General features: G+C 43.2%; 1 protein-coding gene across 5 annotated transcripts; it reads left to right on the top strand.

The window, feature by feature from the left end:
• Positions 1-114,276: 114,276 nt before the first annotated feature.
• MBD6 (methyl-CpG binding domain protein 6) lies at positions 114,277-267,895 on the top strand. Of its 5 annotated transcripts, XM_073613790.1 has the most exons (14): positions 114,277-114,803; positions 162,980-163,168; positions 166,119-166,255; positions 169,618-169,720; positions 179,742-179,910; positions 188,794-189,087; positions 189,577-190,488; positions 190,606-191,306; positions 195,056-195,254; positions 204,537-204,715; positions 215,970-216,722; positions 243,169-243,221; positions 251,044-251,119; positions 257,720-267,895. In XM_073613790.1, the coding sequence occupies exons 3-14, from the start codon at positions 166,143-166,145 to the stop codon at positions 257,789-257,791; spliced, it is 3,624 nt and encodes a 1,207-aa protein (XP_073469891.1). In that variant the 5' UTR covers positions 114,277-114,803; positions 162,980-163,168; positions 166,119-166,142; the 3' UTR covers positions 257,792-267,895. The 5 variants fall into 5 exon arrangements, with proteins under 5 accessions (XP_073469891.1, XP_073469888.1, XP_073469890.1 ...); XM_073613787.1 differs by having other exon boundaries at positions 114,277-114,435; positions 188,794-190,488; XM_073613789.1 differs by having other exon boundaries at positions 188,794-190,488; positions 215,982-216,722.
• The last annotated feature ends 20,463 nt before the right edge of the window (positions 267,896-288,358 follow it).

The raw sequence follows: 288,358 nt of genomic DNA, 5'->3' as shown, positions 1-288,358 counted from the left end.
TCTGACAACATATAAAGTATTCTGTTTTACCTCTCATTTCTCTGTTTCTGATTCTAATAGTGGTAGTGCCTGACCCCAAATTCATCCCACAACTTAACATGAAAATGTCCCTTTTTGTCTAGTGTTAATGTCACCCTTGATCCATCCTGCTCACATAGATATCTGTTTCTCTAGCTGTTTACTCTGCATGATTCTTAGTCCCTATGGCCTTTGGTAACCCAGTTACCCATTGTGGATCCATGTCCACTCTAACCATTAATCTAGGGGCTCAGTATAGGCGGAACCGCGCCTTTGGTTCATATATAGCGCTCCTCTTGCGCTGGGCATTTTTGAGGGTCTCTTACCCTTCATTCCCTTACTTAATTCAATGCCCATAATGACTGGCCAGTCTTCTCTCTTCTCTATGTGTGCCTATACCCTCTTGCCTCTAAACTACTTTATCTAGCATATTTACTACATATACCTGTGAACAGCACTATTCTTCCCTTTCTTATCTATAGCACTCCGATGGACAATAGACAGGGACAACATAACATATAACCACCAATCAATACAGTTCGATTAAGGGGAGTAAAATAGGTACCCTTTGTCCCGAAAATGCCTGAAGTCTGATAACTCAAATGTAAGCAAAAGGTTTACCTCAGCCGGCTGATTATCAGAAATTCCCGGATCGTCTCAAGCTCCTCATTTCAGATACTCAGGGTCACCTGGAATCCCCTCCTAAGGCAAAGCTCGCCATGCTGACTCGGTTAAATTGATGATAGGCAACTCCTATCCTCATATTGATTAGTGGTTCCAAATTAATAATAACTACTGCAGTAGGGAACAGACACAAAAGATACGCTCAGCATCTTTCCAAATAACTGTTCTGCTTTATTATGACGCAATTGAAGGTTTTTATGCACATGATTACGTAGGTATCACATTAATATTACAATTGTACATTTATCGTAACAAGGGGCGTTACATAGGCAGGCTTATTCTAATCAGGACTCGAAAGAATGTAAACATGTACTGAAAACATTATTATTGCTGTGTGCACAGTGAGGGCAGTGTGCGATACATACAAAATACAATACAATTATATACAGAACTTACAGTGTTTTACGTCACCGCGTTCAGAAAGATCGGATTTTCCAACAACTTTGTGTGACCGTGTGTATGCAAGACAAGTTTGAGCCAACATCCGTCGGGAAAATACATGGATTTTGTTGTCGGAAATGTCCGATCAATGTCCGACCGTGTGTACGGGGCATTAATGTAAGTGCAAGTCCAGATACCACCTCAGGTTTAACACCTGAGGCGATCTAGTTTTTAATCTAAAAATCCACCATACTTCTCTCCCCAGTAGCCTTCTCTCCCCAGTAGCCTTCTTTCCCCAGTAGCCTTCTCTCCCTATCACCTGTTTTGGGCGAGTGAGACAACCGTTCTATTCCTCCGAAGCGAAATTAGGAAAGATCGCCCTGATGACATTCTCTAAAGGGCTGTCAAAGGACATGTGGTACAACCTACCTATTGGAGGCTGAATGAAATACAGGTGATCAGGTAAATTACATAGTTTGTGCCACAGTTGATGTATTGCTGTATAATGAACTCTTCATCTGTGGCTATGGCAACAAACGTTTTACCTAAAAGACACAAATTACAGTACCTACAGGTTTTTGTATTACAAGGGTAACTTCCAGGATAGGAGAGCCAGGTGGGTTGGCATTGTTTAGATGAGAAAAGACTAGGTGATAGTGCAGTCCCCACACATAGGTAGATGTCCTTTTGATAGATAAAATATGAGATAGGACTGTGCTCGTATCTCTAATGTAGCCAGACAATCTGTGTTACATGCTCTGGTAACACTACACTTTTTGCAGCGAGTTGTCATCCATTCCACACCTTCAATGCCATCCCTTATAGGGAGTTTATTTGAGCCAAACGAAACTGTTCAACAGACTCAGCCTTTGAGCTGGAATGCAAGGTCATTCATTAGCATTTATTGGACCGAGGTTATAACGAATCTGTTATATACTAAGGACTGCAAAGGGTTTTGAAAATGAACAGAGAGGAATTACTGTCAGATAAGCCTAAAACCAAGAGAGAGTATAAAAATAAGAATAAACCTTACAACTCTAGATATAGAAGAACGGGCAAACCTATTACGTTTGTAACTACATTTTCCCAAGAATATCAACAAAATGTTAGAATAATAAAAATAATCTGCCAATACTGTATACAGATAAAGATTTAAATGGGATATTGCAAGCAGGTTGCCACTTTTCTAGCCGACGTGCGCACACATTAGGGACTGCACTATCACCTAGTCTTTTCTCATATAAACAATGCCAACCCACCTGGCTCTCCTATCCTGGAAGTTACACTTGTAATACAAAAACCTGTAGGTACTGTAATTTGTGTCTTTTGGGTAAAACGTTTGTCAGCCACAGATGTAGAGTTCATTATACAGCAATACATCAACTGTGGCACAAGCTATGTAATTTACCTGATCACCTGTATTTCAGGCAGCCTCCAATATGTAGATTGTACCACACGTGCTTTGAGAGCCTGTATAGGGGAATATTACTGTGACACAAATAATCCAAATACTAGAAATATTTTGAATGTGACACGTCACTTTGGAGAATGTCATCAGGGCGATCTTTCCTCATTTAATTTCAGAGGAATAGAACGGTTGTCTCACTCGCCCCGAGGAGGTAATAGGGAGAGAAGGCTACTGGGGAGAGAAGCATGGTGTACCTTTAGATTAAAAACTAGATCGCCTCAGGGGTTAAACCTGAGGTGGGATCTGGACTTGCACTTACATTAAGAATGCCTCTCCCCAGAGCCTCTTCTCTTTTTTCTTTCCTCTTTTCCTTTCTCTCTTCTGGGGTCTTTTTTGACATACCTGGATTATTATTTTCATCTTTTTTTATTATTTAATGTTTTTTGAATTTTATGGTGTGTTTTCTTATGCATATGTGTATGAATGTATGCATGTGTGTGTACATACATGTGCATATTATCACCACAAGGTGTGTGAAGATTAGTGGCATACACATGGATCACCCTATATGTATTGCAGCTGATTCTCTTTTTTGGATAATTGCCTGCGGTCAATTAAGACAATTAATGGGTGGAGCCTGTGATCTTTAAAGCTACTATTTATTTCAAAGTTTTATGCCTGTAATGTGGTTATGACTAAGGCCTTATAGGCTGAAACGCATCAACTGACTTAATCTGCGTTTGTTCACTGTGGCTATTCAATAAAATGAAGAAATTTTAAGAGCAACAACCGGAGTACGGATCATTTTTTTTCCACAAGCCGGTAGTTTGCCTCCGCACCGGTCGTATGATTGCGCAATTCACCTTCAGCCAGGTGCCATACTCCCTCGTGGTCGGGTCTACCCTTTGTCTGTCTCGGAGGTCAAAGCCATGGAGGAGTATGTGGCTGATGCACTTTCTCGAGGATTCATCCGTAGATACTCGTCTCCTGCTGGTGCTAGTTTCTTCTTTGTAAAAAGAAGAGTGGTGAACTGAGACCTTGTATTGATTATAGGGGTCTCAATCACTTCACGATTAAGAACGCGTATCCGATTCCTTTGATTACGGAGTTATTTACTGCCTCAAGGGAGCAACAGTTTTTATGAAGCTTGAATTGCGAGGGACATACAATCTTGTGAGGATCAAGGAGGGCGACGAATGGAAAACTGCGTTTAATACCAAAACTGGCCATTATGAGTACCTAGTTATGCCGTTTGGTCTTTGCAACTCTCCGGCATTTTTCCAGGAATTTATCAATGATGCCCTCCAAGATTTATTGCAGCTATTTGTGGTGGTTTATCTTGATGATATCCTCATATTTTCCAAGTCCCTAGAGAACCATCTCACAGATGTCCGCCGTGTGGTGCAAAGGTTGAGAGATAATAACCTGTATTGCAAATTGGTGTGAACAGGTTAAATTCCTGGGTTATGTCATTTCCACTGCTGGACCCAGAGATACTTTCGGCAGTACTACAGTGGCCCCAACCCATGGGTTTATGACCATTGCAGCGTTTTCTTGGCTTTGCCAATTATTATCGGAAGTTTATTCGTAACTTCTCGTCTCTAGTCAAGCCCCTGAATGATATGACCAGAAAGGACGGTAACCCACAGAATTAATCTTTAGAGTCCATTAATGCCTTTGAGAGTCTCAAGGCTGCCTTTGCTTCTGCTCCAGTGTTGGTACATCCTGATCCTACGGTACCTTTCATCCCTGAGGTTGATGCATCTGAGACTGAAGTTGGTGCCCTGCTGTCTCAACGTCCTACCCCTGAGAGTGCTATGCATCCTTGTGGCTACTTTTCCAAGAAATTATCTCCTGTGAAGTGCAATTATGAGATTGAGGACAGAGAGTTGTTAGCGATCATTTTAGCCCTTAAAGAACAGAGCCATCTCCTTGAAGGTACCACTGTGCCGGTTCTTATTCTGACTGACCATAAGAATCTCACATTCCTGTCTGAGGCTAAATGCCTCTCTCCCAGAAGGGCGTGATGGTATCTTTTCTTGTCAAGTTTCAATTACATAGTCTCATTCTTACCCGGCACTAAAAGAATGTAAGGGCCGATGCTTTGTCACAACATTTTTCCTCCACTTCCAAGATGGAGTCGGTTCCTGTTCCTGTGATTCGTCCCAATCTTGTCCTGGCTACGGTTCGCACCAGTCTCACTTCTCCTTTGGGTGACAAAATTCTTGCCACTCAGATCCATTCTCCTCCTGAGAGACCTTGTGACCGCTGCTTTGTTCCGGAGAGTCTCCGTACTGCCGTGCTCCAGACTTACCATTCTCTCAAGGCTTCTGGCCACCTTGGGAAGAATCAGCTATTTTGGGCCATTTCCCAACAATTCTGGTGGCCTAGTCTATATGCTGATGTAGCCGCCTTTGTAGCTGCTTGTTCCGTGTATCTCAGAGTAAGACACAATGACACCTTCCAGTGGGCCTCCTAGAACCCATACCCAATGGAGAAAAACCTTGGACCCACCTATCAATGGATTTCATTGTGGAGTTACCCAACTCTCGGGGCAACATAGTTATCCTTATGGTGGTTGACTGGTTCTCGAAGATGTCTCATTGTATTCCACTTAAGAAGTTTCCCACATCTAAAGAACTGGCTTCCATTTTTGTTCGGCAGATCTTTCGCTTACATGGGCTACCCAAGGTGATTGTCTCGGACAGGGGTAGCCAGTTTGTGTCCGGGTTCTGGCGAGCCTTTTGCGCACAGTTGGGAATTCAGCTTTCTTTCTCCTCTGCTTATCACCCGCAGTCCAATGGGGCCGCAGAACGAGCCAACCAGTTCTTGGAACAATTTTTACGTTGCTACATTTCTGACCACCATAACAACTGGTCAGACCTCTTACCTTGGGCGCTGTTTGCTCACAATAGTGCCATCAATACTGCTTCCTGATTGTCTCCATTCAAGGCGAATTATGGTTTCCAACCATCCATGTTGCTTGACTCATTTGTTTCTCAGAGCATTCCTGCATTGGAGGAGCATCTCTGTGGTCTTTGTTCCACTTGGGTACAGGTCCAAGAGTCATTGCAACGTGCCAATGATAGGTAAAGACTCCATTCTGACCGCAGACACATACCTGCGCCTTCCTACCAAGTTGGGAACGGGGTCTGGCTGTCATCTCGCAACCTGTGACTCTGTGTTCCCTCATTAAAACTGGCACCATGGTTTATTATGTCTTTCCGTATTATCCGTAGGATCAACCCAGTTGCTTACGCTTTAGACCTTCCTTCTAATATGTGTATTTCAAATGTATTTCATGTCTCCTTATTAAAACCTTTGCTACCACGTCTTCACCCAGTTCAGGTTGAGAACCATGAGGAATATTAGATACAATCTATCATTGATTCCCGTAGCTTCCATGGGCGCATACAGTACCTGGTTCATTGGAAGGGGTACCGTCCAGAGGAACGCTCTTGGGTCTCATCCTTGGAGGTACATGCTCCTATCCTCCTCCGTGCCTTCCATAGACGTTTTCCCCTCAAACCTGGTAGTCGTCCCAGGAGGAGAGGTCGTTGAGAAGGGGGTACTGTCAGGGCTGGGCTCAGCCCTTCCTTCTTTTTAGAGCTCTGTGCTCAGCTGTGGATTAATTGCCAAAGTCTCTTCTTTCCACAGTGACTCACCTGGTCTTCATTTCCTGCTCGTCAGCAAGAGCTGCTGGTTATATAAACTCCTTGGACAGCAAATTTACACTGTTATACAAGCTGTACACTCACTACTTTACATTGCAGCAAAGTGTCATTTCTTCAGTGCTGTCACATGAAAAGATATAATAAAATATTTACAAAATTGTGAGGGGTGTACTCAGTTTTGTGACATACTGTATACCCGGGCCTAGGAAAAGGACCTAGGTTCCGAGCTTACCGCTGCTCAACTGACCCACCTGTACGCTCACTCACTCAAGCTCTATTGACTCTAAAATGCAGAAGACAAATTATAAGATCCTGTCACGCTGGTATGGGGTACCCACTGATCTGGCCTGGATGTATCCTTTTACCTCCGAGCTATGTTGGAGGGGCTGTGGAGGCCGCGGTGCGCTCTTGCATCTATGGTGGGAATGTCCTGTGATAGTACCTTTTTGGATAGACATTCGGGTCTCCCCGACTCATGAGTCTCCCCGACTCATTTTCTTCTGCATATCCCTCCCATGCTGATTAGTCAGTATAAAATGAGTGTGCTGCCCCACTTGTAAGGGTACCCGGGATCGTTATGCCAGCACTTGGTCCTTGTGGCTGGACCACATCCGTGATTCAGACCAAATATCCTCCAGTCTAGACGTGGCACTGTTGGAACTGGCGGAACCATCTCTTAGACAACAATCTTGGTAAAAGCTGTGGCATTGAATATCTACCCCCCTTACTCTGCAAGACATCTCTTATATTCGGTGGTCGCGGGCTTGGTGTGGACGATAACGGCTTTCATGAGACTTCAGGTATGATCCTGATTCTTCCCCTTTTCTCTTTCTTACTAATTCTTTTCTCCCTTTGAATTCTTTACTATATTGGAATTTGGTTTATATGTTTCTTATGTATGTTTTAACCCGACCTTTGGTACCAATGTCTTACCACCATAGGGAAGGCCGTCTATTATTTGGATGGCACTGTTTCTCTTCCTCTTGGTGTTCCAAGAGTGCTTTGGTGTGGTTCCAGCCTGGGTGGTGTGTTGGAGGAGGTTAGTTGGAGGTGACCATTGCCCCCCTCCCCTGATATAGGGCCCAGGAGGAGCCATCTCAAAATCAGTCTGGACCTTTAAACTGGCCTGGGCTAGTCTAGGACTGGTGGAACGTTCCCTTGCTGAGAAGTTTATCCACAATAGTTGGTAATTACTTAGCAGAAGTCACCCCAAACCTATTTTAAAGGGCTGCACACCAGAACCATGTATGATATATAACTGCTTAATATTCAGCATTTTTTTCATGTTCTTTCTGTTCCTGTTTTATACTGTTTCTTTACGCTTTACGAAATATAGAAAATGTACATGTCAACTATGCGCTGATGTTTTAGAAACTCAGAAAATGTTTGTTATGACATGTGACTCTGTTCTAAATAAAGATTATATTAAAAAAAGTATTTGTGTTTGCAGATGACAGCAAGCTATGCATTCAAATGATGTCCTTATAGGATGTCTCCAATTTATAAGCGGACCTTAAAGTGGGACTTCGCCCAAAAGGGGAAGTTCCTCTTAAAGGCCTTCTCCCCTGCTTCCCTTTAACATTTGGTACTTTTTTGTGGGGGGGTACTTGGATTTGACAGCTACCTGCTTCCACTTCTGCTCACAAGCTGTCACAGCCGGGTGCCCACAGTTGAGATGGTGGCACGGGGGACCGTAAACACGGCTCAGGTGAGCACAGCGCTGGATCCTGGGACAGGTAAGTGTCTGTTTATTAAAAGTCAGCAGCTACAGTTTTTGTAGCTGCTGACTTTTAATTTTCAGAAACATGATTGCAGCTTCTCTTTAAAGTGACATCAGTGATGTCAAGCGGTTAAACAATAAAGATAAGGTTCTTTGAGGTTTCTTTTAGGCTCAAAGCATTTAACAAGGACACTGCATTTCTGGCAAGATCTATAGGTGTTTGTTTTGTTCACCCAAAAAAAGTTGTCAGTTTTCCACATTCCAGTTGAAACAGTTACTAGGATTAAATACCACAAATAATCACCCACTATATGGCACACCTGTTTGAAACCTTCAAAGATCAGATCAACAACTTATAACATATTTACAACATTATTTTCAACAATATATAACATGTTTACAACATTTTTCTTTATTTTCGATCATATATAACATTAAAAAGGTTTTGTTTTTTTTCAATAAGCAAAACATACAGAATCCCCAAGGGATTGATTTACTATGGATCTAAACAAGATAGTTGGGCAGCCAAGTAGACCTAGTGTATAAAAAGTCAAACACGCATAGATTTTGATGAGCTACAAGTTTTATAGACTATATTAGGGACGAGGCTATGAGTATTCCTTTCATAATAATTGTTCAAAATTTGTCCTGTTAAATTTTTTTTTTTTTAAGTGGTTCTAAAGGTTATTTTTATTTTTTACCTTAATGCATTGCCTGCATTGAGATAAAATATGTCTCAGTAGTTGTATCACACCCCACCTCCCCAACCCCAAACACTCACATGAGCCCTCTCTGGGTTCAGTGCTGTGTCCGTCTGCAACAGTGCTGCTCCCTCTTCCTAGTCTCACAGAACGCAGAGGCAGCAGGAGCCAATGGCAATCAAATCCTGTGAGGAGGGAATGAAGGGCATGGCTGAGCCACGCTCTGTGTGTCTGTGTACACGCACAGCCTGGCTCAGGAGGTTGCTCGCATGTGTGCCCCCCTAGCACACAGCTAGCACCTGTAAAAGAGTAGGAGCAGACAGCGCCGGTGTGGGTCCCAAGAAGACGAGGTAAGAGACCGCTCTGTGCAATACCATTGCACAAAGCAGGTAAGTATAACATGTTTTTTATTTTAGGAATGAAAAATTATCCTTTAGAACCACTTTAACATTAGAACCACTTTAACATTTATTTTCCTCTGTATAGATTCTCTTTCCACCCAGATGGTATGAAGACATATACTCTTACTCATAAATTACCTAGCGCTACAGAAGCCTAAGCAAAAAGTCTACAAAATACTGACCTGCGTGTATATAAATGGTCACAAGTGTGTTGCCATGGTTATTTGTAGTGATTTTATAGCACTAATATGAAGTAGATTTAAGACCATGTGCTGTTTTAGAAGATAGGCCTCCTCCATTGATATGCAAATGAACCAGTTGGACTAGTTTAGGTCAGGTTACAGGATATGATGTACAGTAAGTATGGGGGAGGGGATTAGGACTTTTGAACAAGCATGTGGGAAGGCAAAGGACAGAGTTGTTTTTTAAAAAACAAAGAAGCAATAGTTGTTCTGAAGACTTCGGAGGCAATAGAAGTTTTGAGTTGGTCTCTGAGCAAGGAACCATGAAGAAGATTCCATCTTGATTCCATCTCCAAGTTGAGTAGCTGTTTAGAATACTTATTGCATACATATTGTACATGCTTGTTTGCTAGGAAGATAGTCAGCTTGTTCATAGTGTGGGCATAGTTTGTTATACTTTGCATGCTACGAAGTGTGTTTTCTGCAGTTGTACGTGCAGTTTTTCCGTTTAGTCTAAAAGTCAATACACTACAGAGGTCTAAACTTCCTTGGTTTTATTGCAACGTGACCTTACTAGACACAAGCAAAACAATTGGGGGCTCGTCCGGGATTTGCGCTAAAGCTCAACTAAAGCAGACCTGTTTTCTGTGGTGTGTTATGTTGCTTGTGCTGAGGAAAAATGCTGCATACACTGTGTAGGAAGAGTAAGGCGGCAGAGGTTTCTGGTGTCCAGGAGGAGAAGTGCACCCTAGCTACCTGGGCCAGAGACAGTCAGTGGATGTCTGTTGCAAAGAAGCTTGCTAGATATGCTTCTCCTTTGAATGGAGCTTGGGGTGATGGAGTCTCTGATCTGTCCTCAGATTTAGTCTTAAGAGTTTTGGGTGCACTAAGGGAGAGATGCGGGCAGTTGCTGAGTTGCTGTGTTTTGTTTGCACTTCCTGCATGCTCTACATATTAAATCTGAAAAGAGGAAAGAGGCAGCGTTAGACAGAGACTTGCTGAACGAGCAGCTTGCAGTAGTGACCAAGTGTTTGAAAGACACTGCAAGCAAGGCAAGATATTTAGAAAGTAGGGCACTCAAAGTCAAACCTGCAGCGGTTTCAAAGTATGCTCAAGCCTCTATAGGCAGTGCTGAAGATTTGAATGAACGGTGTACAGCCCTCATAAACAAGTTTAATGATGCCCTAGGCCCTAAGCTTGTAAGAAAAAGTAGGACATGTGCCACTGATACTTCCCATAAGCGGGAAGCTAGGAATCTGATCAGCTAAAATAAAGATGGTTGAGTTCAATCAGATAAAAAGGATTTATTGCATACATATTGTACATGCTTATTTGCTAGGAAGATAGTCAGTTTGTGCATGTTGTAGGCATATTTTGTTATACTTTGCATGCTATAAAGTGTGTTTTCTGCAGTTGTATGTGCAGTTTTTCTGTTTAGTATAAGTATCAACACAACACAAGCAAAACAACAAGTCTTACATAAAATCTTCCTAGTGACTCCTAATTGCTGGCTATATGAAGTCCCTTCAGGCAATATGTTACATATGTGCTGGAACTGCCCACATATCAGACCCTTATGAATGATAGGTTATGGGAGCATCAATATCCAGCAACCGTTAATGAGAACTGTTGGCAATAGCCTCTGAACCCTTTTCCACTAAGTCAAAACTTGACTCCATTTTTTCATTGCTGGCATATGCACCATTATTCCAAGACACTGGAGGTTTTCTACCATTGCTCAGATTTATGCCCTGTACACACGGTCAGACTTTCCGATGAAATATGTGCGATCGGAGCTTGTTGTCGGAAATTCCGACCCTGTGTGGGCTCCATCGGACTTCTTCCATCGGAATTTCCGACACACAAAGTTTGAGAGCAGGCTATAAACTTTTCCCATAACAAAATCCGTTTGCGTAAATTCCGACTGTGTGTGGACAATTCTGACGCACAAAGTGCCACGCATGCTAAGAATAAATTAAGAGACGAAAGCTATTGGCTACTGCCCCATTTATAGTCCCGACGTACGTGTCTTATGTCACCTCGTTCAGAACGATCGGATTTTCCGACAACTTTGTGCGACCATGTGTATGCAAAACAAGTTTGAGCCAACATCCGTTGGAAAAAATCCATGGATTTTGTTGTCGGAATGTCCAATCAATGTCCGATCGTGTGTAATCTAATAATAATAATGCTGTGGAGCCCTTGGGTTCTCTTCACCTACACCTGTAATCAAAACTCTCACCTTTTTTTGATCCAGTCAAGCCCAAGGCCATAAACTCATGTTGTCTCTGGTGATCTCTCCATTACATTGAGCTGGCTGAAGTCTTTTAAGGGGCATTACAGCAGGGACAGTGCTCTTGCTGTCACATTCATCTACCCACTCTTTTGACTTTTTTTGTTGCTTCCTTTGACTCCTTTCCTTATGTTGCTGAGCTGGCTGCCAAACTGCGATATAATGTCACTGTGTTTACTAGCAACAAATAGAGTTGGGCTGAACACCCCCCAGTTCGGTTTGCCCCAGAACTCTGGAACATCACAAAAGTTTGGACTCAAACCGCGAACCCTATTAAAGTCTATAAACCCGAATATGAAAAATAATTTTGGACGCTTATATGCAAGTTATTGCCCATAAAAAGGGTATGGGGGCCCGGGTACTGCCCTGGGGGACATGTATCAATGCAATTTTTTTTTTAAATATTGTTTTTAGAGGAGCAGTGATTTTTTTAGATGCCTAAAGCGAAACAATAAAAATGAAAAATTCCTTTGCATATAGTGCCTGGCGAGTCAACAACAATTTAGTGCACTCAATTTAGTGCACTTGGAACAAGATTAGAGATTTTTTGGATAAATTATGGTGTTTCTTTGGCAGACTGAATGAAAATAACACATTTTTGTACCACAGTTAGCAAGTCTTACGGGAAGCAGCCAAATTATAGTACACTCAGGCCAAGATTAACAATCTTGTTTTAGATAAAGTCTGGTTTCTCTGTCGCAAACTTTGGGTAGAAGTAACAGGTGTGTAAAAATTGGGCTTTGGGTGTTGGTGGTGCCTTCACACTGTAACTCTATAGAGGTATATATACAAACAGTGCAGCGCTGGAAGACTACCACAACAGTAGACAAATAAAGTTTGTAATCACAAAAACATTAGTGCTATTAACCGTGCTCATAAATATTCCACTAATTATCAAATAGGGATCAGTGGGTATTAAATGCAAATTCCAATGTCATAAGGACGTGCTTAATTATAATATAGTGTCCATGAAAAACATATGTGATTATTCCGCTGGGTAAATCCGTGACATCCACCATTGACAGAAACCGTCACCACAGAGAAAGATGGAGGCTTACCAGACAGCCCTTGTAAGACAGCATATGATATCCTCCCCTTATGGCTGTTGTCCTCCCTGTAGATGGTTCCTGTTTGTGAGCGCTGTGTTGGTGGTTTCCAAATCGAGCCTCAGCAAAGCGAGGAGGGGAGAGGGGGAATCCCCTCTCAGCGATGGTTAAAATCCAAAAAAGAAGGGGAAGAAGAAACTCCAATAGTGTAAAAAGTTTAACTTCTTTTTATTAGTTAAATCGCCAACAAGCATCCATATATAAAAGTTCCTTGCAAGGAGTTTAAAAACAGCTCCAATGAATCAGAAAGTCCGCGCATGCGCAGTCCGTGCAGGGTAGACACGCACGCACGGACTGCGCATGCGCGGACTTTCTGATTCATTGGAGCTGTTTTTAAACTCCTTGCAAGGAACTTTTATATATGGATGCTTGTTGGCGATTTAACTAATAAAAAGAAGTTAAACTTTTTACACTATTGGAGTTTCTTCTTCCCCTTCTTTTTTGGATTTTAACCATCGCTGAGAGGGGATTCCCCCTCTCCCCTCCTCGCTTTGCTGAGGCTCGATTTGGAAACCACCAACACAGCGCTCACAAACAGGAACCATCTACAGGGAGGACAACAGCCATAAGGGGAGGATATCATATGCTGTCTTACAAGGGCTGTCTGGTAAGCCTCCATCTTTCTCTGTGGTGACGGTTTCTGTCAATGGTGGATGTCACGGATTTACCCAGCGGAATAATCACATATGTTTTTCATGGACACTATATTATAATTAAGCACGTCCTTATGACATTGGAATTTGCATTTAATACCCACTGATCCCTATTTGATAATTAGTGGAATATTTATGAGCACGGTTAATAGCACTAATGTTTTTGTGATTACAAACTTTATTTGTCTACTGTTGTGGTAGTCTTCCAGCGCTGCACTGTTTGTATATATATATTGTTTTGTGCCCCCTATCAGGGTTATAGTGTTTAGCTGCAGGATATTCAATTTAATTTAAAATTTAATCTTCATTCACAGTTTTTGGTCACATTTTTTGGCACACCTAGCGCAGATTTTTTTCTTTTTAGATAAAACTCTATAGAGGTACTCTTATGCCATGTACATACGAGCGGAATTTTTGACAGCAAAGGTCCTACGGAACGGATCCACCGGACAATTCGATCATGTGTGGGCTTCATCGGACCTTTGCTGTCGAAAAATCCATTAGTCTGTAAGCTAGAAATAGAACATGCTTCAAATATTTCCGACGGACTCGAGTCCGGTTGAAAAATCAGTTCGTCTGCATGCTAGTCCGACCGACAAACAACAACGCAAGGGCAGCTATTGGCTATTGGCTATGAACTTCTTTATTCTAGTCCGGTCGTACATCATCACGTTCGAATCAGTTGGACTTTGGTGTGATCGTGTGTAGGCAAGTCTGTCGCATCGGAACTGGTTTCATTTACTTATTTGTTATTAATCACAAATTTGTGTCATGTATTATTAGGGACAGCACAGTAATTTAAATTTTTATTGTCATTTTGACAAATGTCAGCCGGTCAATGGAATCTGTGGACAGACACGCTCTTTTGTCTATCACAAAACCTCCAGCAGCACTGAATGCCCATTTAGGAGGCAGCCCAGCAGCTCAATTGCAAACTGGGCAAGTTCTGGTCAGTGGTCTATTCTCATGACCCAGTAACCCAGTGGATTGTCTACTGGAAAACAGAAGCCTCAAAACTACCTTTTCCATGAGACTGTAACCCACCAGAGTCTGGAAAGATGTTACAAAAAACTCCTCTTCAGGCTGGGTTCACACATGCTGCAGCCATAGCTTACAGCAGGGGGTCCGGTACTTCCTTGTTCACCGATTTCAGGTGCGAATCAGATCTGAAACAAAATTGTAGACCTGCACCAGGCTGGGAAGACTGAATCTGCAATAGGCAAGCAGCTTGGTGTGAAGAAATCAACTGTGGGAGCAATAATTAGAAAATGGAAGACATACAAGACCACTGATAATCTCCCTCGATCTGGGGCTCCACGCAAGATCTCACCCCGTGGGGTCAAAATGATCACAAGAACTGTGAGCAAAAATCCCAGAACCACACGGGGGGACCTAGTGAATGACCTGCAGAGAGCTGGGACCAACGTAACAAAGGCTACCATCAGCAACACACTACGCCGCCAGGGACTCAGATCGTGCAGTGCCAGACGTGTCCCCCTGCTTAAGCCAGTACATGTCTGGGCCCATCTGAGCTTTGCTAGAGAGTATTTGGATGATCCAGAAGAGGATTTGGAGAATGTCATATGGTCAGATGAAACCAAAGTAGAACTGTTTGGTAGAAACACAACTCGTCGTGTTTGGACGAGAGAGAATGCTGAGTTGCAACCAAAGAACACCAAACCTACTGTGGAGCATGGGGGTGGCAACATCATACTTTGGGGCTATTTCTCTGCAAAGGGAACAGGACGACTGATCCGTGTACATGAAAGAATGAATGGGGCCATGTATCGTGAGATTTTGAGTGCAAACCTCCTCCCATCAGCAAGGGCATTGAAGGTGAAACGTGGCTGGGTCTTTCAGCATGACAATGATCCCAACTATATCGCCCCGGCAACGAAGGAGTGGCTTCGTAAGAAGCATTTCAAGGTCCTGGAGTGGCCTAGCCAGTCTCCAGATCTCAAACCCATAGAAAACCTTTGGAGGGAGTTGAAAGTCCGTGTTGCCCAGCGACAGCCCCAAAACATACTGCTCTAGAGGAGATCAGCATGGAGGAATGGGCCAACATACCAGCAACAGTGTGTGACAACCTTGTGAAGACTTACAGAAAACGTTTGACCTCTGTCATTGCCAACAAAGGATATATAACAAAGTATTGAGATGAACTTTTGATATTGACCAAATACTTATTTTCCACCATAATTTGCAAATAAATTCTTTCAAAAATCAGACAATGTGATTGTCTGGATTTGTTTCCACATTTTGTCTCTCATAGTTGAGGTATACTTATGATGACAATTACAGGCCTCTCTCATCTTTTTAAGTGGGAGAACTTGCACAATAGGTGGCTGACTAAATACTTTTTTTGCCCCACTGTATAGATAGATAGATAGATAGATAGATAGATAGATAGATAGATAGATAGATAGATAGATAGATAGATAGATGTGTGTGTGTGCAATGTATACTTCACAGGTCATTTCTATGTACAATGTATCTACACAGCACATATACTGCATATGTACATTGTATACAATGAACACACAAGTCAATTACTGTATGTACACAAAAGTCATATATATACACATAAGTCACATACACCAACCAGCCATAACATTGTGACCACTGACCAACCATCGCTAAATAATACTGTTTATCTGATTACAAGGGCATCTGAAAGTCGGTGGGATATATTAGGCAGCAAGTGAACATGCTGTCCCTGAAGTTGATGTGCTGATATTTTTTTTACGTGTCAGGGACTTCTTTCCTGGGTTTCTTTGGGTAGGACAACCCTACACCCAGCACACAGATACACAGCAAGAGTCCTTGCAGTGCAGCGGAGCTTCGAAGGTAAGCCTGTGGGCAGGAGTGTGGGTCACTCGCAGCCGTGTGCAGCTGTGTACAGCCGTGTACATCGGTGACCGGGCCCTCAGAATCATTAACGGAAGTGTCTCTGTCAGAGGCTGTACACAGCGCCGCCCATCTTGGTACACCCTACACTCGGCCTCAGTTGCCTCAAGGCAGCAGTGGACATCTTGTTACACCCAGCCCATATAGTTCACTAATTATATGGGCTGGGTGTAACAAGATGGCTGCTGCTGCATTCTGACTAGGCTTACTGAGGCCGAGTGCAGGGTGTATCAAGATTGGCTCTTGTATAGTTATTCTCTTTATAGCAGTGATTACATTTTTTAATGACAGGCTGCCAGCAATTATCAGTGCCCCCCTCTTTATTGATGTTCACAATCTTTTATTTATTGGTCCTAATATGGCTTAGACTATTGTGACAATGTGTAAAAAAGCTGATATGACATATTTATTCTTCTAGTGATGATTGGGAAAGTGTGTGGTCAATGATTCCCTGTGCTAATCACAGGCACAAGCCTACTGTACCTAATGGTAAATCCAGCCCAGAACACCATCATAGTACAGCACTACTAAGTGATCAGCAGGCTGTCATTATAAAATCTAAAGGTAGCTTTATTTATCCATTCTCCTTCCATCTTACACATTATCTGCTAAACTCATTGTCATTTCCTGGATATGTTGCAGTAGTGGATAGCACTTTCACCTAGCAGTAAAAAGGGTTGCTGGTTCAAATCCCAACCATAAAACTACCTGCCTGGAGTTTGCATGTTCTCCCTGTGCCTGCGTGGGTTTCCTCAGGGTACTCAAGTTTCCTCCCACACTCCAAAAACATGCTGGTAGGTTAATTGGATCCTGTCTAAATTGCCCCTAATATGTATGAATGTGAGTTAGGGACCTTAGATTGTAAGCTCCTTGAGGGTAGGGACTGATGTGAATGTACAATGTATATGTAAAGTGCTGTGTAAATTGACAGTGCTATATAAGTAACTGAAATAATAATAATAATAATAATTTGTGTTCTCTTCTCTTTCCTTATAAATTGAACCGTCAAGCACTCTCTGTAAAGGTAAATGACTGAGCCTTCCCTTGTTCAGAGTTCTTATATTCAAGTGCTTGTATCCTATGCAAACACGGAGACAATTGCTCTCTGTAATGAATGCTGGCACCTGTAATAATTTCTCTCCACTGGATGCTACTTTAATGCTATTTGCAGTATTTTTTATGTACCCAGTCACCAGCAGGCGGTCAATATAATAAAAATACCTATACTGCCCCCGGAAAAACTACCTTCTTCATAGTTTTGAGATAAACAGAAAATACATATCAGCAATAAAGCCTAGAGGAAAAGGGGAACAGTTAATGTAAAGCTTCTCAGACTCACACCCTTAACAGACAGTGCAGAGTGCACTGCAGATACGTGCACCGTGCGCCCCCTATGGACGGAACCCCACTGGCAGAAGCAGTTCTGAGACTTTGCCCTTGTAACGGTGATCAAGGAGGTTTGCCAACCAATAATGATCCTTCTCCTTGATGCCACAAATTCTCTGGTCCTTTTGCAGGCTTTGAAGAATAAGGGATCCTGTGCACCGCAAGTTGGATAGGCATGAGAAGCAGAGTCCTTGGGGTCACTGAGGATTGCACTCCTCCCAGCCACGTACTACTCACAAAGTTTTTGGGGACTGAAAGCCATCTCTTAAGGCTTGACATATGTCTTCCTCTGCTTCAATTGCTCTGCCTCGAGTGCCCTGTCTATAATGCCATGCAGAGTCTGCTCCAGCAGGAACACAACAGGGATAGTGTCACTGATGCATGCATTGTCACAGCTCACCATCCTCGTCGCCTCCTCAAATAGTGACGGTACAGTGCATGCATCCTTCATCAGGGGGAAAAAAGCAGAGCTCCCATACTCCCATACAGAGATGCCATACTCACATAGGTACTCGTTGATCGCCCTCTGCTGCATGTGCAGCCGCTGCAGCATTGTCAACGTTGAGCTGCACCTGGTGGGCATGTAACAAATCATGCAGTTTACAGGCAGGTGGAATTCCCACTGAATTTCAGCTAACCAAACGCTGACTGTGTATGACCGCCTGAAATGGCTACAGACTCTTTTGGCCTGCCTTAGAGGATCTTGCAAACCTGGTTACCTGGTTAAGAAACGTTGCACCACCAAATTGAGGACATGAGCCAGGCATGGCCCATGTGTCAACCCACCCTGACGAAGGGCAGACAGAAGGTTAGTGCCATTATCACACACCACTATTCCTGGCATAATCACTTGACCACTGGGCACTTAACCACTTCACCCCTAGACCATTTGGCTGCCTAAAGACCAGAGGACTTTTTACAATTTGCCACTGCGCTGCTTTAACTGGTAATTGCGCCGTCATGCAATGTACCCAAACAAAATTTGCGTCCTTTTTTTTCCCACAAATAGAACTTTCTATTTATGGTATTTCATTGCCTCTGCTATTTTTTTTTTTTTTTTTGCGATGTAAACGAAAAAAGACTGAAAATTTTGAAAAAAATTATATTTTCTACTTTTTGTTATAAGAAAAATCCAATAAACTCAATTTTAGTCATAACAAAGAACACACAGAAACTCAGAAAAAAGGAGAAAAGAAATAAAGGTATGCAGCCTCCACTAATAGACCCACGGGGGGCTAATGTGTATAAGTAGATAAAGAATGAGGTGAATGGCGCTCCCTTTTGTGGGGTATGTAAAATGTATGTGCAACAGTAGTGCTAGCAGAACCACTGTGATGATATGCTCATAATAAAATAAAATAAATTAAGGCAACCCCCTATAAACATATACCTGTGTGAACACTAATTAATCAGTGCAAAATTCTATTAAAACAAACAGTAAATAAAAATATAAGTGATACGTGAAACCATCAATTATAAATAGAACATAACACCCGCATGTATACTGAGGTAATCGATGGTGCTGAGCATATGTGCAATACGTGCCACAAAAAAATTGATGCAAAAAAAAGTGAAAGAGCCCTCAATGCTCCAAAAAATTAATTTAAAAAAGGAAATTTTTTTTATATATTTGTGTGTCAGAAAAGTTCCAAACAGTCTGGTGACTCTTGTGCTCAGAGAAAGATCGGTGACTTCTGTGCTCCCCCTATGGCTCCCCACTCACCGGCACAGGCAATATGGGATATCATAGGCAGTCTTCACAGATGGTTTCCTGTAGTCGCTGTAGCAATGGCTCTTGTTTCCCTTGTTTCTGCTACCCCAGGACATCCGGATCAGTTATCTGTGCACCACAGCCTCCGCCACCACATCCAAGAAGGGGATCACCAGAGATCAGTCCTCATAAGAAGAGATACCACTCCATAGTGTAGTATATTAATTAAAATTACTTTTTTAAAACAAGTACTTCCCATAGGGAATAAAGCTAAAAACAGCACTACACCATGTGTGTATATGATATCCAGGAAGAGCCGTCTCGCAGCGTGCGGTCCAGCTGCATTCCAAGCTCCCTGGCTCCGTAACCGGAAGTGACGTAAGTGCATAGCCCTTACGCGTTTCGTCATCAACGTTTTCAAAGGCGGCCTCCTTTTTTCTGACACACAAATATATAAAAAACATTTCCTTTTTTAAATTAATTTTTTTGGAGCATTGAGGGCTCTTTCCCTTTTTTTATTGCATTAACATTTTTTGAGGCACGTATTGTACATATGCTCAGCACCGTCGATTACCTCAGTATACATGCGGGTGTTATGTTCTATTTATAATTGTTGGTTTGACGTATCACTTATATTTTTATTTACTGTTTGTTTTAATAGAATTTTGCACTGATTGATTAGTGTTCACACAGGTATATGTTTATAGGGGGTTGCCTTAATTCATTTTATTTTATTATGAGCATATCATCACAGTGGTTCTGCTAGCACCGCTGTTACACATCAATTTTAGTCATACATTTAGTTCAAAATGTATTCAGCCACATGTCTTTGGTAAAAAAATTATATTTATTGGTTTGCGCAAAAGTTATAGCGTCTACAAACTAGGGTACATTTTCTGGAATTTATGCAGCTTTTAGTTTATGACTGCCTATCTAATTTCTTGAGATGCTAAAATGGCAGGGCAGTACAAACCGCCCCCAAATGACTCCATTTTGGAAAGTAGACACCCCAAGGAAATTGCTGAGAGGCATGTTGAGCCCATTGAATATTTTTTTTTGTCCCAAGTGATTGAAAATTACAAAAAAAAAAAAATTTACAAAGAGTTGTCACTAAATGATATATTGCTCACACATGCCATGGTTATAAAGTTGTCACTAAATTATTTATTGCTCACACATGCCATGGTTATATGTGAAATTACACCCCAAAATACATTCTGCTGCTTCTGTGTACGGGGATACCACATGTGTGAGATTTTTTGGGAGCCTAGCCGCGTACGGGACCCTGAAAACCAAGCACCGCCTTCAGGATTTCTAAGGGAGTAAATTTTTTATTTTATTCCTCACTACCTATCACTACCTATCACAATTTTGAAGGCCATAAAATTCCCAGATAGCACAAAACCCCCCCAAATTACCCCATTTGGGAAAGTAGACACTCCAAGCTATTTGCTGAGAGGCATGTTGAGTCCATATAATATTTTATATTTTGCCACAAGTTGCGGGAAGATTACAAACTTTTTTTTTTTTGCACATTTGTCACTAAATGATATATTGCTCAAACATGCCATGGGCATATGTGGAATTACACCCCAAAATACATTCTTCTGCTTCTCCTGAGTATGGGGATACCACATGTGTGAGACTTTTTGGGAGCCTAGTCGCGTACGGGACCCCGAAAACCAAGCACCGCCTTCAGGATTTCGTACACACGATCGGATATTGATCGGACATTCCGACAACAAAATTATGGATTTTTTCCGACGGATGTTGGCTCAAACTTGTTTTGCTAATCTCGTGTTAGTAAAAGTTTGGTGAGAGACAATTCGTGCTTTTTCAGACTCGTGGTTTTCAGATCGTTTTCTGCTGTTCAGTTTGTGCTTGTGGGTTTGTATCTGCTCTTCAGTGCGTGGAAGCAAGCTACGCGTGACTTTGTCATTGTGTTCTTGTTCGTTCGTTACTGTTTTTCAGGTCGCTCTTCACAGGCCTTGCTGTTCTTCAGTGCGTTCTGTTACTTCGTTCTGAGCAGCCGACCGTTTTCTAGCCATGTTGCTTATACGTACTCTTGCTGTGCGTGGGCTTGGTGTGGGGGTCCTGACCCTGACACAAGTCCAGTCCATGAACAGGGTGGGGAGGAGTTCATGGACTGGACTTCAGTTCAGTTGCTTCAACTGTCCTTTTTTAAGGAAAACACACATAGGCAAGTATTATTGAAACAAAAAATCCTTTATTAAGGGCTCAGAACCAAACAAAGAGGGAGGCAACACTGGAGAAACAGCAGAAATTGGCGAAGCCTTGGACCCCCAGGGCAGACATCAATTATTTAACATCAAAATTGGTGGCCTGAGGAGTCCTTATCTAAGGGAGTGCAGTCTGGTCCAGAAGTCCCAGAGATCCGGAAAGCAGCAGATGACATCTGTGTCCCCAGGCTGTGGTACTACAAGAGGCTGCATCTTTTGCCAGATCAGACTGGACCCAGGGTCATTACTTTCTGGTCTTCTTTCCATGCTACCTTCCTGGCTGTGGCTCTGGTGTTGGAGATGTGGCAGGAGAAGGAGTAGGACCTGGAGGAGGAGGAAGGGGAGGAGTAGTAGGACCTGGAGGAGGAGGAGTAGTAGGACCTGGAGGAGGAGAAGGACTATGTGAGAGGTCACAAATGTGGGTAGCAGATGTTATTTGGCCCCTCAACCCCTTATTGAGAGCTTCCAAAATTAAGGACTCACACAGGAGTCGTAGGCCCTCCTCCATCTGCAGCATTTTGCAGGCAGTTATGCAAGCAAAGTCCTCCTCCACAGTGTGGGGGGTTCTCAGGGCCTCTGTAGCCTTACAAAAGAGGCCTATGGCAGCCTCCTCCAGGTTACTCATCTTCCTGCCACTTTGTCTTTGAAGGTGTAGGGGAGGGATCTGGATATCAGGCAGCCTGCTTGGCCTGGCCACCTCCTGGCTGAGACTTCCCTGTGTATGAAAAAGGTTACATGGTTTTAGTTTTTGCATCATCAATCACAATCATAAATTAGTACTCCAAACTAACATACCTGAAAAGCAAACATGATAAAACATAATAACAATAAAACATTGAAGAATAGAATACAGTAAAAAAAGAGCAGAACAATAGAGAGAATAGAGAGAGAACAATAAAATGACAACTATTTTTGTTTTTTTTGTTTGTATTTTTTTTTGCGTTTTTTTTTTTTACATTCCGACAACAAAATCCATGGATTTTTTTCCGACAGATGTTGGCTCAAACTTGTCTTGCATACACACGGTCACACAAAGTTGTTGGAAAATCTGATCGTTCTGAACGCAGTGACGTAAAACATGTATGTCGGGACTATAAACGGGGCAGTAGCCAATAGCTTTCGTCTCTTAATTTATTCTGAGCATGCGTGGCACTTTGTGCGTCGGATTTGTGTACACACGATCGGAATTTCCGACAACGGATTTTGTTGTTGACAATAATAGCGGGTGTCACGCCTATATCCACGCTCGCTATAGACACGACATCTTCTTTGGGGGATCGTTGGGTAGGGGTACTTGGGAGGACATACGGAAAATGCCTCTCATGCAGCCGGCTTACTGCATTTGGATTGGGAAGGTGAGGTGAAGCACCGTCTAGAAACAGAAGGGCTCTGATGATCTCTTGCTGGAATTTAAGGAAGGATCCAGTCCGTCCTGAAGCTCTGTATAGCACATCAGCGTTCAGCAAAGCCAATTGAAATAAATAAACGGACACTTTTTTTATACCAGCGTCTGTCCTTACAGGCAACTAGGTATGGCGCCAACAACTGGTCGCTGAGGTCCACCCCTCCAATATTTTGGTTATATTTATGGACACAGAGTGGTTTCTCCACAACACCAGTCGTCGTAGGAATTTGGACCGTCGTGTCTGCGTGAAGGGAGGACAGAACGAAAACATGCTTATTATCCCTCCACTTCACAGCGAGCAATTATTACACTTCAAGCAGGCTCTCTCCCCCAGCCTAACAGACAGAAATATACAAGCCTGTGGGGTAAGCCCCGGCAATTAGATACCACCTGCGCCAATCTGATGATCAAACAGGTGACTAAAAAGTGGAACGCTCCTGTAATAATTGTCCACATACAAATGGTACCCCTTTCCGAATAAAGGTGACACCAAGTCCCACATAATCTTGCCAGCGCTCCCTATGTAATCTGGGCAGTTCGGTGGCTCTACGTGACTATCTTTTCTCTCGTAAACCTTAAAACTATATGTATAGCCTGTGGCCCTGTCACAGAGCTTATACATCTTGACCCCATATCTGGCACGCTTGCTGGGAAGATACTGTTTGAAAGACAAGTGGCCAGAAAATTTAATCAGGGACTCATCAACGCAGACAACTTGATCGGGAGTAAACAAGGCTGCAAAACGTTCGTTGAAGTGGTTTACGAGGGGACGAATTTTTTAGAGCAGATCATATCCAGGGTCTCCACGAGAATGACAGAGTTCATTGTCGTTGAAGTGCATGAACCACAAGATCCGCTCGTATCATTCCCTGGCCATGGAAGCAGAGAATACGGGCGTATGGTGAATTGGGTCAGTGGACTAATGTGACCGCAACTCACTCTTTTTAGTTACGCCCATGAGGAAGGATAGGCCCAGGAAGGTCTTAAATTTCGAAAACCGTAATTGGTTTCCAATCTCTGGCAAGGGAGGACAACTGGGGATTAGCGGCCATGAATTGACCAGCATACAAATTGCTTTGGTCCACAATAGATCTATAGAGATCTTCCGTGAAAAACAGCGAATAAAAATCAAGTGACGTAAAATCAACTGTTTTCACCTGAATTCCGGGTTGTCCAGTGAATGGGGGAAGTACAGGTACTGCAGAAGTGGTGGGCTCCCAATTAGGATTGGCAAATTCTGCAGGAAGGACACTATGGGCACGATGGGCCTGTCTTTGTCTTCTTGGTGGCAGCGGGACACTACTTTAGCTTGCCACCTCGCCAGCTTGAACTGCACTTATGTGACTCGCTACGTCACCACGTGATACTGCAGTGCTGGATGTATGACCAGGGTGTACTAGGCCGCTGGTGCTTGCCAGTTTACCAGAAGGATGAGCGGCACTAGTACTTCTCTGCTCCATATGAGAGCCCTGCGGATCTTGCACCTCAACAACAGCAGAAGAAGATCGGGGTCTGGTACGCCTGACCTTGGCAGGGACCTCAACTCCGTCGTCAGAGCTATCTGTTATGGAGCCGCTGTCCTATACAAGATCGTATTCATAGCCTGAATCTGACAGATGAGTGACTTCCTCTTCACTATCTGTCATGCTCAAAAACGTGTAGGCCTGCCTCTTCACTAGTGTACCTTCGATTTGCCATTTTGGGCTCTAAATTTACTGTTACAGTAGTAAGATTCACAGGAAAAAAAGCTCCTAGACTGTCAGCAACTCTATCAAATGCTACCAAAAAAACTGTTAGCGATCGCAGGGATCAGGCCTGACTCTGCAAACGCTGCAGTTATGTGTTTAGTGTTTTGTAAGTGACAGTGATCCATCGGGCTGGGCGGAAAGGCAAAACGCAGGTGCTAGCAGGTATCTGGGCTGATCCCGCTAAGACTGCGTTTTTGGGAGCCCTAAACTGCTGGGGATGCTAATATAGATCTGATTAGATCAGATATTGATTCGTTAAGACACTATATGTATGCTGTGAGTGAGGGGTCTAGATTTACTGGCACTAATCTGATGCTGCCTGATGTCTGATATCACCCACCAGGCGATCAGGGGGTTAAACCTTTATTGGGTAATAAACGGCGGGTGCCCTGACGCTATAAAAAACAAACTAACTAACCAGCGTCACCCGTAACACTTATACGGTGATCACTGGTGACAGGGGGTGAAAGGGTTAACTAGGGGGCAATCAGGGGGTTAAAATATATTAATATATGGGGGTACCTGACAGTATAAAACCTGATGGTGAACCTAAATAGCTAACTGGCTAACAAGCGTCACCTGTGACACTATCAGGAACCATAAATCAGATCCAGACAGAAGTATAGTTAAATCACACTTGTTTAATAAAAATAATAATAAGGTAAGCAGAGTAAACGTAGTCAAAACAAGCCAGAGTTCAGTAACCGGATCGGGTAGTTAGCCAAGCAAATGTCAGAGATCCAGAGATAACAGATAATAGTAGAACAGCAAGCAAGATCAGGAGCCAGAAGAAACGTCAGCCGAGCAAGTCTTCAACAGGAACGCAGGAGAAAGTCTCTGTGATGTTGACAACGGTGAAGGCAGAGATCAAGTGAGCTGGACGGCTTTAAGTAAGCAGGACTGACGAGCAGAATCAACAACAGTTGAGTTAATGTGGAGAGAGATGGGAGCTGGCAATTAGCCGACAGCTGAGCGGCCAGCTCAGAGAAGGAAGGACTGAGCCCAGCACTGACATTACCCCCTCCTCAATGACCCTCCCCCTCGGAGGACCACCGGGCTTGAGGGGAAAACGTCTATGCAAATCACGTAGGAGGACAGGGGCATGTATGTCCGAGGATGAGACCCAAGAGCGTTCCTCCGGACCGTACCCCTATCAATGCACCAGGTACTGTATGCGCCCACTTTAATGCAGGAATACTCTGCGGAACAAGCGAGTCAGGCAACATGGAAGGTTGGAAGCCATAAATCGCCATAAGCGGGGACAATCGGGAAGCCGAATTCATGGCACTGTTGTGAGCAAACTCCGCCCATGGTAATAGGTCTGACCAGTTGTTATGATGGTCAGAAATATAGCAACGTAAGAATTGCTCCAAGGACTGATTGGCTCGTTCTGCAGCCCCATTAGACTGCGGGTGATACGCAGAGGAGAAAGCAAGCTGAATTCCCAACTGTGCGCAAAAGGCTCGCCAGAGACAAACTCACTACCCCTGTCCGAGACGATCACCTTGGGTAGCCCATGTAAGCGAAAGATCTCCCAGGCAAAAATGGAAGCCAGTTTCTTAGAAGTGGGCAGCTTCTTAAGTGGAATACAATGACACATCTTTGAGAACCAGTCAACCACCATAAGGATAACAGTGTTGCCTTGGGAGTTGGGTAACTCCACAATGAAATCCATAGACAGGTGGGTCCAGGGGCTCTCTCCATTGGGTATGGGTTGTAGGAGGCCCACTGTAAGGTGTTGTGGAGTCTTACTCTGAGCACACACGGAACAGGTAGCTACAAAGGCAGTTACATCAGCCCGTAGACTAGGCCACCAGAATTGTTGGGAAATGGCCCAAACAAGTTGATTTTTCCCAGGGTGGCCAGCTGCCTTGGGAGAATGGTAGGTCTGGAGCACGGCAGTACGGAGTCTTTCTGGGACAAAGCAATGGTCACAAGGTTTCTCAGGAGGAGCATGGACCTGAGCAGCAAGAATTTTGTCACCCAAAGGAGAAGTAAGACTGGTGCGAACCGTAGCCAGAATGCGATCAGGAGGAATCACAGCAACCGGAACCGACTCCAACTTGGAAGTGGAGGAAAATTGTCGTGACAAGGCGCCAGCCCTTACATTCTTAGTACCGGGTAAGAATGAGACAATGTAATTAAAACTCAACAAGAAAAGAGCCCATCGCAGCCCTTCTAGGAGAGAGGAGCTTAGCCTCAGTCAAGAATGTGAGATTCTTATGGTCAGTAAGAATGAGAACCGGCACAGTGGTACCTTCAAGGAGATGTCTCCATTCTTTCAGGGCTAAAATGATCGCCAACAGCTCTCTGTCACCAATCTCGTAATTGCACTCTGCAGGTGACAATTTCTTGGAAAAGTAGCCACACGGATGCATAGTGCTCTCAGAGTTGGGACGTTGAGACAGAAGGGCGCCAACTCCAGTCTCAGAAGCATCAACTTTATTTTATTATTTATTTCAGGTACTTGTATAGCGCTGTCAATTTACGCAGCGCTTTACATATACATTGTACATTCACATCAATCCCTACCCTCAAGGAGCTTACAATCTAAGGTCCCAAACTCACATTCATACATACTAGGGACAATTTAGACAGGATCTAATTAACCTACCAGCATGTCTTTGGAATGTGGGAGGAAACCGGAGTACCCGGAGGAAACCCACGCAGGCACAGGGAGAACATGCAAACTCCAAGCAGGTAGTGTCATGGTTGGGATTCGAACCAGCGACCCTTCTTACTGCTAGGTGAGAGTGCTACCACTACACCACTGTGCCGCCCACAACGTAGGCAACGTAGGATCAGGATGTGCCAACACAGGAGCAGAAACAAAGGCAGCCTTGAGACTCTCAAAGGCCTTAATGGACTCTGGAGACCAACTCTGTGGGTCACCGTCCTTTCTGGTCATAACAGTCAGGGGCTTGATCAGAAACGAGCAGTTACGAATAAATTAGTTGACAAAGCCCGGGAAACGCTGTAGAGGATGTAAACCCACGGGTCGGGGCCACTGTAGGACTGCCAAAAGTTTTCTGGGTCCATCGAAAAACTAGCAGTGGAAATGACATAGCCCAGGAATTTAACCTGTTCACGATGGAACTCGCACTTCTCCAGTTTACAATAGAGATTGTTTTCTCTTAGTTTCTGAAGCACATGATAAACATCTGTGTGGTGGCTCTCCAGGGACTTGGAAAATATGAGGAATTCATCAAGATAAACCACCACACATAACTGCAACAAATCTCGGAGGACATCGTTAATAAATTCCTGGAAAACTGCCGGGGCATTACAAAGGCCAAAAGGCATTACGAGGTACTCATAATGGCCTGTTCTGGTATTAAATGCAGTTTTCCACTCGTCGCCCTTCGTAATCCGCACGAGAATGTATGCCCCTCTTAAATCAAGCTTCGTGAAAACCGTTGCTCCCTTGAGGTGGTCAAATAACTCTGTAATTAACGGAATAAGGTAGGCATTCTTAATCGTGAAACGATTGAGACCCCTATAATCAATAGGAAGTCTCAGTTCACCGCTTTTCTTCTTCACAAAGAAGAAACCAGCACCAGCAGGAGACGAGGATTTGCGGATGAAACCTCGAGAAAGTGCGTCTGCAACATACTCCTCCATGGCCTTATCCTCCAAGGCCGACAAAGGGTAAACCCGGCCACGAGGGGGTATGGCACCAGGTTGAAGGTCAATTGCACAATCATAAGGCGGGTGTGGAGGCAAACTACCGGCTTGACCTTTGTCAAAGACATAGCTAAAATCTCGGTACTCCTCCGGCATGGAGGAGAGTGAAGAGGTGCACAGGACCTTGGCTACCTTCTGGAAGCATGTCTCACTGCATTGTGGTGACCAGGAGAGAACCTCAGCACGGACCCAATCAAAAGAGGGGTTGTGCCTCTGTAACCAAGGATAACCAATAACCAGCAGAAACCTAGGTGAGGAAATAACTTGGAATTGGATTATCTCATGGTGAAGAGCCCCTACGGCCATGGACAATGGAACCATCTCATGAGTCACATGGGCAGGCTGTAGAGGTCTCCTGTCAAGAGCCTCAATGGCAGGTGGAGTGTCACGGAGCTGCAGTGGAATTGAGTGCTGCGATACAAAGGCAGCATCAATAAACAGGCCTGCAGCCCCAGAGTCGATTAGAGCCTGTATCTCAATGGACGACTCAGCCCAAGAAAGGGTGACCAAAACCAGGGGCTTATCCTTCTGGATAACTGGGGACAAAACAACGCCACCTAAGGTCTGTCCATGACAGGACCTCAAGGTTCGGGCATTCCCTGGACTGGTAGGACAAAACTTCAAAAAGTGACTTGCCTGGCCACAATAAAGGCAAAATCTCTCCCTCCTCCTAAAGGCTCTCTCATCCGCAGAGAAGCCCAAGTGCATGGGTTCATCTTCACTGACCGACTCGGTACCAGGAGGCATGGGAGGTGAGGGAGGCACGGGTGGGACTGCAAAGCTCAGAGGCAAATGTACAGGAGGCTTCCGCAAGCGCTCCTTAAAAGAGAGTCTTTCTCTGAGTCTGGAGTCAATGAGGATGGCAAACGTGATCAACCTCTCCAGCTCAGTGGGTATATCTCAGGCTGCTATCTCATCCTTGATGGAATCCGAAAGACCATGAGAAAAAGCAGCCATGAGGGCCTCATTGTTCCAAGAAACCTCTGCTGCCAGAGTACGGAATTCAATGGCGTAGTCAGCAACAGTTCTCCTACTCTGTTTGATGGACATGAGGCACTTGGCAGCAGAAGCTGGAACGTGCGGGAACGTCAAATACCCTTTTAAAGGAGGCCACAAAGTCAGGGTAACTGAAGACAACAGGTTTTTGCGTCTCCCATAGAGGGTTTGCCCAGGCCAAGGCTCTCTCAGAAAGCAAATATATCACTAAACCTACTTTGCTTCTGTCCATGGGAAACGCCTGGGGCAGCATCTCAAAGTAAATCTCAACCTGGTTGAGAAACCCTCTGCATTGAACTGGATCGCCCCCAAATTGCTGGGGAACCGGAGCGGAACCAGACATACCTCTTATAGAGGTAATACTTGAGGCAGGTTCTTGCACAGAGACTGGCGCAGCAGCAGGGTTGGCCTGCAACATAGGTTGTACCGGGGCAACCACAGTGGGGGATTCCAGGTGAGCTGTGCGACTCAGGAGTGTTTGTAACGCTATGGCAAGATGATCCATGCGGTGATCTTGCTCATCCAATCTGGAAAAAATATTACCAACAAGTGGATTGACTGTATCTTCTGAATTCATGGCCTTCGCCTACTATCAGGAAACATGAATCAGACCGAGACAGAAGTATAGTTAAATCACACTTGTTTAATAAAAATAATAATAAGGTAAACAGAGTAAACATAGTCAAAACAAGCCAGAGTTCAGTAACCGGATCGGGTAGTCAGCCAAGCAAATGTCAGAGAGCCAGAGATAAACGTAGTAGAACAGCAAGCAGGATCAGGAGCCAGAAGAAACGTCAGCCGAGCATGTCTTTGGTCTTTGTGAAAGTTATAGAGTCCACAAGTGTTTTCCCACAATTTTTAACAAAAAGATTTTTTTTTTCACAAAATTGTTATATTAGCAGGTTATTTCTCACACACAGCATATGCATAGCACAAATTGCACCCCAAAACACATTTTACTACTCCTCCTGAGTATGGCGATACCACATGTGTGAGACTTTTACACAGCGTGTCCACATACAGAGGCCCAACATGCAGGGAGCGTCATCAGGCATTCTTGGAGCATAAATTACACATCTAATTTCTTGACTACCTCTTACAATTTTGAAGGCCCTGGAGCACCAGGACAATGGAAACACCCCAAAAATGACCCCATTTTTGAAAGAAAACAACCCAACGTATAATCTATGAGGCATAATGAGTCTTTTGAACATGTAATTTTTTTCTACAAGTCTTTGGAAAATGTGTAAAGAAAATGAAAACGCATTTTTTTTTACACAAAGTTGTCTATTTATACAATATTTCTAACACATAGCATGTACATACCAAAAATGACATCCCAAAATAGATTCTCCTACTCCTCCTGAGTACAGTGATACCACATGTGGGAGACTTTTACACAGCCTGGCCACATAGAGAGGCCCAACATGCAGGGAGCACCGTCGGGTGTTCTAGGGGCATAATTTTCAAATCTAATTTGACTACTTATTACACTTTTGTGAGGCACTGTAGTGGCATGGATGTGGCATGGATAAGAACTGATGTGGCGTGGATGAGCATGAATGGGAATGGATAACCCGTGGATGGGGATGGCTGAGTATGGATGGGATGACTGAGAATGAATGAGTATGGCTGGGTACAGCTGAGTATATATGGGATGGCTGGGTACGGCTGAGTACGACTGAGTATGGCTGGGTACAGTTGGGTATGGCTGAATATTCCTAGGTACAGCTGGGTACGGCTGAGTACGGCTGGGTACGGCTGGGTATTGCTGGGTATGGCTGGGTATGGCTGAGTATTGCAGGGTACGGCTATGTACGGCTCGGTGCGGCTGAGTATTGCTGGGTATTGCTGGGTATGGCTGGGTATGGCTGAGTATGGTTGAGTGTGGATGGGATGGCTTAGCATGGATGGATGGATGAGTATTGCTGAGGATGGATGAATGGCTGAGCATGGATGGATGAGTATTGCTGAGTATGGATGGATGGCTGAGCATGGATGGATGGATGAGTATGGATGGCTGAGCATGGATGGATGGATGAGTATGCTGAGTATGGATGGCTGAGCATGGATGAATGAGTATGCTGAGTATGGATGGCCGAGCATGGATGGATGGATGAGTATGCTGAATATGGATGGCTGAGCATGGATGGATGGATGGATGAGTATGCTGAGTATGGATGGGGCTGAGCATGGATGGCTGGATGAGGCTGCAATTGGCACATATCGTCAGCGGCCATTTACCGTAATCCGCGATATTCCCGGGTGCGCGCCCCAGTTATCGAGCCGCGCTGTAGCCATCATTTGGCTATGGTGTGGTCATTAACTGGTTAAGATTCTGTGGTGTGAACCACCTCTGGCCTGCCCCTGCAGAGCTGACAGAATCTCTGCTCCGGTGTGGCTCCTGTCCCCTAGACAGACCAGCTAAAGCACTGCATGGCATCTTTCAGCCTGACTCATTGAATAGGCTTTTGAATGCTTAGAGGGTGTTGCAAGGACCTGTGACACCCTTTGCTATACCATCATCCCTGTCAGTGGAGTCTGCTGAGAGGTCATGAGATATAGCGGGGGTAGACATGAAAGGTGAGGAGTGAGGAGGAGAAGAATTGTGTCCCTTTTGTGTGGCTTCCAGATGCTCTGGGTGGTGTGGGGTGGGAGGTTAAATGCCTTTGCAAGCATGTGGTACCCAAATGACTGATGTTTTTGCCACTCTTGATCTGCAAATTGCAGCAGTGCGATCAACTGCACATGTGCTAAAAAAGGCCCGCACAGCTGAGCGTTGGGAAGTGAGCAGGGAGATAACAGCTCCAGAATCTCATGGAATAGAGTGGCTGCGCTCTACTCTTTCATGATAGCTGCCTCTGGAGGACATCCTGCCTCGTCGGGGTTGTGCCTCCCCCTTACTTTTCTCCTCTGCTCTATCTGGCACCCAAGTTCCATCAGTGACTTCACTGAGGAGGATGAGGATGGTTTAGTAAGCCAGTGACAGTCAACCACCTCCTCTGCATGCCGTGGCTGGATAGCACGGCAACATCACTAAACAGAGAAAAACATGCCCTGCCTGAGGACGGACCACGTCTACCTTTGTCTGTGGACACATACTGGCATGGGAACGTCTGCCTCTCCTTGCTGGTCTCCCAGACATGATTAGGGGTCTTATTACCCAAAATTAATAGATACTGGTGTAGCAGCCTGGAGTTTAGACAGGTTGCTCCTCATAAATTTACTTGCCAGGAGTAGTTATCCTGGTTGATTGCTAGAGATCTATTGATTTCTCCCTAAGTTTGGCCTTGTTGCACTTTTCTCTTCTACCACTAGGTGGTACTTGGAGGTACTAGATCCGAGAAGGGCAATGCAAGGTCAGGTTATGGGTATATGGGGTATCTCAGCCAATGGGCAGGGGTTTTCTTGAATCCCTTGGCCTGCTCGGAGAGCCTATATATTCGAGTGAGGTCAGATAATCTGTGTTCTGTGCCACCTGGATGGCTGTCTGGGCGGATGTGTGTCATATTGCCCGGGCTGCTAGGCCAGAGATGGGGCCTATCCCGGGCACATGCGGCTGCTAGGCTGTCTGAGGTCCTATCCAGAAGCAAGAGAGCAGCGCAGGGTTGGGACTGTGGCTTGCAGTCCAACCAGAAGTGACGGTTCTGTCGGCCAGAGAAACTGTCATGGTCGGAGGTAGAAGGGAAGCTGTCGCCAGTAACGGACTATCCGCCCTATTACCAGGGACCACAGCAAGTAACTGAAGCAAGTACCGGAGCAGTATTCTCACCAACTGGGGATGGTGGAGAATTGGGAAAATTCAGTGGGAATCAAGCCAGGGCCCCAGCCAGCGGAGGTGACATTTGCAGAGCAGACTTGTGTGTCAAGCCAGGGACGAGCAGGCCAGTTAGGGTGAAGTTTGAGAGGTATCTAGAGTGTCAAGCTAGGGACTCAGCATAGAAGCAGGGGTGACCCTTGAGGAAGATACCACCGTGAAGATTGAAGGAGCTCAAGGGATTCAGTGACAGTGAATCAGCGGGTCTAGTGAGAGACTGGGAGCTCAGTGCATTGAAGGAGTGATTGTAGTGAATGTGAAGGAACTGTTAAGCCTTGTGTTTGGAACTGTTAAGGGCTGTTGCCGTAGGAGACAGCATTCCTACACATGCAGATGTGGCGTCTTGCTGGATGCCTTTCCCTGCATGGCTGTCCTCCTATTGAAGTCTCTGAGTCTGCCAATTAATCTTGCAACTACTTAAGGGTGCCCTGGCCCTAACCCTCTTTCCCCCAAAAAAAGGTTTGTTAACCACTTGACGACCGCCTCACGCCGATTTACGTCGGCAAGGTGGCACGGACAGGCAAAATCACGTATATATACGTGATTTGCCTTCCGCGGGTGGGGGGTCCGATCGGACCCCCCCCCCGGTGCCCGAGGCGGTCGTCTTTGGTCCCACGGCGATCGGAGATGAGGGGGAGGCCATCCGTTCGTGGCCCCCCCCTCGCGATCGCCGCCGGACAATCAGATAACTTCCTTTGCTGCTGTATGCTAAACAGCAGCAAAGGAAATGATGTCATCTCTCCTCGGCTCGGTATTCCGTTGCAGCGCCGAGGAGAGAAGACATCACTGTGAGTGCACTAACACTACACACACAGTAGAACATGCCAGGCACACAAAACACCCCAATCACCCCCCCCCCCCCCCCTCCCTGTCACAAACTGACACCAGCAGTTTTTTTTTTTTTTTTCTGATTACTGCATTGGTGTCAGTTTGTGACAGTTACAGTGTTGGGACAGTGAATATTACCCCCCTTTAGGTCTAGGATACCCCCCTAACCCCCCCTAATAAAGTTTTAACCCCTTGATCACCCCCTGTCACCAGTGTCACTAAGCGATCATTTTTCTGATCGCTGTATTAGTGTCGCTGGTGACACTAGTTAGGGACGTAAATATTTAGGTTCGCCGTCAGCGTTTTATAGCGACAGGGACCCCCATATACTATCTAATAAATGTTTTAACCCCTTGATGGCCCCCTAGTTAACCCTTTCACCACTGATCACCGTATAAGTGTTACGGGTGACGCTGGTTAGTTTGTTTATTTTTTTTAGTGTGAGGGCACCCGCCGTTTATTACCGAATAAAGGTTTAGCCCCCTGATCGCCCGTCAGTGATATGCGTCGCCCCAGGCAGCGTCAGATTAGCGCCAGTACCGCTAACACCCACGCACGCAGCATACGCCTCCCTTAGTGGTATAGTATCTGATCGGATCAATATCTGATCCGATCAGATCTATACTAGCATCCCCAGCAGTTTAGGGTTCCCAAAAACACAGTGTTAGCGGGATCAGCCCAGATACCTGCTAGCACCTGCGTTTTGCCCCTCCGCCCGGCCCAGCTCAGCCCACCCAAGTGCAGTATCGATCGATCACTGTCACTTACAAAACACTAAACGCATAACTGCAGCGTTCGCAGAGTCAGGCCTGATCCCTGCGATCGCTAACAGTTTTTTTGGTAGTATTTTGGTGAACTGGCAAGCACCAGCCCCAAGCAGCGTCAGATTAGCGCCAGTACCGCTAACACCCACGCATGCAGCATACGCCTCCCTTAGTGGTATAGTATCTGAACGGATCAATATCTGATCCGATCAGATCTATACTAGCGTCCCCAGCAGTTTAGGGTTCCCAAAAACGCAGTGTTAGCGGGATCAGCCCAGATACCTGCTAGCACCTGCGTTTTGCCCCTCCGCCCGGCCCAGCCCAGCCCACCCAAGTGCAGTATCGATCGATCACTGACACTTACAAAACACTAAATGCATAACTGCAGCGTTCGCAGAGTCAGGCCTGATCCCTGCGATCGCTAACAGTTTTTTTGGTAGTATTTTGGTGAACTGGCAAGCACCAGCCCCAAGCAGCGTCAGATTAGCGCCAGTACCGCTAACACCCACGCATGCAGCATACGCCTCCCTTAGTGGTATAGTATCTGAACGGATCAATATCTGATCCGATCAGATCTATACTAGCGTCCCCAGCAGTTTAGGGTTCCCAAAAACGCAGGGATCAGCCCAGATACCTGCTAGCACCTGCATTTTGCCCCTCCGCCCGGCCCAGCCCACCCAAGTGCAGTATCGATCGATCACTGTCACTTACAAAACACTAAACTAAACTGCAGCGTTCGCAGAGTCAGGCCTGATCCCTGCGATCGCTAACAGTTTTTTTGGTAGCTTTTTATTGAACTGGCAAGCGCCAGCGGCCTAGTACACCCCGGTCGTAGTCAAACCAGCACTGCAGTAACACTTGGTGACGTGGCGAGTCCCATAAGTGCAGTTCAAGCTGGTGAGGTGGCAAGCACAAGTAGTGTCCCGCTGCCACCAAGAAGACAAACACAGGCCCGTCGTGCCCATAGTGCCCTTCCTGCTGCATTCGCCAATCCTAATTGGGAACCCACCACTTCTGCAGCACCCGTACTTCCCCCATTCACATCCCCAACCAAATGCAGTCGGCTGCATGAGAGGCATTTTCTTTATGTGCTCCCGAGTACCCCTACCCAACGCCCCCCAAAAAAGATGTTGTGTCTGCAGCAAGCGCGGATATAGGCGTGACACCCGCTATTATTGTCCCTCCTGTCCTGACAATCCTGGTCTTTGCATTGGTGAATGTTTTGAACGCTACCATTCACTAGTTGAGTATTAGCGTAGGGTACAGCATTGCACAGACTAGGCACACTTTCACAGGGTCTCCCAAGATGCCATCGCATTTTGAGAGACCCGAACCTGGAACCGGTTACCGTTATAAAAGTTAGTTACAAAAAAAGTGTAAAAAAAAAAAAAAATATATATATAAAATAAAAAAAAATAGTTGTCGTTTTATTGTTCTCTCTCTCTCTATTCTCTCTCTCTTGTTCTGCTCTTTTTTACTGTATTCTATTCTGCAATGTTTTATTGTTATTATGTTTTATCATGTTTGTTTTTCAGGTATGTAATTATTTATACTTTACCGTTTACTGTGCTTTATTGTTAACCATTTTTTTGTCTTCAGGTACGCCATTCACGACTTTGAATGGTTATACCAGAATGATGCCTGCAGGTTTAGGTATCATCTTGGTATCATTCTTTTCAGCCAGCGGTCGGCTTTCATGTAAAAGCAATCCTAGCGGCTAATTAGCCTCTAGACTGCTTTTACAAGCCGTGGGAGGGAATACCCCCCCCCCACCGTCTTCCGTGTTTTTCTCTGGCTCTCCTGTCTCAACAGGGAACCTGAGAATGCAGCCGGTGATTCAGCCAGCTGACCATAGAGCTGATCAGAGACCAGAGTGGCTCCAAACATCTCTATGGCCTAAGAAACCGGAAGCTACGAGCATTTTATGACTTAGATTTCGCCAGATGTAAATAGCGCCATTGGGAAATTGGGGAAGCATTTTATCACACCGATCTTGGTGTCATCAGATGCTTTGAGGGCAGAGGAGAGATCTAGGGTCTAATAGACCCCAATTTTTTCAAAAAAGAGTACCTGTCACTACCTATTGCTATCATAGGGGATATTTACATTCCCCGAGATAACAATAAAAATGATTTAAAAAAAAAAAAATGAAAGGAACAGTTTAAAAATAAGATAAAAAAGCAAAAAAATAATAAAGAAAAAAAAAAAAAAAAAAAAAGCACCCCTGTCGCCCCCTGCTCTCGCGCTAAGGCGAACGCAAGCGGCGGTCTGTCGTCAAACGTAAACAGCAATTGCACCATGCATGTGAGGTATCGCCGCGAAGGTCAGATCGAGGGCAGTAATTTTTGCAGTAGACCTCCTCTGTAAATCTAAAGTGGTAACCTGTAAAGGTTTTTAAAGGCTTTTAAAAATGTATTTATTTTGTTGCCACTGCACGTTTGTGCGCAATTTTAAAGCATGTCATGTTTGGTATCCATGTACTCGGCCTAAGATCATCTTTTTTATTTCATCAAACATTTGGGCAATATAGTGTGTTTTAGTGCATTAAAATTTAAAAAAGTGTGTTTTTTCCCCAAAAAATGCGTTTGAAAAATCGCTGCGCAAATACTGTGTGAAAAAAAAAAATGAAACACCCACCATTTAAATCTGTAGGGCATTTGCTTTAAAAAAATATATAATATTTGGGGGTTCAAAGTAATTTTTTTGGAAAAAAAAATATCTTTTTCATGTAAACAAAAAGTGTCAGAAAGGGCTTTGTCTTCAAGTGGTTAGAAGAGTGAGTGATGTGTGACATAAGCTTCTAAATGTTGTGCATAAAATGCCAGGACAGTTCAAAACCCCCCCAAATGACCCCATTTTGGAAAGTAGACACCCCAAGCTATTTGCTGAGAGGCATGTCGAGTCCATGGAATATTTTATATTGCGACACAAGTTGCGGGAAAGAGACAAATTTTTTTTTTTTTTTGCACAAAGTTGTCACTAAATGATATATTGCTCAAACATGCCATGGGAATATGTGAAATTACACCCCAAAATACATTCTGCTGCTTCTCCTGAGTACGGGGATACCACATGTGTGAGACTTTTTGGGAGCCTAGCCGCGTACGGGACCCTGAAAACCAAGCACCGCCTTCAGGCTTTCTAAGGGCGTGAATTTTTGATTTCACTCTTCACTGCCTATCACAGTTTCGGAGGCCATGGAAAGCCCAGGTGGCACAAAACCCCCCCAAATGACCCCATTTTGGAAAGTAGACACCCCAAGCTATTTGCTGAGAGGTATAGTGAGTATTTTGCAGACCTCACTTTTTGTCACAAAGTTTTGAAAAATGAAAAAAGAAAAAAAATTTTCAAAAACAAATGAGAGCTGCAAAATACTCACCATGCCTCTCAGCAAATAGCTTGGGGTGTCTACTTTCCAAAATGGGGTCATTTGGGGGGGTTTTGTGCCACCTGGGCATTCCATGGCCTCCGAAACTGTGATAGGCAGTGAAGAGTGAAATCAAAAATTTTCACCCTTAGAAATCCTGAAGGCGGTGCTTGGTTTTCGGGGCCCCGTACGCGGCTAGGCTCCCAAAAAGTCCCACACATGTGGTATCCCCATACTCAGGAGAAGCAGCTAAATGTATTTTGGGGTGCAATTCCACATATGCCCATGGCCTGTGTGAGCAATATATCATTTAGTGACAACTTTGTGCAAAAAAAAAAAAAGTGTCACTTTCCCGCAACTTGTGTCAAAATATAAAATATTCCATGGACTCAATATGCCTCTCAGCAAATAGCTTGGGGTGTCTACTTTCCAAAATGGGGTCATTTGGGGGGGTTTTGTGCCACCTGGGCATTCCATGGCCTCCGAAACTGTGATAGGCAGTGAAGAGTGAAATCAAAAATTTACACCCTTAGAAATCCTGAAGGCGGTGCTTGGTTTTCGGGGCCCCGTACGCGGCTAAGCTCCCAAAAAGTCCCACACATGTGGTATCCCCATACTCAGGAGAAGCAGCTAAATGTATTTTGGGGTGCAATTCCACATAGGCCCATGGCCTGTGTGAGCAATATATCATTTAGTGACAACTTTGTGTAAATATTTTTTTTTTTTTTGTCATTATTCAATCACTTGGGACAAAAAAAATAAATATTCAATGGGTTCAACATGCCTCTCAGCAATTTCCTTGGGGTGTCTACTTTCCAAAATGGGGTCATTTGGGGGGGTTTTGTACTGCCCTGCCATTTTAGCACCTCAAGAAATGACATAGGCAGTCATAAACTAAAAGCTGTGTAAATTACAGAAAATGTACCCTAGTTTGTAGACGCTATAACTTTTGCGCAAACCAATAAATATATGCTTATTGACATTTTTTTTACCAAAGACATGTGGCCGAATACATTTTGGCCTAAATGTATGACTAAAATTTAGTTTATTGGATTTTTTTTATAACAAAAAGTAGAAAATATCATTTTTTTTCAAAATTTTCGGTCTTTTTCCGTTTATAGCGCAAAAAATAAAAACTGCAGAGGTGATCAAATACCATCAAAAGAAAGCTCTATTTGTGGGAAGAAAAGGACGCAAATTTCGTTTGGGTACAGCATTGCATGACCGCGCAATTAGCAGTTAAAGCGACGCAGTGCCAAATTGGAAAAAGACCTCTGGTCCTTAGGCAGCATAATGGTCCGGGGCTCAAGTGGTTAAGAGAAGTAAACTTTCTTTTGCATCCACAAAGTGTCTGGCACCCAATAACTTCAACAACTATACACCCACCATGCCTCACAACCCACTACATACAGAAGGATGTCAGCTATCTCTGGTCCTGGAGGTCCTCATTAGATCAAAGGAGGCCTGGGACCTTGCTACACTGGGAAATGTGTAATCGGATGCACTTTATTCAACGAAAAGTGGTGTTTAGGGCACTTTAAATTGAGGACTGCCGCTGACAGAAATTAACAACTATAAAAAAAATTAAAAAGGGGAAACAACAGTGTCATAGTTAGAAAAACTGCTGCTGACAGTTTGAAAAAAGGTGGCAAAAAAACAAACAAAAATAAAATGCAGTGACTCGGTTGAATTGATGATAGGCAACTCCTATCCTCATATTGATTAGTGGTTCCAAATTAATAATAACTACTGCAGTAGGGAACAGACGCAAAAGATACGCTCAGCATCTTTCCAAATTACTGTTCTGCTTTATTATGACGCAATTGAAGGTTTTTATGCACATGATTACGTAGGTATCACATTAATATTACAATTGTACGTTTATGGTAACAAGGGGCGTTACATAGGCAGGCTTATTCTAATCAGGACTCAAAAGAATGTAAACATTTACTGAAAACATTATTAGTGCCGTGTGCACAGTGAGGGCAATGTGCAATACATACAAAATAGAATACAATTATATACAGAACTTACAAATTTCCATTACAGTCTCCCCTCTTTTGATCAATATTTTGATCACTAACCATACCTGCTATCACCTTTAACCTGGAACCTCCACACGCTTAGGTGGAGGTAGTCCTGGCCAAAGAGGCAAAAAACTCCATTGTGGAGAAAATAATAGCTGAGCAACTTTTTCATTACCAAATGACTTTTCATTGTGAAAAACAAATGATTGATAAGACATATTTACAGAGTACTGGCTGTACACTCCTGTGGCCAGAATGGCCTTCTAGCTTAATTGTTGGCATGCTGACTTATCAGCATATGTAAACACAGACAATTCTACATAAAATGGAAGACGTACAAAAGACAAATATGACTTCAACATGGCTAAACTATTTTTCAAATATATATATCCCTTACAATTAAAGTAACTGAATCAAAAAGTACCCTAGACTGTGATCACAAGAGGGAAACAAATCAAACAGAGATTTCTTTAATTTAGTCATTTTTGCAGTGTCTGGTGTGGATCCAGGTGACTTTTCCTTCAAGTTTTGCAAAAACTGTACATGAAATAGATGCTGTATTGAGTCTCCAAACATTTCCTTATATATAAATGTCTCTTAAAAATCCACAAGTCACCTGGCTTTAGTTTTAGATCCTTCCAAACTTTTAGGATCTGGAATTGGGGAGAAAACACATAAATGAGTTTGTCAAAAACCTTAAAAGATCAGCAACATTCTCTATGAGATCCGAATGAAGGACTTCAGCTGCTGAGACAAAATATAAGCAAGTGAGTAACACACTCCCAAACAAAATCCCATAGGGAGAGAGTCCAACATCCCCCTTAGGGGCTTCATAAAATATAAGAAAACATTCAGGTAAAAGTTTTCTAGTTTCTTACTCTACTTTGTCTGATACATTGTAGACAGTAGGGGGTGTAAAAATAAAACCTCAAAACTTCTAGTAAGGACTCTCCTATAAAAAATGATTTCCTCTGTTACTCTCTGTACTCCCTGGCACTCTGTACTTACAAACTACTTCTGATAACACTTTTTACTGTGGCCTTTGCAGTAGCATCTGCCACTGGACATCCAAAAAACATGTCCATACAGACAAAATGCATACTCGTAAGATCCTAACTTGGGCATCTGGATATATCTTTTTTGTAATCTCTGGGAGGGATGTTCAGCTTTTGGTAACACCTTTGGTAACAGGTAAAACAAGAAGTGGTATGTTATAAAAACAACTGTGGAGAACCCTGGCTCTATCCCATGCTCATTTACTAAGGCAGCCATAACTGCTTGTGACTGATGACACGGTCCATGTGTCAAGCTGAAGGGAAAAGAGTGGCTGGCAGACATAAATAATCACCTTTTCCAAAGTCCTGTTTCATAAGAAGTTGCCCCCTGTGGACCACTTGTTCTTCTCATTCTGGGGTCCTTAAAGTTGAATTATTAATCCCAGCTATACTGGGCCAGAACTAGGGTGGAATCTGTGAGTTGCACAGACCCATCAAGTGTCCGGGGCTGTAAATGCAGCATCCTTAGTCACCTGGTCTGCTTCCATGTGTGAAAGTTAATATGGCTACCTCAGCAAGAACCTGGAAGGCTGAAAACAGCCGATCAAATTAACTTAGCATGCTTTATTGGTTTACCTGCCGAAGTAAACACAAACTTCTGGCCCTTTAAATGGAACCAAAAGCTCTCTATATCTTGACTATCTATATAAATATACACTCTTTTTATAGCTCACAGGCTTTGCTAAAACATGGAGCTCTGTTTCTTGAGCTGGGGAAAAAGGATCCAATGACTTTGAATACAGAGTATCCTTCTGGGTGATAAACTGCATACTCAAATCTACAAAAAATTAAATATCTGGGTCTTCAGGGAGTGTGTCCCGCACTGGGCTCACAGCAGCTGATTCCTACACCATCAATTTAACACATGTGTCTTTTCCTTTCTTTTGAATAAATGTACGCATTTGTCATGGTTAGATTTGTACATAAACAAACTCATATTTTAAACCTTTCATTAGACAAACATTTAGTTAGCTGTATATTTGCTGCACAGAATGTCGGACCATTAAAAATTAAATGTTTGACCAAAACAATATCTAACTTTGTCTAATAGCACCTTTGCATAAAAGCTACAGCTCTGATATATCAGGGTGAACTCTTCATTACTGGGTCCAGCTTGCATAAATATATTACAATGTCTTGTTTTCTATCACGCTATTTGTGTAAGAACTCCAGTCTCATGTTTCAAAAGACAACTTTTTCCTGGCAATATTATAATAAATGATAACAATACCCTGCGGTCATGGAGAGATGCCCATAAATCCAAAATATTCTTCTGCTTATACCACAGTACTTACAAGAAAAAGGGGCACATCATTTCACAATCCACACATTCTGCTTTGGATTTCAAAAATAAAAATAAATAAAAACAAAAAGACCAACAATCTGTATGATGGACCAGAAAGCATCAAAAACTATAAAACAACTGGCTGCAGGTGGCATCTATCCTAACAGGGTGTGTGGACTTGATGTGATGGGTCTGTTATATTTAAATTTTATTTATAACAACTCTCACATCATGGACTGACATCAAGTTATTATCAAGAACCTTGAAATTTCATTTTTGGAGAAAAACTTCTTATGTATCCCATCCATCTTGGCTTTGTTAAATATTATGGCAGCTTTATTCCAAATAACAACCTCATCTTAATCTTTTTTTCTCTCAATAAGGGCTTATTGAATAAATGTAAAATTACAAAATTGTTATCTTAATCTAAACTAATCTCATTCATTACAAATTTCCCTATTAACCTTGACTTCATTTCCAACCAAAGGTTGTCTAAACCAGTTTCAATATATCTATATTATTAATAAAATTGTTAAACTCATATTAGAAATTAATACTCATTATTACTTAATTTTACTTAATTTCCCTTTTTTAAATGCACTGTTTCCACTATCAAAGGATATTCAATTTGTGTAATACACGGTTAAATGTAACCTTCATTTTACCATGTTTGGAAAACAGATTCAAAATAATTGTGATCACATTGTTTACCATTAGATTCGTTAACCCGGCACATTTTGTTATAAATGTTTTGTCTAAAAAGCTGGAATTGGCATGATGTCCTTCCAGCTTATCACTAACCACATTCTTTCAGGAGAGCACAAAGGAGGGGGTCACATCTGCGTACATGACACACACAAGCAATAGAACTAAAGGTCCCAGCATTCGCACACACACCAATATCTCTCTAAAATCGCTTACATTTTTCCCATTTGTACACAACACATGCATATCATTCTCTCACTTTCTTTTAACTCTTTAATATTTCCCTGCCTAAATTCTGCTTTCCTTATTTTGTTTAAATAACTTTTATATCTAGCTTCTATGATTCTATGATCAGATGGGGAGCCACAGTGCTCATCCCATCTTCCCTCTCTGACAACATATAAAGTATTCTGTTTTACCTCTCATTTCTCTGTTTCTGACTCTAATAGTTGTAGTGCCTGACCCCAAATTCATCCCACAACTTAACATGAAAATGTCCCTTTCTGTCTAGTGTTAATGTCACCCTTCATCCATCCTGCTCACATAGATAGCTGTTTCTCTAGCTGTTTACTCTGCATGATTCTTAGTCCCTGTGGACCTTGGTAACCCAGTTACCCATTGTGGATCCCTGTCCACTTTAGCCATTAATCTAGGGGCTCAGTATAGGCGGAACCGCACCTTTGGTTCATATATAGCGCTCCTCTTGCGCTGGGCATTTTTGAGGGTCTCTTACCCTTCATTCCCTTACTTAATTCAATGCCCATAATGACTGGCCAGTCTTCTCTCTTCTCTACTTGTGCCTATACCTTCTTGCCTCTAAACTACTTTATCTAGCAGATGTACTACATATACCTGTGAACAGCACTATTCTTCCCTTTCTTATCTATAACACTCCGATGGACAATAGACAGGGACAACATAACATATAACCACCAATCAATACAGTTCGATTAAGGGGAGTAAAATAGGTACCCTTTGTCCCGAAAATGCCTTACCAATCAAGGAAGTCTGATAACTCAAATGTAAGCAAAAGGCTTACCTCAGCCGGCTGATTATCAGAAATTCCCGGATCGTTTCAAGCTCCTCGTTTCGGATACTCAGGGTCACCTGGAATCCCCTCCTGGCTGGCTCGCCATGCTGACTCGGTTGAATTGATGATAGGCAACTCCTATCCTCATATTGATTAGTGGTTCCAAATTAATAATAACTACTGCAGTAGGGAACAGACGCAAAAGATACGCTCAGCATCTTTCCAAATTACTGTTCTGCTTTATTATGACGCAATTGAAGGTTTTTATGCACATGATTACGTAGGTATCACATTAATATTACAATTGTACGTTTATGGTAACAAGGGGCGTTACATAGGCAGGCTTATTCTAATCAGGACTCAAAAGAATGTAAACATTTACTGAAAACATTATTAGTGCCGTGTGCACAGTGAGGGCAATGTGCAATACATACAAAATAGAATACAATTATATACAGAACTTACAAATTTCCATTACAGTAGCAACGAAAAAAAAGAGGTATACAGCACTAAATTGTATGTAATGCTGTGTCAACCACTTCAGCCCCAGAAGGTTTTACCCCCTTCCTGACCAGAGACCCTTTTACAATTTGGCACTGCGCTGCTTTGAATTGATTGGAAAGGTGTAGATGTGGCGCTATTCCTCTTTTTTAAATAAAAATAAAAAATGGAAACCAAATAGTTAATAATAATAGATAATAATAGATAATAATAATAATAATAAGAAGAAGAAATTATTGGAAACCTGCACTGACTGCAGAATCCCACATGGATATCCATAATGGAGTAAAAGAAAAAAATGGTCATTTGGAGTCAAGTGCTGATGTGCTGCACCCTCTGCCTCATGCAGAGTTAGGGTAACTCATGCAGAGTTAGGATAAAGGAAAGGTGCGCTGAAGTATTTTTTAATTCTACCTGATATGTTTAAATCTGGATATAAACAAAGTGAAATTAGCACCATGCTAGTGTATTACACCCTCTGTGATATACAGGGTGTCATAAAATGGGTGCTGTAGTGTTGCACCCTCTGCCTCCTGCAGAGTTAAATAAAAAGAAGGGAGTGTGCTACAAATGTTGAATATTCTGCCTGATGGATTAGGCCTTAATTGGAAAAGACAAAATAAATTAGTAATGTGCTAGTGTGTTACACCCTCTGTGGTATGCCGGGTGTTAGAAAACCTGGAAGAAATATTAGGTAGTATAGTACTGGTGATGTATGGGGGTGTGAATCCTCTGTTACCATACAGAACTATGTTATTCCTTATGTGTGCAAAGTGACGTGTGTGTTTGATCCTCTATTGCAGTGTTCCAGTGCATAAACATAAACATATGATTATAAGCAGAGATATGACAAATCAAAATACAAAAATAAAAAATATAATAAAAAAATGAAAAATATATTAAAAAAATAAGAAAATGAATAACAATATATATATATATATATATATATATATATATATATATATATATATATATATCCGTTTTTTACAGCCCCTTAAGCCACATTCTTGGACTACTGCCTCGTTTTCTGGTTGCAGTGTCGGTGGAGGTGCTTTGAGACCCCTTGGGGTGAGAGAGTGAGCAGCTTTTAAAGGGATCTCCATGTGGGAAGTTTCCTTTTCCTGCTGGACATACATTGTTGGGTAATTATATTATATGTATGCACTGCATATCATTTTCATTGTATGTAAGTACTCTGTCACATGTGTACTTATACCACATATCTCTCAACAGACTGACCCTCTGAAGAAGACCCCTAGTATATGGGTTGAAACGCGTCAGTTTATTTTCCTGTTGTTGACAATTTTGTCCAATGTTATTATGGAAATTTGTCTGTATAATGTATGTCTGATTTTATAAGTTTAAAGTCCTTCCTACTGGAGCTCATTTTTTAACCTTCATGATATGCAATTTTTGTAAAATTAAACTTTTTCAATTTTATACACTTTTGACTCAATACTTGTACTTTGCTGCCAAAAAACCCCACCTTGGGGGAACTTTTCTCTTTTTCCAATATATATATCTCTATCCCACCATATGAAACAAGGGTGGGTATACAAGCAAATTCAAACAGTATGTATTTAGTCCATTAATCCAATAAAGTGACTTGTGTCCAGTGCCTGTTCAAAATAATGCTGTTTATCCTTTAAAGTGACAATGGTGCCGGTGATATTATCCGTGCTGATAGTATAATTGCACTCACGAGATGGCCTTACCCCCCCAGGGGTACTGAACATTCACAGTATAAGCCACTGCTGGGCAATCTGTGAATCACTTGCTGGCTTTCCCCCGGATTATCACATACAAAAGAGAGGAGTGCCCATAGCGTAATATTGCTTTTAAATGCTTTATTTTAAATAAGGTGTGAAAATATACTCACATTTAGTTAAAATTTACATGCATAAATGAAAAATTGCAGCCAGCGCTGTGTAAACAGATAATCGTGGCTCTGACCGGAAGTGACGCAAAGACGTGCTGTAACTCCTCCCTACATGTTCCGTAATTCAAGACGTCATCTGGCGTGTCCATCTTGATACATCTCCTGTCTTTTTATAGGGTGTATTGTCCCTAAAGCGCTTGCGCGAAAACGACGGAGGCCATTTTTGGTTGGGTTTTACAGACCAAAGCCCATACTTCGGCGGCCATTTATAGTGTCATTTAGAAAATTGAAGTCCATCCTATAGCAATTTAACTAGTAGCACCCTTGGATCCTATGTAACATAGGAGAACGTATAGCAAAGAACCCTATGCTATAAGGTGGAAAATTGCATTCATTATTGAGGTGCGCAAAAATGAATTTTGGACACACCGTGATGCTAAACAGGGTCACTAAATACTATAACACCAAATTCTTTGTGCCTTATTAAAACATATAGAAAACACATGAAAACTAATATGTACACATCAGAATTGTATAAAACATCTTATAAGAGAATGTAAAAAGACCCCCCCCCAAAAAAAAAGAAAGAAACACTGCTTTCGGCCGGGAAAAAAAAATTTAAGTCAGCAGCTAAAAACACTGTAGCTGCTGACTTTAAATAAGCACACTTACCCGTCCCTCGGCTCTTGGGTCCTGGCACCGCCATCCTAACTAAGGGAAACAGGCAGTGGAGCCTTACGGCTTCACTGCCCGTTTCCTACTGCGCATGCATGAGTCGCGCAGAGCTTTGTGAATGGGACGCAATGTGTTGTGGGACACACACAGTTCCCATAACACACCGCGCCCCATTCCCCAGAAGACAACGCGGGGAGGAGAAGACTGAAGATCACCGCGGCGTAGGAAGAGGAAGATTAGGAAGACTGCCTAGCAGCAGCCATTTCACGTAAGTTAAAAAAAAAATTTTTTTCCTCAATTTTTTTAGTTTTTATTTATGCAATTTTTTTTTTCAGGGTGGACCTCCACTTTAACTAGTAATTGCGCGGTCATGCAATGCTGTACCCAAACAAAATTTGCGTCCTTTTTTTCCCACAAATAGAGCTTTCTTTTGGAGGTATTTTTTGCAATATAAACGAAAAAAGACTGAAAATTTTGAAGAAAAATTATATTTTCTACTTTTTGCTATAAAAAAATACAATACATTCAATTTTCATACATTTAGGTCAAAAAGCATTCAGCCACATGTCTCGGGTAAAAAAAAATTCAAAAAGCGTATATTTATTGGTTTGCGCAAAAGTTATAGCGTCTACAAACTAGGGTATATTTTCTGGATTTTCCGCAGCTTTTAGTTTATGACTGCCTATCTCATTTCTTGAGGTGCTAAAATAGCAAGTCAGTACAAAGCCCCCCCCCCCCCCCCTCAAATTACCCCTTTTTGGAAAGTAGACACCCCAAGGAATTTGCTGATTTGCTGAGAGGCTTGTTGAGCACATTGAATATTTTATTTTTTTGTCACAAGTGATTGAAAAATGACAAAAAAAAACAATAAAAATGTTTTACACAAAGTTGTCACTGAAATTATATATTGCTCAAACATGCCATGGGCATATGTGAAATTACACCCCAAAATACATTCTGCTGCTTCTTCTGAGTACGGGGATACCACATGTGTGGGACTTTTTGGCAGTCTAGCCGCATACAAGCTAAAATTGCGAAAATCAAGCTATTGGCTAAGAGGCATGTTGAGTATTTTGCAGATCTCGCTTTTTGTCACAAAGTTTTGAAAATGAAATAAAGAAAAACATTTTTTTTTCTTTTCTTTCTTAATTTTCCAAAACAAATGAGAGCTGCAAAATACTCACCATGCCTCTTAGCAAATACCTTGGGGTGTCTACTTTCCAAAATAGGGGGACATATGTGGGGTGGAGTGGGGGGTTTGTGCTATCTGGACATTTCAGGGCCTCCGAAACTGTGATAGGTAGTGAGGAGTGAAATCACCATTTTACGCCCTTAGAAAGCCTGAAGGTGGTGATTGGTTTTTGGGGTTCTGTACACAGCTAGGCTCCCAAAAAGTCCTACACATGTGGTATCCCCGTACTCAGGAGAAGCAGCAGAATGTATTTTGGGGTGTAATTTCACATATGCTCATGGCATGTTTGAGCAATATATCATTTACTGACAAAATTGTGAAAAAAAAATATTGTCATTTTCCTGAAATAAAAATATTACATGGGCTCAACATGCCTCTCAGCAAATAGCTTGGGGTGTCTACTTTCCAAAATGGGGTCATTTGGGGGTGGGGGTTGTGCTATCGTGACATTTCAGGGCCTCCGAAACTGTGATAAGTAGTGAGGAGTGAAATCGCCATTTTACGCCCTTATGCATACACACGATCGGAATTTTCGTTGGAAAAACCTTGGATGGTTTTTCTGACGTAATTCCGCTCAAGCTTGGTTTGCATACACACGGTCACACAAAAGTTCTCTGAACTTTCGACCGTCAAGAACGCGGTGACATACAACACGTACAAAGGCACTAGAAAAGGGAAGTTCCATACAAAGCGCGCCACCCTTTGGGCTGCTTCTGTTAATCTCGTGTTTATCTTGTGTTAGTAGAAGTTTGGTGAGAGACGATTCGCGCTTTTCAGCCTCGTGCTTTTCAGATCGTTACTGCTCTTCAGCAGTGGTGTATTTAGGTTTTGTGCTGCCCTAGGCCTGACTAAGCTCGCGCACCCCCAATTTAACTATGACCCACCCCTTCCTGTCAAGGCCACACCCCTTCCTTTTTAAGATCCGCCCTGTCATCTTCATGGGAGGACAGAGGGACGCCGCGGGAGGAGGACAGTGAGGGATGCGGCATCTTTTCATTTGGGGGGTAAGGGGATATGTGCTGGGTGCTTTGGGAGGCTCTTGCACTGAAGTCGTGTCCCTCCTCTGTGGCTCCTCCTCCTCCTGGCTGTGTACACTAGAACATTGGAGCCGAGAAGGAGAAGGAAGGAGGAGCTGAGGAGTGTGTGTGGCTGACAGTGGGGAGAGAGGTGTCGGCTGCCATGGAAAGCCCATCGCCGCTTGTGGGACTCCGGAAGGCAAATGTCCTGGGTGCCCACGCTGGCGCATCCCTGTCTGGCCAGTTACCAAAACTCAGTGCCAGAACTTGTGGGCTCCGGGACAGTGGCGTCACTAGGGTTGGCCTAGAGGATATCAGGTTAGGCACTTCCTAATGGCTCAGTCCCTGGGAACAGTAATGGACAATGGCCAACAGGCTCTCTTACCAGACCCGATGAAACCGCAACAGTGATCCTTTCGGCTGGACGTTCGCTCACTCTGGGTTGCCCAGGCCGACTCTAGTCAGTAGTGTAGCATGTCTCTACCCTGGCAGTAGCTTCATCTTTCTCCTCCTCTGGTGGTGCAGGTACAGCGTGGCTCTCTTTGGTGGTGCAGGTACAGCGTGGCTCTCTGGTGGTGCGTGTATAGCATGGCTCTGGTGGTGCGGGTACAGCGTGGCTCTGGTGGTGCAGGTACAGCATGGCTCTGGTGGTGCGGGTACAGCGTGGCTCTCTGGTGGTGCGGGTACAGCGTGGCTCTCTGGTGGTGCGGGTACAGCGTGGCTCTCTGGTGGTGCGGGTACAGCGTGGCTCTCTGGTGGTGCGGGTACAGCGTGGCTCTCTGGTGGTGCGGGTACAGCGTGGCTCTGGTGGTGCGGGTACAGCGTGGCTCTCTGGTGGTGCGGGTACAGCGTGGCTCTCTGGTGGTGCGGGTACAGTGTGGCTCTCTGGTGGTGCGGGTACAGCGTGGCTCTCTGGTGGTGCGGGTACAGCGTGGCTCTGGTGGTGCGGGTACAGCGCGGCTCTGGTGGTGCGGGTACAGTGTGGCTCCTTATCTGGCTTCCCCCAGCACAGTATTCTTTTTCTCCTCCTGTAACACCCCTCAGCAGAGTGCATGCATGCTGGGGGCTGTAGCATGATGTCTGTGGACACACAGGGGCCGTCACTCTTCAGGGACTACTTTTCCCATGATGCCCCCAGAGTCTTCTGATTGGCCCTCTGCTGTGGCCAATCATGGGGAGGAAAACAGCGGTCAGGAAGCTGGGCGGTGGCACGGCAAAACCAATTAGAGCCGCTCTCTCTCTTCTCCCTTCGGCTGACAGAAAGGGGAGGGGGGCGAGCGGGGGAGATACACAGACAACCCGCATCTCTCCTCTCCCTGTCACAGTGCTGCTGCTCCATTTACCGGAGAACTCCCCCGCTCGCCCCCCCTCCCCTTTCTGTCAGCCGAAGCCCGAAGGGAGAAGAAAGAGAGAGAGCGGCTCTAATTGGTTTTGCCGTGCCGCCGCCCAGCTTCCTGACCGCTGTTTCTCTCCCCATGATTGGCCACAGCAGAGGACCAATAGGAGAGAGAGAATCATGGCTTGACGGCTCCTGCTTACACTGCTTTCTGGCCCCATCTGCAGCCGCGACGCCACTGCACTGCTAAGCTTTACTCTGCTGATGTGCCCTGCTGTGCGGGAGGAGGGCGCAGATGCCGTTTTGGTGGGGGGGGGCAGCTTTTTTGCCGCCCCCCCACAGAGTGCCGCCCTAGGCCTGGGCCTTGTTGGCCTAGGCCAAAACACAGCACTGCTCTTCAGTTTGTGCTTGTGGGTTCGTATCTGTACTTCAGTGCGTGTAGTCAGGTCGCATCTGGGTTTCAGTACGTAATATTATAGTACGTATTTGTTTTTCAGTGCGTTCTTGTCCGCTCATTTCTGATTTTTAGCTCGCTCTTCTCAGGCCTTTCTGTTTTTCAGTGCTTTCTGTTAGTTCGTTCTGACCAGCCGACCGTTTTGAAGACCGTTTTGTGGTTACTTACTCGTCGTAGAGTTCACGCTGTGCGGGGGCTTAGTGTTTGTTGTTCTTACTTTGACCCAAGCCCAGTCCATGAACAGGGCGGGGAGGAGTTCATGGACCAAGAATTGGTTGCTCCAGCGTGACCAATTCTGTCATATGCCTTTGTTGCAGGAGATCTAGGAGAATAATCCTGATGATTTCAGGAATTTTCTCCGGATGACGGACCCCGTTTTTCACCGTCTGTTGGCTTTGCTGTCCCCTTATATTAGCAGGCAGGACACCTGCGTGCGGCAAGCCATCATTCCTGAAAAGAAGCTAGTCGCCACGTTGCGGTACTTGGTGACAAGGAGAAGTCTGCAGGACCTCAAAATCTCAACAGGCATAATTATTCCAGAGACCTGTTCTGCCATTATACAGGTCCTGCAGAAGGACTATATTAAGGTAAGTTTTCTCCTTTAACATCACATTCTATGTATTTAATGTTTGCTAATGTATTGTATTTCTTTCATCATTCCCTAATTACCATGATTGTAATATGCTGTGAATGTCCTCTTTGTCCTCATGCATGCTGGAAGCTTTAATGCTCCTTTTTTGTCCTTCATGCATATTTGCCTTCACTAACCTCCTCAACATGCTATCCTGGGCCCATACATACCTAGCCTAGTCACTTAACAATGTCTTTTGTAAGCTTCATAGTAGTGCTTTATCCTAAACACCCCCTAAAATGTATACAAATGTTATTGCTGTCCCTAAACTCAGGCAGAGCGCCAAAGTCTTTATTTTGGGGTCCTAAACTCATTTAGAACCCCCACCCTAAAATTTTTACAATGGGCCATCAGAGGGGGTGAGGAATCTGATAAGTGTACCTTTTCTTTTGGTCTTTAACCACTTCAGCCCCGGAAGAATTTACCCCCTTCCTGACCAGAGCACTTTTTGCGATTCGGCACTGCGTCGCTTTAACTGACAATTGCACGGTCGTGCGACGTGGCTCTCAAACAAAATTTCTGTCCTTTTTTTCCCACAAATAGAGCTTTCTTTTGGTGGTATTTGATCGCCTCTGTGGTTTTTATTTTTTGCGCTATAAACAAAAATAGAGTGACAATTTTGAAAAAAATGCATTATTTTTTACTTTTTGCTATAATAAATATCCCCCAAATATATAAAAAAAAACAATTTTTTTCCTCATTTTAGGCCGATACGTATTCTTCTACATACTTTTGGTTAAAAAAATCACAATAAGCGATTATTGATAGGTTTGCACAAAAGTTATAGCGTTTACAAAATAGGGGATAGTTTTATGGCATTTTTATTAATAATTTTTTTTTTTTAAATGGCGGCGATCAGCGATTTTTATCATGACTGCGACATTATGGCGGACACATCGGACATTTTTGACACATTTTTGGGACCATTGTCATTTATACAGCAATCAGTACTATAAAAATGAACTGATTCCTGTGTAAATGACACTGGCAGTGAAGGGGTTAACCACTAGGTGGCAGTGTAGGGGTTAAGTGTGTCCTAGGGACATGTTTCTAACTGTCAGGGGGATGGGCTGTGTGTGTGACATCCCTGATCTCTGGTCCGATGACAGGGAGCAGAGATCGAGTAACACTGTCACTAGGCAGAACGGGGAGATGCTGTTTACATCAGCATCTCCCCGTTCTTCCTCTCCGTGAGGCGATCGCGGGTATCCCCGCGGCGGTCGAGTCTGCGGGACCCGCGACCCGACTCACGGAGCTTGCCGCGGGCGCGCGCCCGCTGGCCGCCTCTTAAAGGGCAACGTACAGGTACGTGGTTTTGCCTGTACGAGCCCTTCTGCTGCAGTATATCTGCGTGAGGCGGTCGGCAAGCGGTTAAATACTCCTGAAAATAAATGTTATACTCATGTTGGCCAAGAATGTTTGTGTCCAATCTGCTTGCAATGTTATGTGCAAAAGTACTAATTTTATTTTTTCTGGTTTGACTCCACAGTTTCCTTCAATGCCACAGGAATGGCAGACTGTGGCCTCCCAGTTTGCAGAGCAGTGGGACTTTCCCAACTGCGGAGGGGCAATCGATGGGAAACATGTCCACATCGTCCCACCACCCCACTCGGGGTCATACTATTTTAACTATAAGGGGTTTCATAGTATTGTGTTGATGGCGGTGGTGTCGGCGACATATGAGTTTTTATAAGTGGACGTGGGGAAGAATGGCCGGATGTTGGAGTCTTTGCCCAGACCGAGTTCTACCGACGTCTCCAGAGTGGTGGCTTGGGATTGCCACCTGCTGAAGAGAACATGGAAGGACTCCCATTTGTGTTTGTCGCAGATGAAGCATTTGGTCTGGGTGAACATCTGATGAGGCCATTCCCCCAGAGGACCCTCACCCCGGAGAAGAGGGTTTTTAACTACTGGCTGGCCAGAGCCAGAAGAGTGCTGGAGAATGCGTTTGGTATAATGGCTAGCCGGTTCCGCCTATTCCTTACGGCAATCAACATGGCGGAGTATAAACTGAATCACATAGTGCTAGCATGCTGTATTCTACATAATTATTTAAGGAGAAATGCTTCAAATTATATGGCCTCAGTTGGGCCTGAGGCAGCAATTCAGGACATAAATTCAATGACGGCCCTGGAAGCTGGCCGTCCTGGCTTGCCCCTCCAAAGCGCCTGTGATGTGCGGCAAAAGTATCTGAAATATTTTACGGGTGGGGGGGCATTGCTATGCCAGCACATTTTTGATTCTGTTCTAAAATTAAAAATTATTTTGATCTGAAATCATCTTGAATTTGATTTACTGCTTGTGTTTCTTTTAGCTGTCTCCTAGGTTCTCCTAGTGCATTTGTAGTGCCAAGTGGATTTTGCTTTATTAAATAACCCCTATTGTCACTGTAAACACCATCTTAATACAAAAACTGGTATTGAGCATTGAAAGAAGAAGCCACACATTGCTGAGTATAAAAACGTTTACTCCGTGCACATTCACATGTGCGCTGTAAAACATTTTTCCACCAAAAATACATCTTTGTTTAATTAAGTTTGACATTTGTAGTTTTATATTTTGCTTTAATAGGCATGTTTCAAACTATAACATACACAACTCTGGAACTTACAAAGTTCAACGTACAAAAAGTAAAGGCAATATCAGACATGAGTATGTCCAAACTGTGTTGATCTTGCCTTCATCAGATGGGGTGATGTCACCCCTGTAAAAGCCAAATTTTGAAGATGCACAAAAATTGGGATTTAAAATGGGGTTTTCCCTCCTGATCCCATGCTTAATGTCAACATGTGCTAGCTCCCATCATGGGGGATCAAAGGACGTGTTTTGGGGGTGCAACCCCTTCCTCTCACCTACTAGAGTTGCGAGGAAGGGGTTGCACCCACAAAACGCGTACATAGATATCCCATGATGGTAGATAGCACATGTTGACAGACTGTGTGCATCTTCAAAATTTGGCTTTTAAAATGTATTAAAACTTTAGGAAATTTCTCCAAAAAAATCTAAAATGGTGTAAGTTTGTTGTTATTTAGATTCTCCCTAATACATCAATCATGTTATTCATTTTTTGTTCAACATCATTGGTCTTTTGCTTTATGATGTCTAAATCCCAACTACACACCATTATGTTCTGGATTAGCATTTGTGCACTTGCACTGGTGAAATGAGGAGATTGTTCTTCCACAACATGCACATCACCTAAAATCAAAAAACACACCATGTTTTATAAATATGCAGGCATTCATCTACTACCTAAAGGTGTGGTCACAGACACTCACCTGTTGTGGTCACTATTTCAGCCACGTCATCCACCTGTCCTTCCTCCACATCCTCAGGTTGTTGTGTTCTGAGTTCCCCTTCTTTAGGGGGTGGGGTTTCCTGGTGTCCTCAGACGTCCCGAGTCTTTTCTCCCCTATGAGAATTAAACAAAAGGTATACCTAGCACACAGATATTTGAGGCCAGAAATAGGAATATGAAACATTGCTTGGAAGTGTCGTACAATTGTCTGTTTTGGCACAGTTCCAAGCTGAATACATGATTTTTTTTTTTTCCCTTACCAAAGCTTGAATACTTACATTTTTTGGACAATATTCCCACATGGAGACACCCCAAGTATCCACTGGAGCACCTGTGTGAGACACCCTAAAAAATTTGTTCTGGTGTCCCACACTAGTGCTCCTGAGTCCAGATGTGTAAACAGCTGCTGAGTCATTCTAGTTACAAACACATCTAGACAACAATGTAGTAAACATATTTTAATACAAATAGGCATGACCAAATGTAGTTAACCCTGTATCTGAAAAAAACATTGTATTATTAGTGGGCGAACGAACGATGTTTACTACGACCATTTACTGTGCCCACGAGCCTGAAATTTGCCATTTAAAACTGTACAACAGTAAAGAAAAGCACATGGAGCAGCATGCAAGTAATAATAATAATAGGAACACAGGACAAATACTTACTTTTTAGAAATAGTTTCTCTTTCTTTCTGTACTGATCCTGCTCCCTCAATTTCAGGTCTGACCAGCGTTTCCTCAATTGCTCCTTGGATCGTCGTACCCCAAAATTCCTGTGCAGACTTTTCACAACTTTAGACATGATCTTGGCCTTTCTCACATTTGGGTTTAAGGTAAGGTCCATACTTCCCGTCATAATTGGCCCTCTGCAAGATGTCCACCATCTCCACCATCTCTACAAAGGACATATTTGAGGCCTTATATCTCCTCCGGGATCGTGACGTTTCTGGCTCTGGGCTTTCCTCGTCGTTACTGGAATTATGCACCTGCTGTGTCTCCGCCATGTCCTCTCCCACTGCGCCAAAAGAGAAAGGGCAGAGAATATTCTAGAGAGAACGTCAGGGGCGGGCGTCGCGGACGGAGTTTCACGCATGCGCAGTGTATATAAAGCGTAATGCGTGGACGTACGATATGTGAGTGGAGGAAGTGCCGATCGTGAGAACGAAGGTAACATTTTAACTTGGGGCATTAGTGGCCTCTACTGCTTCTAGATTGAGGCCTATATTGTGATAAGATTATGAGAGTTTAGCCCGACATTAGGGGTTTTCTCTTGTTTTTTGTCTTGCAGAAATAATGAATCCGTTCAAAAAGCCTGAGTTATGAGCCAGTTTATCGATAGGTACAGGGAGCTGCCCAGTTTGTGGCAAGTCAAACATAATTTATATCATAACAGACCAGCTAGGAAGGCAGCTCTGGAGAAACTGGAATTTGTGAAGATGAAGGTTCCCAACGCAGACAGCGATTTTTTGGACAGGAAAATTGGTAGCTTGAGGAGCACATACAAGAAGGAGCGTAATAAGGTCCTGGCATCCCAGAGGTCAGGAGCAGCAGCAGAGGACGTGTATGTACCAAGTCTGTGGTACTACAACAAAATGCTTTTTCTGGAAGACCAGACTCAAGTGAGGTCAACATATTCCTTCTCGGCAGCTGAGGCTTCTGAGGACCAACCTGGGCATTCCATCCAGGAAAAAGTGGAGGAGCCAAGCTTGAGGCAGGTATAGTATTTTTCTACACATTTCTTGTCCTAAAATTAATGATGTTAACTAGATGTTATTATTGATAAGAAATTAATGATTGAACAAAAAGTGTTTTACATATCAATAGACAGTAGTGGCCAAAAATGATTGGGACAAGAATGAAAAATGCTGGGGTCAGAATGATAGTCTTTTCTATTTATTAACATTCAATTTGCAACGGTCATGAGCTGAAAATTGTGTGTGATTGAGGAAGCAAAAACTAAAACTATGTCCCTTTTTATACACAGGAAAGCCTCAACCAGGATGAGGGTCTGGAATGTGGCAGCCAGGAGGTGGCAGGGGGAAGTGGCAGCCAGGAGGTGGCCGGGCCCAGTGGACTGACCCAATCCCAGGTCCCTCCCCTCTGCCTTCCACCCAAAAGGCCCAGGTAGGGGAGGAACGTGGAGGAGGCAGCACTTGCCCTCATTCGGGATGCTCATGCGACTCTGAGAGACCCCCCCAGCGTTCAAGAGGGCTATGGCTACATAGTAGCAGCAAAAATGCAGGAAATGGAGGAGTACCAACACCTCATCTGTGAGAACATCATTTTACAGACCCTAAATAAGCGGTTGAGTGGCCAACTGACAGAAAATACACACCTTTCTGAGTTGGTCCATCCTCCTCCTCCTCCACCTCCTCCCCCTACACCTCCTCCACCTCCTCCTCCTTCTCCACCTCCTGCCACAACTCAACGAACAAAGCCACAGCGTGCAGGGTAGCGTGCAAGTAAGACAAGAGAGTAATGGCCTGGGTTCAGTCTGGTCTGACAGAAGACGCAGGCTATTGTAGTACCACAGCCTGGGGACATATATGTGATCTGCTGCTGTTCCTGATCTCTTGGAGTCCAGCACCAGATTGTGCTCCCTATCGTATGGACTCCTCAGGCTACCAATTTTCTTTTTCAAATAGTTGATGTGTGCCCTGGAGTCCAAAGGCTTCGCAAATTTCTGCAGTTTCTCCAGCGTTTCCTTCCCTTCTTTTGTTATGACCAAGAATAAATGGTAATTTTGTACTTGAGGTTAAAAAATACAAGATAATAATGTTGTTGTGGTAACGACACAAAAAAAAAATTATGGAGATCACTAGAATATAAATTTAAATTAATCAAAAAAAGGAGATCTTGATTTAAATATAAAAAGGAAAAAAATCGCTATAAAAAATAATTCTAAACATTATTATGGGGATCTGGCTTTAAAAACTAAATATATTATTAAGAAGATCACAAGAAATAATAAAGAAATAAGTTTGTCAGAACTCATAACTGCATTAAAAGATCCAAAAATTTACAGCGTGACGAATGTGCTATCTCAAATACGAAAAAGGGGGGTTATGATCTGGAGAAACCACTCTGACACCTCCATCCCTAAATGCAACAAGAAAAGGAAAGGTAGCCCTGGGACTTTGAATGAGGTGGGAGAGATTTGGGACACTTCCACAATAAGTGCAATAAAATTGTTTTATTGATCACAGAATACTATATAAACAACTGGGAACAGCAATGAATGTGCGTTACCCGGCATAGTGGCCTAGATTAAAGCATGAGTAAAAAACAACTACAATTCATTACACTTAATTTGTACATCCGTAAAAGGCAATATACATGGTAGATTGCTGAAAAACAAAAAATACACATACATCATCTGAATTGGTAAAATACACAGTACACAATACACATGCATGAATTGCAGCAGTATATGACCATAAAATTACCAGCTTCGGATACCCAACAATATGGGCATACATGTGGCATCGATGGTGCCCTACACTTTTCGCGAGTCTCTTCTCGCTCATCAGGGGCCGATGCATAATTCATGTGTCTATAACAAAAGGTATTAAAAATGGTAAGGGTATATAAATAACTAAATAAATCGGGGTGATGGTTGGCAAGAGAGGTCATCGAAACAACAACCTCATACTTACCACTCGACTGGACCGGGTCACCAAACCACTGGGTGTCAAAATGGCAGCAGTAAGCAATGCCGGTTCGGGGGCTGAGGGGGTGTGGCAACCAGAACCACAGCAGGAAAAGTCAGGACGCACAGCACGGACTGCAGGGGGCATATGGTTGGTGGTCTGAGTGTGTCCATAAACATATCTAAAAAAAATATATATAAGGATGCATGAGTCTCAACAGATATACCGAAAACAGACTGAGCATCAAAAAGTAATCTCTACCCTGGAAAATGACCAAAAGGGGTTGTATTAAAAATAAAGAATGGAATATGTATATTTATAAAATTTAAATTTGTTTCTAATATGAAATATGGTAGATGATAATTAAACCGTCATGGTGACAGATGATTAAGGGCAAAGGCCGAGAAGAGGTGCAAACATTAATTGATATATGATGTAAGATGAACCCAAAGAATATATGGGTGAGTGTATGAACCAACAAAACTAAATGAATAATCTTGTGTGTGGTGAGATGGTATCACATGCACGACAGGTATTGGGTGGGAGAAACAAATTGAATGAAAGATATTACCTGAGTAGATGTAGTGAGTCCCAGGCATGTATAGTGCACTCACAGACCTATGACCATAGCAGCAGACCAACAGAACACAAATGCAAGCTGCAGCCACGCTGAGCATCAAGATATACCCACAGCGGCCACGGAAGCCCCGCCCCCAGCGTCATGTACGGATGGCGATAGGCAGATGTCAGACCGCCAGCCCAGGAGACCGGATAGGCATGAAAACCACCACTCATCCATCCGGGATGTTCCACACAACCCCAAAAATGTGAGGTCAGAGGACATCACATGGTGGGCGTGGAAAACATGACACCGACGTGCAGGTGCCCCCCCCGCCCGTGGGGAGAGGTGAGGACAGCAGGAGGTCGGGTAAACCTCCCTTGTGCACGTCGCAGCCCCCAATACCGGAAGTGCGGTGTCACCATCAGACAAACCACAGTAAGAGGGAGCCAGACCAGCCCAGAAGTAAGCCCCGATACTGACTGGATGTAGTGGTGAAAATGGACCAGTGGTTGGAGCAGACCAAATTTTTGGGCTAATGGGTGTCTTCCACCCAGGTAAGTAGAGAAAAAGGGGGGTTATGGTCTGGAGAAACCACTCTGACACCTCCATCCCTAAATGTAACAAGAAAAGGAAAGGTAGCCCTGGGACTTTGAATGAGGTGGGAGAGATTTGGGACACTTCCACAATAAGTGCAATAAAATTGTTTTATTGATCACAGAATGCTATATAAACAACTGGGAACAGCAATGAATGTGCGTTACCCGGCATAGTGGCCTAGTTTAAAGCATGAGTAAAAAACAACTACAATTCATTACACTTAATTTGTACATCCATAAAAGGCAATATACATGATAGATTGCTGAAAAACAAAAAATACACATACATCATCTGAATTGGTAAAATACACAGTACACAATACACATGCATGAATTGCAGCAGTATATGACCATGATATGACCAACTTCGGATACCCAACAATATGGGCATACATGTGGCATTGATGGTGCCCTACGCGTTTCGCAAGTCTCTTCTCGCTCATCAGGGGCCGATGCATAATTCATGTGTCTATAACCAAAGGTATTAAAAATGGTAATAATTCTAAACAAAAAATTCTAAATAATTCTAAACATTATTATGGGGATCTGGCTTTAAAAACTAAAAATATTATTAAGGAGATCACAAGAAATAATAAAGAAATAAGTTTGTCAGAACTCATAACTGCATTAAAAGATCAAAAAATTTACAGCGTGCCGAATGTGCTATCTCAAATACGAACGCTAGTTTTACCAGACCGAGCGCTTCTGTCTCGTACTTGATTCTGAGCACGCGTGGTTTTTTTACACGTTGGAATTGCATACAGACGAACAGTATTTCCGATAGGAACTTTTTAGGAACCTGCTCTCAATCTTTTGCTGGCGGGAATTCCGCCAGCAAAAGTCTGATGGAGCATTCACATGGTCGGAATTTCCGACCAAAAGCTCACATCGGACTTTTGCTGGCGGAATTTCCGTGTGCACGCGCATTAAAGAGCCTGAAGGTGGTTTTCGGGGTCCTGTATGCAGAAAGGCTCCTACACGTGTGGTATCCCCGTACTCAGGAGATACAGCAGAATGTATTTTGGGGAGTAATTTCACATATGCCCATAGCATGTTTGAGCAATATATCATTTAGTGACAACTTTTGTAAAAAAAAAAATTGTCATTTTCCTGAAACTTGTGGCAAAATATAAAATATTCCATGGACTCAACATGCCTCTCGGCAAATAGCTTGGGGTGTCCACTTTCCGAAATGGGGTCATTTGGGGGGGGGTTGTGCTATCTGGGCATTTCATGGCCTCCGAAACTGTGATAGGTAGTGAGGAGTGAAATAAAAAATTTGCACTTTACACTACTTAAAGAAAGATCAGTTTAAAACCCAATTTAATTCAACATATACATCATACTCTAGAGGAGTATCCATTTTTATAGCCAACACAATTGATTTTCAATGTAGACAGGTTAGGAAAGATGGTAGGGGCCGATATAGTTTTTTGGACTGTCTATTGGCTGGACAAAGATGTGTATTGGCAAATATCTATATTCCACCACCATACTCTCCTGAAGTCCTGAGGGAATTTATCGTGTTTGTATCTGATAAACCAGATACTCTATGCATCTTAACTGGTGATTTTAATAACTATATGGACCCATCAATGGATACATTTTCCTTATTGGATAAGCAATACTCACAGGGGACCACGGCCAAATACATAGCAGAAATGGGGTTACTTGAGATTGCGAAATCCAACTAGTAGACAATTTTCATGTTATTCAAGTACATATAATACCTTGTCTAGAATAGATTTGGCACTGGGGTCTCACTCTCTATTGCCATATCTTAGTGAAATCAAATATGAGGCTAGAGGTATATCCGACCATTCGCCTTTGATATTATCCTTTTTATTTAGGACTAACATGGGGGATAGATTATGGAAGGTGAATCCCTAATGGATCTCACTCATCCCTCCAGATGAAATTAAATTATAACTAACTACATTCTAGCAGATGAATAAATCTACTGTATCGCCCTTAATATATTGGGACGCACAGAAAGCTTACCTTAGAGGCCTTTTTTATTTCACAAATTTAAAAAAAAAAGAAACAATTTAGAGCTTGGGAAAAAACTCTTGCTGACAGTATGCTGCAAGCTGAAGCACTATATATAACTAATCCTAGTAAAATCACATACACACAATGGATAAATAGTCAAGAAAAATATGCACAAGTAGCCATAAAGAAAGCAGAGATAAGGGGGCATGACCGGAAGCTGCCCTGCATGGAAGCCTGAGCGCTTAGCTCTCCACCAGCCCACAACTACAAGGCCTTTTAGGGGGATTTCTAACACCTGTATATGGGTGGAAGTAGGAGAACGCGATCTTCCAAACCTAGGGGAATCTCCCAGCCACCCTCCGGGTCCTCAGCGACCCACCGTGGGTACTTTAAGCCACCCTCAATGTCCGACGACGGACAGCACAAGATGGCGCCGGCGACATCTTCCTAGACGAGGCCGCCGCTACACCCGGGCTCTACATTGCCATCCCCTCATCAGAGCGCATCGGCTCCGGATCAAGAGGCGGGCGGGCCGCGATGTCAGGTATCCCGAGCGGTGAGTCCGTCTCTACCCCACGCATTACAGGGGACGCCTCCGAACGATCCCCGGGACACAACACCAGGCCTCACTGCAGCCTCCTATACGCAGTGCTTCGCGGCCTTCCTGCGGTTACTACGCACGGCTTCGGATCCGGTCCTGTCCTTGGGTGGAACTGTGTCCCCGACCCCCTCACTGCAATCCACTGACTTTCCCCACTACCAGACCCGGAGGGTGTCTGGGAACCAGGAATCAGGTCAGAGGCGCAGCATGGAGGAGGTATCCCTCAGCAAATGTGCTTTCTCCCCCCTGACTCTACTCAGCCGCAGAGACCAGTGTCCCCAGATCCACAGAGCGGAGTACAGGCCAGGCACTGTCATATGCTCAGGTAGCCAACTCCCCGAATTTGGCCCCTATGGAGGTTCAAGCTCGTGGCCCTCCCTCTCCCACACAGATGCCTCTATGGGGGAGCTCACGGGACCCCGAAATCCAGCCCTGGGAACCACGGAGACCTGCACCTCGCCCTGTCTTTCAAAGAGCACCCACTCCACCAAAACAACCACAGTATCGCATGGGGGATGACCCACGTTCTCAGCAAACCCCCCCATGGCAGGAATATCTCCAAGCCATCTCTACCAAAGAGGACTTTAAACTCCTGATCGAGGAAGTTAAATCCGCTTGTCGAGCGGAAATCCAAATAATTCATGCCAACCTTAAAAATCTTTCTGAGCTGGGGGAGATGGCAGAGGAAGAAATTCAAGAGACAAACCTAGCCGTCCATCACACCCAGCTACAGGGGGCTGACCACCACCTAATGCTCCGGAATATGCAGTGCCATATCGAGGACTTGGACAATAGGGGGCTCAGAAATAACATCCGAGTCAGGGGCCTACCGGAGTCAGAGGGTCCTGAAGACTTACACGAAACCCTACAAACCTTATTCAATTACCTCTTGGGGGACCCCCCAAACAAACCCATAGAAATGGACCGTGCACACCGAGCCTTACGCCCTAAGGGGCCTGCCTCCAGACCCCGCAATGTTATATGCAGGGTCCATTCCTTCCCTTTAAAGGAAGACATCATGCGAAAAGCCCGCATCTCCAAGAAGGTGGTCTTTGAAAACGCACAAATTCAGCTGTTCCCAGATCTATCTTGGATCACCCTGCAGAAACGAAGACTCCTCCAACCTCTACTCAGTTTACTGCAAGAGAACAATATAATATACCGCTTGGGATTTCCTTTTAGCTTGACAGCTCGTCGACAGGGAAAATCAGCAGTACTACGCTTCCCAGAAGACTTGAACAACTTCTGTGACATCCTGGAGATCCCCGTTCCACGTCTGCCTGATTGGGACTTAGTGGACTTGCCAACGCCACCTCCAACGGTCTGGCAGAAGATCCCCTCAACTAAACGACTCAGAGATTGGGACTCTCCTCGAGGATCCGCCAAATCTAAGAAAAGCTGACTGTTATAATTGTTTCTCCTGCCCCACTCAGCAACCTTATTTGCACTCCCCCTAGGCCCCCCCAGCCTGTTTACTTGCTTTGAACATTGGGCACTCCCTGATGGAGACTGGATAGTGGTAGTTTTTTCTGGTCACTAGTCCCCTCATAGGTTTAACCTACTAAAGTTCCCCTTTGTCACTTTGTTTAGATATTTCGAACACCGTTGATTTTGTTTAAAGCAGTTCTCTATGTTCCCCCGCCCTGGGCCCTTGTTGGGGGCTCTGATCGGGGGAACTTACTGGAACTTAACAGATCCCGGGCGGTATAGACTGCTTGGGATTATATCGCAATGTTTACTATTAACTGATGTATTACTAACCAATCTTTTTTTTCTCCCTTCTTTACTTCTTCTCATACCCTTCCTCCCCACCCCCTTGTTTTCCCTGGCTGGCCACTGGTTTGGGACGGTCATCTGGACGTACTTCATCTTTGGGCCTCCTCGTTTCTGGGTAGTGGTAGCGGTTTCGCAGCTGGATAAGCTAAGTAATCTTGAGCGCACATACACCAGTGACCATGGTTAAGTTTATGTCACTTAATGTTCACGGGTTGAACTCAAACAGGAAAAGGCATCTTGCATTGAGAGAGCTCAGGCATTCTGGGGCGGACGTAGTCCTGTTGCAGGAAACGCATTTTAATAAGGGAGATGCCTTCACCTTTGCATCTAGACAATACCCTCAGGTCTACCAGGCATTTAGCCCCCGCAAAAGAGCAGGAGTGGCTATTCTATTTAAGCATGGTTCCCCATTTAAATGCTCCGAGTCTTTTGTGGATCCGAGGGGACACTACATAATTTTGCGAGGACAGTGGCAAATGCAGGCGGTTACTATCTGTACCCTCTATGCCCCTAATACCCATCAGATACATTTTCTATCTAAGGTATTTGCACGTCTGTTTAGATCTCCCAATGACTATTTGATAATCAGTGGGGACTTTAATCTATCACACTCAGTAGGTTTAGATCGACACGTGATTAACCCCACAGACCCGAGCTGTGCGAGACTCCAAATTATTTCGTCAAATAACTAGGCGTCATGCCTTATTTGATGCATGGCAGGCCCTACACCCGGGGGATAGACAATATACATTTTTTTCAGCCCCTCACCGTATGCATTCCCAGATAGACTATTTCTTTGTCAACAATGCCACCCTGCGCGCCACAAAGACAGCTCAGATCTTACCTATTTCCTGGTCTGATCATGCTCCTGTTACTATGTCCCTAGATATGGGTAACCCTATCCGTAAACCATGCAACTGGCAATTAAATAATTTCCTCCTCCAACATACCACATCTAAACTGGAATTAGAATCAACATTGCAGAATTACTTTCTAGAAAACGACACCTCTGATATAACCCTCTCTACCCTCTGGGAGGCCCACAAGGCAGCCCTCAGGGGGCGTTGTATTGCGCTCTCCTCGGCCATGAAGAAAAATGCAATAGCGTCCAAAATTCAAGCTGAGATCTTAGAGCCCTAGAACTCCAATTACAAACCTCGCCATCCATACATCTCCTTAAAAAAGTTGTCTGTTTGCGTACCACCCTTCGAGACCTAGCAATGGGCCATATAGAGAAAGCGCTCCTTCGGTTAAAACAAACTTATTATGATAAAGGCAACAAGGCCCATTCCCTCCTGGCACGCAAGCTGTCGGAACGTTCTCACATGTCCACCCCCCAACAAATTAAGGATAGACAGGGAGCGCTCTTAACACATCCTCAAGATATAGCTCGGGCTTTTAGTGAATTCTACACAACCCTGTATAATGACCCTGAGATCCCTCAGGATCCTCTTCCTCCTGATCTGACCACTCACATGCGACAATATTTAGAGGAAAGCGGACTTCCCAAACTGCAGGTGTTAGACCTACTTTTCCTCAATGCCCCTATCACAGAAGAAGAACTGACAGCCACCATTAAAATCTTGCCTTCACATAAGTCTCCCAGCCCAGATGGCCTCCCATACGAATATTACAAGACATTTCTCCCGATTCTCCTACCCCATATGTGTAAGCTGTTTAATGCCTTCTTCCAGAAAACTATTATTCCCTCGGACATGCAGAGGTCATTCCTCAAGTTGATCCCCAAACCTGACAAAGATCCTTCACTATGTGCCAGTTACAGGCCAATCGCGCTCCTAAACTCTGATTTAAACATTTTTACTAAGCTCCTTTCGATGCCATTGAACCTGATACTCCCTTCTTTAATACACAAGGATCAGGTGGGCTTTGTCCCCCTGCGTCAGGTGGGGATAACATGAGACGGATTATTGACCTTATAGACGTGGGAAACAGGGACAAGATGGAAGCGTTAGTTCTTGGACTAGATGCAGAAAAGGCTTTTGACTGCCTTGGTTGGCCTTTCCTGTTCGTCACGTTGAAATGCATGGGATTCCGGGGCCCTTTTCTGCAGGCCATTAGACACCTATACACTAACCCCACATCCCAGGTCAAGACCCCTTTCACCCTGTCACCTGCATTTCCAATTGTGAATGGGACCCGCCAGGGGTGTCCGCTCTCCCCGCTTTTGTTTGCGCTATGTGTTGAGCCTCTGGCGGCGTCCATTCGAAGAAACCCAAATATACATGGGATCCCGGTGAGGGGTAGGGAATTTAAGCTAGCACTGTTTGCAGATGATATTATACTCACCCTGACCCAGCCTAGGATCTCTCTCCCTAACCTGCATGCTGAACTCGATCTTTATCGCTCTCTTTCGGGCTATAAAATAAATGCAGCTAAATCTGAAGCGTTACCTATTAACATCCCAGCATTAGAGACCCAACATCTACAGCAATGCTTCCCATACCACTGGAAGACAACATCCCTGAAATATCTAGGAGTACAGATTACTCCCTCTTACTCTACCCCATATCGAGCCAACTATCCCCCCTCTTCAGATCTATAAGGGATCTCCTGCAGAAATGGAAGGTCCACCATATCTCCCTTTTAGGGAGGGTGGCCTCTGTTAAAATGACCATCCTACCTAAACTCCTTTATCTCTTCCAAACACTTTCCATCCCAATACCACATGCGGAACTGCAGAAACTCCAGGCAGATTTAATCCGTTTTGTTTGGAATTATAAAAGGCATAGAATATCACACTCGGTTCTTACAGCTGCGCGTTCGGAGGGTGGGTTGTCATTTCCTAACCTACATAAATACTACCAAGCCACTCAATTGTGGGCCCTGGCCTCCTGGTTTCCCCAACGCTCTTACAACAGATGGACAGAAATTGAAAGAATATGGATGGCACCTGTCCACCCAAATAGTATGCTCTGGAATGCAATGGTGGAGGTGGACTCAGCCCAGCTTTTAGGTCCCATGCTTCACCTCAGATCACTCTGGCGTAGACTGTTTCGAGTTCATAAGCTATCTTCAGAGAGGTCACTTCTCACGTCTTTTCTATATAACCCCAGAATGCCTGCAGGCCTTACACATCAGATGTCTTTCCCGTGGACGACGAAGAACTTATTCCACTATGGTCACCTGGTGCATCCCTGCACGCATAGATTGCTATCATTTACAGATCTTCTCCATTCGAGTGCTTGATGTTGGAAGGTACAGCAAGACGAGGGTTAATCTCAGACATCTACCGGGTACTCAATTCTCATTGCTTCCCAACCCAGGGTAAACATCCATATATGCTCCGATGGGAGAGAGCATTGGGGGAGGAAATTCCGGAAACTACCTTGCGGTCAATCAGGTCTCAGGCAGCTAAGTTCCCTTTGTACACTCTATAAAGAGAACGCTTATAAAATTCTGTTTTTTTGGTACTTGACGCCAGATGTCCTCCGCGCTATTTACCCCACTAGCTCGGATAGATGCTGGAGGTGTATGAGAGACAGAGGGACCTTATACCATTTCTATTGGACATGTCCTAAAATAGTCCCCTACTGGACCGAGACCCAACTACTATTGAGCCGTCTGCTGGGCGTGCAGGTGTCCATGGATCTGAGGTTGTTTCTTCTTGGAGTGTCTGGGTTACAATTACCTCGGCACTCCAGGAAGCTGCTTCGACATGTCCTTACAGCCGCGAGATGTATAATTGCCCTGCACTGGAAAAGACGAGACCCTCCCACTCAAACGGACCTATACACCAGAATAAAAGATATAGAGCTGATGGAAAAAATGACGGCTAGACTACAAGATAGATTGGAGGCACATGATAAGGTCTGGGAAGAGTGGCATAGACGTGAGGACCCGCCCTGAGCTGATGGCAGAGCATCCCCTTCCCCTCCTCCTCTCCACTACCCTACCCCTCTTTTCTTCTTTCCTCTTCTGTTCTTTTTTCTTCCTCTTCTCCTTGGGCTATGCTCAGGTCAAAACTGAGACCTGCTTGTTGACCACTAAGTGTTACCTGGAATTTACTATGAAGCTATTGTACTGGGCTGCTACTCTTTTGATGCTTAATACTTATCAGCAAGGCCACTGGCCAGTTGTAACTAGTGTATTACAGCCTCTTGGTTTTTTGTACTTATCTATGTATATGTTTAATAAAAACTGTTATTTGAAAAAAAAAAAGAAAGCAGAGAATAACATTTTTTTTCTGCAGCAGCCTTATTTTGAGGAAGGAGAAGGAATAGGACGTATATTGGCCTCTGTAGTAAAGGCACAGCGGCCAATATCTCTTATTACGGAAATTCATACTTCTGAATACGGGAAGACTAACAATACCCCAGAGATCCTAGAAGTGTTTCAGGCTTTTTACCAGAAGTTATACAAAAGTAGAACAAGAGATTATGAGGAGGACATGAAAAAGTTCTTCGAGACCATTAAATTGCCAAAGTTACCAGATGATGATAGGGAAATACTGGAGGAACCTTTAACACTAGATGAATTGAGGGATGCAGCGACTAATTTAGCCAATAATAAATCTCCTAGGTCAGATGGTCTACCAGGAGAAACATATAAAATATATGGAGATGTATCATTACCTGATCTCCTAATGGTTCTTAATCATGCTTACGAGATGGGGTCTTTGCCCCCCTCAATGAAAGAGGCCATTATCATCTCTATTCTGAAACCAGGTAAAGATCAAACAAAGCCTGATGCATACCGCCCTATCTCCCTGTTGACATCGGACTAAACTTTTGGCAAAGATAATGGCAACTAGACTCTCAAAGTATATTGATAAATTAATACACCGTGATCAATCAGTTTTTATCCCAAACAGATCAGTAGCCAATAACATTAGACACCTATTCCTGAACTTACAGGTACCCATGGATAGTGCTGGAAATAGAGCTATCATGTCGTTGGATGCTTCCAAGGCATTTGATAGTATTGAGTGGAATTATCTATGGGCTTCCCTAAAATATTTTGGAATAGGACCAAAATTCACTAAGTGGATACAACTAATATATAATTCTCCGAGTGCAAGAGTACAGATTAATGGATCAATCTCATTACCTTTTTTTTTAAAGAGAGGTACAAGACAGGGTTGTCCTCTATCTCCTCTCCTTTTTGCACTGGCCGTGGAACCCCTGGCAGAGGCTATTCGGGAAAACCAAGACATTGTGGGATTCCAGAGAAGTGCGGGCGAAGAAAAAATAGCACTCTTCGCTGATGATGCTCTAGTTTTCTTAGGGGATGCCCATACATCTTTGTCAAAAGTTATCTCACTTATTGATCATTTTGGTACTTTCTCAGGATTCAATATTAACTGGGATAAATCAGTAATAATGCCGATTGATCCAATAGACCCGATACAATTGGGGTCTCCACAACAGAATCACCAGATCAACTATTTAGGACACTAGATGCTATATTTAGAGACCTTATTTGGAAACATGGTAAACCAAGAATTAAACTTGAAACCCTCCAACAGGCGCAAGACAGAGGTGGAATAGCGGTTCCTAACTCTAGACTGTACTTTTTTGCAGCACAACTTCAACATTGGTGTGGTTGGGAGGAGATAGATGACCAAGACCCTATACAGAATATAATAATGACTCAGTTTAAACCTCTACCATTAGTTCAGCGAATAGTCTCCCACAGATTCTATGAGAAGAGAAAACTTCCAATTTTCTATCTAATCCATAAACTGTGGGAGACAATACGCATTATTACGCAGCATAAGGGATTCACAAGACATATGCCAATATGGGAGAATTCTTGTTTACCTGAGTTGAATAAAATACCAGAATTTCTAGAATGGAAAAGGGCTGGGATAAACTTTCTTTATCAGATATTTGAAGGGGATACTTTATTGCCTTTCAGTATATTGAAAGATCGCTTCCAACTTTCTAACTTCTACCAGTACCATCAGATTCGCCATGCTTTAAAAAAGCCAAGCTTTAACATTTCAACTTCAATATAATCCATCAGAAATCCTACTGAAAGCAACTTCAGTTAGGCTTACTAAAAGAGGACTAATAGGGGACCTTTACCACATTTTATTAAATACATTGAAGGCAGATGGACAGGCTAATGCCCCGTACACACGGTCGGACTTTGTTCGGACATTCCGACAACAAAATCCTCGGATTTTTTCCGACGGATGTTGGCTCAAACTTGTTTTGCCTACACACGGTCGCACAAAGTTGTCGGAATTTCCGATCGCCAAGAACGCGGTAACGTCAAGCACGTACGACGAGACTAGAAAAGGCCAGTTCAGAACCAAGCGAGGCACCCTTTGGGCTCCTTTTGCTAATCTCGTGTTAGTAAAAGTTTGGTGAGAGACGATTCGCGCTTTTTCAGACTCGTGGCTTTCAGATCGTTTTCTGCCGTTCAGTTTGTGCTTGTGGGTTTGTATCTGCTCTTCAGTGCGTGCAGTCAGTTCGTATTGGAGTTTTCTGTGCGATCTTGTCCGCTCGTTGCTGTTTTTCAGGTCGCTCTTCACAGGCCTTGCTGTTCTTCAGTGCGTTCTGTTACTTCGTTCTGAGCAGCCGACCGTTTTCTAGCCATGTTGCGTATGCGTACTCCTCGTAGAGTTCGTGCTGTGCGGGGGCTTGGTGTTGGGGTCCTGACCTTGACACAAGTCCAGTCCATGAACAGGGTGGGGAGGAGTTCATGGACCAAGAATTGGTTGCTTCAGCGTGACCAGTTCTGTCATATGCCTTTGCTCCGTGAGATCCGTGAGAATAATCCTGATGATTTCAGGAACTTTCTCAGGATGACGGACCCCGTATTTCACCGTTTGTTGGCTTCGCTGACCCCCTATATCAGCAGGCAGGATACCTGCATGAGGCAAGCCATCACTCCGGAGCAGAGGTTGGTCGCTACCTTGCGGTATTTGGCCACAGGGAGAAGCCTGCAGGACCTCAAGTTCTCGACAGGCATCTCCCCCCAGGCTCTGGGGATCATTATCCCAGAGACCTGTTCTGCCATCATCCAGGTCCTGCAGAAGGAGTATATGAAGGTAAGATTTTTATCCTTTTATATCACATTTTATTGTATTGAATGTTTGATAATATATTGTATTTCTTTCCTCATTCCCTAATTACCATGATTGTATTATGCTGTGAATGTCCCCTTTGTCCTCATGCATGCTGGATTTTTATGTAATTATTATTTTAGGTCCTTCATACATATTTGCCCTTCAATAACCTCCCCAGCATGGTGTCTCCTGCCCTATATTCACCTCATGTAGTTACTTAACAATGTATTTTATCAGCTCCATAGTAGTGCTTTACCCCAAACACCCCCTAAAATGTTTTGAAATTTTATTTTTGATTTAAATTCAGGCAGAGGGCCAGAGGCTTTTTTTTGTGGTGTCCCCAAATTTTTTGTAACCCTCCCTCCCCCAACTGCTAAGTCAGCTGATCCCAATTCTCTATCCTCAATCATCTATCTGCTGACTTTGCCAAACCCATACACACTATACCCATCTCTTTAGTGCTCAGATTTATGGATGAATTCCCCAAAGCATGTAGTGCAAGGGCCTGCCTGTATACTTTCCAATGGTACTGTTTAAAGTTCTTGTATCCTATTATGATCTTGATAGGTAATAGCAGAATGTCCAAATGTGCTCAAATGTGTACAGTGTGTATTTATATCTTTGTATTATGACACTTCTTACCTGTCCAGTGGGCTGCCAATAGTGTAACTAAGGAGGGGCTGTTCCAAGTAATACCCTGTATTTAGGCATTCATCTCTCAATGAAGTGAAGAGGGTTACCTGTCCAAGAGTTCCCCCCCCTATAATGTTAGAAATGGCCCATGAGAGGGGGGGGGGGGGAATATGATAGGTGTACCTTATACTTTGTTGTTGTTAAATTCCCCTTAATAAATGCTATCTGGAGGTTGACCCATAATGTTTGTGTCTAATCTGCTTGCCAGGTTTCTGTGAAAAAATAGTAATGTTTATTGTTTTTTCCTCAACAGTTTCCTTCCACGCCACAGGAATGGCAGACTGTGGCCTCCCACTTTGCCCAGCGGTGGGACTTTCCTAACTGCGGAGGGGCAATTGATGGGAAACACGTCCACATCGTCCCACCACCCAACTCGGGGTCGTACTATTATAATTACAAGGGGTTTAATAGTATAGTGATGTTGGCGGTGGTGTCGGCTAATTACGACTTCTTGTATGTAGACGTGGGGAAGAATGGCCGGATGTCCGATGGTGGAGTGATCGCCCAGACGGAGTTCTACAGGCGTCTCCAGAATGGCAGCTTGGACTTGCCACCTCCAGAGGACAATGTTGAAGGTCTCCCATTTGTGTTCGTTGCTGATGAAGCATTTGCGCTGGGGGACCACCTGATGCGGCCATTCCCGATGAGGACCCTCACCCCGGAACAGAGGGTTTTTAATTACCGGCTGGCCAGAGCCCGAAGAGTGGTGGAGAACACATTTGGAATCCTGGCCAGCCGGTTCCGATTATTTATGACACCCATCCATATGGCGGAGTATAAACTGAACCATATAATACTTGCCTGCTGTGTTCTCCATAATTTTCTACGAAAACATTCAGCCAACTATGCTGGCTCAGTTGGGCCTGAGGCCGGAATCCCAAATACATCAACAATGACGGCACTTGAAAGCGGCCGTCCTGGCTTGCCCTCCCTGAATGCCCGTGATGTCCGGTTACGATACCTGGAGTTCTTTGCGGGTAGGGGGGCTATCAATATGCCAGACAATATGTGACACCTTTTTCAAATAAAAAACAACCAAAAGAAATTCTTGGTGGACATTTACTGCTTGTGTTTGTTTTAGCTGACCCTGACAGAAATGTGTTGAGTGCAGAAAATGTCGTGATTGGGTAACCTTATAAAAAACAGTGTTGGCTGGTACTTCCTAAATGCAAAAACACATTTCACTACAAGTGCACTTGCAACTGCACTGAACCTGCACTTGTAGTGCAAAGAGGATTTGCCCTTAGGAAATAACCCCCATTTGTGCATAAAACAACAATTACATCACCCCAAAAGTGTTGTAGTGTTGAGACAATAATCCACACATTCTTGAGTAAGGCACTTTTTTATACCTGCACAATCACATGCGCATTTACCAAAGGTTTTTAAAACAAACCAACATGTTTGTTGTATAACAATTTTTGCAGTAGCATTATCAAAAATCGAAATGTCCATTTCAGATAAAACAGGCCTGTGTAAAACCAACAAGAAAGCCAAAAAACTTGAACTTACAAAGTTCACATTAGGTAAAACCTGAAGGCTATATCAGACATCAGTATTTAGGAACTGGGTTTGATATAGCGTTCAGATGGGGGGAAATCACCCCTGGAAAAGCCAAATTTGGAAGATGCACACCAATTTACAAATGTCCACATGTGCTATCTGCCATCATGGGGGATCAAGGGACGTGTTTGGGGGGAGCAAGCCCTTCCTCAACGCTACTTTATAATTGAGGAAGGGGTTGCCCCCCCCAAAACGCGTCCATTGATCTCCCGTGATGGCAGATAGCACATGTTGGCACACTGTGTGCATCCTCCAAATTTGGCTTTTCTAAACATTGAAAAAAGTTTGGTACGATAAAACAGGTGATTTTGTGGGGTTTAAATTCGCCCCAAAACATCAATGATGTTATTATTTCTTTTAATAACATCACTGATTTGTTGATGTATGTTTTGCAATTGGAGATTACACCCCATGATCTCCCCGATGAGTATCTGGGCACTTTCAGATGTAAAGCGTTCTGGATCCCTCACATCACGATCACCTAAAAAGAGATAAAGAACAAAAAAAAAGGTCTCAAAAATCTGCCACCAGCCATCTCTTTTACCTGAGCCTGTGGTCGCAGACACTCACCTGTTGTGGTGCCAATCTCCACCACGTCTTCTTCTTCCTCCTGCTCAGCTTCTTGGGTTGGTATTTCCCCTTCTTCCAGAGAGGGGGGGTCTCTGGTCTCCTGGGATGAGGGGTGTCCGAGTCTTTTCTCCCCTATGTAAAACAAAAATGGTATACTTAGCACACAGATATTTGATGGCAGAACTATAGAAATAGGAAACATTGCTTGGAAGTGGGGTACAATTGTCTATTTTAGCCGAGTTCCAAGATGTATATTTTTTATTGCCCTTTGTCAAGCTGCAATACTTTACCTGTTTGGTACAAGCTTCACAGATGGAGACCCCCCTATAGTATACACTGGAGCACCTGTGTGGCCCCCTAATAAAAAGGGTGTTCTTGTGTCCCACACTAGTGCTCCAGTGTCCAGATGTGAAAACAGCTGCTCAGTGTCCTCTCCTTACACACAATCTAGTTTGCATTTCATTCTAGTAACAAACCCATCTACACAAACAAATATTTGGCATCCAAGTAGGCCCCCAAAAATGTGTGAAAATGCATATGGCCTAAACAATGGTGTTCTAGAGGCCGAAAGAAAAATGTTTGATACGAACGAATAATGTGCCCATGAACATTAAAGTTGAAACGTTACAACTAATCAAAGCATATGGAGCAGAACGAACGTAATAAAGACAGAAAGAATAGGAACACAGCACAACTACTTACTTTTTTGCAGCACTCTCCGGATCTTTCGGTACTGCTCTGGCTCTCTCAACTTCAGGTCTGACCACCGCTTCCTGAGCTGATCTTTAGACCTTCGTACCCCGAAATTCCGCTCTAGACTCCTGACCACTTTCGCCATGATTTTGGCCTTTCGGATATTGGGGTTGGGGTAAGGCCCATATTTTCCGTCATAGTCGGACTTCCTCATGATGTCGACCATCTCCAACATCTCCCCAAACGACATATTTGTGGCCTTAAAACGTCTCCTTCTGGATCGGGACGTGCCTGGATCCGCCCTTTCCTCCTCCTCCTCGTTGCTACAATTAGCCCGCACCTGCTGTATGTCCGCCATCATGCTCTTCCCCCACTGCGCCGAACGAAAAGGGGCGGAGAATACACTAGAAAGAACGTCAGGGGTGGGCGGAGTTACACGCATGCGCAGTGTATATAAAGCGTAACACGCGTGCGTATTACGTTTGATCTGTGAGCGGAGGAAGGAGCATTGAACGCGGCGATCGTAAGAACGAAGGTAAGAGACAAACTTGGGCCTATACTGCTTCTATAGATTGAGGCCTATATTGTAACAAGATTAAGAGAGTTTGGTGTGACATTAGGCTTTGTCTTGTGTTGTGTCTTGCAGTGAACATGGATATGGTACTGAAAGATCAGGACTTCATTTCAGTCTTCATAGAGATGCTAAAGGAGCTGCCCTGTCTGTGGGAGATTAAACACCCCCATTACAAGAACCAAGCAAAGAGGAATGCAGCACTGGAGCAATTGTGTGAAATTGTGAAGCAGGTGATCCCCACGGCAGACATCACTTTTTTAAAGATTTTCATTGGTGGCCTGAGGAGCACATATCTGAGGGAGCGCAAGAAAGTCCTGGATTCACAGAGATCCGGAGCAGCAGATGACATCTATGTCCCCAGGATGTTGTACTACGACAGGCTGCACTTTCTGGCAGGCCAGACTGAACCCAGGCCATCCCTCTCCAGTCTTCCTTCCACGCTTCCTTCCCCCCCCCCGAGGCTTCTGACGCCCAACCTGGGCCTTCCAGGCCACATGTGGAGGAGCCCAGATTGAGCCAGGTATAGCATTCCTCTAAATATTTCTGCTTGTCCAATCAATGATGTTAACTAGATGTTAGTTGGGAGTACTAATTTATGATTGTGATTGATGATGCAAAAACTAAAACCATGTCCCTTTTTCATACACAGGGAAGTCTCAGCCAGGAGGTGGCCGGGCCGAGCCGGCTGGCTGATCTGCAGGTCCCTCCACCCCCCCTGGAAACAGAAAGTGGCAGTAGGAGGAGTACCCTAGAGGAGGCTGCTATCAGATTTTTTTGTAGGGCTACAGAGGTCCTGGGAGCACCCCACACCAGGCAGGAGAACATTGCTGCATTCATAGCCTATAAAATGCAGAGGATGGAGGAGGGCCAAAAAGCCATGTGTGAGGCCCTCATATCAGAGGCTCTGGCGAAAGGTATGAGGGGCCAAATTACACCTCAAACACACCTTCGCGATGGTCCTCCTCCTCCTCCTGCAGGTCCTACTCCTCCTCCAGGTCCTACTCCTCCTCCTGCCACATCTCCAACTGCACAGCCACAGCCCGGAAGGAAGTGTGAAAGGAGGACCAGACAGTGAGGACCCTGGATCCAGTCTGGTCGGCCAAAAGATGCAGCCTCTTGTGGTACCACAGCCTGGGGACACTGATGTCATCTGCTGCTATCCGGATCTCTGTGAATCCCGGACCAGACTGCCCTCCCTTACATATGGACTCCTCAGGCCACCAATTTTGAGGTTTAAGAATTGATGTCTGCCGTGGGGGTCCCAGGCTTCACTAATTTCTCCTGTTGATCCAGTGTTGCCTTCCTCTTTGTTTGGTTCTGAGCCCTTAATAAAGGATTTTTGTTTTGAATTATACTCTCCTATGTGTTTTACTTCAAAAATGATGGTTTGTTTGTGAGGATTCAGGTACATTTCTAATATACAATGTGAAATGAACAAGGGACACCAACAACAAAAAATCTCATGGAGATTAAATAATAAAAGATATCAATGGTGTTGGGGTAACTTGCCACACAAAACACACACAAAAATATTCTGGAGTAAAAATAAAAATAACATTGAACAAAGATCAGCCTTGGAAAAAATCCAAACATTAAAGAAAAAAAAAGGCTTAAAAACAAAAAAAAAAAAACATAAAAAATATAAAACTGTCAGATGTGACAACTAATAACAATATATTGAGGGAATCCCACTAAAAAAACACAAATAAAACTTTGTGAGAAGTGTGTGTGAATATGAGCAGCAAAACTACTTAATTCTTGTCACATTATAAAGAAGAAGAGAGTGCGCTGTATTAAACCATTTTTTACATTGCAGCGTGACGAAAGTGCTGTATCCATTGCGAACGCTAAGTTTACCAAAACGAGCTGTCCCGTGTCGGAATTTCTTCTGAGCATGTGTGGCACTTTGTGCGTCGGAACAGGCCACACGCGGTCGGAATTGACGCGATCGGATTTTGTTGTCGGAAAATTTTATCTCCTGCTGTCCAACTTTGTGTGTCGGAAAATCCGATGGAAAATGTCCGATGGCGCCCACACACGGTCGGAATTTCCGACAACACGCTCCGATCGGACAATGTCCATCGGAAAATCCGACCGTGTGTACGGGGCATAGGGATGAGCTTCAAGTTCGAGTCGAACTCATGTTCGATTCGAACATTGGCTGTTCGCAAGTTCGCCGAACAGCGAACAATTTGGGGTGTTCGCGGCAAATTCGAATGCCGTGGAACACCCTTTAAAAGTCTATGGGAGAAATCAAAAGTGCTAATTTTAAAGGCTAATATGCAAGTTATTGTCATAAAAAGTGTTTGGGGACCTGGGTCCTGCCCCAGGGGACATGGATCAATGCAAAAAAAAGTTTTAAAAACGGCCGTTTTTTCAGGAGCAGTGATTTTAAAAATGCTTAAAGTCAATCAATAAAAGTGTAATATCCCTTTAAATTTCGTACCTGGGGGGTGTCTATAGTATGCCTGTAAAGGGGCGCATGTTTCCCGTGTTTAGAACAATCTGACAGCAAAATGACATTTCGAAGGAAAAAACTAATTTAAAACTACCCGCGGCTATTGAATTGCCGACAATACACATAGAAGTTCATTGATAAAAACGGCATGGGAATTCCCCAAAGGGGAACCCCGAACCAAAATTAAATAAAAAAAATGACGTGGGAGTCCCCCTAAATTCCATAACAGGCCCTTCAGGTCTGATATGGATATTAAGGGGAACCCCGGCCAAAATAAAAAAAAAAAAATGACGTGGGGTTCCCCCTAAATTCCATACCAGACCCTTCAGGTCTGGTATGGATTTTAAGGGGAACCCCGCGCCAAAAAAAAAAAAAAAAACGGCGTGGGGTCCCCCCAAAAATCCATACCAGACCCTTATCCGAGCACGCAACCTGGCAGGCCGCAGGAAAAGAGGGGGGGACGAGAGTGCGGCCCCCCCTCCCTCCTGAACCATACCAGGCCACATGCCCTCAACATTGGGAGGGTGCTTTGGGGTAGCCCCCCAAAACACCTTGTCCCCATGTTGATGAGGACAAGGGCCTCATTCCCACAACCCTGGCCGGTGGTTGTGGGGGTCTGCGGGCGGGGGGCTTATCGGAATCTGGAAGCCCCCTTTAACAAGGTGACCCCCAGATCCCGGCCCCCCCCCCCGTGTGAAATGGTAAGGGAGTACTTATACCCCTACCATTTCACGAAAAAAGTGTAAAAAATGTTAAAAATGACAAGAGACAGTTTTTGACAATTCCTTTATTTAAATGCTTCTTCTTTCTTCTATCTTCCTTCATCTTCTGGTTCTTCTGGTTCTTCTGGCTCTTCTGGTTCTTCCTCCGGCGTTCTCGTCCAGCATCTCCTCCGCGGCGTCTTCTATCTTCTTCTCCTCGGGCCGCTCCGCACCCATGGCATGGGGGGGAGGCTCCCGCTCTTCTCTTCTTCTTTTCTTCTCTTCTTCTCTTCTCTTCTTCATTTTCTTCTCCGGGCCGCTCCGCAATCCATGCTGGCATGGAGGGAGGCTCCCGCTGTGTGACGGCGCTCCTCGTCTGACGGTTCTTAAATAACGGGGGGCGGGGCCACCCGGTGACCCCGCCCCCCTCTGACGCACGGGACATGACGGGACTTCCCTGTGGCATTCCCCGTGACGTCACAGGGAAGTCCCGTCAAGTCACCGTGCGTCAGAGTGGGGCGGGGTCACCGGGTGGCCCCGCCCCCCCGTTATTACTTGACAAAGTAAAACCAACCGGAAATTAAAGTTTTATATGAGTTCTTGATGTTGTTTGTATTTGTTTTATGTCTCTCTTTGTCTCTGATGGTAAATTCTTTCTAAGTTGTTTACTTGGTCAAAGATTATTGTTATTTTATCTGTATTGAACATGCATTATAAAAATAAAAAAAGATTTGATACAAAAAAAAAAATTTACACCCTTAGAAATCCTGAAGGCGGTGCTTGGTTTTCGGGATCCTGTATGCAGCTAGGCTCCCAAAAAGTCTCACACATGATGTATCTCCATACTCAGGAGAAGAAGCAGAATGTACTTTAGGGTGTAATTTCACAAATGCCCATGGCATGTCTGAGCAATATATCATTTGATGACAACTTTGTGAAAAAAAAATTATTGTCATTTTCCCGAAACTTGTGGCAAAATATAAAATATTCCATGGACTCAACATGCCTGTCAGCAAATAGCTTAGGGTGTCTACTTTCCAAAAAGGGGTCATTGGGGGGGGGGGGGGGTTGAACTGTCCTGGCATTTTATGCACAACATTGGAAGCTTATGCCACACATCACCCACTCTTCTAACCACTTGAAGACAAAGTCTAAAGTATGCTCCAGATAAGGACCTGGACAAATTTGAAGCTTACATAGACTTGCAGAAATTCGTAAGGAAAATGAATATAATTTTTTTTTCTTGCATCAAAGGAGAAGAATCAAAATGTAAAGCCAATTTCCCACTTCAAGCACTCTAATTTGAGAAATAATTCCACATTCAATCCAAAAATGCAACATAATGAACGTTTATTAGTTTTCAAAAAACTGGTGGAAAATGACATAAGAAAATTAAAAGTAAACAAATCAAAAAGAACTAAAATTTGGAACACCATTAAGGAAATAGAAAAAAAGAAAGAAATAATCATTTGCCCGGCCAAAAAAAGCGGGGGCTTAGTTATATTAAACAAAAGTGACTACAAAACAGAAATGGATACATTGTTGAAGACACCGAACACATACAAAATACTTAAAGGGAACCCAAAAAGTGAATATGAGAAGAAACTCAAATTATTTGTAAAACGTGGAGAAGAAAGAAGGAAGCTAGATACCTAGTCCCAGAAGCAGCAAAAACTCTGGTGATTTATTACATCCCCAAAATCCATAAAAAACAATCAAACCCTCCAGGGAGGCCAATAATAAGTGGCATAGACTCACTATCCTCAATGCTAGGAGCATACATAGATGGGTACTTACAACCAATGGTGGTAGAAGGAAAATGCTATTTGAAGGATAGCAGACAATTAATTGCAGAACTTAGGAATTTCAATATACAGGAGAATGACATCTTGGTAACAATAGATGTAAATTCTTTATACACGAACATCATACAAGAGGACGGACTGAGCAGTGTTGAATGGGCCTTGTATAAACAAACTGACCTAAAAGAGGAACAAATCAAATACATCACAGAAGGTCTAAAGCTAGCCATGAGCCACAATTATTTCTAGCACAAAGGGGATTATACCCAAACAAAAGGAGTTGCTATGGGGGCAAAATACGCCCCCAGTGTAGCAAATTTGTTCTTAAATCGGTGGGAAGAAGAGCAAATATACAGTGTGCAAAGGGAGAATTTTAAAATGTATCGTCGATGCATAGATGACATCGTCATAATATGGGGGGGCACAGAAGAAGAGCTACAAGTCTTTTTTGACAAAATAAATCAAAACATCTATGGCATTACTTTTTCAGGAAACTGGAGTAAACAAAGCATTGATTATCCCGACTTAGAGGTATACAAAAATAATGGATATTTAAACACTAGGACGTTTTTTTCAAAACTACAGAGAGAAACTGATACATTCCAACCAGCAGTTGCCACCATCCACAGTGGATTGGTAACATACCAAAAGGGCAACTAATGAGCCTACATAGAAATTGCAGTAATCTAACCGATTATGATGAACAAACAAACACAATAATCAACAGATTTGTGGAAAAAGGGTATAATAGAAAAGAACTAGTAGTATTAAAAGAAAAAATGAAAAAAAATGGACAGAAACATGTAGATAGAAGGAAAGCCAGAAAATAACAAAAGAAAAAAGAACAAGAACACTGACATGGCTTTTCTGACGGGTTTCAGTAGTCAGCACAAGGCCTTGGAGACAATTATAAAGAAACATTGGCCAATCCTGCAATCTGACAAAATCCTAAGTTCCATACTGCCTGACAAACCAAACTTCATCTACAGAAAGGTACCATCCTTAAGAAACAAATTGGTACACAATGCCCTAAACCAGGGGTCTTCAAACTGCGGCCCTCCAGGTGTTCAGGAACTACAATTCCCATCATGCCTAGTCATGTCTGTGAATGTCAGAGTTTTACAATGCCTCATGGGATGTGTAGTTCTGCAACAGCTGGAGGGCCGTAGTTTGAGGATCTCTGCCCTAAACCCACCAAAACAGATTAAACTATTCAAAAATCTAAAGGGATTTTTCAAATGTGGAAAGTGTCCACCGTGTAGGGTCAGCAAGGAAACAAATAAAAAGATAACAAAATTCAGTTCAGCAGCCAATGGAAGTGAATATAACATCAACGAATTAATAACCTGCAACAGTACCCATGTCACCTATGTAATAGAATGCCCATGCCATAAACAATATGTAGGGAGAACAACCAGGCAATTATGTGTCAGAATCCGAGAGCATATTACCAACATAAAAAAGGTGTTTAATAAACATAGTGTATCGAAACACTTCAGGGACCATCATGGAAAAGATCCAACCTGTATGGTCTTCTATGCCATAGACAAGATCAAAGGGCACTGGAGAGGGGAGAACAAAAGAATTAAGATTTCACAGAACGAGACTAAATGGATTTTCCAACTAGACACTCTCCAACAAGCAGGGATGAATATAGACGTTGACCTAAACTGCTTTCTTACAAATCTTTGAGTTGTATCATTACGGGCCTAATTTCTACACTCCATTTGAGATTTGAAAACTACTATACACCATCACAAAGAATGGCATTTATTTATTTTTGGTGCCTTTATTCATTTATGATCATACCATTCTATATTAATGCATTATAGTGGGGTTTTTTAGAATACATTACATTCGACCCCTGTGCATACAGGATCTAGGACATGTTTTTTTCGGTTCTTTTACTCTATTCGTAGGTTAGACTACAGGGAAAAATTTCTGTAATCAACCTAACACTTTCTATCCTTTTGGGTTTGCCATGCCCTAAGTGATATGACAGTTGTATATGAGATGTGATAACATCTGATCCAATTTCCCCCACAAAAACACTTTTGACCCTTATATATAGGTCTGATATGTAGCATATTCCACCTATGTAATCCTTTTGTTGGTCGACACATACATTGATCTTACTCACATTTTTACTTTATGAATATTACTTACAGAACTCTAATATTTATACAGTTGCAATAAAAAGTATGTGAACCCTTTTGGAATGATATGGGTTTCTGCACAAATTGTTCATAAAATGTGATCTGATCTTCATCTAAGTCACAACAATAGACAATCACAGTCTGCTTAAACTAATAACACACAAAGAATTAAATGTTACCATGTTTTTATTGAACACACCATATAAACATTCACCGTGCATGTGGAAAAAGTATGTGAACTAAGGAGATCTCCAAGAGCTAATTGGAGTGAGGTGTCAGCGAACTGGAGTCCAATCAATGAGATGAGATTGGAGTTGGTTACAACTGCCTTGCCCTATAAAAAACACACACCAGTTCTGGGTTTGCTTTTCACAAGAAGCATTGCCTGATGTGAATGATGCCTCGCACAAAAAAGCTCTCAGAAGACCTACGATTAAGAATTATTGACTTGCATAAAGCTGGAAAGGGTTATAAAAGTATCTCCAAAAGCCTTGTGCCCCGTACACACGGTCGGATTTTCCGACGGAAAATGTGCGATAGGACCTTGTTGTCGGAAATTCCGACCGTGTGTGGGCTCCATCACACATTTTCCATCGGATTTTCCGACACACAAAGTTTGAGAGCAGGATATAAAATTTTCCGACAACAAAATCCGTTGTCGGAAATTCCGATCGTATGTACACAAATCCAACGGACAAAGTGCCATGCATGCTCAGAATAAATAAAGAGATGAAAGCTATTGGCCACTGCCCCGTTTATAGTCCCGACGTACGTGTTTTACGTCACCGCGTTTAGAACGATCGGATTTTCCGACAACTTTGTGTGACCGTGTGTATGCAAGACAAGTTTGAGCCAACATCCGTCGGAAAAAATCCTAGGATTTTGTTGTCGGAATGTCCGAACAAAGTCCGACCGTGTGTACGGGGCATTGCTGTTCATCAGTCCATGATAAGACAAATTGTCTATAAATGGAGAAAGTTCAGCACTGCTGCTACTCTCCCTAGGAGTGGGTGTCCTGTAAAGATGACTGCAATAGCACAGCGCAGATTGCTCAATGAGGTGAAGAAGAATCCTAGAGTGTCAGCTAAAGACTTACAAAAGTCTCTGGCATATGCTAACATCCCTGTTAGCGAATCTACGATATGTAAAACACTAAACAAGAATGGATTTCATGGGAGGATATCACAGAGGAAGCCACTGCTGTCCAAAAAAAACATTGCTGCACATTTACAGTTTGCACAAGAGCACCTGGATGTTCCACAGCAGTACTGGCAAAATATTCTGTGGACAGATGAAACCAAAGTTGAGTTGTTTGGAAGAAACACAAAACACTATGTGTGGAGAAAAAGAGGCACAGCACACCAACATCAAAACCTCATCCCAACTGTGAAGTATGGTGGTGGGGGCATCATGGTTTGGGGCTGCTTTGCTGCATCAGGGCCTGGATGGATTACTATCATCGAAGGAAAAATGAATTCCCAAGTTTATCAAGACATTTTGCAGGAGAACTTAAGGCCATCTGTCCACCAGCAGAAGCTCAATAGAAGATGGGTGTTGCAACAGGACAACAACCCAAAGCATAGAAGTAAATCAACAACAGAATGGCTTAAACAGAAGAAAATACGCCTTCTGGAGTGGCCCAATCAGAGTCCTGACCTCAACCCGATTGAGATGCTGTGGCATGCCCTCAAGAAAGCGATTCAGACCAGACATCTCAAGAATATTGCTGAACTGAAACAGTTCTGTAAAGAGGAATGGTCAAGAATTACTCCAGACTGTTGTGCACGTCTGATCTGCAACTACAGGAAACAATTGGTTGAAGTTATTGTTGCCAAAGGAGGTTCAACCAGTTATTAAATCCAAGGGTTCAAATACTTTTTCCACCTGCACTGTGAATGTTTGGTGTGTTCATTAAAAACATGGTAACATTTAATTATTTGTGTGTTATTAGTTTAAGCAGACTGTGATTGTCTATTGTTGTGACTTAGATGAAGATCAGATCACATTTTATGACCAATTTGTGCAGAAATCCATATAATTCCAAAAGGGTTCACATGCTTTTTATTGTAACTGTACATGGTTAGCTCTCCTGGAATGCCAGAAGAATAATGTGTTTTGAATGGTAGTATGTGGTGACCCCAATATGAATATACCGTGGTGACACTGATCAGAATCAGGATATGGGGTCATTTCCGATTAGCCACAATAAAGCATCATTGTTTTACGTATATCGGTGGCACAACACCCATTGGAATTTGCTAAAATAGTGATTCCAACGCCGATTCTTCCATCAGGCAATATTCTTCTTATTTTTTATTTTTTCATTTTATTGGATAACTTGTGTGTCATACTAACAAAAACTTCGGTCTTCAATAACCTAACAAAAATGGCCACCAACTCATGCGCAGGCGCTTTTTTGAACATTCCTGAAGGATGACACATTGCTATTAGGCTATTTGTGGGCGTTATGGACTTCGGTCTTTGATATCCCAACCAAAATGGCCGCCGCTATTTCTATGCGCAGGCGCACTGGGAACACCGCATACTATATTAAAATGGGAGGTGTAGCAAGATGGACGTTCCTGTTGACGTCTGAATGACGAAATGCATGGGGTGGAGTTACGAACGTCTTTGCGTCACTTCCGGTCAGCCGAGATTAGGATTCTGAAGGCATCTATCTGTTTATGTTTACATGCTTTAAACAATCTGTATCAAATGTGAGTATATCTCTTATTTTTAAATTAAATAAAAACATTTTAAATACGGATTCACACTATGGGCATCCCTTCTCTTCTCTATATGGGGAACGAGTGAAACACCGCCAATGCCTTTAAAGCACGGACCAGGGGTTCCAAGGATTGCTACACAGTGGCAGATACTGTGACTGCGCAGTACCCCTGGGGGGGTGAGGCTATTTGGTGAGTGCATTCATAATAGGAGCACGGATAAGGATCACCAACACCAGCTTGTCACCTAAATAAGAAGCTTCTTGAGAAATTATATTTCAGCAAGCACTGGACACTTTTTGAGCACAAGTCACCTTTGTTGTTTTTTTTTACATTGTTTTTTATATTGGGTTATTGTCACACAGAATTTGTTATTCACTCCAATGGTATTTATGTTAATTACTACATCACAAGTATTTAACCCCTCTGGGTCATATTTTTTTTCATCAGTTGCAAAATTAATTTTGTGAAAGCACCTTCCAGAGAACACATGAAATAAGAATTCTTAACTATATTTTATTGCAGGCATATAGCAGATTGACTAGTGTACCTCCGATTGGACATTTTGGCCTCTAAATTTAGTGGTACAACTAGTGAAACTCACAGGCAAAAAGAGCACCTGATTGTCAGGGCCTGCTTCAATCGCTACCAAAAAACTGTTCGCAGTTTGCAGGGATCAGGCCTGACTCTACAAACGCTGCAGTTATGTATTTTGTGTTTTGTAAGTGATAGTGATCGATTGATAATTGGGTTGGCTGGGCTGGGCAGAGGGGCTAAATGCAGGTGCTAGCAGGTATCTGGGCTGATCTCGCTAACGCTGCGTTTTTGGGAAGCCTAAACTACTGTGGATGCTAATATAGTTCTGATCAGATCAAAGATATTGATCCGTTCAGACACTATACTAAGGGAGGTGTATGGTGCGTGCGTGGGTGTTAGCGCTACTGGCACTAATCTGGTGCTGCCTGGGGGTGACGCAGACCCTAACTGATGCTAAAACCTAACTGATGTCACCCGCTGGGCGATCAGGGGGTTAAGCCTTTATTGGGTAATATATGACGGGTGCCCTGACGCTATAAAAAACAAACTAACTAACCAGAGTCACCAATAACACTAATACAGTGATCACTGGTGACAGGAGGTAAAAAGGTTAACTAGGGGGCAATCAGGGGGTTAAAACCTTTAATAGGTAATATATTGGGGTGACCCTGATGCTATAAAAACCTGACGGTGAAACTAACCAACTAACTGGTAACTAGCGTCACCCGTGACACTAATACGGCGATCAGAAAAAAGATCTACTAGTGACACTGGTGACAGGGGGTGAAGGGGGTTAACTGGGGGGCGACCAAGGGGTTAAACCTTTAATAGGGGGGTTGGGGGGGTACCTTAAAGCTACCTGGGGCTACTACTAACTGCCCTAACACTGATTAGAATCACAAATGACACCAGTACAGTGATCAGTGAGAAATCTGAAAACTGCACTTGGTGACACTGTGACAGGGAGTGAAGGGGTTAACTGGGGGGGTGACAAGTGTACCTACGTGTACTGGTAATAGACTTCCTCTCTCCTCTCTCTTGAACCGAAAAGAGTTCCATGTGGGGAAATGACATCACTTCCCCTGCCTGTGTTTACACTTACACAAGCAGGGAAGGCATTTAGTTCACCAGAACCGATCAGCAAATCATTGGCCTGGACCTGAAGACTGATCGATTCTGTAAAAAAATCTGACCGCCGCAGGCACGGGGGGGGGCGCAAAAGGTTCACTGCAAAAGGTTCCTGTGGAAAGGAACCTTTTATAGTGTGGGGTGGGACTATGAGCACTGAGCCATGATTGGGCAAAGTCATCATGACTTTGTCCAATCATGGCTCTGACTGTGTTCTGTGCCCAGATTGAGCAAAGCCCTGCACCTGACCAGTGGTCAGGTGCATTGCTTCATCCAATTAGGGCCTTAGAATGCACTGTGCAGTGTGCAAAATCGGGTGTTTGCCGAACGGGCAAAGAGGTGATGTTCGTGCTAAACTTTTGCTCGGCTCAAACTATTCGCCCAACTCTAATCTCTGTGTTCCAGTTGGTTAACCACTTCCCGCCGGCCTATAGCAGATTGACGGCCGGCAGTGGTTCCGTTATCCTGACTGGGCGTCATATGACGTCCAGCAGGATAACATGACACCGCGCGCCCGCGGGGGCGCGCATCACGGTGATCGCTGGAGCGGTGTGTCAGCCTGACACACTGATCCACCGATCTTGGTAAAGAGCCTCCGGCGGAGGCTCTTTACCACGTGATCAGCCGTGTCCAATCACGGCTGATCACGATGTCAATAGGAAGAGCCGTTGATCCGTTTTTACTCACTCACGTCTGACAGATGCAAGAAGAGGAGAGCTGATCGACGGCTCTCCTGACAGGGGGGTATGCGCTGATTGTTTATCAGCGCAGCCCCCCCTCAGATGACCACACTGGACCACCAGGGATGCCACTAGGACCACCAGGGAAGGGGGCAACACGTGGATGGCCAGGTATGTACCCCATGGCCATCCACATGTGCCCAATGTGCCCAATCTGTGCCAATCATTGCCCACAAATGGGCACTGATTGGCACCATTATATTTCAGTTCTGCCCAGCAATGCCACCAATCAGTGTAATCAGTGCCACCAATCAGTGTCATCAGTGCCACCTGTCAGTGCCCATCTGTACCCACCTATCAGTACCCATCAGTGCCCATCTGTGCCACCTATCAGTGCCACCCATAAGTACCCATCAGTGCCACCCATAAGTACCAATCAATGCCACCTACGAGTGCCCATCAGTGCTGCCTATGAGTGCCCATCTGTGCCATCTATGAGTGCCCATCAGTGCCACATACCAGTGCCACCTATCAGTGCCCATCAGTGCATGGGTTCAGGGATACTTCCAAAAATCACTGTTGGTGAGCACAATTTGCTGTCTCATCCAAAAAATGCAAGTTAAAGCTCTATCATGAAAAGAAGAAGCCATATCAGAACATGAACATGAAACATCATCTTCTTCTCTGGGCCAAAGCTAAAATGGTCTGTTGCAAAGTGGAAAACTGTTCAGTGGTCAGACGAATCGAAAATTTACATTCTTTGTGGCAACCATGGGCACCGCATCCTCCAAACTAAAACGGAGAGGGTCCTTCTGGATTTTTATCAGTGCTCACTTGAAAAGACTGCATCGGTAAAGGTATGGGGGTGCATTAGTGCGTATGGAATGGGCAGCTTGCACATCTTGAAAGGCACCATCAATGCTGAAAGAAACAGTACTGTGCAAAAGTTTTAGGCAGGTGTGAAGAAATGATATATAGCAAGAATTCTTTCAAAAATATAGATTTTAATTGTTTATTTTTATAAATTAAAAAAAAAGCAAAGTGAATGAACGGAAGAAAAATCTAAATCAAATCAATATCTGGTTAAACTACACTTTAGCTTCAAACCAGCATCGCTTCTTAAACTTGCACATTTGTACACTTGCACAAGGTCAGCGGTTTTGTAGAATTAGAGTCAGGTGATTAATCAAATATACCAAGCAGGTGCTAATGATCATCAACTTCATATGTACAGTTGCAATAAAAAGAATGTGAACCCTTTTGGAATGATATGGATTTTTGCACAAATCGGTCATAAAATGTGATCTGATCTTCATCTAAGTCACAACAATAGACAATCACAGTCAGCTTAAACTAATAACACACAAAGAATTAAATGTTACCATGTTTTTATTGAACACACCATGTAAACATTCACAGTGCAGATGTAAAAAGTATGTGAACCCTTGGATTTAATAACTGGTTGAACCTCCTTTGGCAGCAATAACTTCAACCAAATGTTTCCTGTAGTTGCAGATCAGACGTGCACAACGGTCAGGAGTAATTCTTGACCATGCCTCTTTACAGAACTGTTTCAGTTCAGCAATATTCTTGGGATGTCTGGTGTGAATCGCTTTCTTGAGGGCATGCCACAGCATCTCAATCGGGTTGAGGTCAGGACTCTGACTGGGTCACTCCAGAAGGCGTATTTTCTTCTGTTTAAGCCATTCTGTTGTTGATTTACTTCTATGCTTTGGGTCGTTGTCCTGTTGTAACACCCATCTTCTGTTGAGCTTCAGCTGGTGGACAGGTGGCCTTAAGTTATCCTGCAAAATGTCTTGATAAACTTGGGAATTCATTTTTCCTTCGATGATAGCAATTCGTCCAGGCCCTGATGCAGCAAAGCAGCCCCAAACCATGATGCCCCCACCACCATACTTCATAGTTGGGATGAGGTTTTGATGTTGGTGTGCTGTGCCTCTTTTTCTCCACACATAGTGTTGTGTGTTTCTTCCAAACAACTCAACTTTGGTTCCATCTGTCCACAGAATATTTTGCCAGTACTGCTGTGGAACATCCAGGTGCTCTTGTACAAACTGTAAACGTGCAGCAATGTTTTTTTGGACAGCAGTGGCTTCCTCTGTGGTATCCTCCCATGAAATCCATTCTTGTTTAGTGTTTTACGCTTCGTAGATTCACTAACAGGGATGTTAGCATATGCTAGAGACTTTTGTAAGTCTTTAGCTGACACTCTAGGATTCTTCTTTACCTCAATGAGCAATCTGCGCTGTGCTCTTGCAGTCATCTTTACAGGACGCCCACTCCTAGGGAGAGTAGCAGCAGTGCTGAACTTTCTCCATTAATCACTTCAGCCCCGGAAGGATTTACCCCCTTCCTGACCAGAGCACTTTTTACAATTTGGCACTGCGTCGCTTTAACTGCTAATTGCACAGTCATGCAATGCTGTACCCAAACGAAATTTGTGTCCTTTTCTTCCCACAAATAGAGCTTTCTTTTGATGGTATTTGATCACCTCTGCTGTTTTTATTTTTTGCGCTATAAACGGAAAAAGACCGAAAATTTTGAAAAAAAATGATATTTTCTACTTTTTGTTTTAAAAAAAATCCAATAAACTCAATTTTAGTCATACATTTAGGCCAAAATGTATTCGGCCACATGTCTTTGGTAAAAAAAATGTCAATAAGTGTATATTTATTGGTTTGCGCAAAAATTATAGCGTCTACAAGCTAGGGTACATTTTCTGGAATTTACACAGCTTTTAGTTTATGACTGCTTATGTCATTTCTTGAGGTGCTAAAATAGCAGGGCAGTACAAAACCCCCCCAAATTACCCCATTTTGGAAAGTAGACACCCCAAGGAAATTGCTGAGAGGCATGTTGAGCCCACTGAATATTAATTTTTTTTGTCCCAAGTGATTGAATAATGACAAAAAAAAAAAAAATTACAAAAAGTTGTCACTAAATGATATATTGCTCACACAGGCCATGGGCATATGTGGAATTGCACCCCAAAATACATTCGGCTGCTTCTCCTGAGTACGGGGATACCACATGTGTGGGACTTTTTGGGAGCCTAGCCGCGTACGGGGCCCCAAAAAACAATCACCGCCTTCAGGATTTCTAAGGGCGTAAATTTTTGATTTCACTCCTCACTACCTATCACAGTTTTGAAGGCCATAAAATGCCCAGATGGCACAACCCCCCCCCCCAAATGACCCCATTTTGGAAGGTAGACACCCCAAGCTATTTGCTGAGAGGCATGTTGAGTCCATGGAATATTTTATATTTTGACACAAGTTACGGGAAAGTGACAATTTTTTTTTTTTTTTTTTGCACAAAGTTGTCACTAAATGATATATTGCTCACACAGGCCATGGGCATATGTGGAATTGCACCCCAAAATACATTTAGCTGCTTCTCCTGAGTATGGGGATACCACATGTGTGGGACTTTTTGGGAGCCTAGCCGCGTACGGGGCCCCGAAAACCAATCCCTGCCTTCAGGATTTCTAAGGGGGTAAATTTTTGATTTCACTCTTCACTGCCTATCACAGTTTCGGAGGCCATGGAATGCCCAGGTGGCACAACCCCCTCCCCCCCAAATGACCCCATTTTGGAAAGTAGACACCTCAAGCTATTTGCTGAGAGGCATGGTGAGTATTTTGCAGCTCTCATTTGTTTTTGAAAATGAAGAAAGACAAGAAAAAAACTTTTTTTTTTCTTTTTTCAATTTTCAAAACTTTGTGACAAAAAGTGAGGTTTGCAAAATACTCACCATACCTCTCAGCAAATAGCTTGGGGTGTCTACTTTCCAAAATGGGGTCATTTGGGGGGGGAGGGTTGTGCCACCAGGGCATTCCATTGCCTCCGAAACTGTGATAGGCAGTGAAGATTGAAATCAAAAATTTACGCCCTTAGTAAGCCTGAAGCCGGTGCTTGGTTTTCGGGGTCCCGTACGCGGCTAGGCTCCCAAAAAGTCTCACACATGTGGTATTCCCATACTCAGGAGAAGCAACAGAATGTATTTTGGGGTGTAATTTCACATATTCCCATGGCATGTTTGAGCAATATATCATTTAGTGACAACTTTGTGCAAAAAAAAAAAAAAAATTTTGTCTCTTTCCCACAACTTGTGTCACAATATAAAATATTCCATGGACTCGACATGCCTCTCAGCAAATAGCTTGGGGTGTCTACTTTCCAAAATGGGGTCATTTGGGGGGGTTTGAACTGTCCTGGCATTTTATGCACAACATTTAGAAGCTTATGTCACACATCACCCACTCTTCTAACCACTTGAAGACAAAGCCCTTTCTGACACTTTTTGTTTACATGAAAAAAATATTTTTTTTTGCAAGAAAATTACTTTGAACCCCCAAACATTATATATTTTTTTAAAGCAAATGCCCTACAGATTAAAATGGTGGGTGTTTCATTTTTTTTTTTCAAACAGTATTTGCGCAGCGATTTTTCAAACGCATTTTTTGGGGAAAAAACACACTTTTTAAAATTTTAATGCACTAAAACACACTATATTGCCCAAATGTTTGATGAAATAAAAAAGATGATCTTAGGCCGAGTACATGGATACCAAACATGACATGCTTTAAAATTGCGCACAAACGTGCAGTGGCAACAAAATAAATACATTTTTAAAAGCCTTTAAAAGCTTTTACAGGTTACCACTTTAGATTTACAGAGGAGGTCTACTGCTAAAATTACTGCCCTCGATCTGACCTTCGCGGTGATACCTCACATGCATGGTGCAATTGCTGTTTACATTTGACGCCAAACCAACGCTTGCGTTCGCCTTAGCGCGAGAGCAGGGGGGGACAGGGGTGCTTTATTTTTTTTTCTTTATTATTTTTTTGCTTTTTTATCTTATTTTTAAACTGTTCCTTTCATTTTTTTTTTTTAATCATTTTTATTGTTATCTCAGGGAATGTAAATATCCCCTATGATAGCAATAGGTAGTGAGAGGTACTCTTTTTTGAAAAAAATGGGGTCTATTAGACCTTAGATCTCTCCTCTGCCCTCAAAGCATCTGACCACACCAAGATCGGTGTGATAAAATGCTTTCCCAATTTCCCAATGGCGCTGTTTACATCCGGCGAAATCTAAGTCATGAAATGCTCGTAGCTTCCGGTTTCTTAGGCCATAGAGATGTTTGGAGCCACTCTGGTCTCTGATCAGCTCTATGGTCAGCTGGCTGAATCACCGGCTGCATTCTCAGGTTCCCTGTTGAGACAGGAGAGCCAGAGAAAAACACGGAAGACGGTTGGGGGGGGCATTCCCTCCCACTGCTTGTAAAAGCAGTCTAGGGGCTAATTAGCCGCTAGGATTGCTTTTACATGAAAGCCGACCGCTGGCTGAAAAGAATGATACCAAGATGATACCTAAACCTGCAGGCATCATTTTGGTATAACCACTCAAAGTCGTGAATGGCGTACCTGAAGACAAAAAAATAGTTAACAATAAAACACAGTAAACGGTAAAGTATAAAAAATTGCATACCTGAAAAGCAAACTTGATAAAACATAATAACAATAAAACATTGCAGAATAGAATACAGTAAAATAGAGCAGAACAATAGAGAGAGAGAGAACAATAAAACGACAACTATTTTTTTTTTTAATTTTATATATTTTTTGTAACTAACTTTTATAACTGTAACCGGTTCCAGGTTCGGGTCTCTCAAAATGCGATGGCATCTTGGGAGACCCTGTAAAAGTGTGCCTAGTTTGTGCAATGCTGTACCCTACGCTAATACTCAACTAGTGCATGGTAGCGTTCAAAACATTCACCAATGCAAAGACCAGGATTGTCAGGACAGGAGGGACAATAATAGCGGGTGTCACGCCTATATCCGCGCTTGCTGCAGACACGACATCTTTTTTGGGGGTGTTTGTTGGGTAGGGGTACTCGGGAGGACATAAAGAAAATGCCTCTCATGCAGCCGACTGCATTTGGTTGGGGATGTGAATGGGGGAAGTACGGGTGCTGCAGAAGTGGTGGGTTCCCAATTATTAGGATTGGCGAATGCAGCAGGAAGGGCATTATGGGCACGACGGGCCTGTGTTTGTCTTCTTGGTGGCAGCGGGACACTACTTGTGCTTGCCACCTCACCAGCTTGAACTGCACTTATGGGACTTGCCACGTCACCAAGTGTTACTTCAGTGCTGGTTTGACTACGACCGGGGTGTACTAGGCCGCTGGTGCTTGCCAGTTCACCAAAACTCTACCAAAAAAACTGTTAGCGATCACAGGGATCAGGCCTGACTCTGCGAACGCTGCAGTTATGCGTTTAGTGTTTTGTAAGTGACAGTGATTGATCCATACTGCACTTGGGTGGGCTGGGCTGGGCCAGGCGGAGGGGCAAAACGCAGGTGCTAGCAGGTATCTGGGCTGATCCCGCTAACACTGCGTTTTTGGGAACCCTAAACTGCTGGGGATGCTAGTATAGATCTGATCGGATCAGATATTGATCCGTTCAGATACTATACCACTAAGGGAGGCGTATGCTGCGTGCGTGGGTGTTAGCGGTACTGGCGCTAATCTGACGCTGCCTGGGGCGACGCATATCACCGCCGGGCGATCAGGGGGCTAAACCTTTATTCGGTAATAAACGGCGGGTTCCCTGACACTATAAAAAATAAACGAACTAACCAGCTTCACCCGTAACAGTTATACGGTGATCAGTGGCGAAAGGGTTAACTAGGGGGCAATCAAGGGATTAAAACATTTATTAGGTAGTATATGGGGGTCCTGTCGCTATAAAATGCTGACGGCGAACCTAAATATTTACCTCCCTAACTAGCGTCACCAGTGACACTAATACAGCGATCAGAAAAATGATTGCTTAGTGACACTGGTGACGGGGGGTGATCAAGGGGTTAAAACTTTATTAGGGGGGTTACCTGGGTACCCTAGACCTAAAGGGGGCTAACACTGACTGCCCTACCACACTAACTGTCACAAACTGACACCATGCAGTAATCAGAAAAAAAAAAAAAACAGCTTGGAGTCAGTGTGACGGGGGGGGGTGGGGTGATTGGGATCGGGGGGTGATCAGGGGGGGGATTGGGGGTGTAATGTGTGCCTGGCATGTTCTACTGTGTGTGTGTGTGTTGTGCACTCACATTACAGTCTTCTCTCCTCGGCGCCGGAACGGAAAATGCCGAGCCGAGGAGAGATGACATCATTTCCTCCGCCTCTGTGTACAATACAGAGGCAGGGAAATTATCCCATTGGCTGGGAGCAATCGGGAGGGGGGGGCCATGAATGTATGGCCTCCCCCTCACCTCCGATCGCCGGGGAAGATTTGCCGACCGCCGCAGGCACCGGGGGGGGTCCGATCGGACCCCCCACCCGCGGGCAGGCAAGGACGTACCTGTAAGTCCTTTTGCCTGCCGTGCCATTCTGCCGACCTACATCGTTGTGCGGCGGTCGGCAACTGGTTAATAGACAATTTGTCTTACCGTGGACTGATGAACAGTAAGGCTTTTGGAGATACTTTTATAACCCTTTCCAGCTTCATGCAAGTCAACATTTCTTAATCGTAGGTCTTCTGAGAGCTCTTTTGTGCGAGGTATCATTTACATCAGGCAATACTTCTTGTGAAAAGCAAACCCAGAACTGGTGTGTGTTTTTTATAGGGCAGGGTAGCTGTAACCAACACCTCTAATCTCATCTCATTGATTGGACTCCAGTTGGCTGACACCTCACTCCAATTAGCTCTTGGAGATCTCATTAGTCTAGGTTCACATACTTTTTCCACCTGTACTGTGAATGTTTACGTGGTGTATTCAATAAAAACATGGTAACATTTAATTCTTTGTGTGTTATTAGTTTAAGCAGACTGTGATTGTCTATTGTTGTGACTTAGATGAAGATCAGATCACATTTTATGACCATTTTGTGCAGAAATTCATATCATTCCAAAAGGGTTCACATACTTTTTATTGCAACTGTATGTTGAAACAGTCAATAACTTAAGCAGAAACAGCTGGTTGAGGAACAGCCAAACTCAGCCACTAAGGTGAGGTTATGGAAGACAGTTTCATGTCACAGGTCATACACCATGGTAAGACTGAGCACAGCAACAAGACACAAGGTAATTACTACATCAGCAAGGTCTCTCCCACACAAAGATTTCAAACCAGACTTGAGTTTTAAGATGTGCTGTTCATGTGCTTTTCAAGAGGCACAAAATAACGAGCAACGTTAAGGACCGTAGACTCAGTGGTCAGCCAAGGAAACTTGACCAGTGGGACCCAGATACACCCATCTATTGTCTGGCCAGATGTGGTCTTCATGGAAGAATTGCAGCCAAAAATCATACCTCAGACTACAGATGGGCCAACAGTTCGAGCCAAGCAAAAGTTCGGCCTGAACTTCACCTGTTCACCCGCTCGGCGAACACCCGAATTTGTGGGTAGCTCGGCGGGTTCATCGCCCACGAGCACCCCTGTCAGGGCTGGGCTCAGCCCTTCCTTCTCTGAGCTGGCCGCTCAGCTGTCGGCTAATTGCCAGCTCCCATCTCTCTTCACAGTTACTCAGCTGTTGATGATATCCTGCTCATCAGTCCTGCCTACTTAAGCCGTCTAGTCAAGAGGATCTCTGCCTTTGCCTTGGTCAACATCACAGAGACGATCTCCTGCGTTCCTGTTTAAAGACTTGCTTTGCCGACATCCCTTCTGGCTCCAGATCCTGCTTGCTGTTTTACTACGTTGATCCCTGACTTCTGGCTTGGCTGACTATCCATTCCGGTTACTGAACTTTGGCTATGTTTTGACTACGTTTGTTCTTTTTACTTTTATTATTAATTAATTAATTTAACTGTACTTCTGTCTCGGTCTGATTTCATGGTTTCTGACAGCCCCACAATGAACTGCGTGCTTCACAGTGCATTCTAGGGCCCTAATTGGATGAAGCCTTGCACATGACTGCTGGGCAGGTGCAATTAGTGCTGTCAGAGCCCTGACTGGACAAAGTGATAATTACTTTCTCCAATCAAGGCTTAGTACTCATAGTCCCACCCCACACTATAAAAGCTAACTTCCTATAGCCAGCTCTTGTAGTGTGTTGGAGATAGATAGGGCAGGGATCGTTTTGCTATTAGCAGTTAGTGTGTTCACTCGAGTGCAGAGTGTTAGTTTATTCTTAGTATAGTGTGTGAGAATAGTGTTTCAGTGTATTCTGTTAGTGTAGTGCAGTGTTTAACACAGCTTTACATAACATTTGACTGAATGTAGAGTGTTAGTTTAGTGTTAGTATAGTGTGTGAAAACAGTGTGTCAGTGTAGTGCAGTGTTTAACACAGCATTACATTACAGCCAGCGGCGTCTGTGTCAACAGGCAAAGGTGGATGTGGTCTGTCCTCAGGCTGAGGACCTTTTTCTCTGTTTAGAGACGTTGCCCGTGCTATCCAGCCACAGCATATGTAGGAGGTGGTGGACTGGTTTCACTATACCATCCTCATCCTCCTCATCCTCTATGACCCTTCAAGCTGGCACTAGTGCGCACTCCACCACAGCTGCCACAGCGGTTTATTCTGCCTCCTTGTCCAAGCTACTCCTGCTATAGCCCCGGCATCATGCATGGAGGAGTCAGCTGAATTATTTGAACACAGCGTCAGCCACTTGCTTCTTGAGGATGCACAGGCATTACTTGATTCTGATGTTGGTTCTAAGAGAGCAACATGAGCCTACAGAGAGGGGAGAACACTGATAAACAACAAATTGGCAGTCATGTTTCCCCAGCTGCAGCATATTGCCAAGTTGGCTCCAGTGATGATGAGGACGGCGAGGATCATGATGATGATGATGTCACTGACGCGACTTAGGTGCCAGATAGAGCAGAGGGGGAACGTGAGGGGGAGAAACAACCCCATGAGGCAGGATGTCCTCCAGAGGCAGACATCACGGAAGAGTAGAGAGCAACCACCCTATGCTATCAGATTGTGGAGCTATTATCTCCTGGCCCACTTCCCAGTGCTCAGCTGTGTGGGCCTTTTTTAGCACATGTGCAGCCAATTACACTGTTGCTATCTGCAATCTCTGCCGCAAGCAGATCAAGCGTGGCAAAAACACCAGCCATTCAGGTACCACATGCCTGACAAGGCATTTAACTTCCCACCATTCAGCCCGCTGGCAAGAGCACCTGAAAGCCTCACGCAAGGAACAAAATTCTTTTCCTCCTCATCTCTCATGTATAAAACGGCTATATCTCATCATGACCTCTCAGCAGCCTCCACTGACAGGGATGATGGTATAGCAAAGGGTGTCACAGATCATTGCAGGGCATCTGCCAACAGCACACCAGCAGCTGTAGAGTATAGCTGGCAAATTTCTCTGCCCAAGCTGTTGCAGCGCAAAATTACTGGCTTTACAACTCCTGCCTCCTTGTCTGGTGGATTCTGCTTCAGTGAATTTGCAGAATGTGCTGTAACACAATGGCAGGTTCTCAGTCGCTATTTCCTTGCAAGTAAGGCAGCTTGCAAGTTCCAGCTCTGTACCATCACATGGATAGCAATGTTTTGGCATTGTTGGGCAAGGCAGTCAGCCGCAAGGTCTACCTTACTGTTGACTCGTGGTCCAGCAAGCATGGTCAGGGACGATATACTTCGTTCACAGCACACTGGGTAATTCTGCTTGCAATTAGGAAGGATGCAGGAAAGGGCTTAGTGCTGGAACTTGCTTTGTCACTACGTCTCCATACAGCTGGTGGTGATGATGCGAGATTTGTAAGCTCCACCCTCTCCTCCTCCATGCCCTCCTTTGCTGGATTGTCCTATGAACCATCAGTACCCTCTAAGCATTCAAGGGGCCATTCAACAAGTCAGGCTAAAAGATGCCATGCAGCACTTCAGCTGGTTTGTCTAGGGTACAAGAGCCACACCGGAGCAGAGATTCTTTCAGCTCTGCAGGGGCAGGCCCAGAGGTAGCTCACCCCACAGAAGCTTGAGCCAGGAAGGGTGGTGTGTGATAATGGCACTAACCTTCTGTCCGCACTTCGAACGGGAAAGTTGACACATGTGCCATGCCTGGCACATGTCCTCAATTTGGTGGTGCAGCATTTATTAAACAGGTACCCAGGTTTGCAAGATCTTCTAAAGCAGGCCAGAAGAGTCTGTAGCCATTTCAGGAGGTCATACATAGCCAGTTTTCAGTTGGCTTGTATTCAGCAGGAATTCCACCTGCCTGTAAACCGCCTGATTTGTGACCTGCCCACCAGGTGGAACTCAACTTTGATAATGCTGCAGCGGTTGCACATGCAGCAGACGGCCTTCAACAATTATCTGTTTGAGTATGGCACAAGGACAGCCTCAGGGCACCTTGGCTTTTTTAGCCCACCCCAATGGCTGCTGATAAATGATGCATGCACTGTACTTTCACAATTTGAGGAGACGACAAGGATGGTGAGCCGTGACAATGCATGCATTAGTGACACAATCACTGTTGTGTTCCTGCTGGAGGAGACTCTGCGTGGCATTATGGACAGGGCACTCGAGGCAGAGCAGCATGAGGAAGACCTGATTTATGCAGACACCATTCTTGTGACGCCACAGAACACACAAGAGGAGAGGGAGGAGGGGGAGGATGATTATGGCAGCATAGAAGCAGAGGAAGACATATGTCAAACCTTAAGAGATGGTTTTTAGTCCTCAGAAACCTTGGGAGTAGTATGTGGCTGGGAGGAGGAAGTTCCAGATACTGTAATCCTAAGTGACCCTGAGCACTCTGCTTCTCATGCCTCCGCAAACTTGCGATGCATGGGCTCCCTTATTCTTCAAAGTCTGCAAAAGGACCAAAGAATTTGTGGCATTAAGGAGAATATCATTATTGGTTAGCAACCCTCCTTGACCACCATTTGTTAGGGAATTCTTGTGGAACGTTTGGCTAACAGAAATGCACATGCGTGCATGAATCTCCACAGAATGGCTAGCAGGAGTGCGCATGCGTGCAGAAATGCGCGCACGCGAATGGGCACGCACGGACTATGTATGTTGGCGTCAGATGGACTATTTAAGGATGGTTCTGCCTGTGCTCTAATGCTAACTGGCTTCAGCTGTTTCCTTGTATCCTGTGTACTTCCAGTGTGTTCCTTGGGTGCTGACCCAGCTTACTCCTGACCTGATCTTGGATCCTGCTTTTGTCTTGTCGCTAGTTCCTGACCCAGCTCGTTCCTGACTTTGACTCTGCTCCTGATTTGGTACTTCGCTGCCTGCCTGTGGATGACCCTGGCTTATCCTGTGACCATGGTTTTGTCTTTGATCCTGGCTTCCCGGCGTTTGAGTGTCTGCCTGGCTGCCTGCTATTGCAGTTCTGCGACTCGCTGTGTGTTCCTGCTTTAAGGCTACTGAGAGCTCTGACCAGCCACACGCTCTGGCCCTGCAGTACAAGTGGAGTGCTTCCTTAACCTCAGCTGTACTAGGGTGCACGGCTACCAGCCCTTACCTGATGGTTCTCCTGTTGCCTTGGAACCACATCTCCCATTGCAAGTCCCTTGTTCTACATCTACAGGCACTTGTGTTTCTCCTGCACCTCGGCGGCCTCTGTTCACTCTCAGTGGTGCCTGGGCTGGAGATACAAGAGAGGCTGACCTCGTCATTTCAGGCTCCTCTAAGGTACGTGACACCACTACAAGGGGAAAGTCTCAGAAGTCATCAAGCCCTCACAGAGGAAGCACAGGATGAAATATCTTGAGGACACCTTAAAAAGGAGTTTGTGTAACGCCTTTCCAGACTCTTGTAGGTTACAATTTTATGGAAAAGCTAGTTTTGAGGCTTCTGTTGGTCAAAAGAGGAGTGGGGGAGAAGGGGGCCACCTCAGTGATGCATTTCAAAAATGTTTTAGTCCTCAGCTCCCAGGGCTGTTAGCATCTACATCCCATCTGCAGCGTCTGCATCATATGGTGGAAGATTATCTAGGGGCGAAAACAAACATGGAGAGTAGATGATCCTCTGGGTTTCTGGGTCATGAGACTAGACTGCTGGCCAGAGCTTGCCCAGTATGCAATTGAGCTGCTGGGCTGCCCTGCATCCAGCATGCTTTCCAAACGGGCATTCATTGCTGCCGGAAGTTTTGTGACAGATGAAAGAGCGTGTCTGTTCACAGGCTCGGTTGACCAGCTGACATTTGTAAAATGAATCAGTCCTGGATTAGCAACAGCTATTAAGCCCCTCATGCCCTTGTCATTAAGTGTTATTGGGATCTCAAATCTCTGCAGGCTGCCTAGGTTTGTGGGTGTTGATTTTATCTTAAAGTAATTTTTGGGTATAGGTTTCATGGGCACAATTAACACCCAAAGACCAATTTTTCCACAACTGTGTGACAGGGGCGTCAAATTTAAATTTTTTACAGCAAGGCTAATTTTTGCTTTCATCTAGACTATCTCTAGAAGGTTACAGGGTGAAGGCACCAACAACACCCAAAGACCAATTTTTCCGCAACTGTTTGAAAGCGGCGTAATATTGAAATTTTTTACAGCAGGGCCAATTCTTGCTTTCATCAAGACTACCTCTAGATCTAGAAGGTTACGAGGTGAGGGCACTAACAAAACCCAAAGACCAATATTTCCGCAACTGTGTGACAGGGACATTAAATTTACATTTTTTACAGCAAGGCCAATTCTTGCTTTCATCAAGACTACCTCTAGAAGTTTACTGGGTGAGGGCACCAACAACAACCAAAGACCAATTTTTCTGCAACTGTGTGACAGGAGTGTCAAATTAATTTTTTTTTACAGCAAGGCCAATTCTTGCTTTCATTAAGACTACCTCACTATGGTTACGGGGTGAAGGCACTAACAACACCCAAAGACCAATTTTTCCGCAACTGTGTGACAGGGGCGTGAAATTTACACTTTTTACAGCAAGGACAATTCTTGCTTTCAAGACAACCTCTAGAAGGTTACGGGGTGAAGGCACCAACAACACCCAAAGACTAATATTTCCACAACTGTGTGACAGGGACGACAAATTTAAATATTTTACAGCAAGGCCAAGTTTGCTTCCATCAAGACTACCTCTAGAATGCTATTGGGTGAAGGCACAACACCCAAAGACCAATATGTCCATAACTGTTTAAAAGTGGCATCAATTTGTTTTTTTTTTTACAGCAAGGCCTATTCTTGCTTTCATCAAGTCTACCTCTAGAATGTCACAAGGTGAAGGCACCAACAAAACACCCAAAGACCAATTTTTTTTGCAACTGTTTGACAGGAGCGTCAAATTTTAATTTTTTACAGCAAGGCCAATTCTTGCTTTTATGAAGACTACTTCTAGAAGGTTATGGGGTGAAGGCACCAGCAACACACAAAGACCAATTTTTCTGCACTTGTTACTTCTATCCAAGGTCTGCGAACAAGACCCCAGACTTTAGCTAAAACAAATTCTTGGCCTGAGTGTACTATAATTTGGCTTCTTCACATAAAGCTTGCTCGCCGTGGTGCAAAACTTTGTTATTTCCATCCAAAGTCTGCCAAAGAGACACCAGAATTAATCCAAAAAAACTCCAATTTGGTCCGAGTGCACTAAAATGTGGCTCCATCATACAGACTGGCTCCCCAAGCCGTTGTCTACTAAATAAAGAAAGCTTGCAGGGAAAATCCATTTAAAGTGGTTGGAAACCCTATTCATGAAATTTGACCTAGGCACATATATTTGTAGTGTTTACCAGTGTTAATTTCGTCAATGAAAACTTTTTCATCAAAATTTTTATCAGCTGCATTTTTACAGTGACGAAAACCAAACGAAAAGTACGCCACAATTTTATCCACTGACAAAAACTATGAAGACAAAACAAAACAAAATGAAAATATGAGGCAGGGACGTTTACCCTCTGAACTTTTGGTTTCCACAGAGCTCTGCCTGCTTCCTCTGGATGGAGCCCAGCATTTGTAGCTAGGAGGCTGTCCGAGTGGATAGTTAGACCATAAATGGCTGTTATCTGCAGCCTGAAGGGAGATGTTTTGTTAGGATGGCGGCAGCTTGGCTGTGTAGTTAGCCCTCTCACACACTGCCTCTGTAGATACACGCCTGCAGTGCTGATTGGATCTCTACTAGTCCAATGAGGTGAAAGCTGAGTATCCTGGAAGACAGAGTGCTCTGATCAAACTGATCCTACAGGATTGTGGGCACTCCGCTGTCTGTGGACACACTCACACTTCATACTGATATATAGAGGCCCCCTGAAGGAGACCTCCTTGCCCCCCCCCCAAAACATTATATATTTTCTGAAAGCAGACAAGTTCATGTAAATGTGTACTGCATGGCATCATCATGCAAAGAGTTTTTATTTTTTTTATTTTTTTTTTTATTTGCAAGTGTGGGCACTCGTCTGTGACAGTCGCGCTGCGCGTTCTCAGTGGCTGGGCAATCTTCTGGGACCTGTGACCTGTCCCAGAAGACTGCAGGGAGGGAGGAGGAGAGGAGGAGTCGCCTAGGTGACGAGAGCAAAAGTGGGAGCTGGGTACCTGTCAAAACTAGGTATCTGCTCCTCCGCCCAAAAAAATGAAATACTAAATGAGACATATAAGGGGGCGAGTAGTGCTTAAAGTGAAAGTTCCACTTTTAGGTGGAACTTCGCTGTAAAGACGTTATATAACAACTAAATTTGTGTCTTTAGTGCATGTTCAAACCTTAATACAATAAATAATAACATTCGATTTTTCACTCCACGAGTATATAATGAGTTTGGAAATTGTAGAGAAATGTTTAAATAATGCATTACAATTTAACTAAACCTATTAAATTTTAGACAACAAAAATTAGTTTTAGTCGACTAAAATGATTTTAGTCTACTAAAATGTACTGGAGATTTTAGTCTACTAAATATGACTAAAACTAAAGCAATTGCAGATGACTAAAATGGGACTAAAACTTAAATGGCATTTTAGTCAAAAGACTAAGACTAAAACTAAATCGAAATTTGCTGCCAAAATTACCATTGGTGTTTACTTATCTCTCTCCAAAGCTCTAAGTGCCGTGTCTTCTGCTGCTTCGTTCCTCTGTTATCAGTAGAGTCACTTCTGACAAGTTCTCTGACACATGAGATGACAGCAGCTGAAAATTTGTGTCGGGGAGGGAGCTTAGAGGTAGATAAGCAGAGAGCTTGCTTATTCAGACTACAGCTCTGCAAGTTCCTTCGTTCCTCTGCCTATGTGTGTGTGTGTGTGTGTGTGTGTGTGTGTGTGTGTGTGTGGGGGGGGGGGGGGGGGGGGGTTGTGCCTTTCCTCCAATCAGCTCTCACACAGTTTAAGCCCAGACACCACTCCCACTGCTGGAAGAGGAATAATGGTTTCTAACATGTTCAGCACTTTCCAAAGAGTGTAGAAATGGAAAGACAGTAGATATGCATGTAAAACTTATGTAGGGAGATTTGTTTCATCTCTGTGTATGATCTGAGACTATTCACTTCACTGGGTATAGGAGAGGGTTTACAACCACTTTAACCATCTCAATACCAGGCACTTTCGCCACTTCCTGCCCAGGACAATTTTCAGCTTTCAGCGCTGTCGCACTTTGAATGACAATTGCGCGGTCACGCAACACTGTACCCAAACTAAAATTTTCTAATTTTCTTCCCACAAATAGAGCTTTCTTTTGGTGGCACTTGATTACCTCTGGGGTTTTTATTTTTTGCTAAACAAACTAAAAAAAGACCAAAATCTTTGAAAAGAAAAAAGTTTCTTAGTTTCTGTCATAAAATTTTGTTTTCTCCTTCACTGACGGGCACTGATGAGGCGGTATTAATGGGCACTGGTGAGGTGGCACTGATGAGCACCGATAGGCGGCACTGATATGTAGCACTGATGGGCACTGATAGGTGGCACTGATGGGCACTGACAGGGGGCACTGATGGGCACTGACAGGGGGCACTGATGGACACTCATAGATGGCACTGATGTGCAGCACTGATGAGATGCTGACAGGTGTTACTGATTGACACTGTGATGGGCACTGAAAGACTTTATTAAGGGGGCACTGACTGGCAGCTGTTGGGCACTGATTGGCAGCTGATGGGCACATTTGATGGGGGCTGTGCTGATAATCAATGTGCTGATTGTGAGCACAGACCCCCCCCCCACCTCTGACAGGGAGAGCCGCCGATCGGCTAATATTTTTTCTACATATTTTTGGTAAAAATAAAATCTCAATGAGCGTATATTGATTGGTTTGCACAAAAGTTATAGCGTCTACAAAATAGGGGATAGTTTTGTGGCACTTTTATTATTCTTTTTTTTTTTTTTACTAGTAATGGCGGCGATCTGCAATTTTTATTGTGACTGCGACATTATGGACACTATTTTGGGACCATTGTCATTTATACAGTGATCAGTGCTATAAAAATGCACTGATTACTGTGTAAACGACATTGGCAGGGAAGGGGTTAACCACTAGGGGGCGATCAAGGGGTTAAGTGTGTCCTAGGGAGTGATTCTAACTATGGGGGGGATGCACTTCAACTCACATGACAGCGATCACTGCTCCCGAGGCAGAACGGGGAAATGCTTGCCTTGTTTACATAGGCACTTCCCCGTTCTGTGGCTCCGTGACATGATCGCTGGGAGACCGGCTGACATCGAGTCCGCCGCTCCCGTGGGCATGGTCACCCTGCACGCGAAGGGCGCCCGCTAGCCCCACCAATTAAAGGGGACATACAGATACGCCCATTTTCCAACCGCTGCAATTCTGCCGATGTATATCGGCCTGCAGCGGTCGGCAAGTGGTTAATAATGCTTAAAGTGAAACAATAAAAATGAAATATTCCTTTAGATAACGTCCTCTTGGTCTGACTGTAAAGTGACATATATGTGTGATGTATACAACAGTGCCGCAGCAAAATGAAATTTCTAAAGGAAAAAATGTAATCTAAACTTGCTCGCGGCTGTAATATATTGCCAGCTCTTGGCAATATAGACGAAAAATCAAGGGAAAAAAAATTAGCTTGGGTCCCCCCAGTCCATACCAGGCCCTTCAGGTCTGGTATGGATTTTAAGGGGAACGCCACGCCAAAATTTTAAAAAAAATTAGCGTGGGGTCCCCCCCAATATCCATACCAGACCCTTATCCAAGAGCAAACAGCCTGGCAGACCAGGAAGGGGGGGCGAGTGAGCACCCCCCTCCTCCTGAACTATACCAGGCCGCATGCCCTCAACATGGGGAGGGTGCATTGGGGTCCTCCCCAAAGAAACTTGTCTCCCAGTTGATGGGGACAAGGGCCTCGTCCCCACAACCCTGGCCCGGTGGTTTTGGGGGTCTGTGGGTGGGGGGCTTATCGGAATCTGGAAGCCTCCTTTAACAAGGGGGCCCCCAGATCCCGCCTCCCCATGTGAATGGGTAGGGGTACATTGTACCCCTACCCATTCACCAAAAAAAGTGTCAAAAAATAAAAACCACATTAGACAGTTTTTAACAATTCCTTTATTAAAAGAATACAATTTTTAAAAAAGTGCCCCGCGATGTACATCCATCGTCAATCACGATGTCCGACGGACCAGAAAAATAGAAAAAAAACCCTCCGTCTCCATGGGAGGCCTCACAGCGACTGCTGTCTTTTGGCTGTGACAGCTGTTAGCTGTTAGGCAAGGACGGGGCCACTCGCTGATGTAACCGGATGCCCCCGTCCATACTGACGTCACATGACGTCTGAAGGGGGCGTGGTCACTCGGTTACGTCACAAATACGTTAATGTACCAACACCAGCTGGCATTTTTGAATATGTCACCAATTAGTGGTTTGTAGATGGAGGTTGTGACCTGACAATTTTGACATTTTTAAAATACATACCACAGGTTCTTGAGTGGTTAATTATCATCAGGTGAAACTGGCTCTGCATTTGTTTCTTGGTTTGCCTCAGCATCAAATTCATTTTCTGGTGACATACTTGCACACCTCGCTCTTGCAGGAACACTTGAGACAGTTCTAGGTAAGAATAGAAGTAAAAATAAAATACACAACAGGATAGCCCTCTAGCTGTAGCTGGGTGAACATTTAAAAAGGGGGTTTATGTTCTCTGGATAATGTGATTGTAGGAAAACCAGGGCTTTTTTTCAGGGGGAACTTGGTGGAACTCAGTTCCACCACCTCTGGCTCAGACCCTTTGGTGCCTACTCACCACAATCACTTGTAAATACAGAAGTCCGGTTTCTGCGTTTACAAGGGACAGCTCTGCACTCTGTGTGTAACCCCCCTGAACTCTGCTTTCTGTATGTAATGCAATCCTGATATTTAATGCCCCTTTAAGACCCTTCTACTGTTTGTGAAATATAACCACACCCACTATTTGATGTGATTTGGATGGTGTGTGTGGGTGAAGGGGTTTTGGGGGGTCGTGGTTAAGTTCCAGCTCCTATTGTTTGAGAAAAAAAGCCCTGAGGAAAACTATGCTAAAATAATTGCTGGAGACGATAGCAGCGGCAATATTATCCTGAGACACATACACACAAAAAAGGTATAATATCTGCAGCTTATTGAATGCTAAAAAAAATCCCCAAATATACTTATGGACGCCTCTCGGTGGTGCACCTCAAAAAAGACAAAGCCTCTGCATGGGGGTTAGGCCTACGACGTGTTGAAGGTGCGTCTGCAGACCTCTCTTCGCTAAGATCTTTCTTGTAGCGGTTACGTAGGGACCTCCATCTTGTATAAATCTCCTTTCCTGCAATATATTCCATTGTATAAATTTGTTATATGACAAACATAACGCATGGAGCAATCATTGACCATGTTTTTAGAGAGAGATCTGCTCTCACCGCCACCCATCCCCCCTACAGTAGTAAGAAACACTCCCAGGGAACACACTTAACCCCTTAATCACCCCCTCATGTTAACCACTTCCCTGCCAGTGACCTAAATACAGTAATCAGTGGCTATTTTTTAGCTCTGATCGTTAAATGTCACTGGTCCCAAAAATGTGTCAAAAGTGTCTGATCTGTCTTCTGCAATGTCACAGTCCCGCGTTTCATGTGTATCGCAAAAAAAAAAAAATTGCAGCTCACCGCCATTTCTAGTACATAAAAAAATAAATAAAATGTCACAAATCTATCCCCTATTTTGTAAACGCTGTAACTTTTGTGCAAACAAATCAATATACACTTATTGTGATTTTTTTTCCCCCTTCAAATATGTAGCAGAATACATACTGACCTATATAGTGCAAAAAATAAAAACTGCATAGGTGATCAAATAGCACCAAAAGAAAGCTCTATTTGTGGGGAAAAAAGGACAATTTTGTTTGGTTACAGCATACAAAACCCTGCAATTGTCATTTAAAGCGACGCAGTGCTGTATCGCAAAAAATGGCCTGATCATTTAGGGGGAAAATCTGTGAGTGGTTTAACTATGGTTGCTATGGGCAACAGATACGATGTATGTGAACCCTGCTACCCACAAATCAATGGTTGCACTCACCTCGGTTATCCTGTTCACTTGCTGACATATTTTCCCAGTTTGGTGTCACGAATCGGTACACTTCCTCCCATTTCAACCTCTTCATGACTCTTTCCGAGTATCCTGGGTAAGGATGAGCTCAGGCGTGTTCGCAAACGGCATGTGCACGTGCCGAGCCCGCCAGGAAGTCGGCAATTCGCTGCTCTGATCATATGCAGTGAGACATTTCCCGATCTCTGCAGCCGCGCATCGGGAAATGGCTCACTGCTTGTGATTAGCGATGTGCAGTGCCGAGTTCCTGGCGGGCTCGGCACGTGCAGCTTGCGAACACGCCGGAGCTCATCCTCAGTGCAGAGCCCGCCAGGAAGTCGGCACTGCACAGCGCGAATCACAAGCAGTGAGATAATTCCTGATCTCTGCAGCTGCGCATCTGGACAATGTCTCACTGCTTGTGATTAGCGCAGCGCTGTGCTGACTTCCTGGCAGGCTCTGCACGTAGAGTGTGCGATCACGCCCGAGCCCATCCTTAATCTTGGGTATTCAGGATCCCATATCTCTGGTCGGTCTTGCACCAAGGATATAATGGCCTCGTGCAAAATCATGAGTCGCCATTGCTATGCTCCTCTCTCCTAGAGTACACTCTCCTCAACTTCCTGTGTCATTCCCAGGTATACCTTGTAATTCTGAGATGCCACTGCTATCTGCAGGAGAAATAGTACACTGCGATTACCTGCAGTTATGTGCAGATAGCTGTGCTAAATCATTCCTGGACACAGTCAACTTTATTTTTTCTATCTGCACAAAACCGCATGTAACGAAACCGTCTCTAAACGCAGTGTGTGAATGGGGCCATAGGAAAGCACTGTGTGCGTTTAGCTGCGGTAGATAACTTCATCTGTCTGCAGCTAAAAGCACAGTTCTATCCACCCGTGTGAAAGGGGCCTAAGCCTCTGATCTCCAACTGCCTCGATAATGCACATCAGTTGTGACACCAGCCATTTGACAGTTTGACAGTTTGGTTGAGAGCACAACCAATGTGATAGTTACATTCCTGACACTGTGTTTTGAAACTGTTAAATTGATGGGTTTAGTTCCGCTTTAAAACAGGTGGTGAGGAGGCGTCGCATCCCTTCCTCATTGACTGTCAGTAGCCTGTGAAGCGTAACCCGAACGTTCGGAGGAAAGGGAAGAAGCATGTCTAAATCTACCCTAAGGGCCAAGTCACACTATGTATGGTGACAGACGCTTTACCGCATGGTAAAACCAGTGGCGGCGGCTGGTGGGGTTTTTTTGGCGGGGGGGGGACAGCAAACAACCCCCCCCCGGGCTGCTGGCATTAGCACAACTGTCCCTACCCCCCCCCCCATCTTCTAGCCCTGTCTTTAAGTGCAGCGGGCTCGGGGAAGGCTGCTCCGGTGTCCTCTCCACTCTGGTGCGTCTCCACTCTGCTCCTCCTGGTACTAGGCATCCAATAGGATTCGCCTGACGTTTTGGCCAATCGGGAAATGGGTTTCATACCTGCTTCCCGATTGGCCGAGAGAAAGATCAGTGTTGCAACAGCGAATATTCATTCGGTTGCATGCTCCGGTTGCATGCTCTGCGACCCTGAAGGTTTAATATCGATTTAGGAACTTGGTTACACCTGTAATTGGAGGTCAGTAAAACGTGCGGTTGATCTGTGTTTTCACCACCTCTCACCTGCTCCACCTTTCGCTGCAAGCGCAGCGGCCAGAGTTGTACACATGCTGTGGCTGCAGCAGGAATTATACCCCGTGCTGCACTCGGTGGGTGGTACCTTTCAAATGAATGGGGCCGTGCACAGTATTTAGGCTGTATTCACACTGCAACCGAGAGCTACCACAGCAATTCCCCACTGCTATGGCTCTCTGTTGTCAGCTGCAGTAGGGGCAGTGTGGTGCGCAATTTAGTGCATCACACAGTTCCTTTTTTTGTACTAACTTTATTTGAAGTGTACAAAACGTACACTTCATGCACGGCAACGTACAGCAGTGCGATGCGCTGTGCTGCTGTTCATTGCCGTGGGGTTTGGCACGGTGTGCTGCGATAAAATGCAGACTTTTATCACAGCACGCTGCGTTGCTGTGTGAATGTGATTCATAGGAAACAATTGCTTCGTGTGTGTCCATGTGATGACAGATGCTGTAAACCATCTGTCACCACATGCGATGTGAATTCACCCTTAGGGCTAGTTTACACTTGCTTCAAAACACTTCGGACACGCTTTGTTAAAGCTCTCTGAACACCAGTCAAAGACCTGTCACTAAATAAAATGGTTACCTTACAGTCCTTTGTGGGGCTTCAGTGGGGCTTCAAGCAAGCTTTGCCTTAGACTTCTATGGAGGCTTTGTGGACGCTTTGAAGCACCACTAAAGCTACATGGGGTATCATTTTTGAAGTGAAGCGAAGCAAAGCAAAAGCAAGGTGTAAACAGGACTGTAAGGCTCTGTTTCCACTACTGCGAGTTGTTGTGTGACTTGACAAATGTGAAGTTGCATAACAAGTCAAAATACATGTATTTCAATGGTCCCCGTTCTATTTGGTGCGACTCAAGTCGCAGCAACTCCAATAAGGTTTTTGTACTACTTTGTTCCGACTTCGATGCAACTTGTTCTCCCATGGTTCTCACCAGTCGCATGACATCGCATCAAAAATTGCATTGCAAAGTCTCACTGTAAATCACGCGACTTTGGGGCCGCAATAGTGGAAACCGAGCCTAAAGGCTTATTTACACTTGCTTCGGCTTCAGCACACATTAATGACTAGTTTACACTTGCTTCAAAACAAGGCTTCCGACAGGCTTTGTTAAAGATCTCTGAATGCTAGTCAGTGCTTTCACACCTATTTTTAGCGGCGCTTTACCGTCATTTTAGCAGTGCTATTCGGCTGCTAGCGGCCGAAAAAGGGTTAAAACCGCTCGCAAAGCGCCGCTGAATCAATAGGCAGGGGCGCTATAGGAGCGGTGTATACACCGCTCCTACAGGGCTGCAAAGATGCTGCTTGTAGGACTGTTTTTACCGTCTTGCAAGCGCACCACTTCAGTGTGAAAGCTCTCTGGCTTTCACACTGGAGAGACAGGAGAGGCTCTATACAGGCGCTATGCATAGTTGCCAACATTGTAAAAAAATTTATAGGGACACATGCGGCACGCTCAGCACGCCGTGCTGAAAAATGGGCATGGTTTATGTGAAATAGTGGGTGTAGAAAGAAAGAAAGAAAGAAAGAAAGAAAGAAAGAAAGAAAGAAGGAGGGAAAGCAGGCCCAGATCCTACACCACAATACAAATGTGTATTCCAGAGTTTAACAAATCAGCAGATAAAGATACTCCAAACACCTGGTGTTAGCGCTTCAATCATCCCAGCACCATGGTTGTTGTGGTGTCAGGATGACTGAAACGCATTATTACTATTATTACATTGTAATATAGAATGAAATCATTCAACTCACCATAATCCAGAATCCGTGGAACCCCTGAGCGTGTCACCTTCCACGTCGCCTACCACCAGATGCCATCAGGTGTCCCCAGCAGAGTCCTTCCTTGCATCAGGTGCCCCCAGCAGTGTCTGTCCTTACATCAGGTGCCCCCAGCAGAGTCTGTCCTTGCATCAGGTGTCCCCAGAGGAGCGCCTCCTTCCATAAGGCATTCCCAGCAGGAGTGCCTCCTTACATCAGTTATCCCCAGTACAGTACCTCTTACATCAGGTATCCCCAGTGGAGTGCCTCTTACATCAGGTGTCCCCAGTACAGTACCTCTTACATCAGGTGTCCCCAGCAGAGTGCCTCTTACATCAGGTGTCTCCAGTACAGTACCTCTTACATCAGGTGTCCCCAGCAGAGTGCCTCTTACATCAGGTGTCCCCAGTACAGTACCTCTTACATCAGGTATCCCCAGTGGAGTGCCTCTTACATCAGGTGTCCCCAGTACAGTACCTCTTACATCAGGTGTCCCCAGCGGAGTGCCTCTTAAATCAGTGCCCCCAGCTGAGTGCCTCAAATCAGTGCCCCCAGAGGAGTGTTGGCTGCAGATGGAGTGTTGGCTGCAGATGGAGTGTTGGCTGCAGTCTAGCTATCAAGAGTGGTGACAAGGGGGGGGGGGGTGTTTGGGTGGAGGCATGGTGATTTGGGGTGTTACAGGCTGACTTGGGGAAGGGTGGAGGCATGGTGGTGATTTGGGGGTGCACGGGTGATGGTGACTTGGGGGGTGCAGGTATGGTGGTGACTAGGCGGGAGGGGGTGCAGGCATGGTGGTGACTTGGGGGAGGGGGTGCAGGCATGGTGGTGACTTGGGGGAGGGGGTACAGGCATGGTGTTGACATGGGGGAGGGGGACGCAGGCATGGTGTTGACATGGGGGAGGCGGGTGCAGGCATGGTGTTGACATGGGGGGAGGGGGGTGCAGGTATTGTGGTGACATGGGGGGAGGGGGTTGCAGGTATGATGGTGACATGGGGGGGTGCAGGTATGGTGGTGACAGGGGGGGGGGTGCAAGGGGGGATCCAGGACCATCAGTGTCCCCAGCCAGCGAAGCCCCAGTTCGTCGGACACATGGGGGCGGATGGTTGGCGGGTGGAGCCTGAACATTTCCTTGTGTTCAGTGGAGAACGGGGAGGGGTCACCAATCCCTGTAGCCAATAGGCTTCAGTGTACAATAGAATTTTCTATTTGCACACTGAAGAGAGAAGCCAATTAGCTGCCCCTTTCCTCTGCACTGAACACAAGGGGAAAAAACACTCGTGGGGGCGGCCATTTTTGTGTAGCCGTTGCTGTTTTTAGCCAAAAACATTCCCGATTTTCCCGGGACAAAAGCAAAATGCCAGGAAAATAATCGGGACAAGCTTAAATCGGGACGAGGGTCCCAAAATCGGGATTGTCCCGGGAAAATTGGGACTGTTGGCAACTATGGCTATGCAGGTGCTATTTTAAGCGCTGTAGAGCCTGTAAAATGCCTCAGTGTGAAAGCAGTCTAAATAAAATAGTTAGCTTACAGTCCCGTTTACACCTTGCTTTTGCTTTCCTTTGGCTTTGCTTCAAAAATGATACCCCATGTAGCTTTAGTGGTGTTTCAAAGCATCTTCAAAGCCTCCATAGAAGTCTATGGCAAAGCTTGCGTGAAGCCTCACCGAAGCCCCACACAAAAGCAGGTGTAAACTAGCCCTAAACTAGCCATTTTATTTAATGGCAGGGGCTTTGACAGGCGTTCAGAGAGCTTTAACAAAGCCTGTCCGAAGCCAAGTTTTGAAGCAAGTGAATACTAGCCGTTAAAGTGTGTTGAAGCCGAAGCAAGTGTAAATGAGCCCTTAGGGGGTTCACACGGGTGGTGGGGAGATGGTATAATGCCTTCTCACCACCCGTCAAATGCTCTCCTCAGACAGCAAAGCAGGTGTAAACAAGCCCTTAGAGAGCACCGAAGCGAAGTCGGCATAAGAGCCAGACATTTAGTATTTTCAGAAGTAAAGGAATGGCAGTGTCCATGTATTTTTCATGACAGTGTACTGTAGCAGGATACTGCAAGTGGATATGAAGGCCAATTGGGGTTTGATGTGTTTTTGGCCACTCATTGTAGCAGCAAATGCCTGCTTCTGGTAACCCGCGAACAAAACTGGCATTTTTTTCACTTTTTTTTAAATTCCATCTTTCTGAGGCCTGTAAGAATAAATAGTTAAACGGGTGATTTGTTTTTTATTGACATATTTCATTATTTGTGCTCAGCAGTGGCAGGCACCTCTCCCACCTTCCTGTGTCTCTCTGACAGGAATGATGGATCAGATGTGACTGGGCTCCTCATAAAGCCCGCACAGCCCGCGCTGCTCCATGTTTGGTTGGCTCCTGAGCTGAGCAGACGTTCTCCCGCCTGTCACTCCCCCCATGTATCATACATGTTCTTCGTGCCACGAACCCTACACATTTGTAAAACATGTCTATGTAACCAGCCATCTTGTGAACGCTCAGCTCCCTGCAAAGCAGCCACGGGAGCAGAGGGCTCAGAAAACGTTCGCTAAACGGCTTAACGATCCCGAAAAATCGCAACCCCACCATACGCCTGTTATTTTATTGCCTCGCACGAACACCTTGGGAAGGGGGTGCAACCAAAAGCCGTTTTGAAACGGCGACGTATCTGCTTGCCCACAACCAAGATGGCCGCCGCGCTGTCATCTCGGCTCCCGTAGCGCAGGCTTGTGCAATGTGGGCACGGAATCCCCAGGGCTGCCCGACGGCGCATGCGCAACAGGAAACTCCATGATCTGGCTCTGGAGCCCAGGGAAGGAAAACAGCCACTGAGAAGAGAGAGGGCTGGGGGAGCTGGGAAATCTACTAGCAAGCACACAGGCCTGAGCCAGCTAAGTGCAGAAGCTGACCCCTTATCTTCTCAGGTAAAAGGGACCCCCGGGGAGCCCCCCTCACACAGGTTCCCTGGGCACTCGCTGGTCAAGCGTTGCCCTTATGCATCCAGACACAGAGCAGAAGACAAGAGCAACCCCCCACTGCCTGCCCAGAGGAGCCTAAGGAGGGGCAGCTGCTGCTGCTTCTGCAAGAACAACAACAACATCCAGCAAACAAAACAATAACAAGAATGAAAGGGGAGCAATAAAACAGGGGCAGGCTTTATTGCTCTTTGTCTTTTCATTTATTTACCTTCCTGCCACAAAAGGCCTGCGAGGAAGGGGGCAGCTGCTGCTTGTGCTGGAGGGACATCCCTGGCCTGTCATCACTTCCCACCAACAAACTTCATCTGCTGGAGGTAAGTCTACACACAGACACCTCTCTCCACATGGCATGGCCTCTGTGTGGGATAGCAGCTGGTGTCTGTCTGTAACCCACATGACAAGACCATGTCACATCTCCAGGTGTTGGGGGGAGGGTGACATATGAACTATGGGTCCTGGGTCCTCTGTCATCTGTGTCTGCCCACCAACCTTTACTAAGGGGAGATCAGCAGCTCCAAACACATCCCAGTGTGTGTCTGTTCTGTACACAAGGCATGCACAATTGTTGAAGTATTATAGTTGTATATTCACATCAAGAGCTTACAGTCCAAAGCTGGCTGTACGCTATGCAACCCATTTGTACAATGTTCTTTAGATCTACCCGGTAGGTCATGCAAAGGGCCTGCCTTTAGATGATGGAGATTGTGCGATCTGATTGTATAGCAGTATTAACCACTTGCTTACTGGGCACCTAACCCCCCCCCCCCTCCTGTCCAGACCAATTTTCAGCTTTTAGCGCTGTCACTCTTTGAATGACAGTTGCGCGGTCATACAACACTGTACCCAAATGAAATTTTTATCATTTTTTCCCCCCAGAAATAGAGCTTTCTTTTGGTGGTATTTGGTCATCTTTGGGTTTTTTATTTTTTGTTAAAATTTAAAAAGTTTGAACCTTTTTAAAAAAAAACACAAAACCGTTTTATATTTTGTTGATAATTTTTGCAAACAGGTAATTTTTCTCCTTCATTGATGTACGCTGATGAGGCTGCACTGATGGGCGCCGATGAGGCTGCACTGATGGGCGCCGATAAGGCTGCACTGATGGGCGCCGATAAGGCTGCACTGATGGGCGCCGATAAGGCTGCACTGATGGGCACCGATAAGGCTGCACTGATGGGCACCGATAAGGCTGCACTGATGGGTGGCAGTGATGGGCACTGATCGACACTAGTAGGTGACACTGATAGGCAGCACTGCTAGGTGGCATTGATAGGTGGCACTCGTGGGCATTGATAGGTGGCACTAATTGCTGGCACTGATGTACTGGTGGACACTGATTTGTGGGCACTGGCAGGCGGTACTTGTGGGCACATATGAGGTGGCTTCACCTCTTCCTATTTGGGACTGATGTCCCTTCAACAGAAGCCGGTGATCGGCTTTTTTTTTTTTTTCCTCACGCTTATAAGCGTGAGAAGAAAAAAATAAAAACGATTACCTATCTTCTGTTTACATCATGTGATCAGCTGTCATTGGCTCACAGCTGATCACCTGGTAAGGGGTCGGGATTGAGCCCTTACTCCGATCTGTGATCACCCGAGTCTCATTGACTCGGGTGATCACAGTGTGCGCCCTTCAGGGGGGCGTGGCGAGCGTGCAAAAGGGAGGACGTCTATTGACGCCCTCCCAGCAAAGCAGATTGGCGCTGTAGCCGTCATTCGGCTATAGCGCGGATCTGAAGGGGTGTAACCCAAAAGTAAACATTTATTAGATTGCTTTCCAATTCTTAGATGTGGTGGCTGCGTTCATTTTTCTTTTTTTTGTAAGGGTTTTTTTTTTTTCATTTGGTGATCCGGCCACTAAGTCTGTTGTTTTTCAACAGAACAAGCTCTCCTGAAAATGTAACAATTGGTCCTCGTTCACATTGGAGAGACCTGTCATGTGATTTGACAGGTAAAATCGCATGACAAGTTGCACTATGCTGTCGGCAATGGCCATGTTCAAATTGGTGCGACGCCAACTTTGCGGTGCCGCATCGATTTGAAAAAGTAGTTCCTGCGCTATTGACGATCTTGGGTGCGACTTGCATAGACACCTGTACATGAATCCACACAGATGTCTTCCACGTTGTACTGACATGCAGCTTTGAAATCCGTGCGATTTCAAAAGAAGTCACACAATTTCAAAGCTGCATTGAGCCTAGGTTCACATTCATACGTTTTGGCATGTGATTTGGCATGTCAAATCGCATGCCAAATCGTCGAACGTTGTCGGCAATTGCATCGTCCGAATCGGTGTGACGCTGGCTTTGCAGCGCCGCACCGATTCCCAAAAGTAGTTTCTGTACTACCTTTGGCGATTTCAAGGTGCGATTTGTATAGATATCTGTGCTACAACCAGCACAGATGTCTCTGAAATCGCCCCCGATGTCGGACTGACATGCGGGTATGAAATCGTGTGAGTTCAGATTTCAATCCCGCTGTCAGTGTGAACGTGGACTCAATGTGAACGAGGGCTTAGGGCCCTCTCACGCTGATCAGTTGTTCCTCCGTTTTTTACCTTACAAAATCGGAAAATAAATTTATGACCATTAAATCCCATGTAACGCTGCACACCGGTCAGTTGCATTTTTAAAAGTCTTGCATGTTTTGTGTGGTTAAAAAAAAAAGACGAGAACGCACCTTCGCAGCTTCCTATTGAAATGAATAGAAAACATATCAAAAGGGCACCGGCAGTTGCGTTTTTGGTGCGTTTTTTGAGACACATTTCATTTTTTTTGCACAAGATGCAGGCTGGTGTCAGGCAACCAATAAACATGACAAAAACGCATGTGTTTTTAGTACGAAGCAGTGTGAAAGCAGCCTTAGAGGGATGAGACAAACCATTTACCACTGACAGGGGTGCTTACAATGGTCAGATTTTATTTATTTAAAGTGGTTGTAAACCTTCACATATACCCAGTGAGGTGACTGGCCTCAGGTGATACACAGAGATAAAGCAAATCCTCCTATATACATTGTACCGGTTTATCTGCAGTCTTCTCTTTGCTATATTTGTTCAAAGTCCAGAATTTATCAAGGTGGTTTGAGAGCTCAGAAAAAAGGGGACGGAGAGCTGAAGTTTCACTCTGCAGAGCTCAAAGAACAGAGCTCTGAGAGCTGATTGGAGGGAAGGGACACACCCCCCTCCACACAGCACACAGAAACAGAGCTGAGGCTGTCAATCACAGGCTGTGTGCTGGAGATCCCTCCCTGTCACTCTTTTTTTTCTCTTGGTTTTCAGGAAAACTTGTCAGAAGCGATTCATGCTGATAGCAGAAGAACAAAGTAGTGGACAGAAATGGTACTTAGTGCTGTGGATTGAGACAAGTACACCCTATAGAGGGATATGCTTTCTTCATAATTCATGTGTGAGGTTTACAACCGCTTTAACTGATTATAACGCGTGAGCTGGAGTTTGGCTTAAACTTGTTATTGTATCCAAATCTGCTAGTACATCTAACACTCTCCTCCCCCTCATTCTTCAGTGCTGCTATCCAAAGGTATCTCTGTTGCTCCTTCATGCAGAGTAGTGTCTGTCTAATACAGGAGAAGTGTTACTGGCCATATCATCAGGTGAAAACAGAGAGGGGGGGGAGCCTAAAAAAGAAAACGAATGCAGCCACCACATCTAGTGATTGGTAAGCTGCAATATATTATATTTTTGGTTTTGGATTTAACACAGCTTTAAAACGGGACTAAACTAAAAGGAATACTCACCACGACATTTCAGCAAGTTTAAATTCCTCGCCAGCCGCTGTCATCTTATCCCTGGCTATTTCCAGGTCCTGGGTTTTTGGCCTCTTGATTGGCGACCTGTGGTAGAATTAAATCATCCTGCGCATTCACATAGGAGTACGTCATACTTGCACAGATGGAGAGTGCCTGAGAATGCACACTGAGCTGCGCATGCACAGGTCAGTCTCCATTCAATAGAAGACTGTGAGCAGGTAAGTGTTATTGCAGAAGAGACATTGCATGTATTTAATGCAACAAACAGTTACCTGCTGGCTGTTTTTTTATTAGTTACCTTTAGATTTCTATCTCACTTGCATACAAACACATATAGTTATCCTATCAGCATATCTTTGGTACCAATATCGATCATGTTAAAATTGTATGGTAACCCAAAATTTTGTATATGTATAGGATTGCCCCTTTTAAGGTGCATAATCGTATAACTTTTCATTTGCTATGTGTTGAATTTTACCTCTTTATCCTATGATCAGCACAGGTAGTATAGATAGGGTGACAACTCCCACACTCTGCCATTCAATACAGCAATAGTGTTGTCACCTTTTTATATGTGCACTCCTGCTGCAGGCTTCTGTTCTTACATTGGTAGAAAATGCACGGTAGTGACATCATTTACAAAGATGTGGAATAGAAGTGCAGAGTAGTGACATCATTCATATGGGGAATAGCAGTGATGAGAAGTGACATCAATAATAGAAATGGGAAATAGTAGTGCAGAGAAGTAGTGACATCAGTAAAGTATAACGAATGGCATTTTTTTTTTTTAATAGTTTTGGATAGAGGGAAGATGGATTAGAACACCTGTCAGATTTTTTTGCTGTCTGCATCCCTGTTCAGGAGATTTACCCTCTCTATTTGTCCTTTTTACCATTATCATTGAAAGTGAAAGTAAAAGGAAATGACATTTTTTGGGTTGTCTCCAGAAAAGTAATAGAAGGAAAATATTCCAAAGGGGACACTAGTTCTGGTGACATGGGGTGTCCCTAAGAGATTCTCTTAACCATTTCAGCCCCGGAAGATTTTACCCCCTTCCTGACCAGAGCACTTTTTGCGATTCGGCATTGCGTCGCTTTAACTGACAATTGCGCAGTCGTGCAGCGTTGCACCCAAACAAAATTGACGTCCTTTTTTTTTGCCACAAATAGAGCTTTCTTTTGGTGGTATTTGATCACCTCTGTAGTTTTTATTTTTTGCACTATAAACAAAAAAAGAGTGACAATTTTGAAAAAAAATGCATTATTTTTTACTTTTTGCTATGATAAATATCCCCCAAAGATATTAGGAAAAAAATTGTTTGGTTTTTTTTTTTCAGTTTAGGCCAATATGTATTCTACATATTTTTGTTAAAAAAAATTGCAATAAGTGTATACAGTATTGATTGGTTTGCGCAAATGTTATAGTGTCTACAAAATAGAGGATAGTTTTATGGCGTTTTTATTTTTAATTTTTTTTTTTTTTATTAGTAATGGCAGCGATCTGTGATTTTTATCGGGACTGCGACATTAGGGCGGACACATGGGACACTATTTTGGGACCATTGTCATTTATACAGCGATCAGTGCTATAAAAAAGCATTTATTACTGTGTAAATAACACTGGCAGTGAAGGGGGCGATAAAGGGGCTAAGTGTGTCCTAGGGAGTGATTCTAACTGTGGGGGGGATGGGCTTCAAGTCACATGACAGCGATCAACGCTCCCAATGACAGGGAGCGGTGATCTGTCATGGCACAAGCCAGAACGGGGAAATGCCTTGTTTACATAGGCATTTCCCCATTCTGAGGCTCCGTGACATGATCGCCGGCAGACCGGCGGACATCGAGTCCACCGGTCCCGTGGGCACGGTCACGCTGTACACGGCGCGCGCCTGCTATCCCCAGCTCTTAGAGGGACGTACAGGTATTCCCATTTGCCCACTGCTGCCATTGTGCCGACGTATATCAGCGTGCAGCGGTCGGCACGTGGTTAATGTGCAGAGATTTCCTCTCACTTCCTGTTTGGCTATGGGACAGGAAATGAAGGGAAATCTCCCCGGAAGAATGAAGATGGCAAAAATAAACCTTACTGAGGTTATAACCCTCCTTTACTCTATCTGAAATATAAAAAAAAAAAGTTGTGCCTATAGTTCTATTTTAATATAGCAGTGATGAGAAGTGACATCGTTAATAGAAGTGGGAAATAGTAGTGCAGAGAAGTGACATCATGGGATGGGAAATATCATTTGCACACATGCACAATAAGAGTACAGAGTTGTGACATCATTGACACAAATGTGGAATAGGAGGGGGACGTATATCGCAAAGAGGCCTGCCAGTGCACAGGATCCTGAGATTAGGAGCAGTCATGTTACCATTGGAGTGAGAATAAAAGGATATCTAAATGCAGCCCTTCAATGTGGTGGCTGAATTAGTTTCCTTTTTCTAAGTTTAAAGGCTACGTTCACCTTTACAGAAAAATCTGTAATTTGGACTTACACAGGACCCCCTCCTCACACCACCTCGTCAGAACGTACCTTTAGGAGCATTCCATTTGGTCGGCGCCGTCCAATCAGAGTTTACGTAGCCCGTCCTGTCACTGCAGGCGAAGAGGAGAGAAAGCCGTGGGGATTTCAAATCCCTGAACCAGTACAGCGGCGATATAATCTGTCAGTGCGGGGGATCGCCAGACTCCAGGTTATTGGGACCGGGTGCAAAGGGAAGAGGGTCCAGTGTAAGTTCAGTTTACAGATTTTCTGTAAAGGTGAACTTACATTTTAGCAACATTTTCTGCAAGTACAGAAACATGCCAAATGATACTGCCCAAAACTCCTATATGGTGGACCTTAAGTGGTTAATCACCACATCTAAGGACAGGTTCCATTTGTGGTTTTGGGTTTCAATATCCTTTGCATTAATGTTTTTTGGGTCCAATTTGTAAAAGTTTGCACACTTTGGGGGCAAGTCAGAAAGGTATATTTGTCATATTTCTGGTGGTGTGTATGTAGTTAGAAGACTTGAACATAATTCCTGGAAATCCTGCAACGTTTTCAATTTAGTACTGACACTTCAAATTCCAGTAGTTCCTCTTTAGTAAAGTTTTAGGCTTAATGTACACGGGACGCTTTTACAACCTCTCCTGAATGATTTAATTTGACAGATAGTAACCCACATTTAAAACATCCGTTTTGCCGCGTTTGCGTTTTTTCAAAATAGGCAAAAATGAAAAACGCCTGTAAACGAAATGCGGCTAAACGCGAGTTACCACGTTTAGAAGTGTTTGGCGCTTGAAATGCCTGTAAACTCGGTGTCTGAACTCATTTTTTTGCTTTCCAAAAAAGGCCTCTAAACTCGACTACCTAAAAAACAACATTAAATGAACCTGTGTACATGTACACATAAGATAACATTGGATGATTTTCGGGGGCAGCTAAAAAAAAAGCATCCAACTGCTCTGTTTACCAGCAGCAGTGTACATGAGGCCTAACTATGTGCCATATTGTTGCAAATGTATTTTTTAAAGAAATCCTGCCATCTCGGTAATAAGGAAAGTGGAGGTAAATAAAACATTGCATGTGTAATTATTGTGTGACATCTTTGAGACAATTCTGCAACAAAATAAGTGTTGAAGTTTTCTCTTGAACTGATAATTGATACTTTCCATTAAGCTGCCTCTCCAAACATCATCTCTGCCACTTCCAAGGAGGCATGTTTGCAGCAGTTCTGTCATAGTTGCCACAGATTCATATCTGAAGTGGGCCATAGATAATTCAATTCTCGGCTGGTCCCTCCTGAACCAGCCGAGATTCGAACCATCTATGGGCAGGCTGATTGTACCCAAGTGGATCAATAGATTGACATAAGTACAACCAGCATGTTGGAATTTGACATGAGATTATTGCTAGCAGCTGAAGGCACTGGCAATAATCATTGTGTTCTCCCAGCTGGGATGGCTCCTTGCGCCCCCACCGGGAGAACGCAATAGCTCCACAGGAGGGATTCCCACATCAACAATGATTGTTGGTTGCAGGAAAGAAAATCATATCATCTGTGACCTGCCTTATCAGCGATCGATTTCTAAAGAGTATCTACAACACTCTATGAATTCCAGGGATTGCCTGCAGATGATATAGACTTGGAATACCTTTCTAGATTTTGCTATTAGCCTATAACTCCTTATTTCCAGTCCTAACTGAACAGTAAGTATGTGACCCAACAGTGTTAATTTTGACATCAAATTTCGATTCAGTCATTAGTTTTTTGACTAAAATGCCATTTTAGTGTTAGTTGTATTTTAGTCATCTGAATTGTTTTAGTTTTTAGTCTTCTAAAATCTCCAGCACATTTTAATCGAATAAAATCTAATGGGTTTAGTTAAATTGTAATGCATTATTTAAGTATTTCTCTAGAATTGCCAAACTCATTATATACTCCTGGAGTAAAAATCGGATCACATTATTTATGGTATTGAGGTTTAACCACTTCAATACCAGGTACTTAGACATCTTCCTGCCCAAGCCAATTTTCACCTTTCAGCGCTGTCGCAATTTGAATGACAATTGCGCGGTCATGCTACACTGTACCCAAACAAATTTTTTATCATTTTGTTCCCACAAATAGAGCTTTCTTTTGGTGGTATTTGATCACCTCTGGGATTTTTATTTTTTGTGCAACAAATAAAAAAAGACCGAAAATTTTGAAAAAAAAAAGTTTTTCTTTGTTTCTGTAAAAAAAATTTTTGTAAATAAATAAGTTTTCTCCTTCAATGATGGGCACTGATATGGCTGCACTGACGGGCACTGATTAGGTGGCACCGAAGAGGCGGCACTGATAGGTGGCACTGATGGGCACTGATAGGTGGCACTGATGGGCACTGATAGGTGGCACTGATGGGCACTGATAGGTGGCACTTTTAGGCGGCACTGATAGGCGGCACTTTTAGGCGGCCCTGATAGGTGGCACTTTTAGGCGGCCCTGATAGGTGGCACTTTTAGGCGGCCCTGATAGGTGGCACTTTTAGGCGGCCCTGATAGGTGGCACTTTTAGGCGGCCCTGATAGGTGGCACTTTTAGGCGGCCCTGATAGGTGGCACTTTTAGGCGGCCCTGATAGGTGGCACTTTTAGGCGGCCCTGATAGGTGGCACTTTTAGGCGGCCCTGATAGGTGGCACTTTTAGGCGGCCCTGATAGGTGGCACTTTTTGGGCGGCCCTGATAGGTGGCACTTTTTGGGCGGCCCTGATAGGTGGCACTTATGGGTGGCACTGATGGGCATGTATGGCCAATGACAGGTGGCACTGATGGGTTGCACTGATGTCACTGATGGGTGGCATTGCTGGGCATCGCTGATGTGTGTGTGTGGGCACTAATTGGCACAGATCATGTGGGCATTCATTTGAACATGTGGATGGCCATGGGGTACATACCTGGCCATCCACATGTTGCCCCCTTCCCTGGTGGTCCTAGTGGTGTCCCTGGTGGTCCAGTGTGGTCATCTGAGGGGGGCTGCGCTGATAAACAATCAACGCAAACCCCCCTTGTCAGGAGATCCACCGATCGGCTCTCCTCTACTCGTGTCTGTCAGACGCGAGTGAGGAAAAGCCAATCAACGTCTCTTCCTATTTACATTGTGATCAGCCGTGATTGGACATGGCTGATCACGTGGTAAAGAGCCTCCGCCGGAGGCTCTTTACCGAGATCGGTGGAGCGGTGTGTCAGACTGACACACCGATCGCCGCGATGCGCGCCCCCACGGGCGCGCGGCAGCTGTTATCCTGAAGGACGTCGTATGACGCCCAGTCAGGATAACTGAACCACCGCCCGGCCGTCATTTTGCTGTGGGCGGGAAGTGGTTAAACATGCACTACAGGCACAGATTAAGGCCTGTTTCACAACTATGCAGTTTTGCTTTTGATCCGTTTCTGCAATGCTTTTTGCTGTTCGTTTTGCGTTTTTGTACGCACCGGTTTTTGATGCATGCATTTTTTTTTATGCTTTGTTTTTGGCCCATTCGTTGTTGGGCAGATTAAAAAATGCAAAACATGGCAAAATTTCATGCTTTTTTGCAGCTTCTCCATTGAAGTCTTTTTGAACCAAAAACACACTATTTTACATTTAAAAAAAAAAAAGTCCCTGACTCTTTCCAAAAACTCAGCGGCTGAAAAAAGCATGAACGTGTCCCATAGGAAACCATGTTAAACCATGTTAGTGCGTTTCTGCAAAAAAATAATTTTTTTAACAAGCAAAGGTGCTTTATTGCCATATAGGGTAAATACAGCATACCAGTTGACATAGTACAGAACAATTCATGCTAAATAGACATATACATAAAATAGATGTATGGTGACCATGATATACAGTAACTAGTCAAATATCCATAATACAGTGCAGAGAGTAGGGTTACCAACAGGCGCATTTTAGTCCCATACACCACAGTAACCACGATGAGCTAATCACTATTGGATACCTAGGTAGAGGTCCAAGGGGTCCACACTTTATCATATTTCCACTGACAACCTCTATTTATGTAAGTGATCCTATACATAGACAGGGCGGCATCAATCTGTGCCCCCCAAGAGGAGAGGGACGGAGGGGAGGGCGTGATCCATTTCAGGAGAATCTCCTTCTTTGCATAGAATTAAAGGAAATTAACAATTTGGAATGATGAGAGTGTTGTGCATCCTCGTGAACCCCCACCAGGGTTAGCTTGGGTAGTACTGGAAGGGATAATTGCAACCTTGAATTTATTTCGCTGAATACCGCCAATTAATAGGTCGATATGATTGGGCATTCCCAAAACATATGGAAGAATGTACCTACATGCGTTTTACACCTGGGGCATATGGGATCTCTATCCGGAAATATTTGATGGAGTTTTTGGGACGTGTAGTAGATTCTATGTAAAAATTTCACCTGGATGAGCTTGTCATTGGAGGAAATAACTAGTTTGGGGCCGTGTTCAAGGCAGTCCTCCCAATCCTCCCTATTCAGGGAAGGTATATCTCAATGCCATGTGGCCCACAGTCTTTCTATCTTGGGGAGTCGGTTGCCCAGGAGTGCTCCATAGAGAGTGGAGAGGGGTTTAGTATGGTCTCCTGGTGCCAGAAGTTCTTCAATGGGGTCAGCCTGGAGGAGAGGCAAGTGAGAAAACTGGGCCCTAGCAGCGTGTCGTAGTTTCAGTTACCGAAACCGCATCTATTGGGGTAGATTGTAGTTAATCGGTAAGTCTGAGAGTGGTATCAACACACCCTGGGGCATAACCTGGCTCAACATTGTAATACCATACTTGGCCCATATGTGCGGGTCTAGAATGGTACGGAGGTGTGGTAGGTGTGGATTCGCTGGTGACCATTGGTCAGCCCTCATATAACGTTGCCAAGCAGCTGCCCACACCCTCCACGTCTCTCGCATAGGCCCCGGAGTCGCAGTGTATGCCTCTGGGTCCCTGTAGGTGAAGTTACGGAGGTCAGCCAGCAAGCCCAAACAGCCTGCCTCCAGACAGACCGCAGCATTGGATTTGGAGCCCTGGAACCACCACTGAACCGTCACCAGCATTGCGGCCCAATAGTATATTTGAAAATTAGGGTGTGCCAATCCCCCAAGATGAGCAGGCAAACATTGGGTGGAGCGTGCCAATCTGGGGACCACTCCATTCCAAATGAAGGGGTCCACACACTTATCAATTTCTTTGAAAAACGAGACAGGGACCCACACCGGACAGTTCCTAAACGGATAGTTAAATTTAGGCAGCATCACCATTTTAAGGAGATTGATACGACCCAGTAGGTAAAGGGGTAAGTTCGCCCAGGCGGCACACTTTGTACATAGGGTAGCCAGGACAGGTAGAAGATTTTTTGCTAGATAATTAGAGGGATATTTGGTTACTAGGACCCTAGGATAGCGGAATTCCTCAACCCATTGCAGAGGAGAGGGGTCGGCCCAGTGAACTGCACCCTCATCTATGGGGAATAACACTGATTTAGCCCAGTTTATCTTGATGCCTGAGAACCCACCAAATTCATTGAAAATTCGCAAGGCGGCCAAGAGCGAGGGACCCGCGTTATTCAGATGCAGTAGTGTGTCGTCCGCATATAGGGACAGCTGCTCTTCCAACTTACACATTCACAGGCCCAAGACACCTGGGGCACTCCTGATCAAAATTGCCATGGGCTCCAGAGCTAAGGCGAACAGACTGGGGGAAAGATGGCAGCCCTGCCGCGTACCACAGAAAAGACTAAATGGTTCAGAGAGCCAATTGTTCGTATGGACCCTCGCTCTAGGTGCGCAATAGAGCAATTGGATCCCGTGAGTAAACTTGGGGCCGAACCCAAAGCGACGCAGGACCTCCCAAAGATAGGACCAATCGACGAAATCGAATGCCTTTTTTTCATCTAAGGAGGCAATGACTCTGGTACCCAGGTTGTCATGAGTAAGAGAGAGGTTTAGAAAGAGTCTCCTATTATTTATGTCAGTCCCCTTGCCCAGCATAAATCCAGTTTGGTCTATGTCAACCAAACCCTCAGTCACCTGGGACAGTCGATTGGCCAAGACCTTTGCAAAGACGTTAACTTAGGAGCCAAAAGTTCCATAAAGTTACTGTGGAATTAGGATGGTAGGCCATCCGCCCCAGGGGCCTTCCTGCCTTGGAGACGGCCCATTGCCAGTTGTACCTCCTCTAGGGTGATATCCGCCTCCAGCCGCTTCCTATCCTCCGTGGATAGTATGGGGTTGGATAAAGGGTCCAGGAAGGAGGAGAGAGCAGAGTCTGAGAAATCGACCCGGGAGGTGTACAACTCGCTAAAGAATTCCATAAGGCGGGTATTAATGCTAGCGGGAGCCGTAAGCAACTGGTCATGTCCATCCCTAATCGAACCAATGGGAGTGGAAGGAATATTACCCTTAGCCAGCCATGTGCTTTCCCCCCCCCCCCAATTCAAAAACCTTCTGGGCTGAGTATAACAGAGCCTTATCAGTTTGAGTAACCCCAACAGTGGACAGATTCCGCGTTTCTGCAAAAAATTAATAAAAAACGCATAGGTGTGAACCAGGCCTACGCCATTTGTGATCTATAACCTTCGCCATTTGTGATCTATAACCTTCGCCATTTGTGATCTATAACCTTCGCCATTTGTGATCTATAACCTTCGCCATTTGTGATCTATAACCTTTGTCATTTGTGATCTATAACCTTTGCCATTTGTGATCTATAACCTTTGCCATTTGTGATCTATAACCTTTGCCATTTGTGATCTATAACTACTTGCCGACCGCACACTGTACATAATGGAACAGTGTGGGCCGGCTGCGCAGAATCGCGTATATATACGGGATTCTACTCTTCCGAGTAGGGGGCGTGCCACTTCTGCTGTGATTCGTCACAGCAGAAGCTGATCAGCGGGTGCCGGCCAATGGATGTTTGCCGGAACCTGCTGATCAGCGAGCAGACAGACTGGACGGAGCTCTGCATATGTTAACAATGCTGAGCTCCTTCTTGTTAATGGGGATGTGCTGGATTTTGTTTCCCTGCTATGGAATAAAATCCAGCACATCCCTTTAGTGAAAGAAGCACACTGAAAACACAAAAACACTGGCTAGGCAAACAGCTTTGATTGGCCTAGATGTTTAGTCCCTTCCCAGCCAGTGTCTTTAGTACAGTGGCAGGGCATAAATTTCATTTATGTACAGCGTTGCATGACCGCGCAATTGTCAGTTGTCGTTGTCAATGACCAGGCCATTTTTTTGCTATACGGCACTGCATTACTTTAACTGACAATTGCGCGGTCATTCAAGGCTGTACATGAAGGAAATGTATGTAATTTTTTTCCCCCATAAATAGAGCTTTCCTTTGATGGTATTTGATCACCACTGGGCTTTTCATTTTTTGTGCTATAAACAAAAAGACTGACCATTTTGAAAAAAAAAAAAAATAATTTTTTTAGTTTTTTGCTATAAAACGTATCAAATTAAAAAAAAAAAACACCTTTCTTAATAAATTTATTAAGGCAGAGGTGTGGGATCACGCATATATATGTGATTCTGCACAGGAGGGCAACCCTGTAGCAGTATATCTGCTATAGGACGGTCCTTAAGTGGTTAAAGTGCTATTATTATAGGCTCGGGATGGAATTGTGTTGCTAATTTTGAAAAGGCCAATAGGGGGTTTCAAAGAGATAGTGTTAATGAGTGTAATGTGTGGAACTGCATAGGAAAGAGAGCAAAGCACTGACTCAGCAGAGCAGGAATGCGTGATAAAGGGGGGAGGGAGTAGATTTAGAAAAATGAGATGGGAGTGTGCAGTGTATTTTTTTTGGATGGGGAGGTGACCTGAAAGTGGGGATGGGATGAGGGTGAGGGTCGGCCAGACAGAGGCAGCCTGCGTCCCTCAGCCAATACAGCTTGCCGATAGAATCAGGGGGCTGGGGCTTTAACAGACGGGCCGAGCTCCTGGGAAAGTGGAGGTTCAGTTGGGTAAACATCCCTCACATCTTATCTCCGTTTTTTGTTCGTTGTTGAAAATTGATTTTTGTCATAGTTTTCGTCAGTCAACTCATCTAATTTTATTTTCGTTTAGTTGTCATCACTGAAAACATGTAGCTGACTAAAATTATGATAAATATATTTGTTGATAAAATTAACACGAATGACCAAAACTCAAATGTTCTGCTGTTGAAATACACTTCATAAAGTCTTTACTATCATTGTTTTTAACCACTTGCCGACCGCCTCACGACGATGTACGTCGGCAGAATCACGTACCTGTACGTGATCTGCCTCCCACGGGCGGGGGGTCCGATCGGACCCCCCCCCCCCCGGTGCCCGAGTCGGTCGGCTTCTGACTGGGAGCGTTTAGAGATGAGGGGGAGGCCATCCATTCGTGGCCCCCCCTCGCGATCGCTCCCAGCCAATCAGATCCTTTCCCCTGCCTCTGTATAGTACACAGAGGCAGAGGAAATTATGTCAACTCTCCTCGGCTCGGTATTATCCGTTCCGGCGCCGAGGAGAGAAGACTGCAATGTGAGTGCACCAACACAACACATCACAGTAGAACATGCCAGGCGCACAATACACCCCCGATTCCCCCCCCCCCCCCCCCCCGTCACACTGACACCAAGCAGATTACTGCATTGATGTCAGTTTGTGACAGTTAGTGTGGTAGGGCAGTTAGTGTTAGCCCCTTTAGGTCTAGGGTACCCCCCTAGCCCCCCCAATAAAGTTTTAACCCCGTGATCACTCCCCGTCGCCAGTGTCACTAAGCGATCATTTTTCTGATCACTGTATTAGTGTCACTGGTGACGCTAGTTAGGGAGGTAAATATTTAGGTTCGCCGTCAGCGTTTTATAGCATCAGGGACCCCCATATACTATCTAATAAAGGTTTTAACCCCTTGATTGCCCCCTAGTTAACCCTTTCACCAGTGATCACCGTATAACCGCTAGGGTGACGCTGGTTAGTTCGTTTATTTTTTATAGTGTCAGGGCACTCGCCATTTATTACCTAATAAAGGTTTAGCCCCCTGATCGCCCGGCGGTGATATGCGTTGCCCCAGGCAGCATCAGGTTAGCGCCAGTACTGCTAACACCCACGCGCGCACCGTACACCTCCCTTAGTGGTATAGTAGCTGAACGGATCAATATCTGATCAGATCTGTACTAGCGTCCCCAGCAGTTTAGGGTTCCCAAAAACGCAGTGTTAGCGAAATCAGCCCAGATACCTGCTAGCACCTGTGTTTTGCCCCTTCGCCCGGCCCAGCCCACCCAAGTGCAGTATTGATCGATCGATCACTGTCACTTACAAAACACTAAACACATAACTGCAGCGTTCGCAGAGTCAGCTTGAGGTGTCTACTTTCCAAAATGGGGTCATTTGGGGGGGGGTTTGTGCCATCTGGGCATTCCATGGCCTCCGAAACTGTGATAGGCAGTGAAGAGTGAAATCAAAAATTTACATCCTTAGAAATCCTGAAGGCGGTGATTGGTTTTCGGGGTCCCGTACGCGGCTAGGCTCCCAAAAAGTCCCACACATGTGGTATCCCCGTACTCAGGAGAAGTAGCTAAATGTATTTTGGGGTGCAATTCCACATATGCCCATGGCCTGTGTGAGCAATATATCATTTAGTGAAAACTTTGTGCAAAAAAAAAAATTTCTCACTTTCCCGCAACTTGTGTCAAAATATAAAATATTCCATGGACTCAACATGCCTCTCAGCAAATAGCTTGGGGTGTCTACTTTCCAAAATGAGGTAATTTGGGGGGGGGGGGGGGGGGGGTTGTGCCATCTGGGCATTTTATGGCCTTCAAAAATGTGATAGGTAGTGAGGTAGTGAGGAGTGAAATCAAAAATTTACGCCTTTAGAAATCCTGAAGGCGGTGATTGGTTTTCGGGGCCCCGTACGCGGCTAGGCTCCCAAAAAATTCCACACATGTGGTATCCCCGTACTCAGGAGAAGCAGCTGAATGTATTTTGGGGTGCAATTCCACATGGCCTGTGTGAGCAATATATCATTTAGTGACAACTTTTTGTAATTTTTAATTTTTTTTTTTGTCATTATTCAATCACTTGGGACCACAACAAAATTAATATTCAATGGGCTCAACATGCCTCTCAGCAATTTCCTTGGGATGTCTACTTTCCAAAATGGGGTAATTTTGGGGGGTTTTGTACTGCCCTGCCATTTTAGCACCTCAAGAAATGACATAGGCAGTCATAAACTAAAAGCTGTGTAAATTCCAGAAAATGTACCCTAGCTTGTAGACGCTATAACTTTTGCGCAAACCAATAAATATACGCTTATTGACATTTTTTTTACCAAAGACATGTGGCCGAATACATTTTAGCCTAAATGTATGACTAAAATTGAGTTTATTGGATTTTTTTTATAACAAAAAGTAGAAAATACCATTTTTTTTCAAAATTTTCGGTCTTTGTCCGTTTATAGCGCAAAAAATAAAAATGGCAGAGGTGATCAAATACCATCAAAAGAAAGCTCTATTTGTGGGAAGAAAAGGACGCAAATTTCGTTTGGGTACAGCATTGCATGACCGCGCAATTAGCAGTTAAAGCGACGCAGTGCCAAATTGTAAAAAGTGCTCTGGTCAGGAAGGGGGTAAATCCTTACGGGGCTAAAGTGGTTAATGTTATTCGAATGCTTGTACACAGTTCACTTGTCTAATTTTTCAGACACACAGAAACATTGTGATTATTATACTGAATGTGGCAGAATGCATGTTGTTTCACTTTTGCTTTGTGATCTTGAAGTATGTATCTTTCTTTGGAATAGTGCCGGTGTTTCATCTAGTTGTAATAGACATTGGAACATTGTGTCAAAGTATTGATTTAAAGTGATTGTAAAGTCTCTTGTTTGTTATTTCAATAGGGGAAAAAAAATGTTATACTTACCTGCTCTGTTGCAATGGATTGGCACAGAGCAGCCCAAATCCTCCTCTTCTTGGGTCCCTCTTCTGTGATCCTGGCCCCTCCCTCCTGTTCAGTGCCGCCACAACAAGTAACTTGCTGTGGGGCACCTAAGCCGAGCTGAATCTCCCTGTGTCCATTCAGGAAAGGAGGTGCAGGTTGGCCCCGCCCCTCTTTGACAGCAGCGGGGGGGGGACAATGGCGCTCCTGCTGTGTCTCAGCCAATCAGAAGGCAGAGTCCCAGACAGCCGAGACACTTGTGGACATCGCTGGACAGAGATGGGGCTCAGGTAAGTATTAGGAGGGCCGAGGGGGTCTGCTGCACACAGAAGGCTTTTTTTCTTAATGTATTAAGATAGAAAGCCTTCTGACTTTACAACCACTTTAATTCTACCTATCCTTTTGACAGTATGCTGCTATATGTCAGGCTTTCTCAACCAAGGTTCCATGGGATCCTTGGGCTCCTCCAGACCTTGCCAGGGGGAGGATGAGGAATGACCAATTTGTCTCTCACCTTTGTCTCTGTAGGAGGTCACTTCCACATTTAAAACCAAGTCAAAAAAATTGACCGCCAATGTGAGGGGACGCTTTTGCATTGAAAGGTAATGGGACACTACAATTTTCTGTGCCTTTCTGACCATTATTAGGGCTCAGGACACAAAAAAATACGTCAGAATAAAGAAAAGTTGAAAAAAAAAAAAGGCGTGGGAATATCCCCCCCGGTCCCCCGTCCCCACAAATCCACAACAGATCCTTTGGTCTGGTATGGATTTTGAGGGGAACACCCATGTCAAAATTTATTAAAAAAATGGTGTGGGGTCCCCTACCAAAATCCATATCGGACACTTATCCAAAACACCTTTCCCAAACTGCCTGGTTTGGATTGGGGGGGTACTTCCACCCCATTTTTTTCCCTTATTGCTGGCAATGTTTTGTTTACATTCAGCTGTCAGCGGGGAACCCCACTAACGGCTGACTCATCTGTTCCTAAGGACATGGTGGCCGGCTTCCCCACCCACTCCTTAACAACCAGCTATTCACTGGCTGTTAAGGACTCTGGCGGCCCCGGCTTCTTAATGCTGCAGCTACTAAATGTAGCATACACACTAGGCTTAACGTTGTTAAACGCCGGTAAAAAAAATGCAAAAAAACATTTGTGTTTTTTGTCCAGTGTTTCTAAAGCAGTTTTTATCTTTTTTAGTGTGCATGAAGTATTATAGTCATAAAAGAGATGTGGTGGTGGTTGCTGTTAAAGCCCTCCTGAAATTGTTAGTTGACTAGCTGTTTTGCTGACCCTCTGGCTTCAATACTTCGAGTCACTGGGCACATATGCAGACCTGAAATATTATTAATTCCTATACTATGCATACAAGCTCCAAGTTAGTGATTCAGAATATTGAAGCCAGAAGAGTAGCCATGTCCAGGCAGCGAGTATTTTTGGACGGCAAGAGTTAGAATTTGCAGCTTTTACATTTCTCTCATGGTGGGATTCAGGTTAAGTGATTGTAAACGATCACCTTGTAAAACAACCTATTTAGTTTAAAATTAAAATAAAAATGAAAGGCAAAACATATGTGTATAGATATAAAAAAAATAAATAACTTTTATTCACTCCTTCTATAAGTGATCACATTCCCTCTGTTCTCAGCTGCAAAAGTGCTGGTGGGAGGAGAAGCAACAGCACACTGAGCTTCCCAGCTATAGGCCATGCAGGGGGGGGGTGTTGGGACAAGTCTGGTCAGCACAGCTAGAAAACTGACCACAGTGTGCTCAGTTTTTGGTAGGAAAGCAGAGGAACTGGCAGGAACACCAGGGATTTCACACAAAGAAAGCAATACAAAGAGAACAGGATACTTTCTCATACAAGTACATGGTACAGCAGGCTCATATCAGGAATCTAAAATGTTGGGGTAACAAACACTTTAAGCTAGTTTGCAGAGAAAAGTCTTATGTAGTCACTGCTGGGCATTGGTTTTCATATACAGTATTTACCCCCCCTTGGCATTTTTCATGTTTTGTTGCCTCACAACCTGGAATTAACATGGATTGTTTGAGGATTTGCATCATTTAATTTACAGAACATGCCCACAGCTTTGAAGATTTTTTTTTATTGTGAAGCAAACAACAAATAGAACAAAATAACAGAAATAATCAATGTGCATAACCATTCATCCCCCTAAAGTCAATACTTTGTAGAGCCACCTTTTGCGGCTATCACAGCTCCAAGTCACTTTGGATAAGTCTCTATGAGCTTGCCACATCTTGTAGGTGCACATCTTGCCCATTTCTCCTTGAAAACTGCTCCAGCTCCTTCAAGTTGGATGGTTTGCGCTTGTGAACAGCAATCTTTAAGTCTGACCTCAGGTTTTCTATTGGATTGAGATCAGGGCTTTGACTAGGCCATTCCAACACATTTACATGTTTCACCTTAAACCACTCAAGTGTTGCTTTAGCAGTGTGTCTGGGGTCATTGTCCTGCTGGAAGGTGAACCTCCGTCCTAGCCTCAAATCACACACAGAGTGGTATAGGTTTTGCTCAAGAATATCCCTGTATTTAGCACCATCCATCTTTCCCTCAACTCTGACCAGTTTCCCAGTCCCGACTGCTGAAAAACATCCCCACAGCATGATGCTGCCACCACCATGTTTCGCTGTGGGGATGTTCTTTGGGTGATGTGATGTGTTGGGTTTGTGCCAGACATAGCGTTTTCTTTGGCCAAAAGTTCAATTTTAGTCTCATCAGACCAGGGCACCTTCCTCCATACATTTTGGGAGTCTCCCACGTGCCTTTTCGCAAACTCAAAACGTGCCATTTTGTTTTTTGCTGAAAGTAATGGCTTTCTTCTGGCCACTCTGCCATAAAGCCCAACTCTTTGGAGCGTACGGCTTATTGTCGTCCTCTGTACAGATACTCCAGTCTCTGCTGTGGAACTCTGCAGCTTCTCCAGGGTTACCTTAGGTCTCTGTGCTGCCTCTCTGATTAATGCCCTCCTTGCCCGGTCCGTGAGTTTTGGTGTGTGGCCGTTTCTTGGCAGGTTTGCTGTTGTGCCATGTTCTTTCCATTTGGTTATGATAGATTTGATGGTGCTCCTAGGAATCATCAAAGATTTGGATATTTTTTTATAACCTAACCCTGACTTGTACTTCTCAACAACATTGTCCCTTACTTGTTTGTACATCTTCATGGCAGTGTTTGGTTAGTGGTGCCTCTTGCTCAGGTGTTGCAGCCTCTGGGTTTGTGTATGTAATGGCAGATCATTGGACACTTAGATTGCACACAGGTGGACATCATTTCACTAATTATGTGACTTATGAAGGTAATTGGTTGCACCAGAGCTTTTTATGGGCTTCATAACAAAGGGGGTGAATACATACGCACATGTCGATTATCAGTTTTTTATTTCTGAAAAATAGTTTTAAGTATATTTTTTTTCTAATTTTACTTCACCAACTTAGACTATTGTGTTCTGATCCATCAAATATAATTCAGATTAAAAAAACTAAAGGCTGGAACTAAACTAAAGGCTATAATGTAACAAAATAGGTAAAAATCCGGGGGGGGGGGGGGGTGGGCGGTGAATACTTTTGCAAGGCACTGCACAGTGTCTGAATCCTATTTCCATCCATCCATTACAAAACATAAAACCTGTGAGCGTGATCTTAGGTAAAGGCAGTCGCAATCCGATTTCCAGGCAGCTCACTTACCAATTCCAGGGCAGTGAGGTTGAACCTGTACAGATTCAGATGCAGACTGAACCTTTTGTACAATTGTCCTTTAATCAGCCCCCTTCTGCCTACCAGTGCTGTCCACCTGCTGTCTACCTACCTTCCTGCTCGATTTTAGCTAGCAGTGCCCAACAACATACAGCCTTTCCTGTAAAAGTTGTTTAACGGTACTCATGGCAGATGGGAGTGAATGGTGCCATGGGGCCTATGTGCACAGAGGAAGACCTGAGGGGCAAGGCTTTTGTAGGAAAAGCTGTGCAGTTCTAGGCAGGGTCAGCAAAGATAGCTGGATTGAGGAGGAAGGTAAGCCGTTGTGCAGTGGAAAGCATTCATGGGAGTGGGGAAATGACTAAAGGACATTGTAGAGTTGCCCTTTAGGCTGGGTTAACACTGTTGTGGTGCATTTTGGTGCATTGTGTAAGGGCAGTCATATCATTTGAATAGGCTGCATTACACAAAAAATAAACCAAAAAAGGTGTGTGCACATTTATGTAACGCAATGAACCACCACGCATTATAATGTGTTACTGTGCTTGTGGTTTGCTGCAGTGCACCTACAAATGGGGTGCCATTAAAAATGCATCAATGCACTTTCTGGTAGCGGACATTACTGCAATGCAACAGTGTATTGTAAACTGGAAATTAAAGCAGAGCAGGAGGTGTTATACAGTATGTTAATATACCTAACTTCTACATCTGCTGTTTGAAAACCTTGATTGAAGTGCAGTGATGCCAATAGATCAATGTCTTTGCACTTTCTAATAATTACCCTTGCCGAATAAAATCAGTTGCCGCAATCAAAGTCTATGTCACTGTAGTTTGTAGCAGCTAATTCCATTCGTAAAATAGTAGAGACAGAAAGTACAAAGCTGATGGACTAGAAGCATTGGTTTAAAAATACTGCTGTGCTTCAGGCACAAATTTTGCAGAGCATGTCATTTTCAAATGGACATATCACACTGACCTTCCATATTCCAGGTATATCGCTTGGATCCCCATTTCACACTGTGGCCCGGTTAACATATATGCACATTGGATGCGTTTTGAACCGTATCCAATTTTCATGACGTGAACTGGCAGCCTTCTCTGTTGAGCTGGTTCACATTTCTGTGGGCCAGCCGTCTTCCATTTTTAAAGAGTCCTGTGCATTTTTCAGTCCGGTTCAGGTGCGATTTCAAGTAAAAATTTGCACCTGAATTGCACTTGAACCAGCGAACAAAACTGCCCTGGGCTCCTTTTAAAACGCAGGGAAACCGTGGCTGGACATGTGTCCAGCCTGAAAGAGCCTTAACCGCTTACAGCCCGGAAGATTTGACTGCTTAATGACCCGGCTATTTTTTGCGATACGGCACTGCGTCACCTTAACTGACAATTGCGAAGTTGTGACACTTTGTACCCAAACAAAATTGATGTCCTTTTTTTCCCCACAAATAGAGCTTTCTTTTGGTGGTATTTGATCACATCTGCGGTTTTTATTTTTTGAGCTATAAACAAACAAAAAGCGACAGTTATTATTTTAAAAAACAAATGTCTTCTACATATTTTTGGTAAAAAAAATCGCAATAAGTATATATTGATTGGTTTGCACAAAAGTTATAGTGTCTACAAACTGGGAAAGATTTATGGCATTTTTATTCCTTTTTTTTTTTTTACTAGTAATGGCGGGGATCTGCGATTTTCAGTGGTACTGCAACATTGCGGCGGGCAGATCGGACACATTTGACACTTTTTTGGGACCATTGACAAACAGTGATCAGAGCTATAAAAAATGCACTGATTACCGTGTAAATGTCACTGGCAGGGAATGAGGTTAACACTAGGGGGCAATCAAGGGGTTAAATGTGTTTCTAACTGTATGGGCATAGGACTGACTGGGGGAGGAGACATATCGTTGTTCCTGCTTACTAGGCACAAATGATATACCTCCTCTCCCCTGACAGAACAGGGATTTGTGTGTTTTCACACACAAATCCCTGTTCTAGCTCTCGTTCCCGCAATCGCAAAATAAGAGTGAAATAAGTATTTGACTCCTTCGCAAAACATGACTTAGTACTTGGTGACAAAACCCTTGTTACAATCACATATCTTGTAGTTGGTTTGCACACATTTCAGGAGGGATTTTGTCCCACTTCTCTTTGCAGATCCTCTCCAAGTCATTAAGGTTTTGAGGCTGACGTTTGGTAACTCGAACCTTCAGCTCCCCCCACATGTTTTCTATGGGATTAAGGTCTGGAGACTAGCTAGGCCGCTCCAGGACCTTAATGTGCTTCTTCTTGAGCCACTCCTTTGTTGCCTTGGCTGTGTGTTTTGGGTCATTATTGTCATGCTGGAATCCCCATCCACGACCCATTTTCAATGCCCTGGCTGAGGGAAGGAGGTTCTCACCCAAGATTTGAAGATAAATGGCCCCGTCCATCCTTTGATGCAGTGAAATTATCCTGTCCCCTTAACAGAAAAGCACCCCAAAGCATAATGTTTCCACCTTCATGTTTGACGGTGGGGTTGGTGTTCTTGTGGGTCATAGGCAGCATTCCTCCTCCAAACACGACGATTTGAGTTGATGCCAAAGAGCTCGATTTTGGTCTCATCTGACCACAACACTCTTACCCAGTTCTCCTCTGAATCATTCAGATGTTCATTAGCAAACTTTTAGAAGGGGTGCTTTCTTAAACAGGGGGACCTTGCGGGGGCTGCAGGGTTTTAGTCCCTCACGGCGTTGTGTGTTACCAATTGTTTTCTTGGTGACTATGGTCCCAGTTGCCTTGAGATTATTGACAAGATTCTCCCGTGGAGTTCTGGGCTGATTCCTCACCATTCTCGTGATCACTGAAACTCCATGAGGTGAGATCTTGCATGGAGCCCCAGACTGAGGAAGATTGACAGTTATTTTGTGTTTCTTCCACTTGTGAATAATCGCATCAACTCAGCCTCTCTCCATGCTACTTGGCGATGGTCTTGTAGCCCATTCCAGCCTTGTGTAGGTCTACAATCTTGTCCCTGACATCCTTGGACAGCTCTTTGGTCTTGGCCATGGTGGAGCTTGGAATCTGATTGTTTCTCTGGACAGGTGTCTTTTGTACAGGTAACAAGCTGAGTAATCCATGTATAACTTTTTTTGAAATGCGTTTTTCCTGGATATTTTTGTTGTTATTCTGTCTCTCACTATGTTATAAAGATGCACTGTTTACTGTGTAAATGTCACTGACAGTGAAGGGGTTAATACTAGGGGGCGATCAAGGGGTTAAATCTGTGTTCCCTCAGTGTGCTCTAACTCTGGGGTGATAGGAGTGATTAGAGGAAGAGACATATCGTTTTTCCTACTTAGTAGGAACCAACGATATGTCTCTTCTCTCCTGACAGAACAGGGATTTGTGTGCTTACACATGCAAATCCCTGTTCCTGCTCTCGTGCACTTGATCGCGCCCGCCGGCCACATGCATCGGGTTCTCCGCCGTGCAGTGGGAGCGTGCCTGCTATCTCCCTTAAAGGTACAGACGTACCCGTACGGCGATTCGTGGGTACGAACCACTTTGCCAACGTATATCGCGTGAGCCGGTCGGCAAGTGGTTATGCAGTTGCCTTACAGGTGTGTGTGTGTGTTTTTCTTTTTTTTAACCAGTCACAGTTTACTACCACTTTAAATGACTTGCCCTATGTCTGTAACTGAAAAGCAACAGACTTACTGGCTGGTTTACCAGATGAAAGTAAAGGAACGAAAGCCTAAAGAAAACGAATGTAGCCATCACATGTAAGAAATAGTAAGCTGCAATAAAATGTTTGCTTTTGGATTAAAAGACAAGTTCACCTTTGTAAAAAAAATAAATGCACATCTTTTTGCAGGTAACAAAATGTGCATTTATTATATTTATTATATTTTTTATTAGGAAAACTCTTGCAGACTATCTGTGTAAGCTGTCTTCCGGGGCCGGTGCAACATGGTACACCCTGAATATGGGTGTAACGTGTTACAAAAGGTGAACTTATCCTTTAGGTTCACCGTTGTGGACATGTTACCCCATATTTAGAGTCAAAACTTGTGCAAGCGTGCGGGGCTCTGTCCTTTGCAGCTGACGGCTTGTTAGATCTCAGTGAACTACTAGGGCACTGTTGAGCGCTCTAGGTAGCGTTCATAAAGCTCCTGTCATTCAGTAACCGCCTGCCCGTATCGGAGGTATGGGCTGACAGCTACACAGCCCATCTGTAGGATCCTGACATTACACCCATGATCTGCCGATTATGGGTGCAATGCTTTACAGGCTCCTAAACAAAATAATAATAAATACAGAGCGGCCGTGTGTAGTGTAGTTGGCATGGACAGAGAGATTTAGATTAAGCAGGCAGGTTATTCAGTTCGTGGCAGTGTATGTGTGTGTGTATATATATATATATATATATATATATATATATATATATATATATATATATATATATATATATATATATATATATATATATATATATATATATATATATATATATGTGTGTATATATACATATACATACACACATTCAGTCTAATATTAATAAATATATATACACTTAGGGGTGTACTCACTTTTGTTGACAGTGGTTTAGATATTAATGGCTATGTGTTGAGTTATTTTGAGGGGACAGCAAATTTACACTGTTATATAAGCTGTACACTCACTACTTTACATTGTAGCAAAGTGTAATTTCTTCAGTGTTGTCACATGAAAAGATATAATAAAATATTTACAAAAATGTGAGGGGGTGTACTCACTTTTGTGATATACTGTATATATATCTCTACTATGCATCCAGTGTAAACACTGAATATATAGTCTATGCTAAATGCAGTGTGTATGTATATATTAATATTTATTTTTATTAATATATGACTGTATGTGTGTGTGTGTGTGTATATATATATATAGTGTAATATCTGTGTGTATGTATGTATGTATGTATGTATGTGTGTGTGTGTGTGTGTATATATATATATATATATATATATATATATATATATATATATATATATATATACACACACACACACACACACACACACACACACACACACACACACACACACACTGCCTATCTACAGTGCATTCAGTGGTGTACTGTTTCTAATACACTTCAGATGGTGTATTAAAATATATATATGTAAGTTCAGTATCTCACAAAAGTGAGTACACCCCTCACATTTTTGTAAATATTTTATTATATCTTTTCATGTGACAACACTGAAGAAATTACACTTTGCTTAAATGTAAAGTAGTGAGTGTACAGCTTGTATAACAGTGTAAATTTGCCGTCCCCTCAAAATAAATCAACACTCAGCCATTAATGTCTAAACCGCTGGCAACAAAAGTGAGTACGCCCATAAGTGAAAATGTCCAAATTGGGCCCAATTAGCCATTTTCTCTCCCCGGTGTCATGTGACTCGTTAGTTTTACAAGGTCTCAGGTGTGAATAGGAAGCAGGTGTGTTAAATTTGGTGTTATCGCTCTCACTCTCTCATACTGGTCACTGGAAGTTCAACATGGAACCTCTTGGCAAAGAACTCTCTGAGGATCTGAAAAAAAGAATTGTTGCTTTACATAAAGATGACCTAGGCCAGTGATGGTGAACCTTGGCACCCCAGATGTTTTGTAACTACACTTCCCATGATGCTCAACTACACTGCAGAGTGCATGAGCATCATGGGAAATGTAGTTCCAAAACATCTGGGGTGCCAAGGTTCGCCATCACTAGCCTAGGCTATTAGAAGATTGCCAAGAACCTCAAACTGAGCTGCAGCATGGTGGCCGAGACCATACAGCATGTTTAACAGAACAGGCCTCGCCATGGTCGACCAAAGAAGTTGAGTGCATGTGCTCAGCATCATATCCAGAGGTTGTCTTCGGGAAATAGACGTATGAGTTCTGCCAGCATTGCTGCAGAGGTTGAAGGGGTGGGGGGTGGGCCTGTCAGTGCTCAGACCATATGTCGCACACTACATCAAATTGGTCTGCATGGCTGTCATCCCAGAAGGAAGGCTTTTCTGAAGGAAGGCTTTTCTAAAGATGATGCACAAGAAAGCCCGCAAACAGTTTGCTGAAGACAAGCAGACTAAGGACATGGATTACTGTAACCATGTCCTGTGGTCTGATGAGACCAAGATAAACTTCTTTGGTTCAGATGGTGTCAAGCGTGTATGGCGGCAAACACACCTCCAAGACGACTACTGCCTTGCTAAAGAATCTGAGGGTAAAGGTAATGGACTGTCCAAGCATGTCTCTAGACCTAAACCCTATTGAGCATTTGTGGGGCATCCTTAAACAGAAGGTGGAGGAGCACAAGCTCTCTAACATCCACCAGCTGTCGTCATGGAGGATTGGAAGAGGAGTCCAGTGGCAACCTGTGAAGGTCTGGTGAACTCCATGCCCAAGAGGGTTAAGGCAGTGCTGGAAAATAATGGTGGCCACACAAAATAATGACACTTTGTCTCCAATTTGGACATTTTCACTTAGGGGTGTACTCACTTTTGTTGCCGGCGGTTTAGACATTAATGGCTGTGTGTTGAGTTATTTTGAGGGGACAGCAAATTTACACTGTTATACAAGCTGTACACTACTACTCTACATTGTAGCAAAATGTTATTTCTTCAGTGTTGTCTCATGAAAAGATATAATAAAATATTTACAAAAATGTGAGGGGTGTACTCACTTTTGTGAGATACTGTGTACACCACGGAATGCACTGTAGATATAGGCTACTAAATGCAGAGTATGTGTGTGTGTGTGTGTGTGTGTATATATATATATATATATATATATATATATATATATATATATATATATATATATATATACACACACACACACACACTCAGCATTTGGTAGCCTATATCTGCAGTGCATTTCATGGTGTACAGTTGCTAATACAGTGCAGGCGGTGTACACAGTATCTAAGACAGTGTGTACAGTTTCTATTACACTTATGGTGTTGTACACAGTATACAATACAGTGCAGCCAATAGTACACTTTCTAATACACTTTAGACGGTGTACACAGTATCTAATACAGTGTAGTGTAGTGTTACAAAACAAAATATACATCATGTCCGGAAGCCTGCCAAGGAGAGGCAGACACTCACAGGTCACTAAAAGAAGGCAAGCAGCCTCTGTGTCTACAGTCAACAGTGTTGGTCGTGGACATGGTGCATCCTCTGCAGGTGGCCATGGGGCACGCTTGTCCTTTTTTGCTGCTGCTGGCCGTGTTACTGAGCCGCAACATGCAGAAGAGTTGGTGGAGTGGATAACTAAGCCATCCTCATCCTCTGTCACCCAGGATCAGAGTAGTTTGCCTTCCAACGCAGCTGCCAAAGCAGCTTATTGCACTGGCTCCTTGTCCACAGTCACTCCTTCCGTAGCCCCACCATCATGCACGGAGGAGTCCCCAGAATTATTCGACCACAGTGTCTGTTATATGCTGCTGGAGGATGCGTAGCAATTTGAAGGCTCCGATGTTGGTTCCCAGGTTAAGGAAGGGAGTAACCTGAGCCTAGAGAGAGGGGGTGACACAGAAGGACAAGAAACTGGCAGTCATGTTTCACAGCAGGGCCCGTTCCTGCGCCCAACAAGAGTATCTATCTGTGAGGAGTTAGTGTTGTGGCACCACCATCACCCAAGGCCCAATTTTTCTGCCCCTGTTTAACAGGGGCATATAATTACAGTTCTTGATATAATATTTAACAGCAGGGCCCATTCCTGTGCCCAACAAGAGTAACTGTGAGGGCTTACAGTGTTCTGATACAACCAACACTTAAGGCCCAATTTTCTGCAGAGTATATAGGGCAGCCGTATAGTATATTTACTGCTGTTCAGAGTATATAGTGCCTGGGGGGCCCCCACGCCGTTTTAAAAAAAATTTGGGTGCGGAGTTCCCCTTAATATCCATACCAGACCTGAAGGGCCTGGTATGCATTTTGGGGGGGGGGGGGACATCCACTGCATTTTTTTTTTTTTTTTTGGTGTTTTTATCTATATTGCCAGGATCCGACAATGTAATATAGCCGCGAGCAGTTTTAAATGACGTTTTTTTCCTTTATAAATGTAATTTTGCTGTGGAACTGTTATAAACAAAGATGCGCTACTTTACAGGCATACTTAGGACACCCCCCAGGCACGATATTTAAAGGACCATTTCATTTTTATTATATATTAAAAGTGTAGCGCTAAAAATGGAAAAATAAATGTAAAGGTATAGAGCAAAAAAGATATCTATTTGAATTAGAAAAGTAAGTGACCTTATCTGATCCCAAACCTGAAAAGTATGTGTACTAAATGGTGCAGTGAATAAGGATATGACATCCTAATGACAGCAGACCTGTGAAAAAATATAAAAGCTCTATCTTGTCAGAGTACAAAAAACGAAAAACATAGATATATTAGTAAACAATCAAAACTCATCTGTGGTGAGAAAAATAAATGGTGTCTAAAAAACGTCCACAATACAAGTGAGGAGATGTGCCTCCCAAATAAATCATAAAAACATAATAAATTAGTCCATATTATGTATGGCGTGATCGACTCAAATTGAATCCCAGGCAGGTAACATCACAACTACACATCCGAATCTGAGTAAGGGATGGAATACTCTTACCGACTTGGGTGGACTCACAGGCCGTTGGCGGTGAGTCAGTAAAGCTTGTACTGTCTTAAGGTGAATGACAGTGTCAGGACAACTTGTACACCGAAAGGGTTCCTCTTCAGATGGGGGGGCCCGGATCCTGCCCCAAAGGGTCTGCACAATCACCGTCTGTCTCAGCATGCATGGACCATATATGAAGAAAAAACAAGGAGCCTCCACATGGTGTAAATCCAAAGATTATTTGTTCAAATAATATTTATTGGATCATTCAAGATCATCAGGCAATCCATAAAAATTCAAAAGTAGGCAGAATCGATTCCAATAGTACAAAGTGAATAAAAATTGGTAAGCGTGGTAAAGGTGGCTGGGTACAGCAAAGAAACCCGACCGGTTTCGTCTACAAAGACTTTGGCTGGGGTATTTCATTTTTATTTCATTTTATTTCATTTCATTTTTATTGCTTCTCTTTAAGCATTATTAAAATCACTGCTCCCGAAAAAAACGGCTGTTTTTAAACCTTTTTTTTTTTGCATTGATATATGTCCCCTGGGGCAGGACCCAGGTCCCCAAACACTTTTAATGACAATAACTTGCATATAAACCTTTAAAATTAGCACTTTTAATTTTTTTTTATTTTTTTGGGGTTCGTGTCCCATAGACTTTAACGGTGTTTACTTGTTCCAACTAATTTTTTAGTTGGAACACTGCCTGTTCGCATGTTGTGCTGCAAACCGAACGGGGGGTGTTCGGCTCATCCCTATTGTTGACAGTTAGACCCCTTTCACACTGGCGTGTTTTGCAGGCGCTTTAGCGTTAAAAAAAGAGCCTGTAAAGCGCCTGAAAGAGGCCTCATCTGCAATCTCAATGTAAAAGCCTGAGTGCTTTTACACTGGGGCGCTGCGCTGGCAGGGTGTCAAAAAAAAGTCCTGCAAGCAGCTTCTTTGCAGAGCTTTCATGTTTTTGCCACGGGCTGGATGCGCCGATGGCCCAAGCCCTTTTACACTGCCAGCACCCGAAAAACGGCTGAAAAATGCCTCAGTGTGAAAGGGGTCTTAAGCGGCGCTTCCCAGCGTTTTTCAGGCGCTGGTAGTGTGAAAGGGCTCGGGCTTTCACATTGGGATTGCAGATGAGGCTTCTTTCAGGTGCTTTACAGGCGCTTTTTTTAACGCTAAAGCGCCTGAAAAACTCCCCAGTGTGAAAGGGGTCTTAGGGTTTCTATGACAGAAAAGACCCTATTGGTAATAAATCTTCATCTCTGCCTGTCAGCTTTTGAGTACATTGAGCCACGCATGTGCAGCTCGGTGTACATTATCCATTCCTTGATAATGTGTCTCCCATGTGCATGCGCAGGACTGACGCATCGCGCCTCAGACAATCAAGCTACTGCAGAGGGAGGGAGACCAGGTGAAAATGGAAGCACCCATAACAGATGGAAGCACTTGCACCGCAACACTGGAAAGAACCGCTTGCCATGTAAGTCTGTCATAATGTGCTACTATGCTGATCATATTAGCACATTAGGGCTAAAAGCAGAGGTTTAATTTCGATTTAAGGGCCTATATCGCCAGGCTTTGAGCTTGTGTCAGTGGTGCCAATTTGACATCAGTTTGACATGCTTCTGATACATTTCAGAATTTAGTGACAGGCGCATTTGGCCTGCAGTTGACTTTTTTCAGATCTGCTTCAAGCATTCCCATAGGCTTTGTATGATGTAAGAAAAGGTGACATAGGACCTTAGACTAGTTACTGTAGGGAACTTTTATGTAAATCTTGTTTTTTTTTTTTTTTTTTTTATTTTGTTTTTTTTTTTTTTTTTTTGTGTAGGTTAACCTGGCTATTACCTTTTTTCCCTCGATAAGACTGTATTTATTATGTAACCATATTGTGGCTTTCTGTTGTGTACAAAGGTGTTTGGCACGCTTTCTCAGTAGCAACAGGGTGGATCTTTAGCATGTTGTCAGCAAATTATAGAATTTACAGTATTAATTGTATAAATTGTGTGTAAACATTTATTTCTGTAGTGTCCCGGCATGCTGTCATTCACTACTGGGAGGAAACGCACACTCGCATGTGGTATTTGCATACATTCAAGTGAACCGTAGTAGAGTGTGTGGATACCTATGGTCACCATGGAACACAGCTCAACTGCTTCTGACGTCAAAGGTCACGATTCTTACACGGTCTTAGGATTTCTCGGATTAACAGGAAATAATGATTTAACCGCTTCAGCCCTGAAAGATTTTACCCCCTTCCTGACCAGAGCACTTTTTGCGATTCGGCACTGCGTCGCTTTAACTGACAATTGCTCTGTCATACGATGTTGCACCCAAACAAAATTGAGGTCCTTTTTTCCCACAAATAGAGCTTTATTTTGATAGTATTTGATCATCTCTGCGGTTTTTATTTTTTGCGCTATAAACAAAAAAAAGCGACAATTTTGGAAAAAAGGCAATATTTTTTACTTTTTGCTATAATAAATATTCCCCAAAAATATATAAAAAAAACTATTTTTTTTTTCCCTCAGTTTAGGCCAGTATGTATTCTTCTACAAACTTTTGGTAAAAAAAATCACAATAAGCGTATATTGATTGGTTTGCGCAAAAGTTATAGCGTCTACAAAATAGTGGGGATAGTTTTATGGCATTTTTATTATTTTTTCTTTTTTATTAGTAATGGCGGCGATCTGCGATTTTTAACATGACTGCGACATTATGGTGGACACATCGGACACTTTCTGACACTATTTTGGGACCATTGTCATTTATTCAGCGATCAATGCTATAAAAATGCACTGATTACTGTGTAAATTACACTTGCAGGGAAGGGGTTAAACACTAGGGGGTGATCAAGGGGTTAAGTATGTCCTAGGGAGTGATTCTAACTGTGGGGGGATGGGCTTCCACTGTTCCCGATGACAGGAAGCAGTGATCTTTGTCATGTCACAAGGCAGAACGGTGGAAATGCCTTGTTTACATAGGAATCTCCCCGTTCTGCGGCTCCATGGCACGATCGCCTGTAGACCGGCGGAAATCGAGTCCGCAGGCAAGGTCATGCTGTACGCTGGGAGCGCAGGCCTGCTAGCCCCGCCAATTAAAGGGGACGTACAGGTACGCCCATTTGCCCACTGCTGCCATTGTTGCCGACGTATATCGGCGCGCAGTGGTCGGCAGTTGGTTAAAGAGTACCACCAGGCAATAGGCAAAGTTAGTCTGTGACCTGCTACTCAAACAAAACCTTGCAACTGATCTAAAGTCAGTGGGGGGGTTTATCAAAACTGGAGCAGGCAGAATCTGGAGCAGCTGTGAATGCCAAACCAATCAGCTATATTTTCAGCTTGTTCAGTTAAATTTTAGAAATGAAAGATGGAAACTGGTTGCCATTTACAGCTGCTCCAAATTCTGACTTCTCCAGTTTTCATAAACTCCCCTCAGCGTCTAGTCATTTTATGGTTTAGTTTAAGGTTATTAGATTTAGGACCTATGCATTGGGATGCTCTGGGCAGGGTTGCCCAAAACAGTCCCAATGCAACAACAAGGCACATTGGGGTTGATTTACTAAAGACAAATCCACTTTGCACTACAAGTGCCTTGGAAGTGCAGTCGCTGTAGATCTGAGGGGAAGATCTGAAATGAGGGGAGGCTCTGCTGATTTCTATCATCTAATCATGTGCAAACAAAAATGCTTTTTTTTATTTTCCTTGCATGTCCCCCTCAGATCTACAGCAAGCGCACTTGTAGTGCAAAGTGGATTTGCCTTTAGTCAATAAACCCCATTGTGTTAGTTCACACTGCATTCTGTTGGGGTGCGCTGAAAAACGTACTGCATGCACTACTTTTTTAAAAAATTTTATCAGCGCTGCAGGCTACTATGGAAGCCAGCGCATCCCAACACAGCTGTGTGAGTAGAACTTAATGTGACATTTTATTAAAGTTCTAACAAAAAAAATACATTATACCTAGCTTCCTGAAAACATCACAGCATCCTACCCCTTGTACTACTGGTTGAGCCCTCTCACCATTTAATTAAATTGGATTCAGATTAATTTTATCTGTATACTCCTTTTAAGAGCCCTCATCCCTGATGCAAGCAGGCATTTGGGGGGAGTTATGCAATTATCAAAGTGCCTTGAAATGTGGGTGTCAATTTGCTGGAAGGGGCATTCCTAGGAACCCTAGATAATGTTACCATGTGATGCTGAGCCTCCATAATTGAAAGAACAGAAACCCAGTGAATGAAATGGGCAGACCAGGGACAGTAATGCCGCGTACACACGATCGCACATTCCGACAACAAAATCCATGTTTTTTTTCCGACGAATGTTGGCTCAAACTTGTCTTGCATACACACGGTCACACAAATGTTGTCTGAAATTCCGAACGTCAAGCATGCGGTGGCGTACAACACGTACGACGAGTCGAGAAAAATGAAGTTCATTAGCCAGTGCGGCTCTTCTGCTTGATTCCGAGCATGCATGGAATTGTGTACACGTGATCGGAATTTACAACAGATTTTGTTGTTGGAAAATTTGAGATCCAGATCTCAAATTTTGTTTGTCGGAAATTCCGACTAAAAATGTCCGATGGAGCCTACACACGGTCGGAATTTCCGACAACAAGCTCCCATCGAACATTTCCCGTCGGAAAATCTGACCGTGTGTATAGGGCATAAGACTGAAAAGGGCTAGATGATGCAGAACATCCTCCAGCCAGGATGCTTTTGCTGCAATACTCATGTTCTCTCTGGCACTGTGATCAGCAGATATACGGTCCAAGGTCCATCACTGTTTCTCTTTTACGTTTGAGTGACATCAAGCATCAAGTTCTCGTGAGCACAATTTGTTTCTGAACGGCCAAGTAAAGTTTAGTGTAACAGCCATGCCCTGGTACTTGTAAGACTAGAATGGTGGATACAGGAGTTTGCAGCTGACAATTCCTGTGAGCCCTTTGTGCTCATATCTAAAAAAAAAAAAGCTCAAATTTTGCTAGGTTTTAGCAATAGTCCCCATTCCCATTTGGGAATGGGCCAATTAGTGTTTAGCCGCGGTAGACCCAGGGGAGGTTACCTGCAACTAGCTGCAGGCAGAAAGCCCCATTGAAAGTCTCTGGCCAATCATCTGCAGCTAATCCCTGCATGTGCCTGGTAGGAGTGCTGTATAAACTGCATGTAGCATCAGCTACATACAGTATGTAGCGATGTGTTCTGGCAGTGGTATGGGGACTTCCTGTCCTTTTCCCAGAACAAAATCAAGTATGCGCTGCTCAGCAACCCAGAGGAAGCTTTGTATTCTATGAATAAATACAAAGTTTCCTCCAGTTGGCTAAGGTGGAAATTTTGACATTATCCACCTGCCGTTCCACCTCAGCAAATCAGAGGAAGTCTTTTTTGTGTTCATTCATAAAATACAAAGTTTCCTGTAAGGCACTGGAAGCAGAAGCTCTCCCTCCCGAAGTCTTCTGGGACATATGACAGGTCCTAGAAGACTTCGGGGCCAGTCATAGACCGCAGCGCTGCTCACGCATGTGCAGTGTGCACCCGGCTGTGAGGCCCATAGTAGAGATGCTGGCGCCAACGAGGAAAGGACACGGGGAAAACACGAATGCGGTGAGTACACCGCTGGACTGTGGGACAGGTGAGTGGCTGTTTATTATTTTTGGAGCTGCTGACTTTTAATAAACAAATGACTGGAACGCCGCTTTAAGGCTGGGTTCACACTAGTGCGAATTGGATGCGGTTTTTCCTGCATCCAATTCGCATTACAGGAGAGTGTGCCCGGCTCTCAATGGAGCTGGTTCACACATCTCCGGGCAGCTGCGAAGCGGATTGCACAGGGGTCCTGTGTATCTTTGGCTCTGTTTCAGGTTCGAATTCAGGCAAAAATTCAGGCCTGATTTGTCCCTGAAACAGAGAACAGGGACGCGCAGGACTCTTGCTGTGAGCCACATCCGATTTAGGTGTAAACCCAGCCTAAAGGTTCAGTTATTTATTTATTTTTTTAAATAACAAACACGTTATATTTGCCTGCTCTGTGCAGCAGTTTAACACAGAGCAGCCCCGATCCTCCTCTTCTCAGGTCCCCCACTGGTGCTCCAGGCCCCTCCCTCCTGCTGAGTGCCCCCATAGCAAGCAGCTTGCTATGGGGGCACCTGAGCAGGCTTGTTCCTGAGCTGCTGCTCAGTGTGTCCATTTAACATTACTAAAATAACCAATTAATAGCGGAATTTGCACTGTCACATTTTTTTTACTTTGCAGCATCGGAGTAATTCAAATTACATTATATTAGGGGTGAAATAAGCTCATGTCTCTGCTGATTTAGTAACATGTTATACCCTGAATACGGGAGTAACATGTTATGAAAGGTGAACTTATCCTTTAAGCTGTTCATACATGGAACAAAATTTATTCAATTCAGAACTGACCGGCCAAATTTGGATTCATGTATGGCAAGGTGGCATTGGTATAGGGACTTCCTGTCCTTTTCCCAGAACAAAATCAAGTGGTGGTACAACAGAAGTTGATCTACTGATCAAATTCTGTACAACTGTCCTGTAGGATTTTTACCTCTGGATTAGCAGTGTCTTCCTCACTTTCAGAATACACTAGCCCAAAGGAGAAGATTCTTCCATCTACATCAAATGTGTGGATGGGGGAATCAAATCCCTTTTTTTTTTTTTTTTCTTTTTTTTTTTCTTTCACACTGGGCTATTGTTGGCGACGCTTTACTGTCGGTATTCGGCCAAGAAAGGGTTAAAAACCACCGCAAAGCGCCTCTGCAGAGGCGCTTTGCCGGCGGTATAGCCACGCTGTCCCATTGATTTCAATGGGCAGGAGCGGTGTATACACCGCTCCTTCACCGCTCCGAAGATGCTTGTTGCAGGACTTTTTTTCCCGTCCTGCTAGTGCACCGCTCCAGTGTGAAAGCACTCGGGGCTTTCATGTTGGAGAGACAGCAGCGGCTGTTTCGGGTCGGTTTGCGGGTGCTATTTTTAGCACAATAGCGCCTGCAAACTGCCCCAGTGTGAAAGGGGCCTTTAGAGTGGAGTGGTCATTTGTTGACCCTTGTGTGCACACCTGGTTCTGGGATATTTATAGCACTTTGTTTCAGAGCGTAGTATCTGAGGACTACATGCTAGATTTCCAATCTCTACCTCAGCCCCACTTCAGTTTTTCTAACCTACCTTCATCCTTGCATGAATAGCGGTCGTCCACACTGCTCTTGCACCATTGTCCACAAGGAGTCATAATCATTGTTCCAGGTAGGATAAAGATTCTAGGGTTTTTACTCAAACCTGTTCACCATTCCTCAGCGAAAGATGTTTGCCCCCATGTTGGATACTAAGGGTTTGAAACACGGGGACAGCCCCCAAAACATTGGCTGAGAATGCTGATAGGGAGCCGGTCGGCAGACCTTTTTTGGTCATGCCCCATTGACAAAAGACGGCTGAATTGTCAGACTGGCTGCAGTACACATGGGCCATATGTCAGCCAGTTTCTATTGAACCTTGATTGATGCTGCCTAACATCCAGCCCATGTTGACTAAGCTTTAGGCTTTGCAGTGGATGCCCTGGTGACTCCATGGAATCACGAATGCAATCATGAATAGCTGTCAATACATGGCTAAATGCCTGTGCAAATTTAGCATTAAGGTCAAATTTCCACCTTTCCCTGTCAAACTGCACCCCACCAGATCATGGCTACCTGGTCTTGTCGGGATCTCTCCAGAGACTGGACCCTCCGAGTGACGTCAGCGGCTGAATCTGGGTCACAGGAGTGCAGAAGGAAGTATGCTTTTGTGATCTATGGGAGAAGTAGGGCACAGAGCTTTCGCCCTACTTCTGCCTTAAATTTTACCAGGTGGGCGTTTTGCCTCAGCTGAAGCAGGCTTTATGTACAAAAAGAAAGGGGAATACCGTGCCCATACACTAAGTATTAAAAAGCAGCCAGCACAGCAAAGGACAAAATTGTGTAGCAAAATTTTTAAAAATGCAGCGCTAAGGTAAGAAGTACCTGTATAGCTACAAGGTAATTGTGTATAAATCAGCCAGTGGAAGTCAGTGTACCGTAACCACTTCCAGCCCGCCCTGTAGCAATATGATGTGCGCAAAGTGGTTCGGTTATCCTGACCGCTCGGCTGCTCTCCTGACGGGAGGGTCTGCAATGATTATCAGTGCAGTTCCCTTGAGGATGCCCATCCAGGACCACCAGAGGTGCCAATCAGTGCCCAATAGGGATGGCACTGCGCCCATCAGTGATGCCTGCCAGTGCCCCCTTGACAGTGCTGCTAAACAGTGCCATCAGTGCTGCATATAAGTGCCTCATTATCAGTGCCAATCAGTACTGCCTCATCAGTGCCTATCAGCGAAGGAGAAAACTTATTTACAAAGTTTTGTAACAAACAAAGAAAAACTTTATTTTTTTTGCAAAATTTTCTGTCTTTTTTTTATTTGTAGCGCAAAAAATAAAACCCCCAGTGGTGATCAAATACCACCAAAAGAAAGCTCTATTTGTGGAAAAAAAATTATAAAGATTTAGTTTGGGTATAGCATAGCATGACTGTGCAATTGTCATTCGAAATGTGATTGATCTAGGCAGGAAGGTGTATGAGTGCCCTGTATTAGGCCCCTTTCACACGAATGGACCATTCAGGTCCGCCTGTCAGTTTTTTAGGCGGACCTGAACGGACACTCCATGCAGGTCTATGGAGCGACGGATGTCAGCGGTTACCATGTCCGCTGACATCCGATCCGCTAAAATCAGACGTATGGCAATACGTTCGCATCCTGGCCGGGCGGATCGGATGAGATCTGATGAAAAAGGGCATGCTGTCCGTTTTCGTACGATCCCTCCATAGGAATCGGCGGTGCTCTGACAGGCCCCTCCCCGCCCAGTGAGCAGAGACGGGCCTGTCATCCGCCGGCTCAGCGGAGATTATCAGAGAGATCTCCTGCTGAGCTGGCGGACAGAGCTGAGCGGATCCGCCTCCTGGGAATGAGACCTTAAAGTGGTTAAAAGATCACTAGATCTATGTAAAACATGTGAACATTGACGTAAATAGTGTAAACCTCACGCTGATATGTGAGTAAACGGTGATCTAAAATTCATGACTATCAACAAAAATGATGAATAACAAAAAAATATATATAAACACAAAAAGGGAGAAAAAGAGTCCAATTGAGTCCACATAAGTAAGAAACAAATGTTCAAAGTAGATTCCAAAGAAAAGAAAGTAAGTCCTAAAGGCAGCAGCAAGGATCACATGTGTACAACCTCCACCAACTATGAAAAGGCTTACCAGAACGTGTGGACTCAATAAGGCTTATGCCCAAAGAGTCAGCATGGTAGGAGATGTATATACACCACTTGATCCTGGCCACAATAGGAAATGACCCCTCCATCCCTTGCATGGCTCAATGTAGTGATAACTGGTTAGGACCAGCAGCCTCAGATCGAAGGACAGTGTCTTCCTTGTAATGCTCAAACGGAATAGCCTAAGAGAGGCAAGATGCTCCACTTAGTTTAAAACCGTGAGGTATAAAAATGTATATTAAAAATCAGGAACACTCACATGTCAATGAATAAAAAGCGCTTGGATGGATATTCAAATAACAATCAATTTAACGCAATGGCACCAACAGGGCTTGTGCAGCATGCTTTAGTTGTAAGATTCTGCAGATGGCTCTGTGGCCCCGCTGAGCCCCCTTGATCATTTTATTGGTTCTCATCAGCCTGGTAGCTTTCATTTGTAATGTTGCCCAACACTCCAGTGTGAATTAAGGCTCCTAATGAACGATTAGAAAAATGGATTTTTGACTTGATGTAAAATCTTTTTCTCCAATTGTCTTCCAGGCCAGCATCCGAGAGATAGGCTCCTCCTTCCTGCAACAGGAAACACATTAGTCCACCATTATAAATTTGTTAGTCTCACCTGTGTGCCTCAGTTGTTTTGTGTTTTCTCTGAACCCACAGGAGCTGCAAACATTTGTTATTTTATCCAGTCTCTGTGCTTTCTGCAGGGGATTCCCTGACCAGAATCCCATTCAGCCAAAGGGGCCTTGGGAGGGCGATCAGGGGCAGCAATCTGTGCCTCAAGGCTCTGTCTGAAGTTTCGCCCCTACAGAGGGGTATGCAACTATCCCCCCACCTGCACTAAATGCCGCCGGCATTTTTTTCCCACAGCTACTGCTCCTCGATGGTGAAGGGCCATCCAGCGGAGCCCCGCACTCCAGGTGTTTTAGAGGTTCCCTCGCTGTGTGGGCGACCTGGGCCCCGACCTTCCTGCCCGATGATCATTTTCTGTTCCCACAGATATCTCCGCAAAATCCCCTCGTTTGCGGTTCTGAGAGGTGTAGCAAGATGACACCGGATGCATCATTTCTGGTCGGTGGCCATCCTTGTGGAGGCTGGAGCCTCCAGGGCAAGCACTTGAGTGAGTCCCTTCTGGTGAATCACTTTCAATCGGCTGCAGCACGGATTTAAAAAAATGAAAAGGCCTTTTATTGCTCCCCTCCCTATTGGAAACCCAGGAAAGAGGACGTGACAGGTGCAGGTGTGTCCACCAACCCGCACTGGGTCAGCTGGGGGTGGGCTAGAGCTGGAGCAGGAAGCATAAAGGGCTCTCTAACCAGAGGATCCCGATGGCTGTCCATCAAAAGAGCAAAAAGCCACAGGGCTTTCCCAGCACGACAAAATATACAAATGGTTGCAGCCCAGAAAACCCAGAACATTTCCGGTGCACCAAACTCTCAAACACATAGTCAAGAAGGAGTGGGATAAGCCAAAGGAGAAGCTCTTCATACCAGTTGCGGTCAAGTGCAGGTATCCATTTGCAGAGGAAGACACCAAGACTTGGGCGAAATGTCCCAAAGTGGATGCCTCCCTCGTGAGAGTCGCAAGCAACTCCGACTTAGCTTTTGGTAAGCTGGGGCGGCGATTTTGAATCCGGCAGTAGCTTCCACCTGCACAGCTCGCACCCTGTTAGCTAGCTGTCTCAACTGCAAGAGTTGCTAGGAGAAACGCATAGGGAAGAATTAGTGAGGACCATTCCCACACTAACCAGAGTGGCAGCCTTCCTAGGGGATGCCTCAACTGAAATAGTAGGATTGTGTGCTAGACGCCAGAGTAACCAAAACCTTCTAGACGAAAGAAAAGAATGAGGCAGTGCTAGGACCGATGATGTCCTCAATCCCAGCCATCGCCTGGGCACAGCTCCACATGAGGCCTCTACAGAATCACATTTTGACCCCGTAGGATAGTGATCCATCATCCTTAGAGAGGTCCATTCCTGTCCCTCGGTTGGTCAAACAATCTCTCTTCAGTGGTGGCTGAATTCGCTCTTACGCCAAGTGGCGCAGATGGGCGCAAGCCAGCCCTGTGAGGATCACCACAGCTGCCAGTACCCTAAAATGGGGGGGCGCACATGGGGGGGGGATTTCTGTACACGGGGATGTAACTCCAGATGGTTTCAAGCCTCCTAGTATATGAGGGAGTTAAAAGCCGTAGAGGAAGCGCGGAAAGCATTGAAACTAGCTATCCAGGGCAGAGATGTCCGGATTCAGTCAGACAACGGAGGCATACCTGAACAGGCAAGGAGAGACAAAATCCCCTCGTTTGAGCCTGACGGAAGCAATTCTGTCATGGGCCGAGACAAACATCAGGTCAAACTCTGGCATCCATCGAAGGGGACAGACAACACGCTGGCAGACTTTTTAAGTCAAAAGACCATAAAACAGAGTGGTCTCTAAACCAAGCAAGCTTCTTGTGGATCACGCAAACCTGGAGAGTGCCCGAGGTAGATCTGTTTGCCTCAAAGACAAATGCGAAACTGCCAAGGTTCTTCTCACTGGATCCCACAGATGGCAACATCAGAGTGGACACGTTCAATCAAAGCTGGGCACACCAGCTGTGTTTTGCATTTCCTCTGACCGCTCTAATACCAAAGGTGAGCCAAAGAATCAGGGAAGAAAGGGCAACAGTGATACCCATAGCACCTCACTGGCCCCAGGGAACATGGTTCAGTCACTCGAAGAAACTGTTTCCAGCCGCACCTGATACAGCAATACCTACTGGGCCTCCTATCACTGGGGCCAGTCAACCACCCGAATCACAAACTCATGAAGCTTTTGGCTTGGTTACTAAGAGGGTGAGGCTGCAAAAGAAAGAACTGTCGGACAAAGTGATCAACCCCATTCTAGCCAGCAGAAAACCCATAACTAGAGTGAGAAGAAAGTTTGTCTCCTGGTACAAGAACAAACAGGATTCCGACAGAGAATCATCCCAGCGATGGAAGGAGCAGACTTGAACCTTTCTGAGTACGCTGAAGGTACAAGTGGCAGCACTCTCCCCCTGCCTGGACACCAGATTAGCAAAGGATCCGTTTATAAAGAGATTCCTGATCTCGTTAAATAGAGCCAGACCCGCTAAAGTCGGTAGAACTCCGACATGGGACCTCTCCATGATGCTCAGAGGATTCCTCTCTCCGCCATTCGAACCACTGGAGGAGTGCTCAGATAAAAATCTTACACTAAAAACTGCACTCTTAGTGGCCCTAGCATAGGCCAGGGGAGTGGGTGAAAGTCAAGGTTTTTTACATGATGGAACCCCTACTCACTGATCCGGACAGATAAAATAGTCCTCTCGCCAAACCAAGTTTTTCTACCAAAAGTCTCTTCAACCTTCCACATGATGCAGAATGTGGTTATCCCATCTCTTCCTAAGTCAATGGATAACAGAAAAGAGACACATACAACAAGCTATACGTAATACTCATAGTTTATCTCAGGAGAACAAAGGGCTGGCAAAGAACTACCACGTCGTTTGTCCTCCATGCAGGAATCCATAGGGCAAAGCAGGCATCGAGAAGCATGACGGCCAGATGGATAAACCTTGACATACAGATGGCCTATCGGGCACAAAACCTTGCCCCCCAAGGGGGGGGTCAAAGCCTGGGTAACCTCGGTCTCAGAAAAGGCAGGGGCAACTCCGGAGCAGATCTGCAGGGCAGCGGCATGGTCGGGCTTCAGTACCTTCTCGAGGCACTACCGCATCGACCAGCTGTCAAGACCAGACATTGGTTGCAAGGTGCTCCAGGCCTTATCCTCACCCTAGTAAGTATTGCTTGATACATCCTCTCGGATGCTGCTCTGGAAGATGATTGGAGAAAACAGAGTTAGATACCTGGTAACTCTTTTTTTCTAAGTCCTCCAGGGCAGCACTAGTTCCGACCCTAAGCAATTATACCAGGTATTGTGGGGACGCATTGGCTTACTGAGAGTTCCTTCGGTACTTTAATACTACTAAGGCACACAGGTGAGACTAACAATCTTATAATGGTGGACTAATGTGTTTCCTGTTGCAGGAAGGAGGAGCCTATCTCTCGGATGCTGCCCTGGAAGACTTCTTAGAAAAAGAGTTACCAGGTACCTAACTATTATATATGTATATATTTTTTTTTTTTACACCCCCCCCCCCCCCCCCCCCCCCATTCTTATGAGCCTCTCACACTATTGCTTTGCTAAAAAACCGAGACATAATAGGAGTATGAGGGGTTAGGCCAATTCTGACATTTCTCTCCTACATGTAAAAATCATAATTTTTTTTGCTAGAAAATTACATAGAACCCTCAAACATTATATATGGTTTTTTTTAGCAAAGACCCTAGAGAATACAATGGCGGTCATTGCAACTTTTTATCTAGCACGGTATTTGCGCAGCAATTTTTCGAATGCATTTTTTTTGGGAAAAAAAACAGTTTTGTGCTTTAAAGAAAAACAAAACAGTTAAGTTAGACCAATGTTTTTGCATAATGTAAAAGAGGAAGTTAAGCCGAGTAAATAGATACCCAACATGTCACGCTTCAAAATTGCACACGCTTGTAGAATGGCGCCAAACTTCGCTACTTAAAAATCCCCTTAGGCGACACTTAAAAAATTTTTACTGTTTACATGTTTTGAGTTACAGAGGAGGTCTAGGACCAAAATTATTGCTCTCGCTCTAACGTTCGCGGCGATACCTCACGTGTGGTTTGAACACCGTTTTCATATGTGGGCGGGACTTGCGTATGCTTCTGCGTGCGAGCACACGGGGACAGGGGCGCTTTAAAAAATTTTTTTTTTACTTTATTTTAGTTTGACACTTTTTTCCAAAAAAAATGTTTTTGATCACTTTTATTTCTATTACAAGGAATGCAACCATCCCTTGTAATAGGAATAAGCATGACAGGTGCTCTTTACAGTGAGATGTGGGGTCAATAAGACCCCACATCTCACCTCTAGGCTTAGAAGCCTGAAATAAAAAAAAAAAAAAAAAAAGAATCACCGCTTCCCAGCCGAACCGGCGCTGTTTTTTTTAATACAGAGGCCGGGCGTGACGTTATAACATGGTGCCAGGCCTCCGAACACTCATAGAGACTCCAGTGACCATCTGGTCCGCCTGAAATCTCTATGCTAAACATCCAGGGCTGGCGGATCCTGTGACTGACTCACCGATCGTAGAGGTGAGCTGGTACAAGCACCAGAGGGCGGCGGGAGGGGGGGGACGTCCCCTCTCGCCTCCCGTAAGAACGATCAAGCGGTGGAACAGCCGCTATGATCATTCTTAAGGTGCGCAGATTCGCTAGCTCTAAAAGACGATATCTGGATGATGTCTGTAGCTACAGGCATCACTCAGATATCCCCGCTCAAAGCCGAGGACGTCATTTGGCGTACGGCGGGCGGGAAGCGGTTAAGCAGGAAAAATCATTTGGCAAGCAATCTGGATTTTAATGCAGAAGAGGCATACCATGTGTCTCCTGTGCAAAAAATTTAATTACCTGCCTGTAAGCGCTGCTCACTGTATACATTTTGGCAATGCTGGGATGAATGAACTCCTTCTTACGATGTCATCTTGGCCGGCCAATGAGAGTGGCTGAGGATTGGTACTTGAAAACTGATCCAACTGAAGATGACAGTGGCAGGGAGCTCCAGGACACCACCACGCTGGATAGAAGGTGAATATAGTTCCGCTTTTTAATGTATTACAAGAAAAGGATTTTACAGTTAGTAGAGCTGCACAATTGTCAAGAATCGTTATCGCGATCTTGACTAAAGTGTTTCACAATTCTTTCTATGCAAAGACTTCTCTCTGCTCTTCTGAAGCCACAGCCCTCAAAAGAAAGGAAGAGAAAAACTGGACAGTCTGCCAAGAATCAAAACATTCTTGATCAGTTGAACTTAAGTATAAATATTGTAACAATTTGTCAATGGACTTGTGTGTAAGTGAAAAAAGTTTAACCACTTAAACACTAAACCTTTTAACCTTTTTCTGACATTTGTTGGTTTCAAGTTAAAGAGGGAGTCCACCTAAAAAAAAAAAAAAATATATATATATTAAAAGCCAGCAGCTACAAATACTGCAGCCACTGACTTTTAATAAATGGACACTTACCTGTGCTGGAGTCCAGCGATGTCGGCAGCCGAAGCCGATCAATCGCTCGGCTCTCGGCTGCTGCCGCCGCCATTCTCTGTGAGGGAATCAGGAAGTGAAGCGTTGCGGCCTCACTTCCCGGTTCCCTACTGCGCATGCGCGAGTCGTGCTGCGGGTCCTAAGTGGTCCCCGCTATCTCCTGGGACCTGTGTGTTTCCCAGGAGACAGCGGGGGGTGCGGGAGGGGGCGTGACTCCTGAGGAGTCTATTCCAGGAAGTGGGTGCAAATACCTATAGTAGACAGGTATCTACACCCCCCTCCCCACTGAAAGGTGCCAGTTGTGGCACCGGACGGGGGGAGGAATCAGATGAGCGGAAGTTCCACTTTTGGGTGGAACTCCGCTATTAAAATCATTTTTTTTTTTTTTTCGCTAGAAAATAACTTAGGAACATATATATATAAAGTAGACACCCTAGAGAATAAAATGGTGGTTGTTGCAATATTTTATGTCACACTGCATTTGTGCAGCGGTCTTTCAAATGCAATTTTTTTAAAAAAAATGATTTAATGAATTAAAAAAAAAAAAAAACTAACCAGTAAAGTTAGCCCATTCTTCTTCTTCTTTTTTTTTTTTTTTTTTGTATAATGTGAAAGATTTTACATCGCGAGAATCGTGAGAGAATCGTGATCTTTTTATTCTAAGCAAAAAAATCGTGTTTCTCATTTTGGCCAGAATCGTGCAGCGCTAGTCAGCAGCTACAAATACTGTAGCTGCTGACTTTTAAAATAAGGACACTTACCCGTCCAGGGCGCCTGCAATGTTCTCACCCGAAGCCGACCTGTTCCTCGGCTCCAGGTGGAGGCGCCGGCGTTTTCATTCAGGGAATCAAGAAGTGAAGCCTTGTGGCTTCACAGCCTGGTTCTCTACTGCACATGTGCAAATCTCACTGCCCATTGTGAGTGGTCCCTGCTGTCTCCTGAGACCTGTGTGTCTCCTGGAAGGCAGTGGGGGGGGGGGGGGGACGGAGGAGGGGGACGGACATTTTCCTTTAATTTCACTTTTGATGATCCCACTTTTGATGACGGGTGTTCTGATCCCTCTCCACTCTATCCAAACCAAAAAAAAAAAAAAAGTTTTGCCTTTAGTTTAAGCAGAACAAAGAACTGCATTTTTTTTTTTTCTTTACAGTTATTTGTTCATAAAAAAAGTTTATATATTTCAAATATTACATCAACCGTCTTTTGTTATCTTTTTTGTGATCCCTCACACAGCAGGAATCTATCTGGAAGAATAATCCAATCAGGAATCTTCTGCACTGCTCGGTGCTGTCAGTCTAACACAGAGAGCTTGCTGATGAGAGGATGCATTATGTTTTTTTTTTTTTTTTGTTTGTTTTTTTTTTACTGTCCCCTTACAGGCAGGGACAGATTCTTTACCAAGGTGTTCAGCTTTAGACCCCATACACACTATGCAACTTTTGTTATCAGATTTACTTTAGATTTACCAAAACCATGTAGTGAAAGGGCCTGCCTGATTGCATACAAATTGAAACTCTTAAGGTTTGACCTCATATTATATGGTTTCGGTAAATCTGAAGGAAAAAATCTACAGAAAATTGTTTAGTGTGTATCCAGCTTAGCTTCAAAGTTTGGAAAGGGAGAAAGCAAAGCATGACCACTTCTTTAGCCAGTAAAGCCATTCATACAAGTGTAACAAGTTAAGGGATGGAAAACCCTGCTTCTACCTGCTCCCAGCATGCACTGGCCTTGAGTGCGGAAATTCCTATCCTGTGCCCCAAGTGTATGAGTTTCCTTAGACGGCTCATGAAAAATATAGCTGTTATGAACATTCACCCATAAGCCCTTGTTCACATTGAATGCCGATTTGAAATCACGGGACTTCATCTGAAATCGCATGATTCCAAAGCTGCATGTCAGTGTGACTTTGAAGACATCTGTGCGGCTTCATGCACAGATGTCTATGCAAGTTGCACCCGAAATTGCCAAAAGTAGTGCAGGAGCTATTTTTTCAAATTAATGCGGCATCGCAAAGTCGGCGTCGCAGCGGTTTGAACATGGCCATTGCCGACAATAGGGTGCGACTTGTCATGCGATTTGACTTGTCAAATTGCAATCTAAGGCCCTCCAATGTGAACAAGGGCTTAATGCATTAGTATGATCTATCCTAAAAGAAATTCAGGTAATACGTGATTTTAGAGCTAGGACATTGCTGACGGGGGTGATGGAAATAAATTGGCAGTGCCTGTGTTTTGGTGGGCCTTCTGATATCCATGATTCAAGCCTTGATCTATCTGTACATAATGAAGGGTAATAAATTCAGTTGGGTGTTAAGGGGTTAATTCTGGCTGACCCCCCCATTGCTTCCAGACTCCTCCTGTATATGCCCTTTTCTGTCTTGTGGGAATGACTGCTATTCTTCCTGAGGGTAATAAATATCAATTTACTGGCTGGCAGGCTCTTTGTCCCGGTTATTTCATCTGGTTGGAGGCGAGAGAATGTAGAGGATGATCTTTTCCTTCCCCCATCCACTCCCTGTCCTGTCTGTCTATACAGGCACAGAGCACACTGACACAGACACCTTACAGTCTTATCAGAATCGCCACCAATATGGCAGCTGCCGCTGGCCGGAGCGCCCTCCCTGAGTCCAGCCTGTCTTACGGGGGAACTTAATGGAGACCTGTCAGTAATCAGCCTGGTGGGTGTAGAAGAGGGTTAACTATCCATTCTACCTCTGTCTGGCAGACTATAATTCTGACTGATGCCGAGTGTGTCACATGGCCCGTAATAATGCCCAATAACGCATACATTTTTTCATAGACATTGTATTATTTGTAAAAGCAAAAGGATCAGTCTTGTACAGCTAGCTACCAGTATGTAACTAGAAAAAACATAAATGCTCTGGATAAATATTGTTGGAGAAATATGTGGCTGAAGCAAAGCTTTAATGGACAGATTGAAAGGAATTTTATGAAATATCAGGTTGTGGATGGTCGGTATCATATATATATATATATATTTTTTTTTTTTTTTTTTTTTGTTCTGTTTTTTTAGATGCAGCAGTATCTGCACTGAGGGGTCCAAATCGATTCCTGAAAGTTGACAGCTCGTTTTTGCAAACAGGATGGTTCACTAGCGGGTTAAATTGCGTTGTGTGAACACAGAGAAGCGGGACCTCAATCTCATTTTTAATTTGTTATGTTTGTAAACTTTACTGTTGAGTTGCCCAGTGAACCAGTTATGAGAAGAACTCAGTCCCATTACACCTGCCTTTGAACATCTGGTGCCCCAGGCTTTCACATCAGACATTTGTCAGCGTTCCGGAAAGTACATCAGCCAATCCAGGATGTATTACATAAAATGTATGCCATTTTCCTGTTTGGGTAAAGGACAGTGACCCTATCATAATAACGTTTGGTTTGCCTCCTTTGTATACGATCTTGGCCTTCTCTTAACGTTACTGACTCTGTACTTTCCACTTGTAACTTAGTTAAAGTCTCATTTAAATGTATTTTGTAATTGAATTGGACTAACGCACTTAATTTAATCAGGTAACATGCTCTATTTTCTTTTTTTGCAGACAAGATGGATCCCTAGCAATCTCTGTAGATCGATCTCTCAGAGCTCCAAAGGAATACTCAAAGAGTCAGTGATTACCAATCAACTCTGCCTCTTCCCACCACGGGAACCTGACACGCTGTGACTACACCATGTTGGGCCGTGAGGATCGCACACAGACCTAACGCCTATACTGTGCCGCGATGAGCAGGTACTTTGAACACCTGGAACTTTCATGGTTGCAATGACACTTACAGTCATCAGATACTGAGATGTTGAAAATGGCGCTAACAGAAAGCAAGCCATTCTCCATAACTGGACTGCACAGGCCAAATTAATTCCAGCTTTAGATAGCTAAAGCACAGCTAAAACTGATGGCAAACAGAAAGTTGCATCCATCAGTAAATATTGTTTCAGTAACCACTGAGTATTTTCAATAAGTTACTTCTTTACGGAGGTCCGCCCACAAAAATAAATAAATAAAAGCCAGCAGCTACACATACTGCAGCTGCTGGCTTTTAATAATCGGACACTTACCTGTCCTGAAGTCCAGCGATGTCGGCACCGCAGCTGTTTCCATCAGCTGTTGGGTGCTGCCACCACCATTGCGGGTAAGGGATCCCAGCAGTGTAGCCTTACGGCTTCATGCCTGGAACCCTACTTTGCATGCGTGAGGCCCTGCTCTTCTCTTCTACTGGCGATGGGGAGGAGGAGAAGGGGGCCCCGCGGTGACGACATGGGCCGCGGCACGGACTCACGCAAATGGGAACAGGATACCTGTCCCCACCGAAAGGTGCCAATTGTGGCACCAGAGGGGGAGAGGAGACAAATGAGTGGAAGTTCCACTTTTGGGTGGAACTCCGCTTTAACTCATAGAAATAGTAATAGTTTTATTTGCTCTCATTCTGTGAAACGTAGTTTACCTGGCTGATGCTCTGACTTCAACCCTTTTAGCCAGTGACACAGAACAAGTATGCAGATAAGAAGTCTTGACTTTATTGTGACTTTTCTGATATGCATACTTGTCAAGGGCCTGTGACCAAATATTTTAGCCAGGGTGTATCGGTATTATAGTCAGGTAACCAGGATTTTTTGAAGGAGATTAGAAGTATACTTTCTTAGCTTTTTCTCATGAAAGTGTAACTTTAAATTATTTTGCCTATTTTCTATAGGCATACACGTACCTTTAAATTGTAGATGGCCGGGTCGTTTAGGTACAATTGTGCTCATAAGTTTACATACCCTGGCAGAATTTATAATTTCTTGGCCATTTTTCAGAGAATATGAATGATAACACAAAAAGATTTCTTTCATTAATGGTTAGTGTTTGGCTGAGGCCATTTATGATCAATCAACTGTGTTTACTCTTTTTAAATCCCAATCACAGCAGAAACTACCCAAATGACCCTGATCAAAAGTTTACATACTCCAGTTCTTAATACTGTGTATTGCCCCCTTTAACATCAATGACAGCTTGAAGTCTTTTGTGGCGTTTGTGGATGAGGCTCTTTATTTTCTCAGATGATAAAGCTGCCCATTCCTCTTGGCAAAAAGCCTCCAGTTCCTGTAAATTCTTGGGCTGTCTCGCATGAACTGCACGTTCGAGATCTCGCCAGAGTGACTCAATGATATTGAGGTCAGGAGACTGAGATGGCCACTCCAGAACCTTCACTTTATTCTGCTGTAGCCAATGACAAGTCTATTTGGCCTTGTGTTTTGGATCATTGTCATGTTGGAATGTCCAAATACGTCCCAAGCGCAGCTTCCTGGCTGATGAATGCAAATGTTCCTCCAGTATTTTTTGATAACAAACTGTATTCATCTTGTCATCAATTTTGACCAAATTTCCTGTGCCTTTTTGTAGCTCACACATCCCCAAAACATCAGCGATCCACCTCCGTGTTTCACAGTAGGAATGGTGTACCTTTTATCATAGGCCTTGTTGACTCCTCTCCAAATGTGACGTTTATGGTTATGGCCAAAAAGCTCAATTTTGGTCTCCTCACTCCAAATGACTTTGTGCCAGAAGGTTTGAAGCTTGTCTCTGTGCTGTTTGACGTATTGTAAGTGGGATCATTTGTGACATTTGCATAGTAATGGCTTCCTTCTGGCGACTCGACCATGCAGCCCATCTTTCTTCAAGTGCGTCCTTATAGTCCTGAAGTTATTTGTGGGTTTTTCTTTCCATCCTGAACAATTTTCCTGGCAGTTGTGGCTGAAATTTCAGTTGGTCTACCTGACCGTGGTTTGGTTTCAACAGAGCCCCTCATTTTCCACTTCTTGATTAGAGTTTGAACACTGCTGATTGGCATTCTCAATTCCTTGGATATCTTTTTATATCCCTTTCCTGTTTTATACAGTTCGACTACCTTTTTGTCCTGCAGATCCTTTGATGACAGTTATTTTGCTTTCCCCATAACTCAGAATCCAGAAACGTCAGTGCGGCACTGGATAAAAGATGCAAGGGTCTGTCAGGAGTCCAGAAACTCATTGACCTTTTATACACACACACTAATTGCAAGCAAACAGATCACAGGTGAGGATGGTTACCTTTTAATATCCATTCAAACCCCTTTGTGTCTACTTGTTTGTATGTTTTCAGGCCAAAATCATCAGGGTCATTTGAGTAGTTTCTGTTGTCATTATGATTTAAAAAGAGTAAAAATAGTTGATTGATAATAAATGGCTTCAGCCAAACACTAACCATGAGCGAAAGAAATGTTTTTGTGTTATCATTCATATTCTCTGAAAAATGGCCAAGAAATAATAAGTTCTGCCAGGGTATGTACACTTATGAGCACAACTGTATCAGGTTTTGATGTTTTCAGGGTCCCCACCCACCTTCCCCAGCAGTTCCCTCAAATTAAAGTCCAACACAAAGAAGGGAAGACTGTCATAATGGCTGCAGCAAATGTGGACATCTGAAAACTCACCCAAATCTGGAGCACATCCTTCAACTTGAGTCCCTGAAAAGTCTAAAAAAAACATTGGGTGGTTTAGCTCTCCAGCACTTTTTAAAAACGAAAATACCAGATTTGGGCGGATGTATCTTTTTTTGAAGTTATTTTATAGATTACACAATATGTGTGCTATATTGGAATAGTACCGTTTACTATAAAACTGTCTAAAGTAATGTTTTTTGTGCCATCCTGTCCCTACAGGTACAAGAAAGAGGAGAGAACAAAATGAATGGCGGCAGTGAAAGTGGAGGAGGAGATAACTATGGAGGGGTCCCAGTGGTCCAGGTGCCTATTGGCTGGCAAAGGAGGGTGGAGCCAGGCACTGTGGTTTACATAAGGCAAGACAAAATATATATAATTTTTTTTTTTTGTTAGTGTTGAAGCAATATCAACCTCATTAGTGTTTGTTTGTGTACAGTCAATATATTCAGAAATATTCATTTAAAAAATGTAAAATACCTGAATGCAAATTTACAATATTTTGCATTTCAATTAATGTGTAAATGCATATGCAAAATAGTAATTTCTTAGTCATACAGTACAGGACAAAGGATCTTTAGTCTTTATCATGGGTTATATGCATCTACCTTAAGGTGATTGGACAACAAAGAGACCTGCAGGGACATCCCTTTTATAACCCCTCCCACTCCCAGCTAGCCACCTTGGCACATGGTGTATCGTGTTGACTTAACAGCAGGGTACTATACAGGTCCAGGTCTGTGGTCTGGAGCTCTGTTCTTTAACCACATACCGAGCAGCGCACGACGATATATGACGGCACAATGGCACAGCTGGGTAAATGGGTGTACAGATACACCCCCTTTAAGAAGCGGCATTGTGGGCGCGCGCGTGCTCTGTGACTTCTGGAGTGCAGCATGGAAGGGATGACGATGGCGGTGCGGAGGATGGTCTATGTGGACCGCTTTACCTCGGATGCCTGCATATTTGGATGTGCCTGTTTTAATCATCAACCATGTAAGTTGCTAAATGTTGTACCTTCATTAATTGTAACCATATTGCTACACTTAGAGGCGTCTCTCTTCTCTTTTATACTCTGTTGTGACATGACACTACTTGTATATCAAGACATCGCTTGTATATCAAGTCGAAATGTATTTAAAAATTTTGCTTGTCTTGCAAAATGCTCTCAAACATGGGGGAAACCAGATAGCAAATTCCCACGCAGGGGATATGGACATGAAACATAAGGTAGAAGTTCACGTGAAAATACATATAATAAAACATATTTTGAGGGTATAGATTATAAACTGACACCGACCCGCAAGCCAAGGCTGGGGGTCCTAGAATAGTCGGATGTATAGTAGGGAATGAGTAGGACCACCATGGGGCCCACACCTTAAGAAATTTGGCATGGGAGTCGTGGAGGACGTTGGACATTTTTTCATGAATCATAAGGGTCCTCAAGGTATTCTTTACCTCCAAAAATGAAACAGACGGCTTTTTCCAGGCCCTTGCTATTGTTCGTTTGGCTGCGATAAATAGGTATGTGGCTAGCTTCTGCTGGTGAGAGAAAAGGCCTGGGATCGGGCAATAGAGTAATGCAAATATGGGGTGCTTGTGGAAGGGTACATGAAATAGGGAGGAAAGTGGGCCAAAAACCCTTGACCAGAATCCTACAGGACGGGGGCAAGACCACCATGTGTGCAGTTCCTCACTGGCCACATCCCCCCGGAAGCATCTGTCATTGCATGTTGGGTTTGACTTGGCGATAAGGGCTGGGACCCAGTACCAGTGCAGGAGGACCTTATAGGCTGCCTCCAACGTGGCAGTGTTAAAAGAGCACTTTGCTATGCTGGACCAGGTCTTACTCCAGTCCACAAGATCTATGGGGGGCAGGTCACATTCCCATTTAAACACATAAGAAAGGGTAGTGGGAGTGCCGCCGGCGGTTAGCAAGGAGTAGATCGTGGAGATGGTGCCGCGAGCGCCTGGGCAATGCTGGCAGCTGTGCTCAAAGGCAGTCATTTGATATGGAAGGGAGCCAAGGCGCCGGAGGGAAGTTATCCAGTGTCGCAGCTGAATGTAACGGAAGAGTTCAGCTGGCGGAGCTTCATGGCTGTCTTGGATTGAGGATCATGTGGGGAAAGCGCAAGAAAATGTGGGGTTGTTCCAAGCCAGGTGGGAACATAGGGGTACTCAAGAGGGGAAGTAGCGGCAGGAATGGGAACATAAGTTTGCCCGAGTACCGTATCGAGTCCCATAATTTCAGACTGTGTATCATGAGGGGGCTGGCAGAAGGAGGTCGCATTTGGGCACCTTCAGAAGAACCCATAGGGGGATGTCAGATGGAGCATGGAGAGTTGGGAAATATGAGCTGCCTGATAATATTTTGCAATGTCCGGAATGCCCAGCCCACCCCGTAACCTATGAGGTAAGAGCGGGAAACTCTGGGGCGCTTATGTGCCCAGATAAAGGTGAATGTCTGTTCTGGAGTAGCCGCAGATAGAAAGCAGGGACCCAGACAGGAAGAGTCCGAAAAAATTAAATAATCTTTGGGAGGATGGTCATTTTGACCGCGTGGATACGGCCAATCCTGGATAAGGTGGGGAATCGCCATGAGAGCTGTGATAGTGCGCAAAAGTGGGTAGTAGTTGGAGAAGCATAAGAGGGGGTCAACTTGATGCCCAAGTAGTCCACTGAGGAGCTTACCCAGCAGTAGGGGAAGGAAGATTGGAGATGCGAGGCTAGGGAACCTGGGAGAGTAATGTTCAGGGCGGTTGTTTTGCATGGGTTGATTTGGAGGCCTGAAATAACAGCAAAGCGGGTTAGAAGGGCCTGGAGGTTCGGGATGATAGACTTGGTGAGGGTCAGGAGGGCATCGTCTGTGAACATGTTCAGTTTATAGCAATTGCCCGTATAGGGGATGCCCTTGATGTTGGGGTCTGCCCTAAGGGCAATAGCCAGCGGTTCGAGGGCAAGAACAAAAAGGACCAGGGACAGAGGGCATCCTTGCCTCGTTCCCCTGGAGATGGGAAAGGAGGCTGAAAGGCAACCAGCATAGCAGACTGAGGCAGAGGGGGTTGAGTAGAGGGCCATCAACCACGACAGGATCGAGTCTCCAAAACCCCAACGCTGTAGCATGTATCGCAAATAGTCTCAGGAGAGGGTAATATAATATACATATTAATATTTTATATATTTTTATATATATAATATATTCTCAAGCGACAGGAGAAAACCAGGTATTTTGCATTGCTGCAGTAAGGTTATCAAGTGGATTGCTTTTTTTTTTTTTGATCCATCATCTGAAGGGCGCTGCAGATAACCCACAGTTATTATTACACAGAATTTATACAGCTTCAACAGTTTGCGCAATGCTTTATAATAAAAACTAAAGAATAAAGGGCTCATTTCCTATACTTCAAGAAACAGGTTTTAGTGGCGAGTCAAAAATCCTGTTTAATACTACTATAAAAATATGTAGTAAATGAAAACTAACAGACTTAACGTGCCATTCTGTGCCAATAATAGTAATGTTAAGTTTTTTCTATTACCTTATTGATGATACCTGATATTTGATATATAGTCACATCTTGGAAATGATTAAACCTGGTAGAAAATGCAGTGTGGTAGTTTGGGCACTTTATAAGCATTTTGTTTACATTTTTAGTTGACCTATAGATGTAATATTACATTTGGCCTTTCATTTGTTGATTTAAAAAAAATATCTGTCTTATAGTCCAAGTGGTACAGTTCTTGCCTCTATGGATCAGTTGAAGACCTACCTAGTAACGGATGGAACCTGTAAGTGTGGGTTGGAGTGTCCCCTTAACATCTACAAGGTGAGTGTTATCTTATTTTCTCCATTGCTCATTCTAGGTTTTACTGGAAACAGAATTGTAGTAAGAAAAGACAAATCTTATTTCTTTCTCGTCCAATGAGGGTCATAGGAAATTGTATACTGTCATGTTATACTTCTGCTACTGGAGGACTGGACACTGGCAAAGGAAAAAAATCAATGTGCCAGCCCAGGATAACCCCCTCCACCCATCGTGTTTTTTTTTTTTTTTTTATAGCGTCCTGAGATGATGGATGCGTTTTCTTCAGCTCTGCTCTAGCTTTTTTATTTGTTTCTTCAATTTCTGTTTAATCAAGATTTCTTGCTTCATCGCTGCTCGAGCTGGTTTCTACATGCTAGCTATCCATACCAGCCTTTCCTTGTCATAAGCTTAATAATAGCATGCAATGCCAATCTGCAGTTTCCAAAGTGAGCAAAATACTTTTTTGTTTTGAGAGGTATGGACTGTAGAGAGAAACATTCTTTTACCCCTACAAATCATTAGTAAGACTTCATCTGGAATATGCAGTTTAGCTTTGGGCACCAGTTCATAAAAAGGATATCGGGGAACTGGAGAAAGTGCAGAGAAGGGCAACCAAACTGATAAGAGGCATGGAGGAGCTCAGCTATGAGGAAAGATTGGCTGAGCTAAATTTATTCTCTCTTGAGAAGAGGAGATTAAAGGAGGATATGATCTACATGTACAAATACATAAGTGGTCCATATAGTGAACTTGGTGTTGAATCATTCGCTTTAAGGTCATAACAGAGGACACAGGGGCACTCTTTATGTCTGGAGGAAAAGAAATTTCATCTCCAAATACAGAAATGTTTCTTCACAGTAAGAGCTGTGAACATATGGAATAGACTCCCTCAAGCTGGTTCTGGCCAGCTCAGTATATTGTTTTAAGAAAGGCCTGGATTCTTTCCTAGATGCACCTAATAATATAACTAGATACTAATATTTCTACAGTCATGGCCAAAAATATTGGTACCCCTGCATTTCTGTCAGATAATGCACCACTTCGCCCCAGAAAAATTGTTGCAATTACAAGTATTTAGGCATTCTCATGTTTATTTTTGTTTGTATTGGTATGACACAAAAAAGTGGAGAAACAAAAAGCCAAATCTGACACATTCCACACAAAGTTTCAAAAATGGACTGGACAAAATTATTGGCACCCTCAATTTAATATTTGATAGCCCACCCCTTGGAGAAAATAACTCAATCGCTTCCTGTAACCACCAATGAGTTTCTTACACCTCTTTACTGGAATTTTGGATCACTCTTCTTTCGCCAACTGCTTCAGGTCTCTCAGACTGGAATGGTTCCTTTTCCCAATTGCTGTTTTGAGATCTCTCCACAGGTGCTCTATGGGATTTAGATCTGGAGTCATTGCTGGTCATTTCAGTACTCTCCAGCACCTTGTCTTAAGACCCCTTTCACAGTGGAGCGTTTTGCAGGCGCTATAGCATTAAAAATAGCTCCTGCAAACGGAGCAGTGTTTTGCAGGCGGATTTAACCCCCTTTTTGGGCGCTAGCGGGGGGGGGTTAAAACCGCCCCCACTAGCAGCCGAATAGCGCAACTAAAACGACGGTAAAGCAGCGCTAAAAATAGCGCCACTTTACCACTGACGCCAGTGTGAAAGGGGTCTAAACCTTTTCTGAGTACTATTTGATGTGTGCTTTGGGTCAGTGCCCTATTGTAAGACCCATGACCTCTGACGGAGACCCAACTTTTTGACACTGGGCCCTACATTGCACCGCAGAATTCTTTGGTAGTCTTCAGATTTTATAATGCTATGCACACAGTAAAGATACCCAGTGCCTGAAGCAGCAGAGCAACCCCAAAACATCAGTGAACCTCCAACATGTTTGACTGTAGGGACTGTATTCCTTTCTTTAAAGGCCTCATTCGTTTTTCTGAAAACAGTGGAATGGTGGGCTTTACCCAAAAGCTGTCATTTTGTTTCATCTATCCACAGCACATTCTCACAAAAAGATTTTGGCTTTCTCAGGTAAGTTTTGTCAAACTCCAATCTGGGTTTTTCATGTTTGTGTCAGCAGTGGGGTCCTCCTGGGTCTCCTATTATAGCGTCCTTTTTCATTCAGTTGGCAGCGTATAGTGTGACCTGACACAGTTGTACCCTGTGCCTGAAGGTCTGATTGAATTTGTCTGGAAGTTGATCGAGGTTCTTTATCCACCATTCGAACAATCCTTTGTTGCAATCTTTGATCATTTTTTCTCTTTCGTCCACGGAGATTAGCTACAGCGCCATGGGCTGTAAACTTTTTGACAATGTTGCGCACAGTGGACCCAGGAACATTAAGATCTCCGTAGATGGACTTGTAACCTTGATATTGTCCATGCTTTTCCACAATTTTTGTTCTCAAATCCTCAGACTATTGTTTGCTGCTCTTTCTCTTCTCCGTGCTCCGTGTGGCACACAGGGACACACAACAGAAAGGTTGAGTAAATTTTTCACCATTTTAACTGGTTGCCGGTCTGATTTCTATATTGTCAGCACCTGTTAATTGATACAGGTGAGTTTAATTACAAATTACAGGAGCATGTCAAACTTGGAATGCAATTCTTACAATTTTGAGAAGGTGCCAATAATTTTGTCCAGTCAATTTTTGGAGTTTTGCGTGGAATATGTCAGATTTGGCTTTTGTTTCTAAACTTTTTCGTGTCATACCAATACAAACAAATGACACATGAGATTGCCTAACAATTTTCTGGCCAAAGTGGTGCATTATCTGACCGAAACGCAGGGGTGCCAATATTTTTGGCCATGACTGTAGGTTACACAGTAGGTGAGGTTGAAAAAAGACACAAGTTCATCAAGTCCAACCTATGTGTGTGATTATATGTCAGTATTAGTAGGTAAAGTTGATCCAGGGAACATCCGATTGTCTCTTGGGGGATCAGGAAGGATTTTGTTTCCCCTGCTGAAGCAACTTGGATCATGCTTTTATTGTAATTTTTTTGCCTTCCTTTGGATCAACTGTGGTTATAGGATTGTGTGTGTGTGTGTGTGTATATATATGTATGTATATAATTATATATTTTTTTTCTCCCTTTTTTATTGGTTGAATTGGGTGGACTTTGTGTCTTTGTTCAGCCAAACTAACTATGTAAAGTGTTAAGGCACCCCCTTCATTTGAATGGGCAGTCTAAAGCACCAAATTTTACAAAAAATAATGCATGTACTATTTTTTTGAAATGCAGAATACCAAGCATGATGGTGTATTACCGTGCACTGCAACACATGTCCATAGGCAAGGTGTGTTGGAGCGACATGTGCAGTACATCTGTACTGTACTATATATGGGTATTTTCTAATGTTTTTTTGTTTTTTATTTTAAGAGCTGCAAGTGCAGAAAAATACCTATTGATCTGCCAGATAATTCAGTGAGCTCATAAGTTGCGGTTTCAATGACACAGGCACTGAATTCCCCTTTTAAAACAGCTATGCTTCTCAGATTAGTTTGTTAAATAAAGTGTTCCCTACTAAGAGGATATTGAATACTCTCCTTTTTTCAGTTCTTGTGGCACAAATCTTTACTGTACCATAGAGAAATCAACAGATGAAGAATCTGCATAATTCCACACTTCCAGGAAGCTGGCTAAGCAAACTACAACGCGTTCCTGATAACTTGGATGACATTTTCTTTGTAGGTGGCCCCTGTCAACATTCTCCCCCTGAGATCCTTCAACTGAAAAAATCATTGGCTGAATAGTGGCTGCATCCCACTGATGCAGATGCTGTTTCTGGTATTCTGACAGCTATTGGAGCTGGCTGTTAGAACACAATAACTGGCAATGCAGCATATTCATCCATCAAGATGGAAGAATCTGTTGGATTTTTTTTTCGATCAGCCCTGAGGATGAACAGAAGAAATCCAGCAGTGTATGGCCAGCATTATGGTGGTTACTCCCACCAGCCCAAACGTCACTAGAGGACACAGTAATGATATAGGGGTTGTCAGACTGAACCAAGGCATGCAGTGAGCTACCAGGAAGCCTTGTGGTAGGATTATGCATATTCTTCAGCCAGTGGTTTCTCTTTACTGCAGTAGAGATGGACAGTGTGGGCACTGGGAAAGGGGAGTTTAAAATATTTGCAGTGAATACTTAATATTTCCACATTTAAGCAACAGTCCAACTATAAGTCACAAAATATGCGGATATAGGTAAGCAGAAAAAAAATATTAATTAGTTCTCTTATTCCTTGATATGTCTTTTTAAATATTGAAAATGTTTGATCGAAATATTAGACGGCAGTGATGCAAATAAGTGTCACAAACAACAGAAAATTTCCCAGTACACTTACCAGGTAGCCTGCAAAAAAAAGCAAGTTGACCCGGTCTAGCAATTCACATTAAAAACAGAAGGTTTAGCCCAGACTCCTGTACTTATTGCAGGCGCTGCCCGTTAAGATACCTCAAACATTTTTTCACGCCGTTCGCTCATTATTCATCAGATTCATCTGGGGTGGAAACCATCCACGTCTCGGCAGAACCTCCTATTACGACCAGAGATTAGAGGCGGTCTCGGATTCCCAGATCCAGCTCTATACTATACTGCGGCACATATGACCAGGGTCGTGGACTGGTGCCGTCACAGTGATTTGAAGCTCTGGGTGTTGCTGGAGCAGGAGGCAGCCAGAGCCCCACTGGCGGGACTACCTTGGGCTGGGAAAACTCCTGCCACCCACTTGACTACTCACCCACTGATTGGACCAAGTCTTATGGAACTGAAGAGGTTTTTCCGATTAGCCTCATTAGGAAACTTTCCATCCCCACTGATGCCACTTATTGGTCATCCGGATTTTCTACCTGGCCTCACTGACCCGTCCTTTCGATCGCAAGCCCCACAGGGACTCATGAGGGCCTCTACGCTCCTGCGTTCCTCTGGTTGGCTAACTACGGAGAACTTGCTCTCAGGTCAGGCACCACTCCAATTAGACCACTGGAGGATCAACCAACTATTTCACTTTCTTGGCTCACTCCCAAACCAACCCACTTTGTCAGAAAGCTCCACTCTTTTGAGGAACTCTGCTTGGGTGAGGGACCGATCCGGAGGTCTTTATCAACCTCCTACAAATCCCTGTTGGACCTTCACGCCACCGAAGATCCCCCATTCTTAGCAAAATGGGAGAGAGACTTGCAAGTCACCTTCACAGAACCCCAAAAAGAACGCATACTCTTTTTCACACAGAAATCCTCTATGTGCAGCAAATACCAAGAGACCGCATATAAAATAGTGACGCGCTGGTACAGAACCCCTTCAGTGCTAGCTAAGATATTTCCTGTACAAACTGACCGCTGCTGGCGCTGCAACCTACACCCAGGCACTCTATTACATATTTTCTGGGACTGCCCTGTGCTCCAAACTTTTTGGCAGCCGGTGCTTAAGCTCATACACAAACTCACGGATATCTCCCTTCAGGATAATCCAGCTGCGGTTCTTCTTAACCTTACTCCCCTGTCAAGGAAACGTTACCACAAATCCCTCCTCAAACATCTCCTTAATGCGGCTCGGGCTAGCATTTCACCTCTTTGGAAGCAACAGTCTGCGCCAACGGTGACCCAATGGTTCGCAAGGGTGAAACAGATGGAGGATCTGACCTCTGCGTTGCGGGATAAGTCGGAGGAACATAAGTCCAGATGGTTTCATTGGAACCTTTTTCGCTTCTCCGACGAATTCCACCAATACTTGTCAGGATCCATCGTCTAGGATCCCCATCGACAGTTCTGCATTACCGAATTTGGCTCCCCGGGGGCAACTGTACCTCCCCCCGGGGGGTGTTGATATTATGTATATATGTGTGTGTGTGTGTGTATATATATATATATATATATATATATATATATATATATATATATATATATATACATATGTATGTACATATATATATATATATATGTACATATATATATGTGTATGTATGATTCATTTTTTTTTGCTAGCTCTCATTCTCTCGGTCTCGTCCTCTCTCTTTTTCTCTCTTCTCTGTCTTCTCTTTCTACCTTTACTATTTCTCTATTTCAACAAAAAAGACACAAAAAGTGATAGGCACAGATGTTTAAGTTTACATTATATTAGACTTCAGCGAGTGGTATCTCAGTCTAACTGAATAATAACCTTCACTCACATGTAACTGTTATGTTTTTGACTGTTATACTTGACGTGTTCATTACAGTTTAAATGCAATGCGAAGCTATCATTATATTTGTATCTGTGTCATATCTTTAAATAAAAAACTAAAATGAGCCATTTATAGTACAAAAAGTACAAAAAATAATAATGTAAATATTACTTTCACAGTTCTACAGTAAAAAAAATGAACCCCTTACAGTAGTGACTATCTGCTTTTTTTTGCATTATAAAGGGCTAATTTTAGTTTTTTTTAACCGCATTATGTTACTAAACGTCTTATGCACTGTACACACGGTCGGAATCTCCAACAGAAAAAAATGGGAGCTTTTCATAGTATATTCCGACCGTGTGTATGCCCCATCTGACTTTTTACGTCCAAAATTCAGACGGACTTAGAGAACATGTTTTATGTTTTTCCGACGGAACAAATTCCTATCAGGAAAACGGCTCGTCTGTATGCTGTTCCGACGTACCAAAAATGACACATGCTCTGAAGCAAGTACGGGACGTCGTACATGTTGTACATCACTGCGTTCTTGACGGTCGGAATTTGGTGTGACCGTGTGTGTACAAGACAGCTTGAGCAGAATTCTGTCGGAAAAACCTTCAGAGTTTATTCCGACGGCAAAACCGGTCGTGTGTACAGGGCATTAGACCTGGTTCACATTTATGTGTTTGTTTTTTGGTGCTTTCTCAGAAACGCACTACAGTTCATTTACATGGTTTCCTATGGGACACATTCACATCTAGGCTTTTTTCAGCCGCTGCGTATTTGCAAAAGGGTCAGGGACTTTTTCTTTAAAGCAATACGGTGCTTTTTTGGTTCAATATACTTCAATGAAGAAGCTGCAGAAAAGCATGTAATGTGTTTTTGCAGCAGTTTGTGTTTTTGTAATCTGCCCAACAACAAATTGGCCCAAAAAAAAGCAAAACCGCAAATTCGAACAAAATCAAGTGTGCAAAAATCAAAACGCACAGCAAAAAGCACTGCAGAAATAGATCAAAAGCAAACTGCATAGGTGTGCCCCGAGCCTTTTGCTGGCCACACGGATCAATTTTCAGACGAGAATATTCAGACGAAAAATCTTTGTACATTCGCTGAATGAAAGAATGTTTAAAATTTTCACTTGTTTTTAACATTCCGTTTTTAAAATAATTGTAATTTCAGAACGTAAACCACATACACTGTCTGAAAATTCCTTTGACCAAGAAGTTTTCTATTTCCAAATTTTCCCGTCACTGTGGTTGAAAATGAATATCGATTTGACCCCACTAACAATTAGAAAATCAAACGTACGTTCTTAAAATGACATTTTTTTTTTTTAAGGAAGATATTTGTTTTAATTTAATTTTTTTTGATAAAAAAATTTGATCTCTGAGTCTGATGCTATTCACCAGATTCACTCTTTAATAGTTCATATCCACTAATAACATATACAGTATATCTCTCCTCTAATAGTATATACAGTATATATCGCCTCTAATAATATATACAGTATATCTCCTCTAATAGTATATACAGTATATCTCTTCTCTAATAGTATACACAGTATATCTCTTCTGTCTGTTACAGAGTGGATTAGATATTTTGCTACCTAACCATATATTTGGTTATTTATATTTGCCACTGCATAGAGATATTTTAGAATAAATTGCCCTTTTTAAAAAAAACTTTACATATTAACTAAATGATACACCACATTTTTTTTAAGGTTATTAACCGTTGAATTGATTTAATCAAAACAATAATCGGCCAACTAATCAATTATGAAAATAATCGTTAGTTGCAGCCCTAGAATGATGGCACTGTAATTACTTTAATAAAATCTAAGTACCTTTTTTCCTAATCAATATACAGCTGTCACGTGACACAGCTCTTTCCCAGCCTGTCTGTAGAGAAAAATAAGCAGGAGGACTGCTCTCTATGCCCCTGTTAGGGAGATGTACCATCTCTATTTGCCCTGTTTATCATTGAAAGTAAAACCAAAAGAAAATCACAAATTTTGAAATCCCAGAAAAGTAATGGAGGGGAATTCCTCCAATGGGGTCACTAGTTCTGGTGACCTGGGGGTCTTCAAGGAATTCCCTTAATTTGCAGAGATTTCCTCTCACTTCCTGTTTGGCTATGGGACAGGAAGTGAAGGGAAATCTCCGCAATGGGACACAGATTGCGAGAAAATTTGAAAGGGGTTATAATCGTCCTCCATTGCTCTATCCAAAATGGGGGGAAAAAAAGTTTTGTCTATCGTTCTACTTTAACATCAATAAACTATTGTCATATAAATATATATATTTGAAATCAAATCTTTATTATTTTTTGGCAATAACATTGTGTGGGCGGATTTATGCCAGTCACAGGCTGTCACTCCCCTCCAGCCTGCGTCTTTAGAATAAGAGGGAGGTGAAGCCTCCATCAATCTACCTGTAATATCCCACCCCTCTTGTGTTTGGCTGGTTAGTAAGCATGGAGGAGGAGGGAAGGAATGGGTTGTCATTTTCCACTGTGTATACGCCCTCATGTGTGACTATGGGCTGCTCAGATGTGATAGGGAGGAAATGATCAGCATAGAAACTCTCTTAAATCTAAGCATGTGCAGAGTTACCACCACAGCTGCAAAATCCCTAGCTGAATGGGGAAGGCATAAGGAAGAGATAGAGAACAGCTGGATCAACCAAGTTTTTTTTGCAGACTACAGAAAATGAATGAGCTATATATAAACAGCATGTAATACACCATTTATTGATAGTTTTTTTTATGAGGTAGGTTTAGTGACACTTTAATGGAAGCATGTAGTGGAGACTGCCATTTCGGTCCTTATCTGAAAGTTCTTGTTGCTTGGCTGTTTCAGTACTTTAGGTCTCCAAACCCCCGCCCGCTTGTGTGTTTTGTCGGGCCTGCAGCTCACCCAGACTCTGCCAACCTAGCATTGCCGATCTGCTGCCTTTTAAAAGCAGCTGCTGTTATCAGCAGTATGTCTGGCAGGTCCCGCAAACAAAGCAGCTCCCCCCACACCCTCCCATGCTGCCGCTGTGCTGAGGATTGGCTGCTGGGACCGCTGATGTCCTAGCAACCAGTGACGTCATCAGCGTGGCACCTCCTGGCTCCCCCTGCTGTTAGTATTGATGCTTCTGCATGTGTAGCAGCGGGCAGGAGTTGGGAGGTGCAGGAGAGTTGAAGTCTGCTTGAGGCAAATGGGCATAAATGTGCTGAAGACATGTACAGGAGACTCTGCTGGGGACACTGATGATGGGGAGACTCTGCTTATGGGGACACGGATGATGGGGAGACTCTGCTTATGGGGACACGGATGATGGGGAGACTCTGCTTATGGGGACACGGATGATGGGGAGACTCTGCTGGGGACACAAGTGCGGAAAGGCTCTGATGGGGGGACACAGACGTATGGCAAGGCTCTGATGGGGACACAGACGTGTGGAAGACTGATAGGGACACAGATGTGCAAAAACGACCCTTGTAAAATATATTAATTTATTTAAATTTTATTAATTCATTTATACATAACTGATTTTTTTTCGGCTTTGGAGACCCCTGCTTTAGGTCATGGAACCAAAGCAAACATACAGCAAGTAAAGTCTATTTGCACACTTAGGGCATTTGACTCAAAAAATAAAAGGGGCCATGGATCAGTGTGATAGCCAGGCAGTCAGCATTTTCAGAAGTAGAGGTCAGCAGTGGCAGCTTCTATACTTTCCTCAACTTAAAAATGTAATTAATATCCATTATTACCTTTAGTCTCTTCATTGCTATCCTTACTGTTTTGCTTTCACTTAATATTTATAATTTATTCATTGCATCAGTTAGGTTAAAGAAACACGGTGACTTTTTTATTGCCCGCAGGTTTTTAACTTTGATCCTAGAGCAGTGGTGAAGAGGCGCAGCGCAGAAGACGTAAAAGCTGAGGAGGACATGACCAAACTCTGCAACCATCGTAGGAAAATTGTGGCCCTTGCTACTTTGTACAAGAGCATTGAAAGTACTCCCCTTGCACTACAAAATCAAGCTGCTGGTATGTATTTCTTATGTTTCTATCAACTTGTCTTCCAGCTTATATTGAAAACATGAGATGAGGTGTAAACCCGTTCACACATTCAGATTTGTCCTAGCCATCATCTGCATCATAGAGGAGATCTCCTCCAAACCGCAGTGTAGCTCTGACTGCAGCTACTATTTATAGAAGCTGATTCCAGCAACCAGTCAACCAATCTATCACAGTGGCTGTTCATTCGCCACCAGTAAAACATTAGTAGAAATGATGTCCAGAGATTTCCAGTATATATAGCGCCTCGAAAAAGTATTCATACCCCTTGAAATTTTCCTCATTTTGTGTTACAATGAAAAAACATAAATTGATTTTATGTGATAGACCAACAAGTGGCACGTAATTGTGAAGTGGAAGGAAAATGATAAATGTTTTTCAAAATTTTTTACAAATAAATATCTGAAAAGTGTGGTGTGCATTTGTATTCAGCCCCCTTTACTCTGATACCCCTAACTAAAATCTAGTGGAACCACTTGCCTTCAGAAGTCACCTAATTAGCAAATAGAGTCCACCTGTGTGTAATTTATTTCTCAGTATAAATACAGCTGTTCTGTGAATCCCTCAGAGGTTTGTAAGAGAACCTTAGTGAACAAACCGCGTCATGAAGGCCAAGGAACACACCAGACAGGTCAGGGATAAAGTTGTGGAGACATTTAAAGCAGGGTTAGGTTACAAAAAAAAAAGTCCCAAGCTTTGAACATCCCACAGAGCACTGTTCAATCCATCATCCGAAAATGGAAAGCGTATGGCACAACTGCAAACCTACAAAGGCATGTGAGTGATAGTGTTGCGCTGTCAATATAGGAAATAAATAAATTGTTTAAACCTATACAATAAATAACATGATATGCACAAAATACTTCATAAAAAAAAAACAAATATATATGCATTGCTTCTATAATATCCATTAACTGAAGTGCCAATAAAGAGACTAATAAAAGTATTGAAATAAAGTCCCAGTGTTGTCACTATGAATCCAAAAGTCCTGTTGCAGTAAAGTTCTCTAATTTTTCCACGTTCCAAAAAAGTGAATAAAAGTGATTGGTGTCTCTTCTTATATAGTGTGTATAACACCTCAGTGCTCACAAGCCTCTCACCTTACAGCTGCTCCTTACGGCTATGAAAGCACTTGGGCTTTCACACTGAGACTGCAGGGGAGCCGTTTTTCAGGCACTATATTTAGCCCAAAAGCGCCTGAAAAACGCCTGTGTGTGTGAAAGGGGTCTACTGCTGTAAGGTAACAGCATTGGGTGTAGATAACTCTCCTAGAGGATCCTTGTGCCTCCACTTATCTCTGGGGATCTCTCTGCAATGGACACAGCTCTTAGAACTGGATAGATGGCAATACCTCCTTAAAAGTGATCCTGGGGTTCAACCTGGTCTCCACGATGGTGGTATATAAACAAAAGGGACTCCGATAGTGTAATATAGTTTTTTCAAGCAATATTTATTATAAAAACGGCATGATTCTACTCGCATTAAAAACTATTCGCAAGACATATAATCCTACGAGCGGCGAGCTCGTACTCCTACGTCACTTCCGGTCTCTCTTTTGCCCAATCCCGGCGCGTATCGCCACATGTCACGTGACGTCATCAGGATTTCCAGATGAAACATGAAACGTGACAATGTGCGTCGGAATTGGGCGACAGACCAGAAGTGACGTAGGATTACAAGCTTGTGGGATTATAAAACTTGCTAATCGTTTTTAATGTGAGTAGAATCACGCAGTTTCTATAATAAATATTGCTTGAAAAACTATATTACACTATCAGAGCCGCTTTTATTTATATACCACCATTGTGGAGGAAACCAGGTTGAACTCCAGGATCACCTTTAAGGAGGTGTTGCCGTCTGTCCGGTTCTAAGGGCTGCGTCCATTGCAGAGAGATCCCCAGAGATAAGTGGAGGCACAAGGATCCCCTAGGAGAGTTATCTGCGCCCAATGCTGTTTCCTTACAGCAGTAAGGTGAGAGGCGTGTGAGTACTGAGGTGTCATACACACTATATAAGAAGACACCAATCACTTTTATTCGCTTTTTGGAATGTGGAAGAATTGGAGCACTTTATTGCAGCTGCATTTTTGGATTCATAGTGACAACACTGGGAATTTATTTATTTCAATACTTTTATTAGTGACTTTATTGGCACATGAGTTTATGGATACTATAGAAGCAATGCATATATATTGTCTTTTTTTATGAAGTATTTTGTGCATATCTTGTTTTTTATTGTATAGGTTTACACAATTTATTTCCTATATTGACAGCTCAACACCATCACTATTACTCACACACCTTTTTAGCCACGGATTTGCTTATCAGTGTTTGCGGCAGTCATATTCACTATTTCATTATTTTATGTGATAGTACGGGAGTACCACTTTGTTTCACTACCAAGACATGGCCATCCACCTAAATTGATAGGCCGGACAAGGAGAGCATTCATTGGAGAAGTAGCCAAGAGGCCCATGGTAGCTCTAGAGATCCACAGCTCAGGTCGAAGAATCTGTCCACAGGATAACTATTAGTCGTGCACTTCACAAATCTGGCCTTTATGAAAGAGTGGCAAGAAGAAAATCATTGTTGAAAGAAAGCCATAAGAAGTTCCGTTTGCAGTCTGCGAGAAGCCATGTGGGGATACAGCAAATGTGCTCTGGTCAGAAGAGACCAAAATTAAACTTTTTTGGTGGAAAACTAACACTGCACATCATCCTGAACACACCATCCCCACCGTGAAACACGGTGGTGGCAGCATCATGTTGCTGTGAGGATTCTTTTCTTCAGCAGGGACAGGGGAGCTGGTCAGAGTGGATGGGGAGATGAATGGAGCCAAATACAGGGCAATCTTAGAATAAAACCTGTTAGAGTCTGCAAAAGACTTGAGACTAGGGCGGGGGTTCACCTTCCAGCAGAACGACCCTAAACATGCAGCCAGAGCTACAATGAAATTATTTAGATCAAAGCATATTCATGAGTTAGAATGGCCCAGTCAAAGTCCAGACCTAAAGCCAATTGGGAATCCGTGGCAAGACTTGAAAATTGCTGTTCACAGATGCTCTCCATCCAATCTGACAGACCTTGAGCTATTTTGGCAAAAATGTCACTCTCTAGATGTGCAAAGCTGGTAGAGACATACCCAAAAAGATTTGCAGCTGTTCTACAAAGGCGGTTCAACAAAGAATTAACTCGGGGGGGCTGAATACAATTGCACGCCACACTTTTCCCGTATTTGTAAAAAAAATTTGGAAACCATTTATCATTTTCCTTCCACTTCACAATCATGTGCCACTTTGTGTTGGTCTATCACTAAAAAACACCAATTAAATACATTTACTTTTTTTGTTTCAAGGGTATTAATACTTTTTATTAGTTTGCAGACGCTATAACTTTTGCTCTAACCAATTAACATACACTTGATGGGATTCATTTTTTTTCTTTTTGTACAAGTACCTTTTTTTCCTTTCCTTATATTTTTTTTTTATTATTAAATTACTGTCACTTGGTCGCCTCAGGGAGGTAGGTCATCTCTGGTCTCCCATTGGCTCCTGGGATATGCGCCTCAGTGTTACCACACATGGTGAGATTAGAATGTGTATACTGGGTAGCCAGCTGCTCCAAATACAGGCAGATAACGGCTGGTGGCTTCAGATGCCAGCAGATGACATGGCCGTTGCCAGCAGTTCTAGAATGACAGTTCAGGTATGGAAATAAATATTTTAAACACTATTATCAGTAATAGCAATGCTTAATGTAAGAACAGCAATAATTAAGAAGCACAAACATATATCATTTAAAAATTGAAAATTACAAAATTACTCAGGAAGACTGTAGCTACTCCTCCTTTAATTCACTGAACCCTGTGAATGAATGATGCTGGGGTGTGAACGGAGCCACGAACAGCCACGTTCTTTTTTAATTGTAACAACAGTTACGGGGAGGAAATCCCCAGGCCCACCGTCACCATGGGGGGGTGGGGGGGTGTCTTTGGAAGAGCAGGCAGATGCTGGACATGTTGCATGTTACCTCCTAAATATGGGTGTAACATGTTCACAAAGGTGAAACTTATCCTTTAACATTATTCCTTAACCTAGCACCTAAAATGATCCCATGATGCTTCTAAAATTTAAACGACTTCAGACCCAGCTCTTAACCTAATTCTTAAAGTGGAACTATACTGCATCTGAGTACTACAAACCAAAAATGCTATTTAATTCATTTTTAATATTCAAAGCAAACTCCCCCATCCATACATGTCTCCATGCTCTATTTAGCTTTGAACCCCCCCCACCGTGGCCATCATGAGTAAGGACAGATGATTCATGTAGCATTTACTTCCTAGAGTCCATCTCCCCTAACTAACCCCTGAAGAAATGTAAAAAAAATAAAGTTTAAAACAAGCAAATATTATCTACTTTCCTATCTATTTACTAAAGCTAGAAGCATAAGGATATAAGGGTTTGCATCCCCATACAAGTCTACAGGAATGCAAAATCCATGTGAAGCAGATCAAATGCTAGTCAGGAGGTCAACTGCACCTGTCAGTGAATTCTGAATGGTCTCAGAACTGTCTCAACCTGATGTCATACAGATGCCAGGCATTGACACAACCCAAAGCCTGTTGATGTAGGCTTTAAAACACAGCTCCTGAGCTCCCTCATGTAAGTAAAATATTGTACAAAGATCACATAGTCTTTGAGTGTCAGATGTTCCATGCCATTGCAAATGGCAAATTGTTTATTGTTTTTAGTCATACTCTGCCTGGTAGACTTGAGATAAGAGTATCAGCAAAGCACAATCAAGAAGCTCGGTTTATATGCACTATATTACCAAAAGTACTGGGACACCTGCCTTTACACGCTCTTTATTGTCATCCCAGTTTTAGTCCATAGGGATCAATATTGAGTTGGCCCACCCTTTGCATCTATAACGGCTTCAACTCTTCTGGAAAGGCTGTCCACGTGTTTTGGGAGTGTGTCTATGGCAATGTTTGACCATTCTTCTAGAAGCGCATTTGTGAGGTCAGGCACTGATGTGCACGAGAAGGCCAGGTTCGCAGTCTCCACTCTAATTCATCCCAAAGGTGTTCTATCAGGTTGAGGTCAGGACTCTGTGCTGGCCAATCAAGTTCCTCCACCGCAAACTCGCTCATCCATGTCTTTATGTATCTTGCTTTGTGCACTGGTGCGCAGTCATGTTGGGACAGGAAGAGGCCATCCACAAAGTTGGGACCATGAAATTGTACAAAATGTCTTGGTATGCTGATGCCTTAAGAGTTCCCTTCACTGGAACTAAGAGGCCAAGTCCAATCCCTGAAATACAACCCCACACCATAATCCCCCCTCCACCAAATGGTTTGGACCAGTGCACAAAGCAAGGTCCTGACTTCAACCTGATCGAACACCCTTGGGATGAATTAGAGCGGAGCCTGCGAGCCAGGCCTTCTTGTCCAACATCAGTGCCTAGCCTCACAAATGCGCTTCTGGAAGAATTGTTAAACGTTCCCACAGACGCACTCCTAAACCTTGTGGACAGTCTTCCCAGAAGAGTTGAAGCTGTTATAGCTGCAAAGGGTGGGCCAACGCAACATTGAACCCTACTGACTAAGACTGGGATGCCATTAAAGTTCATGTGCATGTAATGGCAGGCGTCACAATACTTTTGATATAGTGTATGTAATTCCATCCCAATCACTCCCTACGTGGTGTTTTTGTGTTCTCTCCATGTTTGTATGAACTTCCTTTGTTTGCACTGGTTACCTCCCTCTCACTCCTCAGTCTGAAAACATGCTGATTGTTAACGGACATCCTCCCAAACTGCAACACTCTAGTGTGTGTGTGTGTGTGTTTGGTAGGGATATTTGTGAGCTTCTTTGGGGAGCAAGCAATTAATGTGAATAGACTGAGCAATATCAACCCTATACAGACATACATGCACAAAGTTAGGTTGTATCAACAGATGACTGCTTAATGTACATACATACAGTGATGTGAAAAGTATTTGCTCCCTTCCTGATTTTTTTTTTTTTTTTTGGATATTTCTCACACTTAAATGATTCAGATCATCAGACAAATTTAATTTTTACACAAAGATAACCCATGTAAATCCAAGTTCCAGTTCTTAAATTATTTCATTTAAGGAAAAAAGCTGTTCAAACCTGCCTGGCCCAATTTTAAAAAGTAATTGCCCCCTCCCACGAATCATGGGGAGAGAACAAAGGAAGCGCCACCTAAGTGCAGTATTAGAAGCTGGTTTTAATGGCAAGGGTAAATATAAACACTCACAAGAGGTAGGTTGGTTACAGGCTCATCTGTATGTTAAGTCCTGAGGGCTCCTTGGATCCGGAAATGGTTCCTGGTGCGTAATGTGTAGATCGCCAGTCCGTAGTGCGTCCTGTGGCCACAGGAGAAGAGCCGAAACGCACGGAAGGGACTTCACAGGATCACATCCGGAGGAGCTGGTCGCAGGAAGGAAGAAACACTAACAGGCTACGCGCTCGGAGCTTCAGCTCCTTCTATTGGCCTGAGATGAAATAGGCTAAGTGGTGCTATTTATATGTCCGCGGACATATAAATAGTATCACTTAGCCTATTTCACCCCAGGCCAATAGAAGGAGCTGAAGCTCCGAGCGTGTAGCCTGTTAGTGTTTCTTCCTTCCTGCGACCAGCTCCTCCGGATGTGATCCATGACGTCATTTCCGTGCGTTCCCCGCTGGTTCCGGCTCTTCTCCTGTGGCGACAGGACACACTGCGGACCTGCGATCTACACACTACGCACCAGGAACCATTTCTGGATCCAAGGAACCTTCAGGACTTAACATACAGATGAGCCTGTCCCCTACCTACCTCTTGTGAGTGTTTATGTTTACCCTTGCTATTAAAACCAGCTTTTAATACTGCACTTAGGTGGCGCTTCCTTTGTTCTCTCCCTGTTTTCTGTGTACAGAGCCAGCTCTCTGAGGACAGCAGCCGCCCTAATCTACTCCATCATTATCTATGGACTATTGATCCCCCTTTTTAATACAGACCTAGCAATAATGAAGTTTTTTACTATTATTTGATTTTTTTCTACTTTTACACTGTACCCTGCGGTGACAGTTATTGTTACCATTGTCCCCATGCTGAATCATGAATGAACTGTGTTTAACCACATTTTTTTGGAAAGCTGAGTTAAATTTCACTTGCCACACCCAGGCCTGATTACTGCCAGACCTGTTGAATCAAGAAATCACATAAATAGAATCTGTCTGACAAAGTGACGCACGCTAACAGATCACAAAAAGCCACACATCATGCCACAATCTAAAAAAGTTCAAGAACAGATTAGAAACAAAGTAATGTACATGTATCGGTCTAGGAAGGGTTTCAAAGCCATTTCTAAGGCTTTGGAACTCCAGTGAACCATGGGGAGAGCCATTATCCACAAATGGAGATAACTTGGAACAGTGGTGAACCTTCCCAGGAGTGGCTGGCCTACAAAAATTACTCCAAGAGCATGACGACGACTCATCCAGGATGTCATAAAAGAACCCAGAACAACATCTAAATAACTGCAGGCCTCACTTTCCTCAGGTAAGATCAGTGTTCTGATTCAACAATAAGAAAGAGACTGGGCAAAAATGGCATCCATGGGAGAGTGGCCAAAGCCACTGCTGACCAAAAAGAAAACAAAGGCTCATCTCACATTTACCAAAAAACATCTTGATTATGCCCAAGACTTTTAGGCAAATATTCTGTGGACTGATGAGACAAAAATGTAACTTTTTGGAAGGTGTGCGTCCCGTTACATCTGGCATAAAACTAATACAGCATTTCATAACAAGAACATCACACCAACAGTCAGACATGGCGGTGTTAGTGTGATGGTCTTCGACAACTTACCATAATTGATGGAACGATGAATTCTGAGCTCTGACAGAAAATTCTTGAGGAGAATGTCCAGCCATCAGTTCGTGACCTCAAGCTCAAGTGCACTTGGGTTATGCAGCAGGACAATGATCCGAAACACAAAAGCAAGTCCACCTCCAAATGGTTCAAACAAGGTAAAATTTAGGTTTTGGAGTGGCCTAGTCAAAGCCGGACTTAAATTCAATTGAGATGCTGTATCATGACCTTACACAGGCCGTTCATGCTGGAAAACCCTCCAGTGTGGCGGAATTAAAACAATTCTGCAAAGAAGAGTTCCACAGCAATGTGAAAGACTCATTGTCAGTTATCGCAAACGCTTGATTGCAGTTATTGCCGCCAAGGGTGGCATAACCAGCTATTAGGTTTAGGAGGCAATTCCTTTTTCACAGTAAAGCCAGGCAGGTTTGGACAGCTTTTTTTGCCTTCATAAATTAAACCATCATTTAAAAACTGCATTTTGTATTTACTCGGGTTATCATTGTCATTTAAAAGGTTAGCGACACAGACGCCTCTTTGCTTTTCCCTTGTAGGCAAAGAGACCACTCCAGTATCATGTTCAGAGCTCATCCTGAGAGACTAGTCAACTATGAGGCAGATTATTCTTAAAGAGAATTATGACTGCAACCTTCAGGTAGTAGAGCTTATTCACTCTCAAATCCCTACCTAGCTTAGTATTATATCCAGCAACAAAAGCTTTGCCAAGTGATTATTTTGTTTCCTGAAATAGACATTGCAGTATCTGGAATATTATATGGAACAAGTGAAAGATGATGCTTTTTACATTATTAAAAACCAATGACCATTTTTTTTTTTTTTTTAATTTAAAATGTTGTTTGTAGCACAATACCCTGAAAATACATTGTATTGTCATCTTTTATATTCTCAGTCCTCTCTTTGTGTCAGTGAACATATTTGTTTTTTTTTTTTATGTTTATCTTTAACAGGATGTGGCCCAAGTCAAAACTTTCATGCAGCATCCACCAGCCCAAAGATGGGACAACACCTCTGTTCTCTCGATCCTGACATGTTCACCAAACTAATGATGGAGAAGGCCCATAGCATGCCTGCTCACCATTCTGAGAATCCCTTGGATCACAAATCGGATACTTTAACTCCTAATCCTGGAGAGAGGTACTCTGGCTTACGATCCAGCCAGCGGCCTGTTGTGCCTAGGCAGCATGGGGCGTCTCTTGGTGAGTCCTATGCCTTAAGAAACTGTCCACCGGTGCCATCAAATGGTAACTATGAGTTGTTTTCAAGGACTCCACAAGCCATATCTAATGAGCTATGTTCCAGTTTTACGCAAGTAAAGTCTTCCCAACACCGGCCTTCCTATCCCTCATGTAGTCAAGAACTTTCAGGCCTCTCCCCAAAACCAATAGCTCTTAATGCTTGTAGCTTTGTGCCAGGTGGCACGTTTTCAAGGACGCTGGATGAGTCTCCTCAGGTCTCCCGACGGCCTTTTGCCTTTCCTGAGAAAGATCCGCTCGGCATCTTGGATTCCAACAGCTGTAGGCCACCTAGTCCAAAGCACCATGTATTAAACTCGCCTCCTTTAATTCAGTCTCAGGTTCCCTTATTGAACCCACACCCTACTCCTGAGCACAACCCAAGCAACACAACCTCCCTTGCACTGCCTCCTCCTCCATTTTCACCCTTCACTCGTAGTGGAGTGTTAACATCTCCTTCTACAACTAGGTCTTCAATATCCTCTATTTCTTCCCCAGCTGGCAGCGTGGAGCCATCCCCTCAACGTTCCCGCCACTCCTCTGCCTCCTCTGAGCACTTTCCTGCCCCCACAAGGTCAAGTTCTAGATCTCCCAGGCCCGTTAGCCCTCCAAAGCGCTCTGTGCCCCACAGTCCAAAAGCAATACTTGAAGGCCTCCCTCTTTTTGGGCAGGCCCAACTGGGATCTTCTTCAAATGCCAGCCATGCCTTAACCCACCAAAGCAATAAATCAGCACCACCGGTGTCTTTGGGAACAGCGCAAGGCTTAATGGGCTTTCCTCTCGGGTGCATATTGGGCCAGCAAAGCAATGCTTCCTTCCCAGCCAGCAGCCTCCTTACAGCGGCTGCTAAGGCCCAAATGGCAAATCAAACCAAACCTGAAGCCGCAGCCCCTAGCACTTTACCCGGCCGATTGCTGAATCCCAATACATTGCTTTCTACATCTGTCACACAGGAAGGTCGGTCTCTTCCCAGCAGGACTCATTCCCAGAGAAGGGATGTAATGGTGAAGCGAAAAAGACAAAAGAATTCTCCAGGCCCTGATGCCAGTCCACAGGATACTAGTAAGGTTCTCCAAACCCCTAGTAGTCCTAGTGGACACACTCGATTAAATTCCTATGTATCAAAGTTAGCAGGATTTGGGGGACAGCTTGATGAAGACATGGGAAAATCCAAAGTTCTTAATACACAGTCAATTTATGGCCAGACTCCCTCTTCTCTTCAATTTTTTCGTACATCTGTAGAGGAGCCCCCAAGCCAAAGCAAAAATCCAAGCATGTCTCCAGCTTCTCAAGATATCAGCAACCATCTTCTTGGCCTTGTAGGGCAACTAGTCCAGACTGCTACAGAACAGAACTCAGGGACTCCTTTACCACTGAAGTTACCCTCAACACCCACTGGGGCAAATCCACGTAAGTAGTTTACATTTTTATTTGAATGAAATACAACCAGAATTTTTTAAGTATCTGAAACCAGAGTAGCTTATTGTTTGCACTTGCATATTCTTTCTAATTTGCTTCTCGTTTTAGCTTCATCTTCTGGCCGACCCAACCAGTCTCCAGTACCAAAATCTTCTCCAGCCCCGAGCCTGGCACAAAGTGGTATCACAGAAGGCAACAGCGAGCTGCCCTGTTCTCTGCCTTCTGCTGGGGACAGCTTCTCCTTCTTGGGCCAGGAACAAATCTTGCCATTCTCTGTCACACCTGCGCTTTTAAACCTAGCCATGCTGGGCTCATTGCCACTATCCTTCAGCTTGAACCAGCAACAACAGCTGCTCAACCAAGGCTTAGTCAATTTACTTTCCTCCTATTTATTGGGAAGTGCAGATCTTGGCCTTTTGGGACTCCAGAATCCTCCTTTGACGTTACCTTCTGTGGGTGATCCAGAAACCAGTGCATTGCAAGCTTTGCTGATGGCATCTCTTCTACATAATCCTCTTTTACCACTGGGAGGACTTGGACTACCACAGCTCGATATTCCACCTCACAATCAACAACACAATAGCCTTCTGTCCTCTCTCGCACCTTTGCTGGATGCTCTGCCCTCTTCACAGCCTGACACAACTGAGAAACCTGAGACACACCTGACCTTGCCTGAGACTTTCTCTGAAAACTCACTCCAACCACTGCTCTTCCCTCCTGTCTCTGCCTCTCCAGCCCTCATGGCCCTGAATTCCGCACTACTGGCTGCCAGTTTAGGGACTGTTGACTCCTCTGCCTGCCCAGGACAGGTAACTGATCTTCTCCCTGTTTTTAAAATTGCTACATACATGATTGTAAATATTCCAAAAATTCTGATCTTATTGCATTCTTACAGAATTAAAACTGTAAAGTCAATATTTTGTTTGTAATACACATTTTTATCATTATGGGAAGTGTTAGAACCCCTTGTCATGTTTTTATTGCTTTCTGTGTCCCCACTACGGAGCTACGACCCCTCTGTTTTTTGTTTTGGTAAATAGTGTCACTGGGATAGAAAGTGATGGGAAAGTTGTCAAGAATGTCCCCTTGTTTCCTGGCCTTAAATGTCCCTGTGTGCTCCTCTTTTTGACTGCAGTATTCATAATGTGTGTATACTGTTTTTTTTTTTGTTTTTGTTTTTTTCTTTTTTTTCTTTTTTGCTTTTTTACAGTATCTTTCCGTTTTAGCTCAGACCCAAAAGACCAACTTAACGGGATTGGGATCATCCCCAGTCTTTCCCTGTACATCTTCCTTTTAAAGGATGTGTTAACGCAGAATTGACTCACCTTGAAAAGAGGTTTGTTCAGCCAAAACGATTTGTTCAACTATACCCCCATGGAAAGTGAGTTCAGTAAGAAATAGAGTATGCCTGTGGTGGATCTGGTGTTTTTTTATCTTAATAAGACCTTCATTGTTCCATTGGACAGGGTCTCCTATGTTCATGGTTTACAACCTGACTTGCCTAGCACACTTAAGTGTGCAGAAGGCAAAAGCAATGCTAATATTTTTAAGGAGGCAGCTGAAGATTTTTCACCACCAGAATTTAGTAAAGTCAGTTCTTCACCTTCTGTTGGCTACGTTGGATTCTTTGAGGCAGTACATATTAGTAGTCTCTGGCCTACTTTCTGCACAGCCTTCACATACCCTAATAGGCACAAAAAAAAACCCAGCAAAATCTACAAAACCTTTACCTATTCTTGATCAAGCCGATTGGGCTGTATATAATGATTGGCCTAACTCTGAGAAGTTATTTTCGCCTCCTGACAACTTTGCTGCCTTGTACCCTATGGCAGCGACATTTCGAAAGAAATGGACTGTTCCTTCTATGGATTCAGCCATTACTGCACTAAATAATCAATAAAATTTTTTTTATTGAAGGCATTTCCTCCTTTAATTATTCAGTCGATAGGCGTTTTGGAAGGTTTTTTTTAGTCATTCTTTGCACTGGTAGGTCCTGCCCCGCTGCCAGATATTTACACCATCGCTTTTGCCCAAACTATGGCAGACTGGGCTGGAGAACGCCATAGTTAATGGTCTCCTGATATTGGCAATCTTAATCTTTCTGCAAGATTGTAGCATTCACCATGGAGAATGTTGCTTGTCAAACCTCTGGAATATCCTTACTTTCTGTGCATACACACAGAAATTTCTGTCTTACTGTAGACCATGCTTGGGAAAGGTGCCTTTTGCACATCCGCTTTGAAGATGAGCTTCTCGTTAGGAATTCCCCTGAGAGATACATTGAGGCACCTAAGGAGTGATGGTGTTCTGACACCACTATCCACAATTACACCTCCCTATTGACTTGTACACCTCTACATAATGGTAATGCTCTTTTTCCCCCTCAAGTTGTCATTTCCTACCGTAGGTCTATCAGTTCATGATGAACCCTCCAAGTCCACCGGACCTACTCGTAAACCTACACATTAATATTCGCTTTCACCCCATGCAAGTGCTACGTTGTCTACTAACATGAGCTTAGTACAGTGAAGTCAACGTTTTCTCATTTAACTTGATCTTTAAGAGAGGTACACAAAGATCTTCCATTGCTGTCCTCTCTCTAGGCTTTCTGCAAACCGTTTTTGTTCTCCTGCCTGCTTTTTCAATAGAGCAGAGCTGGGCTGCTGCCTGGTCTCCTGTAGACTTGCCAATATATCTCTCATATTAGGGTTTTTCTAACTTTGTAGCAGACGCGACTTGATGTTCTATCCCATTTGTCCACGCATTGATGTTCCCTTTACATTGTTGAAAAATTCACCACACTCTGTGGTGCTATAATATGTTAGACTTTGATCATACCCTGAACATTCAGAAAGTGTCTGAGACCTCTTCCTTACAAGCTTCTGAGGCTGTTTGAATCATATACTCAAGTTTTCTCCAGATCGAATAAATGTATAGCTCCTCACTAAAGTTCTGTGGGAGAACTACAACAATAAATTTCAACTACTTCTTTTTGGAGCCCTAATGAGAACCAGGCGAAAGAATCCTTCTCAGATTCCTGCAGGGTCTAATCCTGACATCATTCTTATCCAGGTTTCTTTCAGTATGACTTTAGTCTATGGCTAATCCAATGTTCAAGAACATGCTCTCGTTGGCACCCCCTGGTTGCATTAACTGAGGAAACCTCCTGGATTATGCTGGCAAACTCTTTGAAACAACCAATGCCTAAATTTTTCCCTCTCAGGATTACATGTGTTCTCCCTCAAGTCTGCTTGAGTTCCAGGCAATCGTCCCTGGGTGCATACAGCACTAAACATAAGTACCACTAGTTTCCCCATCCAGCTGCAGCAGCTGTCAGCCACTCAAAGAGTCTGCCTGCACCTAAACACTGTGGCCTCATGCACCAAGCCTAAGTGCGCTGTGTGTATTGGGCCTTAGTCGAAATTCCTCTTTTTTAATTTTTGCTTTGGATAGAGCAGGAAATTATATGAAACCCTGTCTTTTTTTTACCGCTATCCTGACTCAGAGAGGTTTTCCCGTACTTACTATCCTGCTGACAACTGTTTGACCAGACAGAATGTGAGGAAAAAAATCTGCCATTGAGACAATGGGCTGAAATTACACTTTGCAGAATATTTTATTTTTTTTGCCTGATACTGGCACTTTATTATTTCAGCACAATCACAGTGAAATTGTTTTTGTGGGGAAAAGGGACCTTTTTTTAATTTGGTTGCAGAGAATTTCGAGCACCAATAGTTGATGCTTGTTAACTCTTCAATTTGTTGCTGTACAAAATCTTTCAATGGGGGCACGTGTTCCTGGGCCAACACTCTAAGGTGGGAATTCACTTTGGAGTGATTTACTCTCATTTCCTGTTGTTTCTCCACGATGGAATTTCAGGGAAATCTCCAGTGGGACACAGACCAGAAAAATAACCAAATTGGAGTTTAACGCTTCCCTCTCGATCTCAAACCAAAAAAAGGTTTTAAATTCACTTCAATGAACTTAGTTTACTGGCTTTGTTCTTCTCTGCAGCTGTAGGTTAAGTCCTTAAATTATGGTAAGCAGTGCAAGTCATGTACTTCTAGCTCATATTTCCTGTTTTCTTAGGGAGGACCAGCAAGAGACAAGGCCACTTTGCTTGCTGTACAATGAAGCAATGCAAGTAACGGCAGAGGTCTCTGGCATGAGACCTTCTAGGTAGACCTTCAACAGTTATCGAATCCACCAGTACCAAGGCACTGGTGCTGAGGGTGGTGGTCTTATGAAACTGTCAGAAGAACAGTTTTAGTTTTTATATAAGATAAGACAGAACTATGGATCAGTATGGATTAATGTGTTTCTCGCCTGTTAAAAATTGAACTGTTGGTACTGCGCATAAGAAAGAAACTGATTAATTTATGTCCATTGAACAATTTATTGTTAGAAGTTCGGTCATTACATGATGGCAATATCGTTTGCTCTCACAACTGTGTGTTCGTTTTCTGAAAACGGGTTTAAACGATATTTCGACTGATGTATGGCTAGCATTAGTTGGAGTGATTGTGTGCTGGTAACCTTTATTTATATTTTGTTACAGAGCTGCATCAATACCTCCTGTTCCGGGTCAGCCTCTGTTACTACAACCACTAATTCACCTGCCTTATCAGAGGGGAAGATCCCTCCATCCGAGCCACATAGCCCTTTCCAGCTCCAGTCAACACAGGCATCGGTGCCTGGAAGAATTAACACGCTAATGCCCCCTCTGCTCAACCCTCTGCTCACTGCTGGCTTGTTGGGTAAGACACTTGACCACATGCCCTGAAAGCGAAGTTATCTGCTTGGTATTTTATGCTATGTATATAATGAGTTTATTTCAGGCATATTTACAATAAGAATAGGTTCATACCTAAGCAGCTTTGTGAGCTGCATTTGCATGGGCATGGCAGCCTATTAATTTGAATGGGCTGCTTTGGCCTGTGTTTCATGCAGGAAAAAGTTCCTGCACCTTTTTTAAAACACAGTCAGAGGAAAATAGCATGGTGCTTTTGCACCATGAGATTTCCTACAACCGAAAACGTGCTTGTATGAATGAATGGCATGCCCTTGCGTCTGCAAAGGAGCTGTGCGGTTTGGCTGTGGGTGAGGGAACAGGTGCAATTTACATGCTGTCCTGCATCCTCAACCACCAGCACAAGTGTGAACCTAGCCTAAGCATATGTTACCCTAAATCGTTTTTGTTTCTATGTGTGTTTTCACATATGTGTTTTTATAAATCAGTCTCTATTAATTTCATGTACTTCTTTCATCTGATATACAGTGCTTTGAAAAAGTATTCAAACCCCTTGAAATTTTCAACATTTTTCACATTTTTTTAAAGTGGAAGGAAAATGATAAATGGGTTTCAATTTTTACAAATACATTTCTGAAAAATGTGGCATGCATTTGCTTTCAGCCCCCTTTTACTCTCCTAATAAGTAGAGTCCACCTGTGTGTAATTTAATCTAAGTATAAATACAGCTGTTATGCAAAGCCCTCAGAGGTTTGTTGGAGAACCTTAGTGAACAAATAGCATCATGAAGGCCAAGGAACACACCAGACAGGTCAGGGATAAAGTTGGGGAGAAGTTTAAAGCAGGGTTGGGTTATACAAAAAAATATCCCAAGCTTTGAACATCTCACAGAGCACTGTTCAGTTCGTCATCTGAAAATGGAAAGATTATGGCACAACTGTAAACCTACCAAGACATGGCCATCCACCTAAACTGACAGGCCGAGCAAGGAGAGCATTAATCAGAGAAGTAGCCCAGAGGCCCATGGTAACTTTGGTGGAGTTGCAGAGATCCACAACTCAGGTGGGAGAATCTGTCCACAGGACAACTGTTAGTCATGCACTCCACAAATCTGGCCTTTATGGAAGAGTGGAAAGAAGAAAGCCATTACGAAGTCCTGTTTGCAGTTTGCAAGAATCCATGTGGGGGACACAGTAAGAAGGTGCTCTGGTCAGATGAGACCAAAATGTAACTTTTTGGCCTAAAAGCAAAATGCTATGTGTAGTGGAAAACTAACACTGCACATCAGCCTGAACACACCATCCCCACTGTGAAACACGGTGGTAGCAGCATCATGTTGTGGGGATTCTTTTCTTCAGCAGGGACAGGGAAGCTCGTCAGAGCTGATGGGCAGATGGATGGAGCCAAATACAGGGCAATCTTAGAAGAAAACCTGTTTGAGTTGGCAAAAGGCTTGAGACTGGGGCAGAGGTTCACCTTCCAGCAGGGCAATGGCCCTAAACATACATCCAATGATACAACAGAATGGTTTTGATCAAAGCATATTCATGTTAGAATGACCCAGTCAAAGTCCAGACCTAAATCCAATTAAGAATCTGTGTCAAGACTTGAAAATTGCTGTTCACAGACGCTCTCCATCCAATCTTACAGAGCTTGAGATATTTTGCAAAGAAGAATGGGCAAAAATGTCACTCCCTAGGTGTGCAAAGCTGGTAGAGACATACCCCAAAAGACTTGCAGCTATAATTGCAGCGAAAGGTAGTTCTACAGAGAGGCTGAATACAAATAAACACCACACTTTTCACATATTTATTTGTAAAAAAAATGTGAAAACCAATTATCATTTTCCTTCCACTTCACAATTATGTGCAACTTTGTATTGAACTAACGCATAAAATCCCCATAAAATACCTTTACTTTTCTGGTTGTAACGTGACAAAATGGAAAATTTCAATGGCTATGAATACTTTTTCAGGGCACTGTACCTGATTGATCCTGCCAGTCACCTTTTTCCTGTTCTAAACTGACCATACAAAGCACAGAAGCTTATCTGTGTTTAGTGTGGTCAGTTTTCATCCTTTGGCTGGACATTCAGAGGTACAAGACACTGCAGATGCACACAATTCCTGTATTTGGTAGTTTGCTCAGCCACTATGCCCCCAGACCAGTCGAAGCCTGCTTCTGGCATACACCCCCTCCCAATCACAGCCTGCCACTTGAACACTCCCCCTGCTCAAGCACAGCCTGCATCTTGCCTCAGGCTGAACAGACTATAGAATACAGGTACAATGTGTGTCTGCACAGTGTCTTGTAACCTCACCCCCCTCTATCAAGAAGAAGAGATACATGGTCACAATACTAAGCAAAATCAGTTGTGGTGCCTGCATAGTTATAACTGTATTAGAAAGTGTCTATACATTGTATGTTTACAACTACTTTATCAGATATTTCCGGTGATAGCAATTCCATCGCCAGCCATTTTTTTCCTAGTTTCAAATAGAGGGGGAATAGTTATGGTTCAGAGAGGGCCAATCACAGCCCATTTGTATCATGTGATTTAGCTGTGTCACAGCTAAACACAATAGTAAACACAGAATGAGTAGTTTTCATTCAGAAACAATGGTTGCTTTATAATTGTAAAATTCAGTTATAAGCAATCAGTGTGAAAAAAAAATAAAAATTCTCATCACTTCTCCAGAGTAGTACAGTATTACTATGGTAACAATGTATTGCTCTGATCACTGTATGTTAAATTTGTTTTTATATTTTACAAAAACATGTTTTGGTTTTTTCTTTTTTTTTTCTTTTTTGTTTTTTTTTTTTACATACTGTCACCAGTCAGTGTCCCTGATCACCGCAGATGATGCTGTACTGTAAAAGTGACCATTCTAAAAAACAACTTTTTAAATTTCTTCATTTTCCAAAAAATTACAACTTCCAAAAAATTGCCTTGCCTTTTACTAAATACCTTGGACTATCTACATTTCCAAAAAGGAGTCATTTGGGGGATATTTGTACCATCCTGGAATTTTCGGGCCTCAAGAGATGAGATCAGGATCATCAGGATTGTTACATTTTCAGATATATATACCATAGTTTGTGGACTCTATAATTTTCCTACAGAGTAAATAATATACACTGATTTGGGTTATTTTCACCAAAAATGTAGCAGAATACATTTTGGCCTAAATTCATGAAGAAAGATTGTTTAATTGCTAAATTTTATAACAGAAAAAAAAAACAAGTTTTTGCAAAAAAAAACAAAAACAGCAGTGATTAAGGCTGCTTTCGCACTGGGGCTTTGGGGGCATCAGTGTTAAAGCACCGTTATTTTTAGCTGCGCTTTAGCGGCGCTATTCGGCCACTAGCGGGGTGCTTTTAACCCCCACTAGCAGCCCAAAAAGGGTTAAAACCCGCCTGCAAAGTGGTTTGGCGGCGCTGCCCGTTGATTTCAATGGGCAGGGTCGCTTTAAGAGCGGTGTATACGTGCTTATCAGAGAGCCCACATTGTGTCTTGAAAGCTGCAGATGCTTCTTCCTCCGACCAAGCAGCAGACCTCCGGTAAGTCTGGGGGGGGTTCCCTCTCCCCACCAGACGCCCCGCTGTGCTGTTTTTCTTCCCCTATTCTACAACTCTACAAGAATTTAAAAAATAAAAAAAAGAACGGCATGCCACTTGGCAGCTTCCAGACCCCCCCTCGCCATTCCTCCTTCCTCCCTGTGGACCTCGTAGGATCAGGAGCCCATGCTCGCGCAGGGAAAGAGCTCTTTTTAAAAAGAGGAGAGGGACCGTAGGCGATGGGGGTCGGGGCTTAGCATGGCGTTGGCGTCCTACATGGGAAGGTATGTTTTAAAAGGCACCATTTGTGCTGTTACATGCTGCTGGAGGGACACAAGAGCAAAGGTGGCATGTAAGAGGTTTGGTGACACAGGCATTCTTTTTAACACATTTACTACTGCATCAGGCTGAGCATTGATAGCAGTGACCAAGCTGGACTATTGCTCAAGCAGTGAATGCATTCCTTCTGGTAGTACCTCTGCTTTGTGCATCGGGCTATGAGCGGAAGGAGGGGTAAAAACACCTCAATAAAGGGCTATAGAAAGACTTATACAGTCAAACAGAAGCCTAGAACCATCTCAAAAAAGATGGCATCCTCCCCTGAGAGTAATATGGCTGGTCAGAGTGAGCTATCAGGAGAGGCAAGTGTTGCAGCTGCTCTTAACACTGCAGCCCCAGTGTATATTACTAAGGAGGTTTTTTCTTCAACCATTTTAAGCTTGGAGCAAAAAATTGATGCTTTTTAATTGCATCACAGGGTTGGACAAAGCGCAGCAGGTCCCCGTCCATCGCTCAGGACCCTCATGCTGAGGAACAAGGGGCGAGAGATGACAAATTTCTTTCAAAGGACCAGGAAGAGGCTGAGGTCTCCTCTTCCAAAGAAATGAGAAACAGTGGTTCCACGCTTAGGAGGAGAAAAAACAAGAACTGCAGCCCCCCCGACACAAAATATCACCTAAGTGAAATTCAAAACAAACAGAATTCTATAATGGGAGAATTGGCGCTGTTCAACCACATATTGATCATAAATATATAAGTGTAAAAAGATATGAAAAAAATATATATAAGTGGAATACTCCTACAGCAATATGATATACATTAAGGTGCAAAGTGCTATAACATATGTAATCTAAAATATCAATAAATAATAATCCACAAACAATCCAAACTGTGATAAAAAGCAAGTGGTAAAAAATTATTTAAAACCAATCTGAACCACTACGGTAAAGAGTCCAGCATTGGTGTGCAAAATGTCCAATTCGTGAACAAAGTGATGATAAAAAACCAGTGTCCCAAAAAACACCTTGTGCTGTGTTTTACTTCCGGTTTCGGGCAGGCAGACGGTGGAACGCACGCCACACCACGCTGCCCATTCGGCTATTAGCTTAGAGCCGGCCGATGGAGCACTGTTAGCTCCTTTTTAAACAGTGTTTTTAAACAATAAAATATACATTTTTCGGATTCACACTATGAGGCTCACTTCTTTCTTACCACATATGGATGCTTAATGCTGGGGATCATTCAGAGGAGATCGTGACATCAGAGAAGGGAAGGACGGCTACTTGGCTGAGGACTGTCACCAAGGACCATTACTGCTGGATTTTGATTACACGCCTGTTACCCCTGCAGGGGTTGGGCATTCTGGTGAGTGAGGGCACGAGTGGGGGTGCAGTGGAAGACGGGGAGCACTTGCCACATCAAGAATATTGTTATTCTATTGGATGGACACATCACAGTTTTTTTCAGACTATATTGTTTTTTGGGACACTGTTTTTTTATCATCACTTTGTTCACGAATTGGACATTTTGCACACCAATGCTGGACTCTTTACCGTAGTGGTCCAGATTGGTTTTAAATAATTTTTTACCACTTGCTTTTTATCACAGTTTGGATTGTTTGTAGATTATTATTTATTGATATTTTAGATTACATATGTTATAGCACTTTGCACCTTAATGTATATCATACTGCTGTAGGAGTATTCCACTTATATATATTTTTTTCATATATTTTTACACTTATATATTTATGATCAATATCCAGTGCATATGTGGTTGAACAGCGCCAATTCACCCATTATAGAACTCCTCTTCCAAAGAACCTGATACGGAAGTATCAGGTTCGCAGGAAAGATTTGCTGGTACAGTCTCTCACTGAATTGGTCCGCTCCACATTTTTACTGCCAATAACGCAGTCAATCGATGAGCCCACTTCTGGTTTGGGTTCACTGAAGCCTCCCCAACTGTTCATTCTTTTCCTATCCATTCATGGCTAAGGAAGCTAATGTATTCTGAGTGGGAGCAGCCAGATAAAAAGTTTTTTCCTCTGAAAAAGTTTTCAATACTTTATCTTGTGGAAGAAGAGTTTTATAAGAAATGGGGAATTCCAGCAATTGACGCTGCTATATCCTCTGTAAATTAAAACCTGACTTGTCCAGTAGACAATGCTAAAGGATCCAATGGATAAGAAGTTGGAGTTCCTTTTTAAAAACTATATTTCGCTCGCAGGTTCAGTTGTTCAACCTGCGCTGGCAGCGATCGGAGTATCTCAGTCCTTAAAGGACCAGTTTATAGAGGTACTCAAAGTTATTCCTGATCAGCAGGCCCAAGATTTGGCCAGGATATCAGAAGCGTTGTGTTTTACAGTAGAAGCTAAGAAAGATTCTATTCTCCAGGTCTCATGACTCATGCTGGGGCTGGTACATGTGCGTAGAATCCTATGGTTGAAAAATTGGTCAGTGGAAGCGCCATGCAAAAAGCTCTTGGCCAGTTTCCCTTTTCATGGTGAACGGTTGTTTGGAGACGATCTGGATAAGCATATCCAAAGAATTTCTAATGGGAAAAATTCCCTTTTACCCATTAGAAATAAGAAGACGTTTAAGTACTTTTCTTTTAAACGTGCTTCTTCAGTGCCAGGGGCATCAGCCTCCAGGCAGTCACGACAGCCTCCACCATTAGGTTCAAGAGGTAAACCTCAGGGTCAGTCCCAGGGCCAAAAAAGGACCCGGGGAAAGAAACCCACAAACAGAATACTAAAGCCTCGTTATGAAGGTGCACCCCCGCTCGCTTGAGTGAGGGGAAGGCTTCTAGAGTTTTCAAAGATCTGGCAGGAACAATGTCAAGACAGATGGGTGGCTTCCTCAATTTCTCTAGGTTACAAACTAGAGTTCTGAGAGTTCCCATCTCCTCGTTTTCTCAGATCAAACATTCCCAGAGATCCAGTGAAAAAGAAGTCTCTCTTTCTAGCTTTGGTTCATCTCTTCTCTCAAAGAGTGATATCGGTAGTCCCATTGGAAGAGCAAGGTTTGGGGTTTTATTCAAATCTGTTCACGGTTCCAAAACCAAACGGGGATGTCAGATCCATTTTAGAGCTCAAAGATCTAAACCAGTTTTTGAATATCCGTTCTTTTCGCATGGAGTCAATCCAATCAGTAGTCTCCATCCTTCAAGGGGGAGAATTTCTGGCGTCAATCGACATCAAGGATGCTTATTTCCATGTGCCGATTTTCCCCGCTCACCAGAAATTTCTACGCTTCGAGGTACAAAATCTTCATTTCCAGTTTGTAGCTCTGCCTTTCGGTCTAGCTGCTGCACCTCGAGTGTTTGCAAAGGTCCTGGCTCCTCCTTTAGCCAGGCTAAGGGCTCAAGGTATAACGGTACTAGCCTACTAGTTGTAGACGATCTACTCTTGATAGATCAATCGGTAGCCTGCCTAAACCAAACTTTGGTCACCACAGTCAGCTACCTGGAATACCTAGGTTGGATTCTCAACCTAGAGAAATCCTCCTTAAAACCATCAAGGAGATTGCAGTACTTGGGGCTGATCATAGATACGGCTCAGAAGAGGTTGTTTTTGCCCCAGGAAAGGATCAGTTCCATAAAGGAACTGATTCAGTTGGTCAAAACGAAGAAAAATCCTTCTAATCGACTTTGCATGAAATTGTTGGGAAAGATGGTGGCTTCTTTCGAGGCCGTTCCTTTTGCGCAGTTTCATTCAAGACTGCTGCAAAACAGTATCCTGTCAACTTGGAACAAGAAGGTCCAAGCTCTGGACTTCCCAATGCGTTTATCCCCCAATGTACGTCAGAGCCTCAATTGGTGGTTGATATCCAAGAATCTTCAAAAATGGAAATCCTTTCTGCCAGTTACCTGGAAGATGGTAACAGACGCCAGCTTTCTGGGCTGGGGAGCAGTCCTGGAAGAAGAGTCTGTCCAAGGGAAATGGTCCAAATCAGAGATGACCTTGCCCGTCAATATTCTAGAGATTCGGGCAGTACACCTGGCCCCGCTATGGCTCTGTGTCCCTTGATATACTTCAAAGAAAACGATTTTACAGGTAAGCTGTTATGAAAATCCTATTATTCCTGAACTTTGTTTTATCTCATGGTTACTGTGAAATTGTGTGAATGCATCAATGCAGTGCATGTTATCTCAGCTTGCAGAGCTTGGATTCATTGAATCAGTTTACCAAAAATGTAAATATTGCAGAATATACAGCCTCATGCTACATAACTAAGCTCCATTTCATGCTGAATAAACTAAATTATTAATGTATTCTAAATAGAAAACTATCTTTTAGATAGATTTTTACTCCAAAAGCATTTTATTAAAATAAATTTGATTTAAAAAAATCAGATTTAAAAAAAAAAAAATAATCGATTTTTATCCACCCTTTTAGCGCTACATAGTAAAGAAAAAAAAAACATGAGGGGACATGCGGCATAATGAAGCAGTTTTACAATGGGTAGCACAGTTAGAAAATGCATAAGTTAAGCCTATGCACAGAGACAGTTTGAGGCAGAAAAAATGCACTGGCATAAAATCCAAGCATTTTTTCATGCCCGGAAGAGCCGCAGGTGGCTTGTACAGCAGGCCATAGAAGTGAATGGCTGTATGCGCTTGTTCTCCTATACGTGGATGCACGAAAGCTATGTTCAGGTAAGCATCTTGGATGCATGTTTGGCTGGCTGTATGCGCCACCTACGTCTCCCTGGGCGTGGAAAAATGCAGAGATTTTATGCTAGTGCATTTTTTATTTTTGTGCGTGATTTAAAGTGATTGCAAACCCTTACATATACCCAGTAAAAATGACTAGCCTCAGGTAATACACAGCGATTAAACAAATCCTCCTACACAAGTTGTTCCTCTTTATCTGCAGTGATTTCTTCTGTACAGCCTTCTATAACACAGATTTTACATGACATCTCTCGGCTCCAAAAAACAGGGGGTGGTTATCTAAAGCCACACTGCAGAGCTCAGAGAGGAGAGCTCTGAGCCCTGATTAGATGGAAGGAACACCCCCTCCTCACAATGCACAGGCAACTACGCACAGCTGAGGCTGTCAATCACAGGCTGTGTGCTGGAGCTCTCTTCCCCTGTCACCCTCTTTCTCTTGGAGGTGGAAAAACCTTTCAGAAATGACTCCTGCAGATAACAGAGGAATGGGACAGCAGAGATAAATCACTCTCACTGTGCTTTAAATAGAAGGAGGTGCTTTTTTCATTTAATGCCTGAGGTTTACTACTTTAAAGGACTCGGCTACATGGGCGGTTTTGATATCTTGCTGCTGAGTGATTTAACCATGTAATTGGCAACATATTAAAAAAAAAAGTAAGCAAAATATAGTAAGCACAAGCATCATTCACATAGATTTGTGCTTGTTTTTTTGTTCATTACTGGACCTGTGTGTATGGAGAATTAAGTAATATATACTGCTTTTAACTTTTTACAGGTGAAATGGCAGCACTGAACTCAAATCCTGGTGCCCAGTTGGGAAGTCTTCAGTCTCTTTTGGGAGCTCAGGCTCTGCTGCAAAACCAACAGACATTTTTACCATCTCTAACCGGAGCTCTGGGAATGCAGCTCTTCCAGGGACAGTCACTTTTACAAGGGCAACGGAGCAATGCTCAGGTAATTCACTTATTCCAACTTTATTGAATGTGAAGTGCTGTTTTCGGTTACTTAACCAGTGACTAATTAACTACACTGGCATTTGCCAAAACTAAGGTGTAATTGTTGGGGTGGAATTTTACATACAGCTAATTAAATCATGGGAAATGCAAGGCTTCTTTCTTCTGAGATGCTTCTTCAATGATTACATTAATTATTCAAAAAAGGAAGGGATTCCGGCGCTCCAAATATTGTAATGTCTTGGTAAAATGGTGAAATATTAGCTTAAATAGCACATTTAAATCAATCAGTATTTATTTAAAAATTAGGAGGTAGCCATCCTTAGAGGGTGTCCATAACCTCTGTTGGCAAGCAAAAGGAAAAAGAAGGTGGGGGGGTTGGAGGCGCTAACTCTAATAGTTCTGTCACATAATTACATGTTAGTGTAACACTTACTGGTTCACAAGGTGGAGGTGCCCACCAGGGGTTGAAATGTCCTAGGGTGTGCTGGTGCTGGGGTGCACCCCAGCATTGGGTTTCCATGGTGGTCCAAAGTTACTCTCCTGTTCTGAAGCGCTTGTTTTAATATTGGAAAATGTAAGTGTAATTCTTATGTTCTTTTTCACAATAAATTTCCCTCACGGAATTATGCTATGTGCCCCCTCTTTTCCTTTTTATTCTCATGGTTTGGCTGACTTGCCTCTGGATTTAATCTGCATCTATCCTGCTGAACCCATCACTTTGGAACGTTTACCCAGAGGTTGCATTCCATGCTATGAATAGGTGCCTTTTTGGTTACCCCTAAAGCTTGATTGGCTTGTCAGGTGTACACCTGTATAAGTCCAATCTTTCTGGTAAGAGACTGGTAGTTCTGGTGGTGGATTCTCTATGTCACTCACTACTTAGGCTCGGTTCACACTGGGGCGACTTGTCAGGCGACCTAGTCGCCTGACAAGTCGCCTCCCGTTCTGTGCTATGGAACCGTTCTAATTGGAGCGACGCAAGTCGCTCCGACTTAGAAAAAGGTTCCTGTATTACTTTGGGGGCGACTTGGGGCGACTTGCATAGACTTCTATGCAGAAGTCGTCTCGCAAGTCGCCCCGCAGTCGTTTGCAGGTCGCCTCGCTGAGGCGACCTGCAAGTCGTGCCGCCCATGTGTGAACCGAGCCTTACTTTGATGCCTGTTCAAGAATTCAGTGACTGTCACTTATTTGTATTGGATTACACACTTTTGGGACTTATTATGACCTCTTGTGGTCCCTCATTATCACATATGGACACTCTTTTTCATTGAGTATATGTTATTGTATTTCTCAATATTTCTATTTTTTCATTGAGTATATGTTATTGTATTTCTCAATATTTCTATTTTTTCATTGAGTATATGTTATTGTATTTCTCAATATTTCTATTTTTTCATTGAGTATATGTTATTGTATTTCTCAATATTTTTGTCATTATTGTCGATTATTTTTTATTTTTGATATTAGTTTGTTTATAGCGCTGCACTTTTTTCACCTTTTTTGACACATTTTTACACTGCTGTGCTGGCTACTTTTTTACGTTTTTGACAGCGCGGTATATGTGGTTCCATAGTTTACAGTTTATCGCCTGTGTAAACAAGGCAGCTCTCCGTTCTGACAGGGAATGACACAGGATCTGGTCTTCCTGCTATTCAGGAAGATGGATCAGTGTGTTGTCCCAAGCAGCCCATCCCCCCACATAGTTAGAAACACACTGAGGGAACACATTTAACCCTTTGATCACCCCTGATGTTAACCCCTTCCCTGCCAGTGTCATTAGTACAATGTCAAAGATATAAAAAAAGGAATACCATCCAAATAGGTCATAGGGGTTGCCACCATCCCTTGTATAAGGAGAAAAAGAAAAAAACCCTCAAAAAAATAGGTGGGACTTTGAAGGCAACAGAGTAGTAAAAAACAATTTTATTAGTACAGATGGCCCAGGTGGAAGACTACATGAATATACATTCAAATTCTACACCAGTGTATTAATCTTATTACTATTTGATTGTTTGTTCAGTGAATTGTATCAGACTTTTTTATATGTGTATTGTTGTATATTTGTATATCTGTACTAATAAAATTGTTTTTTACTACTCTGTTGCCTTCAAAGTCCCACCTATTTTTTGAGGGTTTTTTTCTTTTTCTCCTTAGTACAATGTCAGTGCATATTTTTAGTACTGATCGCTGTAATAATGTCGCTGGTTCCAAAAAAAGTGTCAGAAATGTCAGGTAGATGTCCGCCGCAATGTCGCAGTCCTGCTAAAAATCACTAATCACCGCTATTACTAGTAAAAAAAAAATAATAAAAATACTATAAATCTTTCCCCAATTTTGTAGATTCTATAACTTTTGCGCAAACCAATCAATATACACTTATTGGGGTTATTTTTACCAAAAATATGTAGCAGAATACACATTGGCCCAAATGATGAAATTAGATTTTTTGGGGGATTTTTTTATTAGGTATGTTCTATAGCCGAAGGTAAAAAATATTGGGGTTTTTTTTTTGTTTTTTTTTTCAAAATTGTCGGCCTTTTTTTTGTTTATAGCGAAAAAAATAAAAACCGCAGAGGTGACCAAATACCACAAAAAGAAAGCTCTATTTGTGGGGAAAAAAAGGACACAATGTTATTTGGGTACCACGCAATTGTCAGTTACAGGAAGGGGGTAAAAAATCCTTCCGGGGGTAAAGTGATTAAAGGCTTAGCTCTCAAAGGCCCAGCTCTGCAACTGGCTATTGCCACAATCTTGTTTGTCAGACTGCAGCTAATTGGACTAGGGGAATTAACAATCAACAGGTTTGCCTTCTGCCCTACTTTTCTGTGTTGATGCCCTAGAAGCTATGAAACAATTTTCCAGAACGACTCTCACTTCTGTCAATATGTATAGAATTTTATGGCTAAAAGCTTGTACAGCTGAAGCCGAATGTAAAGAACCCTCATTCATATGCTTTTTAAAGGAGGATGTCTTTTACATAGTCTGGTTAAAAAAGGCACAAAGTTCATCTAGTTCGACCAACAAAAAAGGAAAAACAAAAACATTTTTTTTTATTTTTTTACAATCCTATATACACAATCCCATACCCACAGTTGATCCAGAGGAGGGCAAAAAAAACAGCATGCTGTTCCAATTTGCTCCAGCTGGGAAAACATTCCTTCCTGATCCCCCAAGAGGCAATCGGATGATCCTGGATCACCTTTACCTATAAATGTTAGTATCCAGTTATGTTATGTTCATTTAGGAAAGAATCCAGGCCTTTTTTTCAAGCAATCTACTGAGCTGGACAGAACCAGCTCTTGAGGGAGTCTATTCCAAATTTTCACAGCTCTTACTGTTAAGAAGCCATTTGGAGATTAAATCCCTTTTCCTCTAGACGTAAAGAGTTCCCCCTTGTCCTCTGTGATGACCTAAAGTGAATAACTCAACACCAGGTTCAGTATATGGACCACTTATGTACATATACATATTGATCATATCCCCCTTAATCGCCTCCTCTCAAGAGAGAATAAATTCAGTTCCTCTAATCTTTCCTCCTAGCTTAGCTCCTCCATGCCTCTTATCAGTTTGTTTGCCCTTCTCTGCACTTTCTACAGTTCCCCAATATTCTTTTTTGTGAACTGGTCCCCAAAACTGAACTGCATTTTCCAGATGAGGTCTTACTAATGATTTGTACAGGGGCAAAATGATATCGCTCTCTGGAGTCCATACTCCTCTTCTTCAATCTGTTTGATGATGCACTTGACGGGTTCATAAAGCAGGTCACAGGAGGAAAAGCCCTTCTGCCACAATAGAAGGCTCCTACCTCCCTACTCCTCTAAACGAAGGGAGCCCCTCATCACTCTCCCCAGTCTTCATCTTCAAAGCACAAATTCCACCCTTACATTTGGTGAAAGACTTGGAGCACAAAGTCCACCAAATTTGCCACAAAGCTTTCTTCACATTGATGGGACATCCTCATTCATAAGTGTGGGGGACATTTGTTGCAGTTTATATCCCTCTAGGTCACAGATGTCCCAAACTTCAATGGGTTTAATTGGTGGTTTCTCTCAAACACCCAATATCTGCCAAAAGACAGATTGGAGATCTTCTCTTGTCCGAGGAAGTGGTTGTTTCGTTGCCTCTAGAGGACCGGTTCAAGAATTGAACCGGTCCTCAGAGTATTCACAAAGGTGCATGCACCTATACTCTCTCTCCTAAGAACTCGGGTCATAAAATGCCTAGATGACCTTCTTCTGAAGGTTTTCCTTCCGACAAACTTTCTCATCTTAAGATTTCATGCTTGGTCCTTCAGATCAAAAAGACATACCTCTGTAAGATTCTACATTAGGATCCTGGGCCTTGTGGTAGCCCCGTTCAAGGCTGTTCCTTTCACTCAGTTCCACTCAAGGACTATTCAACACTATGTTGACTTGAAACAGACATTGCCCCTTGCTCTGTTTTCCTATGCTTCTCTGTAGTCAAGCTAGAAACTCCCTAACTTAGTGGATTTCCAACACAACCTTGGAAATTGGAAAGTAATTTCTTTCATTTTCATGGAACGTGAAAACAAATGCCAACCTTGCAGCCTGGGGTGGTGTGTTCCAGTCTCTCGTGATTCCAGGAGCTTGGTCCCCAAGGAAAGCAGAGCTCCCCATCAACATCCGGGAGTTTGGCACAATAAAACAAGCTCTGCATCACTGGACCTCCCTTGTTCAGGAACATCCAGTCGGGTACAATCAGAAAAAGCTACAGCAGTGGCCTATGTATATCATCAGGGGGGTACCATGGGAGTAAGGCAGAGTAATGTGTCTCCATTGTTTGCCCATTGTGGGAGTAAACCAATGGCGAATCTGGTCTAGTAGTACCGCTACATAGTAGACTTTCACATCAGGGAGCCCCATGCCACCTGCTTTTTTGAGTCTGATAGTAACAGAGTAAGGGCAGTGTGTTTTTTTTTTTTTTTTTGAACATATGTAAGCACGCAGCATGCTTTGTAAGGACTTGAAGGAATGTGTCAGGGATGACTATAGGCATAGTAGTTTCAGGAGAGTGAAGATTTTCAATGCTGTTACTCTACCTGCCCATGAGAGGTGTTGTTTGCTAATCCTTTGAAGATCTTGCTTGCATGTGTTTAGAAATGGAGTGAAGTTGTGTGAAAATAGATTATTCGTTGGAATGGTTAAGGAAATGCCTAGGTAGGGCATGGAGGAGGACACCCACTGAAATGGGATTTTGGATTGTAGTTCTTTCCTTATGGGGCTTGCTACTCCTGCTTGTAAGATATTGAATTTTGACACATTAACCTTTTAAAAGGAGCATGCGTTAAATTTGTCAAGAACGTTGCACACCGCTGGGAGGGAAGAAGCCGGTTTAGTGGGAGTAAGGATGATATCATCCGCAAAAAGGGTGATCTTATGATTTTGGTATGCTACTTGTATGCCTCGAATTGATATGTTACTACGGATAGTTTGGGCCAGTGGTTCCATAATTAGCATGAATATTAAAGGGGAGAGAGAGGAAACCCTTGCCTAGTGCCATTAGTGATTTTGAAGGGTTCAGAGAGGATACCGTCTGAAAATACGCAGGCTGAGGGTTTAGAGTAAAGGGCTAGTATGGCTGTTAATATGTTACCCTGGAATCCAAATCTAGTGAGTGTTTATTTTAAGTAGCCCCAGTGAATCCGATCGAACGCCTTTTTCAGCGTCTAGCACTACAAAGATTGCAGGGACCTTTTTAGATTTAGAGAAGTATATAAGATTTATAATTTTTCGAGTGGCATCGGGTGCTTGGCTGGTCATGGTGAAGCCAACCTGATCTGGGTGAATAATGTTTGGCATGATTGGTGCCAGTCTCTGGGCCACCAATTTTGCATATATCTTGAAATCAGTGTTTAGTAGCGAAATTGGGCGAAAGTTTTGTGATGAAACCGGTTCCTTCCCTGGTTTGGTTAAAGTAATGATATTAGCTGACAGCATTTCAGAGGGAAATTCACCCGAGGACATGGCAACATTGAATGTGTGACATAAATAAGGAGTTCGAATTTTGGAAAACTATTTGTAATACTTGTCAGAGAAGCCATCTGGGCCTGGAGCTTTGCCATTTGGAAGTGATGAGATTGCATGGGTGATTTCTTTGATAGTAAATGGAGCATTAAGAGCTGTCATGTGTTCGTCCGATAGTTTAGGCGGGTGGAGGGAGGCGAGAAAGTTTTCAATGTTTAAGTCTGTGGGTTGTTTCACTGAGGGATCATCCTTTAAATTGTATTATTTCTCATAATACTCTTTAAAGGCATTGGCAATGTCCTGAGGATGAAACATTTTGTTGCCCTGGGTGGGGTGTAAAATGAATAGTATTTTTTGCTTAATTTTGCGTTTTTCGATCAGCTCTGCCATTAGTTTGCTGGCTCTATTGCCTTGGGCATAAAAATTGGCTCGTATTTTGAGGAGTACCGGTAGTTTAGAATGGCTGGCATTGAGGTGTGATCTAAGTTCGCTCCTAGCTTGCCAGAGTTTGTTACTAGTTGATGATTTTGGGTAATTTTTTTTTGTAAGTTCCAGCCCCTTTATTGTATCTAAAAGGTCTGTTAACTGCTGTGTCTTTTGGTGTTTCGCCCGTGAACTGATTTTGATTAGGACACCTCTTATAAAGGCTTTGTGAGAAGACCATATTGTAAATGCATTGCTGACTGATCGTTCGTTTAGGTGGAAGAAGTCATTCAGTTTAGGGCTGCAACTAACGATTATTTTCATAATCGATTAGTTGGCCGATTATTGTTTTGATTAATCGGTTAATAACCTTAAAAAAAAAAAAAAAAAGTGTGGTGTATAATTTAGTTAATATGTAAAGTTTTAAAAGGCAATTTATTCTTAAATATTTCTATGCAGTGGTAGATATAAATAACCAACTATATGGTTAGGGAGCAAAATATCGAATCCACACTGAGAATAACAGAGGAGATATACTGTATATACTATTAGAAGAGATATACTGTATATACTATTAGAGGAGAGATATACTGTATATACTATTAGAGGAGATATACTGTATATACTATTAAAGGGTGAATGTGGTAAATATCATCAGACTCGGAGATCACGTTTTTTTTATTTAAAAGAAACAAATGTCTTCCTTAAAAAAAAAAAAAAAATTGTAATTTTAAGAACGTTCGTTCGATTTTCTAATCATTAGTGGGGTAAAATCGATGTTCATTTTCAACCATAGTGACGGGAAAATTTGGAAATAATAGAAAACTTCTTGGTCAAAGGAATTTTCAGACAGTGTATGTGATTTTCGTTCAGAAATTTACATTTGTTTTAAAAACAGAATGTTAAAAACAAGTGAAAATTTCAAACAACATTCTTTCATTCAGCGAATGTACAAAGATTTTTCGTCTGAATATTCTCGTCTGAAAATTGATCTGTGTGGCCAGCATAAGGCTCGGTACACACCTATGCAGCTTGCTTTTGATCTGTTTCTGCAGTGCTTTTTGCTGTGAGTTATTTTTGCGCACGTGATTTTGCTGCAATTTGCGTTTTTGTTTTTTTTTGGACAATTTGTCGTTGAGCAGATTAAAAAAAACACAAATTGCTGCAAAAACACATTACATGCTCTTCTGCAGCTTCTCCATTGAAGTATATTAAACCAAAAAAAGCACAGTTTTGCGTTAAAGTCCTTGACCCTTTCCAAATACACAGCGGCTGAAAAAAGCATAGATGTGAATGTGTCCCATAGGAAACCATGTAAATGAACTGTAGTGCGTTTCTGCAAAAAGCACCAAAAAACACATAGATGTGAACCAGGTCTAAGATGTTTAGTAATATAATGAGGTTAAAAAAAACTAAAATTAGCCCTTTATAGTACAAAAAAAAAAAAAAAAGCAGATAATCGCTAATGTAAGGGGTTCATTTTTTTTACTGTAGAACTGTGAAAGTAATATTTACAGTAGCGATTTGCTCTTTTTGCACTATAAAGGACTAATTTTATCTTTTTTTAACCCCATTATGTTACTGGCAGATTATTCGATTATGAAACTAGTAATTGATTAATTTCATAATCGATTAGTTGTCGATTAATTGATTAGTTGTTTCAGCCCTAATTCAGTTGTTGTTGAATCTGGAGATTGTTGTCGGGGATGGACATTAGGTGTGGGTCGTTGCGCCAATTAGTAAAGGTCATGCTTTCTTGCTTTCCCCCAGCATTATTAAGATGGGCGCATGATCTGACCATGTTGTGGTGTGGATTTCCGAGTCAATAGCATCCTGTAGTAGCTGTTTATCTCCCAGGAATAAGTCTATTCTGGAGTAAGTACAGTGCGGTTTTGAAAAGAAAGTAAAATCCCTCTCTGAAACGTGTTGACATCTCCAAATGTCATATAGCTCATTTGAATGCAGGAAGGTTAGAAGTTTTGATGCTCTGGATTTTTTCGGTGTAGGTCATTTCACATCTGTAGTGGCATCTAGAACAAGGTTAAAGTCACCACAGAGGATGACTCTGCCTTGTTTTAGTTTGGTCACTTTTTTCCATGTTTTGTTAAGGAATGGAATTTGGCCCGTGTTCGGGGTATAGAGGTTTACCAATGTGTAAACGGTATTATTTATTTCGCAGACTATTATAATATAATCTTCCTTTGTGTATCTGTATGAAGATTTAATAGCTTGAAGGCTACTGTGTCTTTGATAGCTATCGGTACTCCTTTGGATTTGATAGGTGCATTCGCAATGAATAAATGTGGAAAATTTTGGTGGGAAATTGGAGGCGCTTTTGTTTGGCTAAAGTGAGTCTCTTGAACACATAGCACATCGCATTTGAGCGTGTGGGTATCTGACCCTAGAGAGTACCTTTTCCCTGGATGATTTAGGCCCTTAGCGTTTAGGGATGTGATTTTGAAAGGCATTCTGCTTCTGATGGGGGTCCCTTATTTGGAGAGCTTAGTTAGCAGTATCGGTGGGTGTATGCCGTTAGTGTAGGAAGAGTAGCTTACTGTTTGATTGTTTTTCGGCCTCTAGAGTCTGTCGCGTTCCAGCTGTCGGGAGCTTGCTGACTGTGTCTTCGCGTGAGGATGGTTTATATGAAACAAAAAGAGATAATTGTAAAGTCTACAATAGGTAGTGCACACAATAAAGAACCTTTGGTTCAAAACAGAACTTTTAAGAAAAAAAAGCAGAAATCTGCTTGTATGGTGATTTACCGCGTCAAATATTTGGGGGTGTTCAACAAATGAATTGAGCTTGTTTGAGCAATCCAGGGCAAACTGTGTAGTTTGTCAATGCTTGTATGATTCAGGTGGTCATGACGTCTGGAGGATCCAAGTCTTCCCAGTTGTCATTGCGTTGTTGACGGTTCCCTTGGTGTTGTCGCTGTTCCTGTGGTTCCAGTATGTTCCATTGCTGGAAGAGTGTAAGGCCTTCTTCCGGAGATTTAATGGTGTAGGAATTATTATCTTTTGTGATGATAAGCTTCACCGCATGGCCCTATTTGTATGGGATCTGATGGTTCCGCAGAGGTTTTGTGATCGTTGCGAGATTTTTGCGTTGTTGCAGGGTATATTTTGATAGATCATCATAGAAGGAGAAATTGGTGTATTGTTGTGGATATTCTGCAGCATTCCTGGCAGCTCTCGTGAATCTTTCCTTTATATGGAAGTAGTGGATGCGGACAATAGCGTCCCTTGGGATAGTGTCTGGTAGATGAGGAGGTTTTGGCAGACGGTGTATGCAATCTATTATCAGCTCACTCTGTGAGGAATCAGGTAGGAAAGTCGCCAGAAGTTGTATGAAGGCTCCTGTCTCTTCTTTGACATGCTGGCGGGTGTCTCCGGTCATTGGTGGTGAGTTTTGCTGCTGTGGGAGCCTGATCACCTATCTGAAAATGCCCTGGCAGCCATCGCGCTCGGGATCCGGCCACGCCCCCAAAGAGGAGGTTTTCAAAGGCTTCAACAAAGCGGTTTAAAGCTTGCTGATAGCTTCACAAAAACATTCTGTGTATACTTCTATTATACAAACTGGAGGCTATGGGAGAAAAGCCTAAATGACTTCTAAATCAATCCCTCACTGACTCCTGTAGTTGCAGACAGTGTGGAGCAAATCACCCTTAAAGTTCACAAGAGAATCACAGAAGTCCTTCCAGTCAGGTCTCAGCACTCTACTTTGTTCCTCTTCCTGAGCACCTGCTCTGTGTTTACATTAGCAGTTAAACGGTAAAAACGGTTAAATCCCGAGCATTAGTCGAGCTTGGGATAAGCACAAAAGAGGCCATGGATTTTTTCAGGATGGTGAGTAAAGGGAAGTCAGTCAATATCCATTTGCCGATCCTCCCACAGCTTGTGAAACTAGAAGTGCTCTGCTTTGAAAACTTCTGGGTTTGAAGCTGCCGGGTTCTGGCTGCTAGCGGCCAGGAATGTAAACAGAGTACTGTCGGTACTCTGTTTATTTGGAAGTGGTGCAGAGTAGACATATGCGTCCATAAACAGGACCTGTGGCAAAAGATATACTTTTAATTTTCAGCCCCCACTTGATGATAATAAAGTAAAACCAATAAAAAATGAAAAACAAGGACCCCCTATCTTCTCCCTTGCACTCATACACAACCCAGGTCGTTTACATATAAATGGCAATTGGGCAACACATATCTCAAAATTGTTTGCAGTAGAGTGAAAGGAATAATTCTGTGGTCATTATCTATAGTTGGCTCCAAACTCATGTGCTTTAGGCCTTATGTACACTGCTGCTAGTAAACAGACGTTCAGAGGCAGTTGGATGTTTTTTTCAGCTGCCCCTGAACTCATCCAATGTTGTCTTATGTGTACATGTACACAGGTTTGTTTAATGTTGCTTTTAGACAGTTGAGTTTAGAGGCCTTTTTTGGAAAGCAAAAAAATTAGTTCAGACGCTGAGTTTAGAGGCATTTCAAGCGCCAAATGCTTCTAAACGAGGTAACTTGCGTTTAGCTGCGTTTTGTTTACAGGCGTTTTTCATTTTTGGCTATTTTGGAAAAAATAAATTTTTTTTTCAAACGCTTCTAAACGCAAATGCGGCATGTAAACGCGGCAAAACGGATGGGTTACTATCTGTCAAGTTAAATCGGTCAGGAGAGGTTGTAAAAACGTCCCGTGTACATTAAGCCTTAAAGGTTTATAAAACATCACCTATGGGCAATTTTATTTATCATTATTTTATACCTATAAGGCACAATATACAGTATAGAAAACTTGACAGGGATTTCACCTTATTGCTGCTTTCCAGACTCAATTCTGAATTCTTCACCTATTATAGTTTTTTTTGCAGACTCACTCAACGTCGGAGAAAGAAGTCAACACTTCGTTTCAGCCAGAGTCCTGCATTACACCCACATCTCAACCCCCATCTATCTCTCAACAGCCATCTGAATCCAATTTCCCTTCCCAGAGAGCTGATATGACTAACAGGTCTCAGACTTTGTCGCTGTCCTCAATGCGACCTGGTTCCTTTGTCTCCAACACCTCAAGTGCCTTTGAAACTGGACTCATTCCCAAAGGCTCCCCATTTCAGGGATCAGTCCGGACTGACCTTCCTCCAGACACACCTTCTGATCCCCCAAGAACAGATACATTAACCCAGTCATTGGATCCTTCCTCCTCCGAGACAGAACCAGAAGCATCTCCACTAAAAAGGTGTAGGATGCTTACTGATGCTGTCCTTCCCTCTGAAGTCCCCAATGGAGCTTCCCCAAACCTCCCATGGATGAGTTCTCCTCATCCACCCAATATGTTAAACCTTGCTGAAAGAGAACTCTCCAAGGGTAATGAGCGAGGCTATAGGTTTAATGGTCGCTCCCGAGGAGAGAGGTCTTATGGTCGTCGGCCACGTGGTGATAGGCTCTCCAGTTCACGGCACTCATACTGGAGGTACAATGGAGAGGAAAACACACAGAATGATGGAGAAGAAGCCGGTCACAGCCAGGATCCAACTCAGCCTGTGCTGGGAATCTCTCCATTTTCTCACCATTGGCAGGAAGAGGGAGGACAGCCCGGGGAGCAGGAGGTGGATGTATGTATTGTGTGAATGCTTATGTATTAATTGCAGATGTATATTGTTTGTCTAAACAATTGTTCACAATTTGTTGTATTCACAACTGCCAGTATTATGTCACTTGGAAGTACAAAAATTATCTAAAAGATTGTAAATAGAGGTATGGCGCTTCCTTGTGAAGTGTGTAAATGATATATAATAAAGTGACTAATATGAAATATATCATACACAAACGGTAATTAAATACTCATAATAAATGACCCCATATATGGTAAGTTAAAAAACATGTGATAAGAAATGTGATAAGGACCCTTATTAATTTCATACACCTATGTATCACAGGTAATTCCGGAAAATAACCACTAGGTGCTGCTGCTAATACACTATGCAGCTGATGTGATGAATCCAGCATATACGTGTGCAAAAAAAGTGAATGACAGTGCAATCAATTCCAAAAAATTAAAAAATTATAAACACGAATGAATTCAAAAATGTGTAAAAAACCTATATGCAATAAAAAACAAAAAAGCAAAAAAGCCTGTCACAAGTGGTACGTCCCAAACTATAAATAGCAGGAAAAGAAAAAAAGTTCCAAGAGCTTAGTGACTGTGGTGTCCTTATAGATGAAAATCCGTGACTTCTGTGCTCCCCTTTTGGCTCCCCACTCACCGGCTCCCACTGCCCCTGCAGGGGTGACAGACACTTTAAGATCCCAATGCCGTCCTCTTGGCCGATATCCCGTGGTCACTGAGATAGGATGTCCTCTCTCCCAGGCGTTTCCAGGTTACCTCTTTATACCACGTCCAAGAAGGGGATCCCCAGAGAAATCCTCATAAGAAGAGATGCCACCTCATAGTGTAGTATAATTAAAACTTTAATAGCATAAAACTCCCCATATGGGAGAAAATAAAACCGTACTACACTTATGGGTGAAGCCGAAAGCCAGGAAGTGCTTCACCGCAGCGTGCGGTCCAGCTGCGTTCCAGGCTCTCTCGCTCCGTACCCGGAAATGACGTAAGTGCGTAGCCCCGCCTTACGCGTTTCGTCATCGACGTTTTCAAAGGCGGCGCCATCTTACTACACCTCACAGGTTATAAGGTAGGCGGACATGCTGGATCCTCCCTTCTCCCGTCATTATAGGAATTTTGATTGGACAATTACTCCTAAAGCTCCTCCTCCCGGTACATTCCCAATAGGAGAACCCAAATCAGATCCCTATGTCCCTAGGTCAAAGGATAATAGTATTTATTACGGACCCATGCATCTCCGCTGACCCTTACATAGATTGGCAGACATATTTCACGCAAAGTAATAGTAGCATCAAACATCTTATTAGTATATAATACAGGTTAAGTTCAGTTAGAAAAATCAGGTAAGCATATCGTATAGGCAAAATCCACAGTGGTGGGTTACGGTACTTCATGTTCTCCATCTTGCAAACCCAGTGTCTATCTTGTAAAAGTTAATATAAATAGAGTGAAAAACTGAGTCCCATTCAAGATCTGTTTTTGTATAAAGGTAAAGGAAAGATATTAAGTGTTCATTACTGTCTTTATGGGTATCCGCTTCAGATCTCCAAACGTCAGAAGAAAAAGAATTTTTTGTATTTTACATCTGAGATTTGAAACCAAATCAAATTGGTGTTTCTGAGACCCTCTAAGCCGCTCGGAAAAAAATTATAATTAAAAATATATACATAAGGACTAACTTACAAACATTCCTATATTGGGCCGGTGTATTCCCAAATATAGGTATTGTATAACCATTTCCAACTCCAGAGCACTACTACACATGGTTAAAATCCCACATACTACAGCCTCCCAGTGGTGTGTTCTAGTAGTGCACTCTCCCACGTACACCCAGATACTACTTAGTAGACATTCTCCAATGTGGTGTCAGCACCCCAAGGGGGCCCTACATTGCATTCTGGGGTGCTAGGAAACCCGGGAAGTCGAAGTACATATTATCATCCCGGGGTTGTGGGTTGCATTAAGGACATGGGAAATATAAATATAGATATAAAAAGAAGCAACATAAAGGGCTTTGGTAAACACAAACGGAAGACAGCATAAAAGACATGATTGGAAATATATATACATATGTATGGAAGCAATATCCATGTGCATGTAAATTGCACATAATGCCTCATAGCTAGGTGTGGGTATCCCCACCTACGTCCATATATGCACATATGCCTAATTAGTTCTATAAGTTGATGGTGCTAAGGGTGTTGGCTGTATTCAAACCTATGCTCCAACCCCATATTGATCATGTCTATGATTTTCCTACTGCTGTCCCCTACTTCATCATTTATCTACCAGCACATGTATACACGGGCAGTAGATTAATTACCTAATGTCATAGTGTTTTGTTAACCTCTACCCCCTTTTTTTCTGGACACCTAACTGGTAAAGATAAAGGACATACGTCATAGAGGACCTGCGGAAGTATAATTTAGATAATACTGCTGTAGATTAGTTTAAGGGTTAGCTATAAAACAGTTGAGGTCTATGTCCAAATTCAAGCCTCTAGGGGCAATAGACCCCAACCGATATATCCACCCTGTCTCGTTCCTAGAGACCAGTGTTTCTTTATTGCCCCCTCTCCAGTGGTTTTTCACTTGATCAATGCCGTAAAAAATGAGGCCACTTGGATCTTTTTGATGGAATTCGGCAAAATGCCGTGATAGATGATGCTTCGGGAACCCTTTTTTGATATTTTTGATATGTTCCCGTATTCTGACATAGAGGGGGCGGGTGGTTCTCCCCACGTACTGTAAATGACAAGGGCATTCAATGATATAAGTAACATGGGTACTATGACAAGTTATCAGCTCCTTAATCTCATATTCTTTATGGTCTGCAGTTGACTTAAACTTTTCCTTCTTTCTAGGTTGGGGTTTGCTAACTCTGCAAGGTAAACATCTGCGGCATCTGAAGAACCCTTTCATATTGGGTATAATGTGGGTTTGCTTGGGGGGGTCAATGACATTATGTACAAGATGGTTGCGAAGTGTAGGTGCTTTCCTATACACAAACTTCGGTTTGGTGGGGAGGATTTTGGCTAGTACACGGTCCTCTTTCAGGATAGGCCAGTATTTCTTAATGATCCGTTCCACATCCTTATATTGGTTGTTAAACCCTGTAATGAAGGTTAACTCCGTCTGATCATTTCTGGCCCTACTGTTCTTCTTAAGTAGTTGGTTTCTATCCATGTTCTTGATCTCCTGTTTCAGCTTGTCCAGGTTTTCCTGTGGATATCCTTTCTCTTGGAACCGCTGAATAAGGACATCTGCCTGGACGTCAAAGTCTTCCAGTGTGTTACAGTTTCTCCGTATCCTTAATAGTTGCCCTTTTGGAATGTTGGATTTCCACTTCGGATGGTGACAGCTTGAAGTGGGTATGTACCCGTTCCGATCTGTACTTTTAAAAAAAGTACGGGTATTGAGGGAATCCCCTGCTTTGAAGATTTCCAGGTCTAAATAGTCAATCGCCTGCAGGTTCCACTTTCCCGTGAACGTGATCCCATACCTATTCATATTCAGCTCTTCAAGGAATTTTTCAAAACTGTCTGTTGTGCCATCCCATAAGATGATTAAATCATCAATATATCTACGGTACATTTTAATTTGGGGGATATTCTTGTTATAAATGTATTCCTCCTCCCACATGTTCATGAACAGGTTTGCAACACTTGGTGCATATCGTGCCCCCATTGCAACACCTTTAGTTTGTACAAAATATTCCTTGTTGTACCAAAAGTAGTTGCATTCCATTGCAATTTTAAGGCCTTCCCGAATGTAGTTGATCTGCCCCTGTCTCATTGCTGTGTTCTCATATAGAGCCTTTTCTACTGCTAGCAACCCATCCGGTTGTTCAATGCATGTGTACAATGAGTTGACGTCTATTGTTGCCAATACCCAATTTTCTGTACCTTTTATATTTTGGAGTTCTTCGATGAGCTGTAAACTGTCACGCAGGTATGATTTCCCTTGCTGTACCAGAGGTTTCAAGTATTTATCTAGGTATTCCCCTAATCTTGAGAAGATCGAATTTATGCCACTGATGATGGGTCTTCCAGGTGGTTTGTGCAATCTTTTGTGGATCTTCGGTGTGTAATATATCACGGGGGTCTTTGTAGAGTTAGAGTATAAATATTCAGCTTCTTTAGCATTCAATATCCCCATAGCTTTTCCTTTAGTGATGTACTTCTTTAGTTTTTCCTCATATTTTTTCTTTGGATTCGTTCGGAGTTTTTTATACGTATTTTCCACATTTAGTAGGTTGCCCATCTCTTCTTGATAATCTTTTTTGTCCAGGATAACCAGTCCGCCTCCTTTGTCGGCCGGCCGTATAACTACCTCATGTCGTTTCCCTAAATCTTTGATGGTCCTCCAGATATTTTTCCTCTTTCTTTCCTTCCCTTTCAGATCTCTCAAATCCTCTTCTACCATTTTCTTGAAAGCAGTCAGGCACTGACTCCCTGGCGTTTTGGGGTTGAAGGTAGAGTTATTCCTCAGGTTGGTTTGAATATATTCTGGGTTGTCCTTAATGTTACTGTCTGTGTTCATAGCAAAGTGTTTTTTCAAATTAAGTTTCCTCATGAACTTTTGAAGATCAATATAGGCCTCAAATTTATCCAAGCCCTTATCCGGTGCAAATTTTAGGCCCAAATCAAGCACCTGTAGTTCTTCAGCTGTAAATGTTACACTACTTAAGTTATAGATGCCCTTTCCTGTTACACTCTTCTTCTTTTTCTTCCTGCCTCCTCTGCATCCTCTTGTCTGCCTCTTCTTACCGGGTTTCTTCGCATCTCCTCTGTGTTTATTCTCTGGCCATGCTCCTGCCCATAATTGGGGTTCCTCCTCTCTCCATATCCTCGATTTGTGGTTGGGGTTCGTTCTTCTCCAGTTCCCCATTGGTCCTCTCTCTGCATATTGCCTCTGTTCGTATTCATTCCCCTCCATCCATAGGCCCTGTAAGGAGGGCGGGTCTTCCATCTTCCCGGAGGTCTGTTTCTCTGTCCTCCATGAAAATCCCTCTCCTCCCTCGAATCTCTCCTATAGGAGGGATGTGATTCATATTGATATCTCAGGGGTGAAAATCTATTATGTGTGGGTACATCATACCTCACATTACTTGGTGTCCTATATTCATGGGGTCTTTGATGGCTTGTCCTTCTATGATTAGATCTATCTGGAGCCCTATTGAGAGGTCTAGATCTCCCACGGTTCCCACCGTTAGAATACTCTGGGGATAGGAATTGGGAATTATCGACCATCAATTCCATCATCCGGCCCTCAGTGGGTTCATCTGGGCTCTCATCCATGCTGATGTCATCCATATCATCATTATGATCTCTCATCATTGATTGCCACTTGTATACTTTCCCATTCCTATAGTCAAGAACATCCCTTTTAAATTTCTTTTGTTTTTTTGCTTGGATCTCCCCATCATATTTTTTGATGATTTCCTGGAGTTCCTTTTCCTTATCCTTATATTCCCTTTGGGTAGAGAAGGGTGCCAACATGTTTTTAATCTCTGTAATTTTTGCTTCTATGCCCCTTAGTTTAAATTGTCTTCTCTTAACAATATTCCGAAGCAACTCTCCCTCACACTTATTAAAGAAGGAGTACCAATCACCCAATGTCTTCATCATCAATATTATCATTCGGGTGTAAGTCCCACCTTAATCTCCTAGGGGTCATTTTTTCAGTGATGTACATGTCTAAGGTGGCAATGTCCCACCACACTCTCAGCTGCTTCTCCATAGCATGTCTGAGCTGCCTCAGACATGCAAAAAAAGTGAATGACAGTGCAATCAATTCCAAAAAATTAAAAAATTATAAACACGAATGAATTCAAAAATGTGTAAAAAACCTATATGCAATAAAAAACAAAAAAGCCTGTCACAAGTGGTACGTCCCAAACTATAAATAGCAGGAAAAGAAAAAAAGTTCCAAGAGCTTAGTGACTGTGGTGTCCCCCTGCACTTTCCTTCAGGTCCCCCCCCTCCTTTCTCCTCCTTGCCCCCTCTTTTCTTTTTTCTTTTTTCCCTCCTTTTGGTACTTGTCCTAAGCGCAGAGATTTTGTGTTTTTGATCTAACTTAACCACCTCAGGGAGGTTATACACTCTGCAGCTATGGACATCTTCGGATATATGTCCAGCAGAAATATAGATTTAGGGGGCGTGTTCAGTCAGGAACAAGTCACCAACACGCAGGATATGCATAGCCTCATGAGGCAGCTCAGACATGCTATGGAGAAGCAGCTGAGAGTGTGGTGGGACATTACCACCTTAGACATGTACATCACTGAAAAAATGACCCCTAGGAGATTAAGGTGGGACTTACACCCGAATGATAATATTGATGATGAAGACCTTATGGGTGATTGGTACTCCTTCTTTAATAAGTGTGAGGGAGAGTTGCTTCGGAATATTGTTAAGAGAAGACAATTTAAACTAAGGGGCATAGAAGCAAAAATTACAGAGATTAAAAACATGTTGGCACCCTTCTCTACCCAAAGGGAATATAAGGATAAGGAAAAGGAACTCCAGGAAATCATCAAAAAATATGATGGGGAGATCCAAGCAAAAAAACCAAAAGAAATTTAAAAGGGATGTTCTTGACTATAGGAATGGGAAAGTATACAAGTGGCAATCAATGATGAGAGATCATAATGATGATATGGATGACATCAGCATGGATGAGAGCCCAGATGAACCCACTGAGGGCCGGATGATGGAATTGATGGTCGATAATTCCCAATTCCTATCCCCAGAGTATTCTAACGGTGGGAACCGTGGGAGATCTAGACCTCTCAATAGGGCTCCAGATAGATCTAATCATAGAAGGACAAGCCATCAAAGACCCCATGAATATAGGACACCAAGTAATGTGAGGTATGATGTACCCACACATAATAGATTTTCACCCCTGAGATATCAATATGAATCACATCCCTCCTATAGGAGAGATTCGAGGGAGGAGAGGGATTTTCATGGAGGACAGAGAAACAGACCTCCGGGAAGATGGAAGACCCGCCCTCCTTACAGGGCCTATGGATGGAGGGGAATGAATACGAACAGAGGCAATATGCAGAGAGAGGACCAATGGGGAACTGGAGAAGAACGAACCCCAACCACAAATCGAGGATATGGAGAGAGGAGGAACCCCAATTATGGGCAGGAGCATGGCCAGAGAATAAACACAGAGGAGATGCGAAGAAACCCGGTAAGAAGAGGCAGACAAGAGGATGCAGAGGAGGCAGGAAGAAAAAGAAGAAGAGTGTAACAGGAAAGGGCATCTATAACTTAAGTAGTGTAACATTTACAGCTGAAGAACTACAGGTGCTTGATTTGGGCCTAAAATTTGCACCGGATAAGGGCTTGGATAAATTTGAGGCCTATATTGATCTTCAAAAGTTCATGAGGAAACTTAATTTGAAAAAACACTTTGCTATGAACACAGACAGTAACATTAAGGACAACCCAGAATATATTCAAACCAACCTGAGGAATAACTCTACCTTCAACCCTAAAACGCCAGGGAGTCAGTGCCTGACTGCTTTCAAGAAAATGGTAGAAGAGGATTTGAGAGATCTGAAAGGGAAGGAAAGAAAGAGGAAAAATATCTGGAGGACCATCAAAGATTTAGGGAAACGACATGAGGTAGTTATACGGCCGGCCGACAAAGGAGGCGGACTGGTTATCCTGAACAAAAAAGATTATCAAGAAGAGATGGGCAACCTACTAAATGTGGAAAATACGTATAAAAAACTCCGAACTAATCCAAAGAAAAAATATGAGGAAAAACTAAAGAAGTACATCACTAAAGGAAAAGCTATGGGGATATTGAATGCTAAAGAAGCTGAATATTTATACTCTAACTCTACAAAGACCCCCGTGATATATTACACACCGAAGATCCACAAAAGATTGCACAAACCACCTGGAAGACCCATCATCAGTGGCATAAATTCGATCTTCTCAAGATTAGGGGAATACCTAGATAAATACTTGAAACCTCTGGTACAGCAAGGGAAATCATACCTGCGTGACAGTTTACAGCTCATCGAAGAACTCCAAAATATAAAAGGTACAGAAAATTGGGTATTGGCAACAATAGACGTCAACTCATTGTACACAAGCATTGAACAACCGGATGGGTTGCTAGCAGTAGAAAAGGCTCTATATGAGAACACAGCAATGAGACAGGGGCAGATCAACTACATTCGGGAAGGCCTTAAAATGGCAATGGAATGCAACTACTTTTGGTACAACAAGGAATATTTTGTACAAACTAAAGGTGTTGCAATGGGGGCACGATATGCACCAAGTGTTGCAAACCTGTTCATGAACATGTGGGAGGAGGAATACATTTATAACAAGAATATCCCCCAAATTAAAATGTACCGTAGATATATTGATGATTTAATCATCTTATGGGATGGCACAACAGACAGTTTTGAAAAATTCCTTGAAGAGCTGAATATGAATAGGTATGGGATCACGTTCACGGGAAAGTGGAACCTGCAGGCGATTGACTATTTAGACCTGGAAATCTTCAAAGCAGGGGATTCCCTCAATACCCGTACTTTTTTTAAAAGTACAGATCGGAACGGGTACATACCCACTTCAAGCTGTCACCATCCGAAGTGGAAATCCAACATTCCAAAAGGGCAACTATTAAGGATACGGAGAAACTGTAACACACTGGAAGACTTTGACGTCCAGGCAGATGTCCTTATTCAGCGGTTCCAAGAGAAAGGATATCCACAGGAAAACCTGGACAAGCTGAAACAGGAGATCAAGAACATGGATAGAAACCAACTACTTAAGAAGAACAGTAGGGCCAGAAATGATCAGACGGAGTTAACCTTCATTACAGGGTTTAACAACCAATATAAGGATGTGGAACGGATCATTAAGAAATACTGGCCTATCCTGAAAGAGGACCGTGTACTAGCCAAAATCCTCCCCACCAAACCGAAGTTTGTGTATAGGAAAGCACCTACACTTCGCAACCATCTTGTACATAATGTCATTGACCCCCCCAAGCAAACCCACATTATACCCAATATGAAAGGGTTCTTCAGATGCCGCAGATGTTTACCTTGCAGAGTTAGCAAACCCCAACCTAGAAACTGCAGACCATAAAGAATATGAGATTAAGGAGCTGATAACTTGTCATAGTACCCATGTTACTTATATCATTGAATGCCCTTGTCATTTACAGTACGTGGGGAGAACCACCCGCCCCCTCTATGTCAGAATACGGGAACATATCAAAAATATCAAAAAAGGGTTCCCGAAGCATCATCTATCACGGCATTTTGCCGAATTCCATCAAAAAGATCCAAGTGGCCTCATTTTTTACGGCATTGATCAAGTGAAAAACCACTGGAGAGGGGGCAATAAAGAAACACTGGTCTCTAGGAACGAGACAGGGTGGATATATCGGTTGGGGTCTATTGCCCCTAGAGGCTTGAATTTGGACATAGACCTCAACTGTTTTATAGCTAACCCTTAAACTAATCTACAGCAGTATTATCTAAATTATACTTCCGCAGGTCCTCTATGACGTATGTCCTTTATCTTTACCAGTTAGGTGTCCAGAAAAAAAGGGGGTAGAGGTTAACAAAACACTATGACATTAGATAATTAATCTACTGCCCGTGTATACATGTGCTGGTAGATAAATGATGAAGTAGGGGACAGCAGTAGGAAAATCATAGACATGATCAATATGGGGTTGGAGCATAGGTTTGAATACAGCCAACACCCTTAGCACCATCAACTTATAGAACTAATTAGGCATATGTGCATATATGGATGTAGGTGGGGATACCCACACCTAGCTATGAGGCATTATGTGCAATTTACATGCACATGGATATTGCTTCCATACATATGTATATATATTTCCAATCATGTCTTTTATGCTGTCTTCCGTTTGTGTTTACCAAAGCCCTTTATGTTGCTTCTTTTTATATCTATATTTATATTTCCCATGTCCTTAATGCAACCCACAACCCCGGGATGATAATATGTACTTCGACTTCCCGGGTTTCCTAGCACCCCAGAATGCAATGTAGGGCCCCCTTGGGGTGCTGACACCACATTGGAGAATGTCTACTAAGTAGTATCTGGGTGTACGTGGGAGAGTGCACTACTAGAACACACCACTGGGAGGCTGTAGTATGTGGGATTTTAACCATGTGTAGTAGTGCTCTGGAGTTGGAAATGGTTATACAATACCTATATTTGGGAATACACCGGCCCAATATAGGAATGTTTGTAAGTTAGTCCTTATGTATATATTTTTAATTATAATTTTTTTCCGAGCGGCTTAGAGGGTCTCAGAAACACCAATTTGATTTGGTTTCAAATCTCAGATGTAAAATACAAAAAATTCTTTTTCTTCTGACGTTTGGAGATCTGAAGCGGATACCCATAAAGACAGTAATGAACACTTAATATCTTTCCTTTACCTTTATACAAAAACAGATCTTGAATGGGACTCAGTTTTTCACTCTATTTATATTAACTTTTACAAGATAGACACTGGGTTTGCAAGATGGAGAACATGAAGTACCGTAACCCACCACTGTGGATTTTGCCTATACGATATGCTTACCTGATTTTTCTAACTGAACTTAACCTGTATTATATACTAATAAGATGTTTGATGCTACTATTACTTTGCGTGAAATATGTCTGGCAATCTATGTAAGGGTCAGCGGAGATGCATGGGTCCGTAATAAATACTATTATCCTTTGACCTAGGGACATAGGGATCTGATTTGGGTTCTCCTATTGGGAATGTACCGGGAGGAGGAGCTTTAGGAGTAATTGTCCAATCAAAATTCCTATAATGACGGGAGAAGGGAGGATCCAGCATGTCCGCCTACCTTATAACCTGTGAGGTGTAGTAAGATGGCGCCGCCTTTGAAAACGTCGATGACGAAACGCGTAAGGCGGGGCTACGCACTTACGTCATTTCCGGGTACGGAGCGAGAGAGCCTGGAACGCAGCTGGACCGCACGCTGCGGTGAAGCACTTCCTGGCTTTCGGCTTCACCCATAAGTGTAGTACGGTTTTATTTTCTCCCATATGGGGAGTTTTATGCTATTAAAGTTTTAATTATACTACACTATGAGGTGGCATCTCTTCTTATGAGGATTTCTCTGGGGATCCCCTTCTTGGACGTGGTATAAAGAGGTAACCTGGAAACGCCTGGGAGAGAGGACATCCTATCTCAGTGACCACGGGATATCGGCCAAGAGGACGGCATTGGGATCTTAAAGTGTCTGTCACCCCTGCAGGGGCAGTGGGAGCCGGTGAGTGGGGAGCCAAAAGGGGAGCACAGAAGTCACGGATTTTCATCTATAAGGACACCACAGTCACTAAGCTCTTGGAACTTTTTTTCTTTTCCTGCTATTTATAGTTTGGGACGTACCACTTGTGACAGGCTTTTTTGCTTTTTTGTTTTTTATTGCATATAGGTTTTTTACACATTTTTGAATTCATTCGTGTTTATAATTTTTTAATTTTTTGGAATTGATTGCACTGTCATTCACTTTTTTTGCACACGTATATGCTGGATTCATCACATCAGCTGCATAGTGTATTAGCAGCAGCACCTAGTGGTTATTTTCCGGAATTACCTGTGATACATAGGTGTATGAAATTAATAAGGGTCCTTATCACATTTCTTATCACATGTTTTTTAACTTACCATATATGGGGTCATTTATTATGAGTATTTAATTACCGTTTGTGTATGATATATTTCATATTAGTCACTTTATTATATATCATTTACACACTTCACAAGGAAGCGCCATACCTCTATTTACAATCTTTTACACATGTTAGTCCTCTCTGAGGGCTTAACTAGGGGTGGCAGCATACCTTATACTGTTTCTTTCTCATTGGGGTAATTACCCCCTGCACTTTCCTTCAGGTCCCCCCCCCCCTCCTTTCTCCTCCCTCCTCCCCCCCTTGCCCCCTCTTTTCTTTCATTTTTTCTTTTTTCCCTCCTTTTGGTACTTGTCCTAAGCGCAGAGATTTTGTGTTTTTGAACAAAAATTATCTACTTGCAGAACCCACATGCATCTTCAGGAATATGCTTTATGGGGTACAGGAAGCAGAAGCTGGCCTCAGGTCACAGAAGTAGATCACTCTGGAACTTAAAAGTGGTGCATTGTGGGGAAAAGTCATAAATTACTACATACCCTTCTCTGTTTTCCTAATAGTTTGTTGTGCTTCAAAGTATAATCTTAGTCTTGAAATATAGTCAATCTGATTATTTATATATATAATGTATTATCTCACAAAAGTGAGTACACCCCTCACATTTTTGTAAATATTTTATTATATCTTTTCATGTGACAACACTGAACTACTGACACTTTGCTACAATGTAAAGTAGTGAGTGTACAGCTTGTATTGTGTAAATTTGCTGTCCCCTCAAAATAACTCAACACACAGCCATTAATGTCTAAACCGCTGGCAACAAAAGTGAGTACACCCTTAAGTGAAAATGTCCAAATTGGGCCCAATTAGCCTTTTTCCTCATTGGTGTCACAAGGTCTCAGGTGTGAATGGGGAGCAGGTGTGTTAAATTTGGTGTTATCGCTCTCACTCTCCCATACTGGTCACTGGAAGTTCAACATGGCACCACATGGCAAAGAACTCTCTGAGGATCTGAAAAAAAGAATTGTTGCTCTACATAAAGATGGCCTAGACTATAAAAAGTTTGCCAAGACCCTGAAACTGAGCTGCAGCACGGTGGCCAAGACCATACAGTGGTTTAACAGGACAGGTTCCGCTCAGGACAGGTTCCGCTCAGAACAGGCCTCGTCATGATCGTCCAAGGAAGTTGAGTGCACATGGTCAGCATCATATCCAGAGATTGTCTTTGGGAAATAGACGTATGAGTGCTGCCAGCATTGCTACAGAGGTTGAAGGGGTGGGGGGGTCAGCCTGTCAGTGCTCAGACCATACGCCACACACTGCATCAAATTGGTCCTCATGGCTGTCGTCCCAGCAGGAAGACTTTTCCAAAGATGATGCACAAGAACGCCCACAAACAGTTTGCTGAAGACAAGCAGAACATGGATTACTGGAACCATGTCCTGTGGTCTGATGAGACCAAGATAAACTTATTTGGTTCAGATGGTGTCAAGCGTGTGTGGCAGCAACCAGGTGAGGAGTACAAAGACCAGTGTGTCTTACCTACAGTCAAGCATGGTGGTTGAAGTGTCATGGTCCGGGCTGCATGAGTGCTGCTGGTACTGGGAAGCTACAGTTCATTGAGAGAACCATGAATGCCAATGTGTACTGTGACATACTAAAGCAGAGCATGATCCCCCTCCCTTCGGTGACTGGGCTGCAGGGCAATATTTCAACATAACCCCAAACACACCTCCAAGGTGACCACTGCCTTGCTAAATAAGCTGAGGGTAAAGGTGATGGATGGGCCAAGCATGTCTCCAGACCTAAAGCCTATTGAGCATCTGTGGGGCTACCTTAAACGGAAGGTGGAGGAGCGCAAGGTCTCTAACATCCACCAGCTCCGTGATGTCATCATGGAGGAGTGGAAAAGGACTCCAGTGGCAACCTGTGAAGCTCTGGTGAACTCCATGCCCAAGAGGGTTAAGGCACTGCTAGAAAATAATGGTGGCCACACAAAATATTGACACGTTGGGCCCAATTTGGACATTTTCACTTAGGAGTGTACTCTCTTTTGTTGCCAGTGGTTTAGACATTTAATGGCTGTGTGTTGTTATTTTGAGGGGACAGCAAATTTACACTGTTATACAAGCTGTACATTCACTACTTTACATTGTAGCAAAGTGCCATTTCTTCAGTGTTGTCACATGAAAAGATATAATAAAATATTTACAAAAATGTGGGGGGTGTACTCAGTGGGATGCTGTGTGTATATGTGTGTGTGTGTGTGTGTGTGTGTGTGTGTGTGTGTGTATGTATATATAGATAGATAGATAGATAGATAGATAGATAGATATCTATAGATATAGATAGATATAAATTAGAAAAAGACAACGGGACGCGTTCTCCAATGCAAAAACTTTTATCTGATTGCTCTTCAAGACATGACAATATAATGCTACTGTACAGTTACGAGCATACCATGCTCTTCATCAGGCTTTGTGCAACAATCTGCCAAAGACCTCATACTTTTATACCAACACCACAGGGTGTAACCTCACAGGTGTATCCCATAATCCCATTGCCACTCTAAATTAACCCTCCACAGACTAAATCTAATGCAATCAATATAGTGCTAATACAAACTATATCTATATAATGCTAATACAGACATTTAGATCTGACTCATTCATACTACTCATCTAATTCTTTACCTCCTAACATGAGAAGAAGAATAAATTCCTCTACATATTTACACTGAAAGAAATTAGTCATATTATCACAAGAAAAAACAAAGCAAAAAACATAAGACAGATCTCTGTTTCTCTTTAGGCTGTCTATTTCCATGGTCCATCTCCAAATACACTCAATTTCTCCTATCCTGTATGGTTCCATTCAATCTGAAAAGAAACATGAAATCCATGCCTCACAATCTTTATAGAAATAGATATAGATCTTAATCCCTAGTCATTCATTCCTTCAGGGTGCAGGGACCGTGATTTATTTATCCACCATACTTCTGTTTGTTTCAGTTTTAGTATCCTGTCAACCTCTCTCCTGTCTCGAAGTACTACCTCCAAAACCATAAATATCAGATCTGAATCTTTGTGTCCCTGTTTAAGAAAATGCCTAGAAACTGGCAATCCTCCTGGTTGCTTGTGTCTAATTTTGCTACGATGCTGAGCAATCCTGTCCTTGATTTTTTGTGTGAGCTCCCCAAGGACTGACGTGTGAAAACCTTTCACCATGACCTTATCACCATTACCAGGATGTATATAATGGTCACCTTTCATTATTAAACTACACTGTATACAATTAAGGCAAGGAAAGCAACCCTTTCTCTTTTTGCCCAAAAATGTCATTTTTACTTCATACTCCCTTGGCCTATACTCAGACCGCACCAATGAGTCTCTAAGTGTCTTATTTCTTCGATAAGCTTTCATAGGTGCCTGTTGTAAATCTATCTGTTGATAAGCTTGTTTAAGTAGGGGCCAGTGTTTTTTAATAATTCTAAACACATCTTCACTTTAGCTGTGGAATTGCATAGAAAAGGGCAATCTTCTCACCTCCTGTTCTCATTTCCCTAAAAAGCTACCTTCTTCTCCTCCTGCTGTAATTTTCTAAGTTCCTGTGTAATGATATCCTCAGGGTATCCCCATTCTCTAAATTTGTGACACATCTCTTCCAGTCTTATCTTTTTCAAGGCGTCATCACTTAGGGCCCTTTCACACTGGGGCGGGGGCGGCGTTGGCTGTAAAGCGCCGCTATTGTAAGTGGCGCTTTACCGTCAGTATTCGGCCGCTAGCGGGGCGGTTTTACCCCCCACTAGCGGCCGAGAAAGAGTTAAAAACCACTGCAAAGCGCCTCTGCAGAGGCGCTTTGCCGGCGGTATAGCCGCGCTGTCCCATTGATTTCAATGGGCAGGAGCGGTATACACTCTGCTCCTTCACCGCTCCGAAGATGCTGCTAGCAGGACTTTTTTAGCGCGCACCGCTCCAGTGTGAAAGCCCTCGGGGCTTTCACACTGGAGACAAAGCAGCGGCACTTTCGGGTCAGTTTGCAGGCGCTATTATTAGCGCAATAGCGCCTGCAAACCGCCCCAGTGTGTAAGGGCCCTAACTATATGTGTTTTGAATAATTAATTTGGAAATATGTGCCTTTGTTCAAATTCATTCATAAAAGCACGGGCATATGACGGGGCAACATTAGAGCCCATAGCAACTCCATTGAGCTGTATAAAGAACTGATCTTTGAACAGAAAATAGTTATTGGATAAAACAACTCTGAAACATTGTAATTTGTGCTTCAGAGTAATTGTTACTATCCCTAATCAATCCTATCACCGCATCAATCCCAGCTTGATGCGGGATGGATGTGTATAGGCTGGCAACATCCCAGGTTACCAGTAACTCATCTCCCTGGCATTATGATACATTCTTCAATTTCTGCAAGAAATCGTTAGTGCCCCTAATGTAAAATTTAGTGTCCTTCACTAAGGGGGACAAGATTTTATCCAAAAATTGTGCTGTAGGAACAAAAATCGAGTCTCTCCCTGAGTCAATGGGACGTCCTGGTGGATATTGACTGTCCTTGTGGATTTTGGGCGGTGTATATAGGACCGGAATCCTTGTATGAGTAGGCAATAAAAACTTCCAAGAGATCACAAATGATAGTCCCTTCTTTAAATGTAGGTTTCAAAATACTTTCAAGCCGTTTCTTTATATACCAAGTTGGATCGTTAGTCACATATATATATATATATATATATATATATATATATATATATATATATATATATGTGTGTGTATATGTGTGTGTATATATATATATATATATGTGTATATGTGTTTGATCATTCAGCTGACAGATAATCTCATCCTCATATAACTGCGGGTCCATAATGACCACCAATCCCCCTTTGTCGGCGGGTTTTACTATGATATTCTTCCGTTTTGTCAAGTTCCCGCAGGGCTAGTCTCTCCTTATGTGATAGATTGTTTGGTATATGATCCCGATAGTCAATTTGAGAGACCAACTCTTTAACTTCTCGAGTTACCTCTTTAAGAAATGTCTAACTGGGGCATAGGTGGTACTGATTTAGATTTCACTTTCAAACCCAATGATTTACAGTCCAATGAGTTACCCACTGAATCCCCATATACAAACGGTTTATGAATAAAGTGTACTTTCCACCTGATATTTCGGAACAGTCTGTACAGATCTTGATCTAATTGAAATGTGTCTAAATGACTTTTATGACAAAAAGACCATGATTAATCAGTCCTACCTCCTCCGGCGACCAGACCCGTCTCGAGATATTGTGAATCAGGTTTCATATTTTTGCCATTTGGCGGGGCAGCGTGAAGTCTTTGAAAATATTTGATGGAATGACTACTATCCTGGGATACAATTTAAGATAAATATAGGTGGGAGGTCGGTCCCGTTTTTAAATACGAGAATTTATATAAATCGGGATCGGATAGAAAATATACCAAACCGATGGACAAAAGCCAATTGTTGCTATTTGATAGCTTCCACCCACCACATGTATTCAGATCTATTGTGAGGAGTCAACTCTGTAGGGTCAAACGTATAATTAGTGATGAGGCCTTGAAAAAGATAAGACTATAAGAGATGTGTCACAAATTTAGAGAAAGGGGTACCCTGAGAATATCATTACACAGGAACTTGGGAAATTACAGCAGGAGGAGATGAAGGTAGCTATAGGAAAACGAAAACAGGAGGTGAGAAGATTGCCCTTTTCTATGCAATTCCACAGCTACGGTGAAGATGTGTTTAGAATTATTAAAAAATACTGGCCCCTACTTAAACAAGCTTATCCACAGATAGAAGATTTACAACAGGCACCTATGAACGCGGAGAAATAAGACACTTAGAGACTCATTGTATACATCCTGTTAATGGGGAGAGGGTCATGGTGAAAGATTTTCACACGTCAGTCCTCCTATGTAATCTATATTTTAACATGCCCATGTAACTTAATATATGTTGGGGAGACCACGCAAAAAATCAAGGCCAGGATTGCTCAGCATCGTAGCAAAATCAGACACAAGCAACCAGGATTGCCAGTTTCTAGGCATTTTCTTGAACCGGGACACAAAGATTCAGATCTGATATTTATGGTTTTGGAGGAAGTACTTAGAGACAGGAGAGAGGGTGACAGGATACTAAAACTGAAACAAACAGAAGTGTGGTGGATAAATAAATTATGGTCCCTGCACCCTGAGGGAATGAATAGGGATTACGATCTATATCTATTTCTATAAAGATTGTGAGGTGTGAATTTCATGTTTCTTTTCAGATTGAACTGAACCATTCAGGATAGGAGAAATGGAGTGTATTTGGAGATGGACCATGGAAATAGACAGCCTAAAGAGAAACAGAGATCTGTCTTTTGTTTTTCGCTTTGTTTTTTCTTGTGATGATATGACTAATTTCAGTGTAAATATGTACAGGAATTTATTCTTCTCATGTTAGGAGGTGAAGAATTAGATGAGTAGTAGGAATGAGTCAGATCTAAATGTCTGTATTAGCATTATATAGATATAGTTTGTATTGGCACTATATTGATTGCATTAGATTTAGTCTGTGGAGGGTTAATTTAGAGTGGCAATGGGATTATGGGATACACCTGTGAGGTTACACCCTGTGGTGTTGGTATAAAAGTATGAGGTCTTTGGCAGATTGTTGCACAAAGCCTGATGAAGAGCATGGTATGCTCGTAACTGTACAGTAGCATTATATTGTCATGTCTTGAAGAGCAATCAGATAAAACTTTTTGCATTGGAGAACATGTCCCGTTGTCTTTTTCTACTGAATATTGGTGGAGGATTGGGAGCCCACCTTGACACTGAACTCCAGAAAAATAGAGGAACAGACGAAGTAACCCACCCTACTTTTGTATATGTATGTGTATATATATATATATATATATATATGTGTGTGTGTGTGTGTATGTGTATGTGTATATATATATATATATATATATATATATGTGTGTGTGTGTATATATATATATATATATATATATATAAAATATATATATATATATAAAATATATTCTGCAGTTTACATGGCATGCACAGTATGGCCGTGTTTTATTGGTACAAACTTATCAAGAGGGAAGGCACACATCATAACCAATGGAAATAATAAAATACTGCGCTAACAAACAAAAAAATGTATAAGCTGCGACTAGAGTGTTATACAGCACAATCAAATAAACAATAAAAAAGTCGCGCTAAGGATGTGATAAAGGCAACAGATAAATGCCTTAAAACCTCATAGAGGAATATAAATCAAAGTATAAGCGATAATCAATGTACAAAATAAATTGTTGATGATCAATATAAAAAAAACAAATCTTATAAAACACAGATAATGACCATATAATCTGTGTACAGTGAACAGTGATGTGATGTGATAAAGACAACAAATAAATGCCTTAAAACCTCATGGAGGAATATAAATCAAAATATAAACAATAATCAATGTACAAAATGAATTGGTGGTAATCAATATTATAAAACAAATCTGATAAAGCGCAGGTAATGTCCATATAATCTGTGCACAATGAACAGTGATTGATTAGAGTCCATATATTGTGTAAAGCCAAAAAACGAAAACCAAACATAAAAAAAACAAAAAAAAAAAAAAGGACCAAAAAAGAAATATCCCCAAATGACAGGTGAAAAAATAATCTTGCTGCAGTGAATGGGGTGCGTAGATGAAACCTCCATCTTCAAAAACTGCTGCCTCTTACCAGAGAGCGTTGGTCCCTTAATTATAGGAGACCTCACTGGGCAGATGGCTGTAACCCCAGCCCGGGATCTGAGAAACAGGCACTAGATATCATCCGGTCCACAGGAACCCTCTCCACAGACCGCAGCAGGATGGATTGAATGTGTCAGCATGAAAAAGATAAATTGCTCTACATAGCATAAAATATTCACATTTATTGAGTAAAATGAAGCCAAAGATGCACTTACAAACAGCGGTTGTATATAGGCATAAAGAGAAAGCCGGCCGGCTCCAGAACAACCCGTAACTTCCGGGTATTCGAATAGCGGTGTCGTCAGGACGTAGCTCCTCCTCCCAGATATGGTCATTATCTGTGTTTTTATAAGATTTGTTTTTTTTTATATTGATCATCACCAATTTATTTTGCACATTGATTATCGCTTATACTTTGATTTATATTCCTCTATGAGGTTTTAAGGCATTTATCTGTTGCCTTTATCACATCCTTAGCGCAACTTTTTTATGCATTTGTAAGGTCAGGCACTGATGTGGACAAGAAGGCCCGGCTCGCAGTCCCTGCTCTAATTCAACCCAAAGGTTTTCTATTGGGTTGAGGTCAGGACTCTGTGTAGGCCAGTCAAGTTCCTCCACCCCAAAATCACTCATCCATGTCTTTATGGATTTCGCTTTCTGCACTGGTCCGAATCATTTGGTGGAGGGGGGATTATGGTGTGAGGTTGTTCTTCAGGGGTTAGGCTTGGTCCAGTGAAGAGAACTCTTAAGGCCTCAGCATACCAAGACATTTTGGACAATTTCATGCTGCCAGCTTTATGGGAACAGTTTGGGGGTGGCCCCTTTCTGTAACAACATGACTGTGCACCAGTGGACAAAGCAAGGTCCATAAAGACATGGAGGAGTGAGTTGGGTTGGAGGAACTTGACTGTCCTGACCTCAACCCGATAGAGCACCTTTGGGAAGAATTAGAGCGGAGACTGTGAGCCAGGCCTTCTCATTCAACATTAGTGCCTGACCTCACAAATGCGCTTCTGGAAGAATGGTCAACATTCCCATAGCCACACTCCTAAACATTGCAGTTCAAAAAAAAAAAAAGCTTTTAAAGGCATTTTGGGCTTTTATTTCTCTGCCTAAAAGCTTGAAGAAGCTTGCGCTTTTTTGTGCTCTTTTACATGTTTTTATTGAGCTTATAAGAGCTTTTTTGAGCATAAGCATTTTTTTTCACAAATCCTCCCTAATTTTTCCCTTTTTTTTGCTTGTTTTTCGGCACTTAGGCGTCTTTTCTGCTCGAAAGCTCCTCTCAAAAACGCGAGCTTGGTAGGGTTTTTTTTTTCTGCCTGTAAACTCCTGAAAAAGCCATAATGTGCATGGACACATTGTCTAAAATTGAGGAGCGTTTCCAGGCAGAACAAAATGAGCGCTCAATAAAGCTCAAAAGCCAGTAGGAGCCGCTTCTTTGAGATGCAGTGTGCATGAGCCTTAATTCATCCCAAAGGTGTTCTGTGGGGTTGAGGTCAGGACTTTCGTGCAGGCCAGTCAAGTTCCTCCACCCCAAACTCACTCATCCATGTCTTTATGGACCTTGCTTTGTGCACTGGTCCAAATCATTTGGTGGAGGAGGGATTATGGTGTGGGTTTGCTTTTCAGGGGTTGGTCTTGGCCCCTTAATTCCGGTGAAGGGAACTCTTAAGGCGTCAGCATACAAAGACATTTTGGAAAATTTCATGCTCCCAACTTTGTGGGAACAGTTTTTGGGGATGGCCCCTTACTGTTCCAACATTACGGCGCATCAGTGCACAAAGAAAGGTCCCTAAAGACATGGATGAGCGAGTTTGGGGTGGAGGAACTTGACCGGCCTGCATAGAGTCCTGACCTCAACCCGACAGAACACCTTTGGGATGAATTAGAGCAGAGACTGCGAGTCAGGCCTTCTCGTCCAACAGCAGTGCCTGACCTCACAAATGAGCTTCTGGAAGAATGGTCAAACATTCTCATAGACACACTCCTAACGACGATGCCATTAAAGTTCATGTGCGTGTAAAGACAGGTGTCACAATACTTTTGACAGCATAGTGTATTTAAAGCGGTTGTAAACTGCTATGTGTGTGTGTTTTTTTTGTTTTTGCAACCTGCAAGTTAGGCTATGTTTCCACTAGTGCGTCCCCAAAGTCGCGCGATTTTGCCGCGATTTTTTACCGCGACTTTTTACCGCGATTTGAAGCAATGCCTGTATCTATGGACCTCAAGTCGCATCAAAGTGGGACCAAAGTAGTGCAGGGACTACTTTGAAGTCGCTGCGACTTGAAGTCGCACAGATATGAACGGTACTCATTGGAAATCATGGGAAACAATTTGTCATGCGACTTTTCAGTCCCAAGTCGCATGAAAAGTCGCACTAGTGGAAACAGAGCCTTAAAGCCATAATGTGCTAGTTAGTATACATGCATGTCGTTTAGAGCACAGGACTTTGAAGGAATGGTCTGGGTGGCCGTTCCTTCAGAGCGCATGAGCCGTTGACATCATCGGCTGCATGTACAGTAAATATTTCCTAAACGGTACACATTTAGGAGATATTTAAAGTACCTATAGATAAGCCTTATAGGCTTACCTATAGGTAAAAGTCAGAGATGGGAGTCTACTCCCACTTTAACTGGGTTATGATTTTTGTTATATTACAGAAGTTTATTTTAAGTATTGGGGAGTGAAGCATTCCAGTTATTTTTCTACAGTTTATTTTATTTCTGACTAATAAGACTTTGTATGTGTGTGTTTATGTATGTATTTACAGTTCTGTGAAATAGTATTTGTCCCCTTCCTGATTTTTTTTTTTTATTTTGCATATTTCTCACACTTAAATGATTCAGATCATCAAACAAATTTTAATATTACACAAAGATAACCAGAGTAAATCCAAGATGCAGTTTTTAAATTATTATTTCATTTATTAAGGGAAAAATGCTGTTCAAACCTGCCTGGTCCTATGTGAAAAAGTAATTGCTCAAGTGCACTTGGGTTATGCAGCAGGACAATAATCCAAAACGCAACAGCAAGTCCACCTCCAAATGGTTCAAACAAAGCAAAATGTAGATTTTGGAGTGGCCTAGTCAAAGCCTGGACTTAAATCCAATTGAGATGCCGTATCATAACCTTACACAGGCCATTCATGCTGGAAAACCCTCCAATGTGGCTGAATTATAACAATTCTGAAAAGAAGAGTGGGCCAAAATTGCTCCACAGCAATGTGAAAGACTCATTGCCAGTTATTGCAAACACTTGATTGCAGTTGTTGCTGCCAAGGGTGGCACAACCAGTTAGTAGGTTTAGGGGGCAATTACTTTTTCACATAAAGCCAGGCAGCTTTAGACAGCTTTTTTGCCTTAATAAATAAAACCATCATTTAAAAACTGCATTTTGTATTTACTCGGGTTATCTTTGTGTAATAATAAAATTTGTTTAATCTGAGTCATTTAAGTGTGACAAATATACAAAAAAAAAAAAAATCTGAAATGGGGCAAATACAATGCTGTGAGAAAGTGTGTGTGTGTGTGTATAGATATATACACACAGTTGTGCTCAGAAATGTATATACCCTGGCAGAATTTATGATTGTGGCCATTTTTCAGAGAATATGAATGATGACACAAAAACTTTTCTTTCACTCATGGTTAGTGTTTGTTTGGCTGAAGCCATTTATTATCAATCAACTGTATTTACTCTTTTTAAATCATAATCACAACAGAAACTACCCAAATGACCCTGAACAAAAGTTTACATACTACATTAATCTTGCTATCAATTTTGACCAAATTTCCTTTGCCTCTGTAGCTCACACATCCCCAAAACATCAGCAATCCACCTCCGTGTTTCACAGTAGGAATGGCGTACCTTTCATCATAGGCCTTGTTCACTTCTCTCCAAATGAAGCGTTTGTGGTTGTGGCCAAAAAGCTCAATTTTGGTCTCCTCACTCCAGATGACTTTGTGCCAGAAGGTTCGAGGCTGGTCTCTGTGCTGTTTGGCGAATTGTAAGCGGGATACTTTGTGGCATTTGCGTAGTAATGGCTTGCTTCTGGCGACTCGACCATGCAGCCCATCTTTCTTCAAGTGCCTCCTTATTGTGCATCTTGAAACAGTCACACCACATGTATTCAAAGAGTCCTGTATTTCACCTGAAGTTATTTGTGGGGTTTTTTTTTTTTGCATCCCGAACAATTTTCCTGGAAGTTGTGGCTGAAATTTCAGTTGGTCTACCTGACCGTGGTTTGGTTTCAACAGAACAACTCATTTTCCACTTCTTGATTAGAGTTTGAACACTGCTGATTGGCATTCACAATTCCTTGGATATCTTTTCATATCCTTTTCCTGTTTTATACGGTTCAATTACCTTTTCCCGCAGATCCTTTGACAATTCTTTTGCTTTCCCCATGACTCAGAATCCAGAAACGTCAGTGCAGCACTGGATGAAAGATGCAAGGGTCTATCAGGAGTCCAGAAACTCATTGACCTATTATACACACACACTAATTACAAGCAAACAGATCCCAGGTGAGGATGGTTACCTTTTAATATCCATTCGAACCCCTTTGTGTCAACTTGTGTGCATGTTATCAGGCCAAAATCACCAGGATATGTAAACTTTTGATCAGGGTCATTTGGGTAGTTTCTGTTGGGATTATAATTTAAAAAGAGTAAACACAGTTGATTGATAATAAATGGCTTCAGCCAAACACTAACTATGAGTGAAAGAAAAGTTTTTGTGTTTATCATTCATATTCTCTGAAAAATTACCAAGAAATCATAAATTCTGCCAGGATATGTAAACTTATGAGCACAACTGTATGTATGTATGTGTTTGTGTATGTATGTATATGTGTTTATATATAAAGATGAGACAATTCTAACTCTAACTTTTCTTAAAAACTTACCCTCATATCTCCTCCTACCGATAATACATACCGTGTATAAAAAAAAAACTGTGTGCTTACCTATTTTTATTCCAGTGGTCTGGTCTTGTGATCCAGCAGCTCCGCCTCCTCTGTGTGAGGGAGCGGCTGCAGAGGTACTGAGCAAGCGGCGACAACGGATGGGTCATGGAAGCCTATGGGTCACATACCCGCTCCAGGAATTCACAGCCGTTGTCGAGCGCTCCCTTACACCAGAGATGGAGCTGCTGAAGCATATGACTGGTGTCGATTTTAAAAAAGGTAAATATGCAGCTCTTTTTACCCAGGGTATGCTGGATAGACAGAAGGATGGGGGAGGGAATGTTTTTTAAAATAGTTTGAGTTAGCTTTTACTAACACTTTAAATCTATAAAAAACAAAACAAAATGTGAAGTTTAGCAATTCTATGCTAAACAATTTATAGCTGGCAATTCCTCCTTTTATTACAAGCAATGCTTGAACTTAAAGCAGTTCTAGGATTAATGTTAAATAAGGTTTTATGCATCCACTACATTTTTATATTCAGCAAAAATAAACAAGTTGTGATGTAAGATGTTAATCTATCATTAAAGTAGAACTAAAGGCAAAACTTTTTTTTCATTTTGGCTGTAGCAAGGGAGGGTTATAACCCCTGTTGGTTCATTTTTTGCCATCTGTGTCCCATTGGGGAGATTTCCCTTCACTTTCTGTCCTAAAGCCAAAACAGGAAGTGCGAGGAAATCCTTGCAAATTCAGGGAATCCCTGGGGACCCCCAGGTCATCAAAGCTAGAGTCCCCATTGGAAAATTTCCCCTCCAATACTTTTCTGGGGACAACCTAACATTTGGGATTTTTTTAATACTTTCAATTGAAATGCTAATGGTAAACAAATAGAGAGGCTGAATCTTCCTAATTGGGGCACAGACAGCAAAAAAAAAAACTGCCAGCGGCTCTAACCTCTCTCCACTCTGCCCAAAACTAAATAAAAAGTTTTGCCTTTAGTTATACTTTAAGTCTATATAACCTGCAGCAGTAAACGTATATTTTGCGCCTTTTTGATCTGTTAAATATAACATTGAAATAGTTTTGTTATATCTGATCCATAAGTGCTCAAAAACAACTGTTGAACTGGCCAGATTCTGATAACGTCCTGTTCTCTCTACTTCTGCTGACTGTTTTCAGTTAGCATTGTACCCTACTTTCTCTGTGGATTACATAACGCCTCCCTTTTCCCATGTTATGGGGAGGGGTGTTCTGTAGTCCTAAAACACTTCTGTCTTGGGTTGACAATGCTACTTTTCAACAGATACACTAAAGCGAGTGAGCATTGTCACCCTAGAGCAGGAAACGTTACTGGCAGGATCACCAGCTGGCAAAGAGGAACAAAAAGACAACTTGCTTTGATTTCATGGTAATCCACTGTAGACCTCTGAATGGATAAAACATTTTTGACAGCCTGTTTAAGGGTTAATGCAAAAGCAGCAAATACATCTATGTTTACTGTTTTAACTGTCTAGGGATTTGTAAAACTGACCATTTTTGATATCCATTCACCTCTGCAAGTTTAGCATTACTGCTTCGTAGGTGTGGACAGAAGTAATGACGCTGATTCACTGTCCACTGAGAGGCCTGGAGGTGGAGGGGTGACATTGTTGAAAAATCTATGTTTTTGTGTACTAGACTATACTAGAATAGAAGCTAAAACTTTACATATTTTTTGTATTTGCTGTATTTTATTGTATATGACTCTTTTGAATTATAAGAGGCTGCCTTGGTTTATCTCTATCTAAATAAGTCAGTTTGCTGCCTGCCTTTAGTTCTCCAAGATGCTGCCCTGGAACCAGCATGCAAATCAGAATAGAGTGAAGTAAGAACTCTCTCAACCTCTGAATCTGTACCTTAGAATGTACTTTGGATTAGTATGTTAGCCAGGAAGTTGGTATATTCAGGAGAAGATCGGAATGACAGACTTTACACTTGATTACTACAGGTTTCCTTTCATATTTCATATATGTGATATCATAAACTTGAAGGGCTCAGTTGATATTTTTTATTTTTATGCAAATGTAATGGTTTTGTAATCACCAGGTGCCACCCCAGCTGCTGAAACGCTCCCGCCGAGGCAGAAGAAGAGGCCAAAAGTAAGTTAAATGTTAGTAAGATAAATGCTCCTAAAGGGAAGTGATGGTGTATTTTCAGCAAATAACCCCTTTTTTACCTGAAATTTAGAAAAAAATAAAATTTGTGTGTTTTGAGGCCTCGTTCACACCATGTGTAGAGACGTGAGTTTTTCCTCACTAGTTTTTACAAGGGCACAAAGAAAACAATTGTTATCTGTGTCCTGTTTACACCACAACACTTTGCATTAATGCATACATCTTGAAACCCAACGTAAAACTCAAGCTTCTGTGAAGAATTTGACCTTCTGTCCAATTGTGATCACAGTTTACTGCATGTTCCTGTTGGGTAGAGTTCCCTGATAGGGGCACTGCAATAATAATGACCCCAGACCCTAAAAAAAAAAAAAAAATATATATATATCCTGATCAATACAGTACAGGACACCGACTTTTATAAATCATTACTACTGGGTTGAATGCAGCTACCTTCAGTTGATCGGACACTGGCAAAAAAAAAGGCTGCAGGGACACTCCCTATATAACCCCTCCCACTCCCAGGCAGCCGTAATGCCCATTTTATTTCCCTTTTGGAGTGCGCTGAGATGGCTGTCCATCCTTATGGTAGCATGGTCAGACATGGCTAGGGATAATTTCTTTGGTGCCTGTTTTCCCAACCCTACTAGAGGGCACCTGATGGTGCCGTGTCACCTTTTGCCCTTTCTTTTTAAGCACCCCTGCACAGCCTGAAGTGCATTCTACAAATTCACCACCTTACTTAGAGGAAGGTTGCTGCATGTACACACCCTGCCTCTTTCTCTTTGGATTTAGGACACCGACCAAGCAACATCTCCTGGCTGTAATCACTGCGGGCATACAAATTGCAGTTTTCTCTTGTAGTGGCTTACAGCTGCTTGCATAAAGGCATTACACCCCTCCCCTGCACCATTGCTATAGAATGGGTACATTTTTTCACACACATGGTGGACCATGAGCAGAATAAGGAGTCAGGCAGGCTCAAAAGCTCAGGCTCAGATTTTAGCTCTATTTGTTTTAGTACATTGGTTCAAGGCCCTGGTACCCACCTACTATGCAGCCAGTTCTTTGGTCAAGTCTGCCTCATCCTTCCTGTCTAGAGAGTCATTTTCTGCCACAATTTTAAGAGTTCATGAGCATAATTTCTGGCCTTTTTTGAGGCCTTCGTCTACAGGGGTTATGGCTGTGCCCCTTCTACCTCCCCTTCTGACTTCGATCTTTGACTTTGCCCTTGAGAACCCAGTACCGGAGAAGACATCTGTTGAGGAAGAATATTAGCTCTCTGAGGCATCTGTCAAGTCTGCTTGCCTTAAGGTATCTAGTATGGGGTCCCTAAAATTCCCTACACACGCTAAGACCTTTCTGGTTCACGCATTAGGTGAGCCTTCCTCTATAGTGACTGTCCATATCTGGAGCATCTCCCGCTGCTGTCACATTGAGGGATTGGGGGGGTTCTGGGCTGGTGCATTATTGTAACATTTGTTACATGTTACACCCTGAGTATGGGGTGTTTCCTTTAACAAAACCCCTACAACCCCTGTGTATAAAGACCAGGTATGTAAGAGATTATAGGCCCTCCTTAAGGCTAGCTTTGCCATGGCATGACCTGCAATCTGGAGTTTTATCTATGACAGGTTGTCAGACCTTTGCTGTCTGAACAAAGCATATGGCCAATGCCACCCCTCTGCCAATAGCTGGAACTTTTGCCTTATGCCTCTGCATAAATGACTTGACAGACATACTTTGCTAAATTTCTTGGACAAGCCTACTCTCTGAACACTCTTTGACTTAAAGCGGAGTGCAACTACTTTTGTAGCTGCTGAGTTTTAATAAGCTGAAAAAGTAGTAATAAACACACTCACCTGTCCCCACGGTCCAGCGATGCTGCCGCCGAAGCCTTGGTTCTTTCCCCCGCCTCTTCTCTGCACCAGCATCACTAGTGTAGGCACCCGGCTGTGACAGCTTCACAGCCGGGTGCGCACTGCGCATGCACATCACACTGCACTGACCTGAATGGCTGGGCAATCTTCTGGGACCTGTGACTAGATTGCAGGGAGGAAGGGGGAGAAGAGTCGCCGCCTAGGTGGTACGGGCGGAAGTGGGAGCTGGGTACCTCTCAAAAGTAGGTACCCACTCATCCCCCCCCCCCCCCCCCCCCAAAAAAAATGAGGGAGTTAGGACTCCTTAAAGCGGAAGTTCCACTTTTGGATGGAACTCCACTTTAAGCCCCGTACACACAATCAGAAAATTGGATCAAAAATACTGCTTTCAAAGCTTTCGTACCATAATCTAATTTTTAGCACACAGCTTTCGTCCAAAATTATCCGAAGGGACAAACACAAACGTTTTTTGTTTAATCGGTACAATTTTCATCCGTTAGTTAACCTCTTCTAATTTGATTGCAGACTTTAGCAACTAAAATAGTAAAAGGACGATCATTCGTCCAATAATCTCATCGTGTGTACCAGGCTTTAAATGATGGTCAGCTGAACTAACCTTCAAGAAATGCCTTGAGCATTTACGGGAATGCTTGGTTGATCACACTTTGGATAAATATATTAAAGGAATCGCGGGAGGTAAAAAAAAAAACTCTCCTCCCCTTGTGCCTCCAGTAGTGGGTCTAGCAGTCTTGATGCATCGGACTTGGATGTCAGAGGATGCTTACCTTCCAATCAACATTCTGGAACTTGGGGAGGATCAGTTTTCTCTTCAAATCTTGACTCCTTTATTTGCGAGACCAACTAGAATACTGTTAGAGATTGCCATGGCCTATAGCAGCCATCAAGGAGTCTTAAGAAATTACGCCGCTCTAAAGGAAGCCGACTTGGTCCTTCTTGCGCAGAATGTCACATTATGGCTCTGTTGGCTGTCCACTGTCCACATCACAGGTGTAGAAAATTGTCGGGCAGACTTTCCCAGTCATCAGCTTTTGAATCCAAGGAAATGGGCTTTGCATCCCGAGGTCTTTCAGGCCCTGTGCCAGCTGCAAGCAGGAAACACTGGATGTGGACCTCCTGATGTCTGGGTTCAAGAGCAAACTGCACAGATTTGTTGCCAGGTCCAGGGACCTTCGGGCCTTCACAGTTGATGCTTTTTTGACTATCTACGATCCCACCTGGAAGGCCTGCTTTGCTTGGTTGGAGTCGAGGAACTTTTATCCAAGAAAGTAATCTTTGGGACACATTCTGTCCTTCCTTCAGTCTGGTTTAGATAAGCATTTGGTCTTGGCTACCATTAACCACTTCTGGACCGGCTCACGCCGATATACGTCGGCACTTTGAAGAGGGATATCGTTGTTATGGCAGCAGCTAGTTACCATAACCCCGGTATCCTCTTCTTCAGTGAGCATTCCAGTTTCAGATAAAAGTGGTCTCAGCGGCGGATTGGCCGCGAGATCACTTTTATTGGCGGCAGGAGCGGGCCCCCTCCTGACGCGATTCGGTGCCCTCCGCCACTTACCGTATGGCTAAACCATATCTCGGCTTTAGCCGTTCCGTTGCAGAGACTTTTGGCCTCTCACTCTCTAGTTAAAGCCTTGTTTCAGAAAGTAGCTCACATATCTCCCTGTTTGTTCCCCTGTATCCCCCTGGGATCTCAGTCTGGTTCTCTTGTCTATTCAGAAGTCGCCCTTTAATTCAAGGGATATTCCCTCTCATGACTTGATCTGTAAGGTGTTTTTTTCCTGTGCCTATCACCTCTATATGGATTGTCCCTGTGTTAGCAGCCTTATCCTGTAACAAGTCTTTCTTAGTTCTGCACAAGGACAAGGTTGTTTTGAGGCCTAAGGTCCCCTTTCTTACAACGGTGGAATCTGCTTTCCACCTTAATCAGGATATTGTTCTTCCTTCTGTGTGTCCTGCACCAAAGCATCCTGAGGAAACTTCCCTGCAATACCTGGATGGTAGTATGTGCTGCGAGTTTACCTCTGGTAAATGGATTCCTTCTTTGTGCTTCCCGAGTTTTTCAATAAGGGTCTTCCTGCCTCTCTCTTTCTGCAAGTGAATTAGATAAGGTATCATCAAAGCCTATAGTTTGGAGGATAAGGTTTCTCCTTTCCCTATTAAAGTGTTACTGAACCCAGGACCCTGCATTCAATATATCTGATCTCCCACAGTACACAGAACATGGAAATACATTTTCTCATCAGCAGTATATGGCAGTCTTATGACTTCTATCAGTGTCTGGTTAAAGCTTGTAGGAGGAGTTTTCATTCTCCTATGGCTGTTCTATGTGCCTGCAGGACTCTCTAGCAATACACACCAAAGTGAGCATGTGCAGAGTGCTCCCAGGGCTCTATCTTATCAGGAGATGGATTGGGGAATGTGGAAAAAGGGGGGGGGGGGATCAGAGAAGACAGGATCAAACAGCCTTTTTACACAGTGCAGAGGATTAACCCATTAGGCCCCACAGTGAGTATAACAAGCATGCTTTACTGCATATACAGACTGGTTTTCCTGTTGTGGGTTTAGTAACACTTTAAGGCACACTTTGCCAGATCTGTTAGTGCTTCTTGAGCTTTTCAGCATTGCGCATTTGTACCTCAAATTCGCAAGGCTTTCACCTTGGTTTCTGTTCACATATTTGTTCAACCAGGTGGATGTTTAAGCCTCTTCTGCTGTCAGTTTTGGGAGTAAGGCACTACAAGCCGCTCTCAGTGTTTCTCCAGACCTTCCTAACTTGTTTGTTATGTGGGTCTGTTGGCTTAGTTGCAGTGTTACCTACCCCTCAGTTGGGACTGCTTTTGGAAGTCCCAGTCATAATTATTATTATTATTATTATTATATTATTATACAGTATTTATATAGCGCCAACAGTTTACGTAGCGCTTTACAACTTGAGGGTAGACAGTACAAATACAATACAATTTGATACAGTAGGAATCAGAGGGCCCTGCTCCTTAGAGCTTACAATCTAAGAGGGGAGGTCAAGAGATACAAGAGGTAATAACTGTGGGTGATGTGCTGATTGAGAAGATAAATGTACAGTTGTTAGGTGGGGGCCAGATAGGCTTCTTTGAAGAGATGAGTTTTCAGGGATCGTCTGAAAGTGGATAAAGTAGGAGAAAAACGGACGGATTGGGGTAGAGCATTCCAGAGGATGGGGGAGGCTCTGGAGAAGTCCTGAAGGCGAGCATGGGATGAGGTGACAAGGGTGTTCGAGAGCAGGAGGTCTTGGGAGGAGCGAAGAGAACGATTAGGTTGGTATTTTGTGACTAGGTTAGAGATGTAGCTAGGGGCCAAGTTGTGGATGGCTTTGTAAGTTATAGTTAGTATCTTGAATTTAATTCGGTGACTGAATGGCAGCCAATGGAGGGATTGGCAGAGGGGTGTAGCAGACGCTGAGCGGTTTGTGTGGTGGATGAGTCTGGCCGCAGCGTTCATGATGGACTGAAGTGGGGATAGCCTATTTAGAGGTAAACCAATGAGGAGGGAGTTGCAGTAGTCAAGGCGGGAGATGACCAGGGAGTGGATTAGAAGCTTTGTGGTGTCGATGGTTAGGAAGGGGCGTATCTTGGAGATGTTGCGAAGACAGAGGCGGCAAGCTTTGGATAGTGATAGAATGTGGGGTCGAAAGGTTAGTTCAGAGTCCAGGATTACACCTAGGACCTTGGCGTGGGGAGATGGGTTGATAGTTGAGCCGTTGATCTTGACAGGGAGATCAGGGGAAGTGGCACCTGAGGGAGGAAATATCATGAGCTCGGTTTTGGATAGGTTGAGTTTGAGAAAGTGATGTGACATCCAGGCTGATATGTCTGCTAATAAGTTGGTAATGCGTGAGGAGACAGGTGGAGAGAGCTGGGGGGTGGAGAGATAGATTTGGGTGTCATCAGCGTAGAGATGATATTTAAAGCCGTGGGAGGCAATCAACTGACCCAAGGAGGTGGTGTAGATTGAGAAAAGGAGAGGTCCGAGAACAGAACCTTGGGGGACCCCAACGGAAAAAGGAAGAGGAGAGGAGGAAGTAGAGTTGTAAGTGACACTGAAGGAGCGGTGGGATAGGTAGGATGAGAACCAGCGAAGAGTACAGTCACGGAGACCAAAGGAGTGGAGTTTTTCGAGGAGGAGGGGGTGGTCCACTGTGTCAAAGGCAGCAGAGAGATCCAGGAGAAGTAGTACAGAATAGTGTCCGTTGGCTTTAGCCATTAGTAGGTCATTTGAGAGTTTAAGGAGAGCAGTTTCCGTGGAGTGTTGAGGGCGAAAACCGGACTGAAGGGGATCAAGAAGTTTATTCATGGTCAGATGGTCACTTAATCGGTTGTAGACCAGTCTTTCAAGAAGTTTGGAGGAGAAGGAGAGTAAGGAGATGGGACGTAAGTTGTTGAGATTGGTGGGATCCAGTGAGGGCTTTTTTAGTATGGGGGTGACTTATTTTTGAAAGAAGCCTCTCCCCTGTACTGTATGATCAGGAAAATAGGATTTTTGACTTACCAGTAAGATCTGTTTCCTGGAGTACAGTGCAGGACAGGGAAATCTCCTCTGTTATTATGATCTCCCTATTGATTGCTACAGAACTGAGGCTAGCTAGGAGTGGGTGGGGGGGGGTTTATATAGGGGGATATCCCTGCAGCCTTTTTTCCCCCAGTGTTCAGTTACTTATAGTAACTACATATAACGCAGTCATAATGATTTAAAGAGGCCTGTGTCCCGTATTGTACTCCTTGAAACGGATTTTACTAGTAAGTCAAAATTCCTGTTATTTGGCTTACATATGTTCCCTTAAAAAGGCATATTGCATAAAAATAAAATGTTCTTTATTGATGTGTACACACTGTTAGGCTAGGTTTACACTATTGCAGTTTCTCTGTGGCCACCTTTACGCGGAAAATGCAGGGGAATGGACACTGCACCTTTTACAAAATTGCCGATGTAAGGAAACTACATTGTGCTATATAGTTCCCAGCAATAGAAAACACACTGCGTTTTCCAATGCGTGGGGTACTATTGGGAATTAATGGCACCCTTGCACGTCTGCTAACAAGCAGTCTAACACCTGCATCTATTGTATATATTTATATACTTTTATAAATTTAGCCCTGTACCTAAAATGTTTATCATTTGGTTTCCACCTGCATGTTTAGGAGCAAGAAAAAAACTCAAAAAGTTGCGACTAAAAATGTATACAAATTGAACATTACACTGGTACAGGAGATACACCCCATGATGATTGTGCACTGAGGAAATTTGAAGCTCCTACTTTCCATCATGTGGTGTATTTAAGTACCAGTGTAATGTTCAATTTGTATACATTTTTATAGTTGCAACTTATGGTATTTTAATTATGTATCAATAAAAATCTTTATATTTTATCTCGTGTTCAATCTGTGTTGAGGGTACCAAGATAGTCCTTTTTTTTTTTTCCCCCCGCTTTGGAGACTCCTTTGGGGGACGTCACCTTGCACCCAATCATGCATGTTTAGGAGAACTCCAGTGAACTTTACAATCAATATTATTTCATAACGTCTAGTTATGTGTTCTTGCCTTTTTTTGTTAAAAGCAGCAGCAGTATCTGCACTGACTGTTGCACATGCTTCACAGCATCAACTTCCCTGAGACAGGATGGGTTCACTAGCAAATGAAACTGTATTGTTATAATTTACAGTGTGTTGTCCAAAATGTACAAGTGCAAGAGGATGTCTGAGACGGGCTTTATTTTTTATCATAAGGACAAATTGATGGAATGTTTGTTTCCCAGCAACACACAAAGCAGTATTTTTTTCTTAGGCATGATGCCCAGAGCTCTCCTTTTAAGGGCATTAAAATCTATAAATTGCAACAGTTAACGTATTGATACATAACTGTTATGATTCCAGTTCACAGAGGATGAATTCTCGCCTAGAAGATGTTCCTGCAAAGTGGTCAAGTGTGGATCCTGCTAATGGACTAAATGTAAGAGTCGCTCATATTTTTCTTCAAAGAAGTCGGCAGTTAGCGACTATCAGAGCCACGCATGTCATTTTGTTTGCACTGGCTTCAAACTTTGCCATACATATATGTCACATTCGTCCTAGGAACCCTATCTACTGCATGACATGAAGTCTTGCATCAGTATGTAATTTGTGCAACAGAATACTTGAGATCACAAAATGAGAAAGAGCTGATAAGTCTGAAAAACTGGCATTGACTGTTTGACTAATTTTTCTCCCATGAAAGCCTTTTCTGTACATCCCAATGATCTGAATTTCAATTTGTTACTATGGGTCAGCTCATCTTTGGGGCTAAGCCCTGCTTTTAGGAGCTTATCTCTACCCACATACAAACCTCCTGCTCTGTAACACCATTAACAGCCACAAAGGTACCTTAAGGCCCCTTTCACATGGGCGGATAGAATTGTGCTTTTAGCTGTGGACAGATAAAGTTATCTACTGCAGCTAAACGCGCACAATGCTTTCCTATGGCCCCATTCACATACTGCGTTTAGCAATGGTTTCATTACATACAAACCTCCTGCTCTGTAACACCTTTAACAGCCACAAAGGTACCTTAAGGCCCCTTTCACACGGGTAGATAGAATTCAGCTTTTAGCTGTAGACAGATGAAGTTTTCTACCGCAGCTAAATGCACACAATGCTTTCCTATGGCCCCATTCACACACTGCATTTAGCAACGGTTTCATTACATGCGGTTTTGTGCAGATAGAAAAAATAAAGTTGACTGCATCCAGGAACGAATTAGCGCAGCTATCTGCACATAACTGCAGGTAATCGCAGTGTACTATTTCTCCTGCAGATAGCAGCGGCAACAAGGAAAGTAAAACAACAGGAAGCACATCAGGAATGGCAAGAATGTTCAAACGCAGCTAAATGCAGCCGCATGTAAACGCAGCCGCATGTAAACGCAGCTAATCGCAATGTACAACTGCAAGTGAACGCTGTGCCAGGATTCTCTGAATTTCAAAATAACAAAACATGCGTTTAACAGCGGCAGAACAGCCGCCCGTGTGAAAGGAGCCTAACTGTATGGGCCGATGAGTAGGTAATTGTGTCTTGGGTTAAACGCTTACCCTAAATATAGGCTAGTAATGAGATAAATATTGAGGCTGCTATAGTTGACTTCTAAAAAATGCTAATTGTCTGGTTATTAAACACACTATTTCTAACTTTTTATTAATTTCCAAGACAATGACCCAGAACGTGAACACAAATCTCAGGAAAGTCAGAAAACCGTATCTGTCAGAAACCCCCTTCACAAGAACACTCCGATCAGCGCTCTCTGCTATTGACTGAGAGCGCTGATCAGGAGTAAGTCAGCTGCTGGTTTTCCAGCATGCACGTCCAACAGAAGCCAGCCGAATGGACAGACCGACATACAAACGGGCAGAATGTCGGACAGTTTTTTTTTGAACCGGCAAATGATTCTCGAGATTCTGCCCGTGTGTAGGGGGCTTAACAGTTTACATTAAAAACAGTGGGGTTTTTTTGCGCAAGGTTGCAAATATATGTGTAAGCTGTAATGTCCATACCAAGGGACCTCCTGTATATACCGCAGTCCTAACTCTAAATTTCCAGAGCCTCCATAGTAGGAGCACATACAAGAATATTAGATTAAGGGCAGGTATGCCTGGAGGGAGCCCATCTCTCCTTAAAGGCACAGGGACGCACGTGACCCCATTCCTTAATCGAGGGTACACTCTGTGATTTTCCAATGTTTGGGGATCAAGAACTTTGCTGTAATCAAAAGGTGTTTATATCTACCCAGAGGGTAGTTGAAAATGTGTAGGAGACAGCATGCCGGGGTGAGGTTAATCTTGGTGTCTGTAATGTGAAGGACCAATTCTTGAATCATTTCCAGAAGGGGGATAGTTTAGGGCAGTCCCACCATATATGCATCATATCTCCTTTAGCCAGCCCACATCTCCAGCACATATCAGAAACCAATGGGTACCATTTTTTCACCTTTTACCGGTGTAGCGTACTATTGCGACAGTATTTTGTAAGAATTTTCTTGCAGCCTCATGCTAATTGAGCACTTATGGGCTAGGATACATGTGTTTTCCCACTGGACATCTGAGAAGTGCGTGTGAAGATCAGTTTCTCATTGGCTCTTAAATCTGACTGAATCTTCTGTATCAGGCTGTTGGAGCCAAGCATACATTAAAGAGGTAATTTTCTCAATCTGTGTACCAGTCAGGCAGACAGATTCAAACTCTGTGGGTTTCCGAGTCAAGTCACCCTTCCTTTCAGAAGAAAGGAGGTAATGGCATATTTGCCTGTAGTTCCAGTGTGTAAGAACAGGGGGTGAGAGGTCACTCAGTAACCTGTTGTATTGTAATGTCTTACCCACGGCCACACAGTGCAAGGCCAATAGGGGTGATGCGTCCCCTTAAAAATATCCTTTTCTTCCTAGTCCTGGAGGGAAGTCTGGGTTATTATAAAATGGCGTTAATGGACCCAGAGGTGTGGAAATGTGGGGAGACTAGGCAGCTCTATGAAAGACCCTCAAAGTGACTCCAATTATTGGATGCCATTTAAGGTCTAAAGGACATTTAGACCAAAGGATCCAGGGAGCAAATTTCAGTGAAATTTCAGTGAAACTGTTCTCTAAAGACACCCAGTCTTTGTGAGCAAAATGACAGTGCCAGTCGACAATTCTAGCAAGATGTGTGGCATAGTAGTACAACTTGAAGTTTGGGAAGCCCAAACCTCCTGCCACCTTAGGTTTCATATATAGGTGTATATTAATACAAGTTTTTTTTATGAGCCCATAGAAATTTCCAAAGAGCAGATTGTAATTGTTTAACAAAAACTGGCAGTGTATGGAAAAGATTTAACACAAAAGCAGAGAGCGCAAAGCTGCCCTAGTGTAACTCGGCTTTAATATGGTAAAGGTATAAACACTACAATGGTCAAACTCACATTGTGTGAAGATAGATGCAGCTTAAGGATTCCACTGTGGCCGCACTTCTATAACCACCTCAAGATCCCGACAGGGGAAGGGGAATTGGTGGGCTATCCACCACCATGCTTGACGTCCTCGAAGAGCAGCGCTGACTGGACCGGACGCATACGCATTAGGATCTGCACGTCAAGCGTGGTGGTAGATAGCCTCGGATGTGCTGCCAGGATCCGATCAGCTAGGTTGAATGTCCATGGCTTCCCCTTCCCCTGTCAGGATCTTAGGTGGCCACAGTGGAATCCTTATGCTGTATCTATCTTCACACAATGTGAGTTTTTAACTTTACCATATTAGTGTTTAGTGTAGTGTTTTTAACTTTACCATATTAAAGCCGGGTTACACTAAGGACATCTTTGCGCTCTCTTCTTTTGTGTTTTGTCTAGATGTGTTCCTGCCACCCAGAGGATCCATAGAGAGCAGAAGCACCCTTTGACTTGTCTAATTATCACCAATAGCCAGCTCGAGGGCTATACCAAACTGTTGATCAGCGCATCTGCTAGTTTTTTTTCTTTTGTGTGTATTTTTTGTATGGAAAAGATATAGCAGCCTTGGAAGCATGGTCATTTTAACAATGGCAGCTCTGCCAAACCATGAGAAGTGTTTAAGCGAGCATTTGGAGAGGTCTTGGTCTATCTGATGTAGCAAAGGTCTGAAGCTTTGTATTAAAATGTTGTTAATCATAGGTGTGAGACAAACGCCAAGATATTTGAGAGCATTGGGTACCCACTTGAAGGAAGTGTTTTCTTGTGCCCTCTCTATTACATTTGGGGGTAGGGTAACATTCATGGCTTCCGATTTGATGTAACTGATTTTAAGATTGGAAATATATCCATAGTTAGTAAAAGCTTGTAGTAAGTTAGGGATAGATGTATGTGGTTGTGTTAGGGAGAATAGAAGGTCATCTGTGTATGCAGTAATTTTATAGGACCTTTCACCTGCTATGGACGGGACATTCTTGGACAGGCTGATGTTGGACTATATTCATTGAGACCATTATCTCACTGAATCGGTCTACAGCATTTTGTGCTCTCCACGTCCCCACCAACCTGTCTGCCTGCAATTGATGCCACTGCTCTGCTTAGATTCTCCGCTTGCTGGGCCTCAGTTCATATGTTGCTTTTTGTTGTATCTGGGTTTCCAGACTTTAACTTCTTTTTGTGTGAGTGGGGATTTTATCCCCACATAACACTTGGCTATTCCCCCATCCAAATTCATTTCAAACGGAAGCAACAACTAAGTGGACAGGATACGCAGGGGACTCCACGTGACAGTGTCATTCCTTTTTTAATTAATGTGGATACTCTTATGTACATGCAAATAAATATGATATACTATATTTTGCATGAAAACCCCTGATGAAGGAGACAGCGTCCATCTCTGAAACGCGTCGGGTTCAGGAAGTTATCTTTCTTTGCATTTTTGTATACACTGTATCCACGGCCATGTGCAATATTCTATATATGTTTTCTAAAAAAAGGTACAATTTTTCTATTAATTTTCATTTTTTATGTGGTAGTGCCCGTACAGGTACGTCATTTCGTGCAGCCAGGCTGCCCTGCTGCAGTATATGTGCGGTGGGTGGTCCAGGAGTGGTTAATCTAGTATGTAAAATTGTGGCAGAATGAGCTCATTTAAAGTGGTTATAAAGCTTAGTTTTTATAAATAGCAAACATGTCTATACTACCTGCTCTGTACAATGGTTTTGCACAGACCAGCCCGGTCCTCTTCTTCTGGAGTCCACCGCCGGTGCTCCTGGCTCTTCCTCTTTATCGGGTGCCCCCAAGGAAAGCTGCTCACACTCAAGTCCTACTGCTGCATCCATTGATACAGACAGTGGGACTCAGGCCTGCCCCCCGCTCCTGTGTCAATGGATTTTATTGACAGCAGCGGGAGCCAATTGCTCCCACTGCTATCAATCTGTCCAATAAGGAGGGAGACAGTGGCGGGAGCTGTTGCGTTCGTGCACATCGCTGGAAGGGTGGGGGGTCTAGGGAGTAGTAACACAGAAGGTTTCTGTATCAAAGAGAATAGGGAGTCACACACCAGTTGACAGCACATTCACCATGTGTAGAAAAACTGCTTCAGCTTGTGTCCTCCCAGGTCACACCTCACTGATGCATTTCACCCTCCTATTGGCTTAGTCATAGAGGTCTCCATAACGAAGCCCATGGGTGGGTGAAACGCATCAGTGCGGTGTGGATTTGGAGATGAGCTGAAGCCATTTTTCTACACATAGTGACTGGGCTGGCAACTGGTGTGCGACTTACTATTCTCTTTAATACATCATATCGGCAGGCTGGACAAACCCTGTTGGATGCCAACAACCAACAGAATTTAAGCCACTGGGTTGTTGCATGTTTGTGCTTGGAACGCCACTCTTGGAAGTGATCTCTCTACTGCATCAGTGGATTTCTTCCTGATTGAGATTGGTTTAGCCAGAGCATTCAGGTTGAAGTGCTGGGATGCAGACACTGCATCCAAAGAGCATGTAACCCACTTTGTCTTTGAGGGACAATGTCCCTCTGGACCTACCTTTTGATGTTATCAGGAATATCACTGGAGGACAGAGCCCCCACCTGCCACAGCTAGAGGAAGGTCAGATAAGTCACTTTCCCTTTCTTCACCTACTCCTGGAGTAGGCCTTCCAAATCTGATTCTTCAGCCACACACAAGGTCTACAAAACCCACCGTCTCAACTATCCCTGGTGTTATTACCTATAAATATTTGTATCCAGTTTTATTTTGTGCATTTAGGAAATAATCTAGCCAATTTTTTAAAACAGGACCACTACTGTCAGGTACCTGGTCAGAATGTGTTCTTGAGGAAGTCTATTTCACATTTTCACAGCTCTTTAAAGAAATCTTTCCATATTTGGAGGTTAATTCTCCTTTCCTCCAGATGTAAAGAGTGCCCCTTGTCATTTGTGATGACTTTAAAGTAAATAACTCCACACCAAGTTTGCTATATGGACCACTTATGTATTTATACATGGTGATCCTATTCATCAAATCCTCCACCACGGTCTCTCCTCAGGGACCCCCTGACTTGTACAGTCAGCTATGATGAGTATTTGCTTATTACTGCCCTACCAGTGTTCTGCCTCTTCAATCTCACCCCTGTATGCAAAGTGTTTGCCAGGATGTTGGTTCCAGGTCATTCTCTGTATTCTTGTGGCATTCCAATTGTAGGATACTCAGGTGACCTCCTGTGGAGAAGACAGTTGTTGTTGGCTCTGTTCGGCTAGATCTTGTTTCATCAAGAATTAGTGTTGCGTCCCCTACTGGACTCCAAGAAAAGGATTTTACTGGTAGTATAAAAATCCTATTTTTAAAGCGTTGGTAAGCTCCGCTTTGTGATTTTTTTATTTTTTTTTTACCTACAGGTAAGGCTGTAATAAGGCTGGACTACAAGGATATGATTTTGTAGTTTTGCAAATTTTTTGATTTTGTAAATGTAAACGTTTATTGCATGTATCTTCAGAATTTATACTTGCAAGGTTTGCAGCATGAACAGCAAATTCTGAATTATGACCCACTTGTATCTGCTGTGTGACTTGTTAGAAAGACTAAGCGTTGTTTTCTGTTGTCCTGCAGGCTGAGCGTCCCATTGTCCGGCAAAACAGGCCTGGCCGTCCTGCCAAGAACAGAAGACGGAGGATGATTTAGCATGTTTTAGCCATTTTTATTACAATACCATATTCGGCAGACCTGTATCTGCTGCTTTTCACCTCAAAGGCACTTCCCATGTCCTCAGACAACCTTACATTTTAGACTGCATACAGCTAGCTAGAGATAAAATGTTTATTTGTTCTTTCCTGTAAAAGAAACAAACAATAACGATCACCCTTTATTACACACTGCACTGGTTATGAACCTCCCCACCCCTTGTCTTTTCTCCATGGTGGCTTTAACTCTGTACCCCTCAGGTGTGATAAGGGAACTTTGGATCTCTGAGAACCTCCTATGGTATATATCAAGAATTAGTAAGAAAAGTCTGAAATGTATTTATCCACCAACATATGTACTTTCTGTACATATATACTTTCTCTTATATCACATATCACTGCTGATTAATAGGTTGTCATGGTCATCTCATGCTGACTTGTATATAAAGAGTTGTCTCATGGACTTCAAAGTGCAAAATAGCCTCTGGAGAATCAGAAAAAAACAGTAGCTTGGCAATATACAGACTGCATCTCCCAGCATGCTTTGTTATCTCTAGATTAAAGAAGCATGCTGGGCTCTGCAGCAAGCTGACTGGCTACATTTACCTATTCCTTATCACTAGATTGAGCCATACAGTGTTCCACTGGGCTCTCAAAAGCACAAACTACACAGATTTCCTTGCTCTTTGCCATCCATGACACTATTTTAATTTATTTTCTGCTTTATGTATGTTCTCCCTGCTTTTCTGCAACCTGTTACAAATGGATGTCAATTGTACTGCTCTCCTGTCCACTTGTCATTGTTTATGTTTGTCTCTGGCTTGTTCAACTGCTATGCAGTGGCCACTTCACAACATTTAAGCAGCCCTTTTAAATAGATGCTCATATGTGTAGAGTTTTAGTGATAGTACACAACTGTTTTATTTAATTATCCTTAATCAAATTGTGAACTTTTTAGTAAGAGCTGTTTTATTATCCTAATATTTTATGGCCAAAATAATTCTGCAGGGCATCAGCATTTTGTTGATTGTAATATTTAATTGATATTTTAATGAATTACAGCGTGTATTCAGGCCAGTGTGCCCCTTCCTTTGACTACTTTGGGTCATTTGCCCAGAGTGACTTAAGAATAATAAGCTTTGATCATTTTTAGTGTTTCTCCTTGCAGCTTTAGATTGCTCTTGCTTCCAGTTAAGTAATTCCTTGAACGATGTGTAAGCTGTGTTCTAATAGATGTTTCTGCAGTGCTGGGTGTACAGGGAAATCGCCAAAAACAGAACACACATGTCCAGATTTAATTTTATTCAGGTTCTTGTATCATAACAAGTCAACACATTTCGGAGGTTCAGATGGTGTCCTTCATCAGGGCTTGGTATTATTAAACAAAGTGTGTACTGGACTGATAAAATTGGAGGGAACCTTGAGTGTTTTGTATGATTGGTCCACATGCCAGATAAGTGCAGCATTCTGGATTTTTATGACATAAGAGTCTGAGTAAAATGAAATCTGGATTTTATACACACTGCTTTTGGTGCTTTCCTCCTTGAATACCCAGTCCCTCCTCAAACAAAGAACCAATCTTCTGCCACCACTCCTGGAAAAGCTGCCTAATTACGGTATATCGTTTATACTGCTTGAGACTTGATTAAAAACAACTTCACTTTTAAGACATTTAGCTCCCCATACCTTACTTCCTGAGATGTTTCCACAGACATTTGTAGAATAATGCTCCTCTAGTTTCTGCTGTGTTAAAGCTGATCTTTACTGCATCTAAGCACCACAAACTAAAAACACAATTTTTAATAGTCAAAGCAAACTCCCCATCCATCCATGTCTACATGCTTTATTTTGCTGAGAAATCACTTTGAAAAACAACCCCCTCTCAATTCTGACTATGGTCATCTTGGGTAAGGGCAAATGATTCATGTAACATTTTCTTCCTGGAATTCATCTGCCCATAAATGCAGGAGCAAGTGCTTAGCTGAGAAAAACCCTCCTCCCCTTCTGAAGACTCCTGGGATGTATGACGTAATTTGCCTAGGCAAGAAACCTAGAAGTAACTGAACAAATGTAATAAAAAATTTAAACAAGTAAATATGTGAAAAAAAAGTAAATATTGGAAACAAATATGATATACTTTCCTATCCATTTACTAATGCTAGCACCATGAGGATTAAAAAATGTTGATTGGGAGAGTGAAGTTCCACGTTAATAGCAGTATATAAATTAGGGGGGAGCTAGTAGTGGTTAGTGTTATTTAATTGGACTTGTTCTGTAATGTTGAAAATGTTTTACCACACATCTAAATAGCTTTGGGTTTTGGGGACATACCCCAGAATATATACTTGCATGGATAACATGGGAATCTACTTGGATAAGTGTTGAAACACATTCAGAACAAGTTGAATTTGATTAACTGCTACTTGCTATACCATGACCTGGATAAATGAGGACCTTCACAGACTAGGGAAGAAAGTAAATTCTGTCATCTCGTCAATAGTAATGGTTGTCAGGGGATGGTTTGCAGTTGTTCCAAGGAGCAACCTGATGAAAAGCAAGAACAATCTGTAGCTGAATGGAAAAATTCATTAAATTTGAATCACGATAATTTCATACTACGGTTGTAAAAAGCACTTTGTACTCTGCATATGTCCATAAAGGACTTGCAGAGATTGAATTGCCAGTGGCTTGTTACTTCACTGTAAGAAATACTCCTGTATATAAAAAAGAGTAATAGAGTAACAAGCACCAGTGATCTTTCCAGGCAAACAAAATGGTTGAACCCTGCTACTTTATTTTATTTCTTTTTTTAATTATCAGATGACTGAAAAGAAAAATAATGTTTAAGATATGATTATGAATTATTTTTATAGATACAAATTATTTTCAACTATACTGTAGGCAATGTATATTGCCATGCATATTGTAATTTACATTAGGTGGACATTCTGTGGTCCAAACTAAAAAAAAAAAAAAAAAAAAAATATATATAAGGATTAATAATTGGTTTCAGTAATTGATTTTATTTTTGCAAGATCTGTAAAATATGTGCAGTATATGGCACATTTCTCCATAATGAACATTATCTTTGATATCTGTATACCTGCATCTATCAACAATGTATAATTTTGGTTGGTGAATTATACTGATAAAGGGTCCAAAATCTAAACACTATATACCATATATAAGAAGCCATAATTTATAGAAGAGGATGCAAACATTTGTCTAGAAGGATAATTGTGGCAGAGTGAATGTTTGTTGGCATAGTGCTTGTACAGATGAGCAGTGAGTTGTACTTTGCAAGTTCAAACCTATATTCTGCACCTCCTTAGGTGCTAGAAGGGCTTTGCCACACAAATATTACATTTAATTCATTGATGTGTATGTGGAGCTCACGTTCACATGCAGTGCCAGTAAATGCAGCAAGGGCCTTTTTCACAAAGCTGTTTAGATGCAGTCAACGGATTCCAGCAGCAAGATTTAGCAGACTCTTGCAGCTGCAATGACTGGGGCATGCGAATATCAGTGACTGCTCAGCCAAGATAAACGAATTGTAGGCTGACAGCAGCCGCCGCTGTTCACATGTAGCCACACACAAAACGGTTGCCTGCTGTTAGAGACAGGTGTCTGTGCCTGAACGCAGTCAACTGCTGTTCTCATGTCCTGGTCATTCCAGCCACAAAAATCTGATGATTCTTGCAGCTGGAATACGGGGACTGCATTCAAATGGCTGTGTCATGGAGGCTGTAATCCTTGTGCACACAGGCATCATTTTGTATAAGAGCAGTGTGTATAGCAAACAAGCTTTGTTGAAGCACCAAAAAAAAAAAACTTTTGCTCCAATATGGAGATATTAAACCTAGATCTTAATGGGAACACTGTCACTTTAAACATGCTGCAAGCAGGCTTTTTTTTTTAAGTGACTGCTCTCACATTAAGATTTGCATTTAACCTTCCCATTTGGAGCTGAAGAGTGCTTACCATACGCCGCATGCACGCTGGATGTTTTTGCAGCTGCTGCTAGGGGTGTCTGGCAGTTTTTTTTTTGTTTTTTTTCCCTGCCTCTAAACTCCCCTCCGTGTTAGACTATGGGGGTTATCTACTAAAGGCAAATCCACTTTGCACTACAAGTGCACTTGGAAGTGCAGTCTCTGTAGATCCGAGGGGGACATGCAAGGAAAATAAACAGCATTTTAGTTTCCACATGATTGGATGATAAAATCAGCAGAGCTTTCCCTCATTTCAGATCTACCCCTCAGATTTAGAGCGACTGCTCTTCCAAATGCACTTGCAGTGCAAAGTGGATTTGCCTTTCGTAAATAACCCCCTATGTGTCCATGCACACACAGGCTTTTAGCAGCATTTAATGGCAGCAGAGTTTAGAGGCAGGAAAAAAAAACTCACTGCCAGTGCGTCCAAGAGCAACAGAGTTTGGGCAGGGAAAAAAAAAAAACATTTCATGCTCCTAAACACTAGGTGCATCTATTCATTTCAATAGCCAGAATATATTTAACGTTCTGGCAAATGAAATAAATGCCCAAACCCCAACCTTTGCTAAACTGGTTTGAAAAAAAAAGCAGCTTAGGTGAGTTTTTAATGTTGATTCCCTCCTCTCAGGAGAAACAGCGTTTTACAACAAACCAGTGTGCTTGAGGCCTAAATGCTTTAAGAAAGCTAATCAAAGCTTGTTGGACGTTTTGGAAAAGTTTGCTGCACACACTGCTTTTATACAAGTTCACCATATGACCAAGGCCAAAATGTTCAGTTCACATGGCATTACTGTACAGGTTGTCACCTGAACGTACCAAAGTAACCATCCTCGTCTCCCACCAAAAAACTTTTTTTTTTTTATGTTGGTGTTATCTGTAGACTGGTCCAGTATCCTGTATTTTACGTTTACGGACTCTTAAAAGGTAAATGTCTAGTGGCTTCTTGCCTTTTAAGCTGACCGCAGACTTTTAGAGTCTACTAAGCTAAGGCTTAATTGCACAGGAATGTCAGTGTATGGAGCCATATAAGATCTTGACAAGTGTACAAGTTAGACTTGTAGAGTCTGTGAATCCTTCACAGCAAATGTTATACTGTATATATTAATGGGCAGTTTATTAATTTTATAAACTGATGGGAGAATGGAAGGGATATTGCGGCTGCTATGGGCGACGCATTCAGTTGTTTCATGTTCTTATGCATGAACTCATTAAGTACAAGTAAGAAGTCACTATGTAGACAGAGTTGGAAGCTGCAGAAGTTTTTGTAACATGCTGTTGACTATGAGGATAAGAAGCAAAGAAAACACTTCAGTTCTTTCTCTGTAGTGCTGCACATACTGTAAATTTTAGTTGAATCCATAAATAAACCTCAAATCTTCACAAAGCCAGTCCAATGTATTATAGGTCAGATCTATAAAAGAAGTACTGTATAAAGAGTTTCTCCCTTTACAACTTAGTTTCCAAGCTGCATTTTATCTGAGGGTTGGGTGGCTTAAAGGTTCACACTTTTCCTGTCACAGGAGAAAAACATCTATGGTGCAGTGGAAGTGGGTAGGTCTAGTAGGTCCTGTACACCAGTGGTTCTCAACCTCAGTCCTCAAGTACCCTCAACAGGCCATGTTGTGGGAATTTCTTTTAGATAAAATAGCTGTCCAAAATACCAAGCCATTAACTCTGATTTAAAGCGCCTGTGCAAGATAAAGGAAAATCTGCAAGCATGGCCTGTCGTAGGTACATAAGGACTGAGGTTGAGAACCACTGCTGTACACGTGGTTGATGCCAATGGGGGCAAAAAAAGCATGAAAGTAATTACAAGATGCAGCATCTGTTGAGGCTGCTTTGTTCTGTCCTTGCTTGCCCAAAAGTCTCTGCTAAGCAGTCATCCCAAGCCCCTAAAAAAAAGGGCACTGAATTTGATTACCTGGGAACCTGAACATCAGCACTTTGGGTACACTATGCTGTTGGGATGTCTGTATACAGACCCAAAAAAATACCCTGTCCCTAATATAAAGCAGCATTAATATCCACAAATCTGCATACAGAAGCTACAATATTTAGTGATGTTTTTCATCACACATCAGCTTATGTTCTTCCTGCTCTAAACTGCTGGACGACGAGATTTGGCTGATTTTTTTATTGTTAACTGCACACAGGAACATAAGCCATGAAAGTGTAAAAACAGATTTTACGATTGCCTATCTGTAAATAGGAAAGCTCACAAAGCATACAGGCGAAAACACACAGTGGTGCATATTCACATAAGCATGCAGAATAAAGCCAGCCAGATGGTTCGAATCTTGGCCGTTTCAGCAGGAACCAGCCAAGATTCGAACAATGCATAGGTAGGCTGATTGTACACGAGTCGATCCATCGATTGACTTGAGCACAACCAGCCTGTTGGACTTTTAGGATGCTATAGCCACTAGCACTAATCACTGTGTTCTTCCAGCAGGGACAGCTCCCCTCGCCAGGAGAACACAATAGCTCTACAACGCACTGACTTTTTTGACGGGAAATCAAGTGATTTTCTTTCCTGTGACCCGTTATCTACAGCCTGTCTAAGAGTGCCCAGATAGAAAAAAAAATTTTCCCATGCCCTTATTGTGTAGGTTTCCCCTCTTCACAGGAAAGAGTAGAGTTACCCCCATCCCCCTTTTTATGCCTCTATCCAAAACAAAAAAATATTTTTTTTAAGTTTTGATTGGCTTTTAATACGGTTGCCAAACTACCTCTTTTAAAGGATTAGTCCACCCAGAAGTGATAGTTCAGCAATGGAAGAGTACAGAAGTGTAAAGCCTATGTTGACTACCCGTGTATCTTTATGGCTCTTCTTTACTTTAAGCTTAATGAGAAGAAAAGTGTAGATTTTATGTGCAATCTGTACAATTGTGCTGTCACAAAACTGATGTTTACATAAAATAAGTCATTGGTAAACTTCACATTGATACAATGTAAAAATTGCTTTGTTGGTCAAAAATGATGCATGCTGTGCACCTAGTTGTAGTTTGCCATATTCAAGACATTTCACTACTTTGGCTGTGACTAACAGAGGTATGCCATAGCCTGGAGAAATGAGAGCCTTCACATACATGCATGTTGTGGTACTTTCCCATTGCCACTATTTATCTGACTGAAGCAAGTTCTTCAATGAAATTTTGTTTGCAAGCTGCAATCAGTCCCTGTGGACATTGTTTGTACTCAGGTTTAAAGAAAAACTCAGCTAAATTGTCATGGGAACATAGCCCTGTAGCAGTGTCAGAATGATACAAATCCTTTGTGACTGGGGCTCTCCAGAGTTGGCTAGTCTCAAGGTGCTGACTTGCCAGTTGCACAAGTTTCTCAATGACTTTTCATGTTTGTAATATTCTACTAGGAATAAAACATGAGTTTAAGAAACAAATATACTGTCATTTTGGCAACCAGGCATTTTAAAATAACAAACTACGCTTTTGTGTGTCTGTCTTAACTGGCCGATTTAATCTAGAGGAAAAGCAACACAAGATATGACACTGCAGACAGAGAATTTAATGTTCCATCTGAATGCAGCAGTCTAGCCTTCTTTTCCACATACACTCCTTCCTATGTTGGACTGGATACATATGACCCAAAGTCATTGGCTAGTGAAAAATGTTTTCATTACCTATTTAAAGGGATAAAAGAGCCATACCTTTTGTAAAATGTATTATGCCCCATTTCATGGAGAACCATATAACTTGGCACAAAAAACAATCATCCTATATGCTATGCCACATTTCATATTCATGCTCCAAAGAAACAATAATGCCAGTATATAAAAGTTACAAGATGGCAGTGTGGTTGCCTATACCAACCAGATTCTGGTAGTCCTTTTTCTAGCTCTGCTTAGAAAATCAAAAGCTGGATTCTGAGTCCAACCATTCTAACGCAGCACAACATACTTATCTGTTTACAGGTGTTATTTTTTTATCCTAACTTAGTTTGCTATGAAATCTCAACTGGTAGGGTTGCATCCTGGGCACACAGTTAAAAATGGCTATTTAGTGTCACATTTAAAAGGCAAGGAGTAGTGGAGCTGCTAGTGCTAATTTGGATTTGAAGTTCTTCAAGGCTATTAGTCATATACTTCCTGAACTACTTGGGAGTCGCTGATCTGGAGCAAGCAAGGTTATGTTTGATGTTTGGACACCAGTACACATGCTTATTTCAGGTCAGTGACTCAATGGTAAAGCAAACATATGGCTGACAGCCCTGCACTATTCATCTGTAACCCAAGTTGGCAATGGCAGCCCCCTAATTAAAGTCTGCTTATTGGAGGCATTGTGATGTGTGTTTAGACATATTTTGGCTGGATTTTACAAAAACTGGTATTTGCAGTCAGGTGCAGCAAAGAAGGCCTTGCCAATGTACCTCAGTGCAATAGGCTAGTGCAGAGGTCTCCAAACTTTCTAAACAAAGGGCCAGTTTACTATCATTCAGACTTTAAAGGGCCCGAACTGTGGTCATTGGGAGTAGAAATTGTCCTGGCGTCGGTAACAATGCTCCATCATTGGTGTCAGTGGGTGGAATAGTGTCCCATTATAAAGGTAAGCAAGGAGCCACATTAGGCCCCTGGGCCGCAGTTTGGAGACCACCACTCTAGTGTATTAGGGGGCTTTGAAAAGCCTAATCCTTGGCCTTTTTGAATCCCGGAATTTAGCAGTGAAATGCATGATGTGTCTAGTGTAAGCAAGCCCTACATCATTTATACATACCCCTACAATAAAAGCTGTAGTATCAGTCCACCCTAAAACTAATAATTTTAGAGTGGATCATATATTCCCCCAAAATATATGTGCATTCCACATGGACCCTGTTGGAGAAATATAGTATTATTGGACTTCCACAGGGCTAAATTAAAAACACAGCTACAAAACATATTGCTGGGTGATTTTTTCCCTACTGGGTCCCACAAAGTTACAGAATACCATCTCCCTCCATTTGGTTGAAGGTTGGTCAGTAGAATGCTGGTTCTTATTTGAACAATGTGAACTGGTACATACCATAAGCTTTGTAATTCTCTTCTGGTTTGTGATTCAGGGATCGTTCACACATCAACAGTTCCCTTTAGTATGCAGGGTAACCACAGCTCAGCTAAGAAATAGCGATCATCCATGTCACCCTATAAATGCAGTGTGATCTCAGAGATCCTCCTTTGTACTCCACAGAAATACCTTTTTGATTTTGGTAGTTCCTCCCACACTTTCCATTATTTGCAGTGCAAATACACACATTCATACATGTACATGTGTTGAAACACTTAACGCCTTAATATTTCCAACAGTGCTTATCCATAGGTATAAATGGGCTATAAAACCCACTACTGCCATAATGCATTGCCAGACATGGCTCCAGTTTCCTGTTGAGTGTTCCAGATTCTCATTTCTCCTGTCTCCTTTCTGAGCAACTAGCATTATCAAACAGCTTGGTTGTCCAATCAGCAGGCAATGGGGTAGATAATTTGAAGCTCGGGAAATGTGAAAGTCAGTTTTTAGATGTGATCCACACATTCGTGCCATGGCATACATAAGACTCCCTGAACAGGATCATTGGAAATCCTTTGGCAGGTAAAACAAGTACATGCGTGTTTCAATTATTTAGCTGTTTTGCTTTAACACTTTACAAATGCTGTACACATCTCAACATTTATCTTCTACTGTTTTATGTGTTAATTCACCTGACAGCCCTATAATCGCCTTTGTCTATATCCCAGAATGTAGCTTTGATACCCAATTACTGCACACTACAACTAGCTCTATACAGACCTGTCATTGAGGGGGGACAAGTGACTGTAAATTCTCCTTCCTAACTGATGGAAGCTGCAAAGCACTTCACCAGGAATGCGTTTTAGACCTCTTCAGCAGGGACGGAGTTATTGTGTACACTCAATTATGCAAATGTATAACGCTGTTATTTGTGTTTGTAAATATTGTATAGTCCCATTTTGTCTTGTTTATTTCTAAGGCAAAAAAAAAAAAATATGACAACAAAAAAAAGACCGTTTTTGTATCAATTTCTGCCTTTTCATGTAAAATATTTTCCCGTTTTAAGTTTTTAATATTTTTTTGTACAAAATAAAGGAAAACAAGGCAAAACTTTTACATTTGTGAATTTTAGCTTTTTATATGGAGGTTGACTTTAATTTAACAGATGAAAATATTTTGAAACATTTTTAGATTTTATGTTTTCTGATCATTGAGGGGTTGTTTTATTTTGTATCAAGTATTAAAATGAAAAGTGTGGTAATATGTTTAAACAAAAAAAAAAGTGTCTGTGTTTTATTTTTTTTTATTGAATTTGCTGTGCTTTTTGTCTGGATAGGTTGACACAATTATTGTTAAAGTATTATTAAACCCTCAATTGTGGGGGGGGGGGGGGTTTAGGAAGAAAATGTAGTGGCATTATAAAATTTATGTTTCTTGTCCCATTTTTGTTTGCAGTCTTTCTAGAATAATGAGCTTGGGAAGGTTTGGTGTTTAATTTTCAATTATAGGGTGGCTCCTTTGGCTCCCTGGAGGCCACGCATAGCTATTCTAACAAGCACGCTCCTGTTTGGGACTGAAGCTTAATATAGAGATTATTGGAAAAGCACCACGCAGAGATCTTCCAAAAAAGAGATGTGTTTGCAGCGAAAACATGAAAATTGTTTGCTTTACAGCAAGTTAAAAGAGAAGTATGGTTTTTTGCAGAATCATACTTGCCTAGGTGGATGCAGCATCGGCCCACCGCTGGCTCTAACACTGAGAAGCTAGCGATCCAGCACAGCAGATCCAGGCATGTGGACTGGCTCTGTGACTTTAGCCCCGCTGTCTGCTGAAAACGGGTCCCAGAAGTGCAGAACAAACTGATCCACAGAAGAAGTACAGCCAAACCAAGTTTGGCTGTACTACGTTAAGCTGAGGTAGATGATAAAACAAGATTTTCCACTTTGGGTTTAATACTACTTTAACCATTTTACAAAAAGCACTGACAAAATAGTCTTTACTAATACAAAACTGAACAAATGGCAGCTCTCCACAAAAGCAGAGTGCTTTCTTGTGATTAATCACATTTTTAGCTTGTAGTCTTTTGGCTTCATGCACACTGATGTAAAAAAAATAAAGCTTTCCGTTACACAACACAAACATCCAACAGCTCTGAATGCATCCTATGGTCTTCCAGGTACAATTGTATACTAGACATTCAGAAGAATTTACAAGCTATGCGCTTACCAAATCAAGAAAATTCTGCATTCACTGTGTTTTTTTTTAGGGAGTTGAAAATTCTGTATCTTAGAATACAGTGCGGGACACAAAAGGCTTGTTATTCATAAACCCTGGTTTATAGGCTTGTACCTTCAGATGATGGACACTGGCTAGCTTTTGAGGACATGCCCTGGTGGCACCTTCCCTATAAACCTACCCAGGGCTGCTGTTAGAAATTATGGGGCCCTGTACAGCCTACCTGACAGACCTACCCCCCCCCCCCCCCCCCCCAACCTGCAAAAATATCAAAATTATATAGATAAATCTGCACAGAGTTAATAACAGAGCCAGATCTAGCCTGTCTGATGTGGCAGTGCAGCGAAAAATGTCAGAGGATGAGAGGTCAGCTGGGAGTGTACGAGTCAGCAGAGCAGAGGACAGTGGTCAGGAGAACAGTGTACAGGGGTCAGCATAGGTGTGCGCAGGGGGTGTGCCTGGGCACACCCTAATCTACCGGTGCCACGTAGATTCCCCTGCTGATATTTCACCAAAGTCCCCCAATGCAGCTCCTAAAACAATTGTAAGAAGTACAGTAATAAAAAAATAATAATAAAAAACTACTGACACCAACTTCTGACCTCCTAAAAAGTCCACTGTTCTACTGACACCATCCACTGCCCTACTAACACCATCCATGTTTTAATACATTTGGGGTGCACACCCTAATGCAATAGGCTGCGCACACCTATGGTAGTCAGTAGGACATTATATAGGGGTCAGCAGAGAAAAGGAAAGAAAAGACAGGGTTACTGGTGGCCCAGCAGAGGGTTCTCCTTCCTTTCCCTGCACACAGCACAACCGATCTATTCCTTCCCACACACAACATAGATGAGATCAGATTCCCTTACAGACACAGGCTCAATCTGCATAGTGTGTAGTTGGCTACTGCAGCTGCGCTACCATTCCGATCGGGGAATTTTATAGGTCAAAACTGCAACATAGCAGCTAGCTTTACACTGTGCAGATTGAGGCTGTGTCTGTAAGGGAATTCGATCTCAGCTTTGTGCTGTGTGGGGATGAGATCTGTTAGGTGCCCTGTGTGTAGTGCGGGTAGTGCTGGGACAAGTGTGAGCATCCTGTCTCAACATAAATAATAAAAAAAAAAAAAAACGCACTAATCAACACTAAGCATAAATTCAGTCTGCAAGCCAAAATTAATTTCAATCAAAAATGCAAATATTCCCCCTTCCTCCCAGTTCAAATCCCCCCTCCCAGCACAAATTCCACCCCAATTCCCCCTCCTAGCACAAATCTTCCTCACACCAAATCGCCTGCCTAACATACATCCTCTTTATTCTCAAATTTTCTATCCTAGCACAAATCCCTTCACGTTTCCCTTCCCAGCACAACTTCTTCCTTCCTACCCAAATCCCCCCCACCCCCCTCCTAGCACAAACATTCCCCTCAAACCCTCCACCTAGCACATATCCCCCCCCCCCCCCCATTCCTCCTTCTAGCACATATTCCCCCAACCCCCTAAATCCCCATTACACTTCCCAGCACAGCCGCCCATCCCCCCTCCTACACAAAAATCCTAAGCACAAAATATTATTCCCCCCTCCCCATGTACAATTTACCTGTAAGCTTGAAATCTTCCCCATCCACCCAAACTTGCAGGGGTGTGCTCTCCCCTCCTGTCAGAACAGCGCTTGACCACATGAGACAGGATCGCTCTGTATACACACAGTTTAATTCAGTTTAATTACTGTCCCCTACCCACATTTCCTGCTGCCGGGAGATGAGCAGCCCTTGAAGGACATAGGGGGCAGTAATCAAACTGTGTGTGTTTATGATCCTGTTTTATGTGCTGTATGGACTAGCAATGTTCTGACATTAGGAGAGAGCACAACTCAGCACACTTCCTCCTGGCTCTTTCCTCTCTGCCACTTCTCCTCTCACTGCTCCAGCCTCCAGACCGCACAGCTAAAATATGGGTTGGCATAGCCCACTCCAGCACCACCCTAGATCCGGACATGTCTGTGTCTCTCCCTCCAGCAGTTGAAAGCCGGCAGGAGGAAGAGGGGAGAAACTGGTTTTTAGCTGCTGCAGAGAGCCGCACAGGGCGTTATTCTGCAATTGCTTTCCCCCCCCGCCCCACGATCCCCTGGGGCCCAGGCCTGGGCCCCCTACAGGAGAATTAGTAGTACCCCCCTATCAGCGGTCCTGACCCTATCCCACTCCGTGAGTCTTCCATTTTGTTGCAAGTAATGGAGAGTTTAGGGAGAGTGGTCTGTTTTCTGTATTCTAAAATAAGGAATTTACAGTTAAGTCAAAATTTCTTTGATCTTAATTATATAATACAGGGCACAGGCATCCTATCTGTACACCAAAGGATGAAACCAAGCAGTGAATATAAGGCTGGGCAACGACTAGGAAAAAAGAACTGTGGCAACAGACCCAAAAACAAGGATAAAATGCCCAGGTTCAGAGTGCCACTGTAAGAACCTTGCACTCAAATGCTGCTTCAGCAGAAGATTAGACATCTACCTGGTAAAACTTTGAAAAAGTATGAACAAAAGACCAGGTGTCTTATAGGCACTCTTATAGAGTTGAGCAATAGAGGCCTAATGCTTAAAGGCCCAGGATACTCCAAAAGATCTGGTTGATTATGCGCGTAAGAGTTCAGGCCGAGGTTTTCATTTTAGAGCATAGGTAGGCTCTAGCAATCAAAACCTTTATCCACTGTGCAATGCTGGATTTTGTAATGGAATGCTCTGCAAATAACTGCAGGAAGGACAAATAGGGAATCCATTTGTCTAATGGAAGCAGTAGCTTTTAGGTATACTCTAAAGCAAGGGTCTCAAATTGGTGGCCCTCCAACTGTTGTGAAACTACAAGTCCCATGAGGCATTGTAAGGCTGACAGTTACAAGCATGACTTCCACAGGCAGAGGCATGATGGGACTTGTAGTTTTGCAACAGCTGGAGGGCCACCAGTTTGAGACCCCTGCTCTAAAGGCTCTGACTACATCCAGGCAATGTAGAGAGATTTCCTTTGGGTGCTTGGGAACAGGGCACAAGGGTGGTAAAACAATGTCCTCATTGAGATGATATGCTGAAATTACCTTTGGAAGAACAGCCATGTCGTTAAAGCCAGAGAAGCAGGGTGGAATAGTGGGCCTTGAGACAGCAGATCTGGCCAGAGCTTGTCTGCAACAAGTCTGAGTAAGTCTATGTAACAGATTCTTCTGGGCCAAAAGAATTACCATTTTCCTCTCTGGCTCTATTTCATGCAAAATGCTCCGTGGAGGGAAGATATTGATTAGCCTGAAATTAGACCAGGGGATAAGTAGGGCATCCAAGGTCAGAGATGGAGGATCCCTGGTTCTGGCAACAGCGGTAGTTTGTTGTTGTATTTGGAGGCTAGGATATCGACATCCGGAGTCCTCCAATTTTGGATATATCAGATATGGGATTGAACACATCTAGATGAAGACAACATTCCCCTGGGTCCAAGCTGTGGTGGTTGAGATAATCCTCCTGCCAGTTGTCCACTCTTAGAATTTGGACCACAGAAATCGCTGGACATAGAGTTTCTGTCCACAAGAAGATCTGTTTAGGTTCCCTCAACGACAGTCTGGCTCCTTGTGTCCCCATGATGGTTATATGCCACTGTGGTGCACCCGAAAATGGTGTCTATAGTGCTGGAGGGACAGTCTGATAGCTCTAAGTTCCAAGATGTTGATGGGGATGTTCCCTGAACTGTCAAGGGTTGGAAGACTACTACCCCAAACTAACAGACTTGCATCTATTGTAAAAAAAAAAACCTTCCAGTTGTAAGGAAGAATTTGCCCAGTGTTAAGCCTGGTACACACTTCAAGTTTTCTTCCATTCAACCCAGCGGGTTGAATGAACAAAAACTGACAGATCACTGTACCAACACAAGCAATGTTGGTGCGGCGATCTTCCCTGCTGTCCCCCTCTGCCAAAATACACTGATCAGCGTTCACAGCCATTCGCTGCAAGCACTGATTAGATGCTGGTTTTCCAGCATGTCCCTTTCACAAAAGCTGGTCATTAAAACAAGGCTGATTTTCGGACAGTGTGTACTTAGCTTTAGAGTTGAAATAGTATTCCACCAGGACAAGGAATTTCTTGTTTGGGGAGAAAAGAGCCTGTTTTTTTTTCATGCTGACAGGACATTTAGCTGAAGAGATCTTGAATAGAATTGAGTGAAAGGTACTGCCTTGAAGGAAGCCATCATTAGACCCAGAACCCTCATGACAAATCTTGTTGTGGGAATTCTTTTGGATCTCAGTTACTGTACATAGTTGGTAAGGTTGAATAAAAACACCAGCCCATCCACACCAATCTGGGTGTGTTGATATGTTTATGTCACTACCATTTCCCATATCTCTATATATTGTGTTCGCTGAGATTCCCATCTAAGTTTTTTTTTACTTGTCTACACTCTGCGATGCCACTGCCAACTGTGGAAGGGAGTTCCACAGCCTCTAAAAGAAAAGAACCCCTTATGCAGTTTAAGGTTAGAGCGCTTCTTGTCCAACTTCATTGAGTGGCCACGTTTTCTTAAAAGATCAGAGACTGAATCATTTACTCCCTATCTTAGAATCACCAAAATATATATTTGTATATTGAGACCATATCTTATGCAATGTTTCTTCAAGGTGAATAAGTTTAATGTTTGCAGTTGTTTATCATAACTGAGGTCCTCCAGCCTCCTTATTAGCTTTGTTGCACTTCTCTGGACTCTCATCAGCACATCCTTTGAGGACTGATGACCAGAACTGGACGACATACTTAAGATACACCAGAGCCAGGGGGCAGAATTACAGTTTTATCTCTTGAGTAAATTCCTTTTTAATGCATGCCAATAGTCTTCTAGCTTTGCTTGTTGCAGCTTGGTATTGCATGCTATTGCAGAGCCAATGATCCACCAGGACCCCCAGATCCCTTTGCATCAACAATTCCCCCCCAAGCGATTAACTTCCATTTATATTTTTAGCCCCCGGGTGCATTACATTACATTTATCAGTATTAAAGCTCATCTCTTATTTTACCGAGGTCTTCCTGTAAAGTTTTGAAAAAATTAGATGCACGACCAAAAAGTGAACAAACAAATAATACTATCCAACATATACAGTGCAAAAATGCAAGTAATGAACAAATAAGTGCAAGGAAAAAATTATCACAGCAAGTGTAAAGTGTCCATATAATGTGTTATTCAGTATAACTTCATTCGGTAAAATCCTTCAAATGAGACACTTCAATATAGGGGCAAATAAATCCTTCCACGGTGTATCCCCACAGGACATCCAAAGGTTACTAAGCCAAGGATAGTACAGTAAATGCCAGGTGAGCGCTTACCAGATTTGCGGGATCCCTGTTACGGAGATCAAGTGAGCATATGCAGGAAGAATCTTTCAGGCAAGGGGGGCTGGTTCACACATACTCTCCACCGGCAAATTCAAATGCTACTCCAAAATACCCGTTCCAGAAGGGTGCACTCGTGGAATTTTGGTTATGAAATAAAGAGGAAAGAGGGCTTCAGTGGGTGGTACAGTGGGTTTAAAAAACAGTTCCTTTATTACATATCATTGGACAACTGACATCTCAAAAGCACTGACAGACAATGCAAAAACGAAAGACACAGCTGCGGTGTGAGCCAGCCAGCTGGTGTGTGGTGACGTGAGGTCCTAAGGCTCCACCCAACGCTGCGTTTCTCCGTACTACCTAGCCTCCTTTCCCTGTTGATGCCTAGTACGGAGAAACGCAGCGTTGGGTGGAGCCTTAGGACCTGACGTCACCACACACCAGCTGGCTGGCTCAGACTGCAGCTGTGTCTTTCGTTTTTGCATTGTCTGTCAGTGCTTTTGAGATGTCAGTTGTCCAATGATATGGAATAAAGGAAGTGTTTTTTAAACCCACTCCACCATGAAGCCCTCTTTCCTCTTTATTTCATAACCAAAATTCCATGAGTGCACCCTTCTGGAACAGGTTTTTCGGAGTAGCATTTGAATTTGCCGGCGGAGGAGAGGATGTGTGCACCAGCCCCCCTTGCCTGAAAGATTCTTCCTGCATATGCTCACTTGATCACCGTAACAGGGATCCCACAAATCTGGTAAGCGCCCACCTGGCATTTACTATACTATCCTTGCCTTAGTAACCTTTGGATGTCATGTGGGGATACACCGTGGAAGGATTTATTTGCCCCTATATTGAAGTGTCTCATTTGAAGGATTTTACCGAATGAAGTTATAATGAATAACACATTAAATGGACACTTTACACTTGCTGTGATAATTTTTTCCTTGCAATTTGTTCTTGCACTTATTTGTTCATTACTTGCATTTTTGCACTGTATATGTTGCATAGTATTATTTGTTTGTTCACTTTTTGGTTGCGCATCTAATTTTTTCACGTTTCTAAGCTGAATATTCCAGTTTTTTAGTTTGCAGTACCGTCACTTTATTGGTTTGATACCAAACACATCCTTAATTCATTAGCACTTTTTACTTTGGGGGTAGCACAATTTTCCACGTTACACACTTCCTGTAAAGTTGCTATATCCTGTTGTGAGGTTAGAGCATAACTATACTCACCTTGGCTCCAGCAATGCGGCATTCCAGGGCTCCCTGCCCAGCCACTGATATTTTTGGACGGCCAGTTTCTGGGTCTCGATCGCCAGCAGCTTTCATTGACTGAGCGGGGATGATGTCATTCCCATGCATGGGCAGGAGTTTAGTCAGATTCTCCATTGCAAAATTTGCACAATGAGCTGTGGGTGCACGGCTTACTGTACAAGAGCGGACAGGCAAGGTAGGTGACTCTAATGCAGAGAAGACAAAGCATGTCTCTTCTGCTTTAAAATTCCTGCCTGTGTGACCTTTTTATTTTAGACCTAAATTTCCACTTTAAAATCCTGCTTAGCTTTGTATCATCAGCAAACACTGAGATTGAACTATTTGTTCCAACCTCTATATCATTTATGAACAAGTTGAACAGAGCCTTGGGGTACCCCACTTACAACCCCAGACCATTAAAAAAAGTACGCTAATTATCACCAGCCTCTGGACACGCTCCTGTAACCAGTTTTCTATCCAGGTACATATACAGTGCCTTGCAAAAGTATTCACCTTGGCTTTTTATCTATTTTGGTACATTACAGCCTTTAGTTCAATGTTTTTTTAATCTGAATTATGTGTGATGGATCAGAACACAATAGTCTAAGTTGGTGAAGTAAAATTAGAAAAATATATACATAAAACTATTTTTCAGAAATAAAAAACTTATAATCGGCATGTGCGTATGTATTCACCCCCTTTGTTATGAAGCCCATAAAAAGCTCTGGTGCAACCAATTACCTTCAGAAGTCACATAATTAGTGAAATGATGTCCACCTGTGTGCAATCTAAGTGTCACATGATCTGACATTACATATACACACCCTTTTGAAAGGCCCCAGAGGCTGCAACACCTAAGCAAGAGGCACCACTAACCAAACACTGCCATGAAGACCAAGGAACTCTCCAAACAAGTAAGGGACAATGTTGTTGAGAAGTACAAGTCAGGGTTAGGTTATAAAAAAATATCCAAATCTTTGATGATCCCTAGGAGCACCATCAAATCTATTATAACCAAATTGAAAGAACATGGCACAACAGCAAACCTGCCAAGAGATGGCCGCACACCAAAACTCATGGACCGGGCAAGGAGGGCATTAATCAGAGAGGCGGCACAGAGACCTAAGGTAACCCTGGAGGAGCTGCAGAGTTCCACAGCAGAGACTGAAGTATTTGTACATAGGACGACAATAATCCGTACGCTCCATAGAGTTGGGCTTTATGGCAGAGTGGCCAGCAAAAAACTAAATGGCCAGTCGTCACCTTTACCCTCGGCTTCTTTAGCAAGGCAGTGGTCGTCTTGGAGGTGTGTTTGGGGTCGTTATCATGTTTTAATACTGCCCTGCGGCCCAGTCTCTGAAGAAAGGGGATCACGCTGGCACCTTTTGAGTTTGAGAAAAGGCATGTGGGAGACTCCCAAAATGTATGGAGGGAGGTGCTCTGGCCTGACGAGACTAAAACTGAACTTTGTGGCCATTAAAGAAAACGCTATGTCTGGCGCAAACCCAACACATCACATCACCCAAAGAACACCATCCATGCTGTGGGGGTGTTTTTCAGCAGTTGGGACTGGGAAACTGGTCAGAGTTGAGGGAAAGATAGATGGTGCTAAATAACAGGGATTTTCTTGAGCAAAACCTGTACCACTCTGTGATTTGAGGCTAGGACGGAGGTTCACCTTCCAGCAGGACAATGACCCCAAACACATTGCTAAAGCAGCACTTGAGTGGTTTAAGGGGAAACATGTAAATGTGTTGGAATGGCCTAGTCAAAGCCAAGACCTCAATCCAATAGAAAATCTGTGGTCAGACTTAGATTGCTGTTCACAAGCGCAAACCATCCAACTTGAAGGAGCTGGAGCAGTTTTGCAAAGAGGAATGGGGAAAAAACCCAGTGGTAAGATGTGGCAAGCTCATAGAGACTTATCCAAAACGACTTGGAGCTGTGATAGCCGCAAAAGGTGGCTCTACAAAGTATTGACTTTAGGGGGGGTTAATAGTTATGCACATTGGCTTTTTCTGTTATTTTGTCCGATTTGTTGTTTGCTTCACAATTAAAAAAAAAAAAAAAAAATCTTCAAATTTGTGGGCATGTTATGTAAATTAAATGATACAAATCCTGAAACAATCCATGTTAATTCCAGGTTGTGAGGCAACAAAACACAAAAAAATTTCACGGGGGTGAATACTTTTGCAAGGCACTACATACTATCATCAATGCCAACTGACCTCAGTTCTTATATTAAGCATTTATGGGGTACTGTATCAAATGCTTTGGCAAAATCCAGGCACACCATAACCACAAGCCTTCTATCCAGCTCATTTTATAATAAAATTGGTCTGGCAAGAACAATCTTTCATAAATCCATGCTGGTGACTAGGGATGAGCTTCGAGTTCGAGTCGAACTCATGTTCGACTCGAACATTGGCTGTTCGCAAGTTCACCGAACAGCGAACAATTTGGGGTGTTCGCGGCAAATTCGAATGCCGCGGAACACCCTTTAAAAGTCTATGGGAGAAATCAAAAGTGCTAATTTTAAAGGCTAATATGCAAGTTATTGTCATAAAAAGTGTTTGGGGACCTGGGTCCTGCCCCAGGGGACATGGATCAATGCAAAAAAAAGTTTTAAAAACGGCCGTTTTTTCAGGAGCAGTGATTTTAATAATGCTTAAAGTCAATCAATAAAAGTGTAATATCCCTTTAAATTTCGTACCTGGGGGGTGTCTATAGTGTGCCTGTAAAGGGGCGCATGTTTCCTGTGTTTAGAACAGTCTGACAGCAAAATGACATTTTGAAGGAAAAAACTCATTTAAAACTACCCGCGGCTATTGCATTGCCGACAATACACATAGAAGTTCATTGATAAAAACGGCATGGGAATTCCCCAAAGGGGAACCCCGAACCAAAATTAAAAAAAAAAAAATGACGTGGGAGTCCTCCTAAATTCCATACCAGGCCCTTCAGGTCTGGTATGGATATTAAGGGGAACCCCGGCCAAAATTAAAAAAAAAAAATGACGTGGGGTTCCCCCTAAATTCCATACCAGACCCTTCAGGTCTGGTATGGATTTTAAGGGGAACCCCGCGCCAAAAAAAAAAAAAAAACGGCGTGGGGTCCCCCCAAAAATCCATACCAGACCCTTATCTGAGCACGCAACCTGGCAGGCCGCAGGAAAAGAGGGGGGGACGAGAGTGCGGCCCCCCCTCCCTCCTGAACCGTACCAGGCCACATGCCCTCAACATTGGGAGGGTGCTTTGGGGTAGCCCCCCAAAACACCTTGTCCCCATGTTGATGAGGACAAGGGCCTCATCCCCACAACCCTGGCCGGTGGTTGTGGGGGTCTGCGGGCGGGGGGCTTATCGGAATCTGGAAGCCCCCTTTAACAAGGTGACCCCCAGATCCCGGCCCCCCCCGTGTGAAATGGTAAGGGGGTACATAAGTACCCCTACCATTTCACGAAAAAAGTGTCAAAAATGTTAAAAATGACAAGAGACAGTTTTTGACAATTCCTTTATTTAAATGCTTCTTCTTTCTTCTATCTTCCTTCATCTTCTGGTTCTTCTGGCTCTTCTGGTTCTTCTTCCGGCGTTCTCGTCCAGCATCTCCTCCGCGGCGTCTTCTATCTTCTTCTCCTCGGGCCGCTCCGCACCCATGGCATGGGGGGGAGGCTCCCGCTCTTCTCTTCTTCTTTTCTTCTCTTCTTCTCTTCTTCATTTTCTTCTCCGGGCCGCTCCGCAATCCATGCTGGCATGGAGGGAGGCTCCCGCTGTGTGACGGCGCTCCTCGTCTGACAGTTCTTAAATAACGGGGGGGGGGGCCACCCGGTGACCCCGCCCCCCTCTGACGCACGGTGACTTGACGGGACTTCCCTGTGACGTCACGGGGAATGCCACAGGGAAGTCCCGTCAAGTCACCGTGCGTCAGAGGGGGGCGGGGTCACCGGGTGGCCCCGCCCCCCCCCGTTATTTAAGAACTGTCAGACGAGGAGCGCCGTCACACAGCGGGAGCCTCCCTCCATGCCAGCATGGATTGCGGAGCGGCCCGGAGAAGAAAATGAAGAAGAGAAGAAAAGAAGAAGAGAAGAGCGGGAGCCTCCCCCCCATGCCATGGGTGCGGAGCGGCCCGAGGAGAAGAAGACAGAAGACGCCGCGGAGGAGATGCTGGACGAGAACGCCGGAGGAAGAACCAGAAGAGCCAGAAGAACCAGAAGATGAAGGAAGATAGAAGAAAGAAGAAGCATTTAAATAAAGGAATTGTCAAAAACTGTCTCTTGTCATTTTTAACATTTTTGACACTTTTTTCGTGAAATGGTAGGGGTACTTATGTACCCCCTTACCATTTCACACAGGGGGGGGCCGGGATCTGGGGGTCACCTTGTTAAAGGGGGCTTCCAGATTCCGATAAGCCCCCCGCCCGCAGACCCCCACAACCACCGGCCAGGGTTGTGGGGATGAGGCCCTTGTCCTCATCAACATGGGGACAAGGTGTTTTGGGGGGCTACCCCAAAGCACCCTCCCAATGTTGAGGGCATGTGGCCTGGTACGGTTCAGGAGGGAGGGGGGGGCCGCACTCTCGTCCCCCCCTCTTTTCCTGCGGCCTGCCAGGTTGCGTGCTCGGATAAGGGTCTGGTATGGATTTTTGGGGGGACCCCACGCCGTTTTTTTTTTTTTTTTTTTGGCGCGGGGTTCCCCTTAAAATCCATACCAGACCTGAAGGGTCTGGTATGGAATTTAGGGGGAACCCCACGTCATTTTTTTTTTTTAATTTTGGCCGGGGTTCCCCTTAATATCCATACCAGACCTGAAGGGCCTGGTATGGAATTTAGGAGGACTCCCACGTCATTTTTTTTTTTTAATTTTGGTTCGGGGTTCCCCTTTGGGGAATTCCCATGCCGTTTTTATCAATGAACTTCTATGTGTATTGTCGGCAATGCAATAGCCGCGGGTAGTTTTAAATGAGTTTTTTCCTTCAAAATGTCATTTTGCTGTCAGACTGTTCTAAACACAGGAAACATGCGCCCCTTTACAGGCATACTATAGACACCCCCCAGGTACGAAATTTAAAGGGATATTACACTTTTATTGTTTGACTTTAAGCATTATTAAAATCACTGCTCCTGAAAAAACGGCCGTTTTTAAAACTTTTTTTTGCATTGATCCATGTCCCCTGGGGCAGGACCCAGGTCCCCAAACACTTTTTATGACAATAACTTGCATATAAGCCTTTAAAATTAGCACTTTTGATTATTCATGTTCGTGTCCCATAGACTTTAACGGTGTTCGCATGTTCGAACGAACTTTTTTCCTGTTCGCATGTTCTGGTGCGAACCGAACAGGGGGGTGTTCGGCTCATCCCTACTGGTGACTACTAATGATACTGTTTTCATCAGCAATAGTTTGCATACTCATGATGTTAGGCTGACTGGCCTGTAGTTTCCAGGTATATATCATGGCCCTTATTAAATATTGTTACCATGTTGACTTTTCAACAGACAGCTGGTACTATTCCAGTCAGCAAGCTCGATTCATGAAATTTGAGCTGGGCACATATATCTGCAGTGTTTTGTTATCTCTCTTCAAAGCACTGTGTCCCCTGGCTTTCCTCTGCTCTGTTCTTCTGTTATCAGCACAAGAAAGTATGACAAATTCTCCTACACATGAGAAAAAAGCAGGCTGTATTTTGTGTCGGGGGCGGGAGCTATAAACATATTAGCAGGCAGCTTGCCATGTCACACACCACCTCTGAGAGTCTTTGCCTATGTGGAGAGGGGTGTGTGCCTTTCCTCCAATCAGATGTCTTGGCTGTATGCCCAGACTTCACACTCCTTGGTAAACAGGAAGAGAAAATCTCCTAACACAATCTGAACTTTCTAAACTGTATATAAAGCTGAAGACAGCAGATATACAGTATCTCACAAAAGTGAGTACACCCCTCACATTTTTGTAAATATTTTATTATATCTTTTCATGTGACAACACTGAAGAAATGACACTTTGCTACAATGTAAAGTAGTGAGTGTACAGCTTGTATAACAGTGTAAATTTGCTGTCCCCTCAAAATAACTCAACACACAGCCATTAATGTCTAAACGGCTGGCAACAAAAGTGAGTACACCCCTAAATGAAATTGTCCAAACTGGGCCCAAAGCTTCAATATTTTGTGTGACCATCAATATTTTCCAGCACTGCCTTGGGCATGGAGCTCACTAGAGCTTCACAGGTTGACACTGGAGTCCTCTTCCACTTCTCCATGACAACATCACAGAGCTGGTGGATGTTAGAGACCTTGCACTCCTCCACCTTCCATTTGAGGATGCCCCACAGATGCTCAATAGGGTTTAGGTCTGGAGACATGCTTGGCCAGTCATCACCTTTACCCTCGGCTTCTTTAGCAAGGCAGTGGTCGTCTTGGAGGTGTGTTTAGGGTCGTTATGTTTTAATACTGCCCTGCGGCCCAGTCTCTGAAGGGAGGGGATCATGCTGTGCTTCAGTATGTCACAGTACATGTTGGCATTCATGGATCCCTCAATGAATTGTACCTCCCCAGTGTCGGCAGCACTCATGCAGCCCCGGACCATGACACTCCCACCACCATGCTTGATTGTAGGCAAGACACACTTGTCTTTGTACTCCTCACCTGGTTGCTGCCACACACGCTTAACACCATCTGAACCAAATAAGTTTATCTTGGACTCATCAGACCACAGGACATGGTTCCAGTAATCCGTATCCTTAGTCTGCTTGTCTTCAGCAAACTGTTTGTGGGCTTTCTTGTGCATCATCTTTAGAAGAGGCTTCCTTCTGGAACAACAGCCATGCAGACCAATTTGATGCAGCGTGCAGTGTATGGTCTGAGCACTGACAGGCTGACCCCCCCCCACCCCTTCAACCTCCGCAGCAATGTTGGCAGCTCTCATACATCTATTTCCCAAAGACAACCTCTGAATATGACACTGAGCACGTGCACTCAACTTCTTTGGTTGACCATGGCGAGGCCTGTTCTGAGTGGAACCTGTCCTCTTAAACAGCTGTATGGACTTGGCCCCCATGCTACAGCTCAGTTTCGGGGTCTTGGCCATCTTTATGTAGAGCAACAATTCTTTTTTTCAGATCCTCAGAGAGTTCTTTGCCATGAGGTGCCAAGTTGAACTTCCAATGACCAGTTTGAGAGAGTGAGAGCGATGACACCAAATTTAACACACCTGCTCCCCATTCACACCTGAGACCTTGTAACACTAACGATTCACTTGACACGGAGGAGGAAAAATGGCTAATTCGACCCAATCTGGACATTTTCACTTAGGGGTGTACTCACTTTTGTTGCCAGCGGTTTAGACATTAATGGCTGTGTGTTGAGTTATTTTGAGGGGACAGCAAATTGACACTGTTATAAAAGCTGTAAACTCACTACTTTACATTGTAGCAAAGTGTCATTTCTTCAGTGTTGTCACAGGAAAAGATATAATAAAATATTTACAAAAATGTGAGGGGTGTACTCACTTCTGTGAGATACTGTACATGTAAAACTTATGTAGGGGGATTTGTTTCATCCTTGTGTGTCATCTAAAGGCTGTTCACTTCAAGGGGTATATGTGAGGGTTTACATCCACTTTAAAGATTAGAAATAATAGTCTGGTTAGAACGGCTAAGTTCTTTGAGCACTCTCTGCTGTAAGCCATCTGGTTTTGGAAATGAATTCACATTCAGTTTTCCAAGTCTTTTTTGACTACTGGATTCTGTACAAGAGTAGATCCTGTGCTGTGTTACTAAAAATACAGTCTTGTTTATCATTCCCCTCCTCTTCCTTAGTAAAAAAACAAAAAACAAAAAAAAAAACCCAAGAATGTATATAACACAGCAGCCTTTTCCCCGCCACTTGTACCCATCTGCCCCTGACTATGCTTTATGGGCCAATATGCTCTGATCTCATTTTCTTACTCAATATATTTTTAGAATTTTGGGGGATTTTTTTTAATTGCCTGTGGTCACTGTTAACCAAGTTATCCCTTAGTTCCCAGTCTGCAATCAGCTGTGTTGTTTGTAGATATTAAGTCTAGCAGAGCATAATTTATAGTTGGGGCTTCCGCCAACTGACACATGAAGTTGTCCTGCAAAACATTCAAGAAATGGTGAGCCTCAGATGAGTAATCATGAATCAAAAAATGAAGCAGCTGGCAATCACAGCAGAACATTTGTGTAAAAACATGTAAAACAACAAAAGATTGCCGCGCTAGTGTCTAATGAATAAAACTGGATAATAAATCCAGAAAAGTGTCCATACACTCCTCCGGATTCCTGTAATGAAGTATAAAAGATGTGCCCTTACTGGATAGACTCCATCCATGGGGTGTGTGAATCCATGCTTTGTTAGGCTCTTATAATGCGGAGTCCATCTATCCGGTAAGGGCATATCTTCACGGTGGAAGGCGCACTTTAGGTGTCTCGGTTATCCCCCATGATAATATTGCCTCACCTCACTGCCATTTCTAATTATGAGAAGAGATTAGTCTCCTCTTCATCCTTCAAGGTAGAGGGCCTGTAGCATACACCCATCAATAATTTCCCATTTGTTTTTAGACCTTGAAGCTCGAGCCACAAGGATTCCACCTCTTTCCTTGCCCCGTTAGTAATGTCATCGCTCATATTCACTAGATATCACTCTTGCGATACAGGCACATTCATCCCCTTCTTTTACCTACTCCGTCCCTCCAATACAGGCAGTACCCTTGATACTTAGGCAGTTATGTGAGGTGTGAAACCAGGTTTCTGATACTGTCACAAAGTCAAAAGCCTCCTTATGTATCAGCAGTTCCAGTTCTTCCGTTTTATTAGCCAAACATCTAGCATTTGTGAACATGCCTCTTAATTTTGTACTATATTACTTTCTCCTTGTTTGTTCTGAGGCTGCAGTAGGTTTCTGTCAGCCTACAAGCATTAGCCTTTGGTACTCTAGTTACACTACCAATACCTACCACATTAGCCCCCTCTATACCTTGCTCAAAGCCAGCTCTAGCTTCTGATTCTCCCCCCCCCCCCCCCCCCCACACCTAGTTTAAAATGTCCTCCAATCTTTTGCCCATTTTCTCCTCCAAGGGAGCTGCACACTCTCCATTTAGGTGCATGCTGTCCCTGCTACAGAGCAGGTAACTGACCAAAATGTCAGCCCAGTTCGCCATGAACCCGAAACCCTCCTTCCTGCACCCATTCCTTAGCCACTTGTTAAATTTCCCAAGCTCCTGCTGCCTCTCTGGTGTTCCTCAAGGTACAAGCTGTATTTCTGAGAAAACTGCCTTGGAGATTTTGTTTCTTTAATATAGCACCCAAGTCCCTGAGATACTTTCTTAAGACTCTCCATCTTCCTCTAATTTTGTCACTGGTATCAATATGTACCATGATAGCTGGGCCCCACCCAACAATCTGTCCATCCCACCCACAAACATTCTACTGTTCGGTGATCACGCTGTTTGTGACAATTCGCCCCATCTGTCCTTCTAATAACAGAGTCCCTTACCACCAGAATCTGTCTAACCTTTTCTGTAACCTTCCCCCCATCCTTACTGCAAGAGTTGTTCCCCTGCCAGCTAGGGTAGTCACTCTGCTTCAGCAATGCCACTCCTTGACTGATATCCAACATCATGCAAGCAGGGGTATTTATTGGAATGTGTCTTTTCAGGACTGGCCTCTCTCCCACTCTTCCTGCTACCCTGTCCGTCACCCATCTACCCTCCTCTGGTGTCTGCACCTCCATAACTCCACCCTCCTCTATACTGGCCCATGCCAGCACCTGACGAGTATAATCTGTAGTAGTGCCATCTGCTTTTTTAGATTCAGGATCTTGGTTACAACTTGCTTACATTTTGCACAGCAGTATTCACCCACGAACCTTTGCTCAAAGAACATATACATGACACAAGATGTGCACCAAGTCACATCACCATTCCGGTTGGACATGGTACTCACTAATTTAATGGTGAAAAATTAGAAATATTTTGAAGAATTAATGCTTAAACTTCCTTCTTAACGTTGTTTTATTCTGAGCATTTTTTTTCTTCCTGTAAGAGATCTTCTGCACACTGATCACACAGCCCCAGCATCCTCTCTGCTTGCTCACAAGGCCCCCTGTTGTCCTCTCCTTTTGTTCCCATCACTGATTGCACAGCCCCCGATGTCCTCTCCTCCTGTTCCAGCCTACTGATCACATGGCCCCTGGTGTCCTCTACTCCTGCTCCTATTTAGTGATAATGCATTCTTATCCTCCTGCTCCCATTCGCTGATCATACAGCTCCCAGCGTCCTCTCCTGCTCCCTGAACACACAGCCCTCAGTAACATCAACTCCTGCTGCCTGATCATACAGCTTCTGGAATTCTTTCCTTCTGCTCCCTGATCATACAGCTCCCAGCATCCTCTCCTGCTCCCTGATCACACAGCCCCCAGTATCCTCAACTCCTGATCATACTGCTTCCAACATTCTTTCCTCCTGCTCCCATTCGCTGATCACATAGCCCCTAGCATACTCTCCTCCCGTTTCCTGGTCATACAACTCTTGGCATTCTCTCCTTCTCTCACTTGCTGATCACATGGCCCCCGGGTATTCTCTTCTCCTGCTGCCATTCACTGAAGGCCCCTGGCATCCTCTCCATGTATTCTTAATCAACGATGTCCTCCTCCTGCACCCACTTGCTGACTACAGCCCTTCGTGTCCGTAATACTCTCAGCACCTCTGTAGTCACAGCACCCCAGTCACTATACTTCAGTACTCACAGCACCCCAGCTACCCTGTCATACCTCAGAACATTCATATGGGGGGGGGGGGGGGCTGGCTTTCCCCTTTCCACCACTGTCACTCTGCTCTTTGTATCCTTCTGCTCAGAGTGCCCAGTATGTGCCTCTCAGTCCCAGCTTCAAGTGTGTGCGCTCACTGCCCCAAGTTGTTGAGCATGAGTTCTTAGAGAAAGAATGTTCTTTTCTGGAAGAGAGAACTTTACCTAGAATGTATTTAGGTGAAGACAGATACTCTAGATGCATGAAAGGCTGTGGAGCAAATTTGTTGAAGTTTATCACCCACCCAAAAGCCTGAAGCCGTTGAATTGACTTTTGGCCATTCGCTGAAAGTTGTAAGGTAGATGAATCCTTCAGAAGGTCTTTTAGATAGCCTATCACCTGGATACCCCGAGTTCTGAGAAGAGAAAAAGCAAGTGTGCCAAGATCTTTGTGAAAACCCTGGTAGCGGAGGACAGGTCTGCAGCCTGGAAGTGATCATCTACCACTGCAAAGTGTAGAAACTGCTGATGAAGTGGGTAAATGGGAACATGTAGATAGATATCCAAGATGCCTATGGATGCCATGTGTTCCCCTTATCTCAGTAAGGCAATAAATGACCATTCAAATTCAATTTGAAACTTTGGAGGAATTTGTTGAGGGATTTAAGTCCAGGATAGGAAGGCTACCTCCAATTGGGCAGTGGTACCGTGAACAGGTTTGAGTAGAAACTCCTGAACCTGTCTTGTTGTGGTACTGGGGCAGGAAGCGGTTCAGGGCCTTCAGCAAATCTGACTATCCTTGAACATTGTTTGGATGCCTTGAAAGTAGAAGGTGGGGAGGCGGTCCAAGCCTTTAGTGAAATAATTCTGTGCCTATGAACAGAGAATAATGCCATTCTGGATATTTGGTTCATGGCATGTTTGTGCCATATTTTAAGGGAGTAGAGAAGGGATTCGTGCTGGTTCTCACTGACCCATTAATGTCGATATCCGATGTGCTTGCATCGGATAGGACGAGAAACAGAAACAAAAAGTGTTGAAAAGATAGAGCTGAAGAAAATGGAGGGAAGAGGAGGGTTGGAAAAGAATTGGGGGACTAGGGGGGGGGTGGAGAGAAAAAAAGGGGGGGAGGGGTTAATACCCCTGTCCAGTCACATCCAGTCCAACTGGGGAGTTTTGGGGTCGGTTTACTCGCTGTCCGTATGCCTCGTAGTAAATGAACTCATGCCAGAAATACAATTTTTTGGAGAATTTCTCATTTAGGCCTTTTTCTGTGGCCATCAAGTCCTCTATTGTGCATATGTCTGCTACTCTTTTCAACCATACAGCCACCGGCGGCAGTTGGGTCAGTTTCCAATACAGTGGGATGGAGCCTTTTGCAGCCGCGAGCAAGAATGGTAATATAGATTTCCTGTAGCTCTTAGTTGGGATCTTGTAATGATGCAGAAGGAAGAACTCTGGGCAGTCCGGCAACACAAGATCCGTGAACTTCTGGACGATGTGGTGCACCTCTGTCCAAAAGGGCCGTATCTACCTGCATGCCCAAAAAACATGGAGGAGCGTTCCAACTTCCTCCCCACATCTCCAACACAGGTCTGTGGGAATATCTTGTGACCCTTTACTGACATGTAATACCAACAGGACATCACTTTGTATCCCGCTTCTTGGTGTCTTGCACAAATGGAAGTCTTATGAGAGAAAAAAAGGATGATCCGCTTGACCTGCTTATCTGTGAATTTTAGTCCCAGATCGCGCTCCCATCTGTCAATGTAAGGAGGTCTAACATCCGGCTGTGGAGACACCAGTAGCTGGCATGTTAGGGGGATTGTGTGCCTCAGTGGTGACCGGTCTAGGCAGAGCAACTCGAAGGGGGTTTGTTGCCTCCTGAATGCATCCGGTGAGGGTAATGAGCTAATGTAGTGGAACAGCTGGATCTTCTGCCAGAAGGAGAGTCCCACAATGCCGGGTCGTCTATGA

Source organism: Aquarana catesbeiana, linkage group LG02 (assembly GCF_042186555.1).
Source record: "Aquarana catesbeiana isolate 2022-GZ linkage group LG02, ASM4218655v1, whole genome shotgun sequence".
NCBI classification, from domain to species: Eukaryota; Metazoa; Chordata; class Amphibia; order Anura; family Ranidae; genus Aquarana; species Aquarana catesbeiana.
Note: the sequence above shows the minus strand (reverse complement) of the source record. Positions and strands in the feature narration are given on the sequence as shown.

Bases quoted from the DNA above. Each gene is read 5' to 3' on its own strand.
- MBD6 (XM_073613787.1), top strand. From the start codon at position 166,143: ATGAATGGCGGCAGTGAAAGTGGAGGAGGAGATAACTATGGAGGGGTC. The intron at 190,489-190,605 runs GTAAGTAGTTTA...TTCTCGTTTTAG, and splicing joins ACCCACTGGGGCAAATCCAC to CTTCATCTTCTGGCCGACCC. The intron at 243,222-251,043 runs GTAAGTTAAATG...TTATGATTCCAG, and splicing joins GGCAGAAGAAGAGGCCAAAA to TTCACAGAGGATGAATTCTC.